The 288,358-nt window shown below is 35.5% G+C and overlaps 2 protein-coding genes and 2 long non-coding RNA genes across 9 annotated transcripts; 2 read left to right on the top strand and 2 right to left on the bottom strand.

The window, feature by feature from the left end:
• The first annotated feature begins 52,562 nt into the window (after positions 1 to 52,562).
• On the top strand, positions 52,563 to 121,334 carry LOC149788020 (synaptotagmin 2-like). 2 transcript variants are annotated; one of them, XM_089974289.1, is made up of 9 exons: positions 52,563 to 52,636; positions 57,825 to 57,987; positions 66,061 to 66,258; positions 67,710 to 67,967; positions 68,944 to 69,117; positions 77,177 to 77,253; positions 81,746 to 81,875; positions 83,518 to 83,646; positions 120,193 to 121,334. In XM_089974289.1, exons 2-9 carry the CDS (start codon positions 57,832 to 57,834, stop codon positions 120,265 to 120,267), a joined length of 1,197 nt encoding a protein of 398 aa, XP_089830415.1. In that variant the 5' UTR covers positions 52,563 to 52,636; positions 57,825 to 57,831; the 3' UTR covers positions 120,268 to 121,334. The 2 variants fall into 2 exon arrangements, with proteins under 2 accessions (XP_089830415.1, XP_089830416.1); XM_089974290.1 differs by having other exon boundaries at positions 52,583 to 52,710.
• Positions 121,335 to 139,612: 18,278 nt separating this feature from the next.
• LOC149788019 (uncharacterized) lies at positions 139,613 to 142,657 on the bottom strand. The gene is made up of 2 exons (XR_016424135.1): positions 142,564 to 142,657; positions 139,613 to 140,592 (listed from the first exon to the last, which is right to left on the bottom strand). It is a non-coding gene; the product is annotated as an uncharacterized LOC149788019 (long non-coding RNA).
• Positions 142,658 to 147,395: 4,738 nt separating this feature from the next.
• On the bottom strand, positions 147,396 to 171,328 carry LOC149788018 (uncharacterized). The gene is made up of 3 exons (XR_016424400.1): positions 171,246 to 171,328; positions 165,754 to 165,856; positions 147,396 to 147,653 (listed from the first exon to the last, which is right to left on the bottom strand). It is a non-coding gene; the product is annotated as an uncharacterized LOC149788018 (long non-coding RNA).
• Positions 171,329 to 181,267: 9,939 nt separating this feature from the next.
• LOC149788017 (transcription factor GATA-3-like) lies at positions 181,268 to 253,991 on the top strand. 5 transcript variants are annotated; one of them, XM_089974285.1, is made up of 7 exons: positions 181,268 to 181,480; positions 218,772 to 219,208; positions 222,281 to 222,760; positions 226,999 to 227,127; positions 231,228 to 231,373; positions 243,241 to 243,366; positions 251,642 to 253,991. In XM_089974285.1, the coding sequence occupies exons 2-7, from the start codon at positions 218,989 to 218,991 to the stop codon at positions 252,086 to 252,088; spliced, it is 1,548 nt and encodes a 515-aa protein (XP_089830411.1). In that variant the 5' UTR covers positions 181,268 to 181,480; positions 218,772 to 218,988; the 3' UTR covers positions 252,089 to 253,991. The 5 variants fall into 5 exon arrangements, with proteins under 5 accessions (XP_089830411.1, XP_089830412.1, XP_089830413.1 ...); XM_089974286.1 differs by lacking the exon at positions 181,268 to 181,480 and adding an exon at positions 206,624 to 206,762; XM_089974287.1 differs by lacking the exon at positions 181,268 to 181,480 and adding an exon at positions 215,516 to 215,534.
• The last annotated feature ends 34,367 nt before the right edge of the window (positions 253,992 to 288,358 follow it).

The raw sequence follows: 288,358 nt of genomic DNA, 5'->3' as shown, positions 1-288,358 counted from the left end.
TGCTATGTAAGATAGGTTTTAGGGAAAAAACTAAATTTAAACAAACTATTTTGATATTCTTTGAAAGAAAATAATCATACTTCGTAACGTGCATATTTATGAGAGAAAACACAAACTGATATATCTTGCTTGTTCTAATATTTATATACATTTTTATGCTAACAAATATATGCATCTGCACAACGACATTCTCAATTTAAGTCTTCCGGTCAAATTATGAATAATCATTTATAAAACAAAAATACGTAACAGATACTATTCTACATAATACGTATACATTTTGCTAAGGGTAGTGTACATGAGATATTATAACAAATATACTTAATTTTTTAGGCTTCACGTTGTAACACAGCTGTATACAATACATACTAGATTACACATGAGAGAGAGAGAGAGAGAGAGAGAGAGAATAATATTGAGCATTATGAGTAGTAAATGGGGATACCCTAGCGACAATGGGAATTAGCATTACAAACACCCCTGGGACAATCTGGCGACAAGGGAAAATTAACATGGAGAAAAATCGTGGGACAATCTGGCGACAAGGGAAATTAACATGGGAATAAATCGTGGGTCACTCTAGCGACAAGGTGAATTTAACATGGAACTACAGTGTGGGTCTGTCTAGCGACAAGGGGAAATTAACATGGGAATAGAGTTTGGCTTTGTCTAGGGACAAGGGGAATTGAATATTGGATTTTTTTTTTAAATTTAAATTTAAATTTAAATTTTAAAAAAGGGGTAGGCAATGGAAAGGCTATCTCTTTTCGAGAAATATGGCTGGCCCTGAAAAGGGCCTTTGGGTTTATGTTAATATTAACATAGATGGCATCTGTCACATCTTCTTCTTCTTCTTCTTAAACTCCTTCTAACTGCCGGTCCATACACAAGTACCCTCTTGAGACATCCTTGTCTTTCTATGTAAACTCTCCTCATCCATTGACTAGTATCTGTCCTATCAACAACAGTCCACATGGACCTGACATACATGAGCATGTCCGTCCTAAACATCATGGAAGACACAAGGGTGGATGACTCAACTGTGGTCCACATCTTGAAGCGACGAGAATAGGTGAATCAATGCAGTGAACTGCGCTTATTTATAGGTACAGGAAGGATTGAAACGGATTGAATTCATTCACCAATCCGAACACGCGTTACAAAATTCAGTCAGCTCGCATCCAATCCGAAGAGAGCAGTCTGTGACGTCACGTGGTCTATATAGATTTGTTAGCGCTTGTGTGCAGTCAATCTATGCGACAGTGATTCAACATGACGGAAACTCTGAAAACGATCCATTGGGGTGCACCAGCAGGGGAGACTGCCCAAGGGAACCCGGACTTACTTTCAGAAGAGGTACATTGGGATTTTGTGGATTTTCTTACCTCGCAAGAATTTGTTCCGGAACCTTCGTTACCTTCTTCATTACCGCAAGTGGAGAATTTTAGACAGAGACAGAAAGAAGAATTGGAGAAATTTATGCAACGACAAAAGGAAGCGGAACAAGCTTTTCTCCTACAGCAACAGCAACAGCAACAAGAAGAGGTAAGAAAAAAACAACAGCAACAACAGCAAGAAGAAGTAGCAGCAAAGAAACAAGAGGGTGAAAATCAAACGGCTACGGTACTGTTGGACATTTTAGCGAAGTTAAGAAGTCTGAAACAAATGTATCAGACTTCTTTATCACGACCGAAGAGAATACGACCTTCCCGAGCTAAACACGCCAACCCCGTGACTAAGCCTGTCGTACCACCCTTAGTGATTTCAACCCAATCATCAGAAGTAGGCCTTGGCCGTGGCAAAGGCTTAAGGCAGTTAAAGTTGATTGGTTAAACTCACCCCTACACCAAAATAAAAAGGCCCTTTTCAGGGCCATCCACATTTCTCGAAAAGAAATACAATTTCAATTTGCCAATAACTCAAAAATAAACCCCACCCATTTTACCCTTATAGTACGTGTCTGTGTATGAGTGCGTGAGTGTAGCTTCTTATTTTAAAATCAAAACTCAAAGACACTTACCTTATATCATTCATGTATTCTTTTATCCATTTTTTACAATCCAATTCACAGCACAACACTTTAATTAAAAGTTCATTGACTTCTTCTTTCTCCTTGTTTAGTCTCTCTGTTTTTTGAATTTCTTCACCGTTTTTTCCTCATTTTCTTCCCTTCTTCTTTTCTTCTCCTGTTTCTTTGCTTCTTTTAAATAGAATTTTCTTCTTTCTTCCTCTGAAGAATCCCTCTCTTCTTTCGAAGAATCCCTCTCTTCTTCCGAAGAATCCCTCTCTTCTTCTGAAGAATCCTTCTTTTCTTCTGACTCCTCTTGTTTCTTTTTTGGGCAATCTGGAGACCAATGTCCTTTTTCTTTACAATAATAACAGGTATCTTGACTTTTGTCTTTTTTAGCCCCTGTTTTTTTTTCTTTTTTGACGGTCTGGACACTCTGAAGACCAATGCCCTTTCTTCTGACAGATATAGCAAGTATCCTGACTCTTATCTCGAAAGGAAGGAAAGTAGTCTGTCGGCTGGTCTGAAGAGAATTTTCTAATGACCCCACGCAAAGCTCTGACGAAACGTTCGATTTGGCTAGTCTCTTCCATCGTTCTCCTCGGTTTGAGAGTGAAATGAATAGTGAAAGGACAAGACACACCCTTTTTATATACGCTGTTTGCCATGACTATAAATTAGTCTATGGTGTTTGAACTTGAGTCATTTGACGTTTTGCACTCAAGATGAAACGATCCTATTCATTCGAGAAGAAAGAAGAAGAAGAAAGTAAGAGGCAGAAACGTGATCTATCGCCTCGTACCAGGGCTGAAATCTTGGCACAAATTCATGCCAGTGATTTTGAAGAGGACATGAGTGAACCAGAATCCGAACCCTCTAAACCAAGTTCACCACCCTTAGTCAACCCTGAAAAGTACTATTCCATTCGAGAGACGGAAAAGCGCTCCTCTAGAAAATTTAGAACCACGGCTTACACCTACACGGTGAAGTTTAAAGATTTCAAGGCCGACGTACCCTTGGAGAAAGCAGAAGGGTTTATCACCGAGATGTGGGATTCTTTGCTCACCGCACTCAAGCGACAATGTCAACGCAAAGAAGACGATCGCTTGACACTATCCATAGATCACAACGGTTTGAAATCCCCTGTTTGGATCGAGTTTAGCAGACCCGCAGAACTAACCCCTTCCAAAATCATGGACAAGATTCAACACGTACAACAATCTAATGACCAGTTTGACATCACCGATGGTAAAGCCACACTGAAAATGGCCCACGTCTCTCTTCTTCAAGGGACAGGACGCAAAAAGATGTCATCGGTGGACAACCTTCGCAACACCAAAACAAGTCTCGTCCGAATTCACAACCCTCAAGACCAGATGTGTTTAGCCCGTGCCATCGTGGTGGGACGAACCTATGCCAACAAGAACGACACGGTAGAATGGAAAAGAACCTGGAAAACTATTCAACGATCCGATCGAGCCAAACAACGAAATGAAGCAGAACTCCTGTTACAACAAGCCGGACTGTCCAAAGACACACCCTGAGATGCAAAAATTGCAAGATGCCCTAGCTCCACGCTACACCTTGAAAGTGCACCCTCAAGAAATGCGTGGAACTCTGTTGTTTCGAGGCCAAGATTTTAAGGACGGAAAATACATTCATGTCTATTATCACGATGAACATTTCGATACCATTACCAGTATCACTGGATTCCTGGGATACGGCTATTATTGTGAGAAATGTGATTATGGTTATAACAATCGAGAGCAACACAAGTCTTGTGGATGGAAATGCTCAGGATGTTTGGCCTCTCCACCCTGTCTGAGTGAAGAACCAGTGCCTTGTTCAACTTGTCTGCGCACGTTTGTCAGCCCTACCTGTTACCAACAACATTTGAAAACACAAGGTTCACAGAAGAAATGTGCTTGTCAACTCCTGAGATTGTGCCCTACGTGTGGACAAGGCATACGTACCAATAGTACCAAGGCACACGTATGTGGAGGAAAGAAAAAATGTCACATTTGTCACCACATCGTGGACTTGGAACACGAATGTTACGTGCAAAAATACCAACCCCCACCAAAGGAAGAGGACGGTCACAAGAAGAAAGGCAATTTCATCTTTTTCGATTTCGAATGCATGCAAGAGACCGGCATTCACATTCCTAATTTCTGCGTGGCTCATCGAGCGTGCGAGAAGTGCATTCAAGAACCTATCTTCAGTCATTGCCCTCACTGCAGCAAGATTCCTGGAGGACGTGAAAAAATCTTTCGAGGACCAAACACGTTAGCCGATTTTGCCCAATGGGTCTTAGACCCCATCGACAAGACGTGGAGCCAAGAGGACATCGAACGTTACGGAGATTGTCATCGTCATGCCACGGTGATGGCTCACAATTTCTCCGGATACGATGGACAGTTTCTTCTCAGATACTATACGGAACAAGGCACCGAACGTCCTAAAGTGACTTTGAACGGAGCCAAAATCATTTTCATGCAAGTGGGACAAGTACAGTTTAAAGATTCGATGAGTTACTTGGCCATGCCTTTGAGTCGAATGCCTAAAACGTTTGGAATGACAGAAATGGCTAAAGGGTACTTTCCACACTTTTTCAATACGGAAGCCAATCAACATGCCGTTCTACCCCATTTACCTGAGGCTCACTATTACGACCCCGACAACATGCGTACCGAACAACGAGAAGCTTTCTACGCTTGGTACCAGGCTCATGCCTCTGACCCCTTCGACTTTCAGGAAGAAATGTCAAAGTATTGTCGTTCCGAGGTGGACATTTTACGACGTTGCTGTGGAAAATTTCGAGAACTGTTCATGGAACACGGAGGGGTCGATCCTTTGAAAGAAGCTTGCACCATTGCCAAAGCGTGTTCCTTAGTGTACCGCCAACGATTCATGCCTGAAAACACCGTGGCTGTCATCAGTCCTCAAACGACCCATTACGTCAAGCGTCAATACTCGGTCAAAGCCCTACGTTGGTTACATTACTTGTGCGACAAGGAAGACAAATGGATTCAGCATGCCCGCAACGGAGGAGGCGAAAAGACCATCGGAACGTATTCGGTAGATGGCTGGGACTTAGAAAACCCCAAGATCGTGTACGAGTTTAACGGTTGCTTATTTCACGGATGTCCCATCTGTTACCCTGACCGTGACACTAAAAATCAGTTTTTGCAACGAACCATAGAAGACTTGTACCAGGACACTTGTCAGCGACGCCTAAAGTTAGAACAGCAAGGATACCAAGTGGTGGAAATGTGGGAACACGAGTACGATCACCGTTTGAAAACCGATCCCGAGTTTAAACGCCTCGTGGAAAGTTACCAGTTCATGGACCCGCTGAACCCGAGGGATAGTTTGTACGGAGGAAGGAATACGGAAAGGAGAAGAAATCAAATACTTGGACGTGTGTTCGCTGTATCCCTACGTGTGCAAATATTGTCGCTTTCCTGTAGGGCACCCGCAATTGTTCACGGAACACATCGACCTGAAAAACATTCGACAATACGAAGGCTTGATCAAGTGTAAAGTTTTGCCTCCCACGAACCTATACCATCCCGTCTTACCTCACCATTGTCAAGGCAAACTGATGTTTCCCTTGTGCCGTACTTGTGCCGAAACGTGCAACCAGGACCAACCTTGCCATCACAGCCAGGAAGAACGTGCCTTGACGGGAACCTGGGTCAGCGTGGAATTGTTCAAAGCTCTGGACATGGGATACCAACTGTTAGAAGTGTACGAAATTTGCCACTTTCCCAAGACACAACAGTACCACAAGGGTGACCCTACTCAGAAAGGCATTTTCGCCGACTACGTGGATGCCTTTTTGAAACTGAAACAAGAAGCCAGCGGCTATCCTTCCTGCTGTCACACTCACGAAGACCAAATACAATTCAAAGAGAAATACTGGGCACAAGAAGGCATCTCTTTAGACCACATCGAGAAAAACGAAGGCAGGCGATCGTTTGCCAAAGTGATGTTAAATTGCTTGTGGGGTAAAATGGCACAACGACCGTGTTTACCCAAGACGGAATATTTGACAGAACCTTCCCGCTACTTCCAGATGATTCACGACAAAACCAAATACATGAAACACGTGGACGTCGTTCGAGAGAATTTGATCTTGGTCAATTACGAAGAAGATCTGGACTTTGTACAAGACGACCCTTTTGGAAATGTCATCATTGCGGCTTACGTGACAGCTCATGCTCGCTTAAAATTGTACGAAGCTTTAGATCTGTTAGAAGAACGCGTCCTGTACTTTGACACAGACAGTTGCATTTACATCCATCACCCGATTCAACAGCACCCTGACATCGAAGGAGACCGTTTAGGAGCCTGGACAGACGAGCATCCCGACGACAAGATTCTAAGTTTCGTCAGTGGTGGTCCCAAACATTACGGCTACGAATACCGGGACAAACAAGGAGAAGTGCACACGACGTGCAAAGTGAAAGGACTGACTCTGAATCATCGTACCACTCGAGTGGTCAACTTTGGGGTATTGAAAGAAGCCTTGCAATCGGGAGAGGATGGAAACTTTAAAGTGACCACCTATCAACCGAACAAGATTGTACGTTTACCCACTCACCACATCGTCAGTCGACCCTTGGAAAAAGTCTATCAAATTGTATACCAGAAGCGAGTGCGACTTCCCAATCACTTCACCTTACCGTACGGTCACGTCGGTATTGGTCTGCATATAAAAAGGAACCCTAGGCAAGATCGATAGTTCATTGTTCATTGAAGTAACTTACCATGTCGTTGATGAAGAAGAAACCAGATTGGTTAGGAGTCAAATGTTGGACATCACCGAGACCAGCGTTTTGAGGCTTGGACAAAAGAGGTGGCCCAGTATGCACGAGAGTTATTCAAGGAAAAAAGTTGCTTTTCAACCTGTGTTAGTGACGGTGCCAGAAGAACCCGTCACCCAGGACAGGACTGTCGTGGACAGGCCTGAAAGACCCTTTCGGGAGGACACTTGTGTGACCTTACCCCTACTATATAACTGGTTAGAACTTTACCCAAAACATGTTGTACAGACACTTGTGTTTATTCCACGTTCATGGTTATCATGTGCCTTTTATTCTTGTACTTAAGCCTTTGGCTTTTATGTGTTTTTGTCTTTCGTATTCATGTTTGAAAAAAACATTCAATAAACGTGTTCTGAAAAAGTATATAAACTCTTGTCTTGTTTGTTTTTCGTGTCACAAGTGACATTTCTCACACCATGGCTACCTCTGCTGTTTCTACTCCCTCTTCCTCTACTGTCAAAGTCATCGACGAACACTTAGATCGTGCCAGTTGGGAGGCTTTGTATCTTCGCCATCCCTTTAACATGCTCATTGCTGGACCTAGCGGTTCAGGCAAAACCGAATTCGTCAAACGTTTGATCGAACATAAACATCATTTGATCGATCGACCCCCTCAACGAATCGTGTGGTGTTACAAAGAGTGGCAATCGGCGTACAGCCTCTTGCGAGAAAGTCAAGGCGATTCCATCGTGTTTGTGGAAGGCATTCCTAAAGAAGACGATGGCATCGTCTTTGACTCCCGTCAAACCCATTTGGTCATTTTCGACGACATGTTAGGGGAAGACGAAGAAGAAATTAAACTGTGGTTCACGCGCAAAGGGCATCACCGTAATGCCAGTGTCGTTTACATCACCCAAAATTTGTTTCAACAAAGTAAAGCCCATCGCACCATCAGTCTCAATGCGCATTACGTGGTCTTGTTTAAAAGCCCTCGAGATAAATCGCAAGTGCAAGTCTTAGCCAAACAGTTAGGAACGCCTTGGTTGACTCAGGCGTACGACGATGCCACTCAAACTCCACACGCCTATTTACTCGTCGATTTGAAACCTACGACCCCCGAGGATTTGCGATTTCGTACCCACTTGTTTCACCACTGGTGCCAAGACGGAGGGCCTGTCCTGTACACGTCTCCGTCCTCGACTTCATTTCACTCCCCATAAAAAAAATCTATAAAAACCTCAGACACTTTTTCGTCTGTCTCACTCTCAGTGCGAACATGACGTCCCTTCAGTCGCATCTTCCCGTCAAATTGATTCGTGCCTTGTATGGCATCAGTCGAGAAAAAGATCCACAAACACGAGCTCGTGTCTAAGAAGCTAGTCTCAAAGAAGTCTTACGATGGTTCACGGTGACGGCACGTCAATTACTCCAAGGAATCATTCAGATTCCTCATCAAACCAAACGCTTTTTCGATCGAAACAAAGTCGCTTTGGTCCAACTGGCCGATCCCCGCATCGACACTCAAACCAAAAAACAAATCATTTTGCAACCTGGAGGGAGCGGTACTCTAGGAGGGGTCATCATTCGCTCACTCTTAAGATGGGATCCTAATGCCCCCAAAGTTATCCCCAAGACAAAAGTCCAACGAAGCCCCAAGAAGAAAAAGACCAGGTCCCCAAGGAGAACTTCTCCAGTGGCAGGACCCTGCTCTGACCAGACACCACCACCACCCCGGAAAAAGAAAAGAAGCCCCCAGAAAAAGAAAAGTCCACAGAAAACTAGTCGCAAGAGAGGCACTTCGGCCAGGACGCAACCTTACACTCGCAAACCACGACCTGCCACGGCGGTGACTGCGTCTCCGGCAGCTTCACGTTTGTCCACTTCTCCGTTAATGACACCCAGAACTGAAGAGTACTTGGAGACGTTGATCACACCAAGAACTTCTCCGTTGATGACCCCCAAAAGAACTTCCCCAGTGGCAGGACCTTCCAATTTAGTGGCAGTGGCCGCTGCTCACAAAGTACCTTCTCCCAAAATCAAAGTTCAAGAAAGATCGGGCATGTTACAAAGTTTGCTGCATTTGTCCAAGCAAGAACTGGCTCGATTTAGTCCGTTACGTACCCCTGCACGACGTGTCATGCCTGTCCTCAAACTAACACGACGTAAAGACAATCAGTGGCGACGCGTTCCAGTATAAAAAAGGCCTGTGACCAAGTCGGGTATCAGTGTTTTTTGGTGCTCCTGAAGACTCAAAGATGTCACCCTCCAGAAAACCCCAAGGAAAGAAAAGGAAAGGACTGCCACCACGTTTAGCCAAACATGGGGACATGTTATCTGTCCTGTCCAAAGCTTCTCCACCCCTACGAAAAAAACTCATTCAAACAGCCTCCAAAGAGGTCATCGATACCGTGTGCGAATGTTGTTTGAACGTTTTGAAAGGCACGATCCCTTTGTCCAAACACCAGAAACAATGCTTAGCCAAACATCGTCACGTTCTTCGCCAAATGGTTCAAAAGAAAATTCCCATTCGTCAAAAAAAGAAGATGTTAGTGCAACGTGGAGGTATTTTACCTCTCTTGTTAGGCCCCATACTGAAAGGAGTCTTGGGAACCATGTTGGGAGGACTGGTGGGAGCAAGATAAAAAGGCCCTCGGAAGTCCCAAGATCTCAGAATCGACCCCTGACAACCCCATGGAAGGACGAAAACTAGCTTTAGTGCCTTACAAACGATGGATGGAATACCATCGGTGGCAAGAACAACGCACCCCGCATTTACCTCCCAATCCCCATTTGAGCGAGATGTCCCAGTTACAACACGAATTGCAGTCCTTGATGGATCGCCAAGATTTGTCCGAAACAGAAAAATCGCAAAAGTACGGTCAACTCTTGCAACGACTGCAACTCTTTCACCAGAAAGCTTTAGACGAAACAGCTCTACCCACTCTGAAAGATTTTAAGACCTTGATGAAAAGTCCAGCACCATCACCAGTACCAGTACCAGTACCACCAGTACCAGTGACCAAGACAGAAAAAGGAGAAGAAGAAGAGGAAGGGTTTCAAACTCCACCAGAAAAAGTACGCAAGTTAACAACACCACCTACCTCCAGAATTGGATGGATTAAAAAGATGATGGCCACCCCTTCTTCATCACAAGAGAAAAAGAAAGTGAAGACAGAAGTGAAGACAGAAGTGAAACAAGAACCGATATCCCCCGCTCAGACATCCTCCTCCTCTTCGACACCTATTGCCGGCCGCACACGCAAAGCATTGCAATCCAAGAAAGTACCCCAAGAGAAAAAGAGTAGCATCCTCCAAGAGTGGGTGTCTTATTAACACACCAACCAACACAAAAAAAATGGAAAAAGTCTTAGCCAGCATTTACTACGATCCCTCCCATCCTGCAGGTTACGCAGGAGTTCAAAAATTGTATCGTGCTGCCAAAACGCGACTGAAAAGTCTCCGTTTACCTCAAGTGCAACGATGGTTACAAGAACAAGCTACCTACACTTTACACAAACCCATTCGACGCAAGTTTGCCAGAAGTCGCACCCGAGTGGAAGGCTTCGATCATCAATGGCAAGCCGATTTAGCCGATGTCTCTCATTTGGCCAGCTACAATCGTGGCTACAAATATTTGTTTTGTGTCATCGACGTCTTTTCCAAATTTGCTTGGGTCGTACCCTTTACTTCCAAATCGAGCAGCGAGTTAGTGCGAGCCCTGCAACGGGTGTTGAAACAAAGCGGTCGTCACCCTCTTCGATGGCAAACGGACAAAGGCACCGAATTTCTGAACCAAGCTTTCCAAAAAGAATTAAAGAAACGTGACATTCATTTTTTTACCACCGAGAATCCCGAAACCAAAGCCAGCATCGTGGAACGTTTTCAACGCACTTTGAAAGAACGCATGTGGAAATATTTACGCATCACCACACTCTGAAGTATATCGACATCTTACCGCACCTGGTGCAAGCGTACAACCAATCTTACCATCGAAGCATCGGACGTGCCCCCGCAAGACGTGACTCCCGAGAACGAAGTGTTGGTGTTTGAGCGCCTGTTTGGTACGTCCCCGACGAGGGCTGCCCCCAAGAAAAGTGGAGAGTTGGCCGTAGGAGATTGGGTGCGCATTGGCAAAACCAAACGCACTTTCGACAAAGGTTACTTACCTAACTGGACGACCGAATTGTTTCGCGTCACTGGACGAGTGCATGGCCGTCATCCTGCCGTCTATAAATTGGAAGACATGAACGGAGAAGTGCTCAAAGGAACGTTTTATTTGCCCGAGTTACAACGTGTCACCAAAAAAGAAGACGACGTGTATGACACCGAAAGCATTCTCGAACGCAGAACCCGTAAAGTGGGCAAACGACGTGTCAAATAAGTCAAAGTACGTTGGAAAGGATATCCACCCAGTTTTGATTCTTGGATCGACGCTTCGCAAGTCATCGACTATAAAAAGAAGTGACCATCATGCCCTTTCACACAGCAGACGCAGCTACGTCGACCACTCCTCCTTCACCTAGTTCTTCTGTGCAAGATTTACGAAAACAACCCTTGTGGGTGTGGTGTGGAGAACGTGTGCCTAAAACGCAAATCGTCTTTTTCTGCCAAATCTTCGTGGTGTATTGTGTCATCGGGGCAGCCATCGCCAATTTGAGTTTGCAACAAGGAGACAAACAATTGTGGACCATTTTATTGAGCAGTTGCATCGGTTACCTGCTTCCTAATCCCTCCCTGAAATTCACCTCGAACGGGAACCCCGGGAACCTTGTGTCCAGTGCCAGTGCCAGTCACCACTTCAATCACAACCAGAACCCCATTTTAGACGGAGACACGCCTCTGACGTCCAGTAACCCCTCGGACAGCCACAGAACTCTGGAATTATGAGTCACCAAAACCAATTTTACTTAACCTTACCCAGTGACAGTTCCATGGAGGTGTTTCCCAACAACACGTTGTGCTGTTACACGGCCAAATTACCTCAAGCCATCCGGTTAGATCACGAAGCCCATTGGGAAGTGGCTTTAGTAGAAATGATTCACCCGACCCAAGTCCTCAATGTCCTTCCCAATCAAAATTTTTTTGATGTGGAAGTTCATGACGAGCAAATGCAACAGTGGATGGATAGCAATGTCAAATATGACAAGAAAACCCGTACACAAAAGTACACCACCTATCACTTGTTCATTCCCCCAGGCTATTATTTTAGTGGTCAACATTTGGTCAGCACCATAACCTCCAGGTTTAATGTCGTGTTTCTGAAAGCTTTGGAGCATGTCAACAAAAATGTCACCATGGAGTACCACAAAGCAGCTCGTCGCTTCTTGATGAAATTTGAACGGAGTAAAATCCTGTCCATTTTATTTTGTCCTGAATTGTTTCACATGTTGGGCGGAGACATGGACATGAGAAAGACCATGATCAAGAAAAACGAATTACCCATCGTTTACGACAACGAGTCTTTTAGCAAGTTATTTCGTGCCCCGGTAGAACTGAACCAAGGACTGAATTTGATGTTCGTGTATTCCGATGTGGTGGAGTACAACGTGGTGGGACACACCTCCGTACCGTTACTGCGTGTCATTCCTTTCAAAGTGGATTCTGCCACGAACACTGACGAGGAAGGTGGAAACACTTACCACGTCCACCGCGAATTTGTCCATCCTCACTATTTGCCTGTCAGTAAGTCGTATTTGGACACGGTCAACATTGCTATAAAAGGAGATCTGGGACAAAATATTTCATTCACCAAAGGAAAAGTCACGGTGAAACTCCATTTTCGAAAACGGTTCTCTCACGACTCTTAAGTCATGTATCCAGTGTACCGAGGGGTTGCTCGACAGCGAGGACACGGCTTAGGAGATATGTTAAAATCGGCCTTTCGTTCGGTGGCCCCGGTGTTGAAACCGATGGTGACACGCGGATTGCACGCCTTGAAAGATGCGGCACTGACGCAAGGCAAAGAATTTCTCCAAAATGTCATCATCGACAAACAAAACCCTAAAGAAGCCCTCATGAGGGCAGGCAAAAATGTCTTGCTGCAAACGGGCAAAGACATTTTAGGCCAACGAGAAACACCTATAAATGCCCTCCACGCTACCGAGTCAGAGCTTCAGCAAGGACAAGGCAGAAAGAGACGACGAAGAAAACACCCTTTCACCAGACTTCAAGCGAGAAAGGCCAAGAAAAGAAGAACCGTTCGAGACTTAGACGTTTTCGATTATTGAGAAAAGAGACAAAAAAAATGATGCACCGAGAATCTTGCGCTTGTTCCAAGACGGAACTGGGTCTGTTTGCCATGCCCCCCACGATGATGACGATGCAAGAATCCCAGTGGGTGGAATTTCACCCCGTCTCCTCACTGACCGATTCCGCTCCCATCGAGTTTGAAATCAAAGGACAGCCCGAAGATTACATCGATCTGAATAGCAGTTACTTGTACCTGAAAGTCAAAATTCTAGATAAGACTGGAGGTGCTATAGACGATGAAGCAGTAGCTCCCGTCAACAATTTCATGCATTCCTTGTTCAGTGGAGTGGACTTGTATTTGAATAACAAACTGGTCAGTAGCAGCATGGATACTTACCCTTATCGTGCCTACCTGGAAAATCTCTTGACGTACGGAATAGATGCCAAGAACACTCATCTCAATGCCTGTGTGGTATGGGAAGCTGACGAACCTACCAAGTTTGAAATATTGGAAACTGATGAAAAGAAAGACAACAATGATGGATTTGTAGAACGAAGAAAGAGAATCACGGGAGCCGACACAAGTTTAGAACTGATGGATCGTTTGCATTTGGACATGTGGTTGCAAGAAAAGTATTTGCTGAACGGGGTGGATGTCCGCCTGAGACTGAATCGTAGCAGTGCCGCTTTCCATTTGATGGCTGATAGTGACGGTTACAAAACCAAAATCCTAGAAGCCAGACTCTACGTACGCCGTGTGGAAGTGTTACCTAAAGTGGGAAACGACATCAGTCAGACGTTGAGCAGAACGACCGCCAAGTATCCCATACGACGCGTGGAAGTGAAAACCTTCACCATTCCCAAGGGACAGCGATCCATGATCGAAGATCATCTGTTCCAAGGACAGTTACCCAAACGTTTGATCGTTGGTATCGTCGAGAATACAGCCTTCAACGGAGCTGCCGAAAAAAATCCTTTCTACTTTCAACACTTTGGCGTGTCCAAAATCGAAGTCAGTCGCGATGGCAAGACCTTGTGAACCGACCTTTCGAACCGGACTTTAAAAAGAAGAATTACTTGAGATCGTACTTGTCCTTGTACGAAGCCACCGGACAGTTAGGAACCAATACCAGTCACGGTATTACGTACGAGGATTATGCAGGAGGCTACGCTTTGTGGGCTTTCGATTTCACTCCAGACCAAGGCAGCGACGAGGGACATTTCCACCCTATAAAATCCGGCCAGATTCGTGTGGAAATTCAGTTTAAAGACCGAGACCCTGATGAAACGGTGAACGTCATCCTGTATGCAGAATTCGATAATACCATAGAAATCAACAGTTTGAGAGAAGTCATCCTAGATTACTAGAAACCATAGAAGACTGTTATCCCTCTTTACCTAGTGGAGAAACTTTTAGTGTTGCATTGTTGTTAAAAAATGTTAGAGTTGTTGTTGTTTAGTGTTAAGTGATTTTTGAATAAAAAATGTTGTGTTTTGAAAAAATTGTTTGATGTTATATTGTTGGATTATTGTTAAAAATGTTAGAGTTGTTGTTTAGTGTTAAGTGATTTTTGAATAAAAAATGTGTTTTGAAAAAAATGCCTTTGTCTTTTGTTTAGCTATAAGAATGTTGGATTGATGCTCTTTCATTTCTTACTATCCCTCTCATGACACTCACTAAACGTTGCGACTCAAAAACCGTGTGGGGGATGTTTTCCTTCACGTCCGCGCTTTGACTTTAAGAACCGGGTTGTTTCCAGTCTAACCATCCATTATCGACTCATCCTCCTAAGAAGATGTGCTCCAAACTAGCTAAACTCAACGAAGCCTACGTGAATTTGCATAGGGTCAGACACAGTCTGATACCGAAGCCAGAAGAAATAGAGAATGTGAGAATGTTAAAAATCACTGAAGACCTGATAGAAGAGCTCTTCAGAGAAGAAATGAACAGGGAAAAAGAAGAATGGACAGAGAAGTACAGACTTCAGAGACAGCAGCAACAACAACAACAAGAGCAGCAGCAACCTGAAGCTGACAGAGGCTTTGTCGATTGTCGTATCGACACCAAAGAGTTCTTCTTCTCTTTCCGAAGAAGCAGACCTATCGCCAGAAAGTCTATCCTCAGAGGACATCGCATTCTTAGAAACTAAAAAGAATGCCATAGCAAACAAAAAAAAAAAACAGCCCTTTTCAGGGCTACCCAATACTCTAGAAAAGAAATAACAATCGATTTGCCAATGTGTGTAGGTAGAGTAGTGTGAAAATAAACACTAACTCTTTATTGATAGTGAGAGTGTATGTGTTTGTGTGTTTGTGTTTGTAAGTGGTTAAGTAAGTTGGTATGGATAGTAGATTAAAATGATGTCTTTTTTTTGGTGTTTGAGGTGTAAATTTGGGGTTAGATTGGATTGCTTTGCGTATGTGGATAGTCTATTGAAGTGATTTATAAAAAAATTTTAAAATAGTGATGGGTAGCATAAAAAGTGAGTGAGTGTTTCTTTTAGGTCTGCGCGTTGTTGTTTTTTGGTCATGATGTAGGTAAGATCAATTTTATGTTTTTAGGGGATGTTTTCCTTCACGTCCGCGCTTTCACTATAAATTGAAACTCGTTCGGCAGTCCAGCTACCCTTGTTGATTGATCAACACCAAAAATGAACACGAGACTGGAGAAACTGTTGGAACTTCATGTGCATCTGGAATATGCCAGGCGCATATTAAATGAACTGGCCGCGGAAGCCATTGTGGAGGAGGGAAGGATAAGAGAGGAGGAGGAAAGAAGAAACAAAGAAGAGGAGGAGAGAAGATATAAAGAAGAAGAGGAAAGAAGATACAAAGAGGAGGAGAGAAGATACAAAGAAGAGGAGGAGGAGGAAAAGGAGAGAAGAAGAAGAAATTTCAGAATCCCAGAGAGCGAAAATTGGGATTCTGAAGCGACATATCCTGCCTCTGCTCTCTCCCCCAAAAAGGTAAAAAGTAACTGGGGGACAAGATGTGTATGTGGCGCCAGGCCTGGAAGGTGCCACCATTAACCAGGTGTCCATGAAGTTCCAAAAAAACAGCCCTTTTCAGGGCTACCCAATACTCTAGAAAAGAAATAACGATCGATTTGCCAATGTGTGTAGGTAGAGTAGTGTGATTATAAACACTAACTCTTTTTTAAGATAGTGTGAGGGTATGTGTTTGTGTGTTGGTGCTTGTAAGAGCTAAGGTATGTTTGTGGGAATAGTAGATTATGGGTTTCTTTATTGTTTCTTAGCGTAGGTGAAGAGTATAGTTAGGGTTCTGTAAGCGCTCACGTACGATTGTGTGGATAGTAGATTATGGATTAGTTTATTGTTCTTAGCGTATGTGGAGAGTATAGTTTGGGTTTTGTAACCGCTCACGTACGATTGTGTGGATAGTAGATTATGGATTTGTTTATTGTTTCTTAGCGTATGTGTTTGTGTGTTTGTGTTTGTGTGTTTGTGTTTGTGTTTGTACCCGTTCACGTACGATTGTGTGAATAGTAGATTATGGATTTGTTTATTGTTCTTAGCGTATGTGAAGAGTATAGTTTGGGTTTTGTAAGCGCTCACGTAAGATTGTGTGGATAGTAGATTATGGATTTTGTTTATTGCTTCTTAGCGTATGTGGAGAGTATAGTTTGGGTTTTTATTATATGAAATGAGAAAGTATAGTTTGGGTTTTATTATTTGAAATGAAAAAGTAGGGGGATGTTTTCCTTCACGTTCGCGCGTTGTTTGGTCATGATCTAGGTAAGATCAATTTTACGTTTTAGGGGGATGTTTTCCTTCACGTACGCGCTTTAAGTATAAGAACCCACAGTATTCGTCGTTCAAACCATTCTGCAAAGAATAAAAAAAGAAGATGGCTTCTAACCAAATGGACAAAATACAAACATTACAAGACGTTTTAGACAACTTAGGAATGATGGAGCAGATGTTAATAAGACTGGTTGAAGACCATTATTCCTATAGTCCCCATCGTGTAAAGATGGAAATTAATAACTTAAAAAAGGTAAAGGACAAGATTAGTGGTGTCATGAAAGAGATAAAGGAGGAGAAGGAGGATGAAGAGGAAAGAATAAGAATAAGCAAATGGAACGAAAAGATTGAAAAAGAAGAAGAAAATGAGAAGAGGAAGAAAGAAGAGGAGGAAGAGAAGAAGAAGAAAGAAGAGCAGGAGAAAAAGAAAGAGAAGAAGAGAAAGAGTGTTGGAGATAAAATAAGAACTTGGTGGAGAAAAAGAAGAAATTAGAAGCAGAAGAAGAAGAAAACCCAAAGGCCCTTTTCAGGGCCAGCCATATTTCTGGAAAAGAGATAGCCTTTCCATTGCCTACCCCTTTTTTTAAATTTAAATTTAAATTTAAATTTAAAAAAAAAAATCCCATATTCAATTCCCCTTGTCCCTAGACAAACCCAAACTCTATTCCCATGTTAATTTCCCCTTGTCGCTAGACAGACCCACACTATAGTTCCATGTTAAATTCACCTTGTCGCTAGAGTGACCCACGATTTATTCCCATGTTAATTTCCCTTGTCGCCAGATTGTCCCACGATTTTTCTCCATGTTAATTTTCCCTTGTCGCCAGATTGTCCCAGGGGTGTTTGTAATGCTAATTCCCATTGTCGCTAGGGTATCCCCATTTACTACTATTATGTCAGTATTTAGTTTCTGCAATATGAAGCTCTTACCAGTTAATTTTATTGTTTGTTTTTATTTTTCAAGTTGTCTTAGTGTTTGCGCACGTAAATTGAAAGCTTGTCATTACTGGTCAGTATCGGGTCAATCATAGTTGCTCCATTATTCCGTACAAATTAGAAAGGAAATAATTTTGTGTTTAATTTGTGCCCTCCCCCACCCCACGGTACAAAATAAATTGATAAACATACACTTGTTTGAAAATAAAATGAAAGAAATTAACCTTGCATTGTTATCATATATTCCTTCTTTTTTCATCATGCGAAAATTATTTTTTAAAAAAATATGTTCACGAACTCCGTATATGTAGCGGATGCCGGCTTGCGTATGCATCCTTAGTGTAGTGTGTATCGCTTATGTCAAATAACAAAATCGCAAATGAGACGAAAGTATCACCCAATTGTTTGAAGGCACCTGCCATTTACGCATGATAAGTTATTTATTGCAAACTGACCCAGACTGTATTGTATCCAGGTTAACTATAAGTCGGTATATCGCAAATAAAATAAAAAATAATTATTTTAATATGCATTCAATGTGAGTGCAAATGATAATCTTTTTGCTGGCATGGGTTACAAAAGTGTTATTAAAGCAAACATCAATTATGATTACATATGACAAACGAATAGAAGCCCGGGCGATAAACACGACTGGCATGGAGCAATAAACTCATTGTTTAAACTTACCGACAGGATACCAAATACATAGGTTATTTTATTACAATGCAAACCAACCCTGGAAAATTGACTTTGATATCTTTTTATTGTGCCGATTTTTTCTTCTGTAGTTGGCCGACAAAAGGAAGTCAAGTTTGGTTCCTTTGGATTCTTTAATTGTGCCGATTTCTTTCATTTTTTTAAATAAAGTCTGCCGACACAGGGAAGCCAGAATTGATTCTTTTTACCTGTATTAACACGAATTTTCAAAATAAATTGAAAATTGGAACAGTTCTGAAAGCGACACAATCTAGTCCGTCGTGCACGCATACCGATATAAAGCTGAACAGTAAATTAGTTTTCATTAGTTTCATCTAAAATATTCCCTATCCATAGTTTATAGTATTTTATTTTTCGACAAGAAGCATGTACTTCGTCTTGTAGGGATAAATGTACGTCATTTCCGGTTGCGTCCTCTATAGGTGGGAAATCGTAACTAAGGGGAAGTAACAGCGTTGTATACTTCTATTTCGAGTAATTAAATTATTTCTTCTTTACCCTTGATAATTTTTTCGCTTTTTTTGTGTGCGAGTGTAACTATTTTTAATCATGTAATGCAAATCTGATATAAATAGGAAAATATTGGAGTATGGCTGGTGACCTTTAATCAAAGACTTGCACAGAGATTCTTTGGACAACAATATGTCCAATAATTACTGAGTGAAATGCTGAGCATTCAGGTCAGATCTTGTGAATAGGTTGCGAGACTACCTCATGTGGTGACCGCGTTAAACAAGGTCACGAGTGGAATTAACATGAAACCTGTCAGTGCAATTGCGAAAAGACATACCGCTTCAAAATTCACCAGAACAGCTACAACAACCAGTGTTGGGTAGTAAAGTAACAGTGATGTATTTGTATGAACTTGGTGAAGTTGAGGGTGGTTCAGCAAGATCAACTGATCCCGTGTGAAGTGTAAAAACACATACAATTTTAACCGAGGTAAGATCTACCTCGCAGCCACAATCTATGGATTAGATTCAACAGCACATCAACATGGATTTGTACGTGAATAATTACAGGTTATTCCTGAAATCACCCAGTTATCACCACATTGGATAACCGCTAACAAAAAACTCTAGCAAGAGTCTCGCGCGTTGAGGAACAAAGCTCCTCTGCATCTTTTATATTCCAGACATGTCGCAAAGACATTTTCGCGTGTGTGGCGGAGGATGCTATCGATTCTGTCCAAAGCAAATTGTCTTACGTCATTAGGAAGATATTGCCACAACATGTGGTGTGTTACATTGATTATTTTGTCATTGTTTCAGCATCATGACAAATTCCACATCCAGATCAAACTGGCGCTGGTTTTTTTTGTTTGTTGTCATCTCGCACATAACCAGCTATCTTCTTCACTATGTTGATAATTCCTGGTGATGCTGTTGTTGTTTGTGACGCTGCTGGTAGCTCCAACACGTAGACAACCCTGAGTAACTGAGATATTTTTGTTACTCTAGAGTCTAGACACAGCCATATAAACAAAATTTGACCATTCGATGCGATCATCGACAATCCAGATATTGGCATTTGATAATGTTAATCCCTAAGACGAATGGATTGTTATGGCACATCCCATAGTACAGCATGATGGGTTCGGCTGCTGTCGTGGAGCGACTGCCGCTTGCGTCTCCGACGCCGACAACGCCTGTTGTACAGGCTCTACTGGAACATCAACTATATCATTAACAACGAGTTTTTGTCTCGTGCCGGTCCCAGGAATAACAACAAGTATACCATGTCTGCGTGCATCTGTTGGTCGATAACATAGTGGGTCTAGTTGATCCGGAGATTTTCCTTGTAAATTTCAAATAATTTACGCTGAAGTGATTCACGGACGTTTTACTTGATACAACTATTAGATCATTAGGGCGCCATAAGTTCCAGAAATCTGACATTGGAGTCTCTGAAATTACGGTACGCAGCATTTCACACTGAACTTTGTCAGGTTGTAATCTGATTAACGATTTCAGTTTTCGTAGTTGTTCATCCCGTGATAGATGGTCGTACAAAGCATCTTCACGGTGGCTAACAAAGCTGATCAATCATTCTTGTGATGATTCACCTGGAAACGGCGGCGGCTGTCCATGATCGCCACACATGATAATTGCAGTAGATTTTGTCAATAACCAGTCAAGAAATGCCTGTAGTGTTTCTTTGGATACTGTACAAATCTCATTCCAAATAATTAGTCTCGGGATATATTTCTCTCCCATTCGTTCGGGAGTCCATGCATCACCTCTCAGATGAGTAAAACTTAAAAAAATTCCCGTCGCAGTGGCTACTGATCATGCCAAAAATTATTCCAACTCGTGTTGTTGCATTTCTCCGTGACACCAATATACCTTTTGCCGCTGTGTATTGATGACAAAATCTAATTCTGCTGTATCCATGAATAATATTGTGCAACGACGTGCATTATCAGATGATGAACCATGAGTGGACTTACCGACAATTTTTCTACTTCATCTATTTTAGCTCCGTTGATAAGAGTGTTTTCCCATTGTGCTATTCTTTATTCTTGATACTGTAAATCCATTTCCGCCTTTTTAGTTTTAAAAATGCTCTCTGACACGTTCAGCCACACATTTTAGCGAGCCTGTTTTCATCAGAGCAAGAGAGCATCCATGTCTGGTTTATTAAAACGTTACCTTGCGTAAACAACAGCGGACACTGGTTATGCGTTGTTGTAGTATATTTTATCGATTCCGGTGAAAATACCTGGTTTAGACTTTTTATTTATCGTGTGGAAATTGTAATGTCAACGTGATGCCTTGACAGAGTTGAGTTTATCACGAATAATCCAAGTCTGATCATCTTCGCTGATATGTTCGACATTAAATTTCATTCTGAATATATACTTTTCTAAATATGTGTTTTATTCATGGGGGAATCAATAAATGTTCCATCGCCATCTATCTTAAATGTTGAAAAAAACATGAACAGCACCATCATTGATAAATTCGTTCTTCGCCATTTTGATAAAATCATGCAGGTGTAACTCAAAAGGTATTTTGTTTCTTGTCTCTGGTTAATCTATCTGGATTAAATCTAGTAGAGTGTTGTGTTTTAATCTTCGATATTCTCTTTCGTTCTCGTTCAAATAACTTATCTCTAGTCTTCTCTGGTTCTATTTTTGTTAATCTCTCAATTTCACTCACGGTTAATAACGATTTAATCTCATTTCATAATTTTTCTTGTGCAATTTTCTGCTCTGGGAAAGCTGTTTTTTTCCGGTTAGACTAAATTACTGTTCTTGCAGTTGTTTTGCAACAGTAGAATTAGTCATTGCTCGTATATGATATACTTTCTCTAATATAATATAACTTTCTTCTAATTAGAAAAAAAAAACATGATATACTATAATTATGCCGACGGCAAAAGTACCTGCAGCTGGATAAAGATCAGATCAGTACTTCCTTGTGAAAAACACGATCGAGGAGATTATTATAGTGTTCACATGATAAATATCAGACTTGGTAGTACCATCTCGAAACCATATTTGATATGCGGAGTTGGGGGTGAAAGGAAAAACACAGTTATGTGTCCCTTGGGGGGGGGGGGAGAGATCACGCGTTGAAAAGATATTTTGAGATAATGAACGCTGATGAAAACGTACAAATTCTAGAATTCTGGAATTCTAGAAAAAAAGATTATTCGATTATTCCTTACTGACATCCAGTTGACTACTTATTCCTTATTCCCACTTAATTATTATTCCCTGTTTAATAAGTAATTGGTCACCACTTACCTACTGTCGATTAAAAGAAATCTTACATCAAATCTGAACACTCTTCAGTGCATTAATTGTCATTATTCTAAACCAATTGGAGAAATACGAGTGTTCTTTGGTACCAGCTCTATAAAGTTGAAAATAGACAAATCACCGGTTATATGTAGGAAGGGCTCAGAATATTGTTATTCATACATGTTTAGTAATTTGAGCTAGGATTAGTTAGCTGTGTTACGTGTTTGGGTCGTATCTTGTGGTGCATGGCTTGAAGTATTGTATTCGACTTCGATAAGCTTTTTAATAACTCATGCAAATGTAAACCACAAAAAAAAAGAAAAGAAACATACAAGTGGGAAATTGGAGATTTCTGTTGTTTGGTCATAATGTGCTTACAGGAGAAATGTTTTCGAGTATTTGCTAATTTAAGAAAAATCAGTTGACATTGACTGTTATTTTGAAGTCCTTGGGCGGGGTGAGGGGTGGTTTACCACATATACTGTAAGAAGATTATATGTTACATATACACAGGGGTCATTACATCCCCTCTTTAAAGAGTTTTGACATGGACCCTTCTTTGACATTTTATCTCTAAGGATAGTGTCGACCCACGAAAGAATTCCTAACAAATTTCGTAGAGAGAAATCAGCGAAATAAAAGGAAACCTATGGGTACCGGGCATGAAAAACACGCTCAATGTGGATTGATTCTATCAATAATTTTTACTAAATTAAAACCCTACTTAGAGGATTTTGATTTCAACGCTTCTTGTACAATATCTAGTTAGAGAATTGTTCCAACAGCAGAAAAAGTTTAAAGAAAATTTATAGAGCCGATTTGGAGAAATCCGGAGCTCAATATATGGTAAGTATAACAAATTTCACTAAGAGATTAATTCGTCAGTCCATATCTGGATCCTACAGTTCACCCCTAAAATGACTTTGACATGGACCATCCTTTGGTAGTTTTTACGTGGGGATTTATTTGACCCCCAAATAGAAAAAGGAGAGTCTTTATGTATAACGGCAGTATTAACAACAGTTACCATCTCAGAACAGATTTCAGACAGTCTTTGCGATGCCTGAACCACTGCGTAGAGAATTTTGATTTCAACCCCTTTTTGAGAGTTCCTAGAAAGCGATCTGTTCCAACAGTAGCCAAAGTCAATTAAAAAAAATCGTCCAGCCGATTTCGAGAAATTTAAGGTTAGATAAATGGAGAGGATACAACGTATACACATGCTCTGTAACATACCCGCCGGTTTAAAGAGTTTTGACATGAACCCTTCTTTGACATTTCATCTCTCGATACATTGGTAGTTTCAGTAACGTCCATAGGGAGCTTGACTCTTCAGTCCATATATGCAACCTACACCTCAGAGAAATTTTACAGTTCCGAGTTTGGGATCCTTTCCAACAAAAGACAAATTTAAAAAAAAGAATTCGTCGAGCTAATGTCCAGAAATTGGGGTATTATATCTGGATTTCACAAAGCCCATAAGTGAATTTAATCTTGCATAAACATAATGGTGCCAGCATCCCCTCGTTAAATGAATTTTGACATGGATTCTTCTTTTAATCTCTGGGGATATTTTTTGCATACACGAAATATGCTTTGGCGAATTTCTCCGAGAGGACTCAACGACATAAGCTGCATCATACGGGTACTGAATATGGAACACACGTACAGTGTGGGTCTATTTTATTAACAATTTGTACTAAGTGAATTCCTTCGTAGGGCATTTCGATTTTAACACCTCTGGACGATTTCTAGTTAGGAATCTGTTCCAACAGAACGAAAAGATTGAAGAAAATCGAGAAATCAGGAGCTGAATAGAAGAAGGTATAACAAAGACTAAACAGAGATTACCTCTTAGAACAATATGTAAAGGTCTTTTTGGATAACTGCAGTAATTCAATCATAGACTTTGAGCGGATTGTAGTCAAATTTTGTGGTTCGTGCACCTGCGCTTAGAGAATTTTGATACCAACCTCTGTTTCACAGTTCCATTTTATATGGGACGCCGTAGCGGACAAAAGCTGGTCAAATGAGGTGGTTGCAGTTGAAATTTCAATGTCGTATGTCGAGAAATGCAATATCACGGGTTGGATTAAATTGCATGTCCTTTAAGTTTCATTTTCTAGATCGAGATTATAGATTTTATATGTTGAATTATACGGTGGTGGTTTAAAGTTCTATTTCCTATGTCGACGTTTTACACTGTATATTTTGAATTACACAGCGGTGGTTGCAATTTCAATATCATCTGTCTTCTTCTTATTATTATTATTATTATTATTATTACCCTACACACCCTGTTTTGTTCTTTATCAGAGATATAGCTGCATGTTTCGAAGGTTTTGTCCTTTCTTCCTCTCTTCAAAAATTCATTTCGTATCGTATTTTATTTGAACTGTAATGTGAATACAGTTCAACCGCTGGGCTACAATTTGTATCCGCGTCTTAGCCAAAAAGTGTCAACACACACACACACACACACACACAGAGGCGTTAGTTACTATACACATCGCTATGTTAGAAGAATCATAATAAAGTGATCACAGACAGCCTTTTTTTATAGGTGATGATTGAATACTGAATGTGTAAAATAAAATAAAAAAGGAGAAGGATGTTCTGCCCTTAAATTCGGTTGATGAGATAATCAAGAACTCATCATCTGATTGTGCCTCCCAAAATCCAAACAATAACGAAAGCGTAAAAAGTAGACCACAATGACATTGCTTTGATCTTTGTACATATGACCCCCAACGTTTCACAAAAGTATCAAATAAATTGAGTGAGCAAGCCAGCCGTACTCCACGTGCTTCTACATCTCGAGAACACTGCAATAAAATCATCAAGTAAATACACTCAGAGAGCTGACGACTGATGTGGGGGTGGGGGTGGGGGAGGTGGTGTGTGTGTGTGTGTGATTTAGATTTTTAACGTAGCTTTAACAATTTTCCAGTCATATCGCAACGATGTCTGCAGTGTGACAGTTTTAAAGCGATGTCTAGTACTTGGGCATCGTGCCGCAAGCATGTAGCAAGATGTCCCACCCAGTTACATTATCCCGACACCAGGCCTGCCAGTCCTAACACTAACCTCTTAATGATGAGCGCCAAGCGAGGCAGCTGTTAGTATCATTTTTAGAAGTCTTTGGTATGACTCTGCCGGGTTCTAACCAGGCAGTGGCGTCGCTAGGGGTTTGCGGGTGGTGCGGACCGCACCGGATGACACCATCTCAAAGGGGTGACACCAAAATGAAAAACTGCAAATTTTACAGAGCACACACTGCTCGGTCTAGTCGGATTTCATAAGCGGATAACCGATCATAGTTAAATACATGACTAGCAGGCACAGCAGTGGCGTCGCTACGGGGATGCGGGGGGTGCGGACTGCACCGGGTGACACCATCAGAGGGGGTGACACCAAAATGACATTACTAAGGATTCTGTATGGTCTGTTACGGAAGGAGGACCATGGGGATGACACCATGAGCTACCGCACTGGGTGACACCAACCCGAGTGACGCCACTGGAACCAGGTATACATACGTACAGGTAGGACTCGGCCGGGAACTCGTATTTGTATCTTTTTACATCTTGATGAATAAAACAAAGCCAAAAATTAATGTAAAAATTACTAACGTAGTTGTGTTGAAGATTAAAATTCACTGAAATAAAAACTTTAATTATTAATGGTATAAACCCTGGGAGTTTCGCGAGACTGATATTTTCTTTTAAATTGTATTGTATTTATTTTGCAATTTTCAAATAAATACATAAATCCCCAATAACACTTAAGTACAGCTTTCATAATGCAAAATATCCGTTTGCAATAGTTTGCACACAATTAAATTTGTTTTATATGGCATTCAGATTACATCGTAGACTATCACAACTATAAGGGAATTAAATTCATGTGTAGGTATATTGCACTATGAAATGCACTACAGCACGGAAGGCATCAGGCATTGTGGATACTGCAACAAGTCCTACAAAATGAAAGTCAATTCAAAAGTCAAGAGAACTAGACCTCCAGGTATTAACAGTGTAAGAGTGAATAGCTTTCACCGTATATACTCGCTTATAAGTCGAGTCAAACTGCAACAACAAAGATGTTCCTGCAGATCAAGCCCTATGTTGTTTGTTTCACCGATAACTCCTAGCAAACTCTACAGACCCAGATCTGTCAGTATATATCTAGGGAATGATGATCCATTCTTTCGAGAACATAGAACCTGTAAAAAGAATTCGTGATACCTTGCTATTGTTTTAGTACAAAGAAAAACTGATACATAAGTCAAAAGAAGCAGTGCAACAAGAAACTATATGTAAGTTCAATTTACATGACTGCTGAACCATGTATAAGCAATGAATATGCATACGGCATCAATCCAGCAGTTAGTATTTACCACATAGGATACAGTTGGCCTAACTATGAAGTCAGACACATCCTCTATCTAACTGACTGATCTTCCTTTGACACGGGAATTTTCAACAGACAGATGCGTAACATTTATACATTCCTTATGTGGCCTACGCGTGGTATATGAATCTCTGATGTCAAATTTACAGTGGGCTCATAATGATAGAATGTAAGTCTCAATGTATTAAAACTCGTGTTCTTCTCCCCCGACATAAAGTCCGCAAGATGCCACATGCATCACTATCTACAAGACTGTTCTATTGGTGGCATCCACCATTCATAACAGTATGTTTATTTTTGGTTTCTCTGAATTGCATCTGTTCCTTTAGAATTAAATTACTTGAACAAAATGTGTGACATGTCATGTAAATCCCAAATATATTACTTTATCCAAGAGACGTTAATGAAACAAGTCATACATGTCTGCAATCTCCTGATGCCAACAGCAGTTACCTCCCCTGTAGTATTGGACTCGTACAAAGGCTTAAAGATAATGGAATATATTAAAATTAGGATAATGCATAATTCTACATACAAAGAAAGCCAAAAACAAATATCAAATTAGTTTTTTTTAATAACATTAAATAAATAGCACTTCAACCCTAAATTAAACCATGCATGCTTCATGCGTGAAGGTCATTATTCACAAAAGTGATGCTCACAGTGAAAAAAATAGTCTTTTCTGCGCTAATTTCTGAAACTGTCGTGCTACACATGAAGTTTTCAGACCGAATATTTATTTGTCGGGTGCTTTGGGGTTAGGATATGTTTGAAACAAAATTTCTGGCCTTCAAAATAGTTTAGAAAATATATTCTGGCTCTGATGTACAGTGTGTGTGTGTGTGTGTGTGTGTGATTTGGATTTTTAACGTAGCTTTAACAAATTTTCAGTCCTATCGCTACAATGTCTGCAGTGTGACAGTTTATAGTGATGTCTAGCACTAGGGCATCATACCGCAGACATGTAGCATGATGTCACACCCACTCACATCATCCTGACATCAGGCCGACCAGTCCTAACACCAACCTCTTAATGCAAAGCGCTAAGCGAGGCAGGATTTATTACCATTTATATAAGTCGTTGGTATGACTCGGCAGGGGATTGAACCCACGACCTCCCGCATCCGAGGCGGACGCTCTAACCACTAGGCCACCGGAGCGGCCTGATTTACAGTACCAAAGAGTTTACTACATCTGATATATTACTTGAAAATTATATTAAAAAAATTATATTGCGGTAAAAGAAAATAAAGGAAATACAAGCTCTTGACTCGACAGAACATTCCAAGCAACCACATCAGAAAACTAAAATGGTAGGTACCATGTGAGGATATCTACTTCTCTTGAACCCAACGTGTAAACTGCAGGATTTTAGACCACATTTACTTGTCTTCTTTGTTATGTAAAGCCATTCATTATTATACATTTGTTATTATAACTGATTGACCGTTTTAACGTTCTGCACATACTAGCTCACCTTAGCGCATGAAGTCCAGATTTTCAGCATTGGTTGACAGGTTTACTTGGTGTATTAATCAGGTAATTAGACTTGCTCAAGGGAGGTAACAAAAACGTGCTTGAGCTGTGCAACAACATCACTGATAATATTTTGTTCCTAATACATTCATGATTTTACCAGGATGGGAGCTAACTATGGTCTGAGGTCTGCTTATACTACACACTACTCAAAGGCTATGACCCAGGGACGTCTAAACCTTAGTACATCGAATGCAATCTCTCTCTCTCTCTCTCTCTCTCTCTCACACACACACACACACACAGAAACATACCTAAGGTACCTACACACTTGGTGGACCTTCAGATAGATAACTGTTTTAAAAAAGTACTTTAGTCTACTGTACTTAAGCCGTTCTAAATTGCATTCTACTTTAAAATTACACGGTAGAGAAATCCATTATGAAATTCCTGCAAAGTGTGGGACATTCTTGAATGTTTTTCTTTCTCAGTCATCTTAAATTATATCAAGTGGAGTCAGTAAACAGGATTTCTTTCAAATATTCAGGGAACAAGTTATGAATTTACTTGAACCAAGAAAAAAGTTTGTGGTATCTGATTATATTTGTTGACAGTGAACCCGTTTGATACTTTAAACAACTGCTTGGATAGTGGACATCTACATCTGAAACCAAACGTACTGCTCTTTTCTTGCAAGTTGCAAACTGTATACATTTCTCTTTTGCATGCATTGTCCCAAATAGTACAAGCAAAATCTATCAAGGATAATTATCGTTATATAATAATTATCTTTCTTTAAGAGGAAAATAGACCATCATTCTACTTAAGCGTACAAAGTGGGATAAACTATCAGATCATAAAGTTTCTATATGAATGGACACAGACAAAATGTAATCCACAGAAAGTTTCACTCCATGAAGTACAAACAGTATTTCATTGCTCACATGGTCCAAGTTAACTGTATTAAGTGACACATCCAGGTTGGCAGCAATAATGTTTAACATGTTCTATGTACAGGCCAGCATTACTTTTGTTTTCAGATTGAATCTCATTGAATTAGAGAAACACCAACCATTCAGATCAGTCTTGTTCAAACAAATTCTCGCGTGATTCTGTGAGAGCTTCACAATAAGGGGCGCTCTACAGATCTTATAAACTTCTGAGGGGGAGACAGTTGCAAGGCGAAGTCGTTTGCATTTGTAATATGCACAATAGAGAGAATGTTGGCAGACATCTACGTTACTTTCATTAACTGTGGCTGAAATTTCTTTTGCTATTGTACATGTGAAAATTGTACATGATCAAAAGAACTGCTCCAATCTGCTCGAAAAATCATCATGAATACGTAAACTATCTTTTGCAGTTATTGAAATATGGAAAACGATTTATGCCGGCATAGACAATACCAACTTCTCAAAGTATAATGAATAAATGACAAAATATATAAAATGCAACAAAAAGTTATCGTTTTCTTACAAACTTCCTCTTAAGTTCAAGAAGTGAAAATAACCAAGCGCAGCTCGCAGTTTTTCTATTTGCACATTTGAACTTAACCAACCTGTATGCACTATAACCCAAATTAGACCCATGAATCAAACACCAGAATAAGAGAAATTAAAATTTCTTGTATCATGTATATTCAAGATATATAATGACTTTTTTTTAAATAGCTAGTATAACCAGTGAAGAAAAGCAAATTCGTTTTCTTTGAAAATCTAACCCTATGCAAAATACTAAACTGTATATTGCCACCGTAAAACTTCAAGATTTTCTAGAAACGCCTGAACAAGGTTTTCGCAAATATTGGCAAAGCGATTTCATTGGTAATGGTAAAGACCACGTGATTTATTAAGTAGCCAATATAACCAGCTCAACGAACCGATGTGACATTATATTTAAGGTGACGTTTTATTGTTTCGTATTTTGAATAGAGTTGGATTTTTTTTTAAAGGCAAAGTATGTCCCCGGTTTTCCTTAATGGTTGTTCTGGCTACTTTAAAAAGACGTAGTCTTTACCATTTTGAGTTTAACAGTAGATTCAGCTAATTGTCTTAATTAATCTCTTTGAGTTTCTTAACATTTTTTAATATGTTATATATGTCTCTGATTATACTGTCGGCATTGCAGTGCTCCCATATATGCAATATCGCTGAAGATGGCCAGTAATATGAACATAAATAATGTACAATTCAACAGATGCAGTACGTCAGTCTGAATTGTCTATACTATTAACTCAAGATAGAATGGCTTCTCTTAGGCTTTGTCTAATATTATATTACGATAATAAAAAAATCAGATAACATGAACGCAGGTCTGTGTATCAATCTGTATCTATACGGTCGTTATTATTTGAGTGGAAACTGTGTCCCACCGCTTGCAGCTGGGTCATCTTGATTTGATGCAGTCCTTCCTCACTTCCTTTGTCAGTCAGGAAAGTTGTTGCACGATAGTAAATACGCTACTTGAAAGAGATAAAATGTATTTAAGAGACATGTATTTGTATATATGCAGATGTCGTAGTTAGATTCTATCGTTATCTAGTTCATTTATTTGCATTAAAAATTCGTTTATTTTGCATATACGCTTGAAACAAAGGCCTTTTCAGAGCTAATCTTGTTTGCAAAAACTGCCTTATTTATAGGCACATAAAATTCAGGTGGTATATTCTATCCATAAATAGATCTCGTAATTAGATTTTCACGTTATATCAATGATTTTTTCAATATTGTTTTTACTTAGACATTTTTGTATCATGAAAATATGTTAGCACAATTACGCAGAAACTGCTTGTAACAGGGAAATGAGGTTTGGTATGAATATTTATTCGCACATGTATATATGGCATCATTATATTTGTGTGCCCTTTAAACAATGTTGTGCTGGTATTGTTAGGTTAGTGAATTTTATGGAGTGGTAATAAACGTGTTTTACAATACACAGCTCGTGTATGGGGTAGAAACTGGATGTGAATCTTTCAGTATATACTGTTCGTTTGAAAAGGACATATGAACCTGTCTGATAAATTGACAGAATATGTATAGCGTTCAAACCATCTAGTTATGTTTGCTACTGATAAGAAGCATTTTATTTGCTCTATATATCTGAAACCACTCAAATCATTTGTCTCCAATATATAGATCTGTCTATATAGATCTATCAACAGCGCATACAATCAGCCCATTGAAACCTTCTCTATCATATTTCTGTCTTGTATATGATAGATATAAAAATTCCTGGTGGTACACCAATATAAATGCAACACTACGGTTTAGGCACCAATAGAAATGTAAAACAAGGGTTAGGGCACCAATATAAATGCAACACAAGGTCATGGCACCAGGAGATTTGCAACTAGATGGTTAGGGCACCAACAGAAATGCAACATAAGGGTTAGAGCACAAGTAGAGATGTAACACGATGGTTATGGCATCAATATAAATGTAACTCGAACGGTAGGATACCATGAAATGTGTAACAAGTGGGTTACGGCACCAACAGAAATGCTACATAAGGATTAGGGCAACACTATAAATGTAACACGAGGGTTAGGGCAGATGTTCAGCGTGTACTTTACTTGTACCTTATCCGTCTGACCGCTGTTACAAATCGGGGAAAAAATAGAAATAAATAAAAACTGAAAAACAACAACAACGGATCATTACGAAATAAAACCTGCGGATGCTATAACCTCCAAACCGTGGAAGGGAATGCGAACAGAACTTCACCATATCACAGTAGTAGTGAATGGGGCCACCCTAGCGACAATGGGAATTAGCATTACAGAACCCCTTGGGCCACTCTAGCGACAAGGGAAATTTAACATGGAGAAAAACCCTGGCCACTCTAGCGACAAGGGGAATTTAACATGGAGAAAACCCCTGGGCCACTTTAGCGACAATGGGAAATTAACATGGGAATATATTTTGGGCCTGTTGAGCGACAAGGGAAATTTAACATGGGAGATAAAAAGCAATTCTAGGGACAAGGGAAATTTAACATGGGAATAGAGTTTGGGCCTGTCTAGGGACTAGGGGAAATGGAACATGGTCGGGACCCTATTTTAATAGGGTCCCGACCTGATGGGTCTCTATTTTTTGTTTTTTTAAAAAAATAAAAGAAATAAAAAAATGAGGTAGGCAATTGAAAGTCGATCTCTTTTCGAGAAATGTGGGTGGCCCTGAAAAGGGCCTTTGGGTTTATATATGCCCTTAACATGAAGGGCATCTGTGACTTCTTCTTGTCCTTAGGCTTCGTCTCACTGTAGGACCGTAAATGAGGACTCTTTTGAGGCATCCTTGCCTCTCCACGTAAATCCTACGTATCCATAGGTTGCTGGCGGTCCTATGGACAACCGTCCATTCGGATCGGACATACATCGGTATGTCCGTCCTGAACATCATTGTTGACACAAGGGTGGAAGATTCAACGTCAGTCCACATGCTGAGGCGACGAGAACAGGTAAATCAATGCAGTGAACTGCGCTTATTTATAAGTAGAGGAAGGATTGAAAAGGATTGAGTTCATTGACCAATCCAAACACGCGTTACAAAATTCAGTCAGCTCGCATCCAATCTGAAGAGAACAGTCTGTGACGTCACGTGGTCTATATAGATTCGCTAGTGCCTGTGCGCTGTCAATCCATGCGACAGTTATTCAACATGACGGAAACTCAGAAAACGATCTATTGGGGTGCACCAGCAGTGGAGACTACACAAGGGAACCCGGACTTACTTTCAGAAGAGGTAAATTGGGATTTTGTGGATTTTCTTACCTCGCAAGAATTTGTTCCGGAACCTTCGTTACCTTCATTACCACACGTGGAGAATTTTAGACAGAGACAGAAAGAAGAATTGGAGAAATTTATACAACGACAAAAGGAAGCGGAACAAGCTTTTCTTTTACAGCAACAACAGCAAGAAGAGGTAAGAAAAGAAATAAAAACAACACGACGAAGCAGCAGCAAAGAAACAAGAGGGTGAAAATCAAACGGTCACGGTACTGTTAGACATTTTAGCGGAGTTAAAAAGTCTGAAACAAATGTATCAGTCTTCTTTATCACGACCGAAGAGAATACGACCTTCCCGAGCTAAACACGCCAACCCTGTGACTAAGCCTACCATACCACCCTTAGTGATTTCAAACCAATCATCATCATCAGAAGTAGGCCTCGGCCGTGGCAAAGGCTTAAGGCAGTTAAAGTTGATTGCTTAAACTCACCCCTACACCAAAAACCAAAGGCCATTTTCAGGGCCACCCACTTCTCTCGAAAAGAGATAGACTTTCAATTGCCAATAACTCAAAAGAAAAAAAAACAAAAAAAAAAACAAAAACAAAAAAAACATTTTACCACTATAGTACGTGTATATGAGTGCGTGAGTGTAGCTTCTTATTTAAAATCAAAACTCAAAGACACTTACCTTTTTATACCTAATTTATTCTTTTATCAATAGTTACAATCCAATTCACAATTCACAACAGAGCACTTTAAAAAGTTCATAGACTTCTTCTGTTTCTTTGTTTATTCTCTCTGTTTTTTCAATTTCTTCACCGTCACAGTCTTTTCCTCCTCTTCCTCCTCACTTTCTTCCCTTCTTCTTTTCTTCTCCTGTTTCTTTTTCTTTGCCTCTTGTAAATAGAATTGTCTACTTTCTTCCTCTTCTTCTTCCTCTCCAGAATCCCTCTCTTCTTGCTCCTCTTGTTTCTTAGGGCAATCTGGAGACCAATGTCCTTTTCCTTGACAATAATAACAGGTATCTTGACTTTTGTCTTTTCTAATCCCTTTTTTTCTATTTTGACGGTCTGGACACTCTGAAGACCAATGCCCTTTCTTCTGACAGATATAGCAAGTATCTTCACTTTTATCTCGAAAGGAAGGAGAGTAGTTCGTCGGCTGGTCTGAAAAAGAATTTTCTAATGACCCCTCGCAAAGCTCTGATGAAAGGTCCATCTGGGTAGTCTCTTCCATCGTTGTGCTCGGTTTGAGAGTGAAATGAATAGTGAAAGGACAAGACAAACACCCTTTTATATACGCTGGTCTGCCATGACTATAAATTAGTCCATGGTGTTTAAACTTGAGTCATTTGACGTTTTTCACTCAAGATGAAACGATCCCATTCATTCGAGAAGAAAGAAGAAGAAGAAAGTAAGAGGCAGAAACGTGATCTATCGCTTCGTACCAGAGCTGAAGTCTTGGCACAAATTCATGCCAGTGATTTTGAAGAGGACATGAGTGAACCAGAATCCAAACCCTCTAAACAAAGTTCACCACCCTTAGTTAACCCTGAAAAGTACTATTCCATTCGAGAGACCGAAAAGCGCTCCTCTAGAAAATTTAGAACCACGGCTTACAAATACACGGTGAAGTTTAAAGATTTCAAGTCCGAAGTACCCTTGGAGAAAGCAGAAGGGTTCATCACCGGGGTGTGGGATTCTTTACTCACCACACTCAAGCGACAATGTCAACCCAAAGAAGACGATCGCTTGAGACTTTCCATACAACACGACGGCTTGAAATCCCCTGTTTGGATCGAGTTTAGCAGCCCTGCAGAATTGACCGCTTCTAAAGTCATGGATAAAATTCAACACGTACAACAATCCAATGACCAGTTTGACATCACCGACGGAAAAGCCACACTGGACATGACCCACGTCTCTCCTCCTCAAGGGACTGGACGCAAAAAGATGTTATTGGTGGACGAGCTTCGCAGCACCAAAACAAGTCTCGTCCGAATTCACAACCCTCAAGACCAGATGTGTTTAGCCAGGGCCATCGTGGTGGGACGAACCTATGCTAACAAGAATGACACGGTAGAATGGAAAAGAGCCTGGAAAACTATTCAACGATCAGACCGAGCCAAACAACGAAGTGAAGCAGAACTCCTGTTGCAACAAGCCTGACTGTCCACAGACACACCCTGTGGCATTCCTGAAATGCAAACATTGCAAGATGTCCTAGCTCCACGCTACACCTTGAAAGTGCACCCTCAAGAAATGCGTGGGCCTCTGTTGTTTCGAGGGAAAGACGTTAAGGATGGAAAATACATTCATGTCTATCATCACGATGACCATTTCGATACCATTACCAGCATCACCGGATTCCTGGGATACAGATATTACTGTGAGAAATGTGACCATGGTTATAACAATCGAGAGCAACACAAGCATTGCGGATTGAAATGCTCAGGATGTTTGGCCTCTCCACCCTGTCTGAACGAAGGGCAAGAACCAGTGCCTTATTCCGCTTGTCTGCGCACGTTTGTCAGCCCTGCTTGTTACCAACAACATGTGAAGACGCAAGGTTCACAGCAGAAATGTGCTTGTCAACTCCTGAGATTGTACCCTACGTGTGGACAAGGCATACGTACCAACAGTGCCAAGGCACACGTATGTTCAGGAAAGAAAAAATGTCACATTTGTCACCACATCGTGGACTTGGAACACCAATGCTACGTGCAAAAATACCACTCCCCACCAGAGAAAGAGGATGGACACAAGAAGAAAGGCAATTTCATCTTTTTCGATTTCGAATGCATGCAAGAGACTGGCATTCACATTCCTAATTTCTGCGTGGCTCATCGAGCGTGCGACAAGTGCATTCAAGAACCTATCTTCAGTCATTGCCCTCACTGCAGCAAGATTCCTGGAGGGCGTGAAAAAATTTTTCGGGGACCGAACACGCTAGCAGATTTTGCCCAATGGGTCTTAGACCCCATCGACAAGACGTGGAGCCAAGAGGACATCGAACGTTACGGAGATTGTCATCGTCATGCCACAGTGATGGCTCACAATTTCTCCGGTTACGATGGACAGTTTCTTTTGAGATACTGTACGGAACAAGGCACAGAGCGTCCTAAAGTCACTTTGATCGGAGCCAAAATCATTTTCATGCAAGTGAGACAAGTACAGTTTAAAGATTCGATGAGTTACTTGGCCATGCCTTTGAGCCGAATGCCTAAAACATTTGGAATGACAGAAATGGCTAAAGGGTACTTTCCACACTTTTTCAATACGGAAGCCAATCAACACGTCGTTCTACCCCATTTACCTGAGGCTCACTATTATGACCCTGACAACATGCGTAACGAACAACGAGAAGCTTTCTACGCTTGGGACCAGGCTCACGCCTCGGACCCTTTCGACTTTCAGGAAGAAATGTTAAAGTATTGTCGTTCCGACGTGGACATTTTACGACGATGCTGTGGAAAATTTCGAGAACTGTTCATGGAACACGGAGGGGTCGATCCTTTGAAAGAAGCTTGCACCATTGCCAAAGCGTGTTCTTTAGTGTACCGGCAACGATTCATGCCTGAAAACACTGTGGCTGTCATCAGACCTCAAACGACCAACTATGTCAAACGTGAATACTCGGTCAAAGCCCTACGCTGGTTACATTACTTGTGCGACAAGGAAGACAAATGGATTCAGCATGCCCGCAACGGAGGAGGTGAAAAGACCATCGGAACGCATTCGGTCGATGGCTGGGACTTAGAAAACCCCAAGATCGTGTACGAGTTTAACGGTTGCTTATTTCACGGATGTCCCGTCTGTTACCCTGACCGTGGCACTAAAAATCAGTTTTTACAACGAACCATGGAAGACTTATACCAGGCCACTTGTCAGCGACGCCTAAAGTTAGAACAGGAAGGATACCAAGTGGTGGAAATGTGGGAACACGAGTACGATCACCGTTTGAAAACCGATCCCGAATTTAAACGCCTCGTGGAAAGTTACCAGTTCATGGACCCGCTGAACCCGAGGGATAGTTTGTACGGAGGAAGGACCAATGCCACCTGTTTGCTGTACCAAGCCGACTAGGAGAAAGGAGAAGAAATCAAATACTTGGACATGTGTTCGCTGTATCCCTACGTGTGCAAATATTGTCGCTTTCCTGCAGGGCACCCACATTTGTTCAAGGAGCACATCGACCTGAAAAACATTCGACAATACGAAGGCTTGATCAAGTGCAGAGTTTTGCCTCCCAAGGACTTGTACCATCCCGTCCTACCTCACCATTGCCAAGGCAAACTGATGTTTCCTTTGTGCCGTACTTGTGCCGAAACGTGCAACCAAGACCAACCTTGTCAGCACACCCAGGAAGAACGGGCTTTGACGGGAACCTGGGTCAGCGTAGAATTGTTCAAAGCTCTGGACATGGGATATCAACTGTTAGAAGTGTACGAAATTTGTCACTTTCCCAAGACACAACAATACCACAAGGGTGACCCCACGCAGAAAGGCATTTTCGCCGACTACGTGGATGCCTTTTTGAAACTGAAACAAGAAGCCAGCGGCTATCCTTCCTGGTGTCACACTCCCGAAGACCAAAAGATATTCAAAGAGAAATACTGGGCACAAGAAGGCATTACTTTAGATAACATCGTGAAAAACGAAGGCAGGCGATCGTTTGCCAAAGTGATGTTAAATTGCTTGTGGGGTAAAATGGCACAACGACCGTGTTTACCCAAGACGGAATATTTGACCGAACCTTCCCGCTATTTCCAGATGATTCACGACAAAACCAAATTCATGAAATACGTGGACGTCGTTCGCGAGAATTTGATCTTGGTCAATTACGAACAAGATCTCGACTTTGTACAAGACGACCCCTTTAGAAATGTTAGGGGAACGCGTCCTGTACTTTGACACGGATAGTTGCATTTACATACACCACCCGAGTCAACAGCACCCTGACATCGAATTTTACCGTTCAAGAGCCTGGACAGACGAGCATCCCGACGACAAGATTCTAAGTTTCGTCAGTGGTGGTCCAAAAAATTACGGCTACGAATACCGGGACAAACAAGGAGAAGTGCACACGAAGTGTAAAGTGAAAGGATTGACTCTGAATTATCGTACCAGTCGTGTGGTAAACTTTGGGGTATTGAAAGAAGCCTTGCAATCTGGAGAGGATGAACACTTTAAAGTGACCACCTATCAACCCAACAAGATTGTACGTTTACCCACTCACCACATCGTCAGTCGACCCTTGGAAAAAGTCTATCAAATCGTGTACCAGAAGCGAGTGCGACTTCCCAATCATTTCACCTTACCGTATGGACACGTCGGTATTAGTCTGTATATAAAAAGGAACCCTAGGCAAGATCGATAGTTCATTGTGACTACCAAGACCAAGCTTTCGAAACAAAGAGACTATAAAATCAGGAATCCATGCCACGGCTTATGTCACATGTAATTGAACAGATTCCGTGGAAGGAACTCAATGACCATATTCAAACCGTGGATCATTACCATCGATTATTACAAGAACTGTATCCATTCAATTTGGGTCGACAAGTGTTGTGTGTCTTAGTGACTGATTTTCTGGGATTTCGTTTACCAGCCGATTCCTTGGGGACTCTTTACGAACAGTACTTACCACCCCAATGGCCTTAAATGGTCACGAAAGACTCCTTTTGCTCAAAGCCTTGCGTTTTCATCTGGATACTTCTCGACCTCAACAGGTAAAAAAGATTCGTCAACTTTTAGCTACCCAAGACGTGTATGACGATGTGTGTGTAGCTTGTGACTTACACTCCCATTGGACAGATGTCCGTGACTGGAAAAAAGGGGTTTTGAGGCTTGGACCCAAGAAGTGGCCCAGTATGCACGAGAGTTGTTCAAGGAAAAAAGTTACTTTTCAACCTGTGTTAGTGACGGTGCCAGAAGAACCCGTCACCCAGGACAGGACTGTCGTGGACATGCCTGAAAGACCCTTTCGGGAGGACACTTGTGTGACCTTACCCCCTATAGAACTGGTCAGAACATTACCCAAAACATGATGTACAGACACTTGTGTTTATTCCACGTTGATGGTTATCATGTGCCTTTTATCGTTGTACTTAAGCCTTTGGCTTGTATGTATTTTTGTCTTTCGTGTTCATGTTTAAAACATTCAATAAACGTCTCCTGAAAAAAGTATATAAACTCTTGTCTTGTCTGTTTTCGTGTCACAAGTGACATTCCTAACACTATGGCTACCTCTGCTGTCTCTGTTCCCTCTTCCTCTACTGTCAAAGTCATCGACGAACACTTAGATCGTGCCAGTTGGGAGGCTTTGTATCTTCGCCATCCCTTTAACATGCTCATTGCTGGACCTAGCGGTTCAGGCAAAACCGAATTCGTCAAACGCTTGATCGAACATAAACATCATTTGATCGATCGACCACCTCAGCGCATCGTGTGGTGTTACAAAGAGTGGCAATCGGCGTACAGCCTCTTGCGAGAAAGTCAAGGCGATTCCATCGTGTTTGTGGAAGGCATTCCTAAAGAAGACGACGGCATCGTCTCTGACTCCCGTCAAACCCATTTGGTCATTTTCGACGACATGTTAGGAGAAGACGAAGAAGAAATTAAACTGTGGTTCACGCGCAAAGGGCATCATCGTAATGCCAGTGTCGTTTACATCACTCAAAATTTGTTTCAACAAAGTAAAGCCCATCGCACCATCAGTCTCAATGCGCATTACGTGGACTTGTTTAAACGCCCTCGAGATAAATCGCAAGTGCAAGTCTTAGCCAAACAGTTAGGAACGCCTTGGCTGACTCAGGCGTACGACGATGCCACTCAAACTCCACACGCCTATTTACTCGTCGATTTGAAACCTACGACCCCGATGATTTGCGATTTCGTACCCACTTGTTTCACCACTGGTGCCAAGACGGAGGGCCTGTCCTGTACACGTCTCCATCCTCGACTTAACTTCATTCCACAAAAAATCTATTAAAACTTCAGACCCTTTTCGTCTGTCTCACACAACGTCAACATGACGTCCCTTCAGTCGCATCTTCCCGTCAAATTGATTCGTGCCTTGTATGGCATCAGTCGAGAAAAAAATCCACAAACACGAGCTCGTGTCTTAGAAGCTAATCTCAAAGAAGTCTTACGATGGTTCACGGTGACGGCACGTCAATTACTCCAAGGGATCATTCAGATTCCTCATCAAACCAAACGCTTTTTTGATCGAAACAAAGTCGCTTTGACCCAACTGGCCGATCCCCGCATCGACACTCAAACCAAAAAACAAATCATTTTGAAACCTGGAGGGAGCGGTCCTCTAGGAGGGGTCATCATTCGCTCTCTCTTAAGATGGGATCCTAATGCCCCCAAAGTTCTCCTCAAGAAAAAAGTCAAACGAATCTCCAAGAAGGAGAAAAAGACCAGGTCCCCAAGGAGAACTTCTCCAGTGGCGGGACCCTCCTCTTATCAGACACCACCCCGGAAAAAGAAAAGAAACCCCCAGAAAAAGAAACAGAGAAAAAGTCCCCAGAAAAAGAAAAGTCCACAGAAGAAAACTAGTCGCAAGAGAGGCACTTCGGCCATGACGCAACCTTACACTCGCAAACCACGACCTGCCACGGAGGTGACCGCGTCTCCGGCAGCCTCAAGTTCATCCACTTCTCCGTTGATGACACCAAGAACTGAAGAGTACTTGGAGACGTTGATCACACCAAGAACTTCTCCGTTGATGACCCCAAGAACTTCCCCAGTGGCAGGACCCTCCAATTTAGCGGCAGTGGCTGCTGTTCACAAAGTACCTTCTCCCAAAATCAAAGTCCAAGAAAGATCGGGCATGTTACAAAGTTTACTGGATTTGTCCAAGCAAGAACTGGCTCGATTTAGTCCGTTACGTACCCCTGCACGACGTGTCATGCCTGTCCTGAAGTTGATACGACGTAAAGAGAATTAGTGGCGACGCGTTCCAGTATAAAAAAGGTGTGTGACCAAGTCGGGGTATCAGTGTTTTGGTGCTCCTGAAGATGTCACCTTACAAAAAACATCCCTCTTCTAAACAACCCCAAGGAAAGAAAAGGAAAGGACTGCCACCACGTTTAGTCAAATATGGGGACGTGCTATCTGTCCTGTCCAAAGCTTCTCCACCCCTACGAAAAAAAAATCATTCAACCAGCTTCCAAAGAGGTCATCGATACCGTGTGCGAATGTTGTTTGAACGTCTTGAAAGGTACGATCCCTTTGTCCAAACACCAGAAACAATGCTTAGGCAAACATCGTCACGTTCTTCGCCAAATGGTTCAAAAGAAAATCCCCCTTCGTCAAAAGAAGAAGATGTTGGTCCAACGTGGAGGCATTTTACCCCTCTTGTTAGGCCCCTTGCTGAAAGGAGTCTTGGGAACCATGTTGGGAGGACTGATGGGAGCAAGATAAAAAGGCCCTCTGAAGTCCCAAGATCTCAGAATCGACCCTTGACAACCCCATGGAAGGACGAAAACTAGCTTTAGTGCCTTACAAACGATGGATGGAATACCATCGTTGGCAAGAACAACGCACGCCGCATTTACCTCCTAATCCCCATTTGAGCGAAATGTTCCAGTTACAACACGAATTGCAGTCCTTGATGGATCGCCAAGATTTGTCCGAAACAGAAAAATCGCAAAGGTACGGTCAACTCTTGCAACGACTACAACTCTTTCACCAGAAAGCTTTAGACGAAACAGCTCTACCCACTCTGAAAGATTTTAAGACCTTGATGAAATGTCCAGCACCATCACCAGTACCACCACCACTACCAGTGACCAAGATAGAAAAAGAAGAAGAAGAAGGGTTCGAAACTCCACCAGAAAAAGTACGCAAGTTAACAACACCACCTGCCTCCAGAATTGGATTTATTAAAAAGATGATGACCACCCCTTCTTCATCACAAGAGAAAAAGAAAGTGAAGACAGAAGTGAAGACAGAAGTGAAACAGGAACCGATATCTCCTGTTCCGACATCCTCCTCTGCGACATCTATTGCTGGTCGCACACGCAAAGCATTGCAATCCAAGAGAGTACCCCAAGAGAAAAAGAGTAGCATCTTCCAAGAGTGGGTGCCTTATTAACACACAAACACAAAATGGAAAAAGTGTTAGCCAGCATTTACTACGATTACGCAGGAGTTCAAAAATTGTATCGTGCTGCCAAAATGCGACTGAAAAGTCTCCGTTTACCTCAAGTGCAACGATGGTTACAAGAACAAGCTACCTACACTTTACACAAACCCATTCGACGCAAGTTTGCCAGAAGTCGCACCCAAGTGGAAGGCATCGATCATCAATGGCAAGCCGATTTAGCCGATGTCTCTCATTTGGCCAGCTAAAATCGTGGCTACAAATATTTGTTTTGTGTCATCGACGTCTTTTCCAAATTTGCCTGGGTCGTACCCTTGACTTAAAAATCGAGCGGCGAGTTAGTGCGAGCCCTGCAACGAGTGTTGAAACAAAGCGGTCGTCACCCTCTTCGATGGCAAACGGACAAAGGCACCGAATTTCTGAACCAAGCTTTCCAAAAAGAATTAAAGAAACGTGACATTCATTTTTTTACCACCGAGAATCCCGAAACCAAAGCCAGCATCGTCGAGCGTTTTCAACGCACTTTGAAAGAACGTATGTGGAAATATTTTACGCATCACCACACTCTGAAGTACATCGACATCTTATCGCATCTGGTGCAAGCGTACAACCAATCTTACCATCGAAGCATTGGACGTGCCCCGCAAGAAGTGACTCCCGAGAACGAAGTGCTGCTGTTTGATCGCCTGTTTGGTACGTCCCCGACGAGGGCTGCCCCCAAGAAAAGTGGAGTGTTGACCGTAGGAGATTGGATACGCATTGGAAAAACCAAACGCACTTTCCACAAAGGTTACTTACCTAACTGGACGACCGAATTGTTTCGTGTCACTAAACGAGTGCATAGCCGTCATTCCACCGTCTATAAATTGGAAGACATGAACGGAGAAGTGCTCAAAGGAACGTTTTACTTACCCGAGTTACAACGTGTCACCAAAAAAGAAGACGACGTGTACGACATCGAATGCATTCTCGAACGCAGAACCCGTAAAGTGGGCAAACGACGTGTCAAAGAAGTCAAAGTACGTTGGAAAGGATATCCACCCAGTTTTGATTCTTGGATCGACGCTTCGCAAGTCATCGACTATAAAAGGAAGTGACCATCATGCCCTTTCACACAGACGCAGCTACGTCGACCACTCCTTCACCTAGTTGTTCTCTGCAAGATTTACAAAAACAACCCTTGTGGGTGTGGTGTGGAAAACTGGTGCCTAAAACGCAAATCGTCTTTTTCTGCCAAATCTTCGTGGTGCATTGTGTCATCGGTGCAGCCATTGTCAATCTGAGTTTGCAACAAGGAGACAAACAATTGTGGACCATTTTATTGAGCAGTTGCATCGGTTACCTGCTTCCCAATCCCTCCCTGAAATTCTCTTCCAACGGGAACCAGGGGAACCTTGTGTCCAGTGCCAGTGTCAGTCACCACTCCAATAACAACAACAACAACCCTATTTTGGGCGGAGACACGCCTCTGACGTCCAGTAACCCCTCGGACAGCCACAGAACTCTGGAATTATGAGTCACCAAAACCAATTTTACTTAACCTTACCCAGTGACAGTTCCATGGAGGTGTTTCCCAACAACACGTTGTGCTGTTACACGGCCAAATTACCTCAGACCATCCCATTAGATCACGAAGCCCATTGGGAAGTGGCTTTAGTAGAAATCATTCACCCGACCCAAGTCCTCAATGTCCTTCCCAATCAAAATTCTTTTGATGTGGAAGTTCATGACGAACAATTGCAACATTACTTGGATACCCATGGCAAATATGACAAGAAAACCCCTGGCACAAAAAATCAAAAGTACACCACCTATCACTTGTTCGTTCCCCCAGGCTATTATTTTAGTGGTCAAGATTTGGTGAGCACTATAACCTCCAGGTTTAATGTCGTGTTTCTGAAAGCTTTGGAAAGTGTCGAAAAAAGTGTCACCATGGAATACCACAAAGCAGCTCGTAGCTTCTTGATGAAATTTGACGGGAGTAAAATCGTGTCCATTTTATTTTGTCCTGAATTGTTTGACATGTTGGGCGGAGACATGGACATGAGAAAGGCCATGCTCAAGAAAAACGAATTACCAATCATTTACGACAACGAGTCTTTTAGCAAGTTATTTCGTGCCCCGGTAGAACTGAACCAAGGACTGAATTTGATGTTTGTGTACTCCGATGTGGTGGAGTACAACGTAGTGGGACACACCTCTGTGCCGTTACTGCGTGTCATTCCTTTCAAAGTGGATTCTGCCACGGTCACTGACGAGGAAGGTGGAAACACCACGTTCACCGCGAATTTGTCCATTCTCACTATTTGCCTGTCAGCAAGTCGTATTTGGACACGGTCAACATTGCTATAAAAGGAGATCTGGGACAAAATATTTCATTCACCAAAGGAAAAGTCACGGTGAAACTCCATTTTCGAAAACGGTTCTCTCACGACTCGTAAGTCATGTATCCAGTGTACCAAGGGATTGCTCGACAGCGAGGACACGCTTTAGGAGATATGTTAAAATCGGCCTTTCGTTCGGTGGCCCCGGTGTTGAAACCGATGGTGACAGGCGGATTGCACGCCTTGAAAGATGCGGCACTGACACAAGGCAAAGAATTTCTCCAAAATGTCATCATCGACAAATAAAATCCTAAAGAAGCCTTCATGAGGGCAGGCAAAAATGTGTTGCTGCAAACGGGCAAAGACCTTTTGGGCCAACGAGACACACCTATAAATGCCCTGCACGCTACCGAGTCAGGCATTCAGCAAGGACAAGGCAGAAAGAGACGACGAAGAAAACACCCTTTCACCGGACTTCACACTTCTAAAGCTAGAAAGGCAAAGAAAAGAAGAACCGTTCGAGACTTAGACGTTTTCGATTATTGAGAAAGAGAAAAAAAATGATGCACCGAGAGTCTTGCGCCTGTTCCAAGTCGGAACTGGATCTGTTTGCCATGTCCCCCACCATGATGACCATGCAAGAATCGCAGTGGGTGGAATTTCATCCCGTCTCCTCTTTGACGGATTCCGCTCCCATCGAGTTTGAAATCAAAGGACAGCCCGAAGATTACATCGATCTGAATAGCAGTTACCTGTACTTGAAAGTCAAAGTGATCAAAACGGACAACACCAATCCAGGAGGCGATGCTAGAGTAGCTCCTGTCAACAATTTCATGCATTCCTTGTTCAGCGAAGTGGGCTTGTACTTGAATAACAAACTGGTCAGCAGCAGCATGGATACTTACCCATATTGTGCCTACCTGGAAAATCTCTTGACGTACGGAAAAGAAGCCAAGAATTCTCATCTGGATGCTTGCGTGGTATGGAAACCTGACACGGCAGGTGTAGCCACGTTTAACGACACAGTCCTAACAGAAGATGACAATCCTCACAATGTGGGGTTTAACGACCGTCGTAAGAAAATTCTGCAAGGGCGAAGTTTAGAACTGATGGATCGTTTACATTTGGACATGTGGTAACAAGAAAAGTATTTGCTGAACGGGGTGGATATCCGTCTGAGACTGAATCGTAGCAGTGCCGCTTTCCATTTGATGGCCCATGCCAACGAATACAAAACTATCATTCAAGAAGCCCGACTTTACGTGCGTCGTGTGGAAGTGTTACCTAAAGTGGGAAACGACGTCAGTCAGACGTTGAGCAGAACGACCGCCAAGTATCCGATACGACGCGTACAAGTGAAAACGTTCACCATTCCCGCTGGACAGCGATCTATGATCGAAGATCATCTGTTCCAAGGACAGTTACCCAAACGTTTGATTGTTGGTATCGTCAGGAATTCAGCCTTCATCGGAACCCACGATCAAAATCCTTTTGAGTTTCAACATTACAATGTGTCCAAGGTCGAAGTCAGTCGCGACGGCAAGACCTTGTGTACCCGACCATTTGAGCCCAACTTTGGTGTCGCGAAGAATTATTTGAGATCGTACTTGTCCCTGTTCGAAGCCACGGGACAGTTAGGAACCAACGCCAGTCACGGTATTTCGTACGACGATTATGCAGGAGGCTATGCTTTGTGGGGTTTTGATTTCACTAAAGACCAAGGCAGCGACGAGGGACATTTCCACCCTATAAAATCGGGTCAGATTCGTGTGGAACTTCAGTTTGCAAATCCATCTCCAGATCACACAGTGAACGTCCTCCTGTATGCAGAATTTGACAATACCATAGAAATCAACAGTCTGAGAGAAGTCATTCTAGATTATTAGAAGCCATGGAAGACTGTTATCCCTCTTTGCCTAGTGGAGAAACTTTGAAGATGGAATGTGAGGAGACCGTGGAAGAAGAAGAGGAATCCCAAGACGAAGAAGTTATCATGATGAAGTCAAGATGGCCAGAACAGGAAGCCCATTTCGTCTCCTGTTTTGCTACAATCCTGGTAGATATAATGAAAGAATTGATTAAGGAAGAGTGCTATGGATGTCAAAACGATCATCCCAGTCAAATTCAACACGACAAATGTCTGATGTTAAGTCAAGAAGAAAAATTGGACGAATATCTGGACAAAGCTTGGGATCACATCGAGATAGAATTCGTGTTGAACGAGTGGTATAAAGGCTTGGATAAACATTCTTCTCCTCCATTAACGTCTCTGGAGTGCCGTCGCATCGAATCTCTCTTGGACCAGAGTAAGAAGTCGGATCTAAACGCCTTTTACTTGTCAGACATTTTCAAGCAAAAAGTCAGAATCGAATTGATCACTTATCATTACCTGTGAAGAAGAAAACCACACAAATCAATGGATACCTGGGAACTTTATTACGTTTTGAACCACAGCTCGTACACGGCTTCTTGGAATCCTGTCGTCTGTGCTAAAGATGAACTCTCTCATCGTACACCTCAAGACCATCTAGCTTATGTGATCAACACGGACGACAGTCATCTCCCAGGAAACCACTGGGTAGCCGTCTACTTTCCTCAAGAAGGATGTGTGGAATATTTCGATTCGTATGGATTGCCCCCTTTCGAAGACGATATCATTGACTTTATGAGAAGAAATGCTCAGACCACCCGATTCAATAATGTGAAATTACAAGGCACATATTCCTTGGTGTGTGGACAATATTGTGTGTATTTTCTGCATCATCGCAGCCTGGGCTATTCCTTAGAACATTTAGTGACTCATTTTGATCCTCGTTCTTCTTCTAGAAACGATGTGAAAGTAGATCAATGGTTTTGTGACCATTATGCTTATCTTTTGTCTCAAGCTAGGAAACGTATTGTCCATCAATGGTCTAATGACTTCCAACAGTGGAAATCACAATTTCATTCACAACGTTGTCAGCCTTGTCCGAAATAATGTGTGAGTTGGAAAAAAGATGTTTGCCATTTGAAACAAAATGTTTGATGTTATATTGTTGGATTATTGTTAAAAATGTTAGAGTTGTTTGTTAGTGTTAAGTGATTTTGAACAAAAAATGTTGTGTTTTGAAAAAAAAAATGCCTTTGTGGTTTGTTTGACTATAGAAATCTTGATTCATGCTCTTTGACTTCTTACTATCCCTCTCATGGCACTCATTGAACGTTCCGGCTCGAAAACCGTGGAGGGATGTTTTCCTTCACGTCCGCGCTTTGACTTTAAAAACCGGGGCAGTTTCCAGTCTAACCATCCATTGCCGACTCGTCCTCCTACGAAGATGTGCTCCAAACTAGCTAAGCTAAACGAAGCCTACGTGAATTTGCATAGGGTCAGACACAGTCTGATACCGAAGCCAGAAGAGATAGAGAATGTGAGAATGTTAAAAGTCGCTGAAGACCTGATAGAAGAGCTCTTCAGAGAAGAAGTGAACAGAGAGAAAGAAGAATGGACAGAGAAGTACAGACTTCAGAAACAGCAGAGAGAGCAGCAACAGCATCAGCAGCAGCAGCAACCTGAACCTGACAGAGGCTTTGTCGATTGTCGTATCGACACCAAAGAATTCTTCTTCTCTTTCCGAAGAAGCAGACCTATCGTCAGAAAGTCTATCCTCAGAGGACGTCGTATTCTTAGAAACTAAATGATTGCCGTAGCAAAAAAAAAAAAACAAAAAAAAAAAAAAAAAAAAAAAGAAAAAACAGCCCTTTTTAGGGCTGCCCAATGCTCTAGAAAAGAAATAGTAATCCATTTGCCAATGTGTGTATGTAGAGTAGTGTGAATATAAACACTGACTCTTGTGGTGTGAGTGTATGTGTTTGTGTTTATGATTGTGTGTTTGTAAGCACTTACGTACGTTTCTGTGGATAGTAGATTATGATCATGTTTTTTTTTTGGTGTTTGCGGTGTGGGGAGAGTAGATTTGGGGTTTGATTAGATTGCTTTGCATATGTGAATAGTATATTATTTGTTTAATAAAATTTTTTAGAATAATGATGGGTAGTATAAAAAGTGAGTGAGTGTTTCTTTTAGGTCCGCGCGTTGTTTGGTCATGATCTAGGTAAGATCAATTTTGTTTTAGGGGGATGTTTTCCATCACGTCAGCGCTTTCAGTATAAATTAAAAATCGTTCGGCAGTCTAGCTACCCTTGTTGATTGATCAACACCACCAGAATGAACACCAGACTAGCTAAACTGCTTGAACTTCATGTACACCTGGAATATGCCAGGCGTATATTGAATGAGCTGGCTGCAGAGGCCATTGTAGAAGAGGGAAGGATGAAAGAGGAGGAGAGAAGAAACAAAGAAGAGGAGGAGAGAAGAAACAAAGCAGAGGAGGAGAGAAGAAACAAAGAAGAGGAAGAAAAGGAGAGAGGAAATTTCAGAATCCCAGAGACAGAAGATTGGGGTTCTGAAGCCACTTATCCCGCCTCTGCTCTCCCCCCAAAAAGAGTGAAAGGAGACTGGGGAAGAAGATGTGTGTGTGGTGCCAGGCCTGGAAGGTGCCATCATTAACCAGGTGTCACTGGAGTTCAAAAACAAACAGCCCTTTTCAGGGCTACCCAATACTCTAGAAAAGAAATAGTAATCGATTTGCCAATGTGTGTATGTAGAGTAGTGTGAATATAAACACTGACTCTTTTTTTATAGTGTGAGTGTATGTGTTTGTGTATATGATTGTGTGTTTGTAAGTGCTCACGTACGTTTGTGTGGATAGTAGATTTGGTTTTTTAATTTTAATGCTTTGCGTGGGTGAATAGTAGAGTTGGGTTTAATTTTAATGCTTTGCATGTGTGGATAGTAGATTTGGGGTTTGTTAATTGCTGCTTCACTTATGTGGACAGTAGATTATATGAAATGAGAAAAGTAGGGGATGTTTTCCTTCACGTCCGCACGTTTTAAGTAATGATCTAGGTAATATAACCTTTGGGCTTTAGGGGGATGTTTTCCATCACGTCCGCGCTTTTCGTATAAGAACCCACAGTATTCGACGTTCAAACCATTCTACAGAGAATAAAAAAGAAGATGGCTTTAAACCAACTTGATAAAATGAAAACATTGCAAGACGTCCTGGACAATTTGGGTATGATGGAGCAAATGTTAGTGAGGCTAAACGAGGATCACTATTCTTATAGTCCCGATCGAGAGAAGATGGAGATGAACAATTTAAGAAAAGTAAAGGACATGATCAATGCTCTGATGAAAGAAATAAAGGAGGAGAAGGAGGATGAAGAGAAAAGGATAAGGATGAGAGAATAGAACGAAAAAATTGAAAAAGAAGAAGAAAATAAGAAGAGGAAGAAAGAAGAGGAGGAGAAGCAGAAAGAAGAGAAAAAGAAGAAAAAAAAAGAAAGAAAAGAAAGAAAAGAAGAGAAAAAGTGTAGGACAGAAAATAAGAAGCTGGTGGAGAAATAGACGAAATTAGAAGAAGAAGAAAATCAAAGGCCCTTTTCAGGGCCACCCACATCTCTCGAAAAGAGATAGAATTTCAATTGCCTACCCCTTTTTTTTATTTTTATTTTATTTTTAAAAAAAACCAAAAAAATAGAGACCCACCAGGTCGGGACCCTATTAAAATAGGGTCCCGACCATGTTCCATTTCCCCTAGTCCCTAGACAGGCCCAAACTCTATTCCCATGTTAAATTCCCCTTGTCCCTAGAATTGCTTTTTATCTCCCATGTTAAATTTCCCTTGTCGCTCAACAGGCCCAAAATATATTCCCATGTTAATTTCCCATTGTCGCTAAAGTGGCCCAGGGGTTTTCTCCATGTTAAATTCCCCTTGTCGCTAAAGTGGCCCAGGGTTTTTCTCCATGTTAAATTTCCCTTGTCGCTAGAGTGGCCCAAGGGGTTCTGTAATGCTAATTGCCATTGTCGCTAAGGTGGCCCCATTCACTACTCACAGTATAGTTATTTTCTTTCGGATTTTTAATATAGATTTTCTTCACAGGGGATGCTCAGATGTGCACAAATCGAAATGGAACTAAATGCTTAGATAAGGAGGCCTTTAATGTGCGGACGGACAAACGTATGCTTATTATAGTCCCATGCGCGCAATGAAAACAACCCAGAAAGACAGCCGTGCCAATAATTACATTATTATGAACAGCTGATCGCTTTCATTCATTCAGAATTGATGAACAGAAAATGTGCAGTATTTACGAATTGACGCAAGAACACAATGGGGTATGAACATTTGTACAAGAATGATACAAGTAGACTACTTGTTTGTGGTACACATAAAAGGTAAAAGGCTCTCATCCACTTTGTAATTAAAATTTATTTTAAGTTTAATCTAAAACGTTAAAACTACTTATTTTACGAGTAATGCTCAACGGGTTAAACACAAATTCTCGCCTGACAGGACTTTTGTGTAATATGGCTTCTCATGCTGGAGAAAACCGGAAAAGACGCTAACTTGTTCCTTTTCTTTGACTGAAAATACCCAAACACATCAAATTCATTGCAATGAACTTTATAGCTTACTTTCATAACAAACCTTCAGATTATGCAATTGCTATAATGATTTGTTCCAAATGCATTTTATTTTTGAATGCTGTTTTTTTCCCATCTTTATTTTGTTTTGTGGTCTAACTTGACATTTCAATAACTAATGGAGTTATTCTTCGTCAGTTTCCATTTTCCAGTTTGTTCTCGTTTTTTCTCTTGTTTTCGAGTACTCTAGTTTGCGTTATTCTGATATCCCTTTACCACTCTATCTAGTTTTAAATCACTGACGGATTTACTTTCCATTAACTTCCTTTCCGAAATCTTTCTCGTCCTCTGCCAGTCGCTCTATATTGCTCCAGTCCCCAATCTCCCCTCGCTTTCGAGTATTCCTTCCAGCCTTTTTCTGCTCCCATCTCAGCCTGTGATCCGTATATTTTCTAGAAATTATTCATTCATGCTGTAAGATCTTCAAGCAGAATCACTCTTATTGTTGTGTTGGGTATTTTGATTTGGGTTGGAATTATTTACTCAAAGTATTTTTCTCTGGAATTACAAAGTGCTCATACATATTCTTTGTTCAGAGACATTAATTTGGAATTATAGTGAATTCAAACAAAGATATCTTGGATTATATTATTGTAATTCCTCAAAAGACTGTTAGCACATTATCATACGTCCGGCCATTGTTAGATTAGTACATTCTAGACTACACGCACATCAGCACCTTCAGTGTTAGATCTTATTTGGAATACCTATGGAATTTAATTAGAACCTTAATCGTTAGGACTGGTGATAAAACCTTTTGGAATATTTGGGACATAATTTACATTACTGTAAATTCTTTTTTAAATTTTCACTTTGTTTTCTTGGGAAGTAAATTGTTTGTTGAATGTTACAAAATGTGTTGATTTTCGCTCTTTTCTATTACTTAGTTTAAGACCATGGAGTCGTAATACTAATAACATACAAACGGTTATCGACACGTGTTTTTATTCGACCATGCATGTTCTTTCTAATGCTCGGGTCTGTCACAAAAGCTTAAATTCAGGGAATTCCAGTTGCTGCCAATTTATTATAATACATATAAAATAAAACCAAACCAGGTTTGGTATAGCTGCTTCGAGTAAATCTAAACAAATTCAATTTTTAGAAACATCCATTCGTATTTTATCTGTTTTAGCAATGGCGCCTGAATGATACTTACTCTTGTAAAATGCTCTGTTTCAATGTCCATTGCATATACTACATGAGCAATCTGAAATGATGTTCTAACACGCTTATGTTTTTTTTTCTTCTCTCTTCTGATATTTTGATATTGAAAGCAATGATAGATTTCTGTGATTCGTAAAACATTTCTCCGTCTTTTTTTGTGCTGACAGTTGTCCTCTGTAATTAATGGTTTTACTTAATTGATATATTTTTTGTGAGATACTGCTTAACTAACGTTTTTATATTATGTATTACTGCATTGCCTATTTATTGTTTATAATACCACTTTCTGCATAATTTTGATAGTGGCAACTTTGTAATTTAGTATATCTTGTATCTTCAATATATCTAATGATACTGCTATAAATTCAGTTGAATGCTACTTCTCTGAAATTTGTATGTGTGCGTATGCATTTTAGTTATTTCTATATTTATTGCCTACTGGTGTCATGTAATCAGTAATTACACAACAAAATTGACGTGACTGTTTGTTGGTATTCTTTTTCTTTTTCTTTTGTTATCCTAATTATCTTATACACGAAGATGCATTGCAGTATTAATTTGTACTGTGCTGTTTTATGATCTATATTGAATAAAACTTGCTTTATTATACTTTTTGTCGAGCGATAATAATCTCCTGAGATATTCGTTTCAATCAATCGTTTTTACGATCAACCGAGCTTGTTACTAATATAAACTGTCATGGTGGCTTGAGGGTACCCGAAGTGGGCAACAACGAATAGCCGACATATCTTAATTGTAACTTAATACTCTGTTGAAAAATGCTAATTTTGATCGTCAGTTTGAGTAATCATACATAGGATTTAGAAAAAGTAACATATTCTTTCAATGTCCTTAAGTACAATACTGCAGGATATTTGTTTTGGTTTCAAAAGCATGTCCCTCTCCTGCCTCACGTTTATCGTGAAGTTTTATTATTTTTATTGACATATTTTTCTTTTCTTTCTCTAGCTATGAAGAAGTCGAATAAAAGGATTTCATTGTATGCTCATATTCATTATAATCACACTCTTGTATAGTTTAAATTGTATGGATGGTAACTGAACTACCTAATTATTGATTGTCGTAAACACTGGTAGATAAAATCACTAGAAAAAGGCATTTAAAGTAAAGTAAAGCATATTTTGTTTAAAGTCGATATATATATATATATATATATATATATATATATATATATATATATATATACATACATACATACACCACCTAGATGTTGGCAAATTCTGCACGTCGGGTAATTCTGCACATCGATACTAAATTCCTGTAAACATTGGATCGTGTGTTGTTTTTCGTTGAAAATCCAATTTGTATTTTAAAAAAATGGTTTTCTTTTACTTAAGGAAATTGATATTCATAAAGTGTGCAAAAATATTCCACATTTTCACCCTAACTGCATATTACAATTTGATTTTAAAATGTCAACATGAAGACCCACTCCTTGAACTTTTAACCTAGAAAATCCTATTTACTATGTATCTTTTAGAATCATAAAATAAATACATTATATAAAAGCTGGAAATGTATACTTTAAAACAATACTGCATTTGAATCCAAGTTTCCAATTCTGCAAGAAGCTGTCCCACACATACAAAATCATCTGCTATCCAAAATATGAACTTGCCACCAGAGCTTGATTGTCAAGAAATTCCTGGGCATATAGTCTGTTTGTAAATTCATTAGTAATTTTCTTTCCTATAAACAAGATTTTTTAAACACATTACATCCAATTCATTCTTTGTTCTCTTCAACATAATAGCTTATTTTTTAACATAAAATGTTGAACTTTACTAAAAATATTTTCACAACCAGTTTAGTTTGCTTAATATCTCTTGCCATTTATTGTCATTGTTACATTGAATTTTTTTAAATGATCTGACCTAATTATTTGACTGAAGTGCTAATAGAAACAGTCCAAAGTAATGTATTTCATTTCCGTAGCCTGATTAATAAACAAAACATCCTTTCAAAGCTATGTGCAGAATAAGCCAACATATCGTGAGTCACAAAAACACAGGGGTGGTATCCATTGGGCCCAAAATTAATATTATTTTGAACAGAATATTCTGGTGATAATTGCCTCTTTTCAAGTGGTAAGCATTGCTGTATTTTATTTTCGTCAATCAGTCAAATTCAGTATGTGTTTTGCTTCAATATTCATGACTGAAACCTTAGGTTCACAGAAATGCCCAACAGCATTGTGTATATATAAATATATATATATATATATATATATATATATATATATATATATATATATATATATATATATATATATATATATATATATATATCTGTGTCTGTGTGTGTGTGTACATAAAAGTAGTAACATGTGCTCCTATGAGATTTTAAAACCAACTGTAACTTATTATTTTTTGTGGACTTAATAGATATCATAAGTTAAAACATGTTACACCCCAGTAGGTTATCTTTATCACCCTTGCCATCATCATACACAAAATATGTACCTTGACGTTACCAGCAGTTGACAGTAATAACACACAACTAGTACTGATTAGGGATCATCCAAGATTATCGCTTTCCACCCACCTCATTACCACTCTAAAAAGAACAAATCACCATCAATGATTGCAGAAGCTCCTGACTTGGTATCTCACAAGCAGGAGCTATCCATAATCACATTCTAATGAACTAGTCAGCTACAAGTAAGACCTAGTGATTCTCAGGGCTGTGCTGGTTGAGGTTCATTATCTCATTGCCTCCACAGTAGCCAGATTGGTCTGAGGAAGAAGGGATGAAAACATACACTAACACTGTTATACATGTTTCTGCCTTTCCTATCATTACACTTCTGACTGTCATATCACTTCCATTTTTAGTTTTTATCTTTGACACGCACCACCCATTGCTTAATAGTCAAATGTGACTGTGTCAACTTATTTATAGATAGATTTACAAACATACATATCAAAACATAAAATACATACTGATAATAGCATACAGTGAAACATTACAAGCAGATAACATTTTCGTGATTAACTGTAATGAACGGCAAAAGTGGATTTTTATTCAACTTCAAAGTTGCTTAATTCTTCATTTATTTGAATGTATACCATTAGTTCTTTGGTATTCAGACAAACAACACCACTGCACACACATTAAAGATATGGCTAAAAACATCAGGCGATGAGCCCAAGTGCGGGGATCTAACACCCACTGGTTACTCCATCACGTCGTTCCCCCGTAACTCTCATGGAGGTGGGATTGCTGTCATCACAAAGAACTCCATGATCAAATATCTTAACCACATCAATACATTCAATTTCGACCACACGTCGTTTGAACTAGTCCAAACCACACTCACACTGGAGCAAAGGTCAATCCATTTTTTCTGTCTATACTGCCCTATTCCTAGTAGAAAAAAAACAAGCTGACTGAATCTCTCTTTTTGGAGCTGTTTACAGTCCTCACCCTCCTTGATTTGTCTGCAGCATTTGACACAAAAGACCATGATATATTACGTCACCATCTCTGGCATGTATTTGGCATTCATGATACAGCCTTACTGTGGTTCAAGTGATACAGCCTTACTGTGGTTCAAGTCCTACTTGGTCAACAGGACACAAATTGTGTATGCAAATGGAATACACTCCAGTCCAGTTAATCTATGTTGTGGTGTTCCACAGGGGTCTGTTCTTGGACCTGTTCTCTTTATTCTATACACTCAGCCGCTATCAAGTGTCATAGATCATTATCCAGTGTCTCACCAATTGTATGCTGATGACACCCAAATATACAAATCCAGCCACCCAACTGAAGTTGATGCTACCATCCAAGGTGTAGAGAGGTGCATTTCTGATGTGAAATCATGGATGACATGTAACAAGCTGCAGATGAATGATGATAAAACTGAGGCCATTCTGATCACAACACAAAGACTTTCTCATTCACACCCTTTACCTGAAACAATAAAAATCAGCAATGCCAACATTAAATTCACACAGTCAGTATGAAACCTAGGTACTACTCTGGACAGTACTCTCACATTGCACTAACATGTCATGAACATATGCAAGGCTGCATATCTTGAGCTGAGACGCATCAGCTCCATTCACAAATATCTTTCAGTTGATGCCACTAAAACACTTGTGTGTTCATTAGTACTTTCAAGACTGGACTATTGTAACTCAATTATGTCTGGTTCATATCAATATCTACTCCAGAAACTTCAAAAAGTTAAAAACACAGCTGCTCGGATCATACTTAGAGTACCACAATCAGAGCACACCTCCCTGCTGCTCTGTACTCTACACTGGCTATCCATTTGATCCAGAATCAAACACAAAATTTGTTTTCTGTGCTACGTTGCACTGTCGTACTCTAGTCCAACATACCCATCTGACCTCACCCACGTGTACACACCAGCAAGATACTTACACTTCTCTTCTGACAATCGTATACTCATTATTCCCATTATAAAACGAAGTCATAGGGACAACGTTCTTTTGCATACCAGGGCCCAGCAATGTGGAATGAATTGCCCACTGAACTTAGACACAAAGACACACTGATCACATTCACTTATTTCGACTGCAAGAACAAACTTAAACACCTAATAATGTTTCCTACCTTAAATATTTTCAGCATGTTTTTCATGTTTTCTAATTTCATTGAGATTGTTTTTTGTAATCATATCATTATATAAGTTTTTATGTTATAGTTGTTGTCAAATGTTGTAAAGCGCTTAGAGCTTCAAAAGATTAGGTGCTATACAGAGTCCTCATTATTATTATTATTATATGACACTGTTTTGCACATCATTTTCATTAAATTTTATTTAAAAGTGATAACAATTGAATCCACCTTTGACTATTCACATATTTCTTAATGAAACTGTCAACTTTCGATATAAAATCTTAAGCAGTCTTGATATTATTACATATATCTGTTCACAGCAAGGAGGGATCAGTACCCATGTTTCATTGTTTCAAGTAAATGCTAAATGGACACCTTGCATTGAGCAAATTGCAAACAGCAAGTTCACAGTAATTGCATTCTCATGAATCTTAAAGTTATTTCTGTATAAATATTTAGATCTTTCATACACCAGTCTGATACAGAATTTAAATATTGTGCAATTTGCATAAAGGAAGAAATCAAAGTTGGTTATATTGATTACATCCATTCTTTGTGATTCTATCTGTCCTTTATAAGGCAGTTGTTTTTATAAATTTACAATATCATAGTGCATACAGCTCAGCATTATGAATGATATCCATATTTGTAGCTCAGTGAATTTGTAGATAAGCATCTTGTAATGTAGATTAAATCACCTAATTAGCTTTGCACAGTAATAATTTCAAATTGCCTTTATGTCAACAGAAAGAGCAAACAACTCATTTGAGACATGCTTAAAAAGAGTGGTCATTGTACATGTAATCCACCATTCTGGTCCTGAAGTTTTTGAATGGTCCATTTTTGATACAGGATTGAGTGGTTCTGGGAGCCATATGTCATAGACAAACAAACGTCATATGCTTCATCAAGTTTTAATTAAACTATTAATTTCTACTTAATATCTGTTTGTGATATGATTTATCTAAATAGGAAGTGATATTTCTTTTGTCTGGCATATGACATTAACCATAATTGCTTGGGTCTGTATCAAAAATGGATTATTTCATTACTCCAGGGTCAACATGGTGGATTGCATATACATAGACCACTCTTTTTAATCATGTATGGAATGAGTACTCTTGTCCTGTATGTTGATATAATTGGTGTTGAAATCATTTTGGCATGAAGCAAATTAGGTAATTTGATCTAAATTTCGAGACACTTATGTAAAATTCACATAACTACAGACTCCGATATCATTTGTGATTCTAAGCTCAGTGACCTATTTATACATTTCATCTGCATGCATTTATAGTTATTGAATAATAAATGCTTAAGGTTTATTTTCCAGAGTCACTATGGGAGCCAGCAATTCTAGAGGCATTGACCCAGAAAGCATCAAGGTCCATCAAAATCTAAATAAAATTAGACATCTTACAGACGTTCTGACTCTTAAGTCTGAGCATCAGAAGCAGATCTTGCAAAGAGGCTGGGATAAACATGAAGAAAATATGGTAATTCACCATCTTCATCATGTAAATTCTAAATGTCCAAATCGGTTATGTCCATTATTGTCCGTTAAATAATTGTTGTTGTTGTTGCTGTTGTGGGGTTTAACGCCATTTTTCAGCACACGATAGGCTATACATGGCGGCCAGTATTAATGGTGGAGGAAGAACCTGGGAAGACCTGGAAAGAATCACCGACCCACAAGAAGCTACTGGCAAGCTTTCTCACATACCTCCATTGGCTGAGTCCGAGACTCGAACCGGTGCAGACAGAGGTGAGATGGCAGTGATCAGTAACGGAGAGTGCTTTAGACCACCCGGCCACTCGGGGCCCCGTTAAATAATTAAAGTGATATGCATGATGCATGTTGATGTAGTCCTACAGTATAAGATTTTGAGACTAATACAGACCCTTTACATAACCATCAGATCTGACATCTTTCATTGTAGAACTAATATTCATGATGTAGTCACTGTCACAATGCTTTAGCTGTTGTCACCATCATAATCAGAGAGGCAGGAGTCATAACAATCACCACAGTGATCATAATCTTTATTATTATTGTTGTTGTTGTTCTTCTTCTTCTTCTTGTTTCTTTTTCTTCTTCTTCTTCTTAGGGGGCCCCGAGTGGCCGAGTGGTCTAAAGCGCTCACCGTTCCGGATCACTGCCATCTCACCTCTGTCTGCGTGGGTTCGAGTCCAAGGCTCGGCTAGCGTGGGTATGTGGGAAAGCCTGCCAGTAGCTTCTCGTGGGTCGGTGGTTCTTCCCGGGGTTTTCCAGGGTTCTTCCTCCACCAGTTATACTGGCCGCCATGTATAGCCTATCTTGTGCTGAAAAATGGCGTTAAACCCTAGAACAACAACAACAAAAATTCTTCTTCTTATCATCATTATTATTATTGTTGTTGTTGTTATTATTATTATTATTATCATCATTATTATTATTGTTATTATTATTATCATCATCATCATCATATTATTATTATCATCATCATCATTATTATTATCATCATCATTATCATTATGATTATTATTATTATTGTTGTTGTTCTTCTTATTATTATTATTATCATCATCATTATTATTATTGTCATCATTATTATTATTATTACTATTATATTATTATTTATTATTATTATTATCATTATTATCATTATTATTATTATTATTATTATTATTATTATTATTATTATTATTATTATTATTGTTGTTGTTGTTGTTGTTGTTGCTGTTATCATCATTTTTCTGAACTTTCTATTCAAATAATAAAAGCTCCCATCACAGAAATATAAGTGCATGTAAGATATATAGTATTGTGTTGCCTGCAGTAACTTTTATTGGAATTTTTAGCTTAGAACATATTAAAGGACAGACATTTTAGATAAATAGGGTCTTAAATTTGAACCACTCTTCATATTCAAATGTTGCTGGCCATTTCTCAGTACTTTTTTAAAAAGCATTCTGTTCTTTCATCGAAATGACATGTTACCTTTTTTGCTCATGTACATTATAACATTAACCCAGCTGCAGGCAGTTTATACTAAGATGCACCAGCAGATCTGGATCTGTGTTGTTCAGTCTATTTATGATTTCAAACAGTGTAGACAAAGCTAGATGTGTCATTAGATAATTCAACAGCAGATCAACAACTGTGTTGTTCTGTCCACTCATGATGCCAAGCAAATGTCATTACATAATTCACTGGCTGACCAGGATCTGTACTGTTCAATCTATTCAAATAATGTAGGTCTGTCATTACATAATTCACCAGCAGATCAGGATCTGTACTGTTCAATCTATTCAAATAATGCAGGTCTGTCATTACATAATTCACTAGCAGACCAGGATCTGTACTGTTCAATCTATTCAAATAATGTAGGTCAGTCATTACATAATTCACCAGCAGATCAGGATCTGTCTGTATGGTTCAATCTATTCAAATAATTTAGGTCTGTCATTACATAATTCACCAGCAGATCAGGATCTGTCTGTACGGTTCAATCTATTCAAACAATGTGGGTCCATCATTACATAATTCACCAGCAGATCAGGATCTGTGCTGTTCAATTTATTCAAACAATGTTGGTCTGTCATTACATAATTCACCAGCAGATCAGGATCTGTACTGTTCAATTTATTCAAAATGTAGATCTGTCATTAGGTAATTCACCAGCAGACCAGGATCTGTACTGTTCATTCTATTCAAACAATGTGGGTCTGTCATTACATAATTCACCAGCAAATCAGGATCTGTACTGTTAAATCTATTCAAACAATGTGGGTCCGTAATTACATAGTTCACCAGCAGATCAGGGTCTGTGCTGTTCAATATATTCATGGTTAAAGAAAGATAGTGTAGGCTTCAAATGATCTCAGAGATGCCAAAATAAATGTAGACAGCACTTTTTTTTCCATTTTTATGCATGACAACTACAGTAATGGAATTCCAAGGACAAATACAATATTTGATAATTGTCATCAACTTGTGCAGTTTTCATACTTGATGAACAGAGACAATTATTGCTTACTGTGTAATTTCTGATGCAAATATATGCTCTGGTTTCATGCTACCGATTGCCAGGACCAACAATTGTTGATCACCTTAGGTGGCAGATTTTTTGATTATTTTTAATAAAAAAATTAATTTGGTGACTGTAAACTTTAAATAAACGTTCACAGATTTAGTCACAAATGACACTGATTCACCCGTGGTCAAAACATTAAACTATAAGTAAATAATGTCAGGATTTAATTTATTTTTTTGGACTGGGCACAGCTTAGGCCAACTGTGGCATAACCAACATTACAAAAAACTGCTGCCTAATCTGATCACCCAGGTATTGTCTATACTTGCCTATAAGTCGAATCCAACTGCAAACTGCACATACCCCGATCTACCGGCACATAGAACAAACAACATAGACCCTGATATACATACATGTGATGTGACAGCTGTTCAGGGTCTTTGTTGTTTGCAGGTTGCTGTGACTTATAAGCTAGTACATACAGTATGTAAAAGATATTGTTTGGTGGTGAGGCAAGGAATTCTCCTACTGAATGGGTCCTCGAGTCCACACACTTTTGGCTGTATAACTTGTTCAGTTTGAAATCTTTATAACTCCAATATTTTCTGTTAAAGTGTCTTGAAATGTTTACTTCTCACTTGGATACTATTTGTATCTGACTATGAACTTTTCAAAAGAAAGGCCAATTTAAAATAAATAGCTATGCTAATTTGGGGGGCAGTGCATTGTCCTCAAACTTAAGACATCTGTTACTGTCCCTACTCTGTACTATTATTGGGCTTCACAGTCTTACTGCAGTCACTATAGATACCAACTAATCTAATTATGTAATAGACAAAATATGTATTTCATTTGTTTCTGGTTGTGTGGCAGAATAATTTACAAAAGCAGATAATTAGAATACAGTTGACATTTTGCATGTTTTAACGTAAGCCAATGTGTTGAAAAGAATGTGGGAAAGACACAACCATGTGTTGATAAAATTAACAGCTATAAATGAAGAGTCTAATAATACATGGTAAACAGTTCAATAAGTGATCAAGAACAGTTTTGTAACATCCATGAAGGGTTAACGAAATTCATGAAGACAAAAATGTCACATCATTGTTTCTCTCAACTTAATCAGCATCCATAATTTCCTCATTTTTCATGAATATGCACCACAAAATACATCAAATTTTTACACTTCAATTGTAAAGAGGCTGTTGATATGTGACTGTTTGGCAGAGAAACTTTGATTGGCTCATTCAGACTGCATGAAAGGTAAATTGTTGAGTCAGTTTTACGGGAAAATTTTACTCATGCTCACAGTGATAGGTCAAGCAGGTTAATGCATATCATTGAGAAACTAGGCAATCATATCACAATGAGCCATGTGTAACAAGAGTACATAGCTGAATTTTTCCCATGGTTCATGACAATGGTTGACTGTAGCTTATATGAAATACATTTTTTCCTTCATGCACCTGCATGCTCAGATCACAATATATGATCTGATAATACAGTGATGAAAATTTCTAAAGAAATATTACCCTTTTAAAAACAAAAAAATATAAAGGTATGTTTTAGAACATATATAATACAAGTGTATAGGAAACACATGCAAATACAGCATTTTTGACTTAGATATTTATTTTTGTTTAAATGTCAGTGTACAAAAGTGGTTATTAAACATTTTAGTATAAACCTAGTATGCCTCTTGTCTAGCCATGAGATTTAGTAAAAAAACTATGAGGCGTGGGGGGTTGTTATGCCGCTACTGTGGTAGGTGTGATGGTTGGGGTGAGGTGCTCCCAATATTTTATTTAAATTATAGAAGTCCCACCCAGGCTCGATTTGGTTGTAAGTTAAGTTAGTGAAAGATAGATGAAAAGCTCTGAGCCCCCAGTCAGCGATGCCAATGGTTAAATGATTGAATATACAGAATGTGAGATTCAACGAATAACAATAAAATGACAATTCAATAATCAAATGATTTAAAATTTCCTAAGGACTCTCCTTCCGCTTGACCCTGTGATAGCCTATTGCATCATTTGATTAGTAGTGTGAGATAGCTTTCCACCTGTCCTAATGTATTCTATTCATCTGATTATTATTCTCTCTTATTCCTCCAATTCCTTCCCCTGTTCCTTCTGACTTTTTCCAAATTCCTTCTCCATCTTGACTTCTCTATGCTCCTCCTCCTTTTCCACTTTCTCCTCCTCGACTCCTTTTCCTCCTCATCCTTGACTCTCTCCACAGACTAGACTTATTGACTCTGACTGCTCTGCTAGTCTCACTTCTGTCTCCCCTCTTAGAGACTCAGGACTCAACTGAGCTGGAAGTTCTGTCACCCAAAAAGCTTCCTTTACAAAGCTTTGTCTTTCCTTAGAATCTCCTCTCTAAGTTTTACCACCAAATTACAAGTGGCTTCCTCAAAGTAACCCTATATTGCTCAGCAATTTTCCTAGGCAAGACTAAATATTTACTTTTTAGTTAGAAGTTATCACAATTTTGATTGGGTGTCGCTGTGACCCGATCCAATCAAACTTAGCAATGTTCTTCTTGCTGTCTGTCCATGTGGGGATGGATTTAGAAGACGCCCCATTTCCCTCAAGGGTTCTTCTAATCTTAGGACTAAGCTGTAACACATAGGTGGGAAATCACTCAGTCTGATGCCTGTGCTGAACCAAGATGCCAGGTCTTCTCTCTGGTCACGGTAACCTTGCATAAGAGATTAACTCTAGCCTGTGGCAATATTTGGACATCAAAACATGGCTTGTAATGATACCTTAGTTAATACACCACTTATGAACTGGGGCTGAGCAAACATGACAACCTAGTATGCTTCTTGACTAACACAGCCATGAGACTTAGTATAAATCTAGTATGCCTCTTGATTAGCACAGCCATGAGAATTAGTATAAATCTAGTATGCTTCTTGTCTAGCATGACCATGAATTTTAGTATGTACCTAGTATGCCTCTTGTCTAGCAGGAGATGGGATTTTGTATGAACCTAGTACATGTATGCCTCTTGTCTAGCATGAATATGCGAGTTAGAATGAACCTAGTATGCATCTTGTCTAGCAGATCGTGAGACTCATGTATGAACTAATATGCCTGTGATCTTGAGGGGCCATGAAATTTAGTATAAACCTAGTATAAACCTAGTATGCCTCTTGTCTAACAGGACCTTAAGATTGTGATTGCAAAATATTATGGAATGTTGTTCATAGTAATCCCAGGTCAAGAACTATTCAACATATTCTTACTCAATTTGCTAAGTTTGTGACAGTGTATGTGGGAGTTTTTGAGAATCAGTAGTAGTTAGATTTAATAGTGACATTTAGAGAGATATTTCTGAGTTAGGCTTTTAATTTGGACACTGGAATAGTGTTTCATTGTGACCAGTTTGGAGTTACATTTTAATTTTTATTCAGATAGTCTTCCATTGTGGATTTTTTGTCGGGACTCTAACTTGAATTCATTAGAACATTTCATTACTAGGACTTCTAAAATTTAATTCTTGGATTATTCTTGGATTATTTCTGAATTTGATTTCTTGAAACTGTAAGTTCTTATTTTTTCATTGTTTTTCCAGGGAAGTAAATTTTTTGTTAAAATTTTCAAAGCTTGTTGTTTTCACTTTTTCTTTGTTACTGTTTATTAGAGCCTAAACACATAACATAAGAAAAGTTAACAAATAATAAAAAACATAATTAATCTGAATGTTCAATTCGGCATGTTGAATGTATTTCATATATCATATTCATATATCATATTCATATATCATATTCATATATCATATTCATATATCATATTCATATATCATATTCATATATCATATTCATATATCATATTCATATATCATATTCATATATCATATTCATATATCATATTCATATATCATATTCATATATCATATTCATATATCATATTCCAATGGAAGTTCTGTCAATATGTTGTTTGCATTATGTGCAAAGAATGAAATGCTCCCCCTTGCTGTTGTCCTTCACAAAGCAAAACTCCATCAACCAAAGAGTTCTGAATTTTTTTGCTGGGCTTTGCATGCTTTCCTGATAGCCTGTTGCTTCCTAAATTGCCTTAAAAATTAATCACACTTGAACTCAATTCTGACAGTTTTAAATAATCATGTAAAATCTGACTTAAAAGAAATGTTGCCGCTGTTCACAAACTTGCCAGTAATCTTTTTAATAGATGGCTTAACATTCTCATTCAAGACAATAACGTGTAGCAACTTTTGTTTTTCTAAATGCATCCAACATCTCTTTGATTTACTGTAACTTAAAATGAATTGGGTTGTTCCACTTTGTGAACTTTACCTATGCATATTAGCACAATGGGCTCCCCTACAGCAGTCTTCAGAGGACTTCAGCACAATGGGCTCCCCAACAGCAGTCTTCAAAAGACTTCAGCACAATGGGCTCCCCTACAGCAGTCTTCAAAGGACTTCAGACACCACCCTAGCTATTTCAGCCAATTAAGTAATACTTGAAATAGTGGTTGTTTATATGTGACTTCTTTGCCTTTTAATTGTCTCTATGAGAATTTGTTGTATAATCTGCCACAAGGATAGTTTTACATGAGCTCTAAGGGGGACTGTTTACCTTTTATACATGCTACATGTTACTGGCATATACTGAAGTGGAGTGTTTTTTTTTTTTTGTGAAGGTTACTCAGTCTGAAAGCTGTATTTTTCAAAATATGATCATGTCAGGGCCTTTGGGAGTAAAAATTTGTGTATTTTGCATGACACATTATGTTATAGCAGATGTGTATGGCTTGTGTTGATCAACTTCATATCTGTATCTTTACGTGAGATGTTGCTTGCATTGACCAAGAAGGAATAGGATTTCAGGATTCGGCATAATCATATAAAGGAGTTATTGCACCATGATGCAGATTTTCTCTTAACTTTGAATTCCAATACAAGTTGTTCAGTCAATCTGTTTAATGCCAAGATAGCAAATTGATGTGAATGGGACCCATTGCAGTGCACCCAATGCGTTGTATAATAGATCAATGTTTTGTTGTGATTAACAGATGAAGACAAAGCTTCAGTTATAATGTATTTTTTATACTACTGAAGATTCTATTGTTGTTATGGAAAAGGGCATGTCTTTTGTCTCATTTTGATTGCAAATGTCAGGCTGTTAGCTGTAGGGAAGAATTATGAATTCTCCATCAATTCCTTCAAGTGCAAGCCATCATCTCTTCATTCAGGTTATGTTTTTAAAAAATATATCTTTTGACTAAAGAAGGAAGTAAAAAAGAATGAAGTATTTTTACTATTGTGCACGAAAGTGAGTACTTTGTGAAAATAACTTTATAGTTAACTAGAAATAGTTATTCTCACCAATCCTAATTCAGGACTAAGACTCAAAGTTTTTGAGCTGAGAGTGTTAAATTGTTCCAGATTTGGAGTCCATGGATTCAAGTTTTGATATTGTGTTAATAATCCTGGATCCTCAAGCAATGTAATGGTAGTTCTGGATCTATGATCTTCTCAGTAAATGCAGAATCCGCTATAAAGTTATTTTCCTTTTTTCAGCAAAATGCCCAGATTTTAAAAGGTATGTTCAAGAAGCTTGATCCAACAGTGATGCAGGTTCCAGGTGAAGACAGAGGAGAAATAGAACTTTCTTTCAAGTATGACTACGCCAAGGAGACCCTCATGATTAAGGTCATCAAGTGCAGAGATCTGCGTAACAGGGATCTGCGATCCAAGATGTTCGAAACTTTTGTCAGGGTGAGCAAGAGATGAGGTTGAACTTTATATTCATACCATTTACATGAAAGAACTCATACCTTTTTGTAAGAAAATCCTTAAGTCTTTTCAGAATAGGCTGTCTTTGCTTGTATAGAAATAGTTGACCGACATAATGTATATTGAATATCTTTCACGTCTGACGTATTTCATAGTCATAAACTAGTATCTAATTTTGAATATTAAATGTCAACCACATATTACCTACTTTATACAGTTGTAAACCAGTATATTTTTTATGAAATTTTATGAGTATTCAAATAATAATTGCATCTGAAATAGTTTTTACTACAAAGTCTACAGGAAATATGTTTAACCAGTCCATGAGGCTGCAGGTCACATAATATGTTAAAACAGTTTATAAGGCTGTATAAAATATAAGATGTTAAACCAGTCTATGAGAAATTAGGATCAAGCTTCAAAGGAGAATTGAGGATTTTTAGTTCATGAGTTGATTTGGATTTAGTTTTAAAATTGAAAATCAGGTAAACTCAGTGAATACTGGAATCATTGCTAAAGAGAAAATTATATGAGAGGTGTGCATCTATGTAAGTTTTCATTTCATGAGCAATATATTTTATTATTGTAAGCAATGTCCCTATTTTATATCTGTCTAGTTTACCGTAGATGGCATAATATGTGAAGTGAAGTTGAATGGAAAATTTATGCTGGTAAAAGAAAAGAAGTAATTTAATTTTTACAGTAAAAACTTAAATAAAAAAATCTGTTATATGTGGATTTTGAGATGCCAAAATTTAAATGCATTTAGTGCCATATACTCCATTTCATTAGCTACAAACTGGTTGATTTGATTCCTGAATATATACAAAATTAAAGAATCAAAATTGTCTTATTTTAATGATTGTTCCATCTTCAACCTACACAGTTATTATTAAAAGTATTATTTTATGTTACTTGAAATCCTATGAAGTGTTATAACATGATTTTAATCATTAGAATTTCAAATTCGGTGGTAGTCTCATCTGCTGTGATATCCTATATGAGGGTCTGGTACATTGCTTCGTATTATTGTTACTGATGGAAGGTGCTTTGGTTAAACATTGTAAGCAAAACTACAAAATAGTTCTCTCTATCTCATAGCTTATCTTCAATCACTTGTACCAGAATTTCTGTTTACATCTGAAGAGGAAATCATTCATCACATTCAGTAAAATTAGATGAAACTCATCATCACAGTGATGTTTTAGATCACATCATCTCGTCAACCAATCAAACTTCAGTTAGTTTTAAATATTTTGGGAAAGCCTCCTTCTGGCAAAAACAAGGAAGACTAATTTTTTGCCGGATCTTTGTGTGGTGGCAATCACATAGAGCCATGCAAGGGTTCTGTTGAACAAGACAAGTTCAGTACAGCATTTCATTCACATATGGTTAACATTAATTTCAAAACATTTTTATATATATAATAATAGCTCCAAGTAATGCCTGACCATCGCAGCCAGGGACCCAGGATGACCAAAATCATCAGAAACAACAGTCCCCGCTATGATGAGATTTTTACCTACAAGATAGATGATGCTGATCTTGGTGAGACCAAATTGATTGCACAGGTTGTGGATCATTCACTTGGAGGGCTTGATGAGATATTGGGGGAAATAATCATTGATTTGAGGAATTTCAACTTCCGAAATGATCCTGTCCATACTGCCTGGTATTGTCTAAATGCTGAGGTAAAGAAAGTACTGTCAAGTAAACACTGGAATATACAAAATATATTAAATATAAGAAACTTTGGTTGATTGTTTTTGCAGATATGAGTTTCCATCTTATCAGATGTTTGTGTTAAACATGACATTTTTGATTTGTCAGAAATATCATCTCTCACTCACTGATTTCATTATGATATACATGCTGTAGATCTACTAGTAAAAAAATGGAATATATTAGGTCAAAGACATGCCAAATTGAACTTAGTGATAAATGGAGAATCAACTAGCAGTATCACAGAACTAGGAAATTATCAGACATTGCCATAATCTGAAGTTCCTTCTTTTACTGGTAAATGTTGCTGTATAAATTAACCTATTACATGTATAATTGTACATTGCACTCAGTAACATACTTTTTTTGAATTTATTAGGAAGAATATCTGATCTTAAGCATCAGAAACTTGATAAACCTCTAAATACTTTTTTGGCCATTATTTTATGAATATTTAGTGACAGATTAGTGTTTGGTTCACATTAAGATGAAATATTTGTAATCTCTATTTTAAGCCAAATAAACATTGACCCATGAATTTCTTTTTTATGTTTATATATTTAGTAATGTTTTATTTCTGTTGGATTGCATTACCACTTGAAAATATAACATCCATAAATGCTCTTGACATTTTGTGTGTGATTTTTAAGTGATGTCTTAAAAGTAAACAATGTTTCCTATTTCTTTTCACAACTATATGCATAAAATTAAATACATTAGTATTGATTGCTCTTAGAAACCCTTGTTTGATATTTAATTCAAGCAAGTTAAAAGCAAAATTTGGAATGATAATCATTGTTTCATCATCTTTTTTTTCCTTACATTTAAATACACAAAATTGAATCTCAGTAAATGTTAATTTATCTATCCATTACTGCCTATCACACTTTCATTTTATATTCTCTCTACACTTTCTAAGGGATACCACTATACGTCTTGTTTCAGACTGACTTGAGCATTAAAGGTGAGCTACAGATCAGCATGGCCTTTCAGGCCCCCAACACTCTCCTTGTCACTGTCCATGGTGCCAACAACCTGTCCCCAAGAGATGAGGATGGTCTGGCTGATCCCTTTGTCAAAATCTCCATACCTGGCACACACACCCTGCATCAGACAAAGGTAACAGTTAGGATAACGCTGTATCTGAGATCACAGATCAAGGTCTATGTTGTTTGTTCTACTGATTAATCCTAGCAGTATGTTTTAGACCCTGATCTGCTGGTGCTTTATGTGATGGCAGATCTGGGTTAATATTGTTTGCAGTAGGGTCTGATTTATACTTATGTATATATGGTGCTGAGTGTTCTTTAAAGTAAGAATAACAAATTGTCATGCTTTTTTGTGCAAACATTTGCAAATTCATATGGCACTCCCTCATTATAATGCTGTCTATTGGACCTGTGTAGTATACAGACATATAGTGAGGCTGCCTTATTATGAAGTATATGATACACATCATTCTACTACTTAACAAATACAGGGCCTGGTTTAGATCATTTTGGCAGGGCCCCCTCGATGTACATGCAGGGCCCCCTGTGAGCATGGCTTATGGAAATAACTTTGAAACAAGTTTTTTATGATATTGAACTTAAAATTTTCTTCCATCATTTTAAACTTAATTTCTCTCTATAGATATATTTTTAAAAATTACCAGTGCATGGGATCCCTGTAAGTATAGGGCCCAATTAGGCCAAATCAGTCCAATCGGCCTAAGGCAGGCCCTAGAGCCAATCATACCCGACTTATAACAGGAACTATGCTATAATGAAAGGCAATATAATGAGAGAGTGCTGTGTTCCTTATTGTCATGATCACTGCTGGAATCATGTCCAACCAAGAATTGAACTTGTTGTTTCAGTCATCTTGACCTTTCATTCCTTTTGGCTGCATCTTGTATTTGTGTAAAACTGTATATATGAATTTAAATGTCAGCATTTGTGATGCAACCGAACTAAAATTTCAAGACTATTTTAAGTAACGGATATTTTTCCCTGAAAATGTTATGCCAAATTGATTAATTTTTGTTCCCACCAAAATGATAGGCCCAAGACCCATCCCTGTCATCGAGGAAAAATCTTGGTAAGTTGAACCTATATAGAAAATTAATAGTCAGTAATATGGAGATAATGGCTGTACAGTTGTTTGAAATCAGACATGAAGAAACTCCAGACTTAGGGATAGAGATGCAGTCTAGACCATGTACACCCTCCTACATGCTACATGTTGTTACAAGTGACTAATAGAGGCAGCCTGTTTGCCATGAGTTGTTCCATGTTGTCGGAGAAGAGGATTGTGGGATTGGAGCAGAGGTGAGGTCATTGGTTGCCACCCCAATTCAGGACACTACTTTGACCTCAAATTCAGCAGGATGGATGATTAGAATGATCAAGTGGCAAATCACACACCAAGCTAGAGGGGCTATTTTAATGAGATTCAGTTTCACTGATCTCCAGACTCTTAAAGGTCATCGAAGGAAATGGCCTCTGAAGGTCATTTGAGTAAGGATTAACTTCAGTATATCATGCCCTGGCATGAGAAATGCAACATGTTAGTATAAATAAATATGTCCAGTTCTTGAGCTTTGATGTGGGTGGGGAATATGAGTTATGAAATAACAGTCTTCCTTTTTGCAAAAACACACAAAACACATTATTAATAGTTGGAGATGTACTCTAAAATGGATCAGGGATAATTCAACCAGTGACTTGGAACAGGAGATAGTTTCAGGTCATGGAAATATGTCTTGATTTCTCATTATTGAGTCAAGTGATGAGAATGAAAAGCTATCACTGTTTATGGTAGAAAATAACTAATTCAAAATTCTAGAGGGAGATCTAAAACATGAAAGAGGAGAAAAGTATGAATTTTCCTGAAGCCAAAAAATATGTGATAGCTTCAGCTCCAATAAACACTGCTGGCAAACCTTACACTAGTTTATTGAAGAAAACACCTTCCACAAATTCTGTCTGCACCCAGAGAGGTGTTGCCTGACCGTAGTATGAAACCATGTTTACAGTCATGACTCCTAAACCTGTGTAAGCAGTCATTTAAACTAAGATTGGAGCAGAGATGGAAATTACTCAGTGTAAAGTGTAACAGGAAAGAATTCCAACACTAAAAGAGAAAACTGGGCAGATTCATCCCAAAATAAGCATAGCAAGCCACTTGCCACAGAGGTCTTTGTTACATTGTCGCACATCAGAAACACACAAATATAGGCAAGAAACTAGTTAGATCTGGACTGCCAAAAGAGCAGTAAATGACTAGCCCCATTGGAATGCATCCTTGAAATTGAACAAAGATCAAAGTTTTTAAGAAACTGTTAAACTTCTACAGCTTTACAAGAAATAATTTGCCTTCTTCTAGAAGCATCAAACCTGTCTCTTGCCAACACTGCAAATTTCTCACTTACAAAATCACCATGGAGGTCATTAAAAACTCCCAAAAGTTTTATCTGATATTTGATAATTTAAAAGGCTGATATCAGTCCTCTCATTTTTCAGATTAAATTCAAGAAATAAGAAAATCCTTTTGAGCCAAATGGTTCTTTATGCAGACAGATTGAAATGGAGACAAGGTTGCAGCTGCTATAACACCCCAAAAGTCTGTCTACAGCCAGTTATGAATTAGACTTTCATGCTGTAATATCATAAATGACTGTCTACAGCCAGTTATGAATTAGACTTTCATGCTGTAATACCATAAATGACTGTCTATAGCCAGTTATGAATTAGTTTTTCATGCTGTAATACCATAAATGACTGTCTACAGCCTGTTATGAATTAGACTTTCATGCTGTAATACCATAAATGACTGTCTACAGCCAGTTATGAATTAGACTTTCATGCTGTAATACCATAAATGACTGTCTGTAGCCAGTTGTTAATTAGACTTTCATGCTGTAATGCCATAAATGACTGTCTACAGCCAGCTGTGTATTAGATTTTCATGCTGTAATACCATAAATGACTGTCTACAGCCAGTTATGAATTAGACTTTCATGCTGTAATATCATAAATGACTGTCTGCAGCCAGTTACGCATTAGACTTTCATGCTGTAATACCTTAAATGACTGTCTACAGCCAGTTATGAATTAGACTTTCATGCTGTAATACCATAAATAACTGTCTACAGCCAGCTGTGAATTAGATTTTCATGCTGTAATACCATAAATGCCGGTCTATAACCAGCAATGAATTAGACTTTCATGCTGTAATATCATAAATGACTGTCTACAGCCAGTTGTGAATTAGACTTTCATGATGTAATACCATAAATGACTGTCTACAGTCAGTTATGAATTAGACTTTCATGCTGTAATACCATGACTGTCTACAGGTAGTTATGAATTAGATTTTCATTCTGTAATACCATAAATGACTGTCTATAGCCAGTTATTAATTAGACTTTCATGCTGTAATATCATAAATGACTGTCTACATCCAGTTGCCAGACAGACTCTTCTGCTTTACCTCAGAAAATATAGTCATACTTAAATCATTGCATTTGAAACCTCTACCGAAACTTATTTCACCATCTTTTATGATTTACTTTCCACACTGAAAATCTTATATTTTAGTTGGCAATTCCTTTATAGCCCAGTCCTACAGAAACACAATCTGCTGATACAGTCAGGAGAAAAAGCATATTCAGCTGTTGCAACCCAGCCACAAGGATAACATCAAAGCATATTAAGCTGTTGCAACCCAGTCACAAGGGTAACAGCAGAGCATATTCAGCTGTTGCAACCCAGTCACAAGGGTAACAACAAAGCATTTTCAGCTGTTGCAACCCAGTCACAAGGGTAACAGCAAAGCATATTCAGCTGTTGCAACCCAGTCACAAGGGTTAAAGCAAAGCATATTCAGCTATGCAACCCAGTCACAAAGGTTACAGCAAAGCAAATTCAGCTCTTGCAACCGAGTCACATGGGTAACAGCAAATCATATTTAGCTGTTGCAACCCAGTCACAAGGGTAACAGCAAAGCATATTAAGCTGTTGAAACCCAGTCACAAGGGTAACAGCAAAGCATATTCAGCTATGCAACCCGGTCACAAGGGTTAAAGCAAAGCATATTCAGCTATGCAACCCAGTCACAAGGATAACAGCAAAGTATATTCAGCTGTTGCAACCCAGTCACAAGGGTTAAAGCAAAGCATATTCAGCTATGCAACCCAGTCACAAGCGTTACAGCAAAGCAAATTCAGCTCTTGCAACCCAGTCACAAGGGTAACAGCAAATCATATTTAGCTGTTGCAACCCAGTCACAAGGGTAACAGCAAAGCATATTCAGCTGTTGAAACCCAGTCACAAGGATGAGAGCAAAGCATATTCAGCTATGCAACCCAGTTACAAGGGTTAAAGCAAAGCATATTCAGCTATGCAACCCAGTCACAAGGGTCACAGCAAAGCATATTCAGCTGTTGCAACCCAGTCACAAGGGTAACAACAAAGCATATTCAGCTATGCAACTCAGTCACAAGGGTAACAGCAAATCATATTCAGCTATGTAACCCAGTCACAATGGTTACAGCAAAGCATATTCAGCTATGCAACCCAGTCACAAGGGTTACAGCAAAGCATATTCAGCTATGCAACTCAGTCACAAGGGTTATAGCAAAGCTAATTCAGCTATGCAACTCAGTCACATGGGTAACAGCAAAGCATATTCAGCTATGCAACCCAGTCACAAGGGTTACAGCAAAGCATATTCAGCTATGTAACCCAGTTGCAATGATAACAGCAAAGCATATTCAGCTATGCAACCCAGTCACAAGGGTTAAAGCAAAGCATATTCAGCTATGCAACCCAGTCACAAAGGTCACAGCAAAGCATATTCAGCTGTTCCAATCCAGTCACAATGGTAACAGCAAAGCATATTCAACTATGCAACCCAGTCACAAGGGTTACAGCAAAGCATATTCAGCTATGCAACCCAGTCACAAGGATAAGAGCAAAGCATATTCAGCTATGCAACCCAGTCACAAGGGTAACAGCAAAGCATATTCAGCTATGCAACCCAGTCACATGGGTAACAACAAAGCATAATCAGTTATGCAACCCAGTCACAAGGGTAACAACAAAGCATATTCAGCTATGCAGCCCAGTCACAAGGGTTACAGCAAAGCATATTCAGCTATGCAACCCAGTCACAAGGTTAACAACAAAGCATATTCAGCTATGCAACCCAGTCACAAGGGTAACAACAAAGCATATTCAGCTATGCAACCCAGTCACAAGGGTGACAACAAAGCATATTCAGCTATGGAACCCAATCACAAGGGTTACAGCAAAGCATATTCTGCTATGCAACCCAGTCACAAGGGTAACAACAAAGCATATTGAGCTATGCAATCCAGTCACAAGGGTGACAACAAAGCATATTCAGCTATGCAACCCAGTCACAAGGGTGACAACAAAGCATATTCAGCTATGCAACCCAGTCACAAGGGTTACAGCAAAGCATATTCTGCTATGCAACCCAGTCACAAGGGTAACAACAAAGCATATTCAGCTATGCAACCCAGTCACAAGGGTAACACCAAAGCATAATCAGCTATGCAACCCAGTCACAAGGGTAACAACAAAGCATATTCAGCTATGCAACCAGTCACAAGGATAACAGCAAAGCATATTTAGCTATGCAACTCAGTGAAAAGGGTAACAGCAAAGCTTATGTAGCTATGCAACCTAGTCACAAGGGTAACAGCAAAGCATATTCAGCTGTTGAAACCCAGTCACAAGGATGAGAGCAAAGCATATTCAGCTATGCAACCCAGTTACAAGGGTTAAAGCAAAGCATATTCAGCTATGCAACCCAGTCACAAGGGTCACAGCAAAGCATATTCAGCTGTTGCAACCCAGTCACAAGGGTAACAACAAAGCATATTCAGCTATGCAACCCAGTCACATGGGTATTAGCAAAGCATATGCAGCTATGCAACTCAGTCACAAGGGTAACAGCAAATCATATTCAGCTATGCAACCCAGTCACAATGGTTACAGCAAAGCATATTCAGCTATACAACCCAGTCACAAGGGTTACAGCAAAGCATATTCAGCTATGCAACTCAGTCACAAGGGTTATAGCAAAGCTAATTCAGCTATGCAACTCAGTCACATGGGTAACAGCAAAGCATATTCAGCTATGCAACCCAGTCACAAGGGTTACAGCAAAGCATATTCAGCTATGTAACCCAGTTGCAATGATAACAGCAAAGCATATTCAGCTATGCAACCCAGTCACAAGTGTTAAAGCAAAGCATATTCAGCTATGCAACCCAGTCACAAGGGTCACTGCAAAGCATATTCAGCTGTTCCAATCCAGTCACAACGGTAACAGCAAAGCATATTCAACTATGCAACCCAGTCACAAGGGTTACAGCAAAGCATATTCAGCTATGCAACCCAGTCACAAGGGTGACAACAAAGCATATTCAGCTATGGAACCCAATCACAAGAGTTACAGCAAAGCATATTCTGCTATGCAACCCAGTCACAAGGGTAACAACAAAGCATATTCAGCTATGCAATCCAGTCACAAGGGTGACAACAAAGCATATTCAGCTATGCAACCCAGTCACAAGGGTGACAACAAAGCATATTCAGCTATGCAACCCAGTCACAAGGGTTACAGCAAAGCATATTCTGCTATGCAACCCAGTCACAAGGGTAACAACAAAGCATATTCAGCTATGCAACCCAGTCACAAGGGTAACAACAAAGCATATTCAGCTATGCAACCCAGTCACAAGGGTAACAACAAAGCATATTCAGCTATGCAACCAGTCACAAGGATAACAGCAAAGCATATTTAGCTATGCAACTCAGTGAAAAGGGTAACAGCAAAGCTTATGTAGCTATGCAACCTAGTCACAAGGGTAACAACAAAGCATAATCAGCTATGCAACCCAGTCACAAGGGTAACAGCAAAGTAGTTAAAGCTTCTGTGCAGTCACCAGTTTCTGAATGAACGATTCTATATTAGGACATTAGACATTAGATTGGTTGATATTTTCTAAATACTTGGCTAAATATGGGGGATTAAAACTCCACAAACAAACTTCAAACATCTAAGCCACCATCAGAGAATAAATGACACAGGTGAGATGGTTTTGTATCACTCACGTGTCTATACAACACACATACCCGATTCTTGCATGAAGGTGAACCTCAACCAGTGTACTAATGCAATTATCCATTAAAAGTGAAACACATTCCTGAGGTGTATTTACATAAATTTTATATCACAAAATTTGAATCTTAGTTATTAAAGAATTTACCCATACAACGTTTTTGGTTTTTTAAATACTTTTTAATGACCTTTGTCATTTTTTAGCTCTTATATTTTATGAGAAAATATTTGCTTTTATTTGGAAGGATTTATCTTCCTGAGGATTGTATCAATTTTAACCTTTTTATTCTAACAACCTTGTTAATATATTTGCCTTTTATCTTAAAGGATTACATACTTACATTTTGGGTCAGGGAAGGGTTTATCTGTGTTTTTCAAAAATATCTTCATTTATGTTCGTAACTACACTTTTAATCCACCCTATGTAGCCAGAATTGTACTGATGTATCATACATACATACATAACACTGTACATACATACATACATACATACATACATACATACATACATACATACATACATTTAATGTTTACCTCATATACAACAGTGAAAAAGGTTAGTGATGAATTGCATTTTTGCTTCTTCGTCAGTTTTGACCTAAACATATTCAACCATACCTGAAAGCCATGGTTATTGAAGAAAGTTTACATGACTTTATTGTATCAAAAATAGCAATAAAATAACATTGAACTTTGATATAGAAGATATGAACATGGATTAGAGAGATGAATGCTTTGTTTCCCATTTTATGAAAAACTGTAGTTTTCTCACTTTGTATAGTGTTTGTATTCATAGTGTTGCAAAGTTTGATTCCTACAGAAACTTTTATTATTTTTTTCATTAATTTTTACACAAAAAATAGTTTATATTTACTTTTCTTTCCTGAAAAAAATGGAAATAGCTGCTGAATGAAAGTTGTATTGATATATCATGCAATTTTAGTCTTACTGCATATTAAATGTATTTCCTGTGAGATAGTTTCTTACAAAGATAAGGATCTCAAATGCTGAAATTATCTTTGTTCTGTTTTTTTTCTAACAGGTATGTGAAAAAACCTTGGATCCAACATGGATTGAAACCTTTGAATTTGAGATGTATGAAGAAGAATTTGAGAAAAGGTAAATTTCTTGAAATCATTCCGGACAATATGTGGTTAATTACAAACAGTGCTTCTGCAATCTATTGCCCATTTTTGAGGGCAGTAGGAAAATGACAGGAAATTAAGAATGGCTTAAGATAGAAATTTACCTGTAAGGTATGCATTGTTTACATTTGTTTCATTAAGAAGTCATAAGCGATTAAATATGGCATGTCTTCAAATTCTTAACATTAAACTTTTTTCCTCTTCTAAGACAAAGGTTTGTGTACATGATAGCAGAAACTATAATTTTCATTGGCGCTGGGAGAGTCACAACGTAATAAAGGCATCAGAAATTATAGACAGTATATTGTAGGTTGCTGTTGCAAATTTTAATATTCGACCAGCGAGAGAGTTCTTTTTATTTTGAAAATATGTTAGAATGTTTGCTAGAATGTAGGTTTTTTATCTTAAGGAAGGAGAGTCCTATTAAGGGTCCTATTAACTCAGTTATTAGAGAGTCTGACTTGTAATCTAAGAGTACTTGGTTTGATACCCCCTATAGTCTGAATATATCTCCCCATTTGTTTGCACCCTCATACCGACTTCAATAACTTCGACGTGATAAAATGTGCACAGAACTTAGAAATTACATTCATTGATTTATAATTTTGACTGTGACCAGAGTGGCCCTAACAATGGTATTCTCTGTGCCTTTCATGCTTAATGGCCTTTCCATAATAACATGATGCCATATTGCATACACTTTGGGCAAGTCTGTTTTCCTCAGACAACAGGTGACATAGTTCAACCTAATTTGATAACTGCTGGATAATTCCGTAAATTACGATAATGTTGTGAGTTTATAGTTATATCTCTTTGCACACATGAACAAAGAAAGTACAATGCTTGTTAAATCCACATGAAAGGCAAATTTGTAGTTGCGTTATTTTTCTTTGCTTGATTTAACGTTGTAAATATTGGAAGCAGACATTGTAGCATTTTCCTTCTATGTACAGACATGTGTAGTCATGCATACACTCCATCACTGAAAATGGACTTGTCCAGGAACTGGAAATAATTGGTGAGCAGGGTTGTCTTTTACACTGAAAACTTCTGTTTGTTATGAAACAGGCAGACGATAACGGTGTTAGGGGCCCCCTGGGCGTAATCAGGTTTGAAATTATAAATCAATAAATGTACTAAGTTCCATGCATCTTTTATCTCATTTGTGCTTTTCATTTTTTAAATCGATAGGGAGGTAAAAACAAATGGGGAAGTATATTCAGACTATAGGGGTGCAACAATAAAACCTGAAACTGTATCGCAGTATATTGCAATATACCAAACCCACAGTGCAATAAGTATTCCAATACAGTAACTCATAATGAAAATTTAAACATCTCTAAATAATGTTAACTTTTAAGACTTAAATGGTAGTCAAATGAAAGTATAAAATTATCATAAAAGGTCTACAAACTTCTGAAAGCAATCAAATTATCAGCAAATAAAAATGTCACTGCCATTTCTAGTTTATTAGTATTTAATTTAAACTTCACAGTTTTTAAAGTCTCAATATACTTGTACTATCGTTTTTAATTTGTTTAGCAAGCTATTTATTGTGCCTCTGAGAATGCATCAAACAGCTAAGTCACTGAGACTAATTCAGGGTGTATTTGATTATGGCAATTTTTGTACATGGGTGTTTTCTCAGTGATTAGGTACTGTCATTTTAAACATCCCTGGAACATGCAGAGCTTGTATCAATAGTGTGGTCTCTAAGTATCAAATGACTTCTGTCATACAGAATGCTTGTGTCAAGAGTTATATACTTGGGACTAAATTATCAAAATTAAATTCTTTAGTATAATTTGAACAAATTTAACATTTTATTTACACATATTTAGTCAGTTTGTTTGCATAAAATACATTCATATACTCTTTTTTGAAAAGGCTGGGATTTTCATTACACAGAATAAATAGATATCTTGAAAAAGGTTTAAGACTTCTGACAAGCTTCAAATTTGTTGCTTTTCCTTTTGAAGGCAAAATGTTGGCTAATTTTATTAAAAGATTAATAATCAGAGGTTCAAGACTTCAGATTTGCTGATTTTACTGTTCATGGTAAAATGTTTGACTGTAGTGTTGATTCTTCTCTCTGTATTCAGGTTGTAGATGAGAAGTTGTTGTTGTTGTAGGGTTTAATGCCATTTTTCAGCACACAATAGGCTATACATGGCGGCCAGTATTAATTGTGGAGGAAGAAACCAGGAAATCCCTAGAAAGAACCACCGACCCTGGAGTAGCTACTGGCAAGCTTTCTCATATACCCACATTGGCCAAATCTGAGACTTGAACCCATGCAGACAGAGGTGAGATGGCAGTGATGGTGAGTGCTTTAGACCACTCGGCCACATGGGGCCCCATAGATGAGAAGAGCTTATGTGATGATCTGTTGACTGTATCATCCACCTATAGTCTTTTATCTCTCCATTTGCACATTATTGTTACCTCTACTTTTCCTGAACTATTGAAAGAATTCCCTAGAAAATTTACTCACACACATTCATCCCTGGATCTTGTTCATCTTAAATGAGATCAGCACCCTTTGGACATCCAATATGGCCACCATGGTGGCCATCTTGTTATTATAGGTTCACCACTAAAAGAGTTTTGGTGCTAAATGAAAATGGTACTAATCAGACATCCAATATCATGTTCTTGATAATCATCTTGAAAATCTTGTTTAATTGATACTTCTCCTAAACTGATAATCAAATTGACATGGTTTTCTTCTAAAAGACTAATCAGAACACCAATATGGTTACCATGGTAGCTATCTCAAAAATCTTGTTTTATTTCCTTTTATTTAAAGTATATTTACATAGACATTGTATTTTATGACATCTTGTTCATCCTGAATAGAAATGGTGCTGATGATTGGCAGTCATCTAGAAAATCCAAGCCAACTAATTAACTGCTAATCAATGCTCAGTTGTGACTGAATGAGTGATAAAAGTTAATCAACTACTGACACAAGAGTGCATATATTCTGAGTCATCTAAATTTATCTTGATTAAAGCCCTTTTGACATTTCATCCCACCTATATTATCATTCCAACATTATTAGTCTTAGGTGTGAAGTACTTATTTAAAGTATCATAATAATATTTTTATTGTTACATACTTTTTATGTTCTTGAATATGTCACCTGTGAAAAAATGTTAATATTTTACCTAATTACTGATGCTGATTGTCAGATCCAATTAATTCACATGCTACATATTTTTATTAATATTTAGTAACCTGGTGACAAATTTTCCAGACAAAATCTGTCCCCAGATAATTGATATTTTGCAGTCATTTCTATTGTAAATTATGCTGATTGAACAATCAAAATGGCTGCCTTGACAACCATCTTGAAAATCTTTTTATTGCTCATTTTCCCAAGAAGATTGACATACTGAGACAAGGTTAATTGTTCATACTAAGATGTGAAATTTAAAGCAAACAAAATTACTTTGGGATGTGGAAGTTTAAAAGACTGTTTGAAGACAAAATTACAAAACAAAAAAAGAAATATTTTGGATAATGATGTCATAGTGGCCATCTTGAAAATCTTGTTTCTTATTGCTTCTCTTGCACACTAGACACTTTTTGCAATATTTAGTTCTTTCTGAATGAAAATGGTTCAGAACTGATCAGCATCATATCCCCACTTCTGTGAAGGAATTTTGACAACCAGGCCTAATCGACATTAGGTCAAGTCAGACGTCATTGCTATCATTTTTGTACTTCATTGTACAAATGTATAAAAGTGAATTGTACCCGGTAACTAGATATTGATGTTTTTTGCACTCTGTTGATAGCATGCTGACATTATTCTTTTTAATATACGAAGTTTTGACTAAGGTTTTCATCTGCATTGGCTTGTGAGCATGATAACAAAAACAAGTATAAATATTTTTGAAAGACCCTTTTGTGGATATAACTGAAGAATACCTCAAATGTTGCTGCTTAAATAACTGAAGTTTATTTTTCCCCAAATTATTAATTATGGATTTAACGAAATTTAGCATGTGGGCATATCTTGACTTTGTGTGAGACAAATTAAATGAATTTCTATTCATGATATCAGCTTCAAGGTCAAAGGTCATGATAAACAATTTTGTGATGCACTTACAGACACCTTGTGAATATTGGAACTCATATACAAGACAGTATTTTTGTTACCAAATTTGGTATCTTGGACATGAAGATTAGAGTTAGTTTCAAAACGCCATAGTTAAAAAGAATAAAAGGACAAAAGATATGGATTTCTCCTTGGTTCATGGAAATTATTTGCAACCAGTAAGAGTGTCAGTCCATCAGTGTGATTGATGGACTCTTGTTCTGGTAATTGCATTAATTTTCAGAGGAATAAAGATCCTTGGCAACCTATTGAACAATTTTACCTTTTGTTTTCTCATGGAATATATTTAAAGTCTGAAACTAAATATTCATTACATTGTGAAAACATTCTGTTCACTCAGGTATGTGGTATTCCATGTGATTGACAAGGACACGTCCAGCTGTAATGACTCACTGGGACAGGTTGTAATCAGTCTGAAGGAATTCAATCGTGAGACGGGACTCAGAGGCTCATTCCCATTGGGCGACCTGGTATGCATGCTTATTACATGGTATTTGTAATGGTCAGACAATGTTTGTTGTCTCATCATACATTGTGGCAAACAAACCTCTCAGTGCCATAAGAGCACAACACTTTTGTAACAGAACAATGATTTTGTATTCAAATCCATGTACAGTATATGACACACCTAGTAAGAGCACTCAGTAACACGCAATATATATATTTGTTTATATTTATGTGTGTGTGTGTGTGTTCAAGTGAGCTCTGTTGTGCTCATCTGTTAGCAATTGATATTTCCAGCTTCTTCTAAAAGAAAAGGCTTCCATCGGAATTTGACCAAAATTTGAAAGAAAGCATTCCAGCATGAATCTCTTTGGAAGAAGTATTTTGGCATGAGGGACTTTCACATTTGTACAAATGATGCTAACCATTGCTAAAAATATAAAAATCCTATTGAATGACTACTTGACAGAATTTGAACAAATTTAACTGACAGCATTTTGGTATGAGCGGCTTTAAGCTTGTACAAATGATGCCTACGTTCTAAAAGTTCTGCTGCTGCTTCTGAAACAAGAAAAACTTTGAATTCCGTCTTCTGACTAGCAAGTTTACCAAATTGGACTAAATTTGACAGAAAACATCCTGGCTTTGATTGCTCTTCATATTTGTAGAATTGATGATTCTGATACACAATCAGATATGATGGTTGTTACTAAAAATAGAACAAGTTTACACAGCATTATCAGTTTAACAGAATTTCACCAACTTTAGAGAGAAAGCATCCTGGTAGAGAGGCCTTTTAATGATATGTAAGTTATCAATACTTATCTGTATTATTTTATTCAACTAAGATTTCTTATTTCGTGTATGCATTTGTCTATGACTATCCTTTGCCCTTAGTACATTAGTATCTTAATGCAATGGGAAACATTAGTAAACAATTTATTTGAAAATGGAGAGTTTCCCAGTTTTCAAATGTAATTTAAAATTAAGTTTAGAGGTTTCTTGATAGGATTTTACACTCAGGTATTTTTCCTTAAATGTTTTGTATTGGTTTTTTAATCTAAATCTCATGGGGACAGACTCCTGTTATATTTGGTTAATTAAAATTTAATACATTTCCCTGTCATTATAACACTATTGATGGAAACCTTGAGTATACTACCTTATAGTCACACTGCCTTATAATGAAGTATATTGTGTTATAATAAAGGACCCTATAGGGAGGGAGTGATATAGTGTCTTACTCTTAAAGTAAATATTGACACATTTTTCAGCATTTTTGTTCTTTTAAATGCCAGATTGGTGCAGTTGGATATGGTTTAACATGAACCTTGAAGAGATAGAAAATAATTTATGAACAAAAATGTAATTATCCAGTTATCCTTTTACTACACTCTCCATAGCTGCCTTGATCATGTTGTTACTATGACTAAATATGGATTTAATAATAATAATATTGGTTTTCATGTATCAGACTTTGAGCAGACATTTTATAATTGTCAGGAAGTCCCATCCAGTATGAAGGAAAAAAAATTTCTTATGGATTTTAAAAAGTAGAAAGGTAAGTTATATTACATTTATGTTGAATTGGAAACTACAATATTGAAGTGACCATGGTTTCCTTTTTATATATGAGTGTCCATTAAGCAATTTTATATCAATCTCCAGAAAAATATGAAGCACTTGAGGAGCCGAATGCACACCAACAAGATGGCTGAGGAATTTAAAGAGGCCCTCCTGGCACATTCTCTAGCTAGAGTTCCTCATGCAATCTTCAAGTCCCACTCAGGCGAGAAGGTATGGAAATTCTGTTCTTTATATATTGTTATCACTCTGTGCTCATAAACGTAGAAACAGAAAAGAGTGAAAACCAACAAGTTTTGTAAATGTCAGCAAATATTTTTTTTACCTTGAATACAAAGTGAAAATTTAAGAAGAACATTCAGTATTTTGAATTAAATCTCAAAAAGTTCTAACAGTTCTATCACAAGTCAAAATGTATGAAGTTCCAACTGAATTCCAGTGTTATTAAAAAAAAATCTGATATTGAATGTGTTGATGTGCTTGTTGTATCAGCTGTACTAATGTGCCAATGGCCTAGATTGTGGTGATATGCTAAAAGTCTTTTGATATATCACAACAATATAATCCAAAATTTTCATGTCTGAATTCACTATGATTCCATATTAATGTTTTAATCTACTTTATAAATATTTTATAATTCCAGTGAATAATAATTTGAATAAATAAATCCACACAAATGTAAAAACTGAACACAACAATAAGACTGACACTGCTTCAGATGTTAAGGCAAGAATTAATAATTCTTAGGTAAACAAGATTATATACCCCTCTACTTGACGTAGGTTGCAGTTACCATTTTTCTGAAAATACTCTGTCATCTAATCAGACATTTCCATTCTGGAGGTTTCTAAGGTCAGAATCAAACCTGTATCTTTAATTCAAGTTGAAGTAAACATGTTTACTACAAACAATGATCTAAATATTTAATCCACAGTGTTAGAGACATATTAGCTGTGTATTACGTTGTTTGCAGATATATCATTAGCTTGATTTTGGACAAGGTCAGGTTCAAAATACAGTTGTACATAACATAATCATTAAGAAAAGCCAACAAACAATAAACATAACAATATGCATGTACATTATGTGTATACATCAGAGATCTTAAAATGACCACATTTTTGCCAGACACTGCCAACTAATGAGTCAATATTACCTAGATTTTATTATTATCGCCCAACACTTATTTACAGACCTGATGAAATAAGACTCTATCATTGGACTTGAGTGGAAATGCCCATTAATCAAAAGGCTGTGTATCTTTGAGATAGTGTGACAGGATGACTTGGGTGGAAATGCCCATTAATCAAAAGGCTGTGTATCTTTGAGATAGTATGACAGGATGACTTGGGTGGAAGTGCCCATTAATCAAAAGGCTGTGTATCTTTGAGATAGTATGACAGGATGACTTGGGTGGAAATGCCCATTAATCAAAAGGCTGTGTATCTTTGAGATAGTATGACAGGATGACTTGGGTGGAAATGCCCATTAATCAAAAGGCTGTGTATCTTTGAGATAGTATGACAGGATGACTTGGGTGGAAATGCCCATTAGTCAAAAGGCTGTGTATCTTTGAGATAGTATGACAGGATGACTTGGGTGGAAATGCCCATTAATCAAAAGGCTGTGTATCTTTGAGATAGTATGACAGGATGACTTGGGTGGAAATGCCCATTAATCAAAAGGCTGTGTATCTTTGAGATAGTATGACAGGATGACTTGGGTGGAAATGCCCATTAATCAAAAGGCTGTGTATCTTTGAGATAGTGTGACAGGATGACTTGGGTGGAAATGCCCATTAATCAAAAGGCTGTGTATCTTTGAGATAGTGTGACAGGATGACTTGGGTGGAAATGCCCATTAATCAAAAGGCTGTGTATCTTTGAGATAGTGTGACAGGATGACTTGGGTGGAAATGCCCATTAATCAAAAGGCTGTGTATCTTTGAGATAGTGTGACAGGATGACTTGGGTGGAAATGCCCATTAATCAAAAGGCTGTGTATCTTTGAGATAGTGTGACAGGATGACTTGGGTGGAAATGCCCATTAGTCAAAAGGCTGTGTATCTTTGAGATAGTATGACAGGATGACTTGGGTGGAAATGCCCATTAATCAAAGGCTGTGTATCTTTGAGATAGTATGACAGGATGACTTGGGTGGAAATGCCCATTAATCAAAAGGCTGTGTATCTTTGAGATAGTATGACAGGATGACTTGGGTGGAAATGCCCATTAATCAAAAGGCTGTGTATCTTTGAGATAGTATGACAGGATGACTTGGGTGGAAATGCCCATTAATCAAAAGGCTGTGTATCTTTGAGATAGTATGACAGGATGACTTGGGTGGAAATGCCCATTAATCAAAAGGCTGTGTATCTTTGAGATAGTATGACTGCTTCTTGTACAGTAATAATTAATCTTTAAAAATAGTATAGTGAAATGTGTCATTGGGTAAAATTCTATAGTAATTCTGAAAGAAAACAAATCATAGCTATAAATAAATATTTTGAGAGAAAACTAATGAAGGATAACATTAAACCAGAAACAAAAGTGTACTTAAAATTAGAAAGACACATTTTTTCCAGTACATTTGATAATTAAATATATCAATATTTTTTCTTGTTGTATGTTGTATACCTCCTTTGCGGTCATTTTTCTTAAATTTTTCCAATATCTGGCATCCATGTTTTTTTTTTTTGGGGGGGAGAATATTCTGGCAAGAACCATGAGAATATTGGGATCCCAGATATACATGTATGTGTAGAAGCAAATGTCTTTATGACATTAAGTTCATTATTCAGTTTGGGAAATCAAAAGATGACCTTTTGGTTTATGTACTGTTAAGTGCCCCACCCTTTTATCTTCAAAAATCACTTGAGCTAGAATGTATGTCGATATAGGATTTATAACAGGACATCATTGATATATCTCATAAACTCATCTGATGCTGTCATATTTTGAATGACAGACATGTAATAATGCTTACTGACATGATGACATCACAAATATCTACAGCACTGAATGAATTCTAAAACCTAAATGCTAGATATTTTACTGCCATTTTATGGAATGAAACTAATTATTATGTCATGTGGTTTAATGTAAACCAAAGTTGATATGGTGCAAACAATCAATGCCTGACACAATGATTATATCAAGGCATAGGCAGTTGACATCCACTGACACATGTAACTGGTTAGTTTGATGGATTTGCGATCAGAAGGGTGCAAGTTCAAATCCTACAATCAGATCAGCCTTGGAACTAAACAATTCTTTTTGTGTTGCTGTGCAATAAAATACCACCATCCATATGCAATAGTTTATACCAAACAGTGTAATACCAAACCATCCATATGCAATAGTTTATATCAAGCTGTTTAATACTAAACCATCCGTATGTAATAGTTTATATCAAACTGTGTAATACCAAACCATCCATTTTCTATTGTCTGTATCAAATTGTGTAATACCAAACCATCCATTTGCTATTGTCTGTATCAAACTGTGACATACCAGCCAGCTTCTCAGCCTTTAAAAGAGGGGGAGTCATACTGAAAGGAGGATAATTTATCTTCCAAGTGTGTGCAGTGTGCATGGACCAAAACAGCAAGAGAATAAATATATCATAATATTTATTTAGTTAGGTTTTGCTATGTTTATTTTGCAGTTAATAAATATTATGATAAATATTAATTTTTAACACACAGAACCATAAACACTGTTTTTGTTCATATTTAAGAGAAAATCAGAGTTATTACAAAACATTTGCACAGCAGAAATATGGGCAAGGAGTAAATATACATGCTAAATATTAGCATACTTGATGAAGTCCTCCAAGCCATTATTTACTGCAGTTATAATTTTGTCTTCTGCTCATTTCTTTGAATAATGCTCAGATTCTAAGTTTAGCCTCTAATATTCCTTTCTTTTGGATTAGTTTTTCTGAGTGCTGATAACAATTATAATAGTTTTTTCTCCAGACAACATATAACAGTTGTATCTCCAGACAACTTATAACAGTTGTATCTCCAGACAACTCATAACAGTTGTATCTCCAGACAACTTATAACAGTTGTATCTCCAGACAACTTATAACAGTTGTATCTCCAGACAACTTATAACAGTTGTATCTCCAGACAACTCATAACAGTTGTATCTCCAGACAACTTATAACAGTTGTATCTCCAGACAACTCATAACAGTTGTATCTCCAGACAACTTATAACAGTTGTATCTCCAGACAACTCATAACAGTTGTATCTCCAGACAACTCATAACAGTTGTATCTCCAGACAACTTATAACAGTTGTATCTCCAGACAACTCATAACAGTTGTATCTCCAGACAACTTATAACAGTTGTATCTCCAGACAACTTATAACAGTTGTATCTCCAGACAACTCATAACAGTTGTATCTCCAGACAACTTATAACAGTTGTATCTCCAGACAACTCATAACAGTTGTATCTCCAGAAATTTATAACAGTTGTATCTCCAGACAACTTATAACAGTTGTATCTCCAGACAACTCATGTTAGCAGAGTGTTGTGGACATTCTTAATTGTTTACAACTGGAGGAGAGTTCTATGGCATACTACTTAATAGAATTTAATGAAAAATCTATCAGATGCTTTGTCATGCCCTGTTTAATGCATGAACTCATTTTCTCCAGGACAATTATTTTCATTTTCACCTAAGGGGGGGAGGGGGCAGAAACAATTTTTTTCATACTTCCTATTGTATCTAGCCACATATGTTTCAGAGAGATTTTCATTTTTTGGGGTGCTTTGGTATGTACAATATGCTATCTTGGCTATTTCACCTGCACATTTATTCTTACCGAATTGGAACCATGATTTTCATGTCCTGGCCCATTTTAACTCCAAATCTCAAATTCCCTCCTTTTTTGTGTGCAAAGACTCATCTGTGTTGTTTGGACCAGTCTGCTTTAGATTATTAGCAGGAAGTCTGAAATCCGGACTCAAACTCTGGTTCCAGAAATAGTATATGTTGCCTTAAAAAATCGGGTCTAAAAATTATGTTTTCTTATCTGTATTTTTTTATTTTTAATTGTAACTCTACTTTTCTTGTTATCATTGTTGAGCTACATCTTTCCCCTTGTCTATATTTTCCCCTTGTCTATATTCCAACTTGATTTGGTTTGTCCTGAATTATGATCATCAAACAGAGCAAGGTTACAACCACATAGTACAAAAAATGGCATGCAGGGATAACAAGTTAATAGACACCTGAAACTCAACAAAGCTAAATCATTACATTCCTTTGGTGGAGATAACAGCAGCCATGTTTAAAATCATGTCCATCATAATTCTGATTTGGATGCATTTTTGGAAAGTTGTTTATTGTCATTAAGTGTTATGTCAGCTTGTCCAGAGATCCAAAATCATTTTATTATCTGACACGTTGTGATGTTACAGGTATGCAGTGACTATAGATTAAATGGAGTGGAATTTAATATCATAATAAACAAAATTCCCAATTTCTTCTAACTGGATCAATCAACATTTATTACTGTAACTTGACTGTGTCCTGTGAAAGACGTAATCAGCTGTAGTTACTTCCTTGAACTAACAAATGCTTGTCGGTCCTGATGATTTGATTTAGTAATACACTTGTTATTCACATCACTTCCACTTATCTATAACACTTATGAAATGAGCACTCATGTAGTATCCCCATGGTAAATAGGTGAATGCATGTGTGTGTGTTTGAGTGCAACATTTAAACATTTTCCCTGCTGACTGCATGTAGTACTTTTTGTCGTCTTCTGTGTTAAATCACACAATGAACTGTCATTATTTGATCTGAAAGGCAGTTATACTTTAATCTAAAAATTATTTTTTTGCTTGAGATGTTTAAATTAGGTGATCATTCAACAACTGCTAATCAAATACTGCTTTTTGGTGATCTCATTGGATTTCTGACCAATCAGACTATGAGCTGACTAACAGTTATTATGAAATCACCTCTGCACTAGTTGCTTGTTTAGTCCTTCCTTGATGATCTCTGAGACCATTATATTTCTATGTTCATAATATGTCAGCTTGCTACAAAGGATGAACCATTTTATGGAGGGGGTATAATTTTATGTAAAAAAATGTGGACCCCAAAATAACTTCAAAAAATATTTTTGCTTAAATTTTATAGAATAAAATGTATATCCATTATTTTAGTTGGAGAAAATAAATTGTATTGAGGTAATAAAAAAAATATCCTGGTTTTTGAAAGAAAATCTAAGTCCCCCCCCCACCAATTAAATGATCACCTACTAATTGTTACATTTTTAGCCCCATTTTAATAAAATTTCCACGCAACACATCAGTGATGTTGATACATAAATGCTATTCTCACTGACATTTAAAGTACAAGTTTTCATTATTCGATCTTCCCGGCAATTAAGCTTTAAGCAAGAGTCTCAGCTAATTACTTGAGACATATAGTTTAATTAAGGATGTGTTATATTTTAATCAGGAGGTGTTTTAATATTTAACTCATGTATGCTTTTGTTGGATATGGAAAATAAGGAAATAGTGTTTGTGAAGAATGAGTTTTGCATAGTCAACTTTAGTTATAATATAGTTGTTGTAACCATCGGTTTGACTATGTTACAGTACAACTACAAATTAACCATATTCCAGAAGTCAGATAGTCATTGGGACAGGTTACTGTATGAGGAAATGCATGAAATCAAGAAGTGTTTAGCAAAGACAAAAGTATTTGTGCAACAGTGATGAGTACATGAATGCATGGAGTGTATACCAGAGAGATGAGCATTTATATAACATTGATGAGTACATGAACAATTCAGTGTATGGGGGCACTCACCAGTTGTTATGTACTTTTGAGAGAGTGACATATGTAAGGTGAAGTTGTCTGCATTTATAACATGCACAGTGGAGAGAATGTTGTTATATGTCTATGCTACTTTGATGTAATGGGCTGACATTTCTTTGGATATTGTACTCTTGGAAATTGTATGTGATCTAAGCACACTGCTAACCTAAATGACTGCTCCCTGTACTGAAAAAATCAGCCTGAATTAGTCTAAAGTACACTATCCTCAGTAGCTATTCCAATAGGGAAAATGAATTTTGCCAGACTAGACAATACCAGCTTCTGAAAGTGCAATTAATAAATTAACAAATACATGTAAAGAAAGCTATGGGCTCTTTTTTGTACAATTTACCTTTGGAGTTCAAAAAGTGAACCCCAAGTGGAGCTAGCACTTTTCTGAAAGGTGTACATCTGAAGTAAGGCCAAGCTATGTACTCTATAACCCATATTACACCCATCAATCATACACCAAAATAAAGGGAATTAAAGGTTCTTTGAACAATACCTAAGACATACAAGGTCTTTTTTGAATAGGCAGTATAACCAGCAAGGAGACCCAGGGAAATTCTTTTCCTTTAAAATTTTAACCCATGCAAAATATGAAACTGTGGAGTGCCACCTATAGCAGAGAGATAAGCATTTGTGTAACAGTGATGAATACATGAATGCATGGAGATTATAGCAGAGAGATAATCATTTGGGTAACAATGATGAGTAGATGAATGCATGGAATATATGGCCATAGAACACAATTAATTTTACTATATGTTCTCTACATTTGTTTCTCAGTACTGACCTTTCCACTGTGTGACAATCAATGCAAATCATATGTTAATCTAAAATACCTTCAAAGATGACTTCACGGTGAAGTTCTTGTCGAATGTTGACCTGCTCTTTTTTGAGATGCTGGACTGTCAACATAGCAGCATGTAAACAGAACACAGATTTCACTTCCGGATCATCACCAAGGCCTTGTTACTCACTGTGCACTGTCGCCGAAATACACACAGACAACAACACCCTGAGCTCATATTATCAAGAATAAACAGTTACCTTTAAATCCCTACCAGAAATACATAAATAAAACTCTCCTATCACCACCAAAATGAGAGAGGAAAAAATGTTCTAAAAATAGACTAGAACTTCATTCGTGGGTACTGAGCTGGAAGTATTAACTGTGACGTAATTCCATATGGCAGAGAGATAAGAATTAGTTTAACAATAATGATTACATGAAGATGTGTTCCAATCACATGACAGTCATTTTTAATGTATTCACCACTGTGCCCAATTGTATTCTATTATTGCCTTCTCCCTTATGAACTGTTCTATTACAGTGTTGTCTGGTGATTATAGTATAGTGTCCAAGCTTCTTAACTTTGATAGTACATTACTGTATTATAAAGTTGTCTAATGAAGTGAATTCTAATCGAAACTACATGATTTGTTTAGTGTAACTGATGCAGATATATATTAACAAAACATTTCATGGCCCTCATTTCTTGTTGATGCTACTATACATTTTATATAATTTAATGAATAAGTAAATATATTATTAAATAAATGGCCGCTCTGTGGCCTAGTGGTTAGAATGTCCATCTCGGATGCAGGATGTCATAGGTTCAATCCCCGGCCTAGTCATACCAAAGACTTATAAAAATGGTACTAACAGCTGTCTCCCTTGGCGCTCAGCATTAAGAGGTTAGTGTTAGAACTGGTCGGTCTGGTGTCAGGATAATGTGACTGGGTGGGACATCATGCTACATGTCTGCAACATGATGTCCCAGTGCTAGACATCACTATAAATTGCCACACAGCAGACATCGTAGCAATATGACTGAAAAATTGTTAAAGTTACGTTAAAAATCCAAATCACACACACAGACACACACACACACACATTAAATAAATGTTTGGTAAATAGCCTTTAAAAACCTCCAGACCAAATTTCCTACTTGTAAGTCTTTATAGTGTAGTATTATGGCAGTGCTGTCAAACCTTCTTGACACCATGTGCCAATGAAAAATGTTTTTCTTGAAGCTGAGGGCCGCAGCAGAAAACAACGACTATATAGCTGCTCGAGCTCTGGAGGTCCATTTAAAATCAGCCTGCTGGCCGCATGCAGCCTGTGGGCTGCGGGTTGCACAGCACTGTGTTATGGGATACTCTCTATAGAATAAAGACAGAATATGACTGTACACTTCCAGTTTGATTAAGTATCTTTTTTTTAACTAGCTCATACAGATCAAAGAGAAAGAAGAACAAAAGTTTGATTTTAATCAAGTATGAATGAATTTTTATATAATTTAATAACATTTTAGACTTTTTATATCATGTAATAAATAAGTATATAAGTAAATATATCATTAAATAAATATCTTTTAAAAACTGCAAGACTGAATGTATAATATCTGGCTACAAACTCCCATTTAGTATAGAATTAAAGTTGCAGTGTAGGTATTATGGGATGCTGTCTTAAGATAAAGACAGAATATGACTGTCCTTTTCTGACATGATGGACTTTTTTATAACTTCCAGTTTCATTAAACATTTTTTTTTATGAAGCTCATATAACCAAAGAGAAAGAAATGCAAACTTTTGGTTTTATCAAATAGGAGTGAATTTTCAAAGGACGAGGGAAACAACTCTGTTAAATAAAGCAATATTGTAATTTGAGTTATTTCCCTTATTCCACTTGGCACGTTGTTTGAGTTGCTCAACATTATCCATGGACATTTCATATTTCATAACATTTTACCTTAATGGGGCAATTTTGGGGCCATTTATGTTAGTTATATAACTTTTTTTCTGTAAAAGTAATTTCAAATTTATCATGTTGAATTTATTCACTATTTCAAATTAGTGTATGTATTGAAAATTCAGTTTTCACTCAGAATTTTGTTTGATTATACTTGGATATGGAATTGAGACAAAATATGTCCAAGGTTTTCTAAAGATAATGCATTTTTTTTAGTGCATGATGAAAATAATATCTGCAGGCATTGTTTCCATATCAGAGACTACTTATCCTCAATGTTGGTCCTTTATCAAGGAAGAATATTTCAGTTTTTCAAAAAAGACTGAATGAAGGAAAAATGCTTCTTGATATACTCTATCCTTGTTGTTTATTTTTTAAATCTAAATATACTGCTAAAAGTAAATTTTAAAACTTGCTCAGACCTTTATGTCTATGATAGGATAAATACCTCCAAAATACTATTGTCTGTGGCAAATACATGTATGTCGTTTGCACGATGATGTCATCTTCACTTAATACATCATTACAATATTAATTATACAGTATTATGACATATTCTTGCCTATAGCATTCACAAGTTTCTTACTTTCAAAATCTTTCACCGGAGAACTTTCTTTTATTGAACAGGTACAAATAATTGCATAAAGTCATCATAATGACTTTGACATGGTTCTATTTTGCAAAGTGTACTTTAGTGTGTGACTAAGTACTCTGTCATTATCTGGCATTTTCTCTCTTTTTGTTCTGTATTATTCCATCATTATTTCTTGATGTATTTTGGTTGAAAAGCCAGTGTGTTCCATTTGTACTACTGATATCTTTGAATTACCTCCCTTTCATCACTTATCATACTCCAACATGCATAAGAAAAAAAGAAAAAAAAAGTTAAGAAAAGGAGAAATGAAAATAAAAGAAAAAATTGGGATGGAGTTAGTATTTGTCTCTGTTATGAAGTGAAAATAACATTCTGGAGACCAGATAGGGTCATTGCGGCATTCCTGTTGATCATTAGAAAAGATTATATAAAGGTTATGTTTAGATTAGCTAAGAAAAATTCTGTTTTGAACATCTTGCAAAAGTAGCCTTGATAATGAATTTTTTTATAAAATAACATAAACAACAAATTGTAGTTAAAGATAGCTACTTTTATTGCATTGTCAATTTAAAATGCCTGTTAACACAGTTACTCAGCCACAATAACTAAAGTCCATTAAGATGGTTACTCAGCCATAATAACTCAAGTCCATTAACATGGTTAATCAGCCATAATAACTCAAGTCCATTAACATGGTTACTCATCCATAATATCTAAAGTCCATTAACATGGTTACTCATCCAAACATAGAGTACATCTAATTCTTTTCTTCCAGATTTTGAACATTTAAAATAAGATAAGAATATCTTAACTCATTCATATAATGTGAATTTATAATGTTGAATATGTACTTATGTGAATAAGCTTGTATATCATAGATAATTTTTTTGTAAATGCATTTGTGGCATAAAGAATACACAACAAGTATAAGTAAAGTGTGAACTAGAAGTTAGGACACTAAAAGTTTAAATATATCTGAATTTCCATTTTGTTTGCTGTTATGAATATGCATATGAATTCATATCATTGTAATATAATAATTGCAACAGTTTCAAAATGTTACACATATATCCTTTAAAAAAATCTTACACGTATATCAATTTAAAAACAATTTCAGGTTTTTTATGTATTTTCTAAATGCAAATGGAGATATAAGGTTGGGGACAAATTTTTAATCCTACTTGAAAGTTTGATAAACGGTGATCTCATGAATTTTAAATTTTAACTAAATGGTTTTTTTTAACATTATGCCTTAAATGTTTCCCACTATTCACTATTTTGTAAAAAAAAATATTAGGGTACTTGAATTAGAATATTAGATAAGGAAGTAAGATTTATAGACCTTTTCACATTGCAGCATTCAACCAGTACTTTTAAACAGCTGTTAACATTTTTTGAAGAAGCGAATCCTTCACTTATATTTCCTAGTTATTCCCCATGTGTTCTGAACATCAAATGCATCGCTGTGGAAACTCAGCCAATGAAACAGCTTTTGCTCGTTGTTATCTTTTAAATTATGAAATTGTTATCTGCTTAGCAATGAAATCTAAACTGCAAACCATTAAAACTTTTTTTTTCATGTATAAATGATATATATTTGTCTGCATAAGTGATAATTTTGCACAATTACTTTCCCAAGGTGTACTGTATGCACACGTTTATAAGTCATCTAACTGCAAATAAACAAAGATCCTATCTGCCACTCATAATGTGCCTGCTGATCAGGGTAAATTTTGTTTGTTCTACTGGTTGGTTACTCATAAACAACAGCTCAGACCCAGATTTGCCAGTGCATTATGTGATGATAAACCTGGATCTATTCAGGTTGCAGCTGGACTCATCTTATAAATGTGTATATATGGTATACTGTTTTCTGTGCACTGTATATGTTAATCTTTTCCAACAAGAGATTATCTCCCCATAGTAGGTATTTCAGTGTACAGTATTTTGCTAAAAGAATGATGTATTAATTTAAAATGATTTTAAAGTTATAGTTATCAGTTAATTAGGGGCCCCGAGTGGCTGAGTGGTCTAAAGTGCTCTATGTTATGGATCACTGCCATCTCACCTCTGTCTGCGTGGGTTCGAGTCAAGGATTCAGCCGATGCGGGTATGTGAGAAAGCTTGCCAGTAGCTTGTCTTGGGTCGGTGGTTCTTCCTGGGGTTTTCCCGGGTTCTCTCTCTACCATTAATACTGGCCACCATGCATAGCCTATCATGTGCTGAAAAATGGCGTTAAACCCCACAACAACAACAACAATCAATTAATTAATATAATATTAATACAAGAGACAACTATGTCGATTTTTTTTATCATGATTATATCAGCTAAAACTGAATACAGGTTTCATAAGTTTTCACAGTTCAGGAGATAGTTTAGCAAATACCTACTATGGCAAATTAATCCCTTGATGAGAATAGAAGCAACTTCTACAATACTACAAGAGTCATTTCATAGCATGGATGGGAAGCAAAGTTTGAAATGAATGAGTTTGATAAATCTGTCATCCCATTTTTGATGTCAGATGATCAACAGAAGTAACATTTTTGTGCAAATATTTGGTACAAATATATATGAATAGGGATAGCTGTATCATGTTTTCAGACTTACTGAAATGTTTTCAGAATTACTGTCATGTTTTCAGAATTACTGCCATGTTTTAGACTTACTGACATGTTTTCAGAATTACTGACAAGTTTTCAGAATTACTGCCATGTTTTAGACTTACTGGCATGTTTTCAGACTTACTGACATGTTTTCAGACTTACTGTCAAGTTTTCAGACTTACTGTCATGTTTTCAGAATTACTGCCATGTTTTAGACTTACTGACATGTTTTCAGAATTACTGACAAGTTTTCAGAATTACTGCCATGTTTTAGACTTACTGGCATGTTTTCAGAATTACTGACATGTTTTCAGAATTGCTGTCATGTTTTAGACTTACTGGCGTGTTTTCAGTTGTTTATATACAGTCAGACAGTTAAGCTTGTGTCTCATTTATAACCATTAATTTACATCAGTAACAATATAGTGTTGTTACTCCATAAAGCGTACATTTCCTGAAGAGAGGAATACACTTATTGACTATAGTAGTCAAACAAGCTACTGCAAACATCTGCATCAAAAGTATACACTCATATTCAAGTCAAATCCAACTTTAAACTGCACAGATCCAGATCTGCTATCACATACTACATCTGGATCTGTGCAGTTTGTTAGGACTCATCAGTAGAGCAAAACTACATAGACCCTGATCTGCCAGTGCATTTAAATATGTGACAGCAGGTCAGGGTCCAACTTGTTTTCAGTTGGACCCAATTTAAATACAAGTATATATGGTAAGGACTGCCTGTGTATCAAGGCCAAATCCCTTAAGTGCCATATACACACAAATCAGTTAAAATTTTCCTGAATTCATAAAGAACACTTCTAGGCATTATCCTGAGTGGTCATTACAAACAGGTCTGACTGTATCTTTAACATTAGGAAAAAAAATCTTCAAAAATAAACTTCAAGAAACAAGCTAATGCTGCTTTCTTTTACATGCATATTGATTTAACTTAAATACCCGATTTTCATCCTGGCCATGAAATTAGAACTTAAAATGGTTTCTTCTTTATGTCTGGTATTTGTGATTAATTTCTTTTACCGTTACATAATATAATGGGCTCCATGACCATACCCATGTAATAAAGGGACAGTGTTATATTGAGTTGTATTATAGTGAGTAACCACTGTATTTTATCATCCATGCATATTATGCTCCCAGCTGTGATCACCCAGATCTGCTCTTGCGTAATGTGCCTACATAATAGAATGTACCATACCCATGTAATAAAGGGACAGTGTTATATTGAGTTGTATTATAGTGAGTAACCACTGTATTTTATCATCCATGCATATTATTCTCCCAGCTGTGATCACCCAGATCATCTCTTGCATAATGTGCCTACAAAATAGAATGTACTATACCCATGTGATAAAAGGGACAGTGTTATATTGAGTTGTATTATAGTGAGTAACCACTGCATTTTATCCATGCATAATATGCTCCCAGTTGTGATCACCCAGATCTGCTCTTGCGTAATGTGCCTACATAATAGAATGTACCATGCCCATGTAATAAAAGGGACAGTGTTATATTGAGTTGTATTATAGTGAGTAACCACTGCATTTTATCCATGCATAATATGCTCCCAGCTGTGATCACTCAGATCTGCTCTTGCATAATGTGTCTACATAATAGAATGTACCATACCCATGTAATAAAAGGGACAGTGTTATATTGAGTTGTATTATAGTGAGTAACCACTGTATTTTATCCATGTATAATTGCTTGCATAATATAATGGGCTGCACAGTTTGCATGAAATCTTGCCCATGTATTGTCTTAACATTTTAAGTAAGAAACTTGAATTGAAACTTAAAACTTCATAATCCGGTCATGTCTAATGCAAGAAAATTAAACTTGTTTTAAAATTTCAAAACTTTTAATTTTTTTAATAATTTTGAAATGAGATAGATTAAAATGGAGAAAATTATGTTTATCAAATTGTTTGCATTTCTACATGCTGGCAAAAGATCTATGATATTTAACAACTCTATGCATGATTTTTTTAATTTAGAATTTTGGATCAGAATTTAATTTTTTGTACTTAGTTCTATGACTGCAGGATCAGATCTTATGTTTGGAAGATATTATAAAGTTTAAATTTAGTATGTTAGTAGAGGTAGCAAAATTAGAGAGATAATACAAGCTCAACATGCCTAACTTTGGTGTAATAAAAGTTACTTAAAATCAGAGTTTTTGAACTTGAGTATGAGCTTGATTTTCTTTCTCAAAAGTTTTGAGAAAATTGGGCCAAAAGGAGAATAAAATTTGAGCATCTTGATCTTTCAGATTACAACGAATAGCATAGATCCTGACTTTGCTGTGCATAATATGTGATGGAAGATCAGGGTCTTTGTTGTTTACAGTTTAGTGCTGTTCATGCACAGGAAAATATAGACAGGTTCCATGTTGTTTCTGTTTGTACAACAGTTCTTCCTGTGTAATAACAATGAGAGAGAACCAGTCTTGGGGAAATATCGTGTTAACTCATGCAAGACACCAGGTTCCGGATCAATCTGCAAATTAAAAAATTTAGGAGAAAAGCCCAGCTGTCCCATCAAGGAGATAACAGATCTTATAACAACTTTCAGTCCAGTTTCTTCAAAAAGTATGATCTTAGTAATATATATTACACCCCTTCTGTTATGACCAAAGTGCTTGTTTTCTGATAAAAGACCCTTGAGAAGTATCAATTGCAGTTCAATAAAGCCTGTTCATTTACATGAAAGAAACAGTCAAATATTCTTTCATACCTTTATGTTTTCTTTTTACGAGAGATCTTTAAAAAAAAAGCTAGTCTCTGTTGCAGATCATAAAGAATAATTTTAATTTAGAGAAAACTACATGTGTAGTCTGGGTGAGGGACTATCCATTCAGGTACATGGGCTATTCGTTTTGGTGCATCAGCTATCCATTCTAGTACCGGAGTGATCCATTCTGGTACATGGTCTTTCCATTCTGGTACATGGGCTATCCATTTATGTACATGGTCTTTCCGTTCTGGTACATGGGCTATCCATTCTAGTACCTGAGTGATTCATTCTGGTACACGAGCTACCCATTCTGGTACATGGTCTTTCCATTCTGGTACATGGGCTATCCATTCATGTACATGGGCTATCCATTCTGGTACATGGGCTATCCATTCAGGTTCATGGGCTGTCCATTTATGTACATGGGCTACCTATCTTGTTACATGGGCTATCCATTCAGGTACATGGGCTCTCCATTCATGTACATGGCGTATCCATTCTAGTACCTGAGCTATCCATTCTGGTACATGGGCTATCCATTCTGGTACATGGGATATCCATTCAGGTACATGTACTATCCATTCTGGTACATGAGCTATCCATTCTAGTACACGGTTTATCCATTCTGGTACATGGGCTATCCATTCTGGCACATCTCCATTTGTGTACATGGACTATCCATTCTGGTACATGGGCTTTCCATTCAGGTACATGGGCTATCCATTCATGTTCATGGGCTTTCCATTCTGGTACATGGGTTATCCATTCTGGCCCATGGGCTATTGATTCAGGTACACAGGCTTTCCATTCTGTAACATGGCTATCCATTCAGGTACATGGGCTCTCCATTCCTGTACAAGATCTATCCATTCTGGTACATGAGCTATCCATTCTGGTACATGGGTTATCCATTCTGGCCCATGGGCTATCCATTCTGGCACATGGGCTATCCATTCTGGTACATGAGCTGTCCATTCAGGTTCATGGGCTATCCATTCATGTACATGGGCTATCTATTCTGGTACATGGGGTATCCATTCTGGTATATGAGCTATCCATTCAGGTCCATGAGCTATCCATTCTGGTACATGGGCTATCCATTCAGGTACGTGGGCTATCCATTCTGGTACATGGGCTATCCATTCAGGTCCATGGATTATCCATTCTGGTTACATGGGCTATCCATTCAGGTACATGGGCTATCAATTCTGGTATATGGGGTATCCATTCTGGCATATGAGCTATCCATTCAGGTCCATGGGCTATCCATTCTGGTACATGGGCTATCCATTCATGTACATGGGCTATCCATTCTGGTACATGGGCTATCCATTCGTGTACATAGGCTATCCATTTCACGTACATGGGCTATCCATTCTGGTACATGGGCTATCCATTCAGGTTCATGGGCTGTCCATTTATGTACATGGGCTACCTATCTTGTTACATGGGCTATCCATTCTGGTACATGGGCTATCCATTCTTGAGATTAAATTTGGGTTGGCAGAGTCCTAGTACAATATTTTGTATTTACTCTGCTATTCATTAAAAGCAGATGTGCTTTCATGCCTGGACTTTTGACATCATGTATATTATTGTACTTTATAGTATTTTTTTGTATGTAAGTAAAAAATATATATGTGTTTAAAAATGCACAGCTTAACCTATAGGAAGAAACACTTGCAGAAAGTTCCTTATTTTAAAAATTCAATAGCAAACATTAATTTTATAGATTAACATTTTATTAAAACAATTTTTAGGGTATGAAAATTAAAGACAAAGAGTATCTTTATTAGTTCATGCTTGAACTACTGCAAGAAAATAGGCTAGCACATTGATGAGTTTTAATAGTTTATCTGAAATATTAAATTTTGACATCACTTCAGCTATGATAAGCAATTAATACTTGGTAAGGAATTTTTCATAAATTTATTTCTCCAGTTGTCTGTTGATGTATGTAAATTTTTTCATATCAGATCCCGAGCTGCCTACCTTATTTTGGCATCATTCCCCCCCCCCGATATCATTAGCCCTGAAAACTGACTCCACAGATCTGATATCCTTTCATTTCATATCACATTTCTGTCACTGATAAACTGATGTGTGTGCTGTTTTTCATTTTATCCTGATGAATGGACCACCAGCTAATTATACATCCCCTTTTTAATTGCCTTAATTAACAATAAATCATAATTTTTTTTAAATACATGTCATAGTGAAGAACAGATTCTTTTTGCCATTGTTGAATTCTCCATTTTGATGATTTTTATGAGTCATTCAGAAGGTTTATTTTCTCGATTTGTTTATGAACTTTCTTCTTCTTTAAAATTTGAAGATGTGGCTTACTTGACTCCGTAGAAAGCAACACTCTGATCTTTGCTTATTCATGAGGTAGGTGTATTTTTGACTACAAATATTTCTATTATACTTGGTAGAGCTTGTTTTTCTAATGTACAAAGAATGACTGATCTGCATAGTATTATAGTTATTTCTAGATACCTAATAAATTGTTATATTTATTTCTAGATACCTAATTAATCACCAAATATATTCTTAGGAAATTCAAAAACTTTTTCTTGTGTTTTGAACTGATGAGCTGTAAGTTTAAAGTGTCAAAATTCAAACTCCTAGATCTTATGAAATTTCATGTACATAAATGATTATGACTCAATAGTAACAAACCTCTCTCTCTCTCTCTCTCTCTCTCACTCTCGATCTCGCTCTCGCTCTCTCTCTCCACATGTTTGTATAGGACATATATGAACAAGATATTTTAGGCAACATTTGTTTTCCTGATGGCTCATTTTTACGGAAAAATGTTGTGTGTCCCAGACAGCCTTATTTTTGTGACCTTATTACTCTCCTTTAAAATAAGCATTTTATTTCATGTGTCAACACTGTGAATGGAGTCCTTTTAGTGGGATGATGGTGCAATTGATTTGCTTTTGAGGTAGAGCTAGTTTTATTGGCAATAAAATTAACCTTTTTCTTTCTGTGAAATCAAACATATTTGAGGATGATGTAATATTTTCATTTGGGGTTGAGTGAGATTATTTACCCACAAAATTAAATCCACCATGAATAATAATATTGTCTTATTGGATAGAAAATTAATGTAACCCCCACTCATAAAATCACCCGATTATTCTCAAATCGCAAAAATGTATCCTTACAAATTCCTCAAATTTGATGGTACTTGGATTTTCTCTGTATATAAAAATAGAAAAATAATAAAAGTTTACCAAAACATAAGTGAATTTTAAGATTGTGGGAACTCGTTCTAGACTTTGAGACTGAAAAAAATCAAACCATCTAGAAGCAGAAAAATAAAAAAGAAAAATGCAAGCGACTGTCAGACCTTGCACATGATGAATGTGAACCTTGTTCCACTGAGCTGGGAAGCTAGAACTTGAAATTTCTCACTATCCTAATGATTACTGGAGATTCTTTTTTCAGCAATTTTCTTTAACTTTGAATAATTCTATAAAATTATTGTTTGTAGATTTTTGTATTCTACAATTTTTCATGCACCATCAAAGCATAAAAGTTTTTATTTTTATTTTTATGTAAAATGGAAATGGTTTTTTATTTATTTATCATTATTTGAAAACTTGAAAATACTTTGAATAAAAACTACACGCAAAAATTACATGCAATGCAGTATGCATCACACTAGTAGACTTGATGTTTTGAACCTTGTATTCCAAACTTACATTGGTTTACTTATCAGTTATAGTTTTGAAGAAAAAAAAATATGTCAGACTTAAGTGTATTCACCAGTAATCAACCAATATTATGGAGGGAAAAAAATCTCATTAAATTTTCTTATGGTGAACGTTATTTTCCAACAGTTTCTAAAAATCAGTCTTAAGAAATATTAAATTCCTAAATACTACATTAGTTCCAAAAATTGATGTATTGATTATGGAGATAACATATTTTTGAGGGAAACTAGGTAACAAGATATAATGTATGGGTCAGGATTAATTAAGTGTAGAAAGAAACCCAATCTTAAGATCAGAACAAATTTCAAACTGTTGAAACAAATGACCAGTGTTTTCCTTATGCCCACAAATGTAACGTTATAGCTGTACCCATGAACTTTTTATGAACAATTTCTTAAAACCAGTCATTTAGACTACATACTAATAATGTTGCGGCAAGCAGTTTTCTAAATCCCTTTGTTTTTGTGTTATAGTTTCTCAAGCTTCATCAATAATTGGTGTTTGAGCATTGTTCTAATTGTGAAATACAGCGTATTCAACCAGACAATTAGAGGATTTTCTTACATTTTCTTTCTAAACACAATCACAATGAATGTCAGGAAAACATCATCATTATGCTATCAGGTGTGAAGGGGATTTTTAATGCCTCATAAAAACTCCTCATATACCTTGTTTCTCAAATGCCATTTTTACATTTTTGATCGTAATTTTTTGTTTTTGGCACAAAATGCTTCATTTGTGATATCACACAGTGCTGAATTGTGGCGTGAGTTTTTAAAAAGGTGTTTAAAGTTTACGAAATTTGATACAGTGAGTATTCTCATCGCAATCTGACACATATAAACTGGTTGTTCCTGACTGTTCTTCACTTGAATGGCCATCAATGCCTCTTGCCCAGGCAGGACAATGGACTATATGATACAGTGTAAACCTGTGATGACATTGCCTATTTTGTGCAATACTAGAACTGACTGTATTGATTGTACAGGCTCATAAAATTTGCTTCAAACAGTCGCCAAAACAATTGCCGACTACCCACAGAGGGACATGATTCCTTTGTGGGAATATCAACCTGGCTGCCCATCTTGTAACTGCAATCGTGGATCATTTTAAATAACTGTAGTTTGGCGTGGCATATTACAAATTTTCCCGAGTCTGGATACACACTTATTGACCTTATTTAGTTTTTTTATTTTGGTTTGCCAATCCTCAAAAAAGTTGAGGTTTTCAGCCTTTTACGGGACTAACTTTAAAGCTTGTTGTTGTTATTGTTGTTGTTGTAGGGTTTAACGCCATTTTTCAGCACACGATAGGCTATACATGGTGGCCAGTATTAATGGTGGAGGAAGAACCCAGGAAAACCCCGGAAAGAACCACCGACCCACGAGAAGCTACTGGCAAGCTCTCTCACATACCCACATTGGCTGAATCTGAGACTCAAACCCACGCAGACAGAGGTGAGATGGCAGTGATCCGTAACGGAGAGTGCCTTAGACTACTCGGCCACTCAGGGCCCCAACTTTAAAGCTTAAACAAGTCTTGTTCCAAAAAAGTTGAAAGGGTTTAAATGTCTGTATCCTTTCAATTGTTGAGCTGATTAAGTTTGTGGCCAGAACTGAATGAATTTTTTCCAACCAGGACATTGTATTATAAATTATTCATGCATATTCATTTTTATAACTAAGAATATCTTCTTATCCCAGTCCCCAACATCCCATTTCAAGGTAATGCCAACTTTTAAAATCCTGACAAAGTATCCCTGCTTCAACTTTTCTGAGTATGGTCAGATCTGTAAAATTACAATACAAGAAAATTATTTGGAGAAGAAGAAAAAAAATTCTTTCTTTTTGGTGTGTTTCTGTGTTGTGATTTGGACTTTTACTGTATCTTAATTTTTTAAAACTCCTATCACTACAATGTCTGTAGTGTGGCAGTTTATAGTGATGTCGAGCACTCGGGCATCATGCCACAGACATGTAGCATCATGTCCCACCCAGTCACATTATCCAGACACCAGGCCAACTAGTCCTAACACTAACCTCTTAATGCTGAGCATCTAGCAAGGCAGCTGTAAGTACCATTTTTAAAAAGGCTTTGTTATAACCCTTATGCCTTATAGCTCAGTTCACAAATATCTTTCAGTTGATGCCACTAAAACACTTGTGTGTTCATTAGTACTTTCAAGACTGGACTATTGTAACTCAATTCTGTCTGGTTCATCTCAATATTTATCCAGAAACTTCAAAAAGTTCAAAACACAGCTGCTTGGATCATACTTAGAGTACCATGAGCAAAGCACACCTACCCTCTGCTCTGTACCCTACACTGGCTATCCATTCGATCCAGAATCAAAACAAAATATGTTCTCTGTGCTACGTTTCACTGACGGACTCTAATCTAACATACCTATCCGACCTCACCCATGTGTACACACCAGCAAGATACTTATGCTCCTCTTCTGACAATCGTATACTCATTATTCCCACTATGAAAACAAAGTCATATGGACAGTGTTCTTTTGAATACCAGGGCCCAGCAACGTGGAACGAATTGTCCACTGAACTTAGAAAACAAAGACAGTAATCACATTCAAGAGGGCACTCAAAACTCACTTATTTCGACTGCAAGAACAAACTTAAAGACCTAATAATGTTTCCTACCTTAAATATTCTCAGCATGTTTTTTATGTTTTCTAATTTCATGGTGTTTGTTTTTGAAATCATATTATATATTTTTATCTTATAGGTGTTGTCTAATGTTGTAAAGCGCTTAGAGCTTCTAAAGATTACGCGCTATACAAAGTCCTCATTATTATTGTAGTGAGGCTACCTGATAATGAAGTACATGACACACTCCCCTCCCTCATTATTATGCTGTTATGGAGCCATAGAGTATACTGCCTTCTAGTGAGTCCACCTTATAATGAAGTACATGATACAGGACTACCTCATTATAATGTTATAATGCTGTTAATGGAAGCCATAAATTATACTTTCTTAAAATGAGGCTACCTTATAATGAAGTTGATTATACACAACATTCTATAATTATAATGCTGTCCATGGAGCCATAGATTATACTGTCTTATAATGAGGCTACCTTATAATGAATTACATTATACATATAATTTCACTACTACATAATAAACAAGATCCATGATCACACCCACATATTAGAAGAAAACTGGTTTTTAATGGAGGGTCCTATGGTGAGGGAGAACTGTATATGTTTAGTTCATAATTATATAGGCATTTATGCAAATTGGTAGATAAGTGAGTAGTTAGATAGCAGGTATGTAGGTCAGTAGGTAAGTAAAGTTGCTTTAGATAGTTCGTCAGTTTATTGCCTAATTTGGGTTTTGAATTAATGATGTTTATATTGAACATGCCACATTTTACAAGTGTTAAATCTTGCTCACTTGTGACTGAAATATACCCCCTACTGTACATAATTGCCATTCCATTCATTTGATAGTATTATATTTTGCTTATATCTTGTCAGATTAACTAGTGTCAAAGAATGTGTTAATCCATTTAACAATACTTGTTGTACAATGAAGATGTTACATGCAAACTAATGGGAGATCTAGAAGAACATTTGTACGATATCTTGTGAGACAACATTGTGTGTGTGTCAATAGAAGGAACAATTAATTTGATGTGGATATGTAAATATATATAATCAATCACATCTATTGGACAGCTTGTATTGTCTTATATAAGAATTTTCGTTCCTTTATTAAGAAGTGGTATGTCAATTTCAGCCATCTGATAAACTTTGTGTCTCCTTTTATCTACATTTTAAATTTGCATAGATCCCAGAACAATTGACACGAAGGGTCATGTTATTTGAATTCTTGTCAGTTACAATCAGAAACATTTAAGTTTGTTCCCGTCTGTTTCCACAAAAAAATTGCTGTCTTTGTTTCTACTTTAGATTGTTTTCAGCTAATCATGTGTGAACCCTCACCTTTTATTGCAAGTTTTGATCAATACCTGCCAATGAAAAATACGCTGTGGCTTTATGAGGGTCATTGGTCCAGATACATGATTGCAAAACATTGACAACACTTTTGAATTGTGGGTGGTCCGGGCTATTGTCCTGTTATCAGTAAAAGTTAACAAGCTTCATCAACCATCATTTAACAGTACACACATTCACTAAAAAAGAAAAAAAATGTCTTCATTATACCCTGAAGGTATGTTTTTCTTATGTTTATCAGATATGCTGCCATTTTGACAATGAGATGCTTATTTTACAGCCAAAAGAAGAATTGCTGAGTAAATGATGCTTTCATTTGTACACTAAACCAATTACAATTATCAATTTCTTAATTTTCATAAATAGTTAATGACTCAGCAGGTATGATGAAACAAAATTTTAAATCTTATTCTCATGCCCGATTTTAAATTGATATTTGACCTTCTATGTGGTCAAATTTGACTTCAGAGGCTTGATGACTATAGTTCTGTGACAGATTGTACGTACTCGTTTATAAGCTGAGTATGCCTGCAAACTGCATAAACCCAGATCTGCCATCACATAATATGTTGATTGATCTGGGTCATTGTGGTTTGGTAGGAGTTATCAATAGAACAAAGAGTATAGACCCTGATCTGCCAGCACATCATGCAGTGGCAGAGCAGGGTCAATGTTATACACTGTATTTGGACTCGACTCATAAGCGAGTATATGTGATAGATAATAAATGTTGCAGTTGGATTCAACTTATAAGCAAGTATATATGGTAGATCAGAGGTCATGCTCTCTTTTGTAGTGATGTCTCCTATTATATCTGAATATTCTTATTCCTAAATATCATAGACCTATTGACAATATATGATTCAATCTAGACCTATTGATGGTATATAATTCAATCTAGACTATTGATGGTATGTGTATATAAATTCAATCTAGACCTATTGACAGTATATGTTTAAATATAGACCTATTGCCAGTACATAATTCAATCTTGACCTATTAACAGTATACAGTTCATTCTAAGCCTATTGACATTATAGAATTCAATACAGACCTATTGACAGTACATAATTCAATCTTGACCTATTAACAGTATATAATTCATTCTAAGCCTACTGACATTACAGAATTCAATACAGACCTATTGACAGCATCAAAATTAATATAGACCTGTTAACAGGATATAATTCAATATAGACCTATTGATGGTACATGTTTATAAATTCATTCTAGACCTAAGGACAGTATATGATTAAATCTAGACCTATTGACAGTACATAATTCAATTGTGACCTATTAACAGTATCTAATTCAGTCTAAGCCTATTGACATAGAATTCAATACAGACCTATTGACAGCATCAACATTAATTTAGACATATTGACAGGATAGAATTCATAATAGACCTATTGACAGTATATAATTCAATCTTGACCTTTCAGTCTAGACCTATTGACAGTATATAATTCAATCTTGACCTTTCAGTCTAGACCTATTGACAGTATATAATTCAATCTTGACCTTTCAGTCTAGACCTATTGACAGTATATAATTCAATCTTGACCTTTCAGTCTAGACCTATTGACAGTATATAATTCAATCTTGACCTTTCAGTCTAGACCTATTGACAGTATATAATTCAATCTTGACCTTTCAGTCTAGACCTATTGACAGTATATAATTCAATCTTGACCTTTCAGTCTAGACCTATTGACAGTATATAATTCAATCTTGACCTTTCAGTCTAGACCTATTGACAGTATATAATTCAATCTTGACCTTTCAGTCTAGACCTATTGACAGTATATTATTCAATCTAGGCCTATTGACAGTGTATAATTCAGGCTAGACTTAATGACAGTTTACAATTCATTCTAGACCTATTGACAGTAGAGAACCAAATCTAGACTTATTGACAATATAGAATTCAGTCTAGACATATTGACAGTATATAATTCAATCAAGACATTTTGGCAGTTTAGAATTCAATCTAGACTTATTGACAGTATATAATTCAGTCTAGACATATTGACAGTATAGAATTCAATCTAGACCTAATTGGTCCTAAATTAAAATGGAACTGATCTGACATCTGATAAGGCTGCAAAATTGGCCAATTGAAAATCTTTTTATATAACTCAGTAATGTCAGAGATGGTTTGAACACGCAGCATTTAAAAACAAAAAATGGTATCATCATGGATTCCTTAAAATTCTTCTAGTTTGTTTAAGGGACTTTTCTTTTTTTTTGCACAGCTTTCAATTCATGAAGTTCTTCCTTGCCCATAATTTGTGCTCTTAAATGAATTTGACCTTTTAACATTGCAAACTAACTCTAAAATTTCCAGTTACACAGTATAGGCTTTATAAATGTTGAATGCATAACAATAAAATGTAGCCAAAGTGATAGTATTGCTGCATTTTTATTGAGGCCAGACATAAAAGGAAGCAACTATTTTAAACACAAGAATCTGACTTTCTGACATTGTTAACAATTATTAAAATCATTTGTATTGACTTGCTTTTAACATTTGATAGAAAATTATGGGAATTAACATTCATTGGCTTTTTGACATTACAGAGCTGATCATAAAGCTTTAAGCTTCACAACAAAGGATATGAGAGAGAGAGAGAGAGAGAGAGAGAGAGAGAGAGAGAGAGAGAGAGAGAGAGTCTTGTATGGGCTTTGCAGAACATTGAATTCATGACAGTAAAATTCAGGGAAGTTAATTTTTGTAGTTCCATTAGAACCAGATATGAAATAATGGAAAGTATCTTTCAAAAAGCAGTCACCAAAATGTAATAGAGGGAATCTATTAAATTGTTCCTGTTGTCAGTATCATGATCAGCATCCACACATGTAAAAGAATGTACAAATGTACAGCATCTGTTCTATCTTCCTCTGTTCTGGACAACAGTTTGGGTTTCATTTCATGACACCTGCACCCCTGCCCCCACCCTTACCCTACTTATAGGGGCTAACATTATATATATATATATATATATATATATATATATATATATATATATATATATATATATATATATATATATATTTATATATACATTAAAGTGTTCAGTTCTTGCATTTATCTCATGTTTTTCACTATGTACACATATAATGCATGGAACACAATACCCTCATGACAAAAGTAGGTTACTATGACCCATATGTCACACTTTCACTAAATTTGGTAAATTCTCATTCGTTTGCATGCTAGTATCACCCATCTATATGACTATATGCATCTCTGTAAGTATCACACCCTAACAATAAAAGAAGGTCAACATTACATGCATTTCACATATTACTGGGTTAGGTCATGTTTTGGCATCTAATCATGACCATATTTGTCTTTTGTTTGTTGTATACATACTTTTTTTATACCTAAAATCATGAGACATGGTAAAGGGATGCATCTTGATGGATAACTACTCACAAATCATAAGAAATAGGTCACTGTACATGATGATATCATGTTTCATTGACTTTGGCTAAATTTTCGTGTTTTAGTTGTTGTCAGAGCAATTGAAGTCAAGGATTGTACACATCTCTATTAGTACCACAGCAGCACAGAAAGGTCAATGTGACCTACATTCACATTTTACTGGCTTAAGTTGCTATGTAGGTTTTTTGTGTACATACTATCCTATTTTGTATCATGAAATTTGGTAAGAGGATGTATCTTGAAAAGTACTATTCCCTCAGTGCAGAAAAATGTCATCATGGCCTATATTTTACACTTCAGTGAACTGAGTTAAATTTGTCTTTTGATGTTCATATCTCAGGCACTGGTGATGATTGAATCATGACATTTATTATGATAGGTATCTCTATTCTTTAGTACTTCATCCTTGCAACAAAATTAGCTCATTGTAACCAATATTTCATCTTTTACTGGCTTTTGTCAGTGCTCTAGTCTTCAGTTCATTACCACATGTTTATTTCATGCTATACACATACCATCCTGCCTACAAAACTTGGTGAGGGAATGCATCTTGATAAATAAGTATATTGCAAAGTGAGGTCTCTGTGACCTATATAATATACTTTAGTGACTTTGTTGAAATCGTATGTTTAGCAATCATTTATTGCACGCTGTTGATGTTATAATCATGAAACTTGATAATGATGAAAAATTGCAGAGAGTGAGTGGGATGGAGAGTGATGAATTTTCATAAAGGCTTAAGAAAATCCAGTTATTAACAATAAATTTTAAAGTGGCAAACATGCTGTGGTTATATTTGGACCAGATATGAAATGAAGGAAAGTATTTTTAAAACTAAAAGCAGTTGCTTTCTTTGGATTGTTATTAATTCCTCAAATTCATATCTCTGCATTAGAAAATATTAATTAAGTCAAAACTATATAAAGGTAATTTCTTTAACTTGCATGTATGTTGTAGATATGTATTTATGTAGCTATCCATAATATCAAGGAGACCACTATAATGAACTATAGCAAATTTGACTAGCATGATTGAAAGTGTAGTGTTCAACAGTTTGCGGTAACAAAAGAAAGATAAACAAGTGTAGTGAAATGAATGATAATGTTACACAAGAAGGTAATGTTTCCTAAAGATATGGCGGGAAGCAAGAGAAAGTTACAAAGCAAGATACTCAGATGCACGGTGAAAGAAGTGAGATTACTTCACCCACTTATACCATAACCTGCTGAAAAAGTCGTAGATAATGAAGGCGGATTTAAATTTCGATACATATGCATTTTAATTATCTTGCCTGACAATTAAAATCTATCCAATCATGGAGATATCAGCCAACATTAGTTCTGATACACGGATACCGGATCACTATTGATGACCTGTCACTGGCACATTCCTCCAGGATGTTGCTAAGAGGGTACTTATAGAATAAGAGCCCCACTTATTAATTTGTCTTGCAAAATAGGATCTCTTTGATACAAATTTCTGTAACCCGGCCAGTGTTAGATGACATATTATTATGATTTAGATTGCTTTATAAAAGCTTACCTTGTCCTAAGGTCACCAAGAAAAGTTGACCTTTTTCAAGTGTTTAGAATCATGTGTTGTGATTGGTCAGACTGTGAAGGTCATGTGGTCTTGTAAATTCATCCAGTCAGATTGCTTGATTACTGAAATAAGTCAATTTGTAGCCCAGTTCATGGCAAGGTTCTTATAAAGTTCTAAATGAATAAAAGGGACTTTAGTGAGTCCAATCTTATGAGTGGACTTGTATAATGGACTGGACATGCTATGAGAGCATGTTGTCCTACCCACTGTGCTTCATCCACATTCATAAAACATGATGTGAACAATAAACATCTACAAAGAAGTTTTGTCTGATAGAAAATTATTTATATTTTCTGTAGAGAATAGCCATCCTATAATTCAGACTTCTTTCATTGAACAATTTTGCTGGCAGATGACTCCATAGTAGATTTTAACAAGATTGCATCACCTTTGCAATCATTATCACTTTTTTATGAGCTTAATATATATTGTGTGTACTGATATTTTGTTGGCACATCTTATGGAGTTACATCTCTCCATTTGACAAATTGACGAAATTAGCTAAATGTAGAACATGTAAATCAATTGTTATAGAGTCTTGTTGTTCATACACCTGGAATAACTCAGGTCATGGTAAAAATGTATATACATGTAATTGCATTAAATCTCATTGACTTAAACCACCAGTTTTGGGGATGTTGTTTTTGTTGTTGTTTTTAAAGCAAGTCTCCATTGGAGTCATATGGCATATTTTGGGGACGTTTTTGTTGTTGTTTTTAAAGCAAGTCTCCATTGGAATCATAGGGCATATTTTGGGGATGTTGTTTTTGTTGTTGTTTTTAAAGCAAGTCTCCATTGGAGTCATATGGCATATTTTGGGGATGGCTTTCTTTTGAGAACAAATTTATATTGGAAACATTACATTTTTTGGGGGGATGGCTTTCTTTTGAGAGCAAATTTATATTGGAAACAGATTACCTATTTTGGGGATGGCTTTCTTTTGAGAGCAAATCCTCACTGGAATCAGGCGACTTATTTTTGGAGAAGGTTTTCTTTGGGGAATAAAACTACTTTGGAATCAGAAGACTTTTTTGGAGAAGACTTTTTTGGAGATGGCTTTCATTTAAAAGCAAAACTTCATTGGAATTAGATTACTTTTTTGTGGCTCTCATTTTTTTAGAGCAAAATTTCATTGGAATCAGACAAATTATTTTGTGGATGACTTTCTTTTGAGAACAAAATGTCATTGGAATTAGATGACTTATTTCCAAGGTAGGTTTACTTTTGAGAGCAAAACTTCTTTGGAATCAGACAAATTATTTTGTGGATGACTTTCTTTTGAGATCAAAATATCATTGGAATTAGATGACTTATTTTTGAGGTAGTCTTGCTTTTGAGAGAATCTTCATTGAAATTGGATAACTTATTCTGGAGAGCGTTTTCAGCTGAGAGAAAATCATCATCAGAATCAGATGACTTAGTTTGGAAATGGCTTTCCTTTTAGAGCAAAACTTAATTTTAAGAAGATGACTTATTTTGGAAATTGCTTTCTTTTTGAAGCAAAACTTGAATGAAGCCAGATGACTTATTTTTGAGGTACACTTTTGCAGATGGCTTACTTTACAGGTCAGCTAAATTTTGGAGTACAGGGTATTCAAAATCAGATTGCCAGCTTGTGATTAATTTTATATGGACTGGTAATTCTTGGTAATTTGGACCATGGATCCATTTGTGGAGATTCTTGGTAATTTGGACCATGGATCCATTTGTGGAGATTCTTGGTAATTTGGACCATACATCCATTTGTAGAGATTCTTGGTAATTTGGACCATACATCATCCATTTGTGTGAACTAACTTAAACCTATACAGACAAAGAATAATTAAAATTTTACTGTAACAAGTATTAAAATAAAACCACTCAGGGAAATGTTTTGATATACAAGCTTGATCACTCAGAAAAATTAAAATTTTACTGTAACGAGTATTAAAATAAAACCACTCAGGGAAATGTTTTGGTATACAAGCTTGATCACTCAGAAAAATTAAAATGTTATTCTGAACATACTGTATGTACTTTATAAGATGAGATCAAACTGCACAGATCCAGATCTGCCATCACATAAGGCACCATCGTATCTGTGTCTGTGTAGTTTGTTAGGAGTAATCAATACAACAAATAACATAAACACTGATCTGCAGGCACATTATGCTATGGCAGATCTGGATCTTTGCTGTTTGCAGTCTAGCTTTTCTTATAAGGTACTTTCTTATAACATTTATTTGTAGTTTTTAAAAAAATTATATAATGTAATGTTAATATTAATGTAAAATCACAGAAACATCCCACAAATAATGACAGCATATTGCCAAACATCCCACAAATAATGACAGCATATTGCCAAACATCCCACAAATAATGACAGCATATTGCCTCTTAGAGGGTTTACTAAGCTGAAGGTATCTGCAATTAGAACTGTGTTTTGGAAGTATAATGTTAATTTTACTGTTGAATATAAACATATTTTGTGACATTTGTTTGTGATGTAATATCAGCTTGCCAGTACCTCACTTTTACTTAAAATCTCTTGGTTATTCTTGTAAATTAATTGTCCACATATATTTTATATTTTGTTGTACATTCTCACTTATAAGTCAAATGAAACTGCAAACAACAAAGAACCTAATTTGCCATAGAATAATGCACCTACAGATTTGGGTTTATGTTTGTTCTCGTGATTACTTATAACAAACTGCACAGACCCAGATCTGCCAGTGCATTATGTCACTTCAGATCTGGGCCTATGCAGTTTGCAGTTGGACTTAATGTACACATGAGTATATATGGTAATCACCTGGCCGCAAAGCCAAGTCAACTTATGGCTTATCCCTGTGTCTATTGTGCATCTTCTGTCTTCCACTGTGTGTCGTCCATCAACACTGCTATTTTGGACATCTCAAAAATGGCTTGGCCTGATTCACTCAACTTGGCAGGAATGTTCCTAAAGATAAATTCTGCCAGAAATTGAGCTTGGGGTGGCTCCAGTAGCATTGGAGTAGCTTACTTAGCAACCAAAATGGAAAAGCTATCTTCAAAATGGACAACCTATCATCAAAATGGAAAACCTATTTTTGTCATCTTTTTGAGAATGGCTCTGTCAGATGTGATAGAAATGTTTCATGGGACCTGCATTATCAAACTACAATGCTAGGGGGTTCTGCTAACAAAGGTGTGCTTTACATAAGAAACATGTGGAAATATATTTTCAGCATATCCAGAATGGCAGAAACAGTTTTAGCCAAATTTCACTTGGAATTTGTTTGAAAAGTTTGGAATTTTATAAGGGTTAGCTTTGTTTGACCATTTAATTCCTGTTGTTTTCCACAGCAAAACAGTGGATAATTTGCATAATACCAAGATGGAAAACCTATTTTGGACTTTTTCACTAGTATAACTGAGCCACATTTTATCAAACATGGCATTATGTTTCACAGCACATGATCTAGCAAATGTTTGATTGATATGTCTCCAATAGCAACAATGTGGCTTCTTTAGCAACCATACCAAAACTTATTTTTAACTTCTCTAGAATGTCTGAGGCAATTTAGATCAAGCTTGGTAAAAAAAAATATTAGAGTGTTTTATTTGAAAAAATCAAAATTAGGTCTCTTGGTGGCTCCACTAGCAATGATGTGACTTCCACAGCAGTTATATGCTTAACTTATTTTAACATCATCTCCAGAATAGCTGAAAAATATTCAATTAAACTTGGTATGAATGTTTGTTAGGAAATGATGTAACCCCCCCAAAAAAAAATATTGGGTGGCTTACCTAGCAACTGTGTGAAATTCTTAGAAACCAGGTTAAAACCATAATTTCTACCTCTTCTTTTCTTGAATGGTTCAACTAATTTTCATAAGATTTGGTAGGATCATTAGGTTAGACTGGTTGCATCAAAATGTTTTCCGGGGTGGAGTCACTAGTAACAGTGTGGTTTTCATAGAAACTATATGGGAAAACCTTTTCATAACATCATCTTCAGAATGGCTTTTCCCTTTTTCATCAAACATGATACAAATGTGTCTTGCAACATGCTGTATAATTATTTTTAGGTTTTACTCTTGGCTTCATCATTAGTCGTATTCAAAACCCATTGTCAACATCTTAGAATGGCAAAGCCATTTTTGATTAAACTTTACAGGAATATTTCTTAGGATATGATCTATAAAAGTTGTGTTTAGAGTGGCTTCCCTAACAATGTTGTGGCTTCCTTAGCAACCAGGTGGGATATGTTTTTTCCTTCTCTAGAACAGCCAAGTCAAATTTGATCAAACTTAGAGTGTTTCTTAAGATATGCTTCATCAAAATGTTTACATTTGCTGTGGCATGGCCATCATAGCAAACTTATAGAAAGCCTATTTTCACTATCTTCAGAATTGCGTTGCCAATTTTTATTAAACTTAGCACGACTGTTTCTTTGGATGTGCTCTATTAAAGTTGTGTTTGAGGTGGCTTCCCAAGCAGTCATTTGGCTTTCATAGGATATGGGTGGAAAACTGGCAAATAAAGCTTATCTACTTTAAAGTATTACTACTGTCACAAATGTTATTTTTATAAATAAATTTCATAGAACAACACTTATTTTTAGAAACTTCCCCTTCCATCTTAAACTAAATGTGAGTGGTAGACATCTTTCATATTCATCCAAAAGATGCCAGTACATTTGGAGTCAAGCTTAAGTTACTCAGAGTAGACACATCCATACACAGCATGTCATTATCACCAAATAGCTGGATGTCAGTATCACCAAATAGCTGTATGTGAGTAACACCAAACAGTTATAAATTACCCTCACATGGGTGTCTTTCAACCTAAGGCTTCCTCTTGATTTACTGCATGTACCTTTTTAGACCAGTGTACATGTTTGTCATGGGAACAGTATCAAAGTCCACTTGGACCTCTTGTATAGAAAAAAACACCAAGAATGTTGCAATACATTCCATCCATGTGTCTTTCTGTCTGTCTGTCTGTCTGTATAAACATATATCTGTCCAGTATGCTATCTCATCCTCATCCACTGAGTCAAAATTTAGTAAACTTGATTGGTATGTTAACCACATACAGCCAAAATGTGAGGAGCTCTGGGTCCAAATTTCCATTTTGATTTTTCAGTAGTTTTTCAGCTTTCTGGAGTCACAAACAGAATAATGTATTACACCAGGAATAAGTGAGTCATTTGATTGGTGCCAGATATTTGATTGATGTGATTGACTTTTGAGTTATTGAAGCTTTACAGGAATGTAACATTATTGGCTTGCGCTGGTCCTTGGTCAGGGTTCAGATCATACAAGGTACTCAAAATTTCAATTTATGATGATGTTGGTAATTATTTTGAATATACTTCATATCTGCAGCCATAGCAGAGTGACACATAATTCATATTTACCATATATACTCAATTGTAAGTCAACTGCAAACAACACAGGTCTTTATCGGTTGCTATGTTATGTGACAGCAGATCTGGGTCTGTATTGTTTATTCTGCCTGATTACCACTAGCAAGATGCATGGACCCAGATCTGCTGGTGCATTATGCCATGGCAGATCTGGATCTATGTAATCTGCAGTTGGATCCAACTTTATGGGGAGTATATATGGTATGTAAGGTTTGATTATGATTCCTGGGTCATGATCTAGGGTGGAGCATATCATTGGCTCGGGTTGGGGATGTGTGGCATTTGGATTTTTAATGCAGTTTTAACAATTTTTCAGTCATATTTCAATGATGTCTGCAGTGTGGCAGTTTATAGTAATGCCTAGCACTGGGGCATCATGCTGCAGACATTTAGCATCATGTCCCACCCAGTCCCATTATCCTGACACTAGGCTGACCAGTCCGAACACTAAACTCTTAATGCCGAGCACCAAGCAAGGCACCTGTTAGTACCATTTATGTAAAAGTCTTTGGTATGCTGGGTTTCGAACCCATGATCTTCCTGATCCAAGGTAGATGTTTTACCATGTAGGCCACCGGAGCAGTTCTGGAAGATTTAATAGAGTCTCAATAAAACTGTTAAAACAGGCAATATGTAAATTTAAGATTGTGAACCTTTTGTTTTCATTACAATACTCTCTCTCTCTCTCTCTCTCTCTCTCTGTCTCTCTCTCTCTCTCTCTCTCTCTCTCTCTCTCTCTCTCTCTCTGTGATCCAGAAAATGAGTTTGTTGACACAACATGATGGGCATTCATCTCCATTTAGTGTTACAAAAAGAGATGACTCAAGGCTTTATATTCCACCAGAATAAAGTGTTGTTTGCAGATGAGAACCTTTGATAACTCTGATATTTCCATTAATATCACCCTTAACCCCCTTTAGTGCCATTCCAGCACTTTCAGTTCAAGTCAATAATGTTAAGTGGATTGAAGTCACATAACTTTATAACACAATACCTTTGTTAACAGTTAAAATACGTAACATCTTCTCAAAGATTAAATTTATCAGTGAGGTTCTTACCTTGGATTTGACGTTAGTTCATATTTTCATTTTGAATGAAATTATTCAGTGAGATTCATAAATGTAATGTGCCGTGGGCTCATATGTATGACTCTGTATGTCACATGATAAATTACACTGATGTCAAAATAAGCTGCTTGGATTTTTTTTATGTATTACTGAGAGTTTGTATTTTACACTTATTTTATGTACAACATCATAATATAATATTATTTAGGCACGAGTATCAAAACAGTTTTATGAATAATAATCTCATGTCATTTAAAAGGAAAGAACTATGTTAGTGCCACAGCACCTCATAAAAGTGATACAACAGCACAGAGCTACTTGAGAAGCTGCTATTGTTTGGAATTGTGGAACTCATTGGGGTCAATAACTGATGCTCTTACTTTTGAATACATATTGAAAGACATAACGAATAATGTATGTAGGTAAGAACAAGCAGTTTAATGTCATAGGGATCGGACATCATGGGGAACAAAAAGAGACTCAGTATAGAAGACTTATTTTGTCATGGAATTTAGCTTTCTGGCAAGTGTGCAGGAATAGATATGCATCATTGGAGAAAACCAGCTAACCAAACAATCAGTCTATTTACTGAAAAGTGAGTTATATAGTTGGTGCCAAAATTTCACATTTCATTTCTTACCATATTTTTGCAGTGTTGTAATTGCATGCAGCTGTCCATTAGATATTTGGAGCAAAAGTGGCTCAGTGTTCACCTTACTGACATGTGACCAAAAGGGCGTGGGTTCAAAATCATGCCATTGTATCACCCCAGGTCATTTAATGTGATATATCCTTGATCAAGGCATTTTACTCTAATTACCTCAGCGCTAAATAACCTGCTTTGGTTTCTGTGCCATAAAAGACCAAATGCAAATCATGCTTACTGGATTGATCATATTTTACTTAATTTATGTATTGAATATTTAAAAATCTTCTTGGGAGATTTATTGGTCACAATTATAGTGAAAATAAAACCCCACAGAAACAACATGTTTTACAAAAATGTCTCCATATCTTCCTATCAGCAAACATTTTATGGAAGGTAAGAAATTTTTCCTTAGTCTTCCAGCATGAAAAAGTTCTGTCCAAATAGGTGAAAATTTACAATTAGCTTGATATAAAGTTAGGTTAGAGGGTTTATAATTTATTGTAGTGAGTTTGATTAGATATTATCGAAATTGAAAACGTGAATAATATTCCATTGTAAATAACATTACATGTTTACACAAAACAGTATTATATTCAAAGTTTTACCAACAAATCTTGTTTTGAATTTTTCCATGATGCACAAAAGCAACAAAGAATTTATAAAAATAATTATACCAAAATATAATACATTTTTTTAAAACAAAATTATATTAAATTAATGTTTTTAAATCGCATTCAGTTTTTTACACAACATAGGGCAAGGACCATGTAAGCTGTGTCAGTGTGTAATACATAAGGCTAGGACCATGCAAGCAATGATATTGTCTAGCACATAGGGCAATGACTGTGTAAGTTGTTACAGTGTGTAAATACATAGGTTTAAGGACCATTTATGGTGTAACAATGTGTATGTAATACATAAGGTAAGGACCATTTAAGGTGTGACATTGTGTAATACATAGGGCAAGGAACATGTAAAATATGCCAATGTGTAATACATAGGACAAGGACCATGTAAGTTGTGCCAATGTGTAATACATATTACGAGGACCATATAAGTAGTGATACTGTGTAATACATTTAGCAAGAGGACCATATAAGTTGTGACAATGCATAATACATATTCCATGTTAGCTTCAACAATACATAACACATAGGGCAAGGACCATTTTAGCTATGTCAATATATACCACATAGGGCAAGGACCACTTAAGTTGTGACAATGCATATTACATACGGCAAGGACCACAAGTTGAACAGTGTGTAATACATTCAGCAGTAAAATAATTTCAAATTTCTACAACTTTTTTCGATTCCAGAGTGTGACAGTGTCTTGTCGCAAGGCTGGCTCTCAGGGTCGGATACGCATCATTGATGGAATACCAGTCTATTGAGCAAGCTCAGAATCCAGGACCCCGGTGACCTTAAATAGCCAGACTGGATGTCTCTCTCCTTCAACACAACTGTGATCCATAGCCTGTGACATATTACCTGTCACTTTTTCTATCACTTAAAGTCAGAAAACAGCCTATTATTTCCCTTATCAGTTCCTTTCCATCTCATTTTGCTTGAAACCTCCAGGCCCCTGACAAGTGGCCCTTGGTAATGATATACTTAGTCTTGTTTATATGATTCTGATACGTATGCATTAATTCCATATTTATTTATGAGAAAATGTTGAAATAGTATCTGTCGCAGTAAATACATTTAAATTGCTTACGAACGTCCAGTAAATATTCTGTTTATGCGACATTCAATACTGCAGCATACTTTTACACCGTCTTGATTATAAATCCTCCATCATTTATTTTAATTTATCAAAGCATACAGCCAGGCACAAAATTATGGGTTTTTTTGCCCAGTAGAAGAACTGTAAATAAAATTAACATTTCTCATTTATTGGTGTCAAATGAGTTCATGGGACAGCTATTTTAATCTGATACGAGTACGTTTACACATGGAATTAAAAGTAGGTCATGGTTATTATATAAAATATCTTATTAATTTTGTTTGGTAAAGATTTTTGGCTCAAATTCCAACGTTTTTCTTTCATCTCACATTGACTTTATGTTGTAAATAATGTAGTTTGTTTCTTTTGTCTTTCAGTAACTTTATTTTTAACTAACCAAGTTTGTTTTCTTTTTTATTCACTTTATTTTGTAGATATCCAAGTGTTTCTTACAGTGGCTTTAGTTTTATTAATAACTAAATTAGTTTGTTTCTTTCAGTAACTTTGGTTTTGTTAATAACTAAATTTGTTTTCTTTGATTAAGAGCTGCATGTTAGTTGAATTTGAACTGCAGACAAAATAGATCCTCCGTCACATATAATATTTTAAAATACCATGTTTTATCTAATTAGAAAAGCTGACATTTTTTTTAGACCAGGTTAGATTCATCATTTAGTAGTGAGTCAATTTAAGGACTTTTCTTTCCATGGAAATAAAAAATATTATTTATCACATTACCTGGATGTTTTTCTGTGGATAGTTGTCTCTAAAAGTCATAAAATAAGAACCAGAAAATTCATTATTACTGCCTGGACTTCTTTGATTATGATAGACATCATATGTTGGAAAACAGGAGAATTGGGACACCATTTATTATTATTAACGATAATTATGCAGTTACTTTATGTGTTCGGATATTTCCATTCAGTAATTCTTTCCATGATGAAAGTCTGTTGGTTTTGCTTGTTTAAATACATAGAGGTCAGTTAATTGAATGTTGACCCATAATTAAGGGTCAGTTAATTTGATGTTGACCCATAATTAAGGGTCAGTTAATTGGATGTTGACCCATAATTTAGTGTTCTTTGTCATTCAAGTTTTTTTGGGGTGATATTGAAGGGGACAAAGCAACTATGATGCAAGGATCTTTTCTGATCAGAATTATAGTGTACATGTTTAATTAATCAATGAATGAATGAATGGATTAATTAATCAATGAATTAATGAATTAATTAATCTATGAATGAATGAATGGATTAATTAATTAATTAATTAATTAATTAATTAATTAATTGAGCGATTGATTGATTGATTGATTAATTAATTAATTAAACATCCTCTAACTATCATGCTGTCTTGTCAGAAAAACTCTATTAGCATATTATTCTTTAGCATGAGTAAAATCTGATTTTTTTAAATTTTAATTTTAATTTCATAGTTTACAGTTGCCTCGTGTTTTGGTTTTATCCTATGGCATCGTATGGAAGCAATGTGGCTGTTGAGGATTTTGATGGTTTAAAAGTCCCACAAATATTTCTGACCAAACTTATGAAATTTTACATATTTTTTTAACATGTGCTTCACAATCCTTAATTTTAAAAAGTATATGTTTTTTTTAATCCTAACTTTTTTGGCTTGTTTAAAAAGAGATTTAAAATGCAAGGCAACTTATCATGAACAGACATAATTCTGTGTATTCACCATTGCCATGGAAACTCATTTAATTTGTCCTCATCCTACTGCATATCGATATGGTAAAGATTAGCAGAACACTATAATTATAAAATAAATCTCAAATTTTGATAAAATTGGAAAAAAACTAAAAGGGAATGATTATTACAACAAATAAAAAACAAAAAATAGAAGTTGACACTATATCATAAAGGTGATTCAGAAAGAACACATGATAACTGTTGCAATTTTAAGCATAGTCAAAGAAAGAAAATGTGGATTTCTGTATTTCAACATGTGCAGTATTTATAGTACACTCACATTCATCATGTGAAAATTTTTGTCAGGATTTTTTTTTTCTTTCTGAGGCTGATCTATGTAAAAACCATCTGATATCAGATGTTAATCTTTTGGATCATCCATGGAAGAGCATGTGTGCAGGTATGTTTTACACATAATCATACAGTTAGACACTTTGTATGCAGCTGGTACAACAAACTGATGATCATGTTGCAATGTTGAAAAATAATTCACTCTATTTCATAATACAGTTACAAAATCTTTATATACATATGCTGAAATAGGCATTAAACCGCATAACAAAGACAGCAACAACAAACAACAATTATAACTTTACTTGGGAATATTACATTTCTGCAAACGTTATTGTGTATCTTTATGTTGAAGAGACGCTGAATGCTTTCATGATTTCCCAGCGTCCCACATAGTCATTTAGACGAGTGTGATGAAACGCGATGATGAGCTGGATTTCCAGCATACCACGTCATCATTTAGACGAGTTATGGCCCTTGATTTCGCATATCCAACATTGGTTTGCCAAATTTAACATTCTTATGTTTAAGACCACACTGAGTACATTGTGGAAAGTGGAATTTTTTATGCATACGTTGATGTTAGCTCTAGTGTTCTCATTATACCATTTAAGAATAATTTAGAGTAAGTTTATTTAGCAAACATTCTGAGAAAAATATTGTAAGATACCAGTATTTGTAAATGGAAGCTTGCAGCTTTGCATGCTTATTTGCAGAGTTGTTGATTTTCTCTAACCCTTCTGTTTTTCTCATTACATTTCATTATAGCAACACTTGCTTTAGTGTAACTGAATGAATGCTAATCTTGTAATCTAAAGTACAATCACTTATGTCACTTGAATTCGGTTCACCTGGCATTGGTGTATAATTTCAGTTACACTCAGCTATAAAACATTCATTTTGCTGCTAATCTTTCTGAATTTTAGGTTCTCAGGGTCTTTTTCCAGCCGTATTGCGTCTATATGTTTATCTTTGATGTCTCAATGAGAGTCTTATATATATATATATATATATATATATATATATATATATATATATATATATATATATATATATATATATATATATATAAACCAAACCTTAGGGTAGAGAAAAAAAATTATTGTAGAAACTCATCTGCACCATCCTTTATTCGTCCTTCTCGTTAACAGATAGCATTGTTACTCGTATTTGTGGATTTTTTGTGGTTCAAAGCTGTTTACTAAGTTTTTTTTCCCCCATAGATGTCAGTTATTTAATTTTGTTTGTAAAGATTGACTATGGCTTGAAAATACGTCGTTTGATATACACTATTCTCCACCCTGTCTTTGATGATATTGTATGGAACACATGAATGTATCACATGGACCAGTGTGATTTTGCTGAATTTAACAAAAATATATTTTACTTTGAACTTCAAAGTAAGGAGAGTATCATAAACTCGAGGTGCAGACCCACCCACCCCACCCCACCCACCCCATTTTTTTCGAGTTATTGCAGGTATCAAACCGGTGAAGACTTTACACCGGTACTGAGCAATTTATGTGAATAATGCCAGTCATTTAAACAATTGATGTTTTAACGATGAAAGTTTCAAAGCAGTCTAAAATCTGTGTGTGCTTGAGCAAGTAGGAAAGTTTGCATTTTAATTTTAAATTGACAGAAAAGCCGCTGAGAGGAAATGTATTTATCATTTATCATGATTTATTTTTAACCGAACAAAGTGTAAAATAGCACATAATCATTACTTAAATTCTTTATATTTGAATACTATAGAAATCTGAGAATTAATTATTTGTAGGGCACATGTTTTGTGGAAAGTAGTGAAATAATGTAAATGTATTCTTCTTTTTTAAAATTGTTATTATTATTGTTATTATTATTATTATTATTATTATTATTATTATTATTATTATTAAATCAAGTTATATTGGTAACGACTTTAATTTCATGCACATAAAATCCGGTGTTTATCTTGGTGGAAAGATTTTGCAGAATCCTACGTGCAAACAACGGTATTTGACAACGTGCACATAATATTTCTTGCACGTGTCAGAAACTTACATGTTAATTTTATAAAACAATTTTTTTGAACGTTTTAAAACATGATCTGGTTAATTTTGTCACCACCGTTAGCAACTAAACTTGATTTTTCGAGAAGGACAATTTAGCTGTCTATAATTTGACAAACGATTCACTCCAAATTAATGTTCGTCCTTGCTCGGTCATATTTCTCTAATACGGTTACTGGAACTTAAAATCAAAGTTCTGTTACACTTATAGACAAAAGTAGTATGTCAGTTGAATTTAGTTAAACGGATTTCACCTCTCACTGCTTATGATTTTATTTCTAATTCTGCCTAATTTTTACCAGTTGAAGATAAATTCCCCCATTTATATTTTTTTAGTTACTTCGTTGACTGTATGTTTCTTATCCAAGAAAGGGCTAAAACTTCTCAAATCGTCTTATGAAAATAAATAATAGAATCTACAGGAATACAATCCGCACGTAAACCTATCTATAGCAAGAAGTTGTTAATTTCATCAATATTTCGGCTTCATTTAAATTATCGCTCAGTGGAACCAATCTTCTTTTCAGAAATTAGCAGTATAGGAGATTGCTTATCTACGTCATTAATAATTTCATCAACGAGTTTTTAGTGATAAATGTTTCATCTTGCTTGAAAGGGTCTGCTTGCCCAGCACGCTGATGAAAAGTTCATCCATCAAACGAGATAAATCACAGCCTTATCATTCCTGCCCAAGTACTTACGAGATCTGTTTTCGCTGATACTAAAGATTAAAACCGACGAATGTCCTTTACGTACGAAATATTGTCATTGATTTTGTATTGATGTATTTCAGAGGTGAGTTGTGTAATTCATTAAGGTCACATCATTGTCATTATCCAACCGTTTGCTTCAGCGAAATTTTCTGACTTTTGCCTTCAGCTTGATACGCTGTACCCATTCTTTGATTGAAAGGTTTAATGTATCTATTTTTCTACAAACCTTTTGCTCTTTAGTTGTTCGTTTCTTTCGTTGAGTTGGGGGAGGTATCCAAATTTTCTTTATTCAAACAAATATGTTTCATTTTTCTTGACGCGTTGACATAAATTATATTTAATGTTATTTTCCAGTTATAGTTTTCGCGCTAAATAATTTTCTCCCATATATATATATATATATATATATATATATATATATATATATATATATATATATATATATATATATATATATGTGTGTGTGTGTGTGTGTGTGTGTGTGTATTTCAGGCATCATTTTCCTCGATTACAGGTAATCGGTATACTTCGAGTTTTGTATATAATTTAAAGCCCTCCGATACGATGCATAATCTTGCTAGACTTTCCGGTTTAGTCTTAACAAAAGCAATATGTAAATTTAATATCTTACATTTAAATGAATTTAGCAAACAAGAATATCCTAATGCATGAGAATTTATACAGATCAGGTTTTTCACTTTTATCCTTAATCAAATCTTCTCATATCGCATTTGTCCACATCCCTTCATTTCATTTATTTTCATACAAATTGCTAATTTGCGGAGGAAAAAACTACAATACTGTGACCAGTTTTACTAAGGAAAGTCCTCCGCAAAAAAGAAGAATTTGATATTTTGACACTTTAGGATCAAAGGTTCCAGACATTGATGTTTGTGGAAGGGGTTTATATCGCCATGATCTTGATAATCAGCCTTTGTCTCAACGTTTTCCATTAGGTGTTATCCGCTTTTCTGATTTGGTCATTATGACTGACAGGTCGGGACTTATCAACTTCTATCTTAGCCTCGTTCTTGTGAAGAACGCAAAAGCCATGTCCATTTCATGTCTCAGAATGACAAGCTCCGTATCAAAGTTCTCATCACGTTTTCCACATTATTTTGCCTTCTATCGCTATACTTTAATAACCACTGCAGCTGTCGATTTGCTTTTTTTTTCTGTTATGCTCACCGTGTTTACACGCTATCTAACGATGATATTTATCCAGCAACACCAAATTCACAGTTAAGTGGAAAACCAAAATCTCATTCCTTGCACCAGTCTCAGAGCCTGACAAATTTAGGATATATACAACAGAGAAACTCTTATAGTCGGAGTTTTAAAAAAAATGATTGATAACCTTTTTGATATTTGAAAATCAAAGCATGTACTGTTAATTATTTTGCTTTAAGAGTTGATATTAAATAGTTGTGCCTATGGGTCAGTGAAAATGGATTTGAGATATTAAAGGAATCTTTCTGGAAATTTTGTCGAATGACAGAAAATGCGAAGTAACAGACCGCTAACCACAAATATGTTCAGTTTTAGGGAAAGTTGTTAATTAAATTTAATCGACATGCTATAAAGTTAATAGATTACATCATTACGTGTAGCTACGGTAAAAGAAAGTAGATATACAAATAACCACGAATAATAGAAAAACGTTAAATGTGTACTGTCCTTCTAAGCAATAGATATAGCAGTTCTAAAACATTTATTCAATACTGGCTGTTGTAGTGGTTATTGTTATTGTTATTGTGGGGTTTAACGCCATTTTTCAGTACACGATAGGCTATACGTGGCGGCCAGTATTAATGGTGGAGGAAGAACCCAGGAAAACCCCGGGAAGAACCACCGACCCACGAGAAGCTACTGGCAAGCTTTCTCACATACCCACATTAGCCGAATCCTAGACTCGAACTCACGCAGACAGAGGTGAGATGGCAGTGATCCGTAACGGAGAGCGCTTTAGACCACTCGGCCACTCGGGGCCCCTGTTGTAGTGGTAGCTGTAAGAGGAATATTTTAAAGTTCTGAATATGACCTTTGATAACGGGATTCAGCCCCCCACCCCCAGTCACATTCGATCTAAATGAAGGCTGTATGGAGGATGTGGTGTAGTTTGAATGCTGTGTTCCTTAAAGGGAAGTCTGTTATACCCCGATGCGTTGTCATGGAGTCAGTGGATACCTTGGGTACCGGTACGCCGAGGAGTAGTTCTGCAAATATTGGCAACACCTTGGATGCATGTAAATGTCCATTGACACTAGCAGAGTCGGACACAGGTACCTATTTGACAAGGCCTTTTGCATCGAGCGATTTGTGGTGTCTGCTCGTTTTTTTTTCTTTCTGATCCATGCTTTAGTATTTGTTTCTCTTGAGTCGGGTTCAGGAACATAAATCCACCTCTGATAATCTCATTCAAATGACCCTGGTCACTCTTCAGATTTGTCATGTAGTTGTTTGGCGATTGATACCCATCTTGCACAAACCTTCCCGATCTTTAAATGGTTCTTCTGTATATTAAAAACTGCTGACGAATTATTGACCGTGATAATGGAAATATATTCCACTAGGTATCGAGCACCTTCGTCAAAATGGTATCCTTCACAGGAGCCACTTCCCAATCCCCAATCGCGAGCAAACGGTGTATCATCTTCCAGTGATTCGCAACCATGTTTTAAACGATGATTTGGTGTGGTGCTTTACGGCACACAACGCAAGTAGGTTTTTTGTGCCAAGGCAATTAGACTAAAGTGGCTTGCCCAAAGACACACCACGGTAGCTAACCCAGGCTAATCCTGTGGAAGGATTCGAATCAGCATCCTTTCGGTCGTGAGACTAAGACGCTGACCACTGAACCAACGTAGCTTCTTTTAAAAGAAGTAACTTCCCCCAAATTATAGGATACGATATACAATTGCATAAACAAACCTGATCCAAATCGGTCTTGGTGTCAGTCGGATAACACCCCAAGAGCTCCCGGAAGTTACAGTATGCTGTTTACACAGTCGCAAAATTGTTCATCCCTCCGACGTTTTTACGCCACTGTCATTCACCAATTTTGCATCACACGCATATAAATGCAGATTCTCCGCGTGCAACACACGCAGCTGCAGTTCATTTTAGAGAACGTGCTTTAGTCTCTACATTGGCACTAGATTTATTAAGTGGTTGGAAGAAACCAAAACTGTATTAACAAGATATTCCGAAATTTTTAATACAAAAGAGATTTGATTTAGTCAGTTTTGGGGGTTGAGGGAGGGATTTGCAAAATTTTTTGAAAGTAAACTTTTCCTGTCGAATGGAGTATGAATTATGAATTACCCTTTAATTCGTATCCTTGATTAAAGATGTTTTTGATCATAACGCTTGGTTTTGTAGAATCTTTGTTTTTCAGCTTGTAGATAACGACATTAGTGTAAAAATTCTGAAAGCTTAAAGTCATTGTACGTTTTAAATTCAAACTTAGATTACTTTCGTACTTTCAATTAAATTTCATTCTGAGATCTTTGCAACTGCTTGCCTAAACAAATATAAAAAAATTGCCCATTCAGATTCAGCGTTTTATTGAAACATTGATATTTCATTTTGTTTAAAGGCGAGTAATTGTTGCGATCTGTCAAATCTTACATGAAAATAATGCAATTTTTCCAGTCGTTTGCTATAAATTGAGGTTGTCCAGCCCATGCGTTACCATAATACAGCAGTACCCGCATCATTAGTGAAACGACAAATGTTCGCCATATAAAATTTTGACAGTATGATGGTCTTAATGAGTATTTCTAGTGACTGCTGAAGGATCTCCATGTAGTTTAATTTCTCTTTAATATCATATTTTGATGAAGGAGATAAATAAAGAGTGGTTTAGAGAGATAGGAAATCTTAGATTGTTGATAAACGCAAATGCTTTTGAAACAGGACCGAGATCCCCCAAATTTCTCTGTATATCTTCGTCAAAATCGTATTGGGTGATATCCGTGATAAGTTTAGCATTTTATGTACCTTTACTGGTGCCAGACTGGTTGTAAAGTGAAACAAAATCAAAGTATCCGTTTTTACTTGTATAGACCATGGGATAAGAAAATACTCAAAATGTCAATTATTTTGCGGGTGTGTAGACATGATTTGATATTGCTGGCTCGATGTCTTATCTTGGAATTAAAACATGCGGGCGTTCGTGTTTTGTTTAATCCGTCCTCGCTTATCGACTAACCTTACATCAAGTGTAAATGGAACTGAAACCCAGAAATTACGTTTACATTTTACAAATGAAGTCATTAATATTAACATGAAACGAATATTTTGGATTATTTAAATTCTACACATTAATGATATCCAACGGGTTTAGATATATGTTTATGTCTTTCGAACCTTTTGTGTGTTTTTTTATTCTCAAGCAATACGGACTTTATGTTCTTAAAGTATTGACTTTCTTTATCCACCTAATTGCGTCTTACTGATCAAATCCAAGGTGCTGAGACGGTGAGTTTTTCGATCATATTGTGGTAACAAGATGAACGATACTTTGGGTGGAAATGATATTTTTTGTTTTATAAAAATTCAGGAAATCTGAAATCTGTCAGAGAAGGACTAATTTAATATCAGCTGTTTTGGCACCAGCAAAGTCTTCAAATATGCTGTACTTACGTAGTAACTAAAGAGTATTTGCCATTGACCTAGTTCTAAGAAGTATTTGACAGTGACCTCGTTCGTGATTACTTGCACAATCAGCAATTATTAATTAGATCAATTTTATATCTAGATAGTTTTTATGTAATGTGACCATGTAAAAAACTAATTTCCAACAGCCTTATTTGTTTCATTAACTTTCCAATGTGAAAAACGAGAAAAATTATAATTGTTAAGCGTAGATATTATTTGATAGTGCTCGCTTGGGCTTTTCTTTTTCATTTTTGACTTAAGTACAATTTTGTGCTGAATTTAGTGAAGTCTTGTGTGTTTTATTATTTAGAATATTTACTTTATGAAGCTGTAATTATAATTTAATATTAAATGAATCTCTGGCTTATTTTTATTTGCAAATAATCGCTGCTTAGTATATGCAGTTTTTAAGATCCATCTTCAGAAAAGTGCTTTAAAAAAATACCGACACACAATTTATTCCGAGCTTTATGTCAAATTTGGCACACTACGAAATTAGATCTTCAAAAACTTGAAGTATTATTAACACAAAGAAGGGTCAGAAATGTTATACCACATTTGCTAAAACCTGTACAAGATTGTCATCTTTTGGACTGGCTAAAACTGGCTGCATTTTAGAGGGGGCTATTATTGGGAGGTTAATTGTAGGTGGAATATATATTTGGTCTTAAAAATGCACAGTAGTCTTAAAAAGGTGGCTTACTTACTGAGATGGTTGTTGGTGAGGTTTGATTAATATCTAAATATTGTGTTCAGAGACAGCCTTAAAAGACTTTTCATCGACTTTTATGTCGCAAATATTGCAACATGAAATAGGATTAATGTAACATGCATTATTTAAATATGTTCAGTTTTCTGTTTTTGAAAAGGGGGATTTTTAATATAATTTTTTTGTGGTAAATTGAACTATTTTCAGAATGTAAACAGCTCAAAATAATTAAAATTGTGTTAATAATATTATGGGAAAATATATTTTAACATTTAAAACGCGGAATGTAAAATGTGTGAAAGTGGTACAGTTTTGCTTTTTCGTATAAGCTACTTTTATTTCGTTTACAAATTATGCATAGTTCGCAAACAAGATGCAAATTATATTTTGAAAAGCCCGTGCGAGAATTACAAAACTTTTCTCTGTTTCTAATAATCCCATTTGCGAGACGCCAGTAAGGTTTTATTGAGTTGTCATCTGAATTAATTGCGTTCCGGATATAAAGTTTTGGGCTTTACGCACTTCCATAAGCAGCCCATGGAGATACGGATTTATGATTTCATGAACTACACTCGTTTTAACGACTTTCTAATGTTCCCATGCCGTGAAATGAAGCGTGTTATTGTTTAACATAGGTATAGTAAATACATCGCGATCTTCTAACCGTTCCTATGGGAATATCTTCAAATGAAACTCCCCAGTCCAGCGGAGTTATGGTTCCCAAAGAAATTGGCCTCTCCATCATTGGCATCAATATACAAATCATGGCATTTAACCGCCAAAGGACATTGCACATCGGAACTCCTGTAACAGTTGTATATCACTGTTTACTTCAATTTTTTCTTCTTCCTTTTTTTCTAAAAGTCAACTGTAATATGGTCCATATAAGAAAACTAAATGTTCTTTATCCAGAATTACCGCACCTCAGCCTCACTTTCTCACACTATCAAAGGACACAATACTTACTTTTATCCTTGCAAAATAACGGCTATAATGAAACGAACAGATGCACGAGAAATGGTTCTATGCCCTTAAAGCGTCCACGATTTTCAAATTGTTCATTCCTCATAAGTAGTTGTTGTTGTTCTAGGGTTTAACGCCATTTTTCAGCACAAGATAGGCTATACATGGCGGCCAGTATAACTGGTGGAGGAAGAACCCTGGAAAACCCAGGGAAGAACCACCGACCCATGAGAAGCTACTGGCAGGCTTTCCCACGTACCCACGCTAGCCGAGCCTTGGACTCGAACCCACGCAGACAGAGGTGAGATGGCGCCCTCATAGGTCTGGATGTGACAAAGGTTAACAAATATTTTTTTGGTCTCATTTATGTGTGCTGATAAAGTATTTTGTCATGTTTATATGTACTGATATAGTGTTTGTCCCTTTTATTTGAACTTGCAAAGTAGTTGCAGCTAGTCATTACTGTAGCAAAAAGACTAGTCTTTCGTGTTTTCACTATTGACCTTTTTGAAGTGAAACTACCGCAAATGTAGCAATATATATATTTCTGACAAATCGGTAACTATGGCTAGAAAACATCAATGTTTGACGATCCACTTTGTTCCACATCGACCCTTGGCATATATGTAGCTATTCGTTGTTCCACGCCGACCCTTGGCATGCATGTAGCTAGCCATTGTTCCACATCGACCCTTGGCATATATGGAGCTATCCGTTGTTCCACATAGATCCTTGGCATATATGTAACTAGCCCTTGTTCCACATCGACCCCTTGGCATATATGTTGGTATCCGTTGTTCCACATCGACCCTTTGCATATAAGTAGCTCTCCATTGTTCCACATCGACCCCTTGGCATATAAGTAGCTATCCGTTGTTCCACATCGACCCCTTGCCATATATGTAGGTATCCGTTGTTCCACATCGACTCTTGGCATATAAGTAGCTATCCGTTGTTCCACATCCACCATTGGCATATATGTAGGTATCCGCTGTTCCACATCGACCCATGGCATATAAGTAGCTATCCGTTGTTCCACATCGACCCATGGCATATATGTAGCTATCCATTGTTCCACATCGACCGTTGTCATATAATTAGCTAGTCATTGTTCCACATCGACCATTGCCATATATGAAGTTAGTCGAAATTGTGTTTTGAATAAGTGCTTTATTGATAAAATAGTTGAACTTCGTAGCAAGCTTGACCAGCACGTTACGTGACCTGTTAAGCATTCGAAATGGCAACATTACTTGTGCCCCATGACCCGAATGAAAAACTTGTACCTGAAGGGTTTAAATTGGTGAAACTATCGTGCAATCTCTGTCGACATCTACGAAGGCCATAACAATTACTCCAAAGTATCTTCATCGTTAAATGTTAAAAGAAATCTGATTGGTTCAATTTCTTTGCGGTGCATCCAGTCACATAGCGGGGCTGTTGACAGTGTTCCTAGACCGAAGATTCACTTGGAACAAAGTCGATGGATGACATTTGGCCAGTGAAAATGAGGTTGCAATAGCTTCATTTAATCAACTATCTGAATATTATCTCTTATAAATTATAAACCAAATATAGTATCATTATCATATGATAAACTGTTATTTCCTGTGCTCATTTGTTCATGACTCGAGTAGGCACATAACGTCTGATAATCAGTGGCACAGAAATATATTTTTTTTAAAATCTTCGACAACGTTCTTTGCAGCAGTCTTTTAGCCAACTAATGGCAAAATTTCGCCGCAAGAAGAAATCCATAGATTTGGTAGCTGTAATAAAGAATGAATAAGGAAACATAATAAAGAACGATGCATTATCTAGTAATTGCTTCTACTGGACAGGTAGACGCTTATCGGTGAATATACATTTTGACTTGTTTTTTTTAAAAAGATATATTTAACTTGAAAATTGTAAGGTAATAAATTCAATCTGACGATGACACTGGCAGTTTTAGTTTTCTAAATCCAGAAAGAACAGTCCTATATATTTATGTAGCGACATGATTTGATTATGTAATAAAACAAAACCAGTTGTTTCATTTTTTATTTTGAATTTTGTCTTTAAAAATTAATTATCAATGTAGAGAATATTGGCATATAATATTCGGTTATTCCTGATTCATTTTGATTTAAATTGCAATTTAAATGCAGTACTCGTTCGTGTGAACGAGTGTCTCTTGTTAACTGTGTTGGATGACTTTTTTAAATACAGTTTTACAAAGAATAATATTTTCTATATTTCGAATAGGTAGAAACTGAAATTTTTATTTTTATTCCTTTTTATTTTTTGCATGTTGCATCTACAACTAAACGCCAAAACCACTTCATGGTGTGAGCATACAGGACAACCATTATGAATAAGGGAATGTAATAAATATCAATAAATAAAATACGATTAGAGGGCTGTTTTGAGCGGAAACAATTCCCATTCTTCGCTAATTCAGTTTTAAGTAATAAAACGGAGAATACCCGTCTCCTCCCCTCTAATAAAAGCTACTGAAATTTTGCAGAGAGATAAGACAATTTGTTCTGTTTAAATGTTGAAATGACTTTGTACAATATTCCATGGGGGTTCTTTTATGAGATGAAGTTATTGCACAAAATAGAAATTTTAGCTGAATTTGATAGGTTTTACTAGCATGCAATAGACGACATCTGATAACGAACACAAATGTCTTCTTGTTCTTTATTGCGATACACAGAGTGAAAATAAACAGTCAAGCATTCTGTTGATTACTATTAGATGTATGTTTCCTCTCGATCATAGATTTTATCAAAATCCCCAGGACTAGTTTTGTTCATTCTATTAGGATTAATCCATTTTCAACTGAGCAATGTCTCGTCTGGAAAAAGACGTCTTGGAAAAGTGCAATTTTTTTAAGTGACGTGGATCATACATTGTTTGCTACTTCCAAGCATTTGGTGTTTTTTTTTAGACATACTATCTGAATGAGCATGTAATAACCTTTGCTGCCAATGCTACTTTGATATGTCCCCTTTCCAGCGAGATTCTGATGATCGAATAGATAGGCAATCACGCTAGAACGTATGCTCCCCAGCCGATGACTTTGTCGCTAACAAGGCCGACAAGCCTGTGTGTATTATTCACGCATCAGCGCTAGTCACTTTTTATGAAGGTGGTATCTAGATTTTCCGATGACATTGATTGCAGAAGCCGAGGATGATTCAGAGAAAATCCCAAAAGTTACAACAGTCTCTACATGCACTGTTTGCTTGCATCTATTCTCATAAATTCTGTCCTGAACGAGCCCGATGGAGCAAATTTATGTCTTCTGTATTGCCTCATTATTTTAAGTGGTATTAAGGTAAATCTAATCGGAGATGAATATTGACGGAATATTTTGATGCTTGAAAAACACATGATAGCATTGTTTCTTTTTTTGTATTGTATTTTTCAGATCTTTTTCTTTTTATCTGAAACGGAGCGTGAATATTAATGGCCCATAAATAAGATCAATGGTTTATTGTATATACTTGTTATATAAATCAGCCAAAATCAAGTTAATTTTGAATCTTAAAACTGTCAACAAGAGGTAACGGTCTCTCTCTCCCTCCCTCCCCCCCACCCCCGTCTCTCTCTCGTCTTGAATACTTATTTACTGAGTATTCCATTTCCTTGCTACCTTATGTATTTTTTCTTCATTTTTTCTTCCTTCACTTAGAGGATATTAAAATTAATTTTCTGTTTTCCCTTGTGCTCTTTTTCCTGCTGTTCCTTTCACGTATATGATGCAGGAACAAGAACATCGCGGCTCAAATTTTGACTGGATGTGTGGGAATTTAGATTTGCTATCAGATCCTTGATTTGATTTTGATGTAAGTTGTGGAAATCTGAATGTAGACGCAAATCCATCAAATGGACTGCTTCGTTCCATCTTAAAAATCCTGATCTACTTCCCAAATGTCTCGCTTTTCTGTAAATGTTTTTATCATCGTGAGATGGCTATCTTGCAGTATGTGGATGAAATCTATAAAATTTGACCGCGACGTATAGCAGCTTATCATCGGTGTCTTTATCAGATGTGTCTGTTCATGAAAAAAGTCGCTAAAAGCTCGAAATGAGTGGAGAATTTTCTCCCTTTCCTGACTAGGTTGCTATGTTTTGTTTATAAAAATGTAAACGTTTTCCCTCCACGATAAGTTAGACATAGATTGATGAGTTTTAATGCGTCAGCTGTGATACCTTGAATTTCAACCTTGTATCTCAGACTTTTTTCTTGTCATCATTTATATCAATTTTTATCTCAGACTGTCTTTTTTCATATATATATATATATATATATATATATATATATATATATATATATATATATATATATATATATATAGTTTTATATCTTAAGTTATGGTATTACTCTTTTTTTCAGTTTGTTGATACTTCAGAAAATGTTATATCACGCTTTACTCCACGCAAATTTTCGTTTTATTAAAAAATAGTTACGAAGAACAGTTGATCTGTTTGATTTCTTGTTGCATACTAATCAGGTGTATCACAAAATGTCATTTTGCCGGTCAGTAGATCTTGCCATAAGTATATTGTTGTTTTCTCCTCTCTCTCTCTCTCTCTCTCTCTCTCTCTCTCTCTCTCTCTCCTGATTACTAATAATTTCAAGGCAAGTTGTCTACTTTGCTAACAACAATCATTTTTTATTTCAATATCGTTTACTATGTATGTTAGAAATGCAAAATAAATAGAATCCTGGGGAGTTTTGTCATATAACAGGAAGTCCAACTTTGACTACCGGCAAATAATTTCAAGGTAGCACTTCACTAATTGAGAAAATTAGCTGTTATTGCATCCTATTTTGTCGCAAAGAAAATCAATGACCTTTTTACTTTGATTTTTCCTCTTGTTTCCAACCAGTGAAGAATGTTACTTGCATCGAACAGACAGCAGCATTAAAGCCTAAACGGTTGCATGCATGTTTGATTCAGCTCGTTCCGGATAGGTCCATTGCACTGTAAATTCCAGTTACAGTTTGTAGTCGCTTATAATCGAGGCCAAGTGCAAATTGCAAAGACACATATATGCCGTTGCATAATGCGCTGGCAAAACTCGGTCTGTGTACTCTGTTTGGACTATTTAGTTGTGCAAACAACATAGACCCTGATTTGCAGGCGCATTATGCGAAGGCAGGCCAAGATATTTGTTGTTTGCAGTTTGCCTCTACTTATAAGCGAGTACCGACGGTACTTTAGACAAAATGCTAAATATGGTTACTACTGATTGTTTTATATATTGCAAGCATACTTGTGTCTTAGTAAAATAGTCATGGTGTCTTATGTCTTATAACTAATGTACTGGATTTTATGAAAAATGCAGATTTTTTTAAAAAAAATATGTCATATCGCTACGATGTCTGTAGTATGGCAATTTATAGTGGGGCATCATGCTGCAGTCATGTAGCACGATTTTCCACCCATTCACAATATCCTGACACCAGCCCGACCAGTCCAAACACTAACGTCTTAATGCTGAGCGCCAAGCGAGGCAGCTGCTAGTACCATATCTTTAAGTGTTTTATATGACTCGGCCAGGGTTCGAACCCGCGACCTCCCGCATCCGAGGCGGACGCTTATCCACTTAGTCTACCGCAGCGGTCCAAGAAAATATCGAAGGAACTTTATTAGTATAGCGTTACCTTGTAGGAAGAAGGAAAATACTCCTAATCCCAGCTTTACAAGTACCTGATATATATATATATATATATATATATATATATATATATATATATATATATATATATATATATATATATATATATATATCAGTTGAAATAACATGAAACTGGAGCATTGAAAAGACAAGTAAATACGTATGGAAGCTGAATTTGGATATCTGATTTTTCAGTCATATTTGAAATCATTTATTTACACTCGTCTGAAGTGCAACAAGTTTTAAAAGTACCTTTTGATGTCCCTTAGTTTTCTTTTCATCTTTTAAGTATGTCTGATACTGGAATAGATTTTGTTCTAATACTGTTATTCATTTTAACATTACTGTTCTAGTACTGTTATTCATTTTAACATTACTGTTCTAATAGTATTAATGATGTACAAATGTGACTCAGCACCAGTGGCTCCCGCAGAATTATGGTATGGGGGGAGGGTGGGCAAAAAATGTAGTTGTCAGCTATTGCGTTTTACGAATGTAAACCAAAACATGTTTAGATGTGAAATCCGGGGGAGAGGGAGTGGGGAACAAGCTCACACACTCTTGCCCCCATCTGTGGGCTACCATGCTCTGAATATAACAATCTTTGAAGTTTATTATTCTGTCCTGAAGCTGTAGTTCACTGGAAACAAATTGAGATATTTTGACATTTTCAAATGATCCCAAATTACTTAATTTGTTAAGTACGATATTTACAGTATGGGACCAAATACGTGGAACTATATCGTAATAAGTTACTTCTGCCATATCGCATAACAAGAAACCATACAAAATGATGATTATGACTCGAGTATAAAGGCATTACATAATTCAAACTATTGCTTACTTATGTTTATTTATTGTCTTTAAAAAATTGGTTTTAAGAGAGGATATTTCTGTCGCTGTTAATTTGAATGTACGGTTTAATTTACGAAGAAATGGATCATCTAAGAAAATTGTCTTTGTAATCCGTAAAATAGCTTACTAAACCTGGTACCCAAATAAATTGTCATGTTTTCTCAACGCTTTCTTTCCACTATCAGTCCAGGTAAGTGACGTGCTGATACGGATCGTACAGTACTGATGAAGGAATCTGCAGAAATGTGTCAATAACAAATCCGTTTAGAACGAAGCTTGAAAAGTTCTGATTTAATCTTAGATGATTAGGGCTTCTACAACTCCTCGCTTTGGCGCCGATCTCCCACTTCTCACGTGAAGTTGATATGTATTTGGGTTGTTTTATATATTTAATTCCGTGTAAATACATATTTTGTCGAAGTATGCATGTCTGGGCACTTAAATAGGAGGTATGATTGTTAACAGTTACATGTACTGTACGCGTCTGCCTGTCCTTACATCCGTACCACAAATTGCCTATCAGTCCAAGAATTCAGTATGGTACCATGCATTTATGAAATTTTCTACAAAAGCATTGGGTGGGGGCTCAGTGAGATTTCTATTTTATTGCTCTTATTTTAAAAAAATGGCGCAATTTTCATCATTCGTGACCACCTTTGATTTAACAGATTATGTAATGCTGACTTGAAGATAACATTTCTTTGAGGAATTCCTGAAGCAATAATTATTTTATCTACTCTACCAGCAGTATTTTTAATCACTTTACCACTTATGTAATGCTGACTTGAAAATAACTTTTCTTTGACTAATTCCTGAATTAATAATTATTTTATCTACTCTACCAGTAGTATTTTTAATCACTTTATCCTAAACCTGCGGGAAGAAACACAAACCGGAGATGAATGTGCACGTTGTAGCACTAGAACTTGATGTATGTTGAAAACGTGTATGTAAATAGTTTACATGCATACGTTTTTCGAGAAGAACAAACCACATGAAATGTATTTAACTCTTGCAGATAATTAAATGCCTCATTCTTGGACGTAGCAACCGATATTTTTCTATCTCTTCCTTCTGTCTTTTTTCCTTCTTCTTTGTAATTGTCCTTCACACTCGAGAAACGCTTTTTAAAATTGTGTACACAATTAAAGCCCCAGATCATCCAAGATGCAACGGCCATATATTTTATGTGGAACAAAATAACATGCATAACATTTTACTGGACGTGGCCAGGCCGATATTTTAAAATTGTACTGCTCTGTCTTTTTATTCCATCAAGCATTCTCATCAGTTAGGTCAAAAGCCTTACAGTACAAACACATTTTCTGACGAAAATTATCAGCATAGACGGTAAAACATAAAACAGGAAGAACCATCAAAAAGTTGCCAGTAGATAAATAGCTATATTTTATTTTGGTTTTGGGTGTCATAGGCCGTAAAACGTTGAAGAGGAAGAACGTTTACAAATTTGCAATTAGATAAATAGCTCCATTGTATTTGTTTTGAGTGTCGTTATAGGTAGCCTTTTTTATTGAGGGTGTGAATATGATTCTTCTTTTTGATAATCCAAGGGGTGAGGGAACGAACCTCTACTGCTGTGATAATCTTGCCATCTTCTGCTTTGGATCATGTGACCACGTCTTCATCGTCTGTCCGGATTATATCGCAGGGCTAACTATTGATTTTTTGTGTTAATGTTTTTTACTTTCATCAATATTTACATTGTTATTATCCTCACGTCCTCTTTATATGCTGTTACTTTTATCGTTTCCGTGCTTTCCAAAACTTTTCCAATTTCTTGCAGAAAAGAGAAACGTCTGTTTATTCATTACTTTTCGGCCATTTTCCAAAAGGTACCCATTTAAGCTGATTTATCTTCATGCCTACAACAACATGCATTTTCCATAGTGTATATTTCTGACATGGAAATGGGTCCAACCGTTCCCAAACAGCGATAGTTAATCTTGCTGGGGGTGGGGTCAGATAGCCCAAGAATGATTGTGAAGTTGTGGTAAATTCTTCAAGACGTAACGTGGTTCATTCACGAAGATTTTGAACAAATATAGACTGGTGGTCAATATCTTCTATACTCATAGACTTTACAGTAACATATATTCTGGTTAGAATCTATTGGAAGTTTGCTGTGTGGATGTCCGGACGATTTGGTTTGGTTTTATGTTATGCGGGTGATCAACACAAGTAGATGTTTAATGCCGATGCAAATAGACTAAAGTGCCCTGCCCAAGGACACACCATGTAGCCTACCCAGGCTGATCCTGTGGTAGGATTTAAAACCAGCATCATTTTTGTCACGAGTTCGGCTTGCCAACCACTGCGCCACCGCATCTTCTGTTTTGCCTAGAAGAGATGTGTAGATAAAGACGACAGAGGCTTTTTCTTAAAAATGTTGACATCTTGAGCTAAAAAAATTTCAACATACGTCAAGGCCTGGAAAATATCATTTTGACTTCACATTTATATACAACTCTCTTTTTCTAAATATTTATAAACAGAAAATTTGCCGAGAGCACTTGAAACATCTCCACCAATTATGTTCCATTAAAATTTTAAATCAAATGTGAATCTGTGGATCTGAGATACGTTTCTTATCAGTAGGGTAATATTGCAATGCGCATGCCTTTATCTCAGTACCACCATCTTACAGTATGCCAGTCACGTGATAAGTGTTTCAGATAAGATATTGTATCCCCTCCACAATCTGGATTTTAGCTATTTTTTTCCAAAGAAATTACCGTATAACACTCAGTGCATTTAAAGTAAACATAAAGACATATTTTACTCCATGCATTTGTTTTGCCGTTGCTTACGGTTTTCATGGATGAAACATAATGTTTTGTTATTAAAAAGTAACAACAGATTTGTCTGCACTGAAGGGCCTCGGTTAGACCACAATCTGTTGTATTTTAAGGATACCTGCCGAGTGTCCTTGGTTTACTTAACAAATGCTCAAAACCATTAAATGATTATATCTGACCGGGAGGTTCTGATTAATTTTCGTATCTACAATCGTGAGGATAAAACCATTAAACGACGAACCAAGACCAAAGACAGTCCTGCGCCGCTGAGTCGTACATAGTTGTGAAAATAAGCCATAATTAAATAATTTTATCTTAACAGCGATGGAATTTCTTATCACGCGAAAATTTGATATAAAATCATATCTTATCAGAATAATGTTCTTAGTAAAAATAGAGTGCGTTATTAACAACGTTGTATTACAACCACCCGCTGTATCATTGAACTGCGCAGTGTAAGTTTCTGACAGGGGCAGCCAAAAGTCGTGTGAAAAATTGCGAAACAAAGTCTTTATTAGCTAATGTGAGCGAGTGAAACGCTTGAAGTACGTTTCATTTAAGAACATTCTGTAAATTTTAAAACATGGGAAAATAATATTTTCCTGCCTTCATCAACAATTACAAGTCCCACCCATACATACAAACGCATACTGAATTAATGAAACTTGATCATCGGTTAAACTTAGCAACTTTTTATCATCACAACTTTCGTATATGAATCGTGTACATGTGTTACCCAAATATGTAAGAACGGTGTTGATAACAGATTGTGTTATACTATCTCTTTCGCAAAACGTTCAGACTTTTTTTCCTCAAGCGCAATATTCGTATAAGTTGCATAAAATATAAGAAACGAAAACTTGTGCAAAGCGGATATATATATATATATATATATATATATATATATATATATATATATATATATATATATATCTGTTCACCATCCCCTCTTATGCATAACTGACATACTACGCAGAAATGTGGAGTAAGAGAGAAAAAGGAATTTGGGCTTAATTAAAACATTAAAATAGAAATTGCACCAAGTAACCTACAAGGATATGGTTCGTCGTGACGATACGTGAGCACTTTCCTTGGGATTTATCTACAGTGTTTATTAATGATACAAAGTTGCAACCATGTCGACATTATACAATGAATTCCTCGGTTACATGGTACACGCACTGTGATGTATACAGTATTGTTTTGTTTCTGTTCTTTTTTCTTAAACCTTCTACAATGTTCTAAAAATCAACTATTATTAAGTATGAAAATGTCAAAAGATCTCGATCTCTCTCGATCGACCATCGTAGCAAGATACGGGCTAAAATCTAAAGAAATGACGAACGTACAGGATTTTCGTTTGTGTCATCCCATATCTCTGGATTTATGAATGAGAGAGAGAGAGAGAGAGAGAGAGAGAGAGAGAGAGAGTTTATGGCTGGTTGGTGGTACTGTTACTAAAGCAGAATAATGACTTAGATCAACTGTAAATATACTAAAATAGTTTAATTACCTCTTGTTGGTTCGTCATTTTGCTTAGTTTCCATTCCACATTAATTTCCATGAGCCGGTAGTTAAATGGCTTAGCGTTCAAATGAATGACGTAGCTAACCAAGTGTTTGTAGTGCGCTACTTTTATTATTAAAACCATCTTTCACGTTTAAATCATAAGTGCGTATTATATTGATTTAGTCAATGTGAAGAAAAATAAAAACTAATAAAGAAAACAGTCAACTTATCAATACGAAAAGGTGATTGTGAATAGTCACAAAAGGCATTGAACTACATTTTGTAGCGTACTCACTCGGGGATGTGAGGAGTTCATTCACTTGGTCAATACACAGCTGCCTGTAGTAAATCTTAACTCCGTTCAAAGGCAAATATATGTATTTATTTGTAGGTAATATAAATAAAATATATGTACAGTACGTACGTTGTATCAATGATACACCACTCGTATATTTTTCATTAAAAAATCGGCAAGCCTCGTTTCCTTTTACTGAAAAATTTATACATCTCGTGGTATATCATTGATACAGCGTACATACTATATATATATATATATATATATATATATATATATATATATATATATATATATATATATATATATATATATATATATATATTGGTCAGTGTATTATTGTAGGCTTCGATGCAATCATCGTCCTGGGTGTGTAATTAATATCAAAATTGAAATGTTCACTATTTTGATTCTAACGATGCACTGATTACCGGTGCGTTTATAGTAATCGGAGTATTTCATACATACATTATCATACATCACTTACACTGCCATTTGTCATGATTAATACAAGTTTCAACTAAATCTAGCCGATTTTATTCTATGTTTTAATTTTGTGGTTACATTTTTATTTATTTATTTAGTTTTTAATTTGCATATTTATTATCAATAGATTTATTCAAATTAGACATATGACCTGGGGAGGGAATACATCTACCGATCGCTCTGCAATTTATCATAACAGACAAAACGGTTGATTTATATCCTATGCGAAAATATGCGAATCCCTAGAGGAGTTGCGAATGGTTGAAAATAGATCCAAACCTTCTTCGTCTTAAAAGCGGCGAAAATCAGATGTAGGTCGTCTGCTGTATGCTGTATAATGGGTTGAAATGGAATGGTCGGTTCCCCTCTTATTTCTTTGAGAAATGTAACCATAACACGAAATGTTGATAATATAGTACGGTTTGTAGCATTCATTTAATAAATAAATAAATAAAACTTTAAATCATCTTAGAATTTTCGCAAAATGTAATGGGGTTTTTTGGTAGTCAAATATAATACATTTCTGAACATATGAATAAATATCAAGACCACATAACAGCACATCTCACAAAGGTTTACAAAAGATTTTTTCAATAGAGAATGTCGGTTAAACAAATATGTATAAAAAATGAGTGCTGACTATTTAATTATTGCTGTCATTTACTATCCCCGTTTATACATATAGTGTATTAACCACTATTCACATTTAATTTTAAATAGTGAAATTCTGCTTTATTTGGGAAATATTATTTTCTAAAACTAAGTATACATGTAATTCGCTAGTTTATTTGGTTTTGTTTAACATGCTATTTTTTATACATGCATATTTAACAACTCTTGTTTTTATTCCACTTTACATAACCATGTATTTGTATTCTACTTTTTTTTTCTTTAGCGAGGGGAGGTGGAGGATAAAATGTGCTCGCCTTTACCGATCTATGCCATCTCGCCTCTGTCTGCATGTGTTCGAATCTCCGGTTCGACAAAAGTGGGTATATGAGAAAGCTTACCAGTAGCTTCCCATGGACTGGAGGCTGTTACCGGAGTTTTCCCGGGTTCTTCCTCCGCTAGTTATTCTTGTAGCCTATCTATGCTGAAAATGGCGTTAAACCCAAAACAACAATATCCTGTTTTTCGGGCAGTGTTGTAAGGAAGATCACACTATTTCTGCATGTATTCAGACAATATTAGAATTTGCACTCTAGACGTAGAAGGACTGTAGTGTAAGTCATGTAACTTGATGTAAAAGGATTGGAGTGTAAGACGTAAGATTTATAACTTGATGTTAAAGGACTAGGGTGTAAGACATGTCAGATTTGTAACTTGATGTAAAAGGATTGGAGTGTAAGACATGTCAGATTTATAACTTGATGTTAAAGGACCATGGTGTAAGACGTGTCAGATTTGTAACTTGATGTAAAAGGATTGGAGTGTAAGACGTAAGATTTATAACTTGATGTAAAAGGATTGGAGTGTAAGACATGTCAGATTTATAACTTGATGTAAAAAGTCTAGGGTGAAAGACGTGTCAGATTTATAACTTGATGTAAAAGGATTGGAGTATAAGACGTAAGATTTATAACTTGATGTAAAAGGTCTAGGGTGTAAGACGTGTCAGATTTATAACTTGATGTAAAAGGATTGGAGTATAAGACGTAAGATTTATAACTTGATGTAAAAGGATTGGAGTGTAAGACATGTCAGATTTATAACTTGATGTAAAAGGACTAGGATGTAAGACATGTCAGATTTATAACTTGATGTCAAAGGACTTGGGTGTAAGAGATGTCAGACTTATAAATCGGTACAGGACGTAAAGAAAATTTGATGGTTTTTTTTTACTGCAAAAAGGGCATTCTACAAGAAAATAGAACTTTCTTTTTAAATGTAAAAAAGTAACTTTTTCATTGTGTGAATTTTACAATATGAATGACGAAAAATTATATATATGAGAGAGATGGTTTACCATTTTACTACTCAAGATAATTGTGTTCATAAAATTCTCGTTTTCGTCAAACGATTCATCACAAATAATAAGAAAGTAAAAACAGCTGTATTATCTATTATTTAAGTATTCTATTCAACAGTCCCTAAAATTCTTATAAGAATCTAGTCTCAGATACTATATACTGAATTTTTCGTCATTCATATTGTAAAATTCACACAATGAAAAAGTTACTTTTTTACATTTAAAAAGAAAGTTCTATTTTCTTGTAGAATGCCTTTTTTGCAGTAAAAGACATCTCTTACACTCAAGTCCTTTGACATCAAGATATAAATCTGACATATCTTACACCCTAGTCATTAGACATAACGTTATAAATCTTGCGTCTTACACTCCAGTACTGTTACATCAAGTTATAAATCTGACACGTCTTACACCATAGTCCTTCTACATCTAGTTATAAATCTGACATGTCTTAAACTCCAATCCTTTTACATCAAGTTATAAATCTTACGTCTTACACTCCAATCCTTTTACATCAAGTTACAAATCTGACACGTCTTACACCCTAGTCATTTTACATCAAGTTACAAATCTGACACGTCTTTCACCCTAGACCTTTTACATCAAGTTACAAATCTGACACGTCTTACACCATGGTCCTTTTACATCAAGTTACAAATCTGACACGTCTTACACCATAGTCCTTTAACATCAAGCTATAAATCTTACGTCTTACACTCCAATCCTTTTACATCAAGTTACAAATCTGACACGTCTTACACCCTAGTCATTTTACATCAAGTACACCCTCGTCATTTTACATCAAGTTATAAATCTGACACGTCTTTCACCCTAGACCTTTTACATCAAGTTATAAATCTGACATGTCTTACACCCTAGTCCTTTGACGTCAAGTTATAAATCTGACACGTCTTACACTCCAATCCTTTTACATCAAGTTATAAATCTGACACGAAGTACACTCCAATCCTTTTACATCAAGCTATAAATCTGACATGTCTTACACCATAGTCCTTTTAAATCAAGTTATAAATCTGACATGTCTTACACTCCAATCCTTTTACATCAACTTATAAATCTTACGTCTTACACCATAGTCCTTTTACATCAAGTTATAAATCTTACGTCTTACACCATAGTCCTTTTATATCAAGTTATAACTCTGACATGTCTTACACTCTAATCCTTTTATATCAAGTTATAAATCTGGCATGTCTTAAACCCTAGACCTTTTACATGAAGTTATAACCCAAACACGACTTGCATCCTAGTCCTTTTAAATAAAATTATAAATCTGAGACGTATTACACCATAGTCCTTCTACATCTAGTTATAAATCTTACATGACTTACACTATAGTCCTTCTACGTCTGGAGTGCAAATTCTAATATTGTCTGAATATATATATATATATATATATATATATATATATATATATATATATATATATATATATATATACACACTCCCAGTTTTACTTATTTTGAAGTCTTTCTGAAACCCAAATATAATAGGGACAAACATTATTGGCTTGATTCAAAACAAACTAGGCAAAATTCAAAAGAAATTTAATTACCTTTGTGATTTTTAATCCAGTTCTGATTTCCCAATGACTGATTTATTTTTTTATTTTGTTCCATGTAGTTGATGTATTCTTCCTTTTTTTTTCTCCTCAAATAGAATATAATATGAAAAGTTATTTTTATTTCTTCTTGCAAGCTACTTGTCCGTTTAAATCTTTAACGTGCTATTTTTTTATCAACTATTTATCCCCCCTCCACCACCCACCCCCCGACGTCAACACTGTACAGTATCTTTCTTTGTTGAGACTGGCAAAAGAAACACGTATGCGCGATACATTAATTTGGCATCATTGCATAGGTCAAATGATTTCAAGTATAAAGCAGGACTTACGTTTTACTCTACAAAATGTACGACGTATGTCAGCAGTTTGGTTAAGAACCTTTCAGACATACAAAGCTTTACAAAAAGTACAGTTTGCTTATCGTGCAGTTGTTGATTGAGCTAGCAAATGGAGGCAAACCTCAGTGTGCTGTGTGATAAATTTCGTTGTTCAGAACACATATTGAATTTAATATTTTTATTATGGACTGTTTACATGTATTATTTATCTAAATTTTATCAACAGGTTTAAATATTCGTCTTTTTGTGGGTTAGACAATTGTTTTTTATTACTCTGATGACGATCGTAAATATCTTCATTTACTTAACATAGATTTAAGAAAGAAGGAGAATTCCTCCGGCAGCAAAAGCATCGACCAGTCGTAGTTTTCTCGTGCATATTTTGAGGTTCTTCATTGCTGTTCGTGACTGCGGTTGGTGCCTAAAATCAAAACAGTACCATATCTTGTTATTTCATCAGGTTTTCGTTGAAAGTACATCTAATACAAATATGCTTTATAGGAAGAAACACGTAAAATTCCTAAACTTTGGAAGCAAACAATGAGGCCATAGACACAATTTTGAGAAAATAAAGACTAATTTAATAGAAAAATGACTGAAATTAAATCGCATTTTCTGCATTCAACGGATTTCAAATGCGTACTTTTTTTATAATGAATGTTGGCGCACACATATCAGATAACTAACTTTATTTGCTTAGATTCAGCGATATCAGCTTTATCACACCTTATCTCGACCATGCCTGCGACCAACGAAAAATTACGATAACCCTCTAATTCAACAGATGGATCTCTCGCAGCACGATTTAAAAACCGTTGAGTGTATTTTAAACTCGGCCGTCGACGCGAACCGATTGTGGTACCAATAAAGCAGTCTTTATATTTTCATCTAGGGGTCGAATTTCGCGTCTGTACCGCAATATCTTACCGATCTTCCAGATCTGATGTCACAGCTTATGTTGTACATTTCAAACGGATGGCAAGTTTGCTATCAAACGGCCAACATTGGCAATCATAGATATACCTTATCTCCGCGAAGCTAGACGAATTGTCGGCACGCGCGACGTTCGTTTAAATTGATATACGCAAGCGTTTGGTTAAGGTAATACAGAGAGTCTATTAAATTGGTAGGACGCGATGTTTTATGGGATATTGTTTTTTTTTTATTTATTGTTAATGTTGTTCTTATTGTTGTTGTTGTAAGGTGGGGATAGACCAGATTCATTACATTGTGATTATTTTATATTTAACAAGATCTGGGGTGTACCATTCCATCGTCTGGTCGGTAAAATTTACTACTCGTAACTTTCTGTATAATTCCTCGTTTGAAATTCGTGGCATACGTTCTCAAAAAGTTACATGCCAGATATACTCAAAAAGTTATGACAAATAAAAGAATACGGCATGCAGACTACAAGTAATACCATTTTGGCAAATTTGTTTAAGTGAAACACAAATATCTATCTGTCGATCGGTCGATCGATGGATATGACTGCAAGCCTGCCAGCCTGTCTATCTACCAACAAAGGGGATGAAGAAAAGGAATTGAGACTGATGGATCGATACGAATAACACCAGCAAAGAAATCTTTAATAAAAGTACAGATTTAGGATACACATGGTGATGCCCTAATTTCAGAGCGCTAGGGACATCCTTAAACAAGATAAGTATCTCGCTGTGATGACGCAAGAAGAGAAATGGATGGTAGTATTTGTCCAAGTCATCTCTCAGGAATAGAAGTGTTATTTTCCGGCATAATAAACCTCAATTCACGACAACTTTATCTATCTATCTATCTATCTATCTATCTATCTATTCTTTTTCGGCCAAGGGCCAGATTGCATTTTCTAAGACCACTCGAGGGCCACAAACACTAATTTATTTAAAATAATTACTGTTCACGGGCCAAATTTCTGTGTTGTTTTAATTTGCCCTGAGGACCGGACAGAATACGTTCGCGGGCCGGGGGTCGTGCACTCCTGATCTATACACACACATTTACAAACATACATGTATTTGAGGCAAAATTGACTTTTATCTGTTTCTTTATATCATGATAAATATGAACGTATGCATGAATATTATTTTCTAAGATGAAAAAGCAAATGAATTTTATTTTTTAAATTTATTTCTACAAATATTGACCATTCCTCTAATTTACAGTTATCAATAAATAAGTTAGGAATTAGATACACAACTAATAATTCAAATTTGATCGTGAAACCCCAAAATCAGATTCACATAAATAAACAAAAAACAAAACCAAAAAGTAAGAAACGGTTATATGGCTCCATTTCCGGTATAATCCGAGCCGATCATTCGGTTCTTTTACTGTCAGATTTATACAAAACAACGACCAGTGCCATGTTTATTAAGAAATGGCTTGATTGATTACGAAGCACGTGAGCTCTTGTAATCTTCTTCATAACATCTTGAATCGGACAGGGAGTATCCCAAAGTTTTGCCTACGGGGGATTCAGATGTGAAAACGGAGTTGGTTCGGTTTATTTTAAATGGCAAAATTTCCCTGTGATATCCTTCAAAATTATATTATTAAACTACAAAGAAATTATTAAAGTTCACGTCTTGAGCCACCTATGAATCTGCAACTGAATACTACAGCAATATATGATTTGGAAATTAACTAGATCAACCAAACAGTGGTCGAAAGAGACGCTTAGAGACATTTGTTGTGACTGTAGGTGTAACTTGACATACATCTTGCCTTTCTTATGTTGTTCAAGTTGGCACCCCAAAAACATAACGTCATTAGGACGGAACTAGCACTTTCACCATTGGAGAGGTATCATTGTTTTTATATCTTGACTCCGACCATAAATTAACTTGTCATATCTATGTTTATAAACAAACAAATTATATTACAAACTGGGTGTACCTAAAACCATAGATAATATGACTTTGATCTCTATATAAGCTCCAAATAGTATTTTGTAAAAAAGAAGAAATATTTACTCCTCTCGACATTTGACTGCATGAGGCTCTCTCTTTCTCTTTCTTTCTCTCTCTCTCTCTCTCTCTCTCTCTGGTCGAATATCTACTGAAAGCAGTTCAGTTCAATTATTTTTTTCTCTTTCATGTTACCTTCTCACTGAAACTCATTTACAAAAATCGAATATTTAAGATATTGTTAAGACAAACAGAAATAGAATGCGGACCATATTATAAACCCCAAAAGTGGACACAAGTTACAACCAATAAAGTAGTTTGGTAAATGCTTGAGCTATCGCTTTCCGGTTATATTTCTAAAATGTAAATTATCTCACCGTTTACATGAACTTCATTACTTGAGTTGCAGTTGGTGGGATGCACCAAAACAATATTGTTAATTTTAGTTTCGAAGCCAGAATGATCTTTACTATATCATTTTTTGAGCTACTTTCTGTCCCATGTATGAAATGTTAGGAACTATATATGTCGTTATTTATGCTATTAAGACTTGTATTGGCATATTTTGTCCTATTTTTTTTTTTTTTTTTTTTCTTTTCTTCTTCCTCTGTACTTTCTTTGTCTCTGAATTTGTCTCTCGGTGAATAAATGTTAAAATATGTAACGACTGTATACATGTATGTCATCAATTAGCGTGTGCTATAAAAAAAACTGAAAACAAACTCCAAGCAACACAAATTAGACTTAAAGTATTCACTTATGAATCGCGCAAATTTAAGTGACTCAGTGTATATGACGCGTTTGGATTCGTAACCCGATGTCATCCATTCATCGTTTATTAACTATTGCACTGTACGTCAATCGGTACGCGTTCTTTGGAAAAACTTGATTAAAAAAGAAATACAGTTGTTTATGTAGCGCTTTTGCATCTTATTAGTTATAATCCTGTTTGAAACAATGCGGAAATCGGGTATAGTTGCGTGTTGATTGCAGCGCGAATTTAAGTGACAATCAGGATTCTAGTGCATTGTCTGTAACTAAACTAAACTGCAAACTTGCCAGACCACACACTTCATGTTTGAAGGTAGAAATTATTAAAACAAAATAAACTATAATCTGTATAAGTAAAGTCACAGTCATAAAATATTTTGTATAAAAAGATGGTACGCCCTGAAGTCTGTCGGATACGACCTTTCTGTAATGTTTCTACAGAATCCCTCACCACACAAACTTTCTTTGTGTCAATTCGCGCAGGAAACATGTTAAGGAATATTTTAAAAAATCTTTATGTTCATATGAAAGCATCAATTAATTTGACAAAATACACAACTAAAAGTATTATATGTACGAGTTAAACTTGTGAAACCTCGCTGCCCTAAAATTATTGTAAGATTTGTTAACTACTTTTATCAGGGTAGTAATGCAACCGTTTATCGCATTGGCACAGAATGGAGAAACAATTCCCTGCAAATCAACGGTTTTCCTTAAAAAATATATATGATTATTAATAAAATATACTCTGTTTTAGTAGATAAAAAGAAATATTTCACTCGTAAAGTGGAAACATTTTATATTGTCACTCCTGAAAATAAAATATTTTCACTTCACTCTTGAAATATTTCCTTATTTCTACTGAGAAATGTAGATATCCTTTATTTAAAGCTTAAGAAATTACCCCGTTGGGAGGCATGACCACCGTTTTTTTTTTAATATAACACACTGCTGTCTTATATTTGTGGTCTGCCTGATCCCTTTGGGATATAGGAGTCCCATAATTTCAATATAACACACTCTAGATGTGCTTTGGCCAACGAAAGGACGAACTATAACAATAGCCTGACTCGGGAGAAACCTATCCATCATGTCTAAAATTACTCCTGAGCAGGGGCTGTGCACACAAAACCAATCGAGCGGAAATCTGTATTCAAAGCAACTTTCACGGGTAATTTCTCAATGATGACCGCCGTTGACCAAAGAGACGCATGCTTTTATTGCCCGTTCAGTCGAGAAAGAAGAATTGAAAGCTGAATCTTAACGAAGAAACGTATCCTCTCATTCGACAAAAGCCTTCGGGCCAAAGTGAAGAAAGAAAGTACTGTTTAGAAAATAAGTGCCACTCTTTAGGAAAATATCAGACCTTGATCCCAAAAGTTCCATGAACTTGGAAAGGACGATGCACCTGTACAACATTCAGTAATTTGCTTTCACATTAGGATTCTGTCTGTAGCTTTATCTATCTATCTATCTATCTATCTATCTATCTATGTGTGCATATCTTGTTTTGTGTGTCCGTCGGTCTATGACCATTCATATGTTTGGATAGATTTATACTTGTTCGAAGAGACAGACAGAGACAGGGCTATAACTGTAGCTATAACTGGTTTCCACGGAATAAGCTTAAGTTTCCTGGTTACACGTGTAAACATATTCATAACGAAGGCATTGATAAAAAAAGCAGAATAGAAGAATTTAACATATGTACATAAGTATATGAAATGTAAGTATATCTATATACTTACCTCATGTATCTTCCTCTATGTTGACACCTCTTAGTCTCTTCCCAACACCTTTAATTGGTTAAGACTTAGAAGTGACACCCTGGTTTTCTAATGATGTTTTATGCTTTGTGTATCCCTGTCCACCCATAAGGTGTTATAAGTTTGTTTGTCTCCAAGAAGAATAAAGATAAAAATTTGGTCAGGGTTAGTCTATGTTTTGTTCAACATATGACAGAGTTTAAATTATCCCAATAAAGTTTGGTCGGTTGTACTCCCTTCCCTATACCTGGGCTGGCGTTGGGCCTGGTTTCTATCCTTCCTTACTTTGTATCTTCCTCATTTAGTTACAAATACCCTTTCACAAATTCTAATCCTTACGAAACATTTAACACAATTAAAGACTTAACATTCATGTATAATTTTTGTATGCCGTAATTTATTTATTTGTTCGTTGGTTGGTTTATTTATTTATTTATTTATTTATTTATTCGATTTCAGTCAATTTGTTTCTTGTCTGCTTTTAGTTTTCTTTTCTACTTTAATAAATAGTTTTCGCAGCAAATAACTAGATTTGACAGCAAAATGTATACAATATATTGACAAAAATCGAGAGGAGAAAAATAAATATGTATGTTCACATGTCAAACCAATGCCACAGAAGACGAGCATGTTTGTTTTCTTTCGATTCTCTTTCTTTTCTGACAGTTTTCTTTATTTGCTCATCAAAAGAAGAAAGAAAAAAAAAGTTAGCTGTATGCAAATGGCCAGTTGTCCTTGTCCAGAATGAAATATGGATACAAAATGTAGAAATAACTTTTTTAATTATTAAACTATGAAAGAAATGGGCGATAGCCTGGAGACGGACTCTACTACGACATTCATGATCAGTTTATATTAATGTTTCCACACTTTTAATTACAATATAAATGAAGAAAAGGGATCAAAGGGACACAAGTATAGGTGATGAGACGACGTTCGTCGTCATTAATTATCTACAATCTACCCTCCCACCTGCGTAAATACTTTCATTAAGGTTACTGCACCGTATATGTACATATGTGAGTATACAAACATTTTCCGCAAGCTTTGCACCGTATATGTACATATGTGAGTATACAAACATTTTCCGCAAGCTTCGTTCTTTTCGTTTTTTAAAAAAAATATTGATTCGGAAGCGATGTTGGAAACAATGGAAGTTCTAATGAAAATAAACATGCATCTGTTATATATATGTAAAAAACTATAAGATAATTATATTTCTCGATTTTAAGAGACCACCCTGTTTTTCTAGTATTTTGACATTGACGTAGTTATTATAAAAATCGCAAGGGCCACTTAATTTGAAACACGTAAATAATTATTAAATTCCATCATATCACGTAACTTTTTGACTCGTAACTACTGTTATTTGCGTTAATATACCCATATAATATTATTTTATACATGTGACACATGTAGTACCACTTTTGAAAGTCACAAATGACGTCATGACATCATGCAAAGGAAAAACATAACGACCGAGGCATCCGAATGTATTTCACTACACCATTCTTTGGTTAAAGAAAACCAGCATATTTCATCCTGCTATAAATAGAATCTGACATATATGCTCATTTAAAACGAAATTTATGAAACTCGTCGAATAATTTCAGTCTCATGATTGTCATGCCTTGCAAAAGATACACATTATGTGCTTCGTTTCATACATTTTATTTCAAGTGAGCACTTGTTAGATTCTCTATAAATGTACAATGATCTGAGGCTTAAAAATACAAATAAGATTAAACCGACAGGCAAATTTAAACATGATGCAATTTTACTGCCACAAAAATCATCGAAAGATTGATGAATTCATGATATTTTGTCGTCATTCATTGAAAACATTTAATAATTGATTGCGAACATAGTGTCGACAGTTTAGAACAAAGGTTGATCGTAGATTTCTCATTGTTGGAAATGTTTCCCTAGTTCGTGTCAAAGATAATAAGGAATTATCTTCAAAACATAGCATGCAAGAATAACTGTTACCTGTTACGATGTATGCAAAGGACCTTTCTCGATAAATGCAATGGACTGGTGTCTTGGCTACGATAGCATATACTACGTAACAAGACCTTTTAGACAGGAAACTTCGAGGTCAGTCCTATGGATCATAGGTCGAATATATGCCGGTAGCTGCTGTTCGGACCACCTCGGCTATTTACGACACTAGGATTGACCGAGAAGTTGCGAATGCATCGAACTATTCATTCTCAACTTTTAAGTCAATCATACGGTCAATCCAATCACATAAATAGCCGATGTGTTTCGAAAAAAGTTCTGGCGAACAGATGTATGATTTTTCTGTAAATTACTCTGCCAACATATATCCGAGGCATATTTTCCTCTCGCAGAAATAGTCGAGGTGATTTAAATGGGATCCCATTTGATGGATTGGAGCTGAAATTCCTGTGAGCAAACCTAAAACGTGCTTGTATTTTTGAACATTCATGAGCGCGAAGCTCTAGCCTCTACCTTGAAATAAAAAGCGGACAATATATGTTATGTTACTAATACATCCGACACATCCAGGTTGTTCAAATTTAGCGAACAAAGACGAAAGGTAGGGAAGGCATAAAAAGTATACAAAAGTCGTAATTTTATTATGAATGAAGTTACAAAAATGTTATATTTATTCGTTCTGATCATACTTATAACGGGGACTCGAGCTACGTGATTACCGGTATATACGGTAGATAGTCTCCAGAGAATGAGCCTGACGAACACAAAACATGATAAATGGGACATATTACTTTGGGCATGTGTCCTTCTCATACTGTGAACTTTACTTTCAAACAATCAAATTCACCTGCCGAGTAATCTGAGAAGTAATTCATTGATAAAGGCTGATATTTTGGTATGTATCGCCTGTACACTTTGTACGAACCTGACGTATATTTTAGCCATCAGTCTAACTCTTCTAAGGATTACGTTTCTCATTTTTGAAAGTTCGTGGATACGTTTAGCTTGTATTGTCTTTGCTCAATAATTCACTGCTCTATTGATTGGTTGTTTGATTTATTGATTGAACGGGATTACTTAGAATCTCCTTTTGATTAAAATAAGATGTACCAGATTTATATACTTCTCTCTCCTTTTAATCTTGAAAAGCGGCAGATTCCAAAATACCAAACACAAATTTAAAATTTATTTGAACGTTTCTAAAACTTAGAATTGCATTTTGTACTGGAATCATAGTCTTTGAGTACTAATCCTGACTTAAGACTTCCCGGTATCTTGTAAACCATTAGTAATTCATGTTTTGCGATTTAAAAAAAAAATCTTTCCCGATTATTTTATCATAGCTAATCGTTTAAGATAAATTTGTAAAATATTTCTACGAACAAAATGGTTACATTTGCGAAAACGTGAGAAAATTTGACATCTTGTGATTAAATAACCCATTGAAATCGCCAGGCAAAGGCAACTAAAGTACCTAGCTTTCGGAATCATCTTTCCTCATCTTATTGACACATTCCCAATGATGGCAGTCTGAGATAAGAGACATCAATTCCTAATTTGGTTGTCCGATGCCGATGCCGGCAGCATAAAGTTCCCAGAACGTGGCGCTCGCTTAGCTTCCTCGGAATATTGAAAACAATCCGGGGCGATCACAAAGAGAGATCGTATCAAGATAAGACTCTGTTCAATTTAGCCAGATAAACTGCGCATTTGCCAAAATTTCGATTTGATGTCTTTTTGTAAATGTTGACGAGAAACGGATTTTCCCGGGAGATTTTATGTTCCGTTTCCATCAATATTTCTACATGGGTTTTTACCATCTCCAGTATAAATTGCTAGAGAGAGGTGTCAGCTCGGAGTCAGAAATCATATCTCGGCATTCATTATTTGCGCCGTATCAAAGGGTGAAAAGTCAGATAAAAATTGAGAGATGCAATTTATCTGTCGTAAGATAGACAGACCAGTAATGGGTTTAAACTGAGCATTTACACAAAGCCTCTGTCCGATGCTCAATACCACACCATCTTGCAAATAGTTACGCAAAAAGAGAAAGAAAAAAAAGTCGTGTCGAAACGATCTTGAAAAGTTAAGAGCATCTAAAAAGTGGATTTATGGAGAATATTCGTTATGTTTTATGCATATTAGCTAATTCTATGACAAGGTTTCCAAACCGATTCCAAACGATTGCTTGAATTGTTAATATTGTGTTATGCAATCACGAGGAAATACATCGGAAGAAAGTGCATTCAGTTAATAACTAGCTCAGAAAAACTAATGGTATGAAATACTAAATGAAGAAAAGTCATTATGTATCCAAGAGAAAATGATTAACGTCACAAGGTGTCATGAGAGATATTAAAGGTGGTACGGCCCTTGGGCCATCGAAAATGCCCTCCTGCGGCTCTCAGGGTGGTTTGAGTCTGAGACCCCTGTTTGAGGCTTCTTCCTTGAAGTTTATTGCGACTGCACATGACTATAAATTCCAGAACAAAAAGGGAAATTATTTATAAGCACATAAGGGATACGAATATATATATATATATATATATATATATATATATATATATATATATATATATATATATATATATATATATATATATATATATATATATATATATATACACACATTCATAAAGAAAGAAGACATGCATGAAATACAGCTGAATGGAAGAACTTAACATATGTATACAAGTATAAATAATAATAATAGGAAGCAAAGATGAAATGTAAGTGTATTTATTATATGCTCATTTTTTCCCTCGTTAACTTTACATTGTCAGAATCGTTCAGATTTCCCCGATACTGAACGCGCGCGACAATACACATATAGCATTCACGTGCATAAAGGAACTAATTTCTATTGTAAACAAACAATGACGCAGACGCCAGCACTTTTGATTTGTACACAAATCATGTACACTCGCGTAAGAGGCTCTTTACTTTGTGGTTGTTTAAATTTGTTTCTGAATAAACTAAAACATGTTTCGTGGACTGCAAAAAAACTGTTTTGGCACATTCAGCGTTGATACAATGTTACGGATTTAGGCTAGCTACATTATATAAAAGACGGAAGATAAGTCCTTACAAATAACATACAAGTGACAAGGCATATACTGTCTTCTTTAGCTGGTGATAAGAATGGCAAACTAAAATATACTTACAGTTTTACATCCTGAATTTCCTCAAAATGTATTTTCTTAATTCTGCAAATCCGAATTAAATAAGCCATGTCATCGGTTTTCAATCTGGATTACACATTTCGAAATTGTGCTGTAATTTCGATGATAAGTGCAATTGCATCCTCCTTACTGCACTCAAAATGAAATAAGCATTAAATTCCATAGCGTCTTTTTGATAATTGCCATTAAAAGACTTCATATTTTTCCCACATTATGATTTCAAACATTCAATGACAGAAACAGAAACACATTTTCAGACGTAAACACGCTTCTCCCGCGCCACTTCAAGCCGATGTATTTCATATATAATTTGCACAGATGAATCAAGTCCAAAATCACAAACTTTCGTCGAATTTGAAACAAAATACCAAAATATATTCATTCCAGATCAAATGGAACAGTTGTTGCAATGCGCATTCATTCACAATATGACTGCAAATTTCAATTTTAACTAGACATGCCATTTTCTTTCGAAAGTTATGTAGAGCGCGCGACTAAGTTCAAATTTATCTGGGCGGAATTATGTGCGCATTAATAATGATGTCATTGTGTAATGACAAATCTGCGCTTGTGTATTTAGTTTGGAATACGGCATTCATACCTTTATGTTGTTTCTTGTATGAACTCGTTTTGTCGGAAGGATATACTGCACTCACAAGTTCGTGCAGTATTCCATCCCAAAACTCGTTCATATTTTCCCATACAAATGCAGTAACCTATAACTATTAAGTATGAAAAATGTGACTAGAGAGTAGGGCATGTTGCTCTAATATCATATTTGACAATTTCAGCATATTGCAATACTAAATTTGTTATGGTCGTTAAATGTTCAAAAGTCACGACTCATCAACTAAATATAATAGACCCAAGTGTTCCAACTGCTCTTTCATTAATGAAAATACTTATTTAAGTATCAGTAATACCACATAAACATTTTAGATGTGTTATGATACTAACTGTGTAACATGTAACGTTATTTGATAACTTGCGAAAAGAAATGTGTTGGACAAACCATCATCAGTGCATATCTAAACGCATGAACAAACATAGACTTGACATAAATAACTTCGTCAATCCATCTTTTTAATCTCGACATCTTCGATAATTTAAACGATTTTTTTCCCCAACGATGGCAGTTGATACAATTAACCAGGGACGACGGGGGGGGGGGGGGGGGAAACGGGGAGGGGGTGCCGGGCAACCGGGGATATATCTACGGGGCCAAAGAGTTTTTAGATTATTGCTACATTTATTGTATTTGATCATTTCTATTTTTATTGCTGTGTGTCAGAAAGACGTTCTCATTAACTTGTTTGGTTGGCATGCGCTTTAAAGTATTTTGACTAAAGTGTTCTGAAGCAATCTAGTTGTTTTGCATCTAGGAAGATGAACAATTTTACAGTTGTAGTCTATTCTACGGGGTGTCTGACGGGTATAATATTCGTCATTACATGACATCTTTCTATGTACACATGGGAAAGACAATCCAACAAAGGAAATACTATTCCTCTTAATGAATACAAATGGCCCCAAATCACCCGGGTGCCAAAATCCAAATCTAATAAAGAGGTTAACTGGGGCGAAAATATTTCCCGAACTTGTGACAAAACAGAGAGGTAACAGCCCAAATGCCTCAATGAAAGACAAGTTCCATAACTCCAACTGATGCCACTTACAACACGATGCGTGAGTTAAGAAAAAATACAATAAGATCCTAACATGATTTCAAACAACTACTGGAACTTAAAAATGGCTGCAAACTGTCTGCTGAAGGTGTACAAAAAAGGCTGGCTTGTCAGTTGAAAAGGACCAGTCATTTATTTCACACCGCTCCGGTGGCCTAGTGGTGAGAGCGTCCGCCTCGGATGCGGGAGGTCGTGGGTTCGATCTCCGGCCGAGTCATACCAAAGACTTACAAAAATGATACTAACAGCTGCCTCTCTTCGCGCTCAGCATTAAGAGGTTCGTGTTAGGACTGGTCGGCCTCGTGTCAGGATAATGTGACTGGGCGGGACATCATGCTACATGTCTGCGGCATGATGCCCCAGTGCTAGACATCACTATAAACTGTCACACTGCAGACATCGTAGCGATATGACTGAAAAATTATTAAAGCTACGTTAAAAATACAAATCACACACACACACACACACACACACACACACACACATGTATTGCACATTTCTTTAACTTTCTAGGAAATAAACGAGAAAGGAGAATAGATTCTAGACTGAAAGAAAGCGGCCCTATACTTTACATAAAGTAACCTAAGAGCAAACATGGTTCTGCCACAAATTCTCTGCAAAAGAGCAATATAACACGCCAAGTGGTTTTAGCATTCGTGTTGACGTACACATCAAAATCAAAAGGTACATCACCACAATGGTCAAGAGAAGCAATTTCTGCTTATTGCACGACATTCGATTGTTTCGTTGATTTAGGAATTCGTTAATACAAACGTTTTTCTGTCATATTTTTTATGCTACATCTGCATCGATGCAGTCATCGAAAATAAAGTCTCCTCGGTAAATTAAAATAAATAAATGCCCTGCTCAGTTTAGACTAGTCTGTATATCTACAAATCCACGCCGCACTTTATAACACGTCTTACCAGTTATAAGCGAATCGAAACATTTACATGCTGGCAAGTCTAAATCTACAATATTTTCTATTCTTGACAGAACAAGCCTGTATTTTGGAAGTCATTCCCGTTGCTGGCATTATCTGACAATTTTGGAACAGATGATCTAGATATTGTCGAACGATTATAAATGACACAGCAGATAATCTGTCTAAACTGGATTGATGACGGGTTGATGAGGCTCATAAAGACTTGATTTTCAGCAGAATTATATAAGCCTGCCCCCAATCTCTCTCTCTCTCTCTCTCTCTCTCTCTCGGCACATTTTCTTGTAACGTAAATGCTAGATGTCGCACTGTGTGACTCAGAATTCTCGGAATGATGTAGAGAAATATATCACGGTCTGCAGTTCAGAGATATCGTACTTCCAGTCGTGGTCGTAAGTTATAGGCGATAATCCGCTATATTCCTAAAACACTAGTATCAACCGATTTCCTCGTTTCTTATGAATGTACATAAATATTTTCAACCAATCACTTCATGCACTGTTGAATGTTTCTCGCCGTTGTGACCCAACATGACCGTTCCACCACTATTTGAATCCACCAATCAAAGTTTCTCTTCCAAGCACAGTCACTGATCGATCGATAGAACAGGTACTTTCATTGGTGCTTAGGAGATTGTTGCATTATGTTGTTGATGATTGTGTATAATGCATACTCGTGAAAAGCCAGGAAATCTCAGTACAGGCAACCGCGGGGTGATACATGGGCGCAGTGGATTATCAACCGTGACTTGGACGATGGTTTTCAGCTTGATTTCGAATGTTCACCTGTGTACGTAGTTGCAAGGTCCCTTACATACTTGCAGCTAATGCTTTTAATATTTTGTTCTTTTTCTTTTGTTTTAACAGTTAATATTAATGAGATAGTTTTGTATTTCTTTGCCAAAAGGTAAATATGAATTGCTCATGCGTGTTTCTCTGTTTTTCTGTGTTTGTGTGTGTTCTTAATTGTCCCCCGAGAAAGTTTCTTTTTTTTTTTAGGTCGAAATGTGAGACTTTGTTTTTATAATTGCTTTCGTTTCCCTTAGTATGCAACCTTGCTAACTCTGAACAATGTGTAGTTTAGCTGTGCAATTAAGAAACTGCCGTTTGCTTTCCTTTGATAGATGTCAGCTCTATTAATTTACTTTTTCTAGATACTTAACGTGTTATTTATATACCGTCTATACTAGCTAATAAGACGAGCCAAACTGCAAACAACAAAGACCATAATCAGCCGTCGCATAATGGCCTGCAGATTAGGGTCTATATTGGTGTGTTCTACTGATTACTCCTAACAAATTACACATACCTATATCTGCCTGCGCATTATGCGAGGGTAGATCTGGGTCTGTGCATTTTGCAGTTGGACTTACAAGAGAGTATAAACGGTTCAGATTTATTTAGAAACATTAACTTTTGGTAGATTTGACAACAATATTCCTTTTTTGTTGTGTTTTTTAGTTGAAATGTCATGTGATGATTTAGTAAGAAATAAAACGAGAAATACAGGCAAATTTTGGTTTTGATAATCTGTATTTTCTGCGTGTAAACTTTCATTTTACTGAAGACTTCAAACCTCCAACATTCTGTAATAGCAGTCAACATGAAAATTTAAGTGCTTTTTTCTATGAAAATTCATTACCCACCCTTATATCCATTAATTGATAAATATGTGTGATAATCATAATGCACGATTACAATAAAATTACACCTTAAAATAAGTATGACTGTAAAATTGATTAAGATAAACCAAGTGGAAGAACTGTAAGGAATCATTCAACCATAAAATCGGATCAAATATTTAATAAAATATCAAGCTCTTGTGTCAACTGTTTTTTTTTTTTTTTAAATTAGCAAGATTAATTTAACTTAAAATCCTTTGATATATGTTATCATTCATTCAGTCCCATTAGGACAGAGGTTACTGAAGTAACAATGTATGTTATGAATAATCGTCAAAAGTCAAGGTAACTCCGCCATCAGTGAGAAACCAGGCGGTACTCAATCAAAATCAAGCAATTCCAAACACAAGATTTAGATGATGCTGGAATTGTTGTTCTTATGGCGGATAAAAACACAGGTAATAAAGAGAGGAAGGAAATCTGCCCTTCAGTGTAATTTATTTCCGATATTTCAGTCCGATTATTTCCGTGAAGAACGGCCCATAAGCCATTCTGATGCCCTTAATAAACAACTTCACGACCAAAGATAAATTTCATCAGAAATGCCATTCTATTCAAACTGACGAAATCCGAATATCGGCGCGTGCCCCAAAAACTTCGACCTAAGCCAAAGGTAATTTAATCTACATCTCGATCAAAGATTAGATTTGTAATATTGCGGAGTTTGTTTAATATCCACTTCTTCGTCATTCTTAAGCCAGTGACTACACGCTTTATTAAAGCCCTCAACAAGTAGTAGGGCTGATGCGGTATTGCAATGGTCACGTGTCAAACGCGTGCGTTTAAATCTAATATCCGATACGCGAGAAGTGTTAGCATTTTCGGTGAAATATTTGGAGAGGACGTTCAAGAAAACTTGAAGTATTATTTCTTTTGTTCGACATTTATGCGAAATCGACCATGAGTGCTTTTCAGTTTGCATACGATGTCAATAGCTTCGTCATGACGCCAAACACAAGAGAGGGTCAGGGGGTGACAATATTTCGCCTCAAAACATTTGAGAGCTTTTTAATTTCGTCTCGAATAAACGATTAATTAGGCCTCTCTGAGTATATCCTAATTTACTGTGGCTTTCAATTATCCGTTCCGAATCTTTCATCCTAAGACATCGTTGATTTTCGAACGTTTACGCTGTAAAGTGCAACGTATTTGTTATCTTTTGGTGTGATTTGGGTTTTTGTGAAGGGATTACCACACTTGTGAATTTTTGTTGAATGATTATTCATCTGGCGCATGTTTTATATATTTGCAAAAATACTTTTAATATATCAATCACTACAGGACTGGCAATTTTCTCTCAACTTTTCAGGCATTTGAAAAGTACTGTGGAAATTAAAACTGTTGTCATTAATTTTCCTAAATCATTGCATTGCTCATGGCCAGGACATCGTAAAGCATTTGAATTTGCGTTTTAATCTGAGATTTTACGTCGACCAATCACATTGGACCTTACTTCGGAAAGGTTATCTTTAATTGCTTTAGTGTAAAACTCAATCTAACATTAACGCACACAGTTTAATTGCACCCGTGTATTGGTGACATTCCAAAGAGGGAAACCTTCGACCTTAACTAATCCATCGAAACCGATACGTTAAATTATCACGAATAATTCTGTAAGGATGTATAGCGAATGAATGACAGTAAATGTAAAAAACGATACATATTTGTGGGGGCCCTGGGAGGCCGACTGGTCTAAAGTGCTCGCCTTTACTGCCATCTCACTCCTGTCCGGGTGGGTTCGTGTCTCGTGCTCGGCTAAATTGAGTACGTGAGAAAATTTGCCAGCAGCTCCTCGTGGGTCGGTGTTTCTTACCGTGGTTGTGCCTTTTTCTTCCACCACCAGTTATATTGGTTGCCATGTACCGACTATCGTGTGGAGTAAAATAGCGTCAAGCCAGCAATAACAGATTTGGTGTTTGAAAGTTATATATATATATACTTGATCTCTTGTTTTTTATCCTGATTAAATGTTATATGGACCGCCCAGACCATTGTACCTCTCCAGATTTTAGTGCTAATGTATATTTTACCAAAATATCAATACGCATTTGATATAATATAAAAATATTGTATCGTGAATCATGGGCGGTTTATGGACTGTTCATTTGCCCTAAAAATTATATATGGGCTGAAGCAGAGGTCTTTTACCCTTATTGGGGGTGACTAACTGGTCCATAAACTGTCATAAAACCCTTTAGTACCATGCACTCTCTCTCTCTCTCTCTCTCTCTCTCTCTCTCTCTCTCTCTCTCTATATATATATATATATATATATATATATATATATATATATATATATATATATATATATATATATATATATAGGTAGGTAGGTAGAGAGATAGATAGATAGATAAATAGATATATAGATAGATAGATAAATAGATAGATAGATATATAGATAGGTAGGTAGATAGATAGATAGGCAGGTAAGTAGATAGATATATAGATATATAGATAGATATATAGGTAGATAGATAGATAGGTAGGTAGGCAGGTAGATAGATAGATAGATAGATATATAGATAGATAGATAAATAGTTAGATAGATAACAAGATAGACAGATAAATAAATAAATAGATAGATAGGTAAATGGATAGATAGATATATAGATAGGTAGGTAGATAGATAGATAGATAGATAGATAGATAGACAGATAGAGAGAGACAGAGAGAGAGAGACAGACACAGACAGAGAGACAAAGAGAGATATGCAACTATTGTCGAGAAAAAAGTAACTGAGAGAAACAGTTGGTCATTTTGTCCACAAAATACTAGTGTATTTCGCACTGTAAATAATGTAAATTACATTAACAGATTGAAAATTATGAAAATGGATAACATATTTAATCCTGGAGATGTTTCGTTATCATTACATCTTTAAAAGTTCATCACGTAGCGATCTTTTACTTTCACATTCAAAACAAAGGGCAGTATAAAGTCACGTTGGTCATCCCCTACAATGTATGACAATTGAAGTGTAACTCATGTTTCCATTTAACGAATGTAAAAGCTTTTCTAAGCACACCGATCCTTTACTGATTCTCAAAATAAATAATATTTTGCCCTGTACAATGTATTCACATTTTCAATTTGATACAAGTTTCTGGAGATTGATATACTGCGGTATGTTAATTCATACTGTAACAAAGTGAATGGACAGACAGTGTACAGTTCGCAGATACTCGATGTTGATTATTAAACTTTACAAATTAAGTTTGGAGGATTTGGAAGAAGAAATAAACTGATATTGATCCCCAAAAGGCCGATCTAGACATTTTTGAGATAATACATTGAGGATCTCTACGTTGTTCGGATACATATAAGGAAATATTTCACGAGTGAAGTTGAAACATTGCATTGTGTGCTTGCGAATACAAAATGTTTTTATTCTTCACTCGTTAGATATTTCCTTTAATCTTGAATAAGACCTGCAGGTTTTCATTTTATATGTATGTATGTATGTATGTATGTGTTTTTCAGTCATACCGCTACGATGTCTGCATTGTGGCAGTTTATAGTGATGTCTGGTACTGGGGCATCATGCCGTAAACATGTACATGTAGCATGATGTCCCACCCAGTCACGTTAGTCTGACACCAGCCCGACCAGTCCTAACACTAACCTCCTAATGCTGAGCGCCTAGACACACACACACACACACACACGGCAAAAATCGTCGATTTGCATGGATCTTTTCCATTGCGAGTAACAGCTGGATTAGTACACTGAAAAAAAAGAAAGCTTTCAATAGTTGTATCAGACAGATTTTTTAAATACAAATTTATAAAATATCATTTAAATTGTTTAGTTTATCCATGTAACGGCTTTTGTCATGCAAATATGAAGATATGTTTATTTTTGTTCGTACATTTATTGCTCGATTGAAACAGTAATCATTTTATTGATATAGTAATCATTTTATTGATACAGTAATCATTTTATTGCTACACAGTGATCGATGTTTGGGGTGAGGACATAGTAGAAACACCACAGTGCTGTCATACCCGACATACTGTATATTTTATTTATTTATGCATTTAGATGTAAATTGTGTGGCTTTGGACGCTTTCGGTTTAGTTCGGTAACAGACACTGCACCCTTCTTTCGATTGTCACTTAATTACGGTTTGCAATCACTCATCTATCCCATTCTCTACTGGTTTCAAAAGATGATTACGACTGACGAGGCCTAAAATAATTACTTAAAAAATATTTTACAATATTTAGACAAGAGTATTTTATAATTTTAAAAATAAAGGTATACCGTATTGATCCAAAGTGTAAGGTGCAGATTATATTTTCATGCATATTACAGAAGGTCGAATATTAACACGTCATGTAAGTTCAGTCACTGACAATTTGCATTTTTAATGTGGAAAACTAATTATAATTAAACAAGTTCATTACTGTTTTCATAAGAAAAAACGAAGACATTTTTATTTTCTTTAACACATTTGCGCGGATTGGCATGGTGATCATTACCTGGGCGGAGGTACTGTAGAAACATGACAAAACGGTCCAACATACATCAAAGCTGTAAAACATCAAACATCAGGTTTGTATTATTATGAGTTTATATGTAAGGATTTTAGTTTCCATATTTCTTTATTTCTGCATTCAGATCTGAACGTGGAGTCTAGTTAGGTGAAAGAAGATGCACCATATTTTCCGCTTCATTCGGTTTTCAATCAACACTAATCAATACCTCAGATGATTATTATTGGGATTACAGTAGACATCGTTTCATAAACGATTTTATTACTATATGTAATCAAGATGCTTTTAAGCGTGTACCATTTGTTGTTGAGTGTAACAGGTATTCAATATTGTATTGGGTGAAAGAGAATATAGAATCGCAACAGGTGCTACAAATTCATTCACTGACAATTTGCTTGATTCATGTCGAAAACTAATTATAAAAGTTAATACCTGAAACATACTTTGTTGTTTAGGGTTTATTGTTTAGACATTCATGATGGCGCCCTCTCTTTGATTACATAAACATATACCAGATGGTCAGTAGTATTGACAAATTGCAAGGTCTATTCATCCTGATTGCAGAAGTGGAAGAGAGGAGGAGGGCAGAGATGTAGAGAAGGATAAGAAGAATCAGAATGGAACAGGCCTAAATATGGAAATACGGGTATAATAAGCGTACATAGGGGCAGATATGGTTCCTAAATGGAAACAGAAAGTAGTTCCAGAAATGATATCGCCACAGTAGCGACAAAAGGGGTATCGCAGTTGTTGCGATATCAATTTTCTCCCACTGATATATTTCATTTTCTCATTATGAAATATATAACCAATAAGAAGAGCTATGGAACCTTTGTATCAGTGCAGGATATATATATATATATATATATATATATATATATATATATATATATATATATATAATGATAGATTGCTGTATGATCTCAAATGGGTACTTATTTCATATTGAACTCATGAAACGAGTCTAATAATGCCAAGCTTTGGCAAGCCTTGGCGAGTAATAGTTGGACATTAACGTGTTTCATAAATTTAATATTAAATCATTACCCATTTGAGATTCTTTTCATCACATAATTTGTATTGCAGTGGAAATTATTTAGATTGAAAGATGAACGAATAATTTCGTTCATTGCGACTGAGACGATGCACTCACCTGTCATGTGTTGTGCGTAAAAATAGTCACAAACGAAGATGAATTAGTATCAGGGTTTAAAAGTAGATTTTCCTTATTTATTTATTTTTTTACAAATTATTAATCTTGGAACAAGCGTCCTTCCGAATAAACATAACATTTTATACATTATCCAGACAAAATCATTTTTCAGCACAAAATGTCCAATGCATGTGGTGATGTCATATTGTTCGATACAGTGCAGGTAAGAGTACAGTAGACGATCCATGTTTACACTGAAGTGTCACTTTCACAACTAAGCATTACACTGTTGCGATTTTCCTGTAAAATGAAGTCTTACGTAGTCTGCTCATCATAATAGTTAGCTCCTTTTGCAATGGCAATGTCTCGTGCCACAAGGCTCTAAATTTGGTGGCAAAATGCCACCTGGAGAAAACCGTACCCTTTGATAACTGCATCCAATTCAGATATGATTGCATTTTCTGCACTCTTTTATTTACAATGGTTTTAGTGCAGAATGTGAAGATTTTGCCTAATATGTAGGGGGTAAAGGTCAGACATTCTTCATCTGCAGAACATGAGCACATATCTGACAACGTTACAAGGTAGCGCGTGGGCAGACGTCAACATATACGTATAACGTTACAACGAAGCGCATCTGAGCTGACTTACATAGTGTGGTTGATTATCCATAGATTTCGATTGGCTTTTAATCGGTGATCGGAGATTATTGGTAGGATCCAATCAGTGTACCCATTCACCAATACGCGGAGACGATGGACTAAGGCTTCTCTGGTCAAGGAATCAAAATAGCCTTATATCAGCTAAATACTCTAAAGAATATGAGGTGTTTGTGACATCTGTTCATGTCATAATTTTACAAGGCACTACCTTATTGACGATATATACCATCTAACTAAAATATATGCAAATATTGTTACCTTCTATGTTAAGCATATGCAACAAAAATAGAGTATATAACATTATAAAATGAACGGAGTTGCTGAATTCAACTTGCATAAAAATTAAGCGTAGTTCTAAAAAAATATATCTAAGAAACATTTGAACAAGAATGAAAATTCTATAATCCAATCCCATCCTAAATTTCAGAAATATTCATCGACTTACATTGATTGCTCTATTTTACATAGTAATGTTCAAAGGAACATACGTATTTCTCCTGAAATGCTTTGCTGAATTTTTAAAACTCTTTTACAGTTACAGTTATGCTTCTACCAGGGCCATCCACCGTGTTCTTCACCAAATAGCTGATCTAGCTGAACGTACTAATCAAAACGAAAAGACATTTAGGAAGCATTTCAGAACACTTTGTTCTTGATGAACGTATGGAACAGCTTAGGTAATACAGATTTACATGTAATTTGTAACTGTGACAAATTTACGTTTTCCTAGCAGACGAGTTTGTTAAATCCCCACGAGAGCTCTTGGAACATCAGCCTCCGTTCGTGCCCCGTTTTCCATAAATTCCCTCGAGGTTCTAGAACTATCTGTATCAGATAAGTGTCCATAGTATCCGCATCGATAATTGCCTCGATTATTTTATTCTCAGCGTTGCATGAGTTCAAACAATGTAATGCACAAAAGATTTAATTTGCTTCTCTCCTGTCATCCTTTTTTTTTTCTTTCATCTCTTTTATCCCTTAGTAATTAGGCATTGTGCATCGTTCTAATCACTAATATTTGAAAATCTGATGTATTGTCTAAAGATGACGTTGGACTAATTCAATCAAATTATGTATTGTTTAATAGGTGTTGCCATCAATCAAGAGATCAGTCTAGAGCGCTCTTTTCTGTTTGTGATACATTTACTTTTGTTAAACTGGGAATCTGAGAACTACCGTGTTTAATCGCAAGTAAGAAGACCGCTTCGAGATTGCTTGAACTTCTCCATGTTGTTGTTTCGTACGCTCGCAGATCACAGTCCTGACTGAATCAACTAGATTTCTCTCTTCGTTTGCAGATGAATTACAGAATTCATAATTTGTAAATTAATTCAGCACTAATATTAAAAGAAAACTCTGAAGACATTGCTTGCATTATTTGATAGAGCGTGTTATTTTATATAGACTTGGTAATTCGACTTGGATGATAGAAACATTTCTTTAATAGTGCCATTCATGTATATGAATGCAAATGTAATGTGAAAAAAACATTTGAGCATTTGTTCCCAAATTTTTGTCTGAATGAATCTGAGAAAATTTATGAGTGTAACTTTTGAAATTTTTGAAAGAAATGATTCTACCCGTGTAAACATAATATTTAAAAAAAAAGGATTTTCGCATTTGCACTTGATCCTGACTGGATAGTGACAGGTAGCAAGACTACTGTCTCCGTATTTCTCAGATCGCCCAGATAATCGGATGTCCTTCACAATGTAGGCCACACTGCGCTCCTGCCAGTGTGTTAGGAAACACATAAAATAACCCAATCCTGACATGAACTGCACCAACAGAACATCAATTTTGGTTTTAATTTAATTTTAAAATCCAGCTGTGTGATTGGTTGAAATTTAAGTTTGAATTTGACTTAAAATGGGCCAATCAACCGTCTTAAATTTAGGCGCAACATCAAATTTTGTTGGCTAAATCGAGGCCAGATCGACTGAGACTATTGGTAAATATAGTGAGAATAACAAAATGGGAGTCACACATATACTAGTTTATCATCGATTCTGCGCACCAGGATATTAACAATATCATCTTCATTTCATAAAGGTAGAATATTTGATCCGATCCTTGAGTGATTACCAAATATAACAAGTTTATGAGATAAAGTAACCCGTAAATCAGTTGTGGAAACATTGTACCCTGAATTCTTTTATAGTCGTAAATGTTACCAAAGTCGAAAGCATAACTTTGTTTGCTTAAAGCTTGGGAGAACAGAAACCTTTCGTAACCATTTTTGGTGACAAAAATATAACGGATGACATCACACCAAAATGGAGAATATGTGCTGCCATTAGAAGACAAGTGAGTAGTAAAGATTTCCGTAATAGGGAAAATCTTGGTAAAGGTTATCACGAAGCGGTTATATCACTTTAAAATAGGCACAACATATTTAAATGGACAGTGTTGTTATCAAAATACGTAAAAATGTCTCATGAATTGCAAACGAATGTTCATATGCAACATCTGTAAATCATGAAGAAAAACACTACCAAACAAAAGCTCGTTTTCAGATTATACTTTTCAGACTTTCAAAATTTTAAATGTGCGTGAAATTGAAGCAAAGGAGAGGTGATGTCCCCACGTTTGCATACACGTATGGAAGAGTTACTACGGTAATCTTATTCTAAACCTTGAACACGAACAGAGGATCACGGGGATCCCTGTTGCACGGAGAAGCCCTGCTCCTAAATATAAAAATCAATGTGTTCTAATTAAGTCTCGGCAAAAGTGAATTATGGTAGCGGCGCAGACAACAAACTGCGTGGTAGAGATAAGGGGATAGAGGTGTTTAGCATACCGATGTTCTGATACTGACGTCGTCGGAGCTTGGAATTAGTGATGGAAGCCATTTTGCTGCGGAAGTTGCCCAGTCTAAGACGGAAATGAAACAGTTTAAGTAGTTTCTCACATCGTCACCGTCTCAAATGACCCCGGAATAATGTCACATATTTAACCTAAGCAAGATTAACATCGAATCATAATTTATTTTCACTATAATACTTGTTTTAAACTTGTATTTATATATACATGTATGTTTATTTTTGTTGATGACCTAAGCGTCATGTTACATGATCTATTTACACAACTACACACACACACACACACACACACACACACACATATATATATATATATATATATATATATATATATATATATATATATATATATATATATATATATATATATATATATATATTGAGAATAACAAAATGGGAGTCACATATATATGTGTGTGTATACAATGTGTGTATATATATATATATATATATATATATATATATATATATATATATATATATATATATATATATATATAAAGAGAGAGAGAGAATTTTCATACACTTAACGCGTAGAATAACGTCTAATGACCTAATATAACGTCGTAACATTATGCTAAGGAAAGGTGTATCGATGGAGACATGAGGATGTATTTGAAAGTCATTTCATTACACTGCTCCGAGGTTTCGTCGAATCAGATCAGCATATTTCATCATGTGATAAACATAATCTTACATTTGTGCTCATTATAACCAAGGTTAAGAAACTCGTCGTATAGTTTCGATAAGGCTCGTAAAATATATACATTATTCGACTCGTTGTATGAATTTCAATTGCAATGAGTAGTCAGAGAACATATTCTGTTTCTGCGTTTTGTTGTAATAACCGGTGTAAACATTATATTTACTCGTACATAATCCTTAGTGCAGCCTCACTCTTTTCAACACAAGTAATATTTGATATGATTTTTTTTAAAAATGCGTAAGAACAAGAAATGACTATTATTAATTAAATGAAAAGAGAATGTTGTTTGTGTATCATATTTCTTATCGAATCAAGCAAGCTTTGATGTTATACACCACGTTTTGTAAGAAAGAGAATAACCGCAGATATTTTAATACAATGGAAGAAATCAGTGATCAAATTATGCAATATAATATGGCTCAAACTATACTTTTCTGACTGGGAGTTCACCCAGTCTGGACCTAAACTTAAATCGTAGTTAAAGCGGTTTGATTGGTCCAAAATGTAAGTCTAACTTAAAAATTGCCAATCAAAATTCTTAAGTCTAGTCTTAGCGTTAAGACTTGCACTGGATAAATTGGAAGCAGTTCTTCTAAGAAACGACTAACAACACCTGAAAGTTATATAACACAAATTAAATCAATCATAAGAGTGCAAGATATATAATATCGCTAATGCTAATCACTTCTGGTTTTTAAAAGAAGCATGTAATATATGATGTGATATATGATCTGGATGATGCTAATCACTTCGGATTATAATAAATTATAATATTATAATAAATTATGTGATGTATGCTCTCGCTGAGGCTAATCACTTTGGGTTGTGATATAGTATGTGATATGTGGTGTGATACATGATCTCGCTGAGGCTAATCACTTTGGGTTGTGATATAGTATGTGATATGTGGTGTGATTCATGATCTCGCTGAGGCTAATCACTTTGGGTTGTGATATAGTATGTGATATGTGGTGTGATACATGATCTCGCTGAGGCTAATCACTTTGGGTTGTGATATAGTATGTGATACATGTTCTGGCTGACGCTAATCACTTCTGGTTTTAATACAGTATGTGATATGTGGTGTGATACATGATCTCGCAGAGGTTAATCACTTCAAATTGTAATACAGTATGTGATATAATTTCTGGATGAGACTAATCTCTTCACATGACTCGGTAAGAAGTTGAAAAATTGAGTAAACTGGGCCGTACTCAAATTTAACATAGTACGATGCGTACAAATAAATATTCAGTTCAGCTTCCAGTTTGGGATTTATATCCACTATTCTACAGCAACGCAGTATGTTTGTGCATTATTTCACAAAGGTTAATTTTCACTAAAGAGTCTGCACCAGTTGCCAGTTACCTCACGACTGTTAATTATTCTAGATTATCTAACGCAGAAGTTTTGTTAGCTGCAGTAAAACTTAGAATATAATACAGTTTAGAACTATTTTTAATGACGCGGTAACTGGTTATGTGGGACAAGTGGTGAACACCTTTTGCCGATGACCTAATATAGTTTTTGTAAAAAAATATTACCAAATCAAAAGGATAAAATGAAATGTTACACCTGTGGCTCTGAAACAAGAAAATCACCAGACCTGATTTAGTCAACGAATAGCAGATGCTATATCTTCCATCCACTTCCTGATAAACTTAGATACTTTATTTTAACAGGGGTTTAGTAAATGTGCTCCAGAGGTGAAAATCATTTCTAATCTAGTTGAGTACAACTGACTCCTCTCGTCGATTCAAGTTTGACAGTGTAATAGTAATGATTATTCTCGAGACTAAAGGGAATACGGAATCATATCCGAGCCAGAGGATTTGCATTGACAGGACTGATGTTGACAGTGCATGTGAAACTGTGATGCATCTTGCATCTTACAGAAGAGTTTCTAAAGCCAGTAACGTTTGGTTTCGAACGTGTAATTGAAGTTTTCATTGATATCCTGACTGATCTGACACAAGAAACACGTGACAATCAACCCTTCCAAATCCTCATGACAAAAACCGACGAATCCTGACCCAGTGGGTGGTCGGTTGCATCCAAAACTCAGAAACGGCCGCTCGCATGGATTTACAGACCAAAGAAAGCAGATAATTTATAACATGGGTCAAAATTTAAATGCTATAGTCACAGGATAAATTGTTTGATGTATACTGAAATATGTTGACTTCAGTAAATCAAAATTAAGACTTCTGCGCTCGATGCACTAATGTCAAAACATTACATGTACCTTGAATACTTTTTCAAACGAGAAAAATACTTCGAAAAACGTTTGCACATAATTTAAATGGACTCATAACGATATAAATGAGAGAAATTAACTGAACGAAACTTTAATCGAGGATTGTTGAGTCTTCAACAACATCAATACGAATGTGCACCAATGTGCACCAACTGACTGTAAAACGACTTTGTATTAGCCCCAGCCCTCCTCACTTTGATATTTACTGCCATGCGTACTGATGCATTCCGCGACCATGATGCTGGGATTGACATCAGATACAGGACGGACGCAAGCTCTTGAATTTTAAGCGACTTAGACAAAGACTAAGTTACAGCAATTGATTGTTCGTGATCCCCTATTTGCTGACGACTGTTTTCTAAATGCCAAATCTAAGTTGGACATGCTAGACAATCAGTATCCAAAGAAAGTGATGATGCACCAAACTGCATCAGGATAACCTCACGCAGAACCTACCATCACAGTAAATGGCTGATATCTCCTTAGAAACGATAAATGTTCACATACACTATCACGTACAGATCACATCGATGATGATGCCAACGCTATACTTGCTAAAACAAGTATGGCATTTAACAGACTACGCGCAAACGTGTGGAAGTGCAGAGGCACCAATCTTCAAACAAAACTAAAAATCTAGAAAGCCACTGTGTTGCCAGACATGTTACATGCATGCGAAACCTGGACGCTGTACAGTTGCCATAGCAACAAGGTGAACCATTTTCTCGTGGGCTGCCTGAGGAATCTGATGAGGACAAGATGGCAGGACAGGGTTCCAGACACTGAGGTTCTCACATTGGCAGGCGTTCCAATCATACATGTTGAGCTGATGAAATCACAGATGAGATGGGTAGGCCACCTTACCAGAATGTCAGAAAAATGATTGCAATGAAAAAGTTCTTTTGCGAATTGAAGGATGGAAGCTTTCTCAGGAAGGATGGAAGAAACGCTTCAAAGATTCTCTCAAATCATTCTTGAAACACTTCCGCAATTACCCTAAGTCTTAAATGATCTCAAACAGGATCGCTCCACCTGCCATATTCTCGTCCATTATGCAGCTAGTCTTTGACCAAAGAAATATTGTAGAGTCAGTGCAAAAGCACGAGCTGCGTAAATATCAAGTCCTCTGCTAGTCAAGCAAATCACAGCGACATATCGTGTCGAGTGTGCCATAAATAGTACAGAGCACAAATGTACCTGATCACCATGTCACGTACTCACAAAATCAAAACACTTCGTATGTTATGATCATCTTCGAAATTGAAGGACAAGCAACAACGACATATGTGTATATTGCTTGTACTATTGTATCCTACCAGTAATGTGGATTGCCTTCGTCGAAGATGCGGTGGTCACCTGTTATTCAACGGCATGATGTTTGGTTTTAAGGATCTTGGGGTGTGTGTTCAAAACAGAAATATAACCCTTTGCCTTATTAGTATTCGTTGCTTGTGTTAATGTTTGAATGTGCTTGAGTAGAAGTTTAATATGGTATTATCTAATGAACGTTCTTTTTAATCATCTGTTAACTGATTAAAAGAAACAGGAATTAGCTTTACTTCTTCAATATCTATGCTTGACAGTGCACCGATTGTTAACCCGGATTGGTTTTCAAAGTATATTGTTAGCAACAGTAAGAGTAGAGTTTAAATGCATCGTAAATTATGTTGAAACTTTTAATTTGTTTTAAATTTCAGTTCACATTTGTCTGAAATCTATGCTATTTATTTAACAATAAAAACTGTCATTTACATACGTTATTTATTAGAAAAAATTCAAAGCATTTATTATAAGTCTAATTTTACATTCGTTTGTAGAGTGTTGATAATTGTGTAAGATAAAGGTCCATGCGCTCTAAAGAAGTCAAATGTGAACTACGTGAAACTGTAATTAGGTTTGCAATTGTTTTGCGATACCTACGTTTGAAAGTGGACATACTGACATCGTAAACACCTTCTTCATTAGCATGCAGGAGACAAATCTGACAGCACAATTTAGTGCTGAATAGTAAACAGATTTATTATATTATATCTTATTATTTATTTATTCATTTTTTGTTTCTCTCGACATTTGTCTTCAAGGAAAAGATATGCAATGTATTATCAGAAAACATCAACAATTTAGGGACTGAGCTGTTTGTAGTGAAAGTCTTGATATGCTGAACACGTAACGGGATTTGCTGTTATTTATTACGGCTGTTGATTTTCGTAAAATTTGAAACATCGTGCATTATTTAGATTTTGCCATATGATCTACTTTAGAAACAAAAATAATTTTGTTTTTTGACGAAATGTGCAAGATACCTAAAACAGTCACACAATAACCTATCAGTTAATAAGGTCCGTTGGGGCTTCGTGCAGTTTTTTTGTTTCTTTCACTTAGTGAGCTTTTTGACATACGTGTTCGAATGACCGCATACTTCATTAATGTAAGTTCAGCCAGACTTGATCCATGTTGTGGTGCTATAGATTTTTCTTGTTCTTTCTTCAAACGTTCAGATTTGGCTATTACGATACTCCTGCACATATTCCAAGATATGTACAAATTCTGCTTGTATCTTCTGATTTTGAGTTCATTGATAAAATTGCTTTGATTTTCGTTTTTACTTTGTTTACCTTCCAAATATTGCAAGTAATCATGTCTAAGGCAAAGCGTGCAAATTACAATATTTCAATGTTATTGGAGCAGTAATAAATAATTTGAAATTTAATCTAGTACATACTAAAATGGATACACACGTTCTAAATGTCAAAAATTGAATACTTAACCATATAATTTCAAAGAATGGCGGTGCAAATCTTGCCAGCTTGTATCCATAAAATGTGGAGAGTTGAAATTAGAGCACATGTAGACAGTTACAATACGAGTACATAAAACAAACATTTCACAATGATGAACACATCAGATTAATATACTATATTATAAATAACGCTAAAAAGTACTAACACAAAATCCTGAAAATGTTAGTGGTCCATTAACATACTTCTACCATTGATGATTGGAGTTTACAATGCTGATGGTGTTGGTGATACTGGTTTATAGTGAAAGTCATACTGGTCATGTATGCGTTCAGAAGCGACTATTTCAGCAATGCGTGTTATTTGTTAGATTTTGATTATACAACTTTGAATTGTCAAGTATTCACTTTTTTGGTATCCCCGCTAGAAATAAGGCAAAATCAATGTTAAGTTACGTCGATATTTTTGGACGAGGTCAAATTAAAGGTGTGATATCATAACGAAAGCAGCGAGCGTTGAAACCATTTTCGTACTAACCTCTTATTTGTTATGATAAACCTGATGCCCACTTGTCTTGACCCAGTTTTGTACCCTGCTACAGTTGTAACAGTCCATAGCGATCAAAAAGATTCGTTTGGAAGCTTTTTGATGACATTTAAGCTGCAGATTATTCAACATTCAGGACTGAATAGGCTTTTGTTAAACTATTTGAGTATTACATTTTAGAACAACAATATATATTTAATTTAATCTTCGTAAATGCGCCCACGTGTCCACATTGACATACGCACTTTAGCAATTGATCTTGTCATATATTTGCTTCCTTTGACCATTCTGCCCCTGAACAAAAGAGAAAAGGATTCTATTGGTCAAACACTAGAAACATGAAATAGAGCAAAAGTACAGAATGTCCTTAAGAACAGAGATAGAAGAGTCTAAGAAAATGTCGAATCATTTTTGCCTGTGCGACTTTGTTGCAAAGAAAACAGCTGATTCTGTAATGACAAGTATTGTAATTATTCAATCTATTTGTCCCACCACGTCATTGTAGTATTGATTGAAACTGTAGTATTATGGGCCTCTGGCCTAGATTGTTGTATAGCTGTAGTATTATGGGCCTCTGGCCTACATTACCAATAAACTATTTCCGTTATTAGAGTCATAATTATTGTCATAAAAGGCAAAAATGTGTCAGCATCAAGCAACTAGTACAAATTTATTTAAGGATTTTTTCTGTGATTGGTTTTGCAAAGTCTTTGACGATGTCTTCTCTGTCTTCTATTGTCTTTTTGAATGTATTATGTCTTAATGCTATCAACAACTTGGATTTAAAGCAGAAAGAGATTTTCGCATCTTTCGTGGCAAATATCCGGTGAAGTATCTGACACTCTTTTAAGTAATGCATTTGTCTCTGAAATAATTTTGATCAAGATAGATTTTGATACTCTTTCTACGGTTTGATATCCCATTATAAATGACAAAATCATACAAAAATGTGATTTTTAAAAAAACAGTTCTTGCATTGACAGATTTCATTGTTTTGATTTGTTTCCAATTCATCTTTCTCAGTCAGTTTTTATTCGATTATATTTTCTATGTTCTGTTTACAATAGCTATATTCTATTCCAAATAGTGATAATTGTTTTGGCTGAATAAATGGATTTATTTATATTCTCGTGTTCGATAAATTCTTATATTTTCAACTTGATTTTTTCCAGTCTTATCTATTTAAATAACCGAAAAAATAGCCTTTACTGCGCTCTTCAGTTGATGGCAAAAATTATGAAATTAAAGATATTGATAACGCTGTATGAAGACGATGATGTAAAAGTTACACATACAAGTAAATGATAATGCAAATCTTGCAAATGAATTCATTCAGTCCACTCTACGAGTAAAAATGCAAACATAATGTTCCGACTTTGTAGTTCGAGTGTCAGATCAAAAGAAAAAGAATCCAATGAAAAGATCTTGGAATGGATAATTGACAACTTGGAGACAAGCAAACTTAAAATACATAACAAACTGCTATATTATAAGAAACCCGGTGGTACGAAAGATCCTATGTCGAAGAAAGGAAACATCAAATCGATGCTAGCTTATGGTACCATTACCACCTATACAAATGAATGTTTGTTATTACGTGACAAATATTGTTTTTGACGACATGTGCACTGGTGCAGTCGTGCTCAGCACAGGCACCGCCATCCTGATGTTAAGCATGCCATCAGCGTAACCGTATTACATTCTATAAACGCATTATCTAACAAAAACCTGAGTAAACGATCGTGTATACATAATTTCTTTCAATGACAATAGTTCAGCTGTGTCCCAGCTGTCAAACTATTCATCATATCCTTTATATTTAACGAGTAAATATATTTCGCTGTTCAGCTTTATAGTTTTAAAATCTATTCAACTTTGTAAATGTCATCTTGTTTGTTATATGGTAATAATTCCCTTTATAATCAGGTGTTCCATTTTTTATACTACTGGATTGCCTAACAGTGCTGGCCCGATTTTAAATATTTCTTCAGTATAGTTAGGAAGTATCCATTAACACCAATTTTAAATTTTGCTGTTCCAAATGCATCGTCTAAAAATAACCGAATTGACTGATCATTCCGTTGATCTGTTTTCATGCTCGATTGCTTCAACGGCATATTTGAAATCAGCAAAGTGAAACTATTTCCCCTTGAATAATACTATGCAGAGAAACTAGCCTTGATCACACTTTCGTCCCGTCCAAACTTGTAAATTAATAGACATGGATTCAGCATTTAATATTATTTCTAGTTTATTAAAACTAATGAAATGTTTGTATCGCCTCTCTGTAAACAGTTGCACCGATTATTTGGTACTTTTATACCGGTATTTATGATGTGAAATATGTTTTATAAATATTATTTTGTCTTCGCTAATTGTTTCCATTTTCTAACGGGTATTGTAATTTATTTTTGATTTGTGAAATAATATCCTTGAGTTTGGCTGTTCCAAAAGTTGTTTAGGGTATTGTGCAATATTACTGTACTGGAATTTTACTTTGTCGTACTTTCTCCATCTATTTGTTTTTTTTTTGCGCATATTTGGACCATAACCCGTTGAAATGTTTTAAAAGGATTATTGTATCTGTTTTATTTTGACTGTGTCTTTTGCGCTAGCAGTATTCGTAGAAATATTGAATTAAAGAGGTTTAAATAAATTTAAAATGTTGTATCTACATTTATCCATATAAGTATTAATGATGATGAATAGCAATTATGATCCATCCAATTAACTGTAAAACAATGCAAGATATACAAGTACATTCACTTGCCCCGCCCCCAGTGTTAATTAGATTAATAAATGTTGTAAGGTTCCACCATAAAGACACAGTTATTTCCATGTTAATATATTCTGGAAATATTTTCTTATAACTGTTATACACTTTTGTCAATGGCAGTTCTTTCCTTTTTGTTTCTCGTTAAGATACTAATTTCTTACTTTATGGTTGCCTCACATATCATTTCCAGATTCAGAAGCATTAAAATCTGGAGAAAATATAAACGCAAAAGGCAACAATGACGCTCTATTGAATGTCTTAGTAACATGCAACATTGTGAGAAAACTACTTGCATGGTAATATATACTGCTATACATTAGAAAGCATTTTACTGTAAAATAACATGTATGGAATATATGAACAAGCCTCAATAGACAATTACATGACCTCATATTTGAAAACAAAATGGTGAAATGATGACCTGAAGAAAGAAACTTTTCAGAAATTGGCTGCAACATTCATTCGTATTAAAGCTGGCATACTGCTATATTCCCTGAAGTCGTTCTTGAGGCAAACGTTTTTATCAGTTATCATCATAATAAAGTGTATAATCTTGGCACGTTTGAAGAATTGTCGTAAACAGTATATGTTTAGCGAACAAAATCAGTTCTGGATCTTAATAATAGATTATTAATATGTAGATTGGCATGTCCATTCTTGAAAAACAATTACTCTCGGGCAAAAACATCTAAGGGATACCCTTCACCTTTTGGGCATCAATCAGCTTCAGCATCTGACATCTCAGAAAATAATAACATTTGATAGAAAACTACTAGAATACAAAAACGAATCCGTTTTCTTCTGTTATTCAGGAATAAAAAAGAAAACAAAACTTGATTTCTGCTCGCATCAGATAACGATGTTTCGCGGAGAGGCACGCGCTTGGCCTATTGCAACCAATAAAATCTAAGTGGCACGCACGTTCGTTTGAGCTCAATAATATTGTCTCGTTGACTACTTGATATTCTGCCTTTTGCCCTGAACTTAACTCCATGAATGATGTATTAAAAAGACTTCGAAATAAGATTTTCAAAAGATTCATATCGAGAAGATGGATGACGGCAAGGGGCAAATCGATTCCTTAATTACATTGCTGATAAACATATTTAGTTGCAGAGCGTGTATAAAACCCTCTTGCCTATCAATTCCACGGAGTTCAGAGAAATTGGACGAGTGAAACCTCTGATAAGGTAAGATAAGTTTTATCCGTACTTTTAAGAACGCTAATGCCTCATCAGCAAGTTCCTATCACCACTTTCCCGCCACAAATCTGATATTTCGACCGGCTTATCTCATATACAGAGTGTAAAAATACTTGTTAAGGTCTGATAGCTCCCACCGTTGACAAGATAATTCTGCAAATTTATGAAAATCTTAATGCTGATTTGGTTTTGAAAATGTATCAGACCTTGTGGCAGTATTTAAATAATTTCCCAGCTTCGGTTACCTGCTAGTATTGTACGTGCTCATCGTGGAGGCATACGTTGTTCATTTTCCACAAATTAACCATTGTGAAATCATTGATTTCGTGAAATTTTTCTTGTTCTCTTTGGGATATTAAAAAGCCCTTCAATTCGGATTCCTGCTATATATACGTGTTTGAAAGGACTAATTTTTACCTGTGAGAATATATGGTCATAATTCTTTCGTCTGGAATCTTAAAAATGTCTTAAGCAGGCATACTGAAAGCTTTGCTATTGCTGTGTGGATTTTACAATCTAAGTGTACATCGTTTCATTGGATATTTATATCTATTTTCACTAGTGTGTTTTATTTTACTACTTATCACTCATATTTGTGATGTCAGAAATTTCACTCTAGTATTTTCTGGTAAGTTAATAAAAGCAGATATCTCGAAATTAGATCTGAATACAGTATCGATGAGATGCGTTATCACGACATTTTCTCTTATGCATGTAAAACCAAAAGCACATTTCTGAATTGCTTATGTATTCTTCACTTCTACATAATTTCATCTGGCAAACACTGCAAAAATATATGCTATTTTTTTGCAATGCTACTATATATATATATATATATATATATATATATATATATATATATATATATATATATATATATATATATATATATATATATATATATATATATATTAATATCAGCATGTAACGAAATGGTTCGTTATTGCTAGACTACACTGATATATAGACCATGTGGGCCTGATAACAGCTGTCTTTGACGTCATATTTGTTATGATGTAGATGCTGATATTGACATAATAAGCAGACATTATGCTTTGTATGTTTATGAGGTGTAAATGCTGATATTGACATAATAAGCAGACATTGTGCTTTGTATGTTTATGAGATGTAAATGCTGATATTGACATAATAAGCAGACATTATGCTTTGTATGTTTATGATACATTTTACTGATTGTTGCAAGAATTAATTACATAAATTTATACAGCTGACTACATAAGTTGTCGCTGTTTAATTTTATAACTACCGACGTCACATAAACATAACTGCCAATAGCGGCAAATTTGCCAGAAAAGACACTATTTTTCTTTTAAAGAAAAACTTGTTTTAGGCATGTCGTGGCACTAAATAAGACATTTAAACAAAACAGTATTTATATCAAACGTCTCTTCTTCTTGCTTTTCTCCTTTTTTACTTGTTCTTCTTTTTTTTCGTTTTCTTCTTCCTTGGGTTATCAGATATAGTAGTAAAATAATAATAATAATAATAATAATAATAATAAGAAGAAGAAGAAGAAGAAGAAGAAGAAGAACAAGAAGAAGAAATAAATGAATAAATAAATAAATAAATAAATAAATAAATAAATAAATAAATAGTATTAGTAGTAATTTTTATCTTTGGTCAGAATTATTCAAGATTATTTATTCATATTCCAGGTTCTGTTATTTTCTTTGCCGTGATGTTTAGGCACATTGAACATGGCGACCTGCTATTGAGTGTTGAGCTTTCCTATTAATCTCTGGACAAACCATCAATTTAGTACGTGGGAGCTTTTCTAAAAACTCCTACTAAGAGATTTAAATTTCAATTGAATACGGAACATGACGGGCACTACAAACTTCTTGTATCAGGCTTAGGGTTTTCTAAAAACTCCTGCTGCGAAAAGCAATCAACAACTGGGGAAACATTATCTCCGACACGTCGGGCGGTTGTCGGGTGTGGCAACTATGGGAGAAACAATTCAAATGTAAATTCTTATTAAGTTACAGGTTTTTGACGGTTGTATTTGACACTACATATCATGACTGGAAGAAAGCAAGCGCTGAATGAATGCTTTACACAAAGTGCACATTTGCTTTGACCGTTAAGTACGAAAGGTGAATTCACTGATTTTGAATTAAAGCATGTTGCTTTTAAACATTGCAGAATCACATTATAAAAAGAAAGAATGGCACGACATAGTTGTCGCTAAAAATGTGCTAAATAAAGTTGGATTTTATCTTGGAGTAAGTATTGTTTAGTGACTCAAAAATGCACATATTTATTGAAATGTATATTCTAAGAGTTTCATGCAAAAACAGTACACACAGTGGAAATTCGCGATATGCAGCACAGTCCGGGTTGGTGTTGTAAAATGAGTAAATTCTAAAAGAATCAATTGTATAAATATATAAAAAGATTAACCAGACAACAATTGTATCGTTGTTTTATTGTTCTCCATTTAATTTTGGTATGGCATATCTAAAACAAGTCTGATAATGTAGGTTGTTTCTTGATTACGTCTGCCATTTTTCTAACTTCGATTTATTTATTGTTTTATTGCTTAGTCACAACACGTGCACACTGGATAATAGGCTATTCCTATGTGCTCTTTCCCAAGCATATGACATATAAATTTTGATTTACATTTTGAAAAATTAATAAATAATGTCATTAATTTGTGGTGTGAATGATCAGACACCATTTCTTTAATAAAGGTGTAATTGGAATGTGGCCTTGGAAGAGAGGAAAAGATTAACAACGTATACAAAGCAAGTGAAAATATACTGCCAGTTTTAGTCGAGTTTTTATATGGTCTATGCGTTTTTTTAGAATTGCATATTATACCATCAAGCTCTGTATAGGTTTCAGCTCATTTATTCGTATTGTAGAAGTGTATAAATATACAGTCAAGCTCAGATTTCGGATGATCTATGTGTATTATACAATTTCATAAATATACAGTCAAGCTCGGTTTTCAGATGTAATATACGTCTTATACGATATTATAAATATACAATCAAGCTCTATTTTCAGATGAACTATGCGTATTATATATAATTACATGCTATGCCGTCAATTTCAGTAGAGTTTTCAGTTCTGTGCATGTTGTAGAATTGCATACAATACCGTTCAAGCTCAGTAGAGTATTCAAATGATCTGTGAGTGTTGCAGAATTGCATACGGTAATTACTCAAATTTCAAAATGATATGTGCGTATTGCAGAACTGCATACGGTAATTACTCAAATTTCAAATGATCTATGTGAATTGTAGGATTGCATGGATATGCCTCAAGCTCAGAGGTTTTCAAATGATATGTTCTTATCGTGGAATAACACAACACTCTTGTACCAATAAATTTAAAGAAGTTCAGTCAACGTTCATGAGTGCTTTAGAAACGCTTCAACATAGGACCAAATTTATGTATTTGATAATTTTCAGTTTCGTATCGTTTTCTTTTTTGTATATCAAATTTCAAAACGATTTATCTCGTAATCAGTTTTATATTTTAGTTCAAACAGTTGATTCGAAGAAGGGCAATAAGCCAGTACTGCTGGAGACAATATATATTGTTGTTTGTGGAAAAAAAAAGAAGAAAAGAATCTAGTTCATTTGGAATTGAAAAAGTAGGCTTAAAACAGTTGCATAACAAAATATGGAATTCTTCATAATAATAATTAAATTCTCCTATACATTTTGCAGGTCGTAGATTTTCATTTTTGAACGAACCCCTCCATTGAGAAAAAAAGCAATATAGATAGGGAGGGACTTTCAGATGTGTTCATATATTCAATTCAGAAGGCTTAATCATGAAATAAGTTCTAAAATATATTTATCTACAACACAGACATTGTTTTCTTCCCATGAAGTAATAACCAGAAAGATAACAAGAAAGTAAAAATAGATCGTTACGTATACTATCTATATATCATTCGGTTTATACGTTTCATATTCAATTTGTAAGACTGGTTTAAGGGCATGTTACCGATTATGAAGCCTATTAAAATATTATTAAGACACCATGCTTCAACTTAAAATGCACCTGTCGCATGACTCTATAATTGTTTTAATCCCTAAAAATAGTGCTACTCTAAGTGTTTTGCGCATACAGCACGAATTCTGCTCACTAAAACACTAACACATAGATAACATCTAAATAGAGGCAGCACTTGCGTTACAATTCAAGTAGCTTTTCAGAACGTAAAGACATTTATATTTTGGTATGTTATAGATAAATGTATATTGGCTGAAGTGTTTATTGGTTCATAGATGATGATCCCGTTCAGGAAACCGATGAATATTTTAAATGTTATAACATTTAGTTTTACATTAAGTTTGCTATAGAAAACTGAAAATGGAATATTAATGATTTTATAAATAAAATTATAGGATGAAGGAAACCAAAGCTATACTCATGTTATATTCATATCTAATTAGCCCAGGCTGGTTAGTTGTTCAGGAACATATTGAACAGTAACAAGATTAAACAGACTTAAGACTAAATGAAAGAAATGTGTTTTGAATATTTTACACGATTAACAACTTGCAGTAAACAAAAACAGTGCATGAATTCTTCTGAAATGCATTATTTCACAAACTTTGAAGTCATAATTTTTATTTATGACTTTTTAAACGTTTAAAAGAATTCTTTTTAAAGCGATTCAATCTAGAAATAAAACAAATACAAATAAAAATCACAACGGAATTAATAAGTCCTTTGTACGATTGACTAATTTTAAAATTCAACTTTATTTTGCATTGAATCTGTTAACTGTTTTAACAGATTTTCACTTTCAGAGTACTGTATGTATCCGGTTAAAATAACATAAAAGACCAAAAGTAATAGTTTCTTGTTATCTGTTAAATTTCTATTGTAAAAATAAAATTCAAATACACATTAAAGATCTAAGTATTGAAGATTATTTAAAACGGTGTCTGATTTTTCCTACAAATACATGATGTTTTAAACTATTTTCATTAAAATTATACCTTATTTAAATTAGTTTCTGCAAGATTATGCGCCACTTTAACTCAAAACACAGATCGATTCAGTCATTACGGCACACAGTTGAAATGTTTAAAAAAAATTTAAAAAAAATAAATAAGAAAAACGTTAACTATTTTGAAAACGTGTCTGTATTATGTTTAGATCGTTATCATCATCATCATCATCATCATCATCATCATCAGTGGAAGATTACAGGAGATAATAATTTAAGTATAATGAATAACTTGAATACAGTCAGAAAACTCTCATCAGGTAAAATTACAAATCAAACACAGACACTAGTATATACAAATAATGAAAGATGTTGTAAACACACGACAGGCAGAAAGAAAGACTAATTATTGAAAGTTACAAATGTATACGAACATCCTTCTGACCTAATTTTAACCAAGTGTACATGTATATACGAGATAATGTGTCACAATTAACGGTCATACGATGTGAATAATAAAGTGAGATACACTTCTGTGATCATCGTGCTTGACAAATACACAATGTTCTAACAGTAAACGGAAATTATTATTGGAAGACGTACTAGACACGGAGGTGTCGATATGCTTGTACAACGCACATAAGAATTAGTTATCTTTCTAGTAACCGTTTTCTTTTGTGGGAGGGGTTTCGTATAGGAGTGTTATATTACAGTAGTTTGTATCGTCATTATCTTAAATGTAGCATTGTACTATAATTCAGGTGAAAACTTAATGTTTTAATAGAGCTAATCATTACATACATGTACGCAGATTTGTAATCAGTTTATGTTTTTACCTACATACAAATCAGTGTTACTGAGTTACCATTTCCGGATGAGGTTTTGCCCCTGGGCAAAAACTAAGGCCTAAAATCATATGGAGACAAGAGGAGCAAAATAATTCATGCATACAAATTATCGTAACAAAATAAGGATATAAGCGTGCAGTAGAACTGGTATAACGCATTTCATCTATTCTATAAAGTAGAATATTGGACTTCAAAAGATATTTACATTATATTCATAATTCAATATTTATATATAAACGTGACATTAAATTAACAATAAATAAATTAAATGTAAGCATAAATTATACATTTATTGTTATAAAGTTGTAATTGGAAAAACTCACGAAAAGAAAAAGAAAACTCTAAACATGGAAGAAAAGTGTATAAACAAAAAATACAATTCTTCGATCTAAAATGTCCGAGATACAATACAAGTTAGGCTCTTGAGTACGGTTTTTTCAAGCCCATTATTTATGGTTGTGCCTTCATTTGAATTGAGAAGATTTGTATTGTGCCTTAATTCTCGGGTTTTATGTCATACTTCATATGTTAATACCTTTATTTTCAAGTACTCGTGCAAAAAAGCGTCGTTCAGTTCTAAGAGATATCAAGTACAAAAACCACTTCGTAACAGCTGTATGAATTAGCCTGAAATATAATATCTATATTTTGTCTTCTTAAAATATGAGCTTTCATAACGTACTGCATTTGCAATTTATTTCCATTTGTTAACTGATGTAACACTTAATGAAAAATGACGCAGAAGGTGTACGTTATTAACAATGAGAAAAAGAGGTAAGAAAAGGCGCAAGAAGATCGAACACCGTATTAGTATACGACCGGTACAGATTTAAATTGAGACGTTGTTTCGCACCGCCACAGACTGGAACACAGATAGATAGATGATATGTCATTGGTGTAAAATATTTACTAACATGCTTTGATGCAGAAATAAGGTATTCTATTTTACCAATCAGACGCATTTTAGAAGCGACGTTTGTCTTCTCTGAAATGTCATAAACTGAAATATAATATAAAAGATAACTGTATTTATTAATTGTTTGAGCCTAACTATGTTCTGATAAAAATTAGATAGGTTTCAATAATTATCGCACAGGATATATGAGCTTAAAGGAATGCATGGATTAGGATGTGCGTTCTTTACATAATTTGCTTGAAGCTGTATTTAGTTGCCAATGGACGGGCAACCGCCCTGTGTAAACAAAACCTGATGTTATCCGAGTCAGTAGTAAGTTAATTGATTTGGAAAGTTAAACTTAATTCTGTCATGGTAACAAATAAAAAAATGTATAATAGCAGGATCAGTTAAAGTTCCAACAAGAGTTATAATCGCTAATATATATATATATATATATATATATATATATATATATATATATATATATATATATATATATATATATATATATATATATCTGTGTGTGTGTGTGTGTTACAAGTTTTATGACGATCTGTATAACATATCACACATAATAAAATACTCTAATTCATGATTCATTGGACAGCACAGCGTTGTAAACATTATGATGATCGCTCTAAAGCATCACACTTGTAACATTTTCTGGTTTATGATTCACTTTGCAACTCAGTGTTACAAGTATCATGATGACCTGCCTAAAGCACCACGCATATCAAATCTTTCAGTTCATGATTCATTGGACAACACAGTGTTGTACGCATTATGATGATCTATTTGTATTAAGTACCGCATGTATAAAATGTTCTAATTAACAATTATATATAGATAGAGAAATATATAAAATGCTCTAACTCATGACACACTCATGTTACAAGTATTATTTTCCCCTGTCGAAAGTATCACACATAAAAAATATTTTAGTTCATGATTCATTGGACAACACTATTATTATAATCTGTCCCATGTATCTGTTCTGACCCCTTACATGTATGTTTTGAAAACTCTTTTCTGAATCATGTCTGGTACTTTATATTGGTTGAAATTAAGCTTACAGTGTTCTTTAATATTAAGACAGTTGCTTTTTTTATATATTGACCATGTGTAATGACATCTCATGGCATCAGAATGCAAGCCACGATGTCATATATTTAAAAATGCGTAATGGCTGAAGTATTCTAACTAAACGAGTTAGATGTTCCACGGACAATTAGGAACGTTACTAATTTCGAAGATAAATAAAAGCCGAGGAGTGTACATTTTAGTGCATCAGAATCTACATCTACTCGTACTCCTGCACGTACAGTAGCACCTAGAGTTGTGTTATTCTTATTCCTGTATGCATATTAGCACTTGAAGCTGCATTAGTTGAAAACTGGTCAGCTGAATGCATGGGCGAACAGGTCAGCTGAATGTATGAGTATGTTTTTAGATTGGTATGATAGATGAATATCGGTAGGCAGTTTGAGTGGACGGATGCATGCATCCTCGTACCTACATGGAAAGACTACTGAATTAATTGATATACAGAGCTATTGTTTTTCTTTATTTGTTACACTATTCTCTTTCCTCGGATGATATGTGCCTTTTTGGGGATTTATAATCACAATATAACAAAATAACTGCCTATTGTAGACATGTTCGTTTAATATATTTGGACTTTTGAATTAATGTAGCCATGTATGCTAAGATGCATGAATTCATGGTTGATGTCTGGATGCAGGGATGAAAGAATCCATGCTGCAAGATTGAACTCGCGACAGACTGTTCAACTGTAGAGATTCATATCAACGAATTTGATTACATTCATAGGTGCGAACATAACGAACACTCAGAGAAATTTGTTTGTTAGCAAGTTTTTTGTCAACCCTTAAGGCTTAAGTAGCGATTAATATACCCACTAGAATTAGGTAGCCCAGATTTCCGGAGTCTACTTGGAAAGAATCGCCCTCGGAAATTATCCGGAAGCATACTATAGAGTTGTCTTACTGTGTTGAAGTGGAACATTGTTTCTTAATTGGCACACTACACTTTTTCCCTCTTGTAGTACTTGCCTTTTATATTAATGCTAAACTCATCACATCGTTCTCGAATTCCTTCTATGGCCATACAAAATTGTTTTTATATATGTTGATGCATGTCAAGTCCAATTTCAGTTTCGCTTTATATTTTCATTAACATCAATTGATCCTTTTCACAACGAGTACGTGGCACCAGGGTGTCAAAACTGTTTAATGTTAGGCAGCTGTTATGAAGGCAAAGGAATGTTTGTCGTTTATATTATCATACGACAGCAGAGTTCTTTTGTATATCTTGCACATGTGAAATAGCATTTCATGACGTCAGAATGTACGTCACGATGTCATATATGAAACATGTATGATGGGGTCTTTTAAGAAATAAATATGTATTTTTGTGGCGTGGCAATAAATAGAGTTAATTTGTATTCATGGCAAGAAAATGTTTGAAAGCCGTTAAAATTTGCCATCGCAAAGGCTCGAAACATATGAAATTTATTCAACCGCTTCTGTTAAATGACATATTGCCAAAGCAGCCATAGCTACTCATTACCATATCAAATCAAAGCCTTTTGTACTGGCATTTACCCAGCAGGAATTAGTGTTAAATTTGTAGTGCGCACTGTAAATTGCATTAAAATGGTTGAAAAATGTTTAAGTTACGAAGATTTGAGTTTATAAATGATATAAAGTGACAGCCAAATAGGTGACGGACATTACACCTGAAAGTCCATCAAGCTGCTATGTGCGTGTAACTCACGTGATGATTACACCTTTGACAGTGACAGTATAGGTCGGAAGTATCAATATGTTAAAGGGTTTGAGTGACATACGACTATATGACAATTTAATTTGAAATGAGCACTCATCTAAGATCACTGTTACATGTCAATCTTTATACATTCTTTACTTGCGGGGGAAAAAATCAGGACGAATGTGGCCTTCTTGGTGACATTTCTTCCAACATCCTTTGTTATATGCTTGTTTCAATTTCCAACATTTAGTTTATTATCTTTTTCATTCCACTTGTTATGTTTGCATCAAGGGATATTCTTGAATGTTGACAGGAAATTTATCTGTTAAGAGTAAAGGACCATGATTTGGAGGGGCCATAAAATGAAAGTCAAGGTTATTGCAATCACATTAAATGCTTTGTCTGTGCGATCCAGTGCAGACATCTAAAAACTTTATCTTTTCATCAATTTCTATAGAAATTTAGAGGATGATTGTTCTTGGAAATGAAAATATATATTGTTTTGGGCGTAATTCAGCTCGAAAAACAGGAAAAGCTTTTCTTACGGTTTTAAGGGCTTTGACACAGTTTATTTTCATTTAAAAGAACCAAAGCTTTTCCAATTATCTCTTTTTTACTGAGAAAATTTTTAAAAAATGTGAAGGTTAAAGGGTAAACATTTTTCTTTCAGGTTTTTGCTGTGGACGCATTGCCATGGTATTTTTTTTGTTATGCTTGTGGAGTTTAACGGCACATCGACACAATACTGGCTGTAAAATGCCGAGCATAAGTTAGATAGCAAAAATGGTACAGTAAAAACTTTTCCAAAATCCCCAGGGAGACAAATCACTCCTATCAAAATCTACATTGAGTCAAATCACTACAACCAAAAGTAGAATATGCAAAATAAGACTAAACATAAAAGGTATCGATATGGCAACAACAACAACAACAACAAAACTTGCTCAAAAAGCATGCAGAACGAAGACAACGGCAGAAAGTAAACAATCTATATACAATATACACAGGACGCTTCCGCAAACAGGTTGCTCTGCGTTAGTTGCATCATACGACGTACTGGGGGAGCAATTTAGGTACTATTCTAAGAGTGGTGTCTGAGAAAGACAAAAATGATCTTCAGTAAATTACACGAAGTTAACAGGACCTGAGCAATCGTATGTTTTACCGAGCTGGCAGTTCACGAGTTTGAAACTTTTACCAGATGCAGTCATCCTTCGGAACATCGCGTTCAGGTGTGAACAAGACTCGAGGAGAACGTTTGATACCATAGCAACCACACCTTAGTATGCATGGCGGCAAGGCCATCAGGAGGTCAACCGCATATCTAATATGGCCGCTTATAGCTTTAATGATATGACAAAAACACATTTATTTTTAAGGTTGAGAAAATGGAATTCAGATACGAATTCCATGTGTTTATCCACGTTTATATATTTCGTGCAAAGTTTACACATCATTAGGATTGTTGGAAATTCTGACATACATGTGACATATGTGATTTCCTAGCCAGATGTAGCTCAGTAGAAGACAGAAAGACGGTCTCTGTTAATAAAGATGTTTTTGTTTATAAGTGTTTGAGACGGGAATGCAGAACTCAAACGAGCTCTTGTTGCACACTGTTTTAGACTTAATGAGGTGTTAGTTGATGTGCAAAATGGGCTCTGGTGTTTTATATTTCAGTAACTATTTTACCACCCCTCTCTTGATGACTTTTCAATTTGCATGAAATAAAAGACTTTTGTTTAGAATTAGCTCTGTATAAACAGATAGCGACAACGGTTAACTCTGCTGGTTTAAAGCATTTAGATCAGGATTGCACAATATGTAATGTTGTAAGGTAAATATATCCAGTTATCGTGATAGTTCCAACCAACGCTATCTCGCAGCTTGGGAAGGTTCATATTTTTACAGCTGTCATATTCTGTCGGTACCATGGTGTAGTTTCAGTAAATGGCATTTTCCATGTCATCACTAAAAAAAAAAGGAAGTCAATATAGTTTAGTTTCATCTACTCAAAAATGTAAAATATCCACTCCAAATAACCATGACAATGGCTTATTCAAAATAAGTTTATGCAGAAATTAGTATGTCTGTCGATTGGGTGGGTGTTGGATCGTCATGCACAGATACGTTAAGAATGGCGGCTATGTTGGGATGGTGTTGTAGGTGGTGGTTTTTGGAGGACTGCTTATCCTTCAAACTCCACCTATACTGGCGGCGCAGCTGGCTTTCATAGTATGTGATAAAGCAAAATCTGTACCATAGTCAAATAAATATAATGACAAAAAAAAAATTAGGTTTATTTATAACGTTCTTTTTATGCCTTGCATGATGTGATGAGATGTGATTATTTTTATTTTTAACGTAGCTTTAACAATTTTTCAGTCATATCGCTACGATGTCTGCAGTGAGACAGTTTATAGCGATGTCTAGCACTGGGGCATCATGCCGCAGACATGTAGCATGATGCCCCACCCAGTCACATTATCCTGACACCAGGCCGACCAGTTCTAACACTAACCTCTTAATGCTGAGAGCCAAGTGAGTCAGCTGTTAGTACCATTTTGTTTATAAGTCTTTGGTATGACTCGGCCGGGGATCGAAAATACGACCTCCCGCATCAGAGGCGGACGCTCTAACCACTAGGCCATATATATGGTTGGATGGATGGATGGATGAATAGATACTGGACTCTCCGAATGCAAACAAGGGCTATAGTTGCAAATTTGAATTTAATATTGTTACGAGCGACAAGCAGAATAAAGTCTAAATTGCACGTGCTTTCTGAGTACAGTTTCTATTGTGTTAAGCATCTCATTAGGAGTACAAATTACGAACTTAAAAATGATTTGCAAGAGTAACGATCTTTCATACACTGTTGACTCAGCTGCTAGGTATAATAACATCAGAGCAAGTGAAATTGACGTCACAAATTTGATGAACTACTGGATAGTTCCACCAAAATTGTCATTGATCAATCTTATAGTGTTATTTCCTTAAATTAGGGCGCCACATTACACAATAAGCGAAAATTTCCAAGTCATTAAGTGTTTGCCAAAAAATAATATATTTTTTTGCAATTTACCATTTTCAATCACATTATTTTCTTTCGCGAGATTAGTTTTTCTTGATATGCTAAATGGCATTCAAGTCGCCAATATTTTAATACACGAAAGTTCTTCCATAGTGAGCGATGATGTAGGGTTACTGTCGTTGGGTTTTCTTCCGGTACAAGATTGCCAGCATAACACTATCTTGCTGATTAAACTTGTTGACTATATTGAGATTTGGGTCAGGAGTTGAGATAATAGAAAGGATCAAAACTACGTATGTTGCACGCTTTGAAATCTGTTGAAAACGAAGTAAACGAGCCGTCAGATCTGCAAGTTGTAAAATGTACGGCGAATATAAATCGAGACTGTTGAAAAAAATCGCGATTGTCTTTTTTCTCTCTTTTGACGTATACTTATTATTCAGTACAAATATATTGTCACCAAATTATTAGTGGAAACGTTGTTTTTAGTTATTTATTGAAACTGGAGTCCCTTTTGTAAAACTCATGCATTGAATGTCGGCATTTGTGAGTAGTTACATTCTCGCCCCCCCCCCCCATGGTACTGGATTCGATCCCCAGTAAATGATCACTTTTCCACACTATGTTTATTTCCTATTTTTCAAATCTGGTCTAATGCGAGTAATTGATGTGCGTTATGAATTGGAACAGTCAAGTCAAATAAAGAACTAAATAAATAAATAAATAAATAAATAAATAAATAGAATATTGCCATATATACTCTCTTCTATTCTCTTATAAGTCGAGCCCAACAGCAAACTGCAAAGATCCAGATCTATCGTCGCATAATGCGCAGTCAAATCTGGGTCTATGCAAATATTTGTTAGGAGTAATTAGTAGAACAAACAAGAGAGTCCCTGATATACAGGCGCACTATGTTACGGAACTAGTCTCCCCTAAAGTGTTGCTAATGTGGCAGGCAAAGGTTCGTATTGACGAAACATTATAAGGTCCACTGTGTGCAAACTTGAATTGTTCAAATTCAATTCTTTCAGAATAATGCTGTTGAATTTTGTTTGTTGTGCGGTGTTTTGATAGTTTCCTCATGGCTGGTTTTATTTTCTGATAGCTCGACAGATATCTGATGTGTGCTGAGGATAACCCCGATGCTTTGATAACAAGATGGTATCGGGACTTAATGTTGTATCGTGTCTATTCTTACACATGACGACAGTCGTCGCGTCTCCAAGTACATGGGCTGGAAATTTGTCGTCATATAATTTAAGTAATATTAAATTGTTCTCATATTGTACGTATATGTATCAAATTGTCGAATACATATAATTTGAGATCACGTTTGATTCAAATATTTTTCTTCAAAATAATTTGAGAAGACGCTATCGGATTACTTAATACTTATCAAATAGATAACAAGAGAATCAGATGAATGCACGTCTCGAGCGGTTTAAGGCCAGGTAACGGTGCATTACCTTTTTATCAAGCGAGATTATAAGATAATTAAGTTTATTCGGGTCTTGAAAGAACTACATGACGATGTAACGGAGTTGTCACTGCTCCGATATCCACGCGTTAAAAATGGAGCGCATAGTAACGGGTAGGGTTGAGAATAAAATGATAGGTTTCTAGTTCCCGTGGTGCCAACACACTTTAATGCGGTCTATCGCACGATTAATCTTCGTACAATAATGTGCAGGATAAATGTAGCCTGCGTTGTGTTGATACAATTTAATACATCCAATTATTCATTGATTGCTGGTATTATTTTCAGCGATATTATTGCAGAGCCTAATTGTCGCTCGCTGACACCAAAGAAGGCGTGGTTGTCGTACCGTTACAACCCGGTCAGCAATTACCTCCGCGTTGATAAATATTCATTTCCATGGAAGCAGTGCATGACGGGATTGAACTGGAAAAAGGACGAATAGAATCAATTGTGTTTATCCGAAACTGGGAAAATTGAATAAATTGAATAAATGGACAAGATAGCGTCGTGCACGAAATCAGCGCGACGTATCGATTAATCACTCGAGAAAAAGCACAGATAAGGAAAGTTTCCAGTTAACGGTAACAATAACTAAGAACGAATGAGCTTATTAATTTAATCCTAATGAGTGAAGCCGATCGGCATGACTATTTTCTTTCAAATGAATAATAGCAAATCTTGGAGCTTGTCTCAACCAAATATTTATTATTTGAATCACGAACATTTTACGGGTTAACATCATTTAAAACTTTAAAACAAAAAATGTTTTGATAATTTAAATGCCAATAAATATTTTGTGGAATGAAATCTAAAACACATGATAAATAATCAAAATAATCCTTGAAGATCAACATATATTTTAATACATTCTTTCAAATATGATGTTTGTGCTCTCATTGTCTTAATAATTTACGCAATCACCCAGCATTTAATTGAACAAAATACATTTTTGTCTTAGATGTCATAGATGTATGTATATACTTAAATATACATATATTATTATTGTTGTTGTTGTTGTTGTTGTTGTTGTTTTTATTGTTATTACTTATTCATTTTTAAAAACTGATATTGACTATAAATAACTGTTATGCTTTCATTTTAGGATATTAATATTTATATTCAGAATTAAAAATGCTTGTCATTTTACAATTCTATGCAAAAAATGTAAAATGACTCAGCTTTAATAGATGTATGAGTATATCTAGTTATTATGTGTCATATATACAACGCACGAGTCCATATAGTACCGACTTTGTGGCATCATTTTTGGTAATGTGTGTTTAGTCGTGATGACATGGGAACTGGTGCTTGCAGGCAAGGCGATGGGTCCCGTTTATACACCTGGGTTCGAATCTCCGTAGAATACGAAATACAGTTTCTAACCATTATGATATTATGATTTGCATTATATAGCCATATCGAAATATTTTTCTAACTGCTAATAATTTGATAAAGTCGTAAATTCTCATTCTTTGTTTAACATGTCTTCCTTATGCCATGTTTTTGTTTCGTATGTCAGAAAGTCATAACAGATTTTACAATGTGTGATAGATAGATAGGTAGATAGGTAGATAGATAGGTAGATAGGTAGATAAATAGGTAGATAGGTAGATAAATAGGTAGATAGATAGATAGATAGATAGGTAGGTAGATAGATAGATTAGATAGATAGATAGATAGTTAGATAGATATATAGATGGATAGATATATAGATAGATAGATATATGGATGGATGGATGGATGGATAGATAGATAGAGATAGATAGATAGATATATAGATAGATAGATAGATAGATAGATAGATAGATAGACAGATAGAGAGATAGAGATAGAGAGATAGATAGATAGATAGATAGATAGATAGATAGATAGATAGATAGATAGACAGACATATAGACAGACAGATTGACAGATAGACATAGAGGTATACAGATGAGTAGATAGATTTAAATCAATCACATCACATTGGATTTATTATCGTAGATAATGATGTTTGCAGATTCATTCTAAGTGTTACACAGCAATATTTAATATATGCCTTATGAAAATATAGATTATAATTTAATGTGTACTTTTAATATAGTAACTTTATTCGAAAATATTAGCCCATATATTTCGATCTATTTTGCAGGCTACAAATCTGCATATAACAAATGGAATTGTGCAGAGATGGATATTTACGTATAAAATAATTAGAACGTGTGAAAGTTAATCGGATTCTCGTTTTGTTTCTGCAATATCTATTTTGAAAATCTTGAAATAAAATTTCGGCATGAGAACTTTGTATTTTCCCATAAGTCTTGGAAACATCATTAACAATTTCTTCGAGAGATTCTCACGACATGGTGGTTCATGTTGAGAAACGATAACATAAGCATGGTCAACACTTGGCAAGTCCGATGTTATATACATTATTGACAGGTGTACCTTCGTCACCGAATGAAACCAAATGAACCGGAAATAAAACGAAGGGTGCATAGTTGAATCGGATCTCGACGGAGCTGTAACTATGAATCCTCTTTTTGCATGGTTGGGGAACGGCAAGTGTCCGAAAAGCTCATGGGGCATAGCAAACATACTAATACAGCTTAAGACATTATCAACTTGAATTCTGATTTTGAAAAGTGCATTAAGGCGTAAATTGTTCCTAACATATGGTTACAGTTAAATGTAAACAGAATTTTCGTCTCTGTGTCAGAAAAGATATCAATGATTATAGCGATGTTGCACCAAAGCCATTGGTTCAAACAAAATCGTCGAGATGTGTATTAATAACCATCCGAACTCTTTCCGAAAGACATATATATGTATGTATGTATGTATGCATGTATGTATGTATGTATGTATGTATGTATGTATGTATGTATGTATGTATGTATGTATGAGAGAGAGAGAGAGAGAGAGAGAGAGAGAGAGTTTACTACAGGTTATAGCGTAGTTTTGTCTTCTGTTTAGATGACATACATACGTTTTTAGAGTAGCATATTTGAATAGTTTATATTTCCAGTCTTTTTTATGATAGATAACAGGCACGAAATACATTCAGCGAAATCATTGTCAAATTCGACGCAAATATTTTGGAACACGGTGGGGTGCGTTAAAATACGTTTTGATATATGGGCTGCATATGTATTCCTGGAAACGCTTTGCGATGACTTTTCAACATTTTCAAAGACGTAGACATGGATTGCCACATGTTATATTAGAAACAATAAACAAACCAGTCGTCTAAAATGTCCACATGGTTCCAAACTATATTATACACACAAGGATTCCATTCATTATGGAAACTTATATTCTTTGGAGAGAATATGAAATCTTTAACAATTGAGTGGCAAGGATAACAACCTCATGCTCGGAGCTCTAACTTTCTACCTGCTCACTTGCATTGACAAAAATCTAATACGATTCATTGAATCATACGGAGATAAACGACTTAAAAAAATTCCCAAGAGTAGTCGTCCTTTTTTAATTGATTAATGAGGACTTTAATTCGACTTTGCCGTAGCTGAGATCTGATAAGATGGCAGTTCGTGCAGGCGTGGTTGTTTTTTTTCTTCTTCAGTTTGTGCCCTTCCCATTTTTTTAATAATGCACAAAGTGCCTTAAATTCTCTACAGAAAATATTCAGTAACATTAATTCATTTTTATTTTTCTCCTCATTTCACTGTTATAGTTGTTCTTTTCAACTGCATGCATCTGTTGTTTCTACAGCAACAGTAGTAGCTGCTGCAACAACTACTACTACTATAATAAGAACAAAAAGTTGCCGAAGTTTTGAGTTTTAAGCCATTTTGCAGCACAATTGAAGCTAAACATGGCGGCCAGTGTATCTGGCCGAGGAAGAATCCGGAAAAATCCCGGAAAGAACAACCGACCCACGGGAATCTACTGGTAAGCTTTCTTACACAACCGTGCTGGCCAAATTGGACACTCGAACTCAAATGAACAGAGGTGAGATGTCGGTGATCTGTATAGGCGAACACCTTAGACCATCCAGCCACCCGCGGCCCACGAGAATAAACACAACAATAACTACGACGACAAAAACAAACTAATACCACTATCACCATTATTTCCCCTGGGCCCACTTCTACTAGTGCTGACTAATACTACTATCACCATTATTTCCCCCTGGGTCCACTTCTATTAGTGCTACTTACTACTACAACTAATAATAAAAATAATAATTACAGTAATAAATAGATTGTAAATCTGGGGCTATTTGTATGACAATGATAACAGATACTGCTACTAATACTACAAATACGAAGGGGTAGGGGAAGTCAGTCGGAGATAAGATAGAAGAGAGCAAGAAATAGAAGAAAAAGCAACACTTTCAGATGCGAGAAAGTGAAAGTGTCATAACTGTAAGTCATTATTCTTCAACTGTATCTTTTCTTTTGTAAATTTAATACAAATCTATGCAACATCTTGTGTTCCATTTTGTTTTTGTATCCAAAGCTTGTCAGCATGCAATATACATATTAGTGAATATATATATATATATATATATATATATATATATATATATATATATATATATATATATATATATATATATATATATATATATATATATATATATATATATATATATATATACCAATTAACCAATAACTGAAATAGTTAAGTAGTATGCATCAACGCCATGTGACTCACAATACATCATTCAAATTTTTTTATCCATTTTTTTTAGTGAAAGTTCCGTATCTGCAAAGATTTTATTTTACTAATTCATATGGTGATAAATGTTTTTTTTAAATATAAAATATTTTAAAGTCTTTGATTTTATTTGACTTCCTTTGCCAGTGGATGTGTTTGGGCTCTGTTGATTTTGTTTTACCTTGAGAAAAGAAAAAGAACGAAAGAAAAAAAGAAAAACAACTTAAACTTTACGATTCGGAACATGATATAATTCCAAAATAAAAGAATATTCAGAGAGAATGTTATTATTTAACTATGCGCATTACTAAATCATCTCTGTCAGGCCATTAGCTGCGTTCTTTCGCAATTTTATTTCAAATGTTACGACTTAGATCAAAAGCCTGCACTTTTATTTCGAAAACCGTCTATGCTCATTGTGTGTTCTACTTGACAAAACTTTCATCACCTCAACACGGATCGTTGTTATTTCCATAAAGAAGATCCGCATCATTGACTGGTTTCACACTACGATCGGCGTGTTCAACAGTTGTTAGTAACATAAAATAAAACCAGGAATCAGCATAATATATTGTCCCGTTAACGATCAATCAAAGGGGAGATAAATCAAGCCTAGATTATATTCTCTTGAATACATCACCATTTGCTGTCATGCGGAAGAGAAACTGCCTTTCGTTATCTTGCATCTTCCGCAACGATTCGTAGCTTTTCGATCGCAGGTGCGAAAAACAATAAAACAACAAAGTTTAAATATTTCTTTTCCCTATTGTCATGTGACTTAAGTTTGCGAGTCAAGGAAATCTTTCTCCAGTTTGAATCAAGATCAATGAGCCGCGTTTTTATGCACAATTAGATGCCATTCGAAAGAATTAAATGGTTTATATAAACTAAAGTTTTTAAAGAAAATAACGCTTATATTGCGTAATCTTATTAAAATATGAAGCATATACTCTATTAAATATATGTGTCCTAAGTATCCTTATCATATAAATATATCATAAGTACTCTAATCAAATAAATGTATCGTAAGTACTCTTATCAAAAAATATATCGTAAGTATTCTTGCCAAATAAATGTATCGTAAGTACTCTTATCAAAAAATGTATCGTAAGTATTCTTGCCAAATAAATGTATCGTAAGTACTCTTATCAAAAAATGTATCGTAAGTATTCTTGCCAAATAAATGTATCGTAAGTACTCTTGCCAAATAAATGTATCGTAAGTACTCTTATCAAAAAATGTATCGTAAGTACTCTTCTGAGCTTTTTGTGTGTTACGCCTTCAAATTAAACATTTTCACTTAATACCGACATGAGGTAAGAATGAAGATGGTTTTGATAATAATTGCTTATTGACGATATGACATAAAAATGTCCATGGTTTTGATATTAATTACTTAATAACGACATGATGAACGAATACTTATATTTTGATATTTATTAGTTAATAACAACATGATGTGTTAATGAATATGGTTTTGATAATATTTACTTAATAATGACGTGATGTGTGAATGGCTATGGATTTGAAAATAATTACGTAACAACGACATGATGTATAAATGGCTGTGGTTACTTAATAACGACATGATGTATGAATGAATATGGTTTTTATATTAATTACTTAAAAAAGACATGATGTGTGAATGGATATGGTTTTTATATTAATTACTTAATAAAGACATGATGTGTGAATGGATATGGTTTTTATATTAATTGCTTAATAATGACATGATGTATGAATGACTATGATTTTGATAATAATTACTTAAAAACGACATGATGTGGGAATGGCTATGGGTTTGATATTAATTACTTAATAACGACATGATGTGGGAATGGCTATGGGTTTGATATTAATTACTTAATAACGACATGATGTGGGAATGGCTATGGGTTTGATATTAATTACTTAAAAACGACATGATGTGGGAATGGCTATGGGTTTGATATTAATTACTTAATAACGACATGCTGCATGAGTGTTTAGATCTAATATTGCATTCACTAACTGATGTTAATAACACCTCTCTCTCATCCGGAGAATTCCCAACATTTTTCAAAACTGCCATCGTAAAGCCTCCGCTGAAGAAGAAAGAAACAACACTCGACCATAACGATTTAAAGAACTGTTACCCAGTTTCTAATCTCCCATTCATGTCAAAAATCTTAGAAAGAGTTGTTCGATCCCAACTTGTATCTCATCTGAATTCAGACAGTCTTCTTAGCAATACACAGTCTAAATATCACCCTTGCCACAGTACTGAAACTACTCTTCTTAAAGTCGTTAATGACCTTCTCTCTGCTTTGGATAGCGGAAATATTACAATCCTCACCCTCCTTGACTTGTCTACAGCATTTGACACAATAGACCATGATATATTACTTCACCGTCTCCAGAATGTATTTGGCATTCATGATACAGCCTTAATATGGTTCAAGTTATACTTTGTCAAAAGGACACAAATTGTGACCGCAAATGGAAAACACTCCAGCCTAGTTGATCTATGTTGCGATGTTCGACAGGGGTCTGTTCTTTGACCTGTTCTCTTCATTATGTACAATCAGCCGCTGTCAAGTGTCATAGATCATCATCCAGTGTCTCACCGATTGTACGCTGATGACACCCACATTTACAAATCTAGCCATCCTACTGAAGTTGATGCTACCATCCAAGGTGTATACAGGTGCATTTCCGATGTGAAATCATGGATGACATGTAACAAGCTGCAGGTGAATGATGCTAAAACTGAAGCCGTTCTGATTACAACATAAAGACTTTCTCATTCATATCCTTTACTTCAAACAATAAATATTAGCAACGCCAACATTAAATCCACAAAGTTAGTATGAAACCTAGGTGTTATTCTCAACAGTACTCTTTCTTTGCACCAACATGCCATGAACATATGCAAGGCTGCATATCTTGAGCTAAGACGCATCAGCTCCATTCGCAAATATCTTTCATTTGATGCCACTAAAACACTTGTGTGTTCCTTAGTATTTTCAAGACTAGCCTATTGTAACTCAATTCGTCCCAATATCTGCTCCAGAAATTTCAAAAAGTTCAAAACAATTCTGCTCGGACCATCCTTAGAGTACTACAATCAGAGCACACCTTCCCCCTGCTCTGTACCATACACTGGCTATATATCCGATCCCAAAAAAAACACAAAATTTGTTCTCTGTGCTATGTTTCACTGGCGGGCTCCAGTCCAACATGCCTCTCCGACCTCACCCATATGTACACAGCAACAAGACACTTACGCTCCTTTTCTGACAATCGTATACTCATTATTCCCACTAAGAAAATGAAATCATATGGGCAACGTTCTTTTGCATACTAGGGCCCATCGAACGAAAAGCCCACTAAACTTAGACACAAAGACACTGTGATCACATTCAAGAGGGCTCTTAAAACTCACCTATTTCGACTGCAACAACAGACTTAAATACCTAATAATGTTTCCTTACCTTGTATATTTTCAGCATGTTTTGTGTTTTCTAATTTTATGGTGTTTGTTTTTTTGTAATTATATCATTATATATGTTTGTTATGTGTTGTCTAATGTTGTAAAGCGCTTAGAGCTTCTAAAGATTAGGCACTATACAAAGTCATCATTCTTCTTCTTCTTCTTCTTCTTTATATTATTATTATTATTATTATTATTATTATTATTATTATTATTATTATTATTTTAATAGATATGATTGATATATTTATCACTTAATAACGACATGATATGTGAATGATTAAAGTTTTGCTTTTAGAAACAGTTTTGGTTTCAAACAGAATACGTGATTCACTTTATATTGTCGTTCAGAAAACAAACCACAATACATGGTGCATGATGACTTTGCTTGCAACCGTATATCATTCGCTTTGAGATTTTCAAATCTAATTTCGAATTTCCGTTTAAAGCAGTTTTCATTTACAGTTTTAAAAGATGGTTTTACGACTGTATGGTCTTAAAATAAATAATCGAAAAGAGTGGGACGCAACAAACTTTGCAAAATTCAGCAAATAATTTTTCCCCTCAGAAAACAAAGTGAAAACGTAAAAAGAACTTTCAGTATTGGCAATTAAATCCCAAATAATGATATAATTATTAACACAAGTCCTAATGAATAAGCTCTGAATAAACTTTAGTGGTATTCCAAATAATTCCCAACGATGAATGTGTTGACGTGCCTGTAAAGGCATGTAGTCTCTAATGTACTAATGTACCATTGGCCTAAATGTTAATGATAATGACAACAGTCTTTTGCTGAATCACATTTATATAATCCAAGGTTTCCTTGTTTAACTTTATCATAATTCCCAGTTAATGTCTTTTTTCTTCTTCTCAAGAATATTATAAATGAGCACTTTGTATTTCCAGAGAAGAAGACTGAATCAAATAATTTCAGCCCAAATCAAACACTGATCAAAACAAAAGTTGTTTGCATCATGACACAAAAGAAGAGCCAGGATGTAAGACAAAAGTTAATTTCCAGAACAATTCAAGCTTTAATTAGACAAGGTCTGTAACTAAAATTATATTAAAGAACAATGTAAACATAATGTCATTGCTTAAGACCAAGATAATGATCGTAATATTTAACCTATACTCACAGAGAAATATGAAATATGTATTACTTGTTTAAAGAATTACGCCATTTTTCAGCACGCGATAGGCTATACATGGCGGTCACTATTAAAGGTGGAGGAAGAACCCGGGAAAACCCCAGAAAGAACCACTGACACACAAGAAGCTACTGGCAAGCTTTCTCACATACACATTGGCCAAATCCGAGACTAGAACCTACGCAGACCAATCGGCCACTCGGGGCCCCTATTTTGGACAAGGTCAGTTACAAAATACAATTTTACATAACCCATATTACATAAGGAATAAAAATAAAACTAACAAATGTTACAAATTAAATATACATAACAACAGACCCGGCCCTAGGATGTGCGGGGATCAGGACAACATATGGGGCCCAAGGCAGCAAGCGATGAGCACGGGGCCACAAACAAAAAAATTGCATTGCATGAAAGCGTGAGGACCAAGGCCATTGCCTCTTCGCCTTGTCCTAGGGCCAGGCCTGCATAACAATGGCTTTAAAGTATAAGTTTGCAAGAAAAGAATTTCAAGTTTACAAAGTCGAAGAATTTTTGTTTGCTATACAATCAACAGAAAATACTTCTAGTAAATCAACATTCTTCTAAAACTAAATTCATCGCCTGCAATTTTTTTTAACAGATTCGGTCAGTTAATTTCAAGACTGGTTTGTCATATTAAACATGGAAGGCAATGTATTATATGTTTTCATAATTTACTGAGTCCTTTTCAAGCGTTTGCGGGTCAAATTTTAACCATCTAGTTGTAAAGAACCCTTACACTTGCTTTGAGTTCTTTTTTAAGTGAGATTTTGGGGCAGGAATGGTAGAGGGATAGGGGATTCTGGAATTGGCACCATCAATAACAATTTGTCTTTGTGAGTTATTCTGTTTGGGATGTCACGCTTAAAATGACAGCTTTTGATGTTCTGTGGTTTCTTCGTCGAGTTTTCAATCTGCATTTTTTTGGCATGTTGATTTTTATCATATTTTAATCTTTAATTCGGACACCGGTGATTGCAGAACGACTTTGGCCGAATTTCCGTTACAATATATACCAATGTGATTGGCTTACGAATACATGATAGAAATACAGATTTTATGAAACTGCTATTATCAGTACCTTTTCAGAAATTAAATATCTTCAAGTCAAGACGGTGGAAGGGATATTGTTTGCGTCGCTTAGATTGGTTAAATAGTAAGTTTCGTTTACCTTTAGCGACATGAAACATAAATATTAGAAATTAGATATTGAAAGAAAAATGCACCTGAAACTATGACATAATACGGGTTTTTTTTTCTCTAACGTGATTAGAACTATTATTTTCTTCCACACATGATGTTGTTAAATTTATGACAAGCGATATGTATTAAAGTTACCCATGCACTCTCCTGAAGAGAGAGAGAGAGAGAGAGAGAGAGAGAGAGAGCTCTTCTTTGACTTCTTGATGAAACAACAATAACTAATCATGTCATACTAAGATCAGAGTATATACGGAAATTGGGAAATTGTAATTTCTTTCACTTGCAAGCTGCAAAAAATGTAATAAGCAAAAAAAGGTACCACTCGTTTATTTTCTGTGGATTTGATCTAAACCGCGTTAAGTATCATAACTTTTGCATTTCCAAATGTCGCCAGACACTGTTAATATATCGCGTTTGTATGAAATTCATGTAATTCATTTACATGTGACATCAACCAAACATACCTTTTAATTATGCGAGTGAAACAAGGGGAACAACTCGCGTACTCATTTTGATTGACGCTCGGGTCTGGATGAAGTAAATTATGCGGGACGGCATCTGATAACTATGCGGTTGTATTATATTCACTTTGTACTCTGAGTCTCTTCCTATCTCTCCTAACTCCCTGTGACAATCGGATTAAAATTCATCGGTGTTAATCACCATAAGTAATTCTTTGTAGTACCACGGTAGGGCGAATACTGTCAGCGGACTTTAAAGACAGTTCGGAGAAAACAGTCTTTCATGGAGAAAATACCAGGTAAAGAAAAATATTGTATATTAGTAATTATAAAGAAACGTGATTTATATTTTTCAAAACTTTTCGTTTATAAAGTAATATCTATTTACACAATATTTGTGTCCCTTTCCCACAGCTTAGATTTCTCAGTGCAAGAGATTTCCTATGGATAACTGGAAATATTGACACTGCTGATGAACAGAAGTATTCAATTTTTAAGTCACATGAAAAAGGGCCAATCAAGAATATCGAGTTTTATGTTTTGGACACGTGTAATAAAAAATTACGCTTTAAATGTGATATTTTCTTGCGTTTTTAGTTTTACAATAATTTCTTCAGCAAACAAAATAAATGGCATAAGCAAGCTTTTAAATTAATGCAACACACAAACTGAAATTAATTCTATATATACATTTCATTTTGGATAGTCACATCATCTAAGAGTAAGTTTAATGCACTTGGTTGTATTCTATTTAATTATTGCACACGTATGATATGTCTTAATAAAATTAATCTTCTTTTGCATACTACCTGGAAAGCCCATTTTTCATTAAGATTGTTCGTTGCTGATAATATCTTAATAAATCAGAATTTGGTAAGCATTTGTTTATTGATATTTCTCGCTAAAATTATGTTCGTTCTTATCTAAATGACTAATTTATTCATTTACTTATCTAGAAAATGAATGCTTATTATGAAGTGTCTTGATAAACACGTGTTATCTAAAAAATGAATGCTTATTATACAGTATCTTGATAAACACGTGTTATATAATGATATGTAAGAACACTGCACAGTGCGTGTGTGTGTGTGTGTGTGTGTGTGTGTGTGTGTGTGCGTGTGATTTGGATTTTTAACGTAACTTTAACAATTTTTCAGTCATATCGCTACGATGTCTGCAGTGTGGCAGTTTATAGTTTCACAGAGTATTTGATTCTGGCTGGAGACTTCTGGTTCTTATAATTTTTCATTCTATCGGGTATCTTACTGTGGTGACTATTGAGGTGAGGAGATTACAGGGATTTCTTCTTTTTCTTCTTCGTTCACCACAACTACTACTACTACTACTACTACTATTACATTTCCATCTCCGTATCTTCCACTTACCTATATAACAACATCAATGACAACTGCTAACACTACTATTGCTATTAGTTGCTGGTACTTCTGCGGATACCGTTACGACTACTACTAATACTTCTACTCCCTTACAACAGCAACAGCAACAACAAATACTACTACTATTGCTGCTGCTACCACTACCACTACTACTACTACTACGTTGACCTTTCCATCTCTGTTCTTTTACTCGACGCTATTTACTGCCATTGCCATTGTCGCTGCTAATAACAATCCTGCCGTTTGCACATATGCCATCACAGCCAATGCGATTACTACTACAACTACTACTACTACCACTACTACTACTACTCCTGTTGCAGCATATCGTCCCATACAGCCACAACAACAACTACAACTACTACTATCATGTTGACGAAACCTCTGCTTCTATAATTCGATGCCCGTTACTGCCATTATCATTGTTGCTGCTAATGATAATTCTACTATCCTTTCGACGTAAGCCATCATAACCCATATTTTCACCATTACCTCAGCCACATCTATTGTTTCTTCTTCTTCGCTGTACCTGTAGATAGGTCAACTCACGCTAGTGACAAGTACGGATATTTGTATCATATAACACCAACTAATTTACATTGGTATCATACATTACAATTATCTAATTTGGAGAAAGCAATAATACATTTTACTAATGTAACTGAGATGGGTAAATGGTTCTCTCACCACTTACTTTTTGTGGAGAGGGCTTAAATTATTGTCCTTTGGGAGAAATATAAAGTTTGTATTATTAGGGGTTATCTATATAATTATAAATCTAAAAATAAAGTATCTTTTTGCCGCAAATCCCCCCCCCCTCCCAAATATTGCATCTCCGATCTATATAGATTGAATTCCCTGTTCGTTGCAATTACTGGCTGTCAATACAAGTGCTGCGTTTTTGGCATCCACAGAAGGGAACAATCGAAATCGATCATAGTAGTACAGGAAGAGAACTGGAATCCATCCTATGCATCACTGACAGTCTCATCTAAACACGAGGCCTTGCCGAGCCTCGGTCCATAGTTCATACCTGAAAATATGACTTTTACTACGGCTTTCATACATATGTTTGGTTCCTTCTTTATTTATTTCGAAAATGTAAATAGTGGTTAAAAAAGGCCGATAACCAGTTCAGAAAATGTTTTACAGTATAAACTACTATGCAGAAATATTTACGTATTAAATGAATAATAATGTCGAAATATGTACGCTATTAAATCAATCAGTGGTTCCCAACCCCCAGGTCGCGACCTAGATCAGGATCGCGAGGACGTTCTGGAAAGTCGCGAAGGGTCACCACGATGTTTTTGAGGGTTGTAAAACATATCAAAATGTGGAAATGGGGTCGTGAGTCTCAGAAAAAAATATTTGTAGTGACGCAATAAGAAAATATTGGGAAACAATGAAATAAATAGTAGAGTAGTCTTCAAAGTAGCATTCATTACACACACACACACACACACACACACACACACACACACACACACACATATACATACATACATACATACATACATACATACATACATACATACATACATACATACATACATATATACATACATACATGCATGCATACATACATACATACATACATACATACATACATACATACATACATACATACATACATACATTGTTAGCTTTAGGTAATTAAATCTACGAGAATTGTTTGACAAAATTAATGAGCTGGTTATGGCGTCTCGATCGTGTATTTTTCAACAGTTATTTGACTGGTTTTGATCTTTGCAATCAATTTAAATGTTATTACCGTATATACGATGTTATAAGTACCAGTCAAGCTACAACTAGCATTGACGCTGATTTTCTGTCACATAATGCGCAGGCAGGTCAGGGTCTATGTTGTTAGTTTCTTCTGATTATTCTCAGCAAACTGCATAGACAAGGTAGACCTGGATCTATGCAATTTGCAGTTATACCTGATTTATAAATGCGTATATACGGCATTCGGTGTTGGTTTATCTGTGGACGATTCTTCCAACTTGGAGTGAATTTAATTCAATAGTTATTGGAATGGAATTAAATCGAGAACGTTAAGTTTGATTTCAATGAATCTGTTTTGCAATAGCTTACTTATTGCTTGTACAATTGTTTATACAATTTTATGTAACAGCATATATATGTATATGCAAATGTATGCGAATGCTTCTAAAAATGTGCAGGTACAAATTTACATAAGGTGGTATAAGATATATAAAACGTGAAATTGAAGAAAGGCACTCTGACTCGATTTTTTGGGTGGGGGTGGGTGGGTGGGGGTGGAGAATTCAAGTTAGAGATGATTAGACAAACAGAGTTACTCACAGAGAAAATCAAATTTAAATTTGTAATGTTTTAATCAGTCTTTGGGTCTTTTGACCAGGTTTTGATTGTTGTAACATTTGGATACAGCCAGTCCGATTGATTAGTAGAGAAGTAACATAGAGAATCGCATAAGACATACTTCGATTGAAAGTATCATTAATTTTCCATTCTAAATGAGCTAATGGTCTAGAATAACACAGGTGTACGAAAGTCACATAGATTTGATCTTCTGGGGATGCCCGGCCAGATTTATAAGAATATGTGTATTTGAAACGCACAAGGCACAACAGAGCACATAATAGAATGTGGGGGTGGGGGTGACTATTTGTTGTCGTAACTGAAAAATATTAATATACCTACTTTTGAGGGGCCCCGAGTGGCCGAGTGGTCTAAAGCGCTCACCGTTCCGGATCACTGCCATCTCACCTCTGCCTGCGTGGGTTCGAGTCCATGGCTCGCCTAGCGTGGGTACGTGGGAAAGCCTGCCAGTAGCTTCTCGAGAGTAGGTTTTTCTTCCCTGGGTTTTCCAGGGTTCTTCCTCCACCAGTTATACTGGTCGCAATGTATAGCCTATCTTGTGCTGAAAAAATGGCGTTAAACCCGAGAACAACAACAACAACAACCTACTTTTGATATACGTCCTACGGTAATAACCAAGATTGTTATCATTTTTCTTTCGGCGTGAAGTTGAGCAAACTATTAAAAAGCACATACACAAAGACACATACATACACAAGGACACAAACATTATATATATAAACTAAAATACATAAATTAAAAATTTCTTCAATATGTTTTGTTATAATTTTCTTGTTGTTTGAATCACACATGTCGTCTTTTGTATTCAAATAAAAAGAAGTGTTCGGATGTATAGCATACTTCTAAAACGGGATATAATGGTATTGAATTATCATGTGTTTATCTCCGAATACAAAATTCGCTTTAAACATCCAAGTAAGCGGTCAGGTGTAGCAAAGTATTTACTCGTGGTGTTATCAATATATTTGAAGGAGGCTATATAAATGATCACCGTTAGTACCACAAAGATTTTTTTATTAACCAATTAATTAATTAATTAATCATGTTTCAGTTATTAAAAACGAGATTATTCGTAATACATATATGCTAATTGTTTAATTCGTAATATCCGCAAGAGGGAGGTTCAATATATATATATATATATATATATATATATATATATATATATATATATATATATATATATATATATATATATATATATATATATATATATATATATATATATATATATATATATATATATATATATATATAATATGTGTGTGTAGGACTTACATTTATATTGGTTTTAATCAATGATACTTTATGTTCAACGTTGTAAATCACATTAATCACAAATAGGTACAGTGTAGACTACATTTATCACTATAAATATGTACGTTGCATGTGCTCTCGGTCACTACGGAGTACGGAGTAAAGTATTTCATATTTACCATTAATGTGCACAAATCGTTTCACATACACCAAAAAGGTGTACAGTGTACATGCTATTTAACATGCATATTTCAAATGTAATTAATTTCAGACATAATTATCACGAAGTAGCACATTTCCGCCATAAAATCTAACTATGGATAACAAAAAGGATTGGCGGCGCAGACAATAGCAGTTAACATACGTCGATCTATAGAGAATTTCCCTTCAATTTCTCTTCGTTTCATTAATCGTGTCGGACCCTATGAGAAAACAAAATATAAATGTACGAAATATACAGCAGTAAGATAAAACACGGTTTATGAATCAGTCTTTGTACCTTATTGTTTTTAGAATATTTTTTGTTGACCTGCATATATATATATATATATATATATATATATATATATATATATATATATATATATATATATATATATATATATATATATATATATATATATATATATATATATATATATATATATATATATATATATATATATATATATATGTATATATATATATATACGTACATACATCAATGTACATAAAAATACGGTGCATATTCGTCTTAATACAAATTATGAATTCGTGTATGTTCAACGTGTATTCATCCATTCTCATGCATATCTGACATACATTTACGAATTTAAACGTGTATGTACTTATGCATGTATATTTAAATACCTAAGTGAATTTTGTCGTATGCGAAAGTTAGTTGTGTACATTTGCATCTTGCAGGAGGTACTCCGAATACAGATTTGTTTCATTCTGCACTCTCTTCATTTACGTGCATTACAAAATGTGTTTACGTGTGAATTTGAATAAGCATGGAAATCGTATCGTCGTTTCTTTAAGTTCAGTGAAGACTGTCTCTTAATCAACATGGCTTATCAGTTATGTTGACGGTGTTACTATACACGCGCGCATTTCTACATGCCTCCCTCTCTATCTACCCCCTTAAATTTTGTTCTAGGGTATGACATAGGTTGATGGATAGAAATATAGATAAAACGGATGAAGAATGGTGCGTGGATGAATGTATGTTTATATCCACATCTCTCTATCCGTCCGTCCCTCTTTCAATCCATCGAGCTGGTTACCTACCTACCGACTTCCAACATGCTTTCCAACATCATTTACACCGCTCCCGGTGGTCTAGTGGTTAGAGCGTCCGCCTTGGATGCGAGAGGTCGCGGGTTCGAACCCCTGCCTAATCATACCAAAGACATATAAAATGGTGCTAACAGCTGCCTCAGTACACATTCAGCATTAAGAAGCTGGTTTTAGGACTGGTCGGCCTGCTGTCACGATTATGTGACTGTGAGACATGATGCTACATGTCTGTTGCATGATGCTCCAGTCCTAGACATGACTATAAACAGCCACACTGCAGACATCGTAGCAATATGACTGAAACAAATTGTTAAAGCTACGTAAAAGGTCCAAATCAAACACACACACACACACACACACACACACACACACACATCATTTACTAAAATAACAGATAATTAGAGTAAGAATACTCTTCAAAGCAACACTATAAAATTATTATCAAGTGGAAATTCACGGACTGAAAAGCAAGAATTCAATTCGCTTTTAATTAAGCTCTATTCCTTATTAAAATTATGAAATAAAAAACGAAAGAAAACAAGAGAGAAAGCTGGGAGATTCACACCTTCCCCCTTTCTTCCTTGTCCATATGTATACATTGTTGCTACAATATACAATATGCAAAGTACATCAAATTATTGATTAGCCTATCATATTCCCTGTACATCAAATTATTGATTAGCCTGACATCAACTGTACTAATTGAGTGACAAAATTAAAATTTACGAACGTTGTTTTGATGGTGCTTCTATATATTAAATAGGGATCAAGACTTACTGCTCTGTTTTCCGTCTATTTTATTTTTATGCAAGCAATTTTGCCTTGATTTTAAACAGGAAAACAAAACATTTGTGTGTGTGTGTGTGTCTGAGAGAGAGAGAGAGAGAGAGAGAGAGAGAGAGAGAGAAAGAGAGAGAGAGAGTTGCTAGCATTCACCCACATACACACATGTACATATTTTGCTACATAATATTTAAAATTAATAATGCAAAATATATTCGTTTCCACGGGTATATGGAAGAAAACGAGCATAATTTGTTTACTCATTTTTATTTCGTCAAAGTTTGCGTCGGTGAAATATGTCGTTTTACTCTCGTATCTGGAAATTGAATGTTCATCTAAACAACGTCCTTTGATATTAGATAAGCAGATACCGATCGCTAGTTTCGAAGATAGATTGACACTTGCTTGAATGGATGAATGACCCGATAACTTCATAAATAGAATGAGAAATGTTTGTGTATAAATGTAGTAATACATTGGTACATTGTGTATAGATGTAGTAATACATTGGTACAATACATCTGTTTCATTTCTGTCTTGATAATTCCATGGAACAAATTTTTATGATCTGGTAAGGTTTCTGATCATCAATCTAGTTCCCTATCTTTTGAACAAAGGATTAAATTTTTAAAAAAAAATTTAAAATACAAATTCTGAATGGACTGATAAACCACTTAAGTAAAAGAAAATATACATATAATAGTAGTACAAGATTTATTTTTATTTTTGTATGCGATCGATTAGTTATACTTCTTAATTTTGAAGTTTAACTTGTTTAATATAAACATAAAAAAATATAATCTAAAGTTACTCTAAGTTACTTGAAAAGAAAAAAAGATGGTTGATATCATTGTCACTTACTTCTAATAATTTCTTCCTATAGTTACTTATGCTAGAATTGCATTTGGTTTATTTTGTAATAAATCAACAAATGAATAATTATGTTTGTCCTCCCGGCAAAATGAAAACAACATATTGGAAGCAGTAATACAAAGAATGGATATATACAGATTTTAAAATATGACGACACGTACCAATGTATAGTGTGGTAAGGACTGAGTGTTACCTACACGTACCAATGTATAGCGTGGAAAGGACAGAGTGTTACCTCTACATAGCTGTCTCTCCCAAACATGAATCTGACAATTTCATTAGTTATGTTTGCTTCTATTTTGCGTATATTTTTACATTCTTTGATGTAAAGCCCGAAGAACCGCCTTTCTGTTATGTACCCGATCAGTTAAGTTTATTGTCAAGAAGTGTAATTTTTTGGGATGCAATATTGTTTCGAATGCGGTCATTTAATTACAAGACAACAAAGATTCAACAGGAACAGTAAAGATGTATATGAGTATATGTATGCAAAATGCTCCGATGAAAAAGATTATAAGTTAATGGAATTTTTACGTTGCCCAAAGGAGGGAGAGACGATGTGCAGATGATAAAATTCTTGACGTAATCCTGAGAGGAAATGCTTGTCACTGTAAAGAACCGGGTGGTTAATTCAATTAAATATTTACACCTACTGAATTATATACGATCAGATAAGGTGCGGAAAGAGGACAGTCTCATACAAAACTTATCAACGCAAGAAAGGAAAAGCAAGATTGGTTGCAATTACTATAATTTGACTTTGGGGCATACCCATGATACAATGGCGAGTCCCTTTCCAGCGGGGTAATTGGGGTGCGCACTATGGACAACTGCAAGGGGTAAATACAAACAATCTTGTCCAACGCTTAATGAAGTCCGGATTGACCGGACGTCGAAAATAGACTCGGAAATTACTACCATGCATGGCGAACCCTTGAAGAAAAAAGCCACAGAGTGAGTGTTGACAGTGGGTAATTAGGAAGAGAGAGTTTCCTTATAAATCAAATATCCACATATTCATCAGTATTCTGAATTTTACGTTGGTGTATCAACATCGTAAGTTGTGATCAGCATGTAACAATGGATTACTAATCAGGAATATCACCTTAATATACGGTAAATATTTTTCACACAATTATGAGTCAAAGTGGCAGTTAAACTTAGATTCACATCATTATGTTTTTATCGTTTCAGGCAAAACAAATAAGATGGGATGATATTTTATACGCTTTTTTGTTTTGTCTAGATGCAGAAAAGAATACATGCGTAACATACATACATATAATCTCTAAATTTTCAACGTATTATCACGTTTTAGTATTTTTGTTAATTTACCTATTTATTCAGGGGCGATATAGTCATTGTAAAATGTGGATATAGTTACACATTATTTTAAGGTTTATTTATTGTAATGGTATGTAGAAGAACTGATAGCAAAACTATTTTCATTCTTCTCACTTTTCAGAACATTCGAGTTTTGATTAACTTACAACTGTGCCACAACCCCTTTAAGTGTATTCATCTATTTCATCTCTTACTCCACTATTCAAATTATCTGCGCAACATTATTTTACCGCACAGGTTCACTTTGCTTCTCCTTATTTGAAAAAATATCTGATTAGGAAAGACAAAAAACGCGAATACAATATTTTTTTATCATTGTAAATTTGTTATATCTTACATTACTGCATATGCGAGAGGCAACGCAACAAAACCTCGTTCGTCTTCGACGTAGCCAAAACATTGTTGTTAAACGGATCGCATTGGCCTAGACATTTTGTGATATGTAAAGACAAAACATGTGTAATTCATGTGATTAAAATTTTTATACTTAAAGTGCAGTCTTGTCACATTTGACAGAAATTTCGAATACTCGATATTCTTTACCTATTTATTCCCGTTTTCATCAACATTGAAATGCTATATTTTCAATCTTTGTTTTTGTATTTTTAGTGAGGCATGGTTTCCATCTATATTTACCGAATACTTATTGATATTCTACAGAACAGCAGGATAGCCATATGTGCTAAGGCCTATAATAAATTGTAGGGGTAACTTCCGTCATTTTCTAGTCAAATCGGATCAAGTCACTTGTTCAAACATGTAAACATTGAAACATCACGATATCCTCCTCCGGTTGTATTAAAAATCACATATATTTTTTTTCTTCTCTCATTCTCGCTGAATATATGATCTTATCGAGCATTTGGACCAGAAACACGGTAACAAACAAAACAACAACGCATTATTTACCGGCAGACTTAAGTAAACTCTTTTGTGTCTTAGAAATGGCTACAAATTATTTACATATTAAAATCTATGGCCAAACAAGCTGATCATAAGAAGTCAGTTACTGAGGTATAAGTGAAAGGTTTTGATGTGCAAAACTTGCACAATGAGTGTAATTCTTTGATGCATTGTTATTTGGATATTTTTCAAATTACATTTTCATTTTATTTCTCATACCATCTTTTTCTCTTTTAATGATTTTGTTTGTAACAGAGTACACACTGAGATGAGATTTGATTAGTTTGAGAAGCAGAACTTCGAAAATGTTCTTTTTTCCAAAATGGCGTCGATTAGATTATCGATGGAAAATTATTAAAATATGCCTCAGTTTTGCCTTCTTTCAAACGAAGAATTTCGGAACAAGAGACTTTTGAAAATTGGTGAGTTGCAAGTGTAAAGCTCTACAAACACGTAGCGCATAATTAAGTTGAAAATCGCTAAAAAATTACGTTCTCCTTTGAATCTAGTTGTAAATTAAGTCTATATTGTAAATATAGAGATAACGAAAATAAGTTCTTTATTTACGACTATTTGATATGCAACCTTCTTCATATTTTCTTCACTGAGCCAACAATTCAAAGAAACTCTGAATTCGATGTTATCTTTTGCTCTCAACGTAAGCTGGTACGTTCAATTTTCTCTGGCCGGGATTCCTGATACGATCGGATTAATCTTCGCTTATCTTACTCACTCAATACGTGGCGACTTTTATTCTCACTTGATATCAAACTATCGGGATGATGAATATCAAAACTTTCAAACGGGCTTTACATTCTTTCTCTGTGGTCGACTTTGCTTACTTATTTCATACCGCACACATCAGATACCCGCGTATCGCTGGCCATCGTATTGAGTAAAGTCTTAATAATTACCTCTTATCCTTCTAATATTCACCTAATCTTATTGCTATAACTTTTACAAAGACACGATTCCTAGCGCAAACATCTATTGTAGCACTTTTGTTGCGCCTCAACGGGAGAGCGGCACTTTGCGAGCAGTTTGAGTCCATCAGTACGGCCTCCATAATTTTGCGCACAAAAGCCAGTTGACATAAATGTACGGTTCGCTCGTTTCTAATAATGACAGAACAAGAAAATTCGGAACCCGGAAAATTAACCATTGGCGCATGGACTAGCTTTCTCGACTCAAAGCTAATCACGGATAGGATGTTCTGGTGTCAATCAATCCCGCCCCTACAATCGCTAACAAACCCATTTAACCAATAGCTTTGCTCCAGATGGTACTTGTAAAATGCTATCGAATTTGCCCAGGGATTGACAACAGAGCAATTGTTGAATCATACAATATAGAATTTAAACCGGTAGGGGCGTGGTCGAATGTGTCGCTATTATGTCAAAACGAACAGCATGATTGGCTCAAATTTTGTTGTCTGGACGAGATCGTCTGCCTTCCGAAGCCTTCTGGCGCCTAGAACGTCGAAAAATATGCCGAATACGAGCATGAAACAAACACACCATTCTTAGCAGAGCGCATAAACTGTATTGCACTTGTCCAATACACAAGTGTTTTGGGATAACTTTACTTTAGTTATATTTATATATGTATCTATATATCTTCGTGCCGAGCGATTTAATTATTTTTTCTTTCCTGTGAGTATTCAATGCATTTGTTCATCTTCTGAGGGCGGTCACTTTTTCAACAGCATCTCTACCCTTCCGAAGGGATTATTTTGATACGGCATTTGGGGGAGATGGTGTAGGTATATATCAGGAAGAGCAGCACGTGGCATGGTTGATTTTGAACTTGTGATAACGTAAGACGGGTCCTCTTACATCTCTTCTCAATTCAAAACGCGCCTTATCAAAACAGTCAGATCAAGAAAGACTTTGAGCCTCAGATCATCTCTGATGGGGACAATATCTGAGATATATACACACTGCTAGTGATCAACATCATCAGCAAATATTGTATTTTTATTGCATTTTTCTAGGATGCCAGTGTCCTCAAATCTAGAATTCTTGACTGGGACAAGAGGCGTGCAAAGGATCTGCGATTCGAGATAAGATATTCTTGTACTAAGCAGTGTAATTTTATTCGTTGCAGATTATTTTGACTTTGGAACACTCATATCAGTTTAGTTGATCTTCACATATCACGACAAGGACCCTCCTGCACGATTCACATGCTGTATTGGACATCGGGGATTCGTGTGATAAATCTTATGTGTACTCGAAGGTGATTATCAAAGATTATCGTCCTAGCCCTTGAATACTGCTAACGAAGTGCGTTAATTTGTTGACTTTATCAAAATTTTATCACCATGGATATGAGCGATCAGCAACATACACCAGCTTGGCTGAGGCCAGAAGCCCCGAGGGTGGGGAATACTTATGAATCTACAGCAGGGATTCTGTCATCAGAGGATCCCATCAGCGATATGTTTTTTCCGCACTCTGCTCTTGATGGTAACGCCGGACATATGAATGCTGCCGGGTACTATGCAAACAGAACCATGAGCGGTTACAGACCATCCCACCACGGTAATTTATCTATTTATCTATTACATTTTTTTTTAATAATTAAAAAATAATTTTGTTATAATTAATTTAGCCACTTTTGTTTGTTTACCAACTGGTAAACTAGTAAACTGGTTAGCCAGTTTGATATTTTGAGTTTGCATCCCTGTTTGATTGTTTCTTTGTGCGTATATGTGGGGATGGATATTACAGTTGTTCACAGATTTTGTGTAAATAGTTCTTGCTCTGTATATGTCTTCTATGGAAACTATTAATTTCGTTTGCTATTTTAACTAAATAGTTGTTCTATATATCGATTGTTGGTTTTAATAAAGGCCATAATTAATAGCTATTGAAAGGATATTTTTTTTCTAAACTAGTTTCTTTTCCCAGATATCTATTTTTTGTCTTAATAACATTGTTTATCTATCGTTTTATCTTTCCTTGGATATCAGTTGCAGCGCTTAATGTCTTGACTGTCCTTTACTTTTTCAAGTCAAATTACTGTTGTTGGTTAACTTCATTATTATTATTATTATTATTATTATTATTATTACTGGTAGTAGTAGTGGTAGTTACTAGTATAACAATTTTTTTTACCCATACATAAAAACGGCAATGTTCCATTCTACTTTTCCAAAACAAATTTTGTCAAGAAATATTCAAAAACTGAACAATGTTAAAAACAAATTCATGCCAAGATTTATGAAAAAGATTTGATATAGAATTTTAAAAATAGTCAATTATTTACACTTGAGATTGCACTTCCACTCCAGATGGTATTATTGTCTTCCTAGGTTTAAGAACATTTACTTATATTGATATATTTAGAACAATTGAATACCCCTACGTTTCCTTTATTACTTATATTCATTTCGAAAGTTTATATATATATATATATATATATATATATATATATATATATATATATATATATATATATATATATATATATATATATATATATATATATATATATAAAATCAATCAATGTGTGAAGTTTTGAGACCCATATTCATACGATTTAATTCAGGATAAATCTTTAAGATATTTTTGATAAAGTGTTGAAATAATAGTATACAAATTTTATTTTATATTTCCCTATATCTAATGCAAATTGTTTTTGACAATGTTTAAAAAGATATTTTATGGTATAGTTTTGTACGAGGTCAGAATATTGGTTATTGTACCTAATTATGAACAAATACACTGCAACAAACTTTGCACTGTTCTGGAAAGAAGCAACATTTATTTCCGATCTAAACCATCCATCTATACATGAAGAGTTAAAGTGCTCTAAAAAATGATTATATTAACCTATTTAATAATAATAATAATAATAATAATAATAATAATAATAATAATAATATAACATCAACAATACATAAATAGATGCAATTCATGCCACGAATTACTATAAAACAGATCTGAGACACCGTTATAAATTATAGTGACAATAAGCCCTATATGCAGAGATGAACATATCAAATATAAACCCTTTGAGTAAATAGAATGCTCAAGAAGTTTTGCATAAACTCTTCTGCAACTACAAATTTATAACAAACAACAATGTAGTTATGTGTCAGGATATAACGAATCTAAAATTTCATGTATTTTTGAACTTTAACACAAGCAATATAACATTTCGTAAACTCGAAGTATAAAAATTATTTACTTTGTGTTGCATTTTTGGAACAATTGAATGTCAATACCAACCTAATGTATTGTTTGGACGTTTCCAAACTTCAAGTTCGTATATTTACTTATCATAACAATTACCAATGACAGAACTAAGTACGGTGAACATTTCTGTGCCATTGGAAACTTTCAATTTTTGACATGAGTGTATGGTTTTTCCTCCAACACAAATCTCACGATTGTCTCCTACACACAATTATTGTGAGAAAGTTGTTCCCAGAATAAAGACGAGCCCAGTTAGAGGATCGGGTCCTGACCTTAAGCGGGGGAATGTGGGAAGAAATAATCTTTTTCCTTCAAAATCTCACCAACAGAAACCATGGCGATGTCAAATTCTCTAGCCTCAAGTATATATTTAGTTGCGCGTCTCATAAGGCATTACCAAGTGTTCTGCTGAATTCAATTAGAGTCCAATTATTCTAATTGAAAGACAATTTGCTTCAATTTAGGGATAAAGCTCTGCTACTTCAAATCTGGAAGTACTTTTCCACTACATTTCGTCTCTAACACTTGCCCCTTAAATTGCAACGAAGGGAGTATGCGAGAAGAGATTCACCGCCATGGATGTTTTCAGACAGGTTTAAGAAGATCCCGCTTCTGTTCTAGTTCTTCCATAAAACGTTTTTGACGCATATTTGAACATTATACATGTATTCAATTTACTGGAAATTCTATACTGTTACTCGTATTTCGGAGCTAAACGTATTGAAAGTTGCTACTACAGTCTGGTTCTCAATACAAAAACAAATGCATTTATGCATATTTATTTGGTAACCAAACAGAAACTGGAGATGCAGACTTTCTCACACTATATTAACGCCCGCTGTTATTTCGACCGCTTTAATGCTTGTCAAAATGAAGTGATGATTAAAATGCAATACACAAACATCATATTATTTGACTGTATATTGTAAATAAACCAGTCTCGAATAAATCATTGTGTAATAAATAATCTAGATTGGTGAGACAAGTAAATAAATAATTAATTAAACGAATTTGATTGAATAGATTAAAATATCATGTTATGTCATATAGATTCAAAAATAAAATAGAGAATATCTTCATATTGTAATTTAATTTTATCCAACTATTTGTACAATGTTAAAATAGTGTTTTTAAAATTCAAAGTTAAATACATATAGAATTTGTAATAGAAGGTTAAATAGTATTTCCAACTCGTTGTCTGTTGTCACGGAAATAATGAAGGTCAGAACAGAGAAAAAAGGAGTCAAGGAAAATTTGTCTTTAAGCACATTTTAAAGTCCACGTATGGTACATTTTAAAATTGAATCATAGCCTTTTTTGCTTTAAAATTATTCATTCTTCTGTGATTTTTGTACGATACGTACAGTTTTTATTTTATATCGAAACTTTATTTATTTATTTATTTATTTCTAGGAGGAAGTCAAGTATATCGACCACATTTCCACAGCCCTATACATCCTTGGGCACTAGATAGCAAATCTATGGTACCTCATGCTCATACAGGATGGATGAATTCGTTCAGCAAATCTCTCACACACGCAAACCCCACAGACCCTCTGTCTGTCCACTCTTCAGCGTCAATTGCACAATCACGGTCATTCAGCTTTCCACCAACGCCTCCAAAGGACGGAACACCGGATAACGTCAATAACTCTTCTGACTATAATAATTCAGAGAAACAGTCCAGCAAGCAAGAGGGACAAGAAAACGGGATGACCAGTAGCCACTTTTTTAGTGCCCACGGGACGGCGCATCCCGTCCCCACCTATCCGGCTTACGCAGATTACGGAAGCGGCCATCTTGGTTTTGCTCATCCTACAAGCGTTTTCAAGCACGCCGCCGCTGCCGCCGCCTTGAGCAACAGACCAAAAAGCAAATCTCGGTCCAGCGCGGGTAAGTTAAACATTATATGACCACTTTAGCTACCCAGCTTTTCTTTCTTTCATCAAATAATAATCATTAATTATTGGGTTGGTTGATGGATCCGTCAGCGGGATAGTAATTGGCGGCCCTCGATTGCTTGTAGCCACTGACACTAGCGTTTCTAGCTCACACTTTCCAAATAGCTCATGGTTATTTTCAACACCAGTTCGTGAGAAAGTCTTAATTTTCGTTTGACAGGAAAGGTTCTCTCTATCTCAGCTTCTTGAAAGCATCGGTAATATCACTCACCAAATATGGGCTCGGCAATGATAGTGTAATATTTTACTCTGACACCGGTCAAATCGCGCGGGTGATGGTGGAGGGGGGGGGACCAGAAGGAGTTAAGTCATTACATCTTGGTTTCAACTAGGCATGCAAACATGCGGTAGATAAGGTCAATCTTCGGCTTCAAAACTTCAAGCTGGATGATACGAAGACAGTTTTCAGCGGTTAAGTCTCATTGCTTGAGTACATTACACGTCCTAAAATGGCTACTTGCACGTCAGAAAATGCCTGGCGGTCTTCCTTCTATTGTATTTCTTGGACATAATAAAACTTAAACATACGTTTCTACGGTTTCTTTGCATTTTAATGCGCCTCGTTTCCATTCTAGTTTCATTCTAGTGTATTAACTGTTATTCTTCATGATCAAATCTTAATTCAGAATTATAAAGTTTCTTTCCCTGTAGGGAAAATGGCGTGTTCTGCAATGACATGCAATACATAAGAGACTGTAAAAGTTAGAAATACTAAGATATTATATAATTAAATTCGATTTCTGGTGGACTTCAATTGTTTTTGTAATTGTAGGAAAGTTACGACAACCGTCATATTTTCGGATAAAATAACAAAAAAGCACATGTAATGAATATCGCTTTGAAACACAATTTTGTCAGTTTTGTCTTTTATTATACAAAATATCAGCAACAACTGTAAAAATAGTCAATTCAAATTCATCTTGAATGAAAAAGGTTATAAAAGAATTTAACTATTACTATTGTTGTTGCTGCTGCTGTTGCTGTTTTAATTACTTTCTTTTTGAGGTACATGAATACAAGTTGGGTATTGTAGTTAGTAAGTCAGTACATCGTTTGGTAAGGACCAAAATTCTCACACCTACTGTGTGGCAGGATCGTACGTTAATCTCGGCTATTCAGTTACTATTGGTGAGGCGCGCCGATATTTATATTACTTCTCAATCGCAATTTACGTTTACCTAAAATGATTCAGCTCAGATTAGGAAGCTAAGAGACTTCCAGACGTCGGTTGTTGACTACTTCTGTTTTGATTTAAGAATGTTTTGGAGGCATAATATTTATAGTCATCGGTTGATCTCTTTCCAAAACAAAATTTGTTTCTTTTTGTGGATTTTTCTTCTTGGTGTTTTAATTTAGAATTATGTTTTGGCCTTAAAAGGAACTCGTATTCTTTCTAAATAAATTTAGCACTTATGTTAGTTATAAGAGCTCGTAATTAATTTCAGCTGGGTTAGTACTTTAAGCAAATAATTTTGAAAACAGTGCAACATAAACATTTAGAAAATGTTGAATTTTACCCACATAAAAGTACGAAGACAAAGACTAACCCAATTTCAGCTACCGTATATACTAGATCAACGGTTGAGTCCAAATGTAAACAACATAGACCCTGATCTGTAGTCGCATGATGCGCAGGCAGATCAGGGATTATAATGTTTGTTCTACAGATTAATTTTAACAAACTGCATAGACCCAGATATGTCTGTATAGTTTACAGTTGCAGTCGACTTAAAAGCGAGTATATATGATACCATATGGTATTAACAGGTGAAAACAAAATCACATATTATTGATATGTTGGTACATTTTGTAGAACTGAGTCCCTTAAGTGCCATCCTTCTATTCTCCTTTTCATTTATTTTAACTTAATCCCCAATTCCAAACTAGATGACATTCTCTCCAAACTGTCAATTATTTTATTTGTTTCGATAATGTCAAACAAAAACACAAATAATATCTGGAAATGCACAAATGCACAAACTGTTATTTACATGGGGCAATTTAAAAGAAGTTACATAGAACCTGCGTCGTTTTATGCATGGTACAATTATAACAAATTGCAGAGTGATAACATAGGAAATTAGGAAAAGTAAATAATCTACAATTAATCGTGCTAAATATTGTACAACCATCTCTGATGCATTTATGAAGTTTGTAGAGATGTAGTATTTTATAATCAGGAATTTGAGGCTTTCGGTCAAATATGGAAACGAAAATTGAATTACATTATTAATTTGGATCTAGACTAATAAAAAGGTGACCAGTCAGAAAGTACAAAGATAGTTTTTATAAATGTCTTACTTGAAAGGATCAGATGCTAGGACCTAAATACATGACAGAACGGGAAGGAACATATTGCCGTCATCATAATAAATCATTGAAAAACACAACATGTTGGATTGATCAAATAAATATTTAAAAAGAATGCTTTGAGGAAATACGCAGGTTAATCGATACGAATGGTTTACTGATTGATATAAAGAACCTGTTCGACAGCATATACAGTCATCATACCTTCAAACACCATCCCACTACTTCTGGATCGATGACAATTTATAATATATTTTTATCCTTTTATCTTCTCAAACAATCGAGCAATTTTAGTTTGGCTGTTTAACAGACTAGCTCGTTTTACGCCCATTGTACCTCAATACCAGATGTTCATGAAACCTTGGGTTATAACAACAAAATGTTGAAAATAAATTGCTAGCCTATAAACGCACTTAAAAATCATACAACAAAATAAGGGTCGGTCTGACGCCAGGCAACTCTTTTCACAAAGTCCCGTTCGATATGCCAATAGCTAGAAGAAGGATGAAGCCGACAGTTGTGACTAGCTACGATTGCATTATAGATGCTGAATTAAGCGTGGAAATGGCAATTTTCTAGGTAAAATCAGAATTTTATTATAGCGGTAGAATAAGTAGCCACGGACTATTTCGCGATTAGTTCTGAGTATCTTAAACACCTTAGTACGATGTACTGAAGAAACAAACACTTGCCAGATGAAATGAAAACATATTTTTCAAAGCATTACAATGATAATTTTGTCACGTTAATTTTATTCAGAATATATATATATATGAGAGACAGAGCGAGAGAGACAGTTGGACAACGAAAGAAAGAGATATTGAAAGAGAATTTATTTTATTTGAGGAGGTGTATTCCTGTTATTATCTATATTTACACACAAATGCAATAAAACAGTGGCCGAGAAAAGGAATTCAAACGTGATTAACTGGTACTTGACATATAATTTAACGGCTATATTACATTCTCTAATCTGCATTATACATTTGTAAAAGGAAAATGTTTTCATGAGAATATTTGGAATAAAGGTCATGAATATAATTCGTAAATTCTTGTTTAGAATTTTGTTAATTTCTTTTCACTGTATTAGGTATTTCTACGTAAAATATATAAATGATGAAGTTTTCATACTAAATTTGTTCCTTTAAAAAATTATCGTGGGGCGTTTGAGAACGATTCCATGCAAGATTACACTTTCGAGTGCATTAAATTTGAAACCCCATTAACTTATTATTTGAGAAAATTCCACTTAAAATGTAAACAAATTGTTGAGTGGAGGAGAGAGTTTAAGCTTTTGGGTTTTGTATGTTTTTCCCCAGCCTCTTGCAATTACACAAGTGATGGCAGTCAAGAGCTATTGAGAGGGGTAAAAAATGAACTCCAATTTCTGAGTGGGACGCATTCTAGCTAAATCGTTCTGTTCGACCTTTTCACTGCCCAAAGTTCTCCCACTGACCATAAGGGGGATGCCGTATCATTTAGAGATTTATCTTTCTCAACGAGCGATAAGTAGGCACATTACAGTACCACAAAGAGATTCTTAAAATATATCTCTTATTTCCTTCACCATCAATTCAGCATTACTGCTGTAATAAGAGTTAGCACGTTAATGTAATTTAATTGGAAAATACAGAGGGAATTAAACTATAATTCGTCTGTGATTCATAAAGTAATAATCTGTTTGCACGTTTTGGCATGAAATGGGGTAAAATAAATTTGGGCGGAGGACCTTCGGCATAAAATATTAAGCACTTCTAATAGGATACTGGTATTTGGTATCTATAGTATTTTTTTACATGGAAACTTAAATGATGGGTAAAATGTATAGAAAAGTGATATTTTCCTTTAAATTGGTTTCAGGGTTATGGAAAAGAAAATCTAATTCAAAAGACTGCATATCAACAAATAATGGAAGTCAATACGTCTACCGTCCAATTGGAGATTTGAATGCTGAATTTGAAAGTGTTGACAATCTCATTCAAGATTCTGGTAATTGAATTTAAATTAATAGTTCACACTGTTGATTATTAATGGATCTCTTATTTAATGACTTTACTAATGTAAATATTTTCGTTACCTTTTATAAATCAAAGACCATCTCGTTTATCTCGGTAGATAAGCAGAATAAATGATGAAGCGTCGTCGATACTAGATATAAACATCAATATATTGTGATGTGCTTTGACCTGATACCGATAACAAAACAAAATGTTATATTGCATTGTCCCAACATATTAAGGAAATGATAGGGCAAATGGGCCTAGCTTCAAAGTAAATAAATAAAGGAATGAGACACAGCGACATAATAAAGCGAGTCCAGATGATATTACTTATTACAACTGAGCGATTCCATCGTGTCCGGATTATTATTCACCTCGGTTTATTCTCCGGACCCTGTGGTGAAGTGCCGAGTCGCGTTTTAGAAGGTGTTTTGACCCAAGCCAGGCGGACTTATCTGCGATAATCTCGCCAAAAAATCGGACCACCGCTGTTCAATCGTCCTCTGTTCTTACTCAAACGTATTGACACTTTGTAGGCTTTGCGGATGCTTGGAAAGAGCTTCGGGGAAAACATATGCTCTATATCAAAACCAATATATGTATGTATGTATGTATGTATGTATGTATGTATGTATGTATGTATATATATATATATATATATATATATATATATATATATATATATATATATATATATATATATATATATATATATATATATATAATGTTTAAACTACTACTACTACCACTACTAATAGTAATGATAATAATATTAATATAATGATGGCTATTTGAAGGAGCCATCATATAACAAAAAAACATTTTTAGTATTTAGCAAACTCCCCCAAAAACCAATTAAGACATTCAGTAGCTAAACTTACACAAACAGACTAAAACTAAATTAATAAACAACAACGAAACAATGGATAAAGACATTTGCATAATGGCGTAAAGAAGCAAAAAGAAACTGCAGTGCAGATGGCTTGTTAATTTCCTTTTTATCTACTTAAAACTGTTAAATGTTGCATATGCCTTTTTGGAGTATCATTTGAACTGTTATTTAGCATTTGAAATAATAGCATATGACAATCCTTCAATTAAGCATACACGTATCACTTGGATTTAGTTGCTATTAAAGGATGACATTTTGCATGAAGTTTAAAACATATCACCTTTTATTTTTAGAGTATCTAATTTGGAGATCATCACATAGTTTTAGTTTGAGGTGTTTTCGTCTCAAGAATTTAATTTCGAAAGCATGCGTCGAGTTACGAGCAAAGAGCCTCTCGCCTCGTTACAGCGTCTTGTCTGTCTTTCTGTGGAAATGGTGGGGAACTCTCGCGAGACAAGAGTTCATATGAGAATTAAGTAGTTTGATTAATTTGAAATTTGCATGCTTTTGATGGATTGAAACGGACAAAAGAGCTGTCATACTGAATCAGTTTTGTGAACATATGACCATAAATCTGCGTCTTGTTGGCGTTCCAATATTCCGATTCCATGCAAAGTCTCTACCATTCATTAACTCAACGCCGTGAATCAAACATCTTGCAGACGTAAGCGATCAATGTAGTTTAAAAGAAACGTGTTGAAGACAATTTTTGAAGATTGTGGTAAAAAGATCATAAATTGCAACCATTAAAGAAAGGAGATTCATATATAAGGGTTAATATAAAGGGTGTATGTGTTTGTGTGTGTGTGTGTGTGTGTGTGTGTGTGTGTGTGTGTGTGTGTGTGTGATGATAACATACATAACGGGTCCAATCTATGCCTTCATAAACTTGGTGGCACAACACAATCTTAACATTATCTTACTGAAAATTAATAAATAAATTATTAATTAAGTATTTTTTCAAGCTTTTTGCTAAATATATTTTTACCTGATGACATATGATATTCTTTATACAAAAATATTACTTTTAATTCCTTAATAATCTTCATTTTACTATTTCGCATGTCAGCATTTTCAGATTCAGTTAAAATTCTTGTAATGCCATGACTAAAGTTCCGTCTCTTTCAAACTAATACACGGAACACATTATTAACTAATTAAGTATGCTATTGTAAACAGCATTCAATCTCGATACATTTTTGTCTTAGCTTATATTGTAAATTTGAATTAGTTTATTTTGTTTGGTGGTACTTACAAGGGATTTGTGCATATAACTCAATATATTAAATCAATCAATCAATTAAATCGATCAGTCAGAGAAAAATTCATTTTGAAATGCAGACAAAGTTCATCATGAAACACTAGCAACGGGCGGTTTGTTAATAACTAATGCTGTGTTTCAACAATGTACACTTATGCTATGGCTATCAGATATATGTACAAATATCAATTAAAAAAATCAATAAATCCTCGAAGAACACCCCCATTTCATCAAGACTATGCATGTTCATAACATTTTCCTCTAAGTTTCATTTCTGTGCTCACGACCTAGAATGTGTACGATTCAACAGAAAATTATTGTAACGTTATTTGAGTGTAAGAACTTTAATTGTAAGATGTCTTCAGACCGATCAATTTACTAGAATATCAACATAGTATCTGTCAATTTGAAATCTCAAGAATACTAAAGTGAGACACATAATTAAAATAGACCATTAATGTTCCGAGTTTGTCACTTTTCTTTAACGACATGAATTGCAATAACGTGCTCTCAGTTCAAATATACGTATGTAGATTAAAGTATATATCACTGTTCACGTAAAAGTGGATAAGTTCATGATGTGTAATCAGACCCTGAACAGAGAGACTATGTATATGTATGATATTACAGTAATACCCCCCCAATCAAAATCCTAAAACCATATCTACTGTTGTAGAACTGTCATGAATCAGACAGTAACTGAGGCAAGAGTGGGTCATGTGACATAAAGAGTGGGTCATGTGATATGATTCAGCTTAGTATCATGCTAAAATAGAGTGCTATGAATTTGTGTTGGAGTTTAAACTATTCACACGGACAGACAGAACCACCCAGATATATGAAATAATAAGAATATAAACTGATAGATTGATATCAAAGTACAATGAGAAACATTAAATTTTAAAATACTAAGTCGGAAAGAACATTTTACACTATGCAAGAAAAAGGGCTTTTTTAAATATAATATTATAAATATGATTGTGAATTCTTTATACTTTTATAATAAAGTAATAAATAATTTTCAAAATAGACACTACGAATTTCTGACCACTATGACTTTACGATACTGAATAATTGTTACATTTCTAAATCAGTCTTACTTACTAGTATCCGCTCCTGGTAGTTGAGAAGCATGAAAATTAAATAAAGAAAGAGAAGCATATTGCTGTCCTAACGAGAGTAGAAATGGCGCCGGTATGGTACTTGTTGTATGGGTTCCCACAGGCAAATTAAGAGTATTAAGTTCACCCGATTAAATCCCAGCATACCAGTAAATTGGGGACCGCAACATGGCAGGGAGGTTAAGTTGGCTTTGTGTATAGGATTTTGTAGGTTACAAAAAGAAACCCAATAAACCACATTTAGAATTGTCAAATATTATTACACATGGAGTTGTGAAACACTAGGAAGAAGTACTGATCCAATCTCTGGACCCTGTTACATCAACTCGCGTCGAAAAAGAACATCTTATATTGGAATTCTTTTCTTGTGCACCCTAGGTCTGCACAAAGAGTCGGGGGGGGGGGGGGTTCAGGGGTTAACATCAGAAACGACCGAAAGGGCAATACACAATCTTGTTATCGGTAGTAAGCACGCCGACTAAACATGAAATATGAGCGGCCATCATTTGCTGTAGGAAACTTCAGACAAATTGAGGCCCACCATTATCTCACGAGTCAATTAAAAACTTTCACTCTTTATACAGGGCATGTTATGTTTACGTGGTAAGCACTTGAAATGATACAGCATACAAAGAAATGTTGAAAGCCCCGTTGCATGTATATGTTAAGTATCAGCCAGTTTTTAAAATCAATTATTGTTTGTTATTTTAGAACATATATATATATATATATATATATATATATATATATATATATATATATATATATATATATACATACATACATATATACATATACACGTTTTTACTTAACAGAGGGAAGAGAATGTGTTAACTGTGGTGCCACATCCACCCCGCTGTGGCGCAGAGATGGCACGGGACATTACTTATGTAATGCATGCGGCTTATACCACAAAATGAACGGCTCGAATAGGCCCCTGATCAAACCGAAAAGGAGACTGGTAAGTTGTTAAACCTTTTAGTTCCTCAATATTTCTTTTGAAAGATCAGCGTGAAGGCCCTTAATATATCTTGATTATGTTATTTAATTGCCAAATATAAACATCTGCAGCATTTTGACTCTCTTTTAGGCTATTCGGTTTAATGTATAATGCAGTTCAGTTAAATTAATTAAAATTCATTATTCGTACTAAGTATCCATCACAGTGTAAAGCCTAAAGTAACACACACACACACACACACACACACACACACACACGTATTACGACTGAACAAAATGAAGGAAAAAAAGAAAGATTGATTGATTGATTGAATTTTAACGGCGCATCAGCACTGTTGGGCTATTTAGCGCCAAACAAAATGTTATATGTATAATCTTTTAAAAATTATAACAAGTCTCATATCGACTAGCGATATAAATAACAAATAGTTGAAATTAAAACGATGAGATGGTAACGGTGAAAAATAAAGCTTCCCGATCAACGGGGAATGTAAATGGTGTATGCTAATGAAGGATGATGAAAAGGTATTAAAAAGGCACGATATATATTTACTGCATAAAACTGCACAAGGTGATAGCATACAAGTTAGAGTTTAGAGTAAATGTTCACTGCTTTCAGGAACTCTATTTTACGAGTGATGTTTATAGTATCAAAAAGTTCCTTCTTGTCATGCACATTGTAATACTGATCGCGCGTAGGTTGCAGGTCAAAACACTCTATCATAAAGTGCTTGATAGTTAATGGTTCATTGCAAGAAACGCACTCTGGTGGGTCTTCACCTTTTAGTATGTGCGAGTGGGTGATATAAGTATGACCAATTCGGATTCTTGCAATGACTACCTCCTCCCTACGCATGGTTCTGAAAGAAAGAAACCCCCATATCCATAATAATCCTTCCATACGTACTTAAATTATTGTTTTGGTTTTCTTTTGTTCTTTTTGCAGAGGATAATATTTTAACTATATTTTGTACGATCGGAATAATGTATATAATTAATGTTTGCAATTAATTTTTTAATTAAGGAATAACATTAGACTTTACGCAAGATCTTAATTTTTTTTTGTTTAAAATAATAGTGAATGCAGTGCCCCATTTTTGACATCTTAGAATCTTCCAACAGTTTTCGCATAGTTTTTTTTTTCTTCTAATGCGTATTTGCTGTGTTTAGTTAGAGATTGCACTTGGGAATATAACCTTGTTCTGATAAACATGGTTTTGTCTCAACTTCTCCGTATCGTCTTGCGGAAATTGTTACTAATAAAACTTAGTAAATATTTTGACTTGCAGAGGACAATAACTTATTTCATTTTAAGCTTGCACACAAGTTCAGATCTCATTGTCTTTCGCAACAGGCATCAAGTGTGGATTACACATATTTTACATTCTCATAACAATGCGATATTTCTACACATGTATAATATTTCTATGAAGTTCATTAGGTATTTTGGGGAATAGGAAACCGACACAGATTCAGTGCATTTACATATACAATATGTATGACAGACATCCGTAACTTTTCCTGTCAAGAGTGCACACTCGATATGGTTCGATCAAATGAAGTTCAAAGACAAGGCAACTATCTCATATTTTACGACCGTAGTAGTTATTTATTCAAAGTGAACTTTTATTTTTTCCCTGAAGTCAATGTTAAAATTATGCATGTTAAATTCTAACTCGATTACGAATTTACTTTGTGTGCGTTTTGGCACTAAATTGGTTACGGTAGGTTCGGTATTGTCAGCAAGCGAGTATCGGGTTCAGTCGAGGAAATATGGCGACATCACAGTGAGTCAGTGCACGAGAAAAAAGGCCAATGCTTAAATTACACTATTCACTATAACCACGCTTGAAAAATATATCATTATTGGATATTCGTACTTGTGTGCATTTATCACGTCGATAGCAATATTTAGATTATGTAAAGACAGCGGTAGTAGAAGCACTTTAGCCCGCTGAGCAATTAATATCATTAGCCTTGACTGTAGGAATTGGGGTTGTAACTGAAGAAAGAGATATAACCCTTGACCCAAAATAAGACTGACTCCAATTTTCTATAAAGGGTGTTACCCTTGTCTGGCAGTACGAAAGCGTATATTGAGAGATTTCGTTTCAGGTGAATAAATTTTACTGCAGGAAAGATATTTTTGACAGACATATTATGTTGTGCTAATAATAATAATAATAATAATAATAATATAAGTATTATTATCCTCGTCCTCGTGTGTGTGTGTGTGTGTGTGTGTGTGTGCGTGTGTGTGTGTGAGAGAGAGAGAGAGAGAGTCTAGGCATTTTGGTTAAGCAAGTACTTAACACATACCTAACAAATAATCAGCCCATTTAACACATTGTAAAACTGCCAAATTACAGCATGACTTTGATTCCTTCCCCTCCCAATAGCATTATTAGGCAATTAACTTGATATTCCTTTTCTCACGTTGATTGAACCATCTCTGTTTCCTGCAGAGCTGACTTCAAAACCATATGGAAAAAGTATTCCTGTGACAATTGGTCTATTCATCAAGTATAACCCTATATTTATTAAATGCCTCGAAAAGTTCTTCTCCCCTGCCCTCTCTCAGTTTTATAATCCTATCTACTCGGTAACTGCCGCTAGGTTTAGAGAATTTGATCCTTCTTGGGAATTTTGATGAATTCTCGCCGTCTTGCTTTCTAACATTCATTCTGCATGTCAGTAACCCTAGTGCCAGACCCTACCACACATCTCCGAGGGTGGAACATGTATTATAATACACAGCATTTAGTCTCCCAGCAACTGTTTATTTTCACTGCCAGCATTTGTCATCGCTTGGAAAACAAGGCCTGGAGTGTTAAAATTCTTTCTCTAATGCGAATCGCCATCAGTCTCTGATTAATTTTCAATATCCCGACTTATAGACCGAGTCTAAACCGCTTGTGGTTCATGGTAAAAAATGTGCATCTCTTCATGATGATATGTGTTGACTTGCAGATAGAAAATTTGGCAGCTCGCTGATAAGCTAAACCCTCAAGTCTTGTATATAGTTGTAATAAACATACATTTACTGGAAATATATCTGTGAAAACGTCCATTATTCTTGTTAGTATCAGGTCTCGAGGTCTGGAGTTTCTCATAACTCCAAGGGTTCTGGATTATTTACGTCCGATGAAGTTATAAATACAAATGAAATCCAATGAAAAAATTGTAAGCACTGAGAGAAACATCAAATAAATTGGAATGCCAACTTTTTGCACTTTTCAAAACAGGCAAAACCTTGATAATTAAAGATGGCAACGTATAAAACCCGTGCTCGGTGTCAATCAAAAGTGGCAAAAATGTTTTCCACCCATTTGTAACCTCACGGTGCTACTGAATGTGATGAAAGTATTCCAAAAGCCTGGAGCCAAGTTGAATTTTCCTGACTGCCAATGTCACAAAGCGATGACGGAAAGAAATGGCATGGTTTCAGCCAAACTGTTTAACTTGCAAAATTTTGATAGCTCAACAAAAGACAAATATTTATGTAAACGAGGGAAGAGACAGAAAATATCGCATAAATATTTGTAAAATTAGAAAGACACGAATACTGAATTTTTAAAACCATGTTTTGGGTGTCAGGTAAGAGATACGTCTGCAAGTAAATTGAAACTTTTTTTTTGGTCAGTTTATTAATGTCACCAGACATTTTGAAAATCAGAACACACTGTTATGCCAAAATGAATGCCGCTTCGTCCTTCGTGTATAATATCACCTAGTACCAACAAAGTTTTTAGATACGAGGAAACGATCGCAGAAATTATTGTCAATAAAATTACATGTAAAAAGAACACAGAAATTTTAGGATTTTTAAGTCAAAATTCCAAATTGTATTTGGAGAATTTTCTCAAAGTACCGTTTATGTAGATGGGAGACGCGTAAGGAAAATAATTATTTTGAATCATCCTGAGCCATGTTTTCCGGAACGGTTCTTAACCCCATTATGAAAGTAACGATTTTAATCAAAACTATGAAGAACATCCGCTTTGTAATCGTTGCTTCATCATCTTTTGATGGTTTATCAGGCCAGATAAAACTGATTTTTGATTTATCATCATCATCAGGAAAGATAAACTGAAGAGGTCTACAACCAGTTCCTAACTGTGAGCGCAATGATAACGTATCGGTAACATCTTTGCAGTTTTAAGACGTAAGAAAAGCCGAAGAATGATCTCGTTGATTTATATAACATTAGATATACATTTCCCGCCATTGTAAAAAAAAAACTCTGATAAAAAGATGTTTAACTATTTCTTCCGTATTGTCGTCGTCATCATCATCATCATCGTCGTCGTCATCTCTTCATAAAAATTGAAATTATTTTATGTCCTTGATACTAAACATACAGTGCAAACGTGCTTGTTGTTTACAAAAGAAAGTACGTTCACTGTATTAAAACTATTTACAAATGTGCGAATAGTATGGGAAAATACGAACTACAATGCAAAACTGGTTTGTATCTGGCTTAATACAATGTGCTGATTTTTCATTAACTGTTTCAATCAACATCTCTGTCAGCATCCCATTGAACCTGCACGATACCGTTTCAACACCCACTCGCTATCTGCCATTCTCTATCAGTTACAAGTGCGAATGACCGCACAGCGGCCATGCTCCTCGGTGAATAAGCAATGATTAACTTTGTTTCTCAAAAGAAATTACTAATGCGGTATTTCCAATAGTGAAAAACGGGAAAATAAATGAACAATGATAAATATATACCATGTACTTGGGGCGTTTTTTGGGGAAGTTTCTCTTCATTTTTTATTAAAGTTACATTTTTAGGGTGGGGGTCGGAAGTTATTTCACAAGGAAAAGTTTTCGTATAAAACTGGCATTGCAGAAAGTCACCAAATTTGTTTAAATCGCACTCTTCACTTGAAGCACCATTCGTTCAGATGATCTGTGTGACATATATATGTATTTACCGATATAAATTTAATAATTCTTGTTTTCCCTCGCTGTATATGGGGTTAGTCAGAATTTACTTATAGAATATAGAAACGTATGATATATTTGAATTACAGAGTACTCAAAACGTTGTGAACCATTTTGCTAATGTTTCGGATTGTATCGCAAATGTTGCCTGATAGCTGCTTCACTCAGTAACTGTTCCCTGACGAGTAAATTAGAGAGTATTTATTTATCCAATTCCCTCACCTAATGCCTACTACAAGTGTTGGATTAGGATAGCGGTCTAAGAGCCACTTGAGACTTGCTGAAACCATCACGTTGGAAGCATTTCTCCATTCAGTTTCCTTCTCGAAATAGAGCAACATTATCACGTAACATGTAATTTGCCCATGCCTTTTAAACCAGTAATAGAAATATTTACACAAACCATCATCCGCCTGGGTTTGCCGCTGAGGCCTTGAAAAGGTCTTGATAATTGACTGCCTTGGCGTGCATTTGCCGAGTTCATGGACAATTTACCATGAATTCACAAGGGTTTTCGCGTATGTGCGTAAATACATCAGTAAGCATGGTCAAACGTTTGTGAAATAGCATGAAAGCGGTATGTCTTAAAGACAATATTATCTAAAACAAAACAAAACAATGTAAAACACATCCACGAACAACAACAGCATCAGTAACAGAAGGACACTAGTAGAAGCCAACTATACTGTTTCTTGCCCGCACACTTTTGCTGTTTGGATTCGAAAGATTTGAGTGAATGTACACTGATAGCTACGACTCGAGATGTAAACACTGAACACTGTGTTGGGTGTCGATTTCGGCTCGGATCGCTGTCCGTTTATAATTACAGGAGAGGAGTAGGCGGTGAAATTGAGTTGTTAAGGAATTATATATTTATTACAGGTTCTTCATGTCACAAGTAGAAGAGTGTAGTTTGTTTGTTCAGGGGTTTTGTTTCATGTTGCTGGTAAAACACACAAAAGTTCCTCCTAAACTTTTACTCCGACAGGTGTAGTTGGCATTTATTTGGGATTTTAGGGTATAAGCGGAGAAATTGCTGTTTTCAAAGAAAATAACGTCTTCAGACACACATACATTTATTGCCCACAGCGGGGCTATCAATGAAGAAATGAGAAGTTTCCCATGGCATGAAACGAATATCACGTCGAAGATATCACGATTCAAGATGAAAATATAGGTAGTTGAACTTGGCAACGTTGCGCTTTATTTTAGAATTATTAAAATTAGTGAGCAAGCGGAACTTCTACTACTGCTACTACTACTACTACTACCTTACGAACAAGTGCATTCAAATTAAAGACCAAAGGAAAAAGTACGATAGCAGAATTTGTACATTACATTGTGGCATTACATGATTGAAAAGAAGAAATATGATACATTTTAACCTATGAAGTATTGTAAAATATTTGCTTACTAAAGAAAAAGTTAACAAAAAGCAAACATTTTGCAATATATTTTGCCGTTAGCTACAAAAACTTTGTTAAACTAACATGAGGTATTTTTATCCAGCGATTTCAACGGATAACAGGACTAAAAATGTCGATGTTTGATTAAATCAAATTACGACAGGGAGCAATCATTGTCCACATTTTCCTTTTGAATTTCACATCGACATTCTTGTTTAAGTTGTCTGTCCGATGTCCACTGGAATGTGTTGTCCGTCGGCTGGTATGAAATAGGTTCATCCATACTATTGTTAAAAGCTTTCAAAATTTAGGATGATAAGATCTATGCTCCCGCGAAAACGACATTTCTATTACGGTCATGACGTTCTATAACCCGCGGGTCACTCTAGTCTATTAGTGTTGGCCATGGTCAATTGTGTTCAACAAACCAGCTTACGTCAGAATGATTTACGACTTGCAAATTACACATTTTCAAAATTCTTTAATTACTTATCTCTCTTAGAGAATGTTACGATAGAAACTCTACATGTACACTGAATTCAACGTTTTGAAGAAGTTTTTGATGCGTGTGCGGCCGGGGGGTGGAGGGTGGTGGGTGGTGGGTGGTGGCTGGAAGAGGGCTTCATGCTCAACGTTTTCTATTTTATTTTGTATTTCTGAGCGTGTGTGTATACTACAGCATGATTTTAGAGTATTTCGGCATACCTTCCATAGTTAATGCTTTTGCGTTTTGTTTTTACGCACCGTTTGCGATGGTATCAAATGTATACCGATTTTGATTTTGCTTATTGTAATGTTTCATGCGTTTCTCGTCGCAAAAAGATGCACCAGTTTGATAATGGCCCTGTAAATTTGTGAAACAATAGTCCTAATAAAGTCGTAACACAACAAGACTTTGTTCAATTCTTGCCACATCTTAAAGTCATGCTGGAATTCCATTAGGTATAGTTGTTATCGCGGGTGGATACAATTGCTTGACAGTTCTATTCTATACAGTGTGTGTTATCGTGAGACTGTGGATAATGTTGACAACGACCAGGGGACAACAACTTGAGATTATCAACAGATAAAATACTTATCCAGTTGCAATTGTTTCATAGATAATAAAGACACATATAGCGTGGAGAGGTTTTGGATTATAAGGTGCGATACACATACGATATGCGTGCGTGAATTGACTCAAAACCTTTATATATATCTTTACTTATCTAAGTTGCGATCCAACTAACTTTACATCGGTGTCATTCAACGATATTTGCGAAACACAAACATCTTGATACAGTTTCCAGATTATAAGATTAGGACGAGATTATCAGATTAGGACAAGAACAGTCAATTTTCAAAAGCTCATCTACGTGCCATTATACTACACCCTGTGAAATTTTAAAAGATGGCACGGGTCGAATACCGCTTAAAATTTGGATCCAATACCGGTGACATGTGTTTGTTGCCAATTTTCAGGCAAAGTTCGTCACCTGAAGAAGCAAGTACGATCCAAAGCTTAAATATCGTGACCTTTAAGACATCATTGATTATTTGTGCATTTATATCAACAGTATATAAGTTAAGATCTATAAAATCAATTTGCTGCTAAATTCGTTCAGTTTGGATCAATGAAGTGAATTTAAAATTTTAGTAATTTTGAATGTATCGAGTTCGGATAAAAAGTGCAACGGCTACAACATATATGCATAGTTCTTACAGCATATCGGTCATGACTCACATAATGAATAAATCTGCAAATTCAAACATTTGCCTTTCGGCGTTTGTTGTAGAGCATTATATATTATTGAGTGTATTCCCCAAAGATAGAGTAGTAGTGTTACAAAATGTGTCTAAATGTCGTCGTATTTTTTATATATTGACGATACTCTCTAGTGACTGGAAACAACGTACAGCCGGCTGAACTCTCCTGTGACTGCAAACAACGGAGAGAAGCAATATGAATAATTGATAGTGTTTAACATACGACAGTGTGCAATCCAAAATTATTATAACAAGGCTATCGAATACCGCAAATTCATTCTGTAGATTAGATCATTGGATTTTAAGAATATTTCCAGTTAAACGATCCTCTTGCACTGCGCTCATATGTTTACATGAAAATGGGTGTCTTTTGTACTTTCACGATCTTTATCTATCTATCCGTCCGTCCGTCGATCCGTCTGTCCGTCTATCTATCTACATTTTTGACTGAATGAAATTTCAAATATGTAGCTCTATCGACGCTGTTGCAAATAGAGCTATTAAAAGTACAGGTCTCATTATAGAAAAAAAAACCCCACAAAAATAATCGAACGTTTGTATTTATAAATGTTGGATCAATATCTTGGAAAATACAGAGTTTATTTGAGAAATTAAAGGAATTTGTTTTAGTCTCTCTAGAAATAAATGTTGGTCTTCATTAACTCCATAACACCTGAAAGTTCTAGTACAGGAAACGAAGTACATGTACTCATTCAGAGGCAATTAAATTATGTAAGATAGATATATATCTAAAGTCAACATGTATTGATGTGGTATTGTAACAAAAGGATCACAGGTTCAAACAATCAGTCCATATATCAATCATCCCATATTTCTCCCTGTTTAGAAGGAGCTACACAATTAGCACTTAACAAGATACAAATGCTGCGCATCCCGATGCACGAGTCTAACCAGCATATAGAGCTATGATTTATAGGAAGACAAAACGGAAACTCTGCGGGATTAATCAAACTCAGTTAAACTATGATTAAGAACGATTATTCATGGCAGGGCACGTCATACATAGTCAGTCATTGCTTCATTAGAGAGGGGTAGGAAAGCCGCCTATTATCAAGCGCTTTGAAGATCTAGAACTCTTCGTTAGGGAGGAGAATAAAGACTTATTACCGGAAGTTAGGCAAGGAAAGCTATTGGCTATAATTGCTCATTTGAGTGCAAGTTTAACATGGCTTCAGAGCATCTAATGTTTTTCTCTCCCCTCAAGACAACAGTACAAGAAAGTACATCTTTGTATCACCGTTTTCAACAACAAAAGAGTGAAGTATCAAACAAACATAAAAGGTTTTTCCCTTTTCACTTGCTTTTAAACAATCTGGAAAATGGTTAAGATATTGTTTCTTACTTTCTGAAATGATCCCTTGTATAATAATGAAAGGAATATGCACAGAGACCAAAACACTTTCATGTAGTCCCACGTGGATCTTGTCTGCAAGGCGATGCAATGTTTCATATTATTGTATCTCGTTATCAACCGCACTTTAGGTATGCGAAAAGACCACTCATACGGTAGTACTTATTTCCTTATATTTAAAGAGTTTATTACAAAGTTAAAACCTAATTTGAATTATGTGAACATCAGATTTTCTGTTCGCACATTTTTAAGTTGTTCGCCTTTGAATCGCAAGATTCTCTCCCCCCCCCCCATAAGTTTGATAATCATTTGACCCATCAAATGTCCTTTGTATATACACCACTGATAGAAAACCTGCACTCAATATCTAGGGACCGATCATTTATTTTCCAAGGGGTGTAAGGAACAGAGGGTGAGGAGGTAGGGGAATTTTCTTTTGTTTAATTTCCAGCTCCCAAATAGCTTGACAAAAGTAGTATTCCTAAGATTTAAAGGGGGGAAAAAAGAAATAATTCTCCCCCACCCCAAAAGAAAACATTAACAAGTCTTTCTCTCTTATAATGGCCCTTCCTTGGCATTTCACACCGCCCTATTTGCAGCACACATTTTGGAGGCTCGACCTGACAAGTTCAATCCAATTTTTGCCTCTCACTTGCACTTGGTTGGGAAACTGACGCCACAGCGTCGTAAACCATTCAATTGAACGTGAAATCCATCGCGCTGTTCTTGGGCGGCACGCAGATCCGCTATGTCTAGTGGGTCAACCGGGTTAATCATCGTAGCCCCCTATGTAGGAAGCACATTTCAAAACGAGGAGCAATCCTTCTGTCAAATACCATTTACTTCAACTATTCACCTGACGGAATTGACCATGATCTAGAAGGTCTTCAGCGCTTCTGGCTACATACAGAGTACAGGCCAAATAAAAGCATTGAATATCGCGGCCTCTGTTTGATATTTTATTAGTAATATTTGATACGCTTGTGTTTCCCTTTGTCACAACATTTATTATAACCGTAGTATAATCACATCAATTATTCACTTGATAGTGGAATATCAGGTAAATAAAGGTCTATTCATAGACAGAAGCAAGGTTCATCACTTTATATTACGGCATACCCTCAACTGTGAAGCCATTTCTTTATTAATTTTTCGATTCTGACGAAAAACCATTTATCACTCCTTTAATCGTTCCTCTTTGATCACGAGCGAATGCTTTAATTTAAATGACAAAGGCGAACTAGTTTAATGAATATTCAAATTTGATTTTACCTAAAATAATTTCATTTCAATGTTGTCGAAAAATAAAAGGCGATTTCGTAAACATTCACTCACGACGAGCAAGCCAATGAAACTTTCCGTGAATAATGCATGCTATTGAAAAATCATTTCTCTTCTTATTATCAACTTTACTGTTAGATATGAGACTGCAGAGCAGAGAGGAATACCAATTGACCGAAGTTAAATCTATTCTTGGGGCAATTAGCATAACGTGGCCTTTAGGGTCTACATTAGATTTTTCCATTTTTTTAATTTTTTTTACGTCGCCCCTTTGACTAGATCATCAACAATATCACTTTTAGCATTTGCTCCCTGCATATAACAATAAACACTTTGTTCCAGAAGGAGATATGAAAGTTGATGCGTCTTAAATAATTTAGATCACATAATGAAGTATGTTTTTCGTCAAAACAACACACCGGGTCTTTGAGGAGCAAGTAACTTACCTACTAGTAGGAATTTTGAAAACGAAAATAAACAGTTATGAAATAATGCCCTATTGTGTACACAGTACATTTTCATAATACTAATTATCATTTCATGCGCATTTATTTTATATGAAAACAATTGCCGATGGACGTATTGATCACCAGGATTCATTTGAACAAGCAATTTTAGTCTTTTCACGAAGAAAAATCATGTACATGAAATTGTGTACGGAAAGGTCTCTCTCTCTCTCTCTCTCTCTCTCTCTCAATATATATATATATATATATATATATATATATATATATATATATATATATATATATATATATATATATATATATATATATATATATATATATATATATATATATATATATATTCATGTGTACTGAAGTCTGGGAATATGCCAAAATTCTTTTCATAAAAACCTGTACTTCACTGCAGGAGTAGGGATTCTAATTATTAAGAAATTAAACTCCTGTTAATTCAGTCTTCAAAATAAAAGCAAATTAGAATGACCAACTACAAACAAGGAAAATATACGATACCAAATTATTATTATTATTATTATTATTATTATTATTATTATTATTATTATTATCATCTCTCAAAGTATGTCTGCTACAGAATCTTTGAAATTCTTTTGAGAAAAATTTATTTATTTCTATCAATTTATTTCAGTCTGCGGCAAGAAGAGCAGGAACAAGTTGCGCTAATTGTGGAACCTCAACCACCACTCTGTGGAGAAGAAATCAAAATGGTGATCCAGTGTGTAACGCGTGCGGACTCTACTACAAACTGCACAATGTAAGTAGACATATTTTTTTCTTCCGAAAAATTCAAACTTTTATGTTTCTCTTTAGAAGCACGAGTTAGCAAGAAAAACAACACCAATAATAATAATAATAATAATAATAATAATAATAATAATAATAATGATAATAATGATAATGATAATAATAATAATCATAATCATAATCATAATAATATGAAGAAGAAGAAGTAAATAACAAGAAACAATTACTACTACTACTACTACTAATAATAATAATAATATGAAGAAGAAGTAAATAACAAGAAACAAAGAAACAAATGATAATAATAATAATAATAATAATAATAATAATAATAATATTTATATGAAGAAGAAGTAAATAACAAGAAACAAATAATAATAATAATAATAATAATAATAATAATAATAATAATAATAGAAAAAAAACTACACCTTGTCAAGTATTTACTGCTGTTTTTGAGGCCAACCATTTGAGATTGGAAATATCAGAATATTTATGTTTGTTTTGCACTCATGAAATACAATGCATAATCAAACAATAATTCTTTTGATATTCGTCAAAATTTCAAATTACCATTTTCAGTTAAGAATGTCAGCTGCGAAAGTATTTGATACAGACAGTTTCTTTTTCTTACGTTCCATAATTCATGTTGATACTTCGGAATGCTATAAAGAACACACATTTTTTTGTCGAAAGGAAAAAAATATAATTAATAAATTTGCAGGTGCTTGCCATTGTGACATGGCATCTGAAATTTACAGTATAGACATAATATATTTTATCCCACATTAGTTTAAACTACATGTAACCAATCAACAAAATAAAAGCTACAACCAGCAAATAAAAAGTACATGAAACCTATGAACAAAATAACAGCGATAACAAACAAATTAAAACTACATGTAAAAAGGATGGGCAAAGCTTATTTGCCAGAAACTAAATTATTTTATTGAGAAAAAAAAGGAATAGATGTTTCATAATTACCTTGGTATAAAATATTATTTTAGACTTTTCTTTAATGTGTAGAGAATGAAACTTTGATTTACTAAGTCATCCAAAACTTTCTGATATGTGTTTGGGTGCCTTTCAGATTTATCGAGAACATAAGTGCCATTGTAAATTTAATAGCGGATTTGAAATTCATTTGAATAGTTGTTATAGTCAGTCAAGACGCGAATAATGACAAGGTAGCCTTCAAGAATTTTCATATGTTTATGATAAACTAAATTGTGTTGTAAACATTGTCCTGGGTTTCGAATGCACTCCAATAGCTGATATATTTCTCTGTGGTTTAAATGAAAGTGGTGACTGAGTTTAAGAGTGCCTTTTTTTTAAAGAACGTGTTTATGCTCTAATGTATGTACTTTATAAGACAGTATAAGTAAATCAATCACTGTTCACTGTAGTGCTTACATGATTGCCAGTGTATTAAAAGATCCAGAACTCAATTATTGTGTCGATCTAAACGCAAACTTTGTGAAATTTCACCATCAGCCTTCCACGAGCAGAAAGTGCCGTGGCAAATATATCCATTTCTATTGGATCTGTAAGATATGTAATGTACTATTATTTTTCTTGTGTATGTTTAAGACGATTGGCATGGCTGATCTTGGCTTTCTCAACAGTTTCACATACATGTCTGATTATAGTGACTTCTTACTACCAGCAGAATAATTTCAAACCCATGTTCGTACGGCTGAGGGACAAGGGGTTTTCTATAATTATTATTTTGCGGAAATATGTTTATCGAAGTGTATCTGCATTGTCCTTCAGGCTAAGGAAGACGTTTTTCTGTTTATTTTACATTTTGGTTAATGGTCCGTGTATGAAAGATGTTGAAATGGAAACAAACGTACCTGGTACGATGTAGCACGAATGTGAATATTTTGTGAGTCTTTCTCACTAAATTATTCAAGATATCTGCCGCTCTACGTATTAGCTTGGAGGCAAATGTGATTATAAAAGGGAAAGTTTTTTGTACAATACGTAAATGAGTAACTAAAAGTATAATTTAAAAAGCTGTTTCTCTATCTAGCTATCTCATGAGACCTACCCTGAAAATCCTAAAATCACTCTAAAAAAACGTCCTTTGGTTTTCTATGCGGAAATACAATATTTTAAAGGGATTTAACTCAGAAATGAATTTCTGTTTTTAATATGTCGTAAATCTGAACTTGGAAATAAAGTTTTACATATGATATTCCATTAACTGGTCTTAATAAAGGTGTATTTTGACCGTCCTCCAAGGGTTTACGTTTGGGATGCGAACAATACACAGATGTGTTACGATGAGTTCAAATACATAATGTTTGAATCTCCATTAGAGATTCGTCTCGCTTTCGGCAGAATCTCTAAAGTTTTAATTGCATATACAACCCTGAATGGAGATGACTAAACACGGTTAGAAACCCTATCTCTAATTGGTTGCGGAATTTGGTTCTTTCAATTATCTAAATATTGAAATAAACAAAATATTTGAGTGTCAAGAAAAATCGATGTTTCCTGCAATCCTGGACAAAATAATGTACAGACGGTCTGCCACGTATCATTTAACCCACATTGAAAAAGGGATTTAATTGGAAAATCGAATAACGGTAGTTAATAATACTCAGCATGTCCTAGCACTTGGAGCTGCCATAGTGCACATCTGTTGAACTGGAAATCAGGACACTGATTTATGGCTTAAATAAGGAGGCCGGTATTGCTCTGTCGACTTACACTGACAAAACATCCCCAGCTTTCTTTTTTTTTTTTTTGGAAGCCAAAAATAAGAGATGGCAAGGTAAATTTATATTACAATGTAGGGCCCATCAACATCAACTCTGTCAGAACAACGCGAAGTGAATGCCTCAATTATTTATTTGATCAATACGTTCCTTGCCAATACTTTAATTGCTGGTGTTTTCTTGGCTTACAATGGTGAAAGCTCGCAGGAAATAGAGTATAGTTTATTCCAACCTTCTCTACCTCCACTCTGGTAATTATTTCTGACCAATTGACCAATTTACTTCATATATATAGTCATGTTCTGATAGGTTCCTAAGCATGGAAGAAGAAAGAAAGAACGAAATACATACATTTAAAGATAACGTAACCAGTAAAGCACAAAAAAAGTGAGGAAGCAATAAAGATACGAACGACTTCAACAAGAACATTGTCACCTTTGCCTTTATTTTGAAAGACAACAGCAATTAAGATGAAGGCAGAACAAAGCTGTTTCCATTTTCAACAAAAACTTATACTGGGTACGTAAGATAACTATGGAAACATATTGAAACATACATAACGAATTTATTTTAAATATGTCGTATACATGACTAATCTAATAAGTCAGTTGAAGTATCGTTAATAGGAGTATTATTTTTTAGCGTATCAAATGCTGAAGTGTTTTCCCAGACAAGACACTCCGGAATTTTTATTCTTATCTATCGTGTACATCGGATAGTCATTTTCTGGTCTCTTTGAAGTAAATAAGGTGTGAGATACCTTGAGCTGATGAGAAGTCTATGCAATTGACAATAAGTAAAACTGGCTCAGGTGAACGATATTGTTATACAGTATTCACATTTTTGGAAGAGGCCATTTCACAGATATTGGTGTGCATTTATTTTTTTAATAATTTCATGAAGCAATTTTGAATTTTCTCGAGCACCTTCATAATATATCACTTTTCAGTGAGATATTCTTATCAGCAGGCATGCCAGATTAGGATTGATGCTGTCTAATTTGTTGAATGCATTGTTTAAATTGCTCACAAACATGCAAATAATAATAATAATAATAATAATAATAATAATAATAATAATAATAATAATAATAATAATAATAATAATAATAATATTTTTTCTGCTACTACTTCTACTACTACTACTAATAATAATAATAATGTTAATAATAACAACAACAAAAATGATAAAAATAATGATAATAATACATTTATAATAAAATAAGCGTATTTATGTATATATTTATGATTAATATTTCTTTTTAAAGAAAAGGCTTTCTAGTATACTTCTCAACATGAATTTGTAATGTATGCAAATATCGGGTTTAAACAGACGTAACACATTTGATACTGCAGGAGGTAGTGTTTTTATAATCATCGTTTTCAATAAACTTCTTGTTTAATTATAAAATAACCACATTGTTAAAACATTATTGGCTATATCATGCCGAGCAAATGGAAGCTAGGTTTCTTCACAATGGCACACGAAACTAGCCGACAAGGCGGTCCTGGCTATGGAACCCAAGACGCTTGGGTTTAAAATCCAGTGCTCGACCAATAGAGCTACCGCTGATCCTCATTTTAAAGAAATAATTCTTCTCGATGACCTGACCTGTTAAACGTTTGGTTAAATCGGGATATATTTAGGGACGAATAAGGCTTGAAATATGATTGGAGCCAGCTGTTATTATGTAGTAACAATACTGCGATAAAGCGCAGATATTGCAATGTTAGAACATAGCACATTTGAATGTCCATTAAAATTGATCAGACAAAAACTCTGTTGATCTTATTGTCATCACTGTAATAACAACTTCATCATCAATAATAATAATAATAATAATAATAATAATAATAATAATAATAATAATAATAATAATAATGATGATAATAATAATAATAATAATAATAATAATAATAATTATTATTATAATAATAAAAATAATAATAATAATAATAATGATGATAATAATAATAATAATAATAATTATTATTATTATTATTATTATTAGTAGTAGTAGTAGTAGTAGTGGTATTAATATTGTTATTATTATATTATTATTATTATTATTATTATTATTATTATTATTATTATTATTATTATTATTATTATTATTAAATACATACATGTGTGCATACTATGCAGGCGTTATGTTAAATAATGTATACTCTGTGAATATGTCAATCAGCCATAAATGCAAAGATTTTCTGGAGTGTTTCTGGGGTCGTTTCTTTATCGAATTCATCTATGCACGATAATGCGGAAATAAAGACAGTTTATTATTCAAAGTTTCAACCACTGTTACTTAGGTAAACTCAAGGCCAATTACAATAGATCACTGAAAAACTACATTCTTGTTATACTTCATAATAATCAATGCAATAGATTTAGTACACGTTTGAGATCATATCGGTAATTCCATAATTTGCATCAAACATTTTCTATGTCAAAGGCGTTACTGTCGTTATCAAGCTAAAGATCCCAACTGATGACTGGACGAGATATCACGACTGCACGCGTATCGTGGGACTGTAGTACTGCTAGAGAAAATGCCAGTGTAAATAAGTGATATTTAATGTTAATTCAGCGTTTTATAACTAGACACTATTCAAAAATAATATGCCCAATTTCATGCTTATCTTTCTGTTCTATCTTGCGTAACAAGACTTATAGAAGGGCAAAGAACAGACTGATATCCTATCGTTTTGTAAGATCTATCAATAACGGGCCACCGTCAGAGAATTCCGAGTGAGAGCGAGTAAAACGGACCGAAAATATCCGAATGACAACGGCGACTTATAATTTGAGAAAATTACAGAGTGTCGCACGAGTTGATGTCTAAATAATAGGCAAATAGCATTTTCATGCGAACATTGGCTATTAAAACAGTTAGCCTTTGTTATAACTACCGAAATAAAGATATGCTAATGGGACATTCAGTAAAATTGGTAACTTACGGCGATAGGACGAAATAATATTTGTTTTTGACTTACCTACATAAATACATGCCAGTCATTAATGGAGATTTTTCAATAGACCGAGAAAGGTCACGTCAGAGACAGCCTTTATCGGTGGTGTTTACCTATGTGATTATGGAGAAACTATGTAACCGACCTTAGTTTTCTCTTTTCTTTGCAAATTTGTCTCCCATTTCCTAATTTCTGTCCGTCTAGTCTTTATTTAATTATTTTTCAGTCGGTGATGTCATTACTTTTTTCCAGGGAAATGTATTTATGCACAGTTAGCGGAACGAATACGTAAAAGTTGTTTTTCATCAAATCATGTTCAATTTCATACGTAAATGCATTTGATTTTCGCGTCCAATAGGGTATCTCTTCAACATTTATTAGTTTTACTATTTTGTTCTCTTCTATCAGTAAATAAAAGAAGAACCCATTGACTTTCTCTCAAATCTTCAGGGAAAAGGCATTAAAGGAACGTTTAGAGAACAGTGATCGGTTTTATTTGTAAAGCTCATATTATAGTTAAAAATTAACGGATTCTGATATACACATGAGAACGCTGCCGAATACAATTGGAATGGTTCGGCGCCTTGGTTTAAAATGAGATTTGATACAATTGCACAACGGACCTGTTCGAGATGTCAAGCAGTGCTAGTAAAAGGTGAGAAAACAAACTGGGTCCGTGAACATCGTAACTTAAAATCTCTCCCAATCTTTTTGTAATAACTTGTGGATTTCGATATCATAAAAGATATACGCCATACACTTATATATAGTAAATTAAATACCCTTTGTGTAAATTGGTATAGAAATTACACGTTTTAATTAATTATAACGCTCTGATACATTGTTATATTAAATCACAACAGTGAAAAAGCACTCTAAATTACAAATTTATTCCAGTTTTAAATTCAGACTTTTTGGTCAAACTTTATTTTCAAACTGATTTTCTTATTTACGTGAAGTCAAGACCGGTTCCCAGAGATGCTCAGCCATTGATATATACATGCCTAGCATGAAAACATTATTATTGGTTTTACTGGAAGGACACACACACACTATTATAGTTAGGGAATAAGTACCGACAAATAGTTATTACAGTAATTAAAGGTGAAAACTGTATTGTAGAGCTACGTGCCATCGAAACGTAGCCAGGAGTCATTGGGAATAAAGGACCCTTAGTGAGTGAGAGGGAATTAATAACATCGTTGTCTCTTTATTGTTATTTTCTTGTCGTCTGCTTTGTTCAGCCTTGTCGACCGTTGTTCATTTTGTGTCGTATGCTTCTGCTTGGCTGGTCATTGGTCCTCCAGTGTTTTTAGAAAATAGAATTGTTGGAACAACTTGATTAACCAGGAAAAATGAACATTAGGAGTTACATTGAATGAGAAAATCCCCATGCTGGCACGGCTGTTTCATGAAATAAGTCATGTAATTCTGGCCCTGGTGACATACGGGTTTGACTCATGGGTGTGGGAGGGCTTCCACACAGTGCCTGAAACCGAAATAGCTTTTCGTGCTGTCAGGTGCACCCGTTTATTTTCCTTTCCTTCTTTTCACTCAAAATAATTTAGATGATTTGGAAACTGAATCAATTTTGTGGGCAGGTTTATAGGAATTGTAGAAATTAAATTTATTAATGCACGTCATTACTATCATGCAACACTTGTAAAATCACACCCTGGTAGGATGTAAAACAGTGGAAGTTTTAGTACTGGCTTTGATTAAAAGAACTGCTGCTCAATTTAAAAAAAACGCACAAGTTTTTTGTATTAACAAAAGTTTATCGGAGGAATTCGTCAATATTTTCATCTCTATTATTTATCAGCAAAAATTAAAGCATACCGAGGTATACAAATGTGAAATATGTTTTGCCGGCATAAGTTCTGGGACTTGAGAAATAGCCCTAAAAATGGCTTGTGTCAGATAATAAACCATTCAGAGAGAAAAGCATCGTGGCGTGACCGAAAAGATTGTACAAGGGTAAGCCGGAGAGATCCGCATAGCTTTGGATTGATATAATTCAAAGTTTGGCACCCTCAGGCAGATGAAAGTTTAGTTCATAGTCCATCTGCTTTGTAGTATGCCACGATCCCTTGGGGAAGAATCAGAAACACACTTCATCCCATTTGCAACGCATGCGCATTAACATTAATCTGATAAAGAAACTACATACCAACAGTTACTTCCAAATTTCGTCAACTTGATACGGAATGGGGAAGATATTTAAGAAAACGAGGTAGAAACAAAGTTTACAAAATAAAGTACAATGTATTCAAGCCATCACTACGGTTGATGGTAATGTCTTGTGACAACGCTGAAAAGGAGCAATTTTATGGCTCCATAAAGTCTTTCGGGGTTTGTTAAATTCCAGTGAAACACTGCGAACTGGGACGGAAGAGTGTCGGTATCACAGTGTTTTCAATTATCATCGCACTTAAAAACTGATTATTTGGATGGGAATATCTTGATTTAGTTGAAGATGTATCGTTCATAATTGTCTTGTCTTAGAATCGGAAATGGGTTACAAATGAATCAATTCTGGACTGGTGTAAGGACTATACAAGTAACACGCGTTTTATTACTTTATTTACAGGTTTCTCGACCGCTCACGATGAAAAAGGACGGAATTCAAACGAGGAATAGAAAAATGTCAACGAAGAGTAAGAAAAACAGGAAACTTGCTGCCATGACAGATTTTCTGAAGTCTCCATACGAGAAACAATTTCCAGCTTTCCCACCCAATTTTAGCCCCTCCATGCACGCGCCCATGCCAACGTACATGACTGGTGGTTCCTCTCTCGGTGGCTCCTTCGGACCGCCAGGTGGGCCACATATGCAACCCACATCCGGACTGAGTCATGGTGGAATTTCAGGTGGATTCGGTGGCAACTTCTCATCATCTCTTCCAACATCTTTTGCATCGTCATTTTCATCATCGTTCTCGAATATACAGAGCATGGGATCATCTGGTTTGTCGTCTGGACTTTCATCTGGACTTAATTTGTCGACTTCAAATATGATTGGTGCTGCAATGGCTTGAGAGAGAAAAATACACACAGGCAAGGACGCAGTTTTGAACTTTGTTTCATGACGTTTGATTCGGTGCTCTGTCGGCGTTCACAATTTAGCCTAGCAAGTTTTCTCCTTTGACTGGAGAAAATACAGTGGATAGCCCAGTGAGTTTGACGGCGGCTCATACCCGCAATTGACTAAAGATAAGTCCAACAACCCTTGACTTAATTAAATTGATCAGCTTTTCGCCACGATTATATACAGGTAAATTAAACACAGTGCACCAAGGCTTTGGTGTTGAAACAGAATGAGTGAAAAATGAGGTGTTATTCCTTAAACCCATGGAGGTTTAGAACATGACTCTACCAGTGAGGAATGTAGTTGTATAGTAAGGAAATAACCGAGATAGCGTGCAACAAACTCATTAGACAGGTCGAATGGCTATGGCGAAATGTAGGGAGAAGAAAATACAAGCAGTCACGACTACGGATACCGTATGAGAATCGACAAAATAAGGCTAATATTTCAGGATCTACAACCTGTTTTCTAAGCTTTTTGACTCTGACTGTTTCTTTATGAGGCATGGTACAACATTACGGTTGTTTGTGAGGAACTACCTTGAGTAAGGCGACACCACGGACGCTCATTCTCATAAGAAGACTTGTGCTCGTGAACTGACCTCGAAAATCCCCATTACTGCGCTCAATATAAGATCTAAAGAAAAACAAAACCTGAAAAAAGCATTAATGCAGTACCGATGCTGTAGACTCCGTGACATCTAATTCGGCGCTGTAGTTTCAAATAACAGCAATCTTATAATAGACAATAGCTATGGCTCATTTCTTAGTTTCAAATGTAGCGCCCTCCGTATCTCATGTAATATTAATTTTGTTGTGCGGTGCTTTCAGTAATCATTCATTGGAGAATTGCATGAGTTTGTTTAATGTTTTGTAAATAAAAGATTGCTCGACAGGCGGATAGTTTTTGAAGGCACAAGGCAAGAACGTTTGGGAAAAAGAAGATCCTGTCGGTCTAGTTGTATTTGAATTTGTTAAGAAATTGTGTACATACTAATTTATTTAGATGCCAATGAGGCTAATTAAAATACAAACAACCTGTGTATAAATGATAAATTGTTTATAGTTTTATAATGAACCTTTTGCCTTGAAATGGCTTTGTTTAGTTCACATTACCCATCTAGTCCCCTTTCATTGTGAATTTGTATCATTGATTTCTCTTGGCCCATTTAATGGGCACTTTCCTCACATTAGGATCCACCTATCATCTTTTTAATGATTTTGATTAAGTCTGCAAAAGTTCTCCACTTTTTCGTAAAGAACGGATCTGAGTGAAATCCATAAATGGCGTGTATGTCATCTTGTTCATGCAGGAGCTTCGTCTTTTCTGTGGGACGATTGCTTCTTAATCGAATCGAGGCTGACAACGTTTCTGTTACAGTTCTTAAGTGTTTTTTTTTATATTATTTAATCGGTTATCGAAACTGACATTTTGTACCTGTAAATACATTCCGGTGGTGTGTATAGTGGACATTCATAATAATTCATATTGGTCTGCATTTTTTCAATTTTATTATTGAGATTGTAGTGTTGAGAAAAAATGAAATAAGAAATTTCTTGGGATTAAAATGTTGAATAATAAAACAGCATACAATTTTCTGCTTCGTTTCGACTAATTCTGTAATGCGTCAGTTTTGCTTTCGTATTGATCGTTCTTCAAAGAAATAAACAATCATTAACAGACTAAGCTCTTTGATTTATCGTGTATCCACTTACAAAGGAAATTATGTAGATAATAAACATTTGTATTTCACTTTTTATGATAATATTTGGGGTTTCAAAAATTTTGGAACTCTTGTTGTTTAATTTCACCTGACTTTAAAATATTCTATGAAATAAAGGAATTTCAAGGGCTTTTCATCTTCGTTGAGCTTCACTTTTCGAAAACAATTGCCACATCATCTACAGAAATAATTGTAACTTGCTTGTATAAATACTTAATGTCAATTTTCAGATGGAACTGTCAAATCATTATTTTCGAAAATTATTACTGTCTGCAGCTTGGACATTAATTCCGAAGAATTTCACATAGATAACGTCATTAGGGCTATGATCCTAGACATTGTTCCATTCAATTTGATAAAAACTGTTTTGGTTTATTTTAAAAACTTTACCCAGTTTCTTGTTATTTCTATAAGTCTCTCTGTCGGTCTCAAAATTAATTAAAAAAGCATCTCGCACCTTCATAAATATTGTCTATCTATCTATCTCTATCTATCTATCTATCTATCTATCTATCTATCTATCATTCTATCTATCTATCTATCTATCTATCTGTCTGTCTGTCTGTTTGTATCTGCATGATTTTCATTCCTAACGTTTAAGTCAATACCTGTCTTCTTTCAGTGTAATCCAGGTCAGATTGCTGGATTCTAGACTTAAGTTTAAGTCGAGTCTTGTCTTCTTTGGGAGTAATCCAGATTGCAAGATACCTGACTTAAACTCGAGTATTGATTAAAGTTCTGTGAATTAAACCATCTTAAGAAAGGCAAATTAATGTTCAGCAGTCAAAACGGATGAAAAAAGCTAGTCCAAGACTTATCAGTCTTGGGGCAATATAAGTTTTTCCAAGCCGATGTATAAAATCATACAAAATTGCCGTGTAAAATTGGAACTATTGTGTCCTTACAACCCATTTACATTTTTATATTCTTGAAATGGGGGTCAATATCCGTAAATGTGGACAAATTAATATTTTTGGGCAAAACATGCATTCATCCAATTTTAAATACACGTTTTTTGGTATTCTCGTGGTTATGAAGACAACTGTTCGTCACTCTTTTTGTTATTTGTTCAAAGTCTATATAAATAAAGTTAAACTATACGTTAGAATATAAAATATATTATTTTATACAATGATATATACTGCTGTATCGAACTTGAAGTGTATAACCCAATTGTTTTTTGAACAGTTTTAAATACCGTATGTACTCGATAATAAGACGAGACCAACTGCAAAGTGCACAGACCCAGATCTGCTGTCTAATGGACCGGTAAATCTAGTTCTATGCAATTTACTAAGAGCAATCAGTACAGGAAGCAACATAGACCCCGATCTGCAGTGCATTATGCTGCGCAGATCTGAATCTTTGTTGTTTGACTCGTCTTATACTCGAGTATATAAAGCATACGGTTTTGATTTTGTTGTGTTTTTTTAATTTGTTTTGTATTATGGTGCTAGTAGACCGCAACTTTAAAAGTAAATATGGTGTGACAAACGGATCCAGAGTAGCCCACTGTTGTCTTGAAAACAAATACACAAAGAAACAAACAAAGAAACAAACAAAATAAACCCACGAAAATAAAACAGTTTACGGCTAATTACGAATCTAGCTGTTCATCTAGTAAAAGACAAAAAGTTAATGTTAAATGCAAATATATAGATTAAGTCAAAATAATAAGACTTTTGTATACCTGGAGCCAAGGCGTTATTTTGTCTTTATGTTCGTCTGGTGGTCACTCAAACAATAAATTAGGTATTTCCACCCCTTAAAATGGCACATATTTATATTTATATTTTCAAATAAACAGTTTGTTTTACGAACACATCTGATAGAAATTACGAAACTTTAGGAAGACGACGTAAATTAAAAAACGTGAAATAACATTTTGGTAAAGTCGTTCAATATAAGATTGACCAAATTTTGTATATTTATTCTCTTATTAGCCCTACTCACGAGTGTTGTAGTAGACAAATATCGGCGTATTTAATTGAATGTCTGAGTACCGTCTGCATACTGCACAGAGTCAAATCTGGGTCTGTGCAGTTATTATGAACAACCAGTACAACAAACAATATAGACCCCGATCTGGAGGCGCATTATGCTAGGTTGAATCTTTGTTGTATACAGTTTGACTTTGATTATAAGTAAGTAAATACGGTAATTTATATAAACGCCAAGAGCAAAATATTTGGACGAGTCGAACTTTTGTGCGACTAGCCCAGCTTATAGCACATTATCTTCAGAATCATACTGGCAGTCTGTCTATTTACTTGTTACAATTTGCGATTACCGTAGTTAGGTACCTTAGTGCCTTAGTTGTGAAACTGTTCGCTAAATCCTGATATCTGATATTCAACGTTTTGAACGCCATCACTTCAAACTTCAATGTCAATGAATTATCAAATAGACACATGCAAAAATTCACTGACAATCACTCCACCTACCCACCCACCTATATATGACTGTTTGGTTAAAGGTGGTTTAGAGTTTTTCAAAGTTGAAATATTTACAATTTTAAGCATGAATGAAAAGGTTTGGAACTTTTTTGATATTTTCGATTTTAAGACCCGAGTATGGATTAATCCAGTGAAGTGAAAGGCAAATTATCCTAGTGACATAGTTATAGATATAGTAGAACACTCTCTGTTTTCGTTATCTCGCCGATTATCTAGAAAACGATGATGAATAATTAGATAACAATCACTCTCTTACTTAATTTAGCTACTTTCTGCTGTGTGGTCTTGAAGAATGGTAGTTTTGCACTATAGTTCTATTTGGAGAGCTTTTGTGCGAATACAAAAACATCCTAGGATGAATCATCCGATTACAGCATTAAATGAAACGTAAAATATCTTCACAAATGGATATGTGTATACTCGTAAATTTTCTATGACATTTTCTTTTGACAAGAAATATAGAAAGAAACTATTTAGATTTGTGAAGACACTGCTGGCCCCTACATTGGGCCCCCGCTAGCAGGAATTTAATTGTGAAGTCTGGCTCCCTAGATTTACCCAGCCAGTAAATTTGGCGGATCGGGTTACATGTAAAATACAGCTTGGTCAAAAAGTCGAGAGCGAATAAAAGAAGTCAAACAAGTCAAGAAGAATAGGGTATGAAAGAGAAGGGCGGGAGGTGAGAATATTCAATGCGAATTCGGCAGTCGGCACGCCATCTGATATCCGAATCAAGCCCCAAGGGGTTCCAAAACCGTCTTTTAACCATTCGAAGACCATAGTTGTCTTGTCAGTTTTAAACATTATAAAAATAATGTCCACATAAAATTTTTATTAGTATACTTGGCACAGCCATGCGTAGTTTTTAATGAAGGTTGTGATGAATTTCTATTAGCCAGCAAATGCTATGGGTTTTAAATTGCTATGCTTTTTACGAGGATACTAGAACTGAACTGAGAGAAAAAGGGGCAACTTTCAAACTTAATAATAAAAGGTCTTTTGTTTGCACAGTGAATAATGAGCTACCTGAAATACATTGTGGCGTCGTATGTAATTGATTTCATCGAAAAATAATAAACTTATGATGCTTTTAAATCAAAACGACGATATATGATATGGTTGAAGTACCAGATTTTTTGCCTATAATACCACTACCCTTCAGTATGAAATTCTAAAATAAGCCGAATTAAACAATTGATAATTGTACGAATAAAAGTCCTTCCACGAATTTATCATCGATGTATAAATGTGATAAATTGTGATAACTTTTTACAATTCTTACGGCGTCTCCCTCTCTCGCAGTTATTTGGTGTCTAATAATTCATAATGGCAATTCGTTATACCACGTTCTATATATCTGCCTAACCATCCGTATATTTATTTTATATTATATTTGTCTATCTATCTATCTATCGATCGATCGATCGATCTGTCTGTCTGTCTGTCTGTCTGTCTGTCTGTCTGTCTGTCTGTCTATCTATCTATCTATCTATCTATCTATCTATCTATCTATCTATGACTCTCTGTATGTCTGTATGTATATATGTATGTAAGTTTGTTCGTCCTTACCTTCATTTATCTACCCATCCATCCATCACAGTAAAACGTCCATCAACTGGACACTGTTGGAAATAACAACTTTACCAGCTCTTTACAGGCGGCCAGGAGAGCTGCTTAATTATCATTGGAATGTATGTATTTGGTAACAATATATGCATAAATTTCATTATGTCTGTTTGTCTTTTTCTTTGTATTCGGATGTAAAGATTTATAAAAAGAGTGATTCTAAACGGAAGTTTGACATCAGATATGATGCGATCTTTCACAAAGATTTGTCTCCCTTTACCAGTGCTGATAAGAACTGCATTAGTCGGTCAAATAAATTCGACAGCCAACTTCTGACACCGTACACAGCAATGGAAACCCATAATTCAGAGAGCATTGAAAATAGTGCATGGTTTGGCATCTGGAGACATTGATTTCTTCTGTATTTACCTGCTTAAACAAAACAAGCATTTTAATTTAAAAGTATTTACCTGATTAGTTTTCGCTAAAATATTCAGAATTCAGTATAAAAAACACAACAAAAAACAGATAACTAATTACTCCATCCATTAGAGATGAAAGCTTTAGTGAATATTAAAGCGTATTACAAATGCTTATAGTCATTTGTACAGAGGTAGAAAGTTATATACACCATGAAAATAAATGTGGAGTCGTTTTAAGCAACTCGCCTCAAATAGTACATGTGTAATTTGTCATATCTTCTTTCACGCAGCGAATACAGGTAGTGGAATCATATTTTTAGATTAATATCTCAAACGTATTAGGCATTATACAAATGAAATAGTCACAAAGTAATATGTATACACTCAATGCCCACCATACCGCCATAATCATTTGTACCCAGCAAAGTTACCAAAACATTTTCCCCCAGCACATTAACTCTACCATACAATTTGAATGAACATGCAATTTCGACACTAATTTCTTCAGTTAAATCTCTAGTTAAATCCGCCACTCACTGATATCAATGATCCTTTTTTTCAGAAAGTATTTTTTCGAAAAGTTCTAACATACGTTATATACATTGAAAGCGAAGCAGAAACCTTCATGGACTTCTTATGTGGAAAAGGATGACATTCGATTCTATTATTGAGTGACTGCTTTGCATGCAAGAAGATTTAACCATAATTTCACTTGCCTTAATTGTAATTAGACAAGATGTTCATTAAGCCCGATATAATATTGGTAGTAAAATACTTATTTGTAAGTCATAATTTCAGGTACTGTAAATAAATTATGCGTTTTTTGATATAATGCAGTTTAGATTCAGGTAAAATTCTTTTGTAATTATCAAAGATTGAAGAGAAATTAATTTGTAATCTTATAAAGCAATTTTAATTATTTTTATATTAGTTTAATGTCTATATCCGTTTATCGATCCAACTCTCTCTCTCTCTCTCTATCTATCTATCTGTCTGTCCGTATGTATGTATGTATGTATGTATGTATGTACGTACGTACGTACGTATATATGTCTGTCTCTCTGTCTATCTCTCTGTCTGTCTATTTATCTATTTATCTCTATCTATCTATCTATCTACCTATCTATCTACCTATCTATCTACATATCTAGCTATCTATATGTCTATTTATCTATCTGTCTGTCTGTCTGTCTATCTATTTATCTCTTCTATCTATCTGTCTGTCTGTCTATCTATATATCTATCTCTGTATATCTATCTGTCTATCTATCTATCTATTTGGCTCTCATTCTTCTTTTCTGTCTTTACGACCCTTCTTGTTCTGCCAAAATCAAGCAAGCATCACTGATCAGTGACGGCATTTTTCAATCAATCATCGAATACCCCCCCCCCCCCCCCCCGCGCATCGTGGAAACAGGAAAAACAGAAAGACACGACTATCTGAGCAGATAAAAAGATAGGAAGATACAGCTACATGTAATTTCATACATGCCTAATGTTATATGTTTATTCTAAGTCTATCCAAGAAAATGACGTAGATAAAACAAAAAAATAATTTGTTATTGTTTAATATTTAATTTGTATTTATATTTTTTCTCAAAGTTTTTGATTTTTTAAAAAAATTTGCTTATTAAATGGCTGGATCTCGTGTCTTTCAGCTCGTTTTCAAACTGTATTTATAATATTCTTTTCAAGTATAATTGGGTCTATGTCAACTATGTAAACTAACATATATGATGATTTATTTATCAATAATAGTGAAACTGAAAAACGATAATCTAGAAAACCTAAATCAAACCAGAAAACAAATTAAGACTTTAAACCATACAGTATATAATAAAAATAAGTTATGTACGCAAAGTCATGTATATTTGTGTATGTATACGTGTGTATGTATGTATATATGTATATAAATTAACAGGTAAGGAAATGGAACATGCAAAGATAAACGAAAATGTAAGGATATAGGAACATGTAAGGATAAATAAACAGGTAAGGATATATGAACACGTAAGGATATATGAACACGTAAGGATATATGAACACGTAACGATATAGGACTATATAAGGATATATGAAGACATAAGGATATGTGGTTTACACATAATAGTATAAGAACATGTATATATATATATATATATATATATATATATATATATATATATATATATATATATATATATATATATATATATATATATATATATATATATATATATATATATATATATATATATATATATATATAAAGATCTATTTTCTCTACGTGATAACACTAACTGCATATCCACTGATGTGATTTATTTGATAACCTGTAAAAAATGCAGCATGCAATATGTTGGAAAAACACGCCCACAAGTTTCTAAGAGAATGAATAATCGTCGCTTTCATATAATTTTTTAAATTTAGAGATCCACAGTTTTTCTCTAATATTTCAACACACTTTCACACCAATAATCACTCTGTACTCGAATTTTCGTTCATGCCAATGGATACAGTGCGTGGTGACATGAAGAGACTCATAAAGGAAACTTATTGTATTCATACTTTTTATCCTAATGGCCTTAATGTCAGTGCACTATATAAAATTGTATAATTTTTTTATATATAAAAACTGATATATTGTATATCCTTTATAACAATATAATTATATGTAAGATTGTTTGTCTCTATTTTATTCTGTTATATGTATGTTAGGATATGTATATTTGTAACGATAGGTAAACATGTGCAGATTTATGAACTAGTACTGATATATGAAAATGTAAGACTATGTGACCATTCTGAGGATATGGGAACATGTAATAGGTTTCATTTAAGAAAGAATTGATGCATTTGACTATCCAATAAAGCAGCAAACAATCAAAGAAACAAACAAAACTACATTTTTATATTACATTAGCGTCAAAAATTTATAGGCATCTAAACTGTTCTCACAAAATTTAAGTTAGAGAGAGGAACAGATACAAGAAATGAGTGGTAAGAAGAACGACAAGAATATCACTGTCACTGTGTTTGTGATGTTCTCAAGAGTGATGCAAAACTTGAATTAAAATATGGCTGGATGAAACCCTAACTAAACGTTACTGATAATACCGTATTTTGTGGAAAATGCGAGCTACTCTGATATTTCAGTCTGCTTAGGATTTTAATGAAGACATTGCTCTGTCGGCGTTTTATGTGATGACAGACCATGGTCTGCGATGTTTGCATATTTGAAACAGCATTAAAAAAATAGGGTATCTTCTGATGACAATAGGGACAGACACCGTAAGAACTACAACTCTGAGTTTTCGATGACGCGTCATACCTTTATAAATCGGTAAATTAAAATTTAAATCAAGAATAAGTTTGATGATAAATTGCCTTCAATACCAGCTGCGAGGACATGAACGTAAACAGATGCTATATTGCAAGGTATGCTATGACGCTGAAGTAGTCAATATATTGCGGGTTCCGAGAATGTAACTTTTATTTTAAACTCATATCGTGTAATATATACAGGAACATAAAACAAATCACAAACAAAAGTAAAATTACGAGACCAGAAAGACTTGGACTTCTTTGAAAATCATTTGAAATTATTGTACGTGATTGTGATTTTTAAAAAACATTTTAACGTAGTTTTAGCACTATTAGAGATATGGCAACGGTGTTTGCAATGTGTCAGTTTAGAGTGATGTCTAGCAATGGAGCATCATGCAACAGATATGTAGCATCATATCCCACCCAGTAACATTATCCTGACACCAGACCGACCAAACCTAACACAACTTCTTAATGCTGAGCGGAAAGTAAGGTCAAAGCAAGTACCATTTTTATCACTCTTTGGGGTTCGAATCCGCGACCTCGCGCATCCAAATGCGGACTTTGGCAACCGGAGCGGTTAAATTAGTATTGTGCCATTCATATTTTTGCGTTTTCACATCCCGTTTAAGTCATCAGAGAACATTACTTTACATTTTATATGGTTGCCCTTTTCTATCATGCATATAAAAACTAGAAGGTTAATAGACGACATAAATTTTTGTATTTTTACATCCTATATATGGATAGGCAATATAATAATAATAATAATAATAATAACAATAATAACAATAACAATAATAGCGAGGACTAAAAACTGCGCTTAATATTTTAAAGGTTTAAGCAATTTACAATATTAATTTCCATATAAATACACACACACACACACTTACACACACAGACACACACACACACACACACACACACGATTACTAAAATAAACACCGCAAAATGCAAACAACGCATTCTGAGAATAATTAAGGGTACATACACATTGTTTATGCTTTGATTTTGTTCTTGCAGTAGAAGTAGTGAGCATTTAGAGAACTCTTGAATGAGGTCACAGTGTCATTGTATCTAAGTTCAAGTTCAAGTTCAAGAGGCAGTGTGTTGCAGGTAGCTGGACCCTGGTACGCAAAAGAATGTTGTCTATAGGACTTAATTTTGAAATCTGGAATAATGAGAATGTGAGTGTCAGAAGAGCAGCGTAGACCAAATAAATTGTCTTGGCCACATTGATGTTATTTTCTGACATTAATGGCTGTGTCAGAGAACAAATTCGGTATTGGACAGTCTTGATGTGCTCGATTTTGATCCTCTATTGTTTTCAACACTGTGCTTTAACATACCAAATTCGAAGTGATCAGACATTCACTGTGCTTTAACATACCAAATTCGATGTAAACAGCTACATGTACTTGATGGTTTTGCCACAGAAAATTCTTTCATGGAAAATAGATCTAATAGATTATAGGATACGAGAATAATTAATTCCCGGCGAAAATAAATTTCAAAATTTGAATTCTGTCTGTCTGTCTGTCTGTCTGTCTGTCTGTCTGTCTGTCTCTCTCTCTCTCTCTCTCTCTCTCTCTCTATATATATATATATATATATATATATATATATATATATATATATATATATATATATATATATATAAACACATTATATTCTTACAGTTGTAATCCTAAATTTTAGTTTACAGAAAGTGTCTTTGATTCGCTTGTTTAATCATTGTTTTTCTTATCCAACGCTCGAAACCATTAACGGAACGATTATTCTCCCTTTTTGAATCATCTAGTTTGGTTTGTCAGAATGAAAGTCGTATTCCTGTTGAAATTCTTCAAATTAGCTAGTAGAATAAAGATTATATATATATATATATATATATATATATATATATATATATATATATATATATATATATATATATATATATATATATATATATATATATATATATATATATATATATATATATATATATATATATATATATATATATATATATATATATAAACAATTCTTTCCCTGGCTCGATTCATTGAATCAATGCATCGCACCCGTCATGTGTCAATTATCCCAGACAAACACAAGATTTGCGAGAGTTATTTGAATTAAAGGAGATGAGGGAATGGGTGGGGTGGGTGGGTGGGTTGGGTTAATTGGGGAGCTAAATCCCCGAGTGTTCATAAAGATCTAGACCTCACACGACCAGTGTTTATCTGACATACGTGATGAGTATGATATATTTCATGTTATATGCGGCTAGAAGTCTTTATAATAAGCTTCACCACTGAAAGAAATCAAGGTGTTGCATGAATTTATGAATTAACTTAATCACGCTCCGGGTTTCACTAAGCATCTAAAACTTTCTTTCTCAGATTTATATTTTTAAGCATCGTCTTATATTATGTGGTTTGGAATTTGTAGACTTAATTTTAAACCGGCATCAGTGATTTAAACATACACATAATATTCTTTCTGCACCCTCCTAAAAGGACTTCTTCAACTGATATGTCAAAAATTAACGAACTTAGTCGTGAACAGTTTTAAAAGTATAAAGCTATAGCTTTTAAACATTGTATTATATCTCTATCTCACAAAATGCCAAAATTATGCAAAATGAAGGAAACTTTCAATATGAAGACAAAAGTTTTATTTTCTTGGCATCAACTCTCCAGATGTCATCAAAAATATAGTGTACTAGAACTCGTACCTTTCCAGAATGGATAAACCCCCTGTTTTGTCATGTCGACATCATCTGAAAGACTTACTTCTTTCTGGTCCCCGTCAAGCTTATCTTTGATGCTTGCTGCTTGCCACTTTGGTCTTTTCAGACTTCCCAGCACCAAGCTTCCTGTTGCTACTGTGCCTACCATTTCACTGTGTCTCAGTCTGGATTCGGCCTCTTCAAATGAGTTTACTGCTACCCACTTCCTACCTGTCCGTACTTCCACTGCTGCTTCTCTCACCTTGCTCTGTGCCTACCATTTCACTGTGTCTCAGTCTGGATTCGGCCTCTTCAAAGGAGTGTACTGCTACCCACTTCCTACCAGTCCGTACCTCCACTGCTGCTTCTCTCACCTTGCTACTGTGCCTATCATTTCACTGTATCTCAGTCTGAATTCGGCCTCTTCAAATGATTTTACTGCTACCCACTCCCCACCTGTCCGCCGTATCTCCACTGCTGCTTCTCTCACCTTGCTACTGTGCCTACCATTTCACTGTGTCTCAGTCTGAATTCGGCCTCTTCAAATGATTTTACTGCTACCCACTTCCTACCTGTCCGTACGTTCACTGCTGCTTCTCTCACCTTGCTGCTGTGCCTATCATTTCACTGTGTCTCAGTCTGGATTCGGCCTCTTCAAATGAGTTTACTGCTACCCATTTCCAACCTGTCCGTACCTCCACTGCTACTTTTGTCACCTTCTCATATGCCTCGTCTTTGAACATCATCACCTGCCTGACCTTTGAACTACTCTGTCACAGATGATATTGGTAACTGATGCTGCGTTTTGGCACTCCCATCCACCGTTGCATATATGTATTCAATATTCTCTCGACTGGTTTTACATTCTTCAATGAGATTTAGTATACTAGACTGGTAGACTATCATGCTGGTAACGTCAAGCCCTGTGTCTCCCAGATAGCCTACTCTTTTCTATCCAATCTTTGGCTTGTCGCATCATTTCTGATACACTCCCAGTGTCATTCACAGAGTCCTTACACCACTTACCATGGTTCTAAAGTGGTTACTCATTCATTGCTGATATCACGTCCTCTCATTTTCTGAATATGTATCTATCTTTCATCTTCCCTTCCTTCGAGACCAGACTTCTTGTCTTAAATGACTTGAACTGCATCTTGGCCCAGTTAATCCGGTCTCCAAGATCTTCTAACATCAATCTGCCATCTGGTACTGACTTTGATGTAAGTTTCATGTCATCCATGAAGGCCCTTGCCGATCTCCAGATGGCATTATTGGCCCTATGCTCGTCTATTCTCCTGACTTCACAAGGATATTAATTGAAGCTGAAAAATAGTACGATGCTAGCCTCTACTCTTTGCCATGCGGTTGTGTAGTCCGACACGATGAACCCCATTTTGGCTGATCTTAGTTAAGACACGGATTCTCAAGGCAAACACGTTCTCTTGGAATTCCACCTTTCTAAACTGCAGTATCGATGTACTTGTTGTTAAGCAGGTATTTCGTCAGACGCCGGGCAAGGACGGCTAGGCATATATTCCCTTCCACGTTTAGATGGAATATTGCCATAAACTGCTTGTCCGTTGACGAATTATCTTCCTTTGGAATAAAGCAAGCTCTACATGCAGCCAGCTCTCTGTAAACTTGCTTCTTCTCAACACACACACACACACACACACACACACACACACACACACACATGCGTATTCTAGCAAGACCGGTGCTCTGGCGTCTGTCCGTATTTTAGATTAGTCAGTATGACGGCGTCAACATGGTATAAATTAATATGCTATCTTAATGCATCTGCTTCAGTAAATTCATTCACAATGGTATATTTTGTCAGTGTATCAAGGATCACTTGAAACAGACGACCAATCATAAACCTGCTCGCGATTATGGCAATCGGATAAGGTGTTGCCATTGAGAGTTATATTCTGAACTACTTTCGTTTACACAGAACCAACCATGAGGAGGAAGGAGACAAAGCAATGATCGAAATGTTTTCGGTCTTTGCTGCTGTGGCATATATGGTGTGCTCAGTCACAGGCGAATCACCAAACACACCAAAAGTTGATGAGTATTCCTACAACCACTTCCGAGGTTATTTTGAGACCTGACGGAAATGGCCGAATGATGTTCGATCGGCGTGCTTATCTATCCTTGCCACGGAAAACAATTATTTTTCTTTTTTGCGATGTAAGTTAAAAAAATGTTAGTAAATTTTAAATATCACTTTTTATTATAGTGTTACACATTCATCCTGGACATATTTAAAACGCAAACGAACATTTTTATGGACAGCGAATACAGAGTTTACTATTTTCATTGAACTCGAGGAGAGATTACGATATTTTGCCTCAGTGAAGAAAACAGGCATAACACATCGTACGCGCAAGCCATATGGACATAGAACACCATTAATTTTACTATATGTTCTCTACATTTGTTTCTCAGTACTGTCCTTTCCACTGTGTGACAATCAATACAAATCATATGTTAATCTCAAATACCTTCAAAGATGACTTCACGGTGAAGTTCTTGTTAAAGGTTGGCCTGCTCTTTTTTGCGATGCTGGACTGTCAACATAGCAGCATGTAAACAGAACACAGATTTCACTTCCGGATCATCACCAAGGCCTTATTACTCACTGTGCACTGTCGCCAAAATACACACAGACAACAACACCCTGAGCTCATATTATCAAGAATAAACAGTGATCTTTAAATCCCTACCAAAAATGCATAAATAAAACTCTTCTATCACCACCAAAATGAGAGAGGAAAAAATGTTCTAAAAATAGACTAGAACTACATTCGTGGGTACTGAACTGGAAGTATTAATCGTAACGTGATTCCATATGCTGCCCCCCCCCCCCCGCCCCCGAAAATGACAGAGTATAGGAACTTGATCTGTCATGTTCTCAAACTTCTACGGGTAGAGTTTCTACAAAGGTGTCGAACATGTACATTTTATGACAAGAGCTCGCTACTCGAGATGCGCTTTCCAAACATCGCTCGATATTAGTCCTTCCTTCTTCAAAAGGGAAATACAGTAAAAGTGATCATTGTTGACACCTGATTTCAGTGGAAAAAGCCTACAAAGGATTGTCTAGTTCTATACTAAATAAATCGCGTGTATTCAAAAAGGGATACATCTTTTTCCTGGTTTCAGCGCATACTCTTGAACTTGAAATTAGATACAATGACATACTGGTTTGTAACCACAATATAATGTTTTTGCCTAACATTTTAAATGCCCACATGTCTCGTGTTATTATTAATACGTGTGCATCCACAATTTTTTTTAATATGAAGATAATTTTGATTTAATACACATGCAACCCCAACAGCTACCTGTCTTCTTTGAGAATGCGCATTCATGCGGAATTTCTCAGAAATCTCACGACTTGAACCGTTTGAGTTTGCTGGCGCTATTGTCATTGTAGTCCACGGTTCCAGAAGCTGATCAAAATCCACAAGGCAACGATGGCACGATAAAGCATTAAGGAAAAGAGGTGGAGGAAATAACTTAGGATAGTTTCAAACCGTGGTTGCTTATAGCAATTCCAGTTTCAATTGTTCCTATAAGTGCACTCCTGATTTTAACTGATTTTGCTTTCAAAGGGTTTCAAATATTCCGGTATATTTCGTTATATTCAGGTATTTTTAGGTATATTTCGGGGTAAATCGGTTTTATTTCTTAACATATACATACATATCAGGTTGATTTGTGTTGGGTATAACTAGAAGAAAGGATACACTGCACTCAACCTCATTGCTACAAAAGTGCATACGCATTTTGTGTGACTGTCACACACTTTTTGAACTTTTATAATGTGCACAGAGTACGTGTATTCGTCTCGTTCACCGATAATGACTGTACAATCTGTCAGAAAATCATTTTGCGAGGTCAGCGTTTGTCCAATATATATGTTCATATGAATCTAGAGTAAATAATGTCCACATTAGGCAACATTTGGGGTTTTAAAAAGAAAGATTAAAAAATCGAATTTTCGTAACAGGCGCAAAGTACTATGTCTGCAGAATATAAAGAGTACGGTAGAGGGGAGATACAATCTCGGTAACAGATGACGTTATTTCAAGGAAAATGGCCTCAATTTGGCTCGTTTCATGTTGTTTACTCCCAAAGGAGTTGTCCTGAGGCTACATAGAAACAGACAGGGGTCGATAAAACGGGCCATGTGTTCAATATTGAACTTGACTTAAAGTTAAAAGTATTGTAATATATATATATATATATATATATATATATATATATATATATATATATATATATATATATATATATATATATATATATATATATATATATATATATATATATATATATATATATATATATATATATATATATATATATATATATATATATATATATATATATATATATATATATAGATATATATAGATATATATATATATATATATATATATATATATATATACATATATATACATATATATATATATATATATATATATATATATATATATATATATATATATATATATATATATATATATATATATATATATATATATATATATTAAAATACACACACATATATATATATAATTGACAATGATGGTACATCTGATGGGTTCGTGTTTAAGTCAATATCCATTGTAATACACGGACGTTCTGGATTTGGTTGAATTAAAATCTAGATTATTGTTGCATCGCTCTTTCTTTTCTTCCTTCGTTATTGTCATAGCGCATAAATACATTATTTGAGCATTATTGTTTCGGATCAAAATTAGAACTCCTATAGATGGCGCCATATGTAAGATATATGCCCCTGAAAAAAAGACCACAGGTTTAGAGCAACATTTGCCTAAGTTTATTTGAAAATTGTGTTTGCATCTAACGAGTGTTTTATTTTTCTATTCAGAACTTCCGTTAAGTAATAGTTTTATTAGCTCAGTTATTCTTGGAGTTGGTTTTGGAAAAGGTGTGATCCTATCGAGCTAAGATCATTCGGCTAAAGGTCGTCTGCTTCAGGAATGATTACGGATGCCATATTGATTCGATTCTGAAATTGCTCATCAAATTTAGTTTTCTTTGGTCTTTCGCATTTTTTTCTTCTTTTGCTCTATATCCAAATTAATCAACTCTTATTTTTAGTTTTCCTCTTCTTTTTGTTAATTTTTCGTTCATATTTTTCCAAACGCACCCCTCCCCCTCCCTGTCATTTAATATTCAACCTTGACTGGAATCATGTATGAAGTAGAAGTAGAATGTTTCGTCCATGGATACCGGTAATCCCAACGAGGTTCCATTTTTCTTACAATATTAATTTTTGTTCCTTGATTTTGTTTAAACTGTCAGCAGTTAGAAGTACCACTAACCCCTTTCTCAATTGCTCAGTTTTAAAGAAAGGTTTATTTTTTAATTTTACCTTGGTACAAGAAAGTACACTAAAGTTGTTGTTATTGTGGCAGTTTCTGCTACACTGAAATATTCAGCCGATCATCGTTCAGTGTAACACATGTATAGTCTTTATCACATGCAATAGTCTTTATCAATATTTCTTCTATCGCTTGGGTTTTACCATAATTCCTTGGTTGTTCCGCTTTGAATGATTACTATTCTTCCTTGAAAATATGCACAGTCAGCTTAAATTACACTCTCAGTTAGGGTAATGACCTAAAGAATTGTTGTCAATGTTGTTAGATGGTGTTATATCCTAAAAAGAAACAACAAAAAGGCGATCACCTTTACCGATCACTGCCATCACATCTCTGTCCACATAGGTTTGAATTTCGGGCTTGGCCAGTATGAATATGTAAGAAATCTTGTCAGTAATTTCCCGTGGGTCGGTTGTTCTTACCGGGATTTCCCTGGTTCTTCCTCCACCAGTTATACTGGCCGCCATGTATAGCCTATCTTGTGCTGAGAAATGGTGTCAGGCCAAAACAACAACGACAACAACATCAACTATGGAAGTAACTTAAATATTAGACCACTTTGATTATCGTTGTGTCATAGCGACGGGGGCCCCGAGTGGCCGAGTGGTCTAAAGCACTCACCGTTACGGATCACTGCCATCTCACCTCTGTCTGCGTGGGTTCGAGTCTCGGGTTCGGCCTATGTGGGTATGTGAGAAAGCTTGCCAGTAGCTTCTCGTGGGTCGGTGGTTCTTTCCGGAGTTTTCCTGGGTTCTTCCTCAATCATTTATACTGGCCGCCATGTATAGCCTATCTTGTGCTGAAAAATGGCGTTAAACCCTACAACATAACATCAACATCAACATCATGAAAACTGTGACACAACGATAACCAAAGTGGTCTGTTTTTTCATGTAATACGTTGAACGCTGGTTTTGGTCTGGCTGGGGGTGGGGAGCTTTACGGGACAGCTACACAAGCAGATTATTTAGTGCCGAGATAATTGAGAAAATTGCCTTTCGAAAGGGTACACCACGATAGCCTATCCGGGCTGAGCCACAGAATGGCTTTTATTGAGGCACTCCAACCACCGAGCCACCGCCACTCTTGATGTGAATGTTACACGTGAAAAGCTATACAGTGTATCTCCAAGGAATATTATTTGTGTGCAATATTCATTCAGACACCTACTTGTTCAAGTCACTTATTCCTCTTCTATACTGTACACAGTTTTTGGAACCATATGTTCTATTTTAGTGCGTGAATTAATTGAAACAATGTTTCCCAAATTGTAGTTATTACAGAAGTCACAAAGAGGTTAATGCCTTGTATTTATCTTTCATACAAGTTTTGTTGCGATATATATACACCATTAAAAAAATGTCTGAATGTATCTCTCTTTTTTTTCTCTCAAACAAATAATGGAAAGCCGCTTAATTTGCCCATGTGCATCGGTTAATATTTCAGCATTTGGGAGTCCATGGAATATATATTAAAACTTTTAATTGAAATTAATTGTTATGGTCGTCATCCGCCTTTTCCATTTAAATTTGTTTTGATAGCTTTAAATGTATATAGTAAGTACATACTTAATTCATGTGATGAATATCTTTATTGACTTTGAGGAAGAAAAACAGAGCAAACTATATTGTGGTATAAGTCTGGAGAGCGCGTGTCAGTCATTCGTAAAATTACTATAAGTATCTCGTCCCTACATCTTTGCGACGCTTAATGCAACAGAAAACAGCAAATTAAAATTTCTTTAAAAGTGAGTATAACTTGCAATATAAATGAAGAACAAGAATGGATAGAAATGATGAAGACCGTAAGCACAAAACCTTATCCAGTGGAAGTTGTGGTCCTTCAATATGAAAATAAAGTGATACTCCACAAGTAACGTCCGTGACAAGAAAGGCCCAAAGAGCGTATCTTTCAAACCTGAGGAAAATATATTTTACCAAATTAAAAATGATGACTGGAAGCCTTGGCAACGCGAGAACTCAAATGGTTTGAACAAGTGATTGAATTTCTATTTCGCTTAGAGAGAGGATTTTGTCACAGACGACAGTAAACGTAAACATTCCTTTACAAATTTGCCAGTTTTGCAAGTAATTGTGGGTAAATATCTGCAAGGATATAAATAAAACTGAGGGCATGTTATATTTTAACTATCTTATCTCTTATTTCAATGAAATTGTTTTAAAATGAATACCTAATGCTAGTCACACCCATAATGCAAAGATGAAAATTATCTTCAATGACATGTAAAGATAGCGTTGATTTCAGCAGCAAATTTGCTCTGGGTTTTCAGTTGTCTGCTACGAATAACACTTATAACAACATTTGAAATTCTATTACTTGTTTAAAATAATTGTGCCCTCGTCCTGTCAAGACTTCAAGTTATCATTTTCGATTTAGTTATGCTTCAGAAAGCTCGAAGTAGACGTCTTTTGAGACGGACTTCATTTGTAAGGTAAGTTTCATAGCGAGATAATAAGAGTTCAGTAAATGAATAAAACTTGAGCGGAATCAATTGTTCGATATAGCTTAAAAAAGCCATAACTTTTTCGTAACACTGCTCCATCTCCATCACCTCCTCCATCCACCCCATCCCTACCCCAACCCAACCGTTACTTATATTATATATCTCCTCTTCCAATGAGTGTATAAAGTTTGATAGGACAAAAGTCACTGTAGTCGCAACTCTTGAACGTGTGACCCCTCCCAGGGAACCCGGGTGAGGGTCATTACAACTATGCACAGCTCGCAGATGGTTACCAAAACGGCAGTCTGTGGAGCGGATTTTGGTACATTTTCACTTATCAAAATTAAGTTGCATGGAATAAAAAGATGTACAAACATACAGAGGCAATTATAATATCACAGGATAAAGAAACGGGGAAAATTAGAAGTAACGAAGAGACAAGGTATCTCAAGCATCTATGATAAAGAGCCAGCAAAGAACAGCAAGGTAAGAAACGTCACACCGAATGAAAAAACAACATGAAAAGAAAAGGAGAGCCTGGATCTCAAATGAAGGGTACTGCCTTGAAGCGGCCTATAACGAACATATTTCATGGACAATCTGAACTGTCTCCACTGCGTCAGTCCACCATCTAGGGATCGTGTAATGAACTCTTCGGATAACAAATATACGTACAATCAAGAATGCGAAGAGTTAATCCCGAGCAGTTTAAAAACGGTTGCACCGGAAGTGCCTTCAGTGTTCACCATTATCCTCCAGTATTCTATGGATGCTTCAAGACAGAAAATAAAGAAGAAACATGAGAAAATGTTAGCAACGGTCATCAAAGATTATTTATATATTAATTTCTTGGTCACATAACATATCCGTTGCCAAAATAATCTAGTTTTCAATTCAACGATGACATCGATAATTATTTGTTAAATCATAGACCTTCTATTTTACTTTGATATTTTTTTATGGAACCTTGTTTACCCAGCAGGGTCTGTTGATAACCAATTTTTTTTAAAGATGACCAGATATACGTTACTTCTTTTTAAGGCAAAAACAATGAATGAAGTTCTTGCTATACAATATGTCAGAAGACGATAACGAGATGGTTCAAAGTACATACAGTCGTGGCTCATTTGCCATTGCAGAGAAATCACGTAGTGAATATTTTATCAATTAAAAAGTGAAAGTGGACTTTATACCCTTTCATTGTGAACAAAAAGAAACCTGCAGTACTTTTTAAAGGGGAATTGCCAATAACTAATGTCAGTGATCAGCACTTTTGGTCCGAGGCGAAATTGACGGGAAATAACACAGCCATGCGTCAGTTCTTCCATTCGCTCAGTACTACCGGTTTTTCCGATGACTATATACTCTGATAAGTTATATTTAGAAACAAATTGCTGCATAATTGTTACAGGAAATGGTAAATCATTACTACCTCACATACTTACACCATTGAAAACTTGAACGATTCACATAGGATGGGTATATATATATATATATATATATATATATATATATATATATATATATATATATATATATATATATATATATATATATATATATATATATATATATATATATTGATACACAAAATGTGATTATGTAATGTATTATTTTAACTGTAATATGAAGAATGGAGGGGAAACCGACAGAAATTTTGGCTTTATAATGGATTCTTTTTAAGGGCATACGACTGAAAAGATAAATAAAACGTCTGTCGATATATTTTATTACAAACTGCAGTAAAGATTATCTGAGAGCCATTTGCACTAAATAGAGTATGTGCTGGTCAAACGCAAAACATGTATGAGTTGAAATTAAATTTGAAATCATACCGACTGTGTAACTTCGACCGCAGTCCTATAAAGTTTTATTCCTTTTTGTTCTTTTCAAAACTTTAACTTTTTATTTCTTTGTACTAAGCATTGTGTGAATAATTGTTTCAACCGCATCTGTCGTTTTGCCTACTTATGTATGTATATATCCTTTTTTGCATTTTTTAAAATTCCAATTTGATAATGAACATGATTAACATTGATATATCCACTACTACTACTACTACTACTGCTACTGAACACGTTTTAAATCCGAAATAAACTTTTAGATATTATATATGCTTATTTCCGATGGCTTCAGTACGTTTTCTAAGGCCAATAGGTCAGACAAAATGGCATTAATTATAACAAATTAAAATAAATACACAATCAACGTTGCTCTCCCACGGCAAATATTTAGTGCGGTGCGAAGAAAGTAACTTTCACAAGACAAACGCGAGACAAATTTCAAAGAAAAAATGCCATAAAGCTTAGTTATTGGGAGAAATGGAAGGTACGGATTTTCCCATGGACTCAGATTTTCGATAGAAGCTTCAGTCTCCTACCAGTACGATTTCGGCATGGCTTGTGATGGGCGATATGAAAGGGGATATTCGCTCGGATAATTAAATACCATTTTTGAAATAGTTCGGCGAACACTTTGCTGCTCAAGTGCTGTAACCGAGTCTTTTGAACACATACTAAACTTCCAGGACGTCTATGGAATGATTAGGGAGTCGAAGCAAGAACATTTCAGTACTATAACGCGTCAGGACTTTACAATTGTGATTTTGCATCTTAAGTTTGGACTACCTTGAGAAAGCGAGGCAGGGGGTCCTGGGAAAATGTGTATGATTTATGACATCGGGGAATGATTTATAATGCAAACATACTAGTTTATTTACTGTTGTGTCAGGACACCATATCTTTAAGCACACATCACCAAAAAATGATGCGACTGAGTCGGTGTTATATACACTCGTATCAGCAGACACGCTCGCATGGCAATCTAATAATTAATTCTCATCAATCTACCACAATCATTCCAGATTCCTATGAAAGAAATCGAGATTAATTATAGATAGTATTATTTGTGTTAAATATTAATTCTGCCTCCTGTTATCAAGCATTCTCCTATAGGATCCAGGGATAGTACTTTCCGTTCTGTCTGGTGTATATTTATAATTCTCTATAATTAATCCTATATACTTTGATTTCTTTCATAGGAATCTGGAATGACTGTGGTAGATAGATGATAGTTAATTACTGGGTCGCCATGCGAGTGTGTCTGCTGCATACGAGTGCATATAACACCGACTCTGTCGCATTCTCTTATATAATCCTGGGTTAGCACTATATATATATATATATATATATATATATATATATATATATATATATATATATATATATATATATATATATATATATATATATATATATATATATATATATATATAAACTCATGAATCAGTTATTTACAGGTAAAGTTCATTCATGTTCTAAAACCTGTCAGGTGCTCGTCCACAATTAACCCTCCCTGTTTGGTCGTTATTTTAAAACCCCTGTTTGGCGCGTGTGCTTTGGAGAGATGGGTTGGCATTAAATACACATTTTAGATCGATCAGGAGGTAAATTATAAGGAAATCGTCTTTACAGATTAGTCACACATGTCACCTCTGTCCTCCTGAATTCAAGACTCGGCTTAACCAACCTCAGTATGTGAAAAAGCCTGCCAGTAGCTTTCCTTGGGTCGGTTGTTCTTTCCGAGTCTTCATGGGTTCTTCTCCATAAAATATAATGGCCACCATGTATTCTCCTGTGCTGAAGAATGGCGTTATACCCAATAACAGCAAGAATTACACCATCACCTGTTGTAGTGGTACTTTTAACAAGAAGGAGTCACTGAAGTCTATAGCAAGGTTTAGTAGATACAGAAAACGTAAGCAATCACTGATCAGGTACTAAACCTTGGTCAATGACTGACAGGTATATACTTATCTCTTTGCATCGAGTAACGAGAACTTGCATATTTTAACTAATTTTTATATTTGACACAGATACAATTGAGTTTGCAGAGGGGGATTCGGAAATATCTTTTAGGCATGAGCATAAACAAATAAGTGAATGGGTTTGTTGGAGGAAACCTCCAAAGTGGTCCCCTGAATCTCCTGCGTTTTAAGCGTTTCAATGACTAAATGTTAACTATCTAGCTGTTAAGAAAAATAGGAAACGCTTCATTTGTTAGAGCTCATTTTCTTTGGGGGACGGGAGGGAAACGCTTGCTTCGCCGTGCCCACCTCCACCTCCCCAGCATCAGTCGCTGATATAAGTGAAGTTAATTTATGGTCTTATCACATATAGGCACAAATAAGAGTTATGGTGTTCCCTTACATTTTTATGTGTCAACCATTTGTTTGATATCGTTTTTGTTCTAAGTGTACTAAACTTGATGTATGAGATTGGGCTTACGAGTATATATCTAATAGTATATATCTAATAGCTAAATAGATGTTACCATATATGACATATTTATATAGTGTGCGTGCTTCTGTGTGTGTGTGTGTGTGTGTATTTTGAACTACATGATTGGTAGATAAAGTAATTCTAAAAACATAGCCAGCAATTGTTTGATATCGTGCGAAATGATCTTAATGACAACCAGCAACATTACTAAAAAAATAAGATATACTGTTTGCCAACTTTTGATGACCTATTACATATAAATATTGACTTATTTTGTTACTATTGACTCCAAAGACGTCCACGTTAGCCCATGTTACTGTCTGACTCTTGTTTCGGGCTCGGCCAACATGGATGTGTGAGAAAGTTTGTCAGTAGCTTCCAGTAGGTTAGAGGTTCTTACCGGGGTTTTCCCGGGTTCTTCCTCCCCCAATTAAACCTGTCTCCATGCATAAGCCTATCGTGTGCTGAAAAATGGCGTTGAAATCACAGCAACATCAACTATTTAACTAACAAGACGTCCATATTAGCCCATGTTAGTTTTTGACCCCCTCGACATCCATATTAGCCCATGTTAGTATTTGACTCCCTCTACGTCCATATTAGCTCATGTTAGTGTTTGACCCCCTCGACGTTCATATTATCACACGTTGCTATCGTTTGACTCCCAAGACGTGCATATTAAACCATGTTGTTAATGCTTGATTCACAAAACGACGATATTATCCCATGTTAGTGTTTGACTCCCAAGATGTCCATATTAGCACACGTTGTTACTGTTTGACCCCCAAGACGTCCATATTACCTCATGTAACCACAATCAGACGTTCCTGTGTTTCGGACTCCCCAAACTGTCATATTAGCCCATGTTGTCACTATATGACTTCCTAGACGTCTCTGTTAGCCCATGTTGTCACCATATGACTTCCTAGACGTCCTTGTTAGCCCATGTTACACTATATGTCTTCCTAGACGACCTTGTTAGCCCATGTTGTCACTATATGACTTCCTAGACGTCCTTGTTAGCCCATGTTGTAACTGTATGACTTCCTCGACGTCCTTGTTAACCCATGTTGTAATTGTATGACTTTCTAGACGTACTTGTTAGCCCATGTTACACGATATGTCTTCCTAGACGACCTTGTTAGCCCATATTGTAACTGTATGGCTTCCTAGACGTACTTGTTAGCCCATATTACACTATATGTATTTCTAGACGACCCTGTTAGCCCATGTTGTAACTGTATGACTTCCTAGACGTCCTTGTTAGACCATGTTGTAACTGTATGACTTCCTAGACGTCCTTGTTAGCCCATGTTACACTATATGACTTCCTATACATCCTTATTAGCCCATGTTGTAACTACATGACTTCCTAGATGTCCTTGTTAGCCCATAATTCACCAGATGACTTCCTAGACAAACTTGTTAGCCCATGTTTGTATTATTTTCTTGCAAAAATATCTCCACGTTCATTTAAATTATTTCTCTAGAAATCACAAATATGTTATCACATTACTAATTGTTTTACTTATATGCCATAATTACACGATAATCAAAAGGGTGATATTCGTTTTAATATCTTCTCTTCTACGGACTTATCAGTCTTTTAATATTTAAGATATATAATCCTTTTTAAACTTTCGTTTACTTTCGCACCAGGAGAATTTTCTTGGCACGTGGACTTTAGCCTGGAACAGGTCTTTGTACGCACATATTGTATCCAGGCATACAAACCTTCACACTACATGTATGCTTGTTATACGTATATTGCAAAATGCATATCAGCCATTGAAAAACGAGACTGTCCATCTGTTCTCTTGTCAGATCCTTAGATACGTTGTATTAGGTATCATAAATGTAAAAGAAATATAAAGGACATGAAGAGTGATTGATTAATCTGTCGGAACACATTATCAGCATTATCGAAGGTTATGTTTATATATTACAAAGCTGCATATTTTTTCTTGTTGGATGAAACATGAGGAGTCAGCCTAGTGCAATAGAGACTTCAAGCATCAAATATGTATGTTTATTTCATTTGTCCATTGTCACAGTATAATACTTTCATCGTATGTTTTCAAAACGATCACATTACTAAAAAGTTGTTTCTTTGTGAAAGTTATGGCTAATATATCGGGATAGCTTAAAAACGGATTTGATATAAAGGATGTCATTATATTTAGTCGCTACCATGTTCCATTTCTTCAGGGTAATACGACCATTAAAATCCGTTGTCATGGCCACTCCCCTTTTGCTCAGGGAGAGCAGCACTGAGTTAAGACTTGATTTGCAATAATATATTGAGGCTGCTACGACTTATTTAGGTATTCTGTATTATCGGGGACACATATATGGTCATTACACACGTATTATCGGGGATACGTTTATTATCGGGGATACGTGTATAATCGGGGACAAATGTATGGTCCTTCATACATGTGTTATCGGGGACACGTTTATTATCGGGCATACGTGTATTATTGGTGACGCATGTATTAGCCTTCATTCGTGTCGGGAATGCGTATTGTTCGTCTCACATTTCCTAGCATACATATGATTAATAAGCACAGAAGATGCAACCGTAAAATGAGCTTAACAAACGTCAAGATAAATATTTCTTATCTTTACAGAGGATATGTTTTCACAAACTGAATATGAAGGGACCAGGATAATGCAAACTCAAGTACATCCAGTAATCACAAGCCGAATAAACACTTCAGACAAAAAACATGCCAGTTTTGTAGTAATTCAATCAAATTTTCCTAAACGTCTTAAGTTAATATGTTGATTTTTTATATTTATTTAGCGACATCTTTAACACATTATTGGTTCACAGTACATTTATATAATTTATCATCGGCTCCATATAAACTTTAAACATAAATTTAACTTTTCTTAAACATATTGTTCCATAGATTTGTATCATTTATAAATCATTCATATACTAGGAAACATTATTAATAACACTGTAGTCAAGGATAGTTCTATTTTGTGAAATCCTTCCACTTTTACCACAATTGTCGTAGAAGCCTTACCCCACTTCACATTTGCCGTGGTCAAGCTTAGGTTGAATAAAACATTTATAAAACACTATCCCGTTTTCAAGAGTGAAGTTGTTGTTTTTATTGGGTTTAACGCCATTTTTCAAGCACACGAGAGACTATACATGGCGGCCAGTATTAATGGTGGAGGAAGAACCCTGGAAAACCCCAGAAAGAACCACCGACCCACGAGAAGCTACTTGCAAGCTTTCTCATATACCCACATTGGCCGAATCCGAGACTCGAACCCACGCAGACAGAGGTGAAATGGCAGTGATCCGTAACGGAGTGCGCTTTGGACCACTCGGCCACTCGAGGCCCCCTTCAAGAGTGAGGTATTATTGGATTTAATATATTCAGTAGGTATTCTTAAATTTAATATATTAAGTAGATATTCTTAGACATCCTTTTGCAAGAATAGTGTTAAAATCACACTATATCATGTTGTTATCAGATTGAAATCCTAAACATTTGGCTTGCGTAAGATATTTTGTTTCAGTTCAATATTATTAAAATATATGTATTAAAATTGTTCGGAAGTGTACTACTTTTTTTTTTCATGGTTATCAACCACACTGTTGTTTTGTCTAAATTAATGACCATTCCATTGTGTCTACACTATTTGGAGAGTTATACAATATCATTACATGTAAGTTTTTCTTTACTTCATGCAAATAAAGATCATTAATACAGATACTAAATGATAGCAATCCTAAAATAGATCCTTGAGGTACTCCATGAGTCACATTAAAGTGTTATTAATTTAGGCAGCTTATCGTTTTCAGCCTTTTAAATGTGATTTTTAAACCAGTTTAAAGACTCGTCATAGAACTTGGAAAATATCATGATCAAGTAAGGCAGAGGTTTTTCTAAAATATACTCGAACAACTCATCCTTGATCCCCATTTTCGTAAGTCTTTAGGCATTTTTCAGTCATTGGTTAGAACCAGAGCACTTTCGCATGAATGGTTTGGACGAAAGCTTGTCTTTCTACCATACAACAGTCTGCGTTTATGAAAAAAAGTCTTTCGGGAGTGATGAGAATGTTTTTGCTAGACTTTTCGATAAGACAGATAGCACTAGGATGGACATGAAGTCGTTAACACCATCACGATGACCAGATTTATAAAGAGGTTTAATTGTAGCGGTCTTCCATTTCACCTGGAAATTCATTTGTTTATACTAAGATCACATGTATATGTAGTAATCTTGGTCCAACAAAATCAGCACATGTGCAATTCGCAGGCGTGAAAGACATTTCATAGAAAATATAATCAGTTCCTTTGCAGAATTCTTAAAGTTTATCGTGATTATAAGGTGCAAAAAGGGTGTTTAAATGTTATCTGTAATAGAAACAGAAAGTTAACAAAGTTATTGAGCCGATAGCTAATAGCTTCATGTTTACTGGTGCAGACACCATTTTTTTCGTAAGGTGAAAAAAATCTGTATAGCATCAATTATAAGAACAATCTTTACCAACTCTTAGGTTTTTTTAAAAAACGTTTCCTAATGACATATGGTTTCAGTTTACATTTTTCAATCATTTGATGGTAACGAGCTATTTGACTGGTCAACATGTTCAACTCTGTATTTATTCAAAAAGGATGTATGTATCAATGACATCTGTAAAATGCGAGTCCCAAGAATATAAAGTATCATCGACATCAATAAACATTGTAATATCCAATTGAAATATTTAAATTCATCTTTGGGATTTAGTTTCACTAAATTGATTTTTAAACAGATATACGAAATTGTATGGTGAGATGATTTGGGGGTGAAGGAACTGGTCTTGCATGTTGGAAATGAGAGATAATGATCAGTCAGGCCACTAGAGTGGACATCAATTAAAAAAAACATATTACTCGAAGAACTGGAAGGAATATGGTCAATTAAAGCCTGACGCTTTCGAGGACAACCCTTATTGGATCACATACATCCTGAGTCGATAATAAACGTGGACATGTAATTCGGCCAGTAAGTTTTAACTTGTGGGTTTAAATACTTCGCTAATGCCACCTAAGAGGACAATCCTTTTTGTTCGTTTAGAATCTTTTAAAATCCGATAATATATTTAATTCCAATGTACCGTAGGTTTTAACAGAGATAACCAACTGGAAAAGATTTGCTCTTTTTTGGGAGAGACTTCTCATCACATGTTTTCGTATTCATTAACTTCCAAATCTGCCGTGTTTAAATGTTATACCATCATGCTCATACAATATCAGTCATCCTGGTTCATTAATTTTGTCTTTCCATCCACTCAAAATGCGAGAATGTACGAACAATTTTGACCAGTTCAAGGTGAATTGAGTCTGACAGGGCTTTCACTAGAAAATCGTTTAAATGTTCCACCTTCATTGTCTTTCAGAGAATTCCTATTCGGAATCAATGGAAACTGATTATTTGTCCCATCGTTGCGTTTACTAACACATTAATTTACTATAAAAATGAGAAATCATTTGCTCCAAATCACGAGGTGAGATACGCATCGATAAAAGCAATCAACTCCTTTCCTTATCTAGCTTCATCTGTCATCCAATAATTTCTCGGAACAGCACAATAAATGGTTTCGTCCATAAATTTGATGAATTGTGTTCTATATTAAGATATTCATCGACATAAGACATCGGTATCAAACTCGATGAGAATTCAATCTAAATAAATACGTGCAATAACAATGGTTTCCATCACATCTAAATGGTTTTCTGGATGTTACATTTCGTATGCTGCCTTATCGCATTTGGTTATACGATTGGATTGGAAACTTTTATTTTCGAATTGGAAGATTAAAAAGTCTTTACTGTCGTACTTCACGATTTAATATCCGAGGAGTTTAACGTAATTTTTCATCAGATCTGAAATTAAATAGGACTCAGATCTGTTTGCATAGAGATTATGTTACATGATTTAGATGCAAGTTTATCGTCCACGGTGATTATACTTATATCTTTGAAATGTTAGCAACGTTTTATTTTCTATCTACATTTGTCTACACGTCCTTCATTTTTTCTTTAATTAATATTTTTTTTACTTCACATTCTTTATGACATTGGACATAATATCTGAAAGGAAGGTCTAAACCATGTAAGATATTATATAACTTTAACAATACGGTTGTTTTTTGCTTCATTTAGAAAAGTCTGTAATATATCCCTTATTTTGTACAATACTTGCATATTTGTTTTTGAGAGAGAGAGAGAGAGAGAGAGAGAGAGAGAGAGAGAGAGAGAAATTTTCTTAATGATTATTTTGGTTGTTATTTTCGAAGGGAATGAGGTTTTGTTTTCATCATGCTTTCTTGAAGAGTTCGTCAGTGAATTCGGCTCAGATACCAGCGAACAAAAGTGATATTTCCATATATGTGTACAATTAGATGGGGATATATTTTAATATATAATGGGGTTATATTTTCAATATATAATGGGGATATATTTTTATATAAATGGGGATATATTTAAAATAAAATGGGGATATATTTAATATAAAATGGGGATATATTTTAATATAAAATGGGGATATATTTTAATATTCTGATTACATGACTAAGACTATGGATAATACATCATTAATAACGATTTGAAGTTTTACCTTCCTCGTGGTAACTACGAATTACAAAATTTTAAAATACTTAACGCAGACAAGGCCATTATGTAAATAGCGTTATTACCCTTGAAACTATCTCGATGCACGCGTTTAGGAAAGGATCAAGTGGATCAAGTGGGTCTCAGGTGAAAAAAAAAAATTAGCTAAACTTGGAGTTTCGTACTTAAAAATTTTGAAAATTACATGGTGCTATCCTTGACATTGACTCCAAAGACAAGTGTTTATTCTGATAGTAATAGTGTTTATGCATACCTACGCTTGCTTCACCGTATATCGACAAGACCAATGTATCGAATTGGGACGAATAATTCACACGATTTTGAGCAAATTTCATTGAAAATAATGTACAGCATAGAGCGTCTTGCTTTGAACTTTCTCCCCAAACAAAACTAAATCCTTAAGAAAACCTTGCAGTATTCTTGACAGAGAGAAAATGGGTGAATGGCATTTAAAAGAACGACGAATATGAGTATGTATGACTGTCAGCAAATTATATATATATATATATATATATATATATATATATATATATATATATATATATATATATATATATATATATATATATATATATATATATATATATATATATATATATATGTGTGTGTGTGTGTGTGTGTGTGTGTGTGTACATATGTGTGTGTGTGTGTAATGTTTTATTTTCAACAGTATTTGAAATAGAAATGATACAGTTACATTAAAAATAATTCCAAAAATACAAGGCATAATCTGCATGCAAGGGATGTGAAGAAACTTGTTAAAGGTCTATTGTCAGAAGCAGAACAAAACCTTTACTGGTCACAGTTCTGCTTTTCTCTGAAAGCGATACGACCGGGTTGTATGCTTTTCTAGCTAATCATCGTTTATAATGCAATACAAGCAATACAGTCCTATCAGAGTATCGAAAATGTAGTGGCACACAGTCTGCAAAGTTGTAGCAAGCTCACAGCAAAATTATATTCCACTCTGGTTATTCTCATTTATTGCCAAGTTATGCAAAATCACATCTTTAGCGGAGTGAATGTTTTCAAATCTACTCAGGAACAGCGGGGATACTTGTGGTTCTGTGATGTGAGTCGACAGAAACAGATGGAGTGTGCAGTTATTTTAGAACATGACTTACATTTATCCAAAAACGTTTTCCAGGCAATAAAGGGAATTCCTAGAATCTTGTTATTATATAATATATTGACATTACCATACAGCAATTCATGAATTATACATTATTAGTGGTTGTGTATTTGAGTAATTTGGATTTTTAATGTAGTTTAAAATAAAAAATTCAGTCAAGTCGCTACGATGTCTGCAGTGTACCAGTTTACTGTGATATGTATCACTGGGGCATCATGCCGCAGACATATAGCACCATGTCCCACTCAGTCCCACTATCGCGACACCAGGACGAACAGTTCTTAACCTAACCAATTAATGCTGAGCGCCAAGCGCGTCAGCTGCTAGTAACATTTTTATATCTTTGGTATGACTCGGCAGGGGTTCAATCCCACGACCTTATGTATCCGAGGTGGACGCTATAACCACTTAGACCTCCGAATCGGCCCAATTATTAGAAAGGGAGATCATGTTTATTAGTATTTTAAGTAAATAAGTACAGAAAAATGCACCAATGAAATCAAAACCAGTCTGAATTTTAACTGACTGGTGAATGTCACCTAGTTTGATATCATACTGAAAACAAATGTAAACTATGATCCCTTCATACCAATTGTTTTATAGTGAAAGTGGTAGATGGCCGATCATACCAACTGTTTTATAGTGAAAGGGGTAGATGGCCGATCATACCAACTGTTTTATAGTGAAAGTGGTAGATGGCCGATCATACCAATTGTTTTATAGTGAAAGTGGTAGATGGCCGATCATACCAATTGTTTTATAGTGAAAGTGGTAGATGGCCGATCATACCAATTGTTTTATAGTGAAAGTGGTAGATGGCCGATCATACCAATTGTTTTATAGTGAAAGGGGTAGATGGCCGATCATACCAATTGTTTTATAGTGAAAGGGGTAGATGGCCGATCATACCAATTGTTTTATAGTGAAAGGGGTAGATGGCCAATCATACCAATTGTTTTATAGTGAAAGGGGTAGATGGCCGATCATACCAATTGTTTTATAGTGAAAGGGGTAGAGGGCCGATCATACCAATTGTTTTATAGTGAAAGGGGTAGATGACCGATCATACCAATTGTTTTATAGTGAAAGGGGTAGAGGGCCGATCATACCAACTGTTTTATAGTGAAAGGGGTAGATGGCCGATCATTACAATATTACAATATTAACAAATGCTTTTATTAGCATCATTGACAGTATCCTACATTTCAGTTCTGTAGACATTTGGTGAAATATTTTGAAAAGCATTTCTATGGTGTAAAGGTATTTCTAACATACCGGTTTCATTTATTTTCCTGTTTTATCCATATAATTGCAGACAATATCGATGGCCGGTCTCTGTCTGTTTATAATGATTGCTTACTGTACAAATACTAATAGTGAGGGTCTGTCTCTGTTTCTAATACGTTGCTTACGGGACTGTGCAAAATATTGAGGGTCTGTCTCTGTTTTTAATACATTGCTTACTTGACTCTACAAATAATATCGAGGGTCTGTCTATGTTTTTAATGCATTGCTTACGGACTACAAATAATGTCGATGGTCTGTCTCTGTTTTTAATACATTACTAACGGGACTACAAATAAAACTGAGGGTATGTCTCTTCTTTTAATACATTGCTTACGGGACTACAAATAATAATGTGGGTCTGTCTCTGTTTTCAGTGCATTGTATATGAGACTACAGATACTATCGAAGGTCTGTCTTTGTTTTTAATACATTACTTACTGGACTGTACAAGTAAATATCGAGGGTTCTATGTGTTTTTAATGCATTGCTTACTTGACTCTACAAATAATACCGAGGGTCTGTCCCTGTTTTTAATGCGTTGCTTACTTGACTCTACAAATAATATCGAGGGTCTGTCTATGTTTTTAATACATTGCTTACTTTACTCTACAAATAATATCGAGGGCCTGTGTCTGTTTTTAGTACATTGCTTACTTGACTCTACAAATAATATCGAAGGTCTTTGTTTTTAATACATTACTTACTGGACTGTGCAAGTAAATATCGAGAGTTCTATGTCTGTTTTTAATGCATTGCTTACTTGACTCTACAAATAATATCGAGGGTCTGTCTGTTTTTAATACATTGCTTACTTGATTCTACAAATAATACTGAGGGTCTGTCTCTGTTTTTAATGCATTGCTACTTGACTCTATAAATAATATTGAGGGTCTGTCTCTGTTTTTAATACATTGCGTACGGGACTGAATGAAATGTTTATGGATAGCTCTATTACCTATTAAAATAAATGTACTTTACCTTTGGTTTCTTTTCAGTAACTGCATTCTTTGGTATTTTTTCTTCATCGATATATGAGTAAACGTTAGTAAGAAATATGTAATTGCTACACTGTCGCCTCTCCCTCCATAATTGTACAATGCTACCATTATGTCGGTGTCCGAATAGGGTATCACTTTGCTTTGTTCATTTATTTTGCAAGAGAATGATAATTATTTGGATAAGGAACAACAAATAGAAATTCAAAGAGAAAAGGACTAGTTTTGGTAGTACTAGCATCATGGTCTCTTAAATGGAATGAATTGGTTTCGAAATACATGAAGTCAACATATAAAAAGAATAATTGCAGCTGCATGTCTGTCATTGCATAATCCTTTTTACTCACTGCAAATGCTTTTTAACAACCATATTTCAACAAGTTCTCAATTGCAGACCCCTTGGAAAGCATTACAGCTTCATCGCTCATATAAATTAACTTGGCCTGCCGAAATTCATTTGGACCTCCTCGTGCAGTCAATCTCGATAACTTCTAGACTCTCGAGCTGAATACATTCAACATCGCTCACGGTAAATCAACCTGACCGTCTCGATTGCTGCAGACAGGTCTTTTATGACTCTCTGAAGAAGCTGCACGACAGATTCCGCCAAGAGAACAAATTTATATGCACTTAATGCGGGCTGCTATTCAAAGCTAACAGCGGGACTTTGTTACCTGTCTGCTGCACAGTACACAGCGGAATGTAAACATTTGAGGAGATCACTCATGAAACAGAAACCTGCTGATTCCGATTGGTCAGAATCAAAGAAAACGAGGTAATTAAGTGGACACATGCCGGGCCCTGTCAGATATATGATGGTACTATGGGGCTCAAGGATTTATCAAGCCACACGAGTGGACAGCGAGGCCACCAAATTTAAACATCTAAATTGATTTCTAGAAGTGTTAAAAATGTGACAATTTTCGCACCATCTGTGCAGCGTGATTTGCTGCTGGGACTCGCAGTGAGAGTGGTGAAAACGCGTTGGACTTCAAAGTACCGTGGAATGATACTACGATATGTACGGAAAGACGTAGGGATAGAAGGACTGATGGACGGACAGACCCTTACAATATCATCACAGAAAAGCTTGGGGTTTATAAAGATGCCGTGATAAATGCTAAAATCGGTAGATGTTCAGCAGTATATCAGTCTGAACATATTAGGATAATTAAATCGTCTCAGAAGAAAAATACAAAAAAGAAAGAAACGGAGAGCTGAACAATCACACAGTTTAAAATAAAAAAGAATAAGAAATTCGCTGTACAAATACAGAGTGAACAATAATAAAGAACTAAAACAATAAACTTGTGCCTTTGTTTTTTTAATTGTTCGCATGAATCCTTTCCCCAGTGATATATATATATATATATATATATATATATATATATATATATATATATATATATATATATATATATGTGTGTGTGTGTGTGTGTGTGTGTGTGTGTGTGTGGCCTACTTTATTCCATGTTTCTCGAAATCTAGTCTGCTGTTTGCTCCCCGATTGTTTGAAAATGTACAAATAACTTTAAAATCACATGTTTCTCTGTAATATTTTTCCAGAAAGTTTTGTGTCATCATAAGATTGCATAGCGTAGGAGAAGAATGTACATTTTTGGAGTTAATGGTGATGAGAGGTCAGATGTAAAAAAATCAGTTATTGATGAAAAATTAGGAGGATTATAAATGTACAGCTTTTCTTTAGATAAGAATGATATTATTGGAACGGTTGCCTCCAGCATCTTTACTTTTATATACGGTGGCCTAGTGGTTAGAGTGTCCGACTCAAACGCGGGAGGTCG

Source organism: Sinohyriopsis cumingii, chromosome 11, assembly GCF_028554795.1.
Source record: "Sinohyriopsis cumingii isolate HCF-2022 chromosome 11, ASM2855479v2, whole genome shotgun sequence".
NCBI lineage: Eukaryota > Metazoa > Mollusca > Bivalvia > Unionida > Unionidae > Sinohyriopsis > Sinohyriopsis cumingii.
The sequence above is the reverse complement of the archived record's forward strand: the minus strand, read 5'-3'. Positions and strand labels throughout refer to the sequence as shown.

Bases quoted from the DNA above. Each gene is read 5' to 3' on its own strand.
- LOC149788020 (XM_089974289.1), top strand. From the start codon at position 57,832: ATGGGAGCCAGCAATTCTAGAGGCATTGACCCAGAAAGCATCAAGGTC. The intron at 57,988-66,060 runs GTAATTCACCAT...TCCTTTTTTCAG, and splicing joins ATAAACATGAAGAAAATATG to CAAAATGCCCAGATTTTAAA. The intron at 67,968-68,943 runs GTAAAGAAAGTA...GTCTTGTTTCAG, and splicing joins GGTATTGTCTAAATGCTGAG to ACTGACTTGAGCATTAAAGG.
- LOC149788017 (XM_089974285.1), top strand. From the start codon at position 218,989: ATGGATATGAGCGATCAGCAACATACACCAGCTTGGCTGAGGCCAGAA. The intron at 222,761-226,998 runs GTAAGTTAAACA...AATTGGTTTCAG, and splicing joins CAAATCTCGGTCCAGCGCGG to GGTTATGGAAAAGAAAATCT. The intron at 231,374-243,240 runs GTAAGTTGTTAA...AATTTATTTCAG, and splicing joins TCAAACCGAAAAGGAGACTG to TCTGCGGCAAGAAGAGCAGG.